The 288,358-nt window shown below is 37.7% G+C and overlaps 1 protein-coding gene across 2 annotated transcripts; it reads left to right on the forward strand.

The window, feature by feature from the left end:
- Window positions 1-3,981: 3,981 nt before the first annotated feature.
- On the forward strand, window positions 3,982-145,400 carry ANTXR2 (ANTXR cell adhesion molecule 2). Of its 2 annotated transcripts, XM_045790302.2 has the most exons (17): window positions 3,982-4,784; window positions 5,451-5,522; window positions 7,628-7,699; window positions 21,438-21,519; window positions 21,984-22,091; window positions 22,219-22,287; window positions 23,055-23,135; window positions 40,177-40,237; window positions 42,175-42,273; window positions 44,034-44,103; window positions 55,922-56,000; window positions 67,904-67,999; window positions 83,292-83,336; window positions 84,205-84,297; window positions 90,098-90,265; window positions 90,568-90,648; window positions 143,489-145,400. In XM_045790302.2, the coding sequence occupies exons 1-17, from the start codon at window positions 4,633-4,635 to the stop codon at window positions 143,525-143,527; spliced, it is 1,467 nt and encodes a 488-aa protein (XP_045646258.1). In that variant the 5' UTR covers window positions 3,982-4,632; the 3' UTR covers window positions 143,528-145,400. The 2 variants fall into 2 exon arrangements, with proteins under 2 accessions (XP_045646258.1, XP_087720175.1); XM_087864049.1 differs by lacking the exon at window positions 67,904-67,999.
- Window positions 145,401-288,358: the final 142,958 nt, after the last annotated feature.

A 288,358-nucleotide genomic window follows, 5' to 3' on the forward strand; every position in this document is an offset into this window, starting at 1 on the left:
GACGATAATAGTGAACACTTTAAATTATCAGGTGTCAATCTCACGCAATTTGAACTGCATGAAACGGGAGTTTAAAGTGTTTTTGGATTTATTAGCATATTTTATGTAACAGTGATAAATTCTAGCATCGAATTAGAAGTTTGGTTTGGTACAGAGAGCCATTTTCAAAGACTAGAGGCCTTAATGGATTGTGAAGTAAAATACTTCAGCAGAAGTCCAGATAACTTGATAAAAGAAATATCATTTTAGATTTGTTTACCTATTTCACTCTGACCTCTCTCTCTCTGCTTAGACATCTGCATTCCCTATCCCATTCTTGATTTACACAGGGTTGCAGCAGGTCTATCGAGGTGCAAAAGTCAGTTTGAAACTTTACCTGGCTAGTGTCCAGCTGACACAATGCCCAGGGCCTCTCACTTGAGACAGGGAACAGAAAGCGTTGCTGTCAATAGTGCTGCTTCTTCAGTGAAATTGCCAAACATGCCCTTGCTTTCACTGTCCCTCACTATTGCTTGGGAATAGGGTGGTCAACAGCCCCCTTCACCATGGACCATCCCAAGGGCACTCCAGTTTTAGCGCTGAAAGCCCTGTCTCCCTGGACACCCCTCCGTCTGGGGCAAATCTGGACAGTTGGTTGTGTCCATAATTAATGACCTTCCCCTAGTTTTTGCTAGGTAAAAGAGATTTGATTAATTATTTGTCTCTCCAAGGTGAGGCCACTTCCCTGCTTCATTATAGATCTTACATGAACAAATTTCCAGAATTGGGCTCAATTAATTACCCAGACAAACAGACACAAAAATGTAATATGCTTTAGTATGGCAATTAGTTCTGCTGGTCTTGTAGTCAGGACGGAAGAACTGAGTAGGAAAACACGAGGAGGGCCTGAGAATTTTGAGGATGAACAAGTTTTAAGTTCAAGATATTTTGCTTTAGTTTAGGCCTAGGACACGATAGGTTCTTGGATCAATTTGTGGGGTCCCAGAAGATGAGCAGGCAATGAATCAAGAAGCCAGGGGAGGTGGGAATCCAAACTAGTGTAGCCAATTGGGAAAACAGTATGGAGGTTCCTCAGAAAGTTAAAAATAGAACTGACGACCCAGCAATTGCACTACTAAGTATTTACCTAAAGGATACAAAAAATACTGATTCAAAGGGGCACATGCACCCTGATGTTTATAGCAGCATTACCAACAATAACCAAATTGTGGAAAGAACCCAAATGTCCATCTACTGATGAATGGATAAAGAAGAGGCGGTACACACACACACACACACACACACACACACACACATGCTGGAATATAACTCAGCCATCAAAAAGAATGAAATCTTGCCATGTGCAATGACATGGATGGAGCAAGAGTGTATTATACTAAGAGAAATAAGTCAGTCAGAGAAAGACAACTACCATATGATTTCACTCATATTTGGAATTTAAGAAACAAAACAGATGAACATAGGGGAAGGGGGAAAGAAAAAAAGAGAGTGAGGCAAACCATAAGAGACTCTTAACCATAGAAAACAAATTGGGGGTCGATGGAGGGAGGTGGGTAGGGGATGGGCTAAATGGGGGATGGGCATTAAGAAGGGCACTTGTTGGGATGAGCACTGGTTGTTATATGTAAGTGATGAATCACTAAGTTCTACTCTTGAAACCAATATTACACTATATATTACTAACTAGAATTTAAATAAATACTTGAAACAACAACAACAACAAAATAAGCTAGGCGAAAAGAAAGCCAATAAATGTGAGATTAAAATACTTCATCATGAGTATGTAGTGAGCATCCTATCTCATATTTATCAATCTTTTGTCCCCCTTTTAAACCAGGTGTTATTACTTTCTGACAGATTCCCCCCTGCCCCGATTTTATTCAGTTATGTACTGATATGGTATTAATTGCTAAGGGTATATCATATCTTTGATTCTGTCTTGATTAAAAATAAAGTTGAAAATGGAGACCAGCTTTAATCAACAGCCTGTTTCAGCTTTGCTGTGGGAAGGCAAGGAGATCAATGTATCCACAGCTGGGCCCCAAGGTGAAAGAAGAGGAGGTATAGCACAGTCCTGGAGAACCCATGGCTACAGAGGAATCAAAATTTTGGAACCTCAACAAAAGATGAAGCCAAAGAGAACAGAATTAGGAAGCTTTGAATACAGTCATCCCTTTCCATAGCCTTTCTTCAAAAGCTCAATTATTTGAAAATAATGGAGGCTTTATGTTTATTTCTAACAAAACTGTAAGTTATCTTCCACTCAGCCAGCCAGCCACTTGTCCTCTCAGTACCTTCTCTACTGCAGCAGGTAAGTGGATGGTACTGGAATGTCCATCTCCAGGTGGCAGATATTTCCAGACTGGGGGTCTGTCTGAGTTTATTATGAATGGTGAGCTCTATTCATATCCCTCAGTTTAGCTACTATAGGGGTGATGGTCCAAGGTACCATTTTTTTGTGCCCTGATACTACGGTAGCCTCCTGACTGGTCTCCTTGCTTTCATTCTTGCTGCTTCCACATCCATTGTGTCCTATCAGCTAGAATGATCTTTGAAAAGCAGAGATCATAATACTTTACCCTCTATCCCACCCCATGGGTTAAAACCCTCTAATGGACTCCTATCACACTTAATTACAAAATATCTGAACTGTTTGTCACAGTCTACAAAGCACCACATAACCTGGCCCCTGCCTGCCTGTCTTACTTCATCTTACCCACAAAGCTCTAGCCGTTCTGCTTTTCTTTCTGTTTCTCACATGTGCCAAGCCAATCCCTACGGTGAGCTGCAGAAACTAGGAGTGTTTCCTCTTTTGGTTCTCTGAATAGCTGGTTGCCTTTTGTTAGTCACCTGGCCCATCATTCTCTATCATATTACCATATTTTAACTCTGCAAACCACCGGCTAAGATGGACATTTACTTATTAATTTTTTCCTCCTCCACCAGACTAGACTGCAAGCTTCATGAAAGCAGGACTTGCCATCTTGTTCTGTGCATTAACTGTAAGTACTAGAACAGTGCCTCATAGATAATTGGTACTCAGTAGATCTTTGTTAAGTGACTGGTTTCTATTCCCAAAGAGCTTACCAGTTTGGTTGTACATGGAAGATAATGTAAATGAAAAGTTAAATACACATGACAACAAACAGAAGAGATGCTAAAAGGCAACATGTGGTTCAGTACTATATGAACTTTTTCTCATAAAGCATCGACTTAGATACAATGTAAAGGAGGAGGGGACACCTCATATTCCCGTCAGCGAGACTGCAAGTTCTAAAAGCCAGTTTTAACAAGGGGAAGGCAGAAGTCACAGGTGGAGGTGATGGGCAGGAGAGAGGAGAGAAGGCAGAATGAGTAAGCAGAGAGGGTGAATGCAGCTTCGGCTCCAGCACAAGTTTGGCAAGGAGGGCCTAGCTTGCTGCAAGATGAAATTTTTAATTATCTGGAATTTGGGGGAGATGACAGTTGGATGGAATATTTTGAGGTACAACTTTCCAGTCCTAAAGAGTTCTGCCAAGGGCCTGACCTCAACCCCCCGCCCCCCTCCCCCCGCCTGTTTTGGCTCTGTGAGAGGAAACTTCAAAGTCGGTTTATAAACAAAGAGGAAGTTGCCTTACTTAGGTAGCCCCGCGGCAAGTACTGCAGGCCCAGCGCCTGCGGTAGTGGGGGTGGGGCGGAGCGGGGAGGCCACCACCTCCCTTGGAATGGCTAGTTTCGAGTCTCAGCCACGGCGTGCCGTTTTTTCCGCACAGCTGCTGAAATAGGCCAGGCCTGCAGGCTACGTGGGTCTGTTTAGTTTTAGAGGACATTTGTTGTTCTAAACTCCTTTTCCCCTTCCGAAATCTGGCAAGCCTTAGTCTTGTACCACTCCGCACGAACACACAAGTGTGCGTGTCTGGCTTCAGATCAGGCCCCGCCCTCAGACGCTCACTGACACACAGACAGACCTGGCCAGATCTTGCTCTTGGCCTTGATTGAAGCGGCTTCTCTGGAGCCACTAGCCGCAGGGCCCGCTCAGCCTCCTCCCTTAAAGGGGACCGCCCGGCTGCGCTTCGCCAGAGCGGAGCCCTAGGAAGAAAGTTTGGAGTGCCGAGGCGAGTTGGGCCGCGGGATAAGGGAACCAGCGGACGGGGATCTCCACTCGAAGTTTGTGCGGCCGTCCCCGCGTCCCGGGGGCGTCTGCGCCGCCGCGCACTGCAGCCGCCGGACTTCGGCGCTCCGGGCTGCAGGGCACTGCCGGTCCGGTTCCGCGGAGGGTGCTAGAGGCTCGGCCAGAAGCCGAGAGAGAACTTCTCTTGAGCGCTGTCGCCGTGGGCCCTCATTGTCTGCAGGAACTCTCCGGAATCCGGAGGGGGAGGACTGGATCGCTCTTCCACTGGGATTCGCCAAGAGTTCCGGCGGCAGCTGCGGCGGTTGCAGTGTCTCCCTTTGTCCTCCTAGGACCTCCCTCCCTTCCTTTTTCCCTCCCTCTGTCAGTTAGTGGGTCCTGCTGCCCCGGGCGCCGGCGCCCCAGCAGCTCGCTGTCCCCCACCCAGGGTGCGTCCCTGGTAACTCTTAACCACTTCAGCGTCCACATCGAGTCGAGCCGAGGGGGCGGCGAGCAGGAGGCAGCCGCAGGCCCCTGGCCGCAGGATGGTGGCGGGTCTGTCTTTGGCCCGCAGTCCCGGGAGCTGGCTCGTCCCCGGGCTGTGGCTGCTGGTGCTCAGCGGTCCTGGGGGGCCGGTGAGCGCCCAGGAGCAGCCCTCCTGCAGAGGAGCCTTTGATCTCTACTTCGTCCTAGACAAGTGAGTGCCGGAGGGAGGTCCAGGGTCTTCTGGTAGTGGCACTGGATGAGCTGTGGCTGGGGAGACGGAGATGCGCGTGAGCCCTGGGGAGTGGTGCTAGAAAACCGACGACGGGTGCTTTGTGCTATCCCGGTCCGAAGGGCAAGCGCTTTCTTATCTCTGCGGGCTGGGCGGTGATCAGAGGAGCCCGGAGCTGCTGGGCTCTCTGGGGAGGTGGGGTAGTCACGGTTTGCCAGTCCTGGGGCCTCTTGGGAAATGGGAGAGTGTCTGTTTGGGGTATCCGTCTGCGTCCCTGGAACCCAGACGGGCTTCTCGGCCCCCTCTGTCTTCACCCCCCCTTGAGCTGGCTGAAGTTTGCCAGGTCTGATCCTGATAACAGCGCTTTCGTTGTAGCCAGGAAAACCCTAGGGTTAACATACTCAAGGTGGTTTGCATTTCCTGTGAAGGAAGGTTGTGTTTATTTTGAAGAGGTTGTGTTTATTTTGAACTGCAAACAGTTGGGCAGGTGGTACCCGAAGAGGGGTTGGCTTCCCTGATTCTTTTAGCGCCAAAGTTTCAGCTACCGATACTGTTACTTTGCTTGAAGTAGAGGCCAGGTTACCTCCACGTGAATGTTTTGGTTTTGTTTGTTTGTTTGTTTCTGATCAGTTCAATTTCATTTTACAGGTCTGGGAGTGTGGCAAATAATTGGATTGAAATTTACAATTTTGTCCAGCAACTTACGGAGAGATTCGTGAGGTATTTCTTCCACTTTACTTTTCTAGGCAGGGGAGTTTGAGGTGGAGGGAAGTAGACTGAAGTGTAAGGTAGTCCTTTTTTGAAACCGTTTGCAGGGAAAACCTCTCCTGAAATGTTGATTTTTAAGTGCCTCAAGACCATTATTACACGCATGTAGTTATTAGGACTGCCCTTCAGTGGTTCAGGGCTTATTTCATCTGGATGCCAGCAACTTGGCTCAGGCCCTGGGGAAGCATCTTCAAATACTATTACAAATGTCTTTTCCTTTCTGAATTTTCATCTGTTTTGAATTTCAGTTACGCTTTCTCATAATTTATCACATTAAACAAATTTTATGCTAATAGTATCCATGATATATTTTTCTTTCCACACAATTCTTAGCATTGTAGAGGTCCTCATTAAAAAGAAAAAAAGAAGTGTTGGTAAACTTCAAATGAACATGTGTTAATAACCCACTACCAGAAAAGGCACTTGTGTGTGTTTAAAGAAACGACTTGTGTTTACCCAATGTGTGGGTGTGTGGCTGGTTTAAAATTTAACTGTTCTATATATGCAATCAGCCTTACTAGGAAAGACTGGTTTTTTCTCCTATAAAAAGCCTAACTGCTATGAAATCCAGCTTACTCTCTTATTTAGAGGTAACTAGGAATTAGTGGCATCTCTATTTTAAAGTAACCCCAGAACACAAGGCTTTTGAGCCTTTCCTCTTCTTCTTTTTCTTTCTTTTTTTTTTTTTAAAGGAAAAAAAATGCAATGAGCAAATGCAAGTTTATCAAGATAATGGAAAGGACACAAAAAGGAGCTGTATCATTAAATATTGCTTCTTTCAGTCTTGTTAGCCCAAATGTTTTCTGTAAAACAGGCTTGGATGATCAAAACATTTTGAAAGTCATGTTGCAAGTAACTTCAAACAATCTGTAGAGGCCTAGGCAATCCTTGCTTTCAGTTATTGGCAGCAGTAAACTTATCCCTATAAAAATGTATGCTTGTCCATGTTCAATCATCAGTCTCCTGCTTAAGAAGCCAAGTATAACACTCTCATTTCTGGACAGGGTCTGAAGTAAAACTGTCTAGGAAAGAAAAATAAATAAGGCCCTATATCTTTAAATGTTAAAGGCAGCGGAGACAGTTGTTTATAAATTTTCTGATTTAATCCGAGAGTGTGCAGAGAGTATCACCTAGATTTTGATTGAAAGTAACGGATCATTTCAATACAACATTTTGAAGAAGTGGGGCTTTTATTTATTTGGTCTGGTTTGCAAGTTGGAATTCTATGATACACAGTTCTCTGGCTCAAATTTAGTTGCTTAGTTACTAACTCATAATACATTGTAGAAAGCGAATCAAGGCTGACTACTGGAGACAATGTCTTCAAATGTGGATAAGCCTTTGAGATCATTCTGATCTTCAGTTTATAGGTCTTAGTTTCCTGTCTTCAGTTTCACATCTTAGCAGTAGTTGAGTAGAGTGTCTTGGAGACAAGAACCATTCTGTGAGATAAATGCCTAAAGCTTAAAAGATGTAGCTACCTGGGGCACGTGTTGCCAGTAGGAAGTATGGTGTTTGAGACTCGGACAATTGAAAATGTCGAATCAAAACTGAGTTGCTAGTCTCTTTCACATTGTCCATGATACTTTTCAAGTATTCTTGCTTCTGGGTCACTTTTGTCTGAACTCATATCATAATTATGGTAATTAAATCAAACTGACTGCTCTCCAGCCCTTAATATTGCTAATGACAATCGCTCAGGAGGGTCTGGCATCCTTTAAAGAGATGAGGTAGAACAGGGAAAATACTTAAGGGAAGAAGTATTTTCTACAAAAGGATTTTACATTGGCTCAGAATTCATCTTTCTAGTGAGTTTCTTCCCTAAATGGTGTTACGGGTCATGGAGGATTGTTTGAGTGCTGAGAAGCACTGACTAAATCCAAGATGGCTTACGCAGTAATGTTAAGCAGAGTTAGTGTATCTATTTAGGGAGTTCCATTTAAAAGAAGCCTGGACCATCAGAGTCTGATTTTAACTGAGACTCCATAGTTATGTATCTGTATTGTATCAATATTTCTTTTAAAAATGTTTTAACTGCCTCTTTTCTTATTTTGCAGCCCTCAAATGAGATTATCTTTCATTGTGTTTTCTTCTCAAGCAACCATTATTTTGCCATTAACTGGAGACAGGTTAGTGCATTATCATTTCACTGTAGGCTTTTAGTAGAGACTAATCTTGGAGGAATGATTGATATTTCCAAGTGGTGATTCAGGCCTCCCAGTGGAATCAAGCAAATGCACAGACAACTCAGCTCTGTTCACTAATAGAGGAGAAAGGAGGTATGAGTAATATAAAAGAGCAGATAATCTGAAAATGAGTATTGTTCTTGTTGGCTGTGGAACGTACAATGAAACCCAATCTGCCTTAGTTGTGTATTCACTACTTCCCACCTTTCCCCTCTCTGTTACTGTAAGTAGTTCTACAGCTTTCTTGTTTAAATGTAATTAATCAACTAGGAATTTGCAGAACATTAGGGAGGAGAAAGATACAGATCTCTTTGGATAATTTACTAGATTCAGCAGCCATTCCGCCATCTCCCATCCTCTACTCTGAGATCCACTGATGCTGAATATATTTACATTTGTAAAGGAACTTGCTTTCTATTTTTTATTTTATTTATATATATATATACACACACACATAATACTACATATAAACTTGTAAATATATGTAAAAATATATATTATATATTATATATAAATACAACTATAAAGATTATACATGTAAATGAAAAATATATATAATCTTGTGAAAGATACGGCTTTTTCCAAATCAGTGCCATGGTATTTCATATGACCATTTCTATGTCATCTGAAACCATGTGACAAGTTAGAAGTACTCACGGACATATTTTAAAGAATGGCTGCTTTCCATGGGATCAGTTTTGAGGACTAGACTATGAGTTCCAAAGTGGGAAGGGAGATTTTCTTCTTCATTTTTATATCTACTTTATTGAACACTATGTATGAAAAGATAGTTTTTGCTCAATTCTTGTTGAATGAATGGATGGGTTAGCATTATTTTGAAATCGTATTTCTCCAAACTGTCATTTTAGTAAGGGAGACTGGTGTACTTTGTTTTGCAGAATATGTGGATTTCTGAAAAGCTATACGTGAATACAGCTTTTTTTATAAATTATTTTTTTCTTTAAAAATGTCAAGAAAATGTAATATTTATTTATGTATTTTGTTTTTTGTTTCAACTTTTTATTTAAACTCTGGTTAAGGAAACATAATATTCAAAGGGACTCAGGGGGAGAACTTATTTATATTTGCAGAATTGATTTGGAAAATTATGTTTATATATATATAAATAAACTTCTAATTGATTTGTAGTTTCAGTTTTACTTTTTCTGGAGAGGAAATACCTCTGTAGATGAGGAGTCCAGCTTACGACCTCTGTCTTCTCATTGATACTTTCCTTCCATGCTTTCTGGTGTGCGCTGGGTGTCATCAAGAGTCAGAACAGTAGTAGTCCTTTATCACCCACACACAACAGCTCTGCTAGTTTTTCATTGCCTAGCTTAATTTTCGAAGATCCAGATAGATCTCCTCATGGAGTCCACTCATTAGGAGAAAGAAAGAAATGGTAACATTTACAGAGTGCACATGTAGGGAAAAGCACTTAGCATAACTCCAGACACAGAGTAGACTCTCGGTAATTGTCACCTGCATATGCTGTGCCAGGTGCTCTGTGAGGCACTTTACATATGGCTCCTCCAGCATTTGAAGATGAGGTGTAGTGATTGGCCGACAAAATTGGTATTGCTTAGAAATGCATGGAAAGGGTTTAGAATGAAATCTAAATTAGAGATTCTTCCTTTATCATTTGGTTGAATCTAATAGAGCGGAGGACTGGGATGAAGAGGCTTCTATTTGAAGAGGTAGCATAAACAAGCATGTTGCAGTTAAGAGTCACTGAACCAATTTACTAGCCAAATGGTCATGGACAAGACACTTAACCTCTTTGTGCCTCAGTTTTGTCCATTTCTGTAATGATGACAATGATGATGGTGATAACAATACCTGCCTCATAAGGCTGTTGTGAGAATGAAGTCAGTGAATGTGGAGAATGCAGGACAGAGCCTGGTGCATATGAATTCAAGAGGTGAAAGCTCTGTCGTCATTATTATTTGTTACTACTACTACTATTACTATTTGGACCTAGGGAATACGTAGTATTTTCATGATTAGTGAGGAACAATGCTTACATAAAGGGATAAATGTCCTGCTTGAAAGGATTTATAATATCCTAGGAGGAATGTTAACAACGCTACTTACAACTTATATACAGGTTGCTCCTCTGTCCCTTTTCAAATAGAGAGACGTTGGTTTTAACGAATCGCACTATTTGTGGCATGCGGACTTAGTGTGGGGTGGCAGAAAGTTCACTAGGAAGGCCTAGGTTAGAATTATAGCTGTGCCACTTACTGATTGAGAGACGTGGGGCAAATCATCTACTCGGTGTGTCAGTTTTTATGTGTGTAAACCGCAGACATAATTGGCCATGTTCTCTTTCTTTTCTTTTTTTTTGAATCTTTATTATTGATACTTTTCTGTGCTTTCTTAAGAGAGTTGTCGTAAAGATCAAACTAAGACAATGCAGAGAAAAGTACTTTGTATATCTCAGAACAGTCTCCATTAAAGGGTATTATTTTCTGCTCCTAATTGTTCTTTTACTAATTTTATTAAATCAGTGACTTCTCAAACTTCTCTGTCCTGGGTATTTGGGTATTGGGTCACTTTTCATCCGTTACCTGCTCTCAAGTGTATAGAAACAGTTCACATTTTTAGATACACAATCACTGAACAAATGTTTCCACAACTATTGTGGATCTTTGTTTCGAAGCCTAGGCATCGGAATTCTACTTATCAACTTTCTTGATGTCATACATCATACTCACAGACCTGAGTAAATGAGACACATGGCAGGTTTCACAATTTCGGTTCTATTGCTCACAATTCTTCATTTCTTTTCTTATTATGAGAAGTACTTCTTTCATGTTTCTCAGAGTGTTGCTAAATATTTTCGGTAGTGATGAAGATTGGAAGGTAGTAAGTCCTTATGATAGAGCAGCGTCTTATAGAATTTCAGCATGGGGTCCAATACTATGTAGGTACATGAATAGAATAATAAACTTGGCAAGAAATGATCAGTTAAACATTTTATATACTCATAAAAACTTTACTCTTTTAAGTGTTTCAGTTTGAAACACTGTCTTCTCTTCTCTTGCCGCCATGATTTTTATCCTCTCTCTGTTAGCGCATTCGTCCACTTACCTACTACCTGCTGGCCTACCTTATACATGATGTATTGAGTATTATGGGCTCTGGGGGTGATACAAAGATGCATAATCTAGTGTGTGTGCGAGTAAGGAGTTTGCACATAAATAGCTCAGGGCTGTATTATAGGATCAGATCAAAGAAGAGTACCATGTTGATTCAATATGGACAAATCTGGCTCTCAATATTAGAGAATCTGAATCAAGAGTCATTTTTAAGGATATTTTTAGTTACTATGCTACATAATTGAGGATAGTGAATTATGTTCACTTCTATTCAATATGATCTTAATGATGTAAAAGTGATTTAGTTGAAAACATTTAGTGAACAATTATTATGTGTTAGGCAGTGTGCAAAATGCTTTCCATTCATTACCTCATTTAATCCTCATATTAATACATGTAATATATACTATTATTATCTTAACTTTACAGATGAGGAAATGGAAGCCAAGAAAGGTAATGTAGCTTATCCAAGGACATACAGTTAATACGTGGTGAGGGTATACTAGCCAGAGTCGTCTTTTAAAGTATAAAGTAGGGCATGCCCCTCTCGTGCTTATGACAGATCTAATTAATGGCTTAGACTAGAAAGCCCACATCTCCCAATGGCCTAAAAGCCCTACCTGATTGCCTTACCCAGTCCTGTCCTATGACATTATGTGCCTCAGTTTAGCCCACTGGTCTTTCCATTCCCTGAATAGGCCAAGCTTGTTCCCACATTAGGAATTTTGCTTTCTCTGCCCGAGAACTTCCCCTGGCTAGCTCATTCTTATTATTTAGGCATCATCCCGTGCAGCCCCTCCTCTGAGACCCTTAGCCTGGCCATCAGGTCTGCAGGCACCCTGGCTCTCCTCCCCGGAAATCCGTCATGATAGTCTCTTTGGTTATCACTTTTTGAAATTATTCTGTTAATTAATTTATTTTAATCTCCATCACCCTAACATAAATTGCATGAGAGCAGGGGGGTCTTCTTTGTCTTGCTCACCTATACATTCGATACCAGTACAGAGCCTGGCACACAGTAGATGCTCAACAAGTACTTGTTGGGTGAATGGTTAAATTGGTCTGACTCCAGAGCCTAGTTATTAACTACTCTCATATATTTTCTCCTTTGAGAAATGATTAATGATGACTTAGATTTGCTAAGTTTCTTTCCTGCTCTTGTAGATCAGTTATGACCATTTCCAACTCTCTTTTCAATGTATTTGTCCCCAAATTGAGAAAGTCGTATCATTGTTTGACCTGAGCACACTAATCAATTACTTAGGAAAAAATTTTCCATAGGCAAACTTACAGGAAATCAAAGAGAGAAGTCATTTGATTAAGTTTAGATAATATATACATTTCTATTATTTGAAAAGATTTCTTCTTATTCCTTAAAATCTGAATTAAAATTTGACTTGTGGGGGCGCCTGGGTGGCACAGCGGTTAAGCGTCTGCCTTCAGCTCAGGGCATGATCCCAGCGTTCTGGGATCGAGTCCCACATCAGGCTCCTCCGCTATGAGCCTGCTTCTTCCTCTCCCACTCCCCCTGCTTGTGTTCCCTCTCTCGCTGGCTGTCTCTATCTCTGTCAAATAAATAAATAAATAAAACCTTTAAAAAAAATTGACTTGTGATAAAACAGTCCTTCATAAGAATTGGCAACTTATAAATTGGTTCATCAATTTTGCACAGAAATTTGGCAGTATCTGTAAAAGTTTAGAAGGTTCCTATCAGCCATTCTACTTTTTAGGATTGTGTTCCACTGAAATCCTAGCACCAGTGTGCAAAGATAGGTAAGTGCAAAACTGGACACTGCAGTGTTGTTCATAATAGTGAAAATTGTATTCAATCTAAATGCGTTTCAATTGATGTACTTAAATATATATATATATATATATATATAGACTGGAAAATCCATGTACATTTACATAAAATATATCTAAGATACATTAATTGAGAAAAGCAGGTGGCGGAACACTCTGTTAAGTATGATTTTATTTTTCTAAAATAAAAACAAAAATCTTTAACTGTTTTTATGGTGTGTGTGTGTGTGTGTGTGTGTTCATAAATTCATGGAAAAAAGTTTGGAAGATATGCAACAAACTCCTGACGACAATACTGTCTTAGCAGTGAGATTCAGGGTAAGGAAAACCTTCATTTTTTAATTTCCATACACCTTGGCTATTCAATTTTATTTCAATATTATTATTTGTAAAAAAAAATTAAACAAATGCTCAAACTTAAAAAAAAAAATGTTACTGACTTCTTTAGCCAGACTTTCTTGGGGTCAGAATGGAATTTAGGGGTTGGAAAGAGAAAATATTCAGGAATAGCACATACCCAGTTGCTACCTTGGGGGATCCTGAAGGCTCCTTGTTAAAATGAAAACACCAGGAGTGGACCTTGAGTCAGGTAGACACAGAAGCTATATACTAGTTGTGTGACCTTGGGCAAGTAATTTCACTTCCTGCTGGCCAGTTCTCTTGCCCATTAGAAGGAGCTAATCGTTCCTACCATATCACAGTATTGGGATGATTAAATGCCTATGACGCATGAGAAGGCCTAACTGATGTGGGAAGGAGTCTAAGGTCGCAGTGGGATTTGGAGGTTATCAGTGTACACTACCATCGTCATTTTCATCCTCAGGTGCCAGGATTCTAGCAGTAGTTTAGAGAGGTCAAATGAATTTGCTCGAAGTGACACAGCTAAGTAGTTCGAACCAGAGTTCACGTCCAGGTCTGACTCCGGAGCGTGAGCGCGTAACCACTGCATTGCCTCAGACTTACTGTGTTCCCTTTTCTCCACTTTTCACAATTAGTCAGAATTTGTCATAATTCAAAGGCGTATTCTTCCTCTAAGTCTATTCTCTTCTCTTGCAAACCAGTGATGTGGTGAGAGGAAGTGAATGTAGTTTTTTTGTTGTTGTTAATTGTATTAGAGAAGTGATTACTCCTGGCTAGGAAAGTTTGGGCCACACATCATGCTAATCCTGAGAGGTCTGGGCAAGACAGCAGCTCAGATTCTAGTCATGGCTATGCTAATAGTTACTTTCAATGCAGTCCCATATCTGCTTTATATTCTAGAAAACGAAATACATTGTTACTCAAACCTGGGAGACAAACCTGGCACACCCAAGTGGTAAAATGCAGACATCCATTTCTCAGGCTCAGTAAGGCATTGAATGGGAAAGTGGGGTAAAAAACTATACCAGATGCAACCAGTGTGGACTTCAGGTGTGACCCACGTACCACACTTTGGTAAGCGCAGACTAAGCTGGAGAGATTTTTTTTCACCAAACCCAGAGTGTACAGAGCGTTCTGTAAGCAACTGTTGTTGAATCTAGGACTGCTACCTTGGATTCATTGGTCTGGACTCTGGACCACAGAGACATTGGCATATGTTGGCTTTAGAGTGACATGTTTAATAAACAATAAGCAAGTTTTGATTCATGACAAACACCGCAAAACTTAGTGGCTTAAACAACAGCCATTTTATTGCCGTTCACAATTCTGTGGGTTGATGGCTTGGCTGGGGGGGTTTCTCTGTCCCGTGTGATGTTGCCAGATGCTGTTGGCATAGAGGCTGGTTCTTGATTCTGGAGCTCAGCTAGAGCTCTGTAGTGGAATTACTTGGTTCTCCTCCATGTGACCTCCTCCTGTGGCATAGCTTCTCATGGTATGATGCCTGGGTTCCAAGAGAGAGCATTCCAAGAGCAAGTATTACAAGATGAAGGAAACAAAGTCCCCATTTTTTAAGGGTTGGACTCGGATGTCCAAGAACATCACTTCCTCCCTATCCTGTTGCCAAACAGTAGTAGGACTAGGCCAGATTCAAGGGGGGAGGAGATAAATACCATCTCTTGGTGGGAGAATGGGCATATAGAGAGTGGGAAAGAATCGACAGAGGTCATATTGGAGATCACCTCCTATAGATTTTATGAAAAGTAATAATGAATTTCCAAGATGAATCTCTTTTGAAATAAACATGTCAACTTAGAGAAAAAATATAAACCTTGTATATAACCAAAATAACAAATTAGATTGGTGATGTGGGCTCTAGTCTCTAGATTCTAGTGTGACCCATAATCCATCTCAGTAAAGTTTGAATGCGAAATGTCCTTTAGTTTTATTATTTTTTATTAACCTCTTCCTCTCATTCCTTTTATTCTTTTCCATAAATGAAAAATATTTATTAACATTAATACATTTTTTACTTTTATATTTTTAATATTACTATTATGTCTTTCTTGAGTCACGTTAGAATAGATTGGCACGTTTTGCTTTACCTCCATGATTTTAAATAGTATATTAAATTTCAACTATCAAGGACTTAAGAATTAACAATAGCTAGAAATACTTTCTAGTACAATGTGAGGATGGAAGTTTTCTTAACTAGATACGACTGCGAATTTTTAAAAATATCTTAAAAATTTGAGCTATAAAAGAAGGTTGTTGGTATTCAACTATTTATTCAAGAGCAGTAGTGCACACTTATGCATATGATTTGTTTGTGTGATTTAATATAAGGTTTTAAAATTGTGTGTTTTGTGAGGGATGAGTAAAGGGATAGTTCCCAAATGAGGCTTGTAAACTGGGACTAACAAAGCTGATAATTCATACTTGAGTTTTGTTCTATGGATAAAGAGACAGGAGTACAGTGCAGGGATATAAACAGTTGGTATTGATAATTGAATACTGTGTGCTGTGCAGCCTACGGAGTGTTCTGCATGTGATAGTACCTTTAATTTTGATTAACTCCACTATGTAAGTACTGTCATCACCCCCATTTTTCAGATGGGAGAAATGGAGGACCAGAGAGGCTACATAACTTACCCAGAGTTGCAAAACTAGGAGGTGTTAGGGCTGGAAATTGAGGCCAAAGCCCCACTGCTTGACCTGTATGTTGCATTCATTGATGCAGAGTGACGTAATGGAAGGATTGAGGGTTGGCTGGCAGATAACCTCACTCGATCCCTGACACGTGATGTGATAGAAGAATAGTAACTATTATCTGTGTAGCACTCATTTGTACTCACTTTCTTTCTCCTGTCTCTCTTCTACCTTCTCTGTCCAGGCACTGCTACCTTCTGAATGCTCAAAGCTGCCAAATAACATTATATTATAAATATCATATGGGCACCCAATAAATATCTATAAAATGAATGAATGAAATCCCAGCTGGACAGGCATTATTATTTATACTTTATGGAGATGGAAATTGAGCTCCAGGATAGTAAACTGCTGGTGTATGCAGTTGATTAGTTGTAGAACCAGACCTTCCGTTCACCTCATTTACTCCAATCTATAGGTTCTTCCTCCCTCATTACATAGCTTCCCATTTGACTTCTTTCCAGGACCTTCTCCCACCAAAGTTCAATATAACACCTTCTTTCCTTCCTCCTTTTTCCTTTTCCCTCCTCCTTTCTGGTTTCTATATCAAAATGTTTCAACTCTCAGTTTGCTGAGGGAGCTCTCCTTGTAATCAAGGAGAAAGTAAACCAGGTGAACAAAATCCTACTAACGTAATGGGAAATGACTAATATCAACTTAACAACAGTAGTACCTGTAACTTACTCAGTACTTCTTATGTGTCACTGAATCCTCACAATGGCCCCATAGGGTAGATACTTTCATCCCTATTTTACAGATGAAGAAATAAGAATAGGGCTTGGAATTAATCTAAGTTCTCTCTAGCTATAAGCTGTGCCATCCGAGAAACTGTATTTTATAGTTTGAAAGATTATCTTAGTCACCCCAAAACCCTTTCAATAGAGGACTAACTGGCAAAATAGTTAAGGAAAAGAGCATTCCAATAACATGGGAAGGTTTTAAGTTAGATTAGATCAGAGGTGCGTGCCTGGGTGGCTTGGTTGGTTAAGTGTCTGCCTTCAGCTCAGGTCATGGAGTTCCCCATCAGGCTCCCCACTCAGCGGGGAGTCTGCTTCTCCCTCTGACACCCCCCCCCCATGCTTTGTCTCTCACTCTCTCTCAGATAAATAAATAAAATCTTAAAAAAAAAAAGATTAGATCAGAGGTTCTTAATTCTGGCTGCACATTAGAATACTCTGGGGAGTTTCCGAAAAATAACCCTGAACTCATCACAGACCATAAGTAAATTAGAATCTCTTCAGTTAGAACCCAGAAGGGATTTTTTTTTAAAGCCCTTCTGTGATTCCAGTCTACAGCTGTGGTGGAGCCCTATGGTGCCTCTGTGGAGATGTGTGTGGACTGCATGTGAGCCCTTCTCATCATCACCATGCAGACTCAGTGCTCACGTGTGGTCGGCACTCCGCAGCTGCATGTAGTTGAGTGAAATCTGGAAAGAGTTTTCAAATTTGGAAAGTTAAGATGTTGTCCCTTGGAAAGTTCAAGTACGATACAAATGCATTGTATAAACATAATATCCTTATCACAAGTAGAAGGTACTTAAAATAAAAAATTGTGCCTTAATTGTGTTAGTCGGGCAAGTCAGAATTCTCTTCCAATCATTTTATTATATCACTATTTACAGTATATATTTATTTTAGTTGTGACATCGTAGACACCTTCCAAAATCCGAAGAGTTCTGTGGATGGAGAAAAGCCACTGATGTGGTGCAGTGTGTGACAGTGTAGTTGCTGTGTTCCCTCCCCTCCCCTTCCCTGCCCTCCCATCCTTTCCCTGCCCTCCCATCCTTTCCCTCCCCTCCCCTCCCCTCCCCTCCCCTCCCCTCCCCTCCCCTCCCCTCCCCTCCCCTCCCCTCCCCTCCCCTCCCCTCCCTTCCCTTCCCTTCCCTTCCCTTCCCTTCCCTTCCCTTCCCTTCCCTTCCCTTCCATCTCTTCCTTCCCCCACTCAGCAGAGAAATTGCAGAGATACTAACAGAGTCCAAAGTGTTACTTTATAGATTAAAAAAGTGAGTCAGTGTGTTTTTGCCTCTCTTTCTCCCTCTCTCTCTCCAATCAATATAATTACAAAGTAAAAAATTAAGAGTTGATTATGAATTTTAGCCCACTGATTCTTAACAAAAAAATCAGAGGTTTAATATCCCATTTTATTTGTTTCAACTCTGTCTCTTTCCAAAAAGTATTGGAAGCTGCACTGAACATAGTAACATTGCAGAAAGATGGTGACATATAAAAAGATAAGGTAAGATCTTGGGAAAGAGGACGTAGCAATATGATAACCATAGGAACTTAGCAGGCTTTTGTGAATGAGCAAGAAATTTACTGTGGGCTTCCCAACAGTGAGGGCAAGAAACAGTTGACATAGTTGTAGTTAGCAGAAAGGAGGAAGTACATAGTGATTACTCAGGGATGACGAGAAACTTCTGCCACGAGACCTTCGAGGGGATGTTATGTGTTATGATAGCAGCACCCTTGACTACAGCTTCACAACAAATACCAGAGTAGTTTCAGTATCACTGTTCTTGTAGCTGGAGTCATAACGTTAAAACCAAGCTTGGTGTGGTTCTAAGATGTTGTTGGATTCGAGCTTTATAACATGTGCATTTTTGTTGTTGTTGTTGTTGTTCCCCACTTGCTTATTTTTTTTAAAGCTTTCTTAGAGTCATAGTATAGATGAATGAGTTCTCCTTTTTACCTACGACATCATTTTGCATCCCCCCGATTAGCTGTTTACTAATAGATCAACTTAGAACTTATTTTTAGTTGCTTGGCATCTTTCGAAGGCCTGAAATCTGCCCTGTCTTGTTTTGGCTTTCATTTCCCCTAAAATGACACTGGTGGAGGCTGACAGACTGTGTAGTTCCACTGGAAGGAGATAAGACCAGGGCTCATGTGTGTTGATGTTATCGACTGTTGGCAAGAAACACTTTGCCTCCAGTGACGATGCAGCTGCAAAAGTAATGCTGTAATTCAGTGCTGCTTAGAATATGATGGTGTCAGGTATGGTTATGCATAGAAAAGCCGGGGTACTCTTCTTCCAGTGAAATAAGCTAGCTGAGTCCTACCTTCCAAAAAAATTCTGAATTCCACATTGGGCAAGTTCTTGTAACTTATCCTCTGTGGTTCTTAGAAGTAATTAAATGATGAGGTTAATCTGAACTGAATGGAAAGGGATTTTTACCATGCAAAATCTGTATTTGTACAAACTTGAGTTTCAGTTGTCTTTTTTTCATTTCCTTTTTGGCAGCAAACATTAATGCTTGAGGACACACTGCCACTCATTTCAAAGAAGCACCAAAAATTTGGTTTTTGTCTGCATTCAGACAAAATCAGTTTCAAGTTGTGTCTGTAGATAAGAAACATAAATATTTAGATAAAACAAGCTTATAAAGTAGGTAATTTACTCTATCATCTGTGAAGTTACGAATCTTTCCTATAATAGATTGAAAAATTTATTGAACACTTGCTTTGTAAGAGGCATTATAATAAGTAATAAGTGCAGAGTAGGGGAATACATTATACATGGTAGACCCAGTGACAGTCCCCTGTAAACTTCCAGTCTAGTTGAGAAGTGAGAACATTAAGTTAAATTAAATCAGTTACATTATTTTAAAGTAGAAAGGTTTTGAGAGAGAAAATTATTCATTGTAGTAGAAGTTGATCATGGGGGTGCCTGGGTGGCTCAGTAGTTAAGTGTCTGCCTTCGGCTCAGGGCATGATCCCAGAGTCCTGGGATCGAGCCCCACATCAGGCTCCTCTGCTAGGAGTCTGCTTCTCCCTTTCCCACTCCCCCTGCCTGTGTTCCCTCTCTTGCTAGCTGCCTCTCTCTCTGTCAAATAAATAAATAAAAAATCTTAAAAAAAAAAGAAGTTGATCATGGCTATGTTTTGGAGTACCTTAGAAAAAAGAGTATAATGAAGTTAAAGATAGGTTCACAGTAGGCTGATTTTAAACCAAGTATTAAAAGAGACAATCAGTGTGGATTGGCAGAGATGACTAAATCAGGAAGGAAAAAGATTAGTATCACACTTTGAAACTTGTCTTATGTTTTTGGGAAACTCCTTGAGATGGAAAACTTGTCTGATAATAGTTTTCATTACAGTATCAACATATAAGCAGTAAGTTACTTTTAAAACATGAGTGAAGCTCTGGTGTGTGATTCATTTATTTCAAATATTCGAAATACAATATTGCAGCATGATAAATTTTTTTTTACTATTTTTGACATACATTTTAATACTGTATGATATATATTACATGTATATGATTTTATTTTAATAGTGTATGATGTATGTATATATACATCATAATCTCCTTTTATGTATGACTCGTAAGTTCCTTGATGGTCAGATAATATACTTTTTATAATTAATCTTTCATCTATCATTCTTAGTAGTGTGGGTGCTCTTTATGTTTTATTTAAAGCATTATACTTCAGTTTACCATTGCAAGACTTTTTTATTTAGAAAGGTATTTTTCTTGGGGCACCTGGGTGGCTCAGTCGGTCAAGTGTTTGACTCTTGATTTTGGCTGGGGTCATGATCGGAGGGTCGTGGGATCGAGCCCCATGTCTGGCTCCTTATGCACTGAGCGTGGAGCCTGCTTGAGATCCTCTCTCTCTCTCTCTATCTCACTCTCTCTCTGCCTCTCCCCCGCTGGCACGTGCTCTCTCTCTTTCTCTCACACGCATGCACACACACACACACACACACACACACCCACACAAAAGTATTCTCCTTTGGTTCTTTTTAGAGACTAAAATTCTGAAAACAATATATTAAGATCTCTCTTCTGATACTTTAAATTTAAAATGAAATTTTGAGTTTTTTGGGATTGTTTTTGCTACCTTGTTTTATTTCTGTCTTATGATTCTTATGGTTTCTTTATTTTTCAAGGGGTCTTTGGAACCTATAGTAAAAACCCTGAAAAATGAGTCTTTTCTTACTTAATACACACAAAATAGTTTTTAACAATGTATTCATACTTTATTTAGACATACTGCATTGGGACACTAATTAGTCATGATGAAAAAGATTATTCTATAGTTTTTCATTCATATTACCTCTTTCAAGAATCCATTACCATCCATCCATCCACTCATCCATCCATTTATTCTTTCATTTGTTCATCAACTATGTACTAAGTACTGACAGTATTCAAGAGAATGAGCTGGTGTCTGAATGGGTGAGAAGATGTTATGAGAGTGACTAGATTCTGAGACATATATGACTTTGGAAAACAAAAGTAGAAACTGAATTTCTATAAGTAAGGGTTAAGTAATGTGCCTTAGAAATTTTCAGATAACAAAGGAAATTTCCAACTTGTAGGGAAGTGGATAAGTGTTTCAGAAATGCTTTTTCACTTAAGCTGACCTACACAATCCTTGTTTGTTTTGGACGAAGGAAAATGTTTTACTCCTTAGCATTTAGTCAAAAAAACATGATAGGAGTTACTGTTCTCAGCTCAAAATGCCGAGAATATACCTAGATTTTAAAGATATTTTACATTGTCAGTGCTTTCATTTTTTGTAATTAAAATACGAATGCTATTAAATACTTATTAAAATAGCAAAAAGTATGAGAAGTTATCTGTCCTCAAAGCCCATGTTCTTTCCTCTTACTGAAGAAACCTTAATTGTAATATTGCCATGTTTTTTGATAAGTGCTTTTTGTGATCTTTGCTCATTTATATTTTCTTTAATTTTATAATATTTTTCAGAAGCAAAATCAACAAAGGCTTGGAGGATTTAAAACGTGTTAGTCCAGTAGGAGAGACATACATCCATGAAGGACTAAAGCTAGTAAGTTCTTTTACATTTATAAGTATGGGAGAGAATGTTTTCTTATTCTGTAATGCAATAAACTGTAACTCTCTAGTAAAACTCAAAGACCCCATTACATGTTTATCTTTAAACATTCTTTAAAAATGCTTTCAGTTGTTCTAAGGATGAGACTGATTTACCGTGGTGGTAAGAAAAATTTGGATGGCATTTTTTGCTTTTTAAGGAATTTTTCATTTTCTGTGTGTTTTTTTTCAGACTAGTCAATCTAAGCTTAAAATTTATATCCTTTAAACCCAATAGTAACTACGCTATAATGTGAATCAATGCATGTTTCAAATAAAATAGTTACCACAAAATACCCTGTTTTAAAAGCCAGTCTGTAATATTTTGATTTTGTGAGACTCATAAATTCAGCTTGATGGAACATGCTGGTTAAAAGTTAAGATTAAATTGTTAGTTGGATAATTATTCTTCATTTTCAGGCAAATGAACAAATTCAGAAAGCAGGAGGCTTCAAAGCCTCCAGTATCATAATTGCTCTGACAGATGGTAAGTTGGACGGTCTGGTGCCATCATATGCAGAGAAAGAGGTGAGTATTGAACTGAAACTGTTCTTTATACCCCAGTGTACTTTGCTGTGTGTCTCTGTACGTATAGCCTAATATTTGAGTAATGCAACCCCCTTCCCCCTCGGTCTCTCTCTCTCTCTCTGCATAGGCAAAGATATCCAGGTCATTTGGGGCTAGAGTTTATTGTGTTGGTGTCCTTGACTTTGAACAAGCTCAGGTGAGTGCAGATCTGCAAACCTTAATCTAAATGACATAATTGTCTTAAGGGTAGTTCATCACATTCTTTTCACTGATGACTTACTGTGACACTAATTGGTTGCTAAAGATTTTCTATGAAATGATTTTGAACTCTGCATCAATAAAGTCTGATTTTGATAGGTTTCATTACTGAAAACAAAACTGAAATTTCTTGAATATTCATTTGGTTGGGAGGAACTGATATTATAGAACACATTTGGATTAAAATAATACGAATACTCCTCCCTGAACTCAACTGACAAGATTATTATGACAGTCTTATTCTGGTGTTTTAGTTTGATTGAAAACTTGACCCATAGGAGCGCAGGGATTTGGGAAATGTGTTTAGAGGCAATCTTTAGTAATTTTCATTCCAAATTCCAAATTTTTTCATTGTTTTGAAGGTTTATATATTAATTTTTTTTCTGCTCACCAGATGATTTTACATTTGAATTTTTGGTTGAACACGACTAAGAGTCCTGTGTCTCTTGACATTTACAGCTAGTAGAGCTCTGCACTGTTTTGAGATTCAAACTTGAGGCCAATGGAAAGGGGCTGTGGCTGATTCATTACATTGTGATACATTTCGAGTAACACCAGTGCCATCTCCTTCAATTCCTGACAGGCCACACTGGTGAATTAATCCTGTGGTGTAATTTTTCAGATGAACATAACTGAAACATAATGAAGTGTGTAAAATGTATGTCTCAACTACCCGTTAATTAAATGTTCCTCGTTTTTCTAAAGCTGGAAAGAATTGCTGATTCCAAGGATCAAGTTTTCCCTGTCAAAGGTGGATTTCAAGCTCTTAAAGGGATAATTAATTCTGTGAGTATTTTTTGGGGAGTAAGAAAGACCTACGATTTTAGGTGCATTTTAAAACGTAAGAAGTAATCTTGATATCCATTCGGGTGGTCCTTATCTTGAAGAAAGAGATTAAGAAGGAAGTTTGTTTGGTATTGAGAACACGGTGTTCATTCTGAAGATGTGGATTTTGTTTGTGTTAATTGTTGGTATTAATGCTTATAAATTGAACTCTGTGAGCCTGGGTTTGAGATTTCAAGTTTAAGATCTTTATGAACAGTCTTAGACACTTCCACCCTTTGAGCATGGAGTTCCTCACCGTCTTCATATGTTGGAAGTTTTATAGGCTTTCTAGAAGAAGTGTAAGATAAAAATCTGAGTTGGAATGTGTGATGTCTCCCTCCTCCAAACACGGTGTTTCTTAGCTGTCAGCCAGGCACCGTGCACCAGCAGCTGAGTATTTGATTGCGGTTGTTCTTGCCATTTTAATGACTAATAGTTTCACGGGAGCTCATAGTATTTCTGTTTGAAATTCAGTTGCACTGTCTCTGGTGATCGTTAGAATCGGGGCTCCCCTGAAGAGGATAAGGGGAAGTGGGGTGATGAAATGCAAAGCAAAACTCCTAGGCTCTCACAGCTGAGGTTTATGTTTCATTTTACTGCCTTTTGCTAGAAGCACTAGGAACAGTTGCTATTAAGTATTTATGATATTTTGGTAAACACCATCCTAAAATGGAAGTGAATAATATATATTCTCTAAACCAAAGCTTTTCCTTTCATCTTTAGGTATTTACTGAAGGGAAGAAAAAAAAATAAGTCTCAGGGTCCTTGGACATTTGGTTCTGGTGTTTAAAATTTCTCTTTAGAGATCATGTTTTTCAGAAGCCGAATTTTGTTTTTAAGTAGCCTGTAGGTTTTTTCCCCCTAATTCATGGAACTTTTCAAAGAAAAAAAATATGATTTGGTTCTATTACATATCAGTACGTCTAGTAGACAGGCCAAATGTAAATACAGGAACAGATATTTTTTATTATTTTAGGAGTTTAATTGTGTTTAGTATTTAGAAAAAATTGCAGTGTAAAAAATAGGAAATATTTGGATTCATTTTTATATGAATATTTATATGGGTTTATATTTGGATTCAAGGTAAATACTCTGTAACTGTGATTTGTTTTAAAATACAGGAAAATGGATGGACAATGCAAAGGGGAGGATAATTTGATCCTGTAAATAAACAAACCAGTGGATTATATTTTAAATAGTATTTCATTGTGCTGGGGAATTTGCGGTTATTTTTATAATTATGGTGGGAAGGAGAGAAGACCTCACTGGGTTATTCCCTTAGGAATTTTTTTTTCCCCCTCTGTATAAAAGGTTTGCTTCAAAATCCTCGGTGACTAATTGGTTTTAAAAACTCTGTGGGTTGTGACTGCATACTTCTCCTTTAAGAAATTAGTAGTTGACTACTAGAGGAGATAAAGTTGTTGCTTTGTTATCTTTATTTGTTAAGTTTCATCGATTTTTTTTGTATGAGGGAAACTTTAGAGTGGAATTTCTAACTACAGTCTTTCCGGCCTGAAGTTCTTGATGGACTTTAGCTTGAATAAGTTATGTTGGAAGAGTTGGCATGGAATTAGAAAAATTTGTGTTATTTTAGCCACAAATGGCAAGCAAAGCCTCTTGAGTTTCATATGGTGGGGGCCGATGAGTATAGTGTTCATTCTACTATAGTTAAACTTCAGCTATTTTGTCAAAAAAAGGAGGAGCCAATGATCCTTAGGGAAGCCAGCCTCTGGGGAAACCCGGGCAGTAGTTACATGGCAGAGCTGACAGGTAGACAAATGGAGTCATTACAACCGAAGTTGATCTCACTAATGGTTGAGATTTTTATCAACCTGATGATAGCTTGGGATTTTTGTTCACTTTGTAGAAGTCGAAGGCAGTTCAAGCACTTTCTGTCTCTTCAAGACAGGGATTGCTCCGTCTCTGGTAGTATACAAAAGCTATAATTCTGCCTTAAATTTGAATTGCACTTTATACTTACAAAGTACCATTTTCTCTTCAAAAAATTATATTTGGTATTTAAAACAAATATACTGTATCTATTTCTGGGTAAGGGCAGAAAGAAGAGACTATCCCTTTATTCTTGATGATTTACCAAACTGGTGGATAAAATTGTACTGTGGAATGGATTGAATGCAAAGCTAAGCAAACTTAAATAATCAGAAAATGTAAGTTCTGAGTCTGGTACTTTGAAGGCAAGATAATTGCTAAATTGAGAGATGATTTATTTATTTTTTTCTTTCTTGCGGGAAGTTATTCAAATACATCTGGCCTTATTGTCAATGAGTTAATTTCTTTGAAGTTAATCTTTAATTGAGAAAATGTAAGCTAATTTTCTTGTTTTCTTTGTCCTCCCTTCACTGCCCACCCAAATCCAGTGACCTAAATGGTCTGGTCCCCTTGCTGTAAATCACATTTTGTTAAGGCATAGTTTGTTCAGAATCAACTTAATCAGCGAGGCTGGGAGTTTCATTTTGGAGCCTTCCTTCTTTGTAGTTAAAAAAAAAAAAGGAAAGAAAGACTGTAGTGTTTCTGTCTTGTATAACTTCAAAAGTGAGTGACTGAAAAAGGCTTTTGTTATGAACATTTTGCATGTTAACAATTTAATACCTTCTCTAAAATTTATTTGATTCAGAAAATCATTTTCACGTTTTATTTTGATTTGGAATGAAAGAGATCATTTCAAAAATTTTAGATTTCTGTCCAGGCAAATATGATTATCTAATAGTTTTTGGAGTATTAGTTTAACCTCCAATTTTAATTAGAAATGTGAAAATTTAAAATTCATTAATAGCTCAAGTAGGTGCTGGTGAAAACTTTTCCTCTACTTTTCCTCTTTTTCACCTCCCTTCCCCCCATTATCTGATTTATTCTTTCAACCACTCATTTATTGAACTCTAACCATGCTTAGGGCACTGTGTTAAGCTCGAAAGAGAGGACATAAACAAGACAAATTCTCTGTTCTAAAGGAGCTTGAGAATAATGATGACTTGAGGTTTGGAATTTGGTGGTGCCTGCAAGAATTACAGAATGTGGGGATAGGGAGGAGGTGGGAAAGGTCGGTGAGTCACTCTCACTGGTAGGAATCCTATCTTGCAGTTTGCGTTAAAATGCCGGTATGGTTGGAGTACAGTTAACAGAAGGATGGGTTAAGTTTGGGTATGGGAAGTCATGGGAGACTTTTGGTGGTGGAATTTGAACTGTGCTCTGATAATTGGAGCAAATTAGAAACAAGGAATATAGAACTTCAGAAAGAGCCTGGGCTGAGTGGCTGAGGCATAGGAGGGAGTGTGGCTTGGCTTGGATTCTGGAGGAATATGAAGAATAAATGTTGACAGGCAGGCTGGATCCAGATTATGGAAACTCTCAAATGTTTGAATGGGGAATTGACACTTATTTCATAAGTAATTGGTGAATGATGGAAAAGCAACTTAAGGATGAGATTTATATGCTAGCTGAGAATGTTTAGGAAGAATATTCTCATGGTACTGTACAGGATAATTTGGAAGATGGAAAGGTGTGTTTAAGTCTCTTGCAAGAGTCTTTGTGAGATACATGGTAAAAGGAAACCTAATATAGTGAAGACAGTATGAAATTAGGAATAGGAAGACCTGAGTGTGAGTTCCAACTCCGCCACTGACTTGCTATGTGACATTGTGTACTTTCTATTATGTAATCTCTTTAATTTTAAAATTCTCATGAAGTCAAATGGGGACAGTTCTATTTCACTGGGTTGTTTTGTGAATTAAAATGATTAAGAATAGTCTAACTCAGAAGGGCTGGGCTTTCAAAGATTTGGTAGGAAGCTAGGAATGTCAGGACGTTGGGACCATGTAGGATGGGGTTATTGATCTTTCTGCAGGGCAGTCCACCTAGAGAGATGGCTGGAATTCTAAATAATGACTTAGGTCTAAAAGGGCATGGGCTTGATATGTGAGAGGATCAAATCTACCAGGACTTCTAGATGGTGTAGCTAACCAAAATCAAATATTTGGCCGTGCCCTAGTTCCAAATTCTCAGGCCTTGGGGCTAGGGCTCAGCCAACCCACTCAGAAAGGAGAGTCCCATGACAAAAACTACGTAGAATTTCGGGACCCTGCATTTAGAAAAGAGCTACTGTTCTTGTTGGGGAACTTGTAGAGCTGTTTAGTGATTCAGAGTAGAATCTAGTTGTTAAGGGGGAAACAGCATCTTCAATGGACCATAGTTCCCTAGGGCGTATTTTAGGTACTGAGATTCTAGGTCTGTCCCAGTAAAACTAGGTCAAGGACTGTAAGGAGAACATGCCCTGGTCAGAATCATGTCAGGAACAGGGTGGGGCAGAACCTCCAGGGATACAACTTTTCTCTTGCTGAGCCAAGCTCTGAAGGCTCTGGAAAATATTAGTTGTTGCTGTTATTATTGTGATGGCAGTGAAACTGGAAATAAGAAGGTGAATTCAGGGAACCTTAAAACGTTAGAAGAACCTGAGAGATCGCTGGACATAGGTTGAAAAGGACGGAGAGGGGAGTCAAATGTAACTTGGGCATTTTGCCCCGACTATTCTGAATGATGGGAAGCAGGGAGGGTGAAGGCTGTTTTTACAGAGAGGCCCAGAGTGCTAGAGGACACGGTGGAATCAGGCAGAAGGGCAGAGGGAGAAGTTGAATTGGACCTGGGGAGTCCCCATGGGGAATGTCCCTTAGGGATGTGGAGGCCCAGGGAAATATTCAAGTCAGGAAACTTCAGAACTGACTCATTGTTCCTCCATTTGTGTTTTCTCCCCTCCCATTGCCCACAAACACAAGGATATAATTCTTCTATTTTCCACTTTAGATTATCTTTAATACCTTAGAATGTTAAACAATTATTTTTGGTTTCTTGGAAAGGTGGTTGCAAGGCTTTTCTTTGAAAATGAAATTTTATTTGAACTAGTCAGACTGACATGTGAGTACCATGTGGTTCAGCGTTTCATTAGGTAGTGCCGTGAATGGTAGCATTCAAAATAAAACAAAACCACAGATTGGTGAATAACATGGAAAGAATAAAAATAAAAATACTCTGTGAAAAACCTCCCTCCCTCTCTTTTTCCCCCTAAAAACAAGACCTTGGGGTGTTATACTCTTTGCAGTTATTTCCCCAATTGTTTTTTGATAGAGTACCTCAGAATGTATTAAGCAGAAGCGATGAATCAGTTGTGAAACTGGTTTTATAAATAACCCAGATCCAAAAGAATTAAGAACACTATATCCTAGGCGATGGCAGCTAGTGCCAGAGTTCTTAAGTACCTAATGGGGAAGTAGAGGAGCATAAATATAAATAGGAAGGGAATGATCACTCATACGTGTAGGAAATTTAAATAAAACAGAAATAGATTATTCATAAAGGGAAAAAAGTGAATATACATTTTAAAAAATAACTTCATTCGTGGTGTTGAAAATGTAAGCTTCATCTGAACTTTGCACCAAATTGTTTTTATCAGTAATGTCTATTGTTGTTTTGAAAAGTTTCTAAGAAAGGTGTTACATTATGTTTTAATGAAATGAGAAGACACTGCAAAATCATTTTCTATACAGGCAAATAATTTTCATAGAAGAGGTGCCTAATGAGCAATCTGATAAGACCTCAGTTTAAGTGATTTTAGCAGATTCTGCTGTGAATGTTGACTGCTCAGTTGTGGAAATCTCTATTTATAAAATCATGGTTTGATAAAAAAAAAAATCCGAAGTCTGAGCTAACTATAAAGATATATTCACAGGAAAAAAGCCCCAAACTGGTAGGACTTACTCAAAATTGGAAATCAGTTTCCAGACTCCTTAAAAAAGGACTGGCTATCATGTGAGGCTAACTATAAATCAGTTTCTTCTGGGCTTCTGTGTATCCGAGGATCTTTGGTACTGAATGTAGATGAACTGTCTCATTATAACTTCGTTCACATCAGTGGTAGGAAGGTTGGGGCTGTAGTTCCTCCTCCTTCTTTTTTTGCCTAGTGTCTAATATAGTATTGGATACGTAGTTATTGCTTAATTCATATTTATCAATGAATGAATAAATAAAATCTCTGCTTTTTGAACATATTTTCAAGTTTTTATAATATGGTTATGGTGTATTTAAGCATTAAAAAAAAAAAAAAACACCACTTTTTTTTTTTTTTTTTTTTGGGCCAGAGAATACTTTACTTTGATTTCATCTTCTTATTTACATTCCTCTGTATTATGACTGTGGTTACAAAAACCAAGTTCATACTAGCTTAAGAAGAAAAAAAAAAGTTATTGTCTTATATAACTGGGTGGTCCAGAGGGAGGAAATTGCCTCAAATACAATTGGATCCAGAGAATCAATCCATGTTCTTAGGATCTCTCTTTGTAAATTTCACCTATGATTTTATTTGCGTCATTCTTTCCTTGTTCAGATGAGTGTCAGATGAGGGTAATTGCCAAAGATTTCAGGCTTTGGGACCAGATAGCATTGAAAGAGAGAGCTGTCGTTTCGGGGCATCAGCATACTCTGTCCCAGACAAGGACTCTGAGTGACTCAGTTGAGTCCAGTGCTCATTCCTGTCACCATATTTGGACCAGCCTGAGTAACATACCCACCTGGTGACAAGAGGTGAGCAGCAAGGCGGAGAGGGAGAAGGCATCATGATCCGTAGCCCCACTAAGGATCCGTAGCCCCACTAAGGACCACACGGAGTGGAGAACAGTTTCCTCAATTCAAAGGGAACACTGTTCAGACCCACGTAAGGGTGAAAAAGTGTTCTTGGTAGGAAAAAAATGCAATAGCTATTATAGTCCCTTATATTCAAATACCTTTAAAATATTTTTGTCATATATTCTAACAAGGTGCTTCATTACTTCCAAATTCCAATAAACTAAAAAATACAAATAAAACATTTGTTTTAAGGTATTCATTTTAGGTACTGGAATTTTATAATCTTGATGTCCGTAGTCCAATACTCTGTTTGCATTTCCATGATAATTTTACTGAATAATAACATTATTTTTTCTTTATTTGATTGGGACTGTAGTAGGAAAATCAAATCTACTTTTAATAAATACAGCTTTGTGACATTCTGTGAGAAAACTAAATGGGTACCATTGGGTTATATAGCCCAAATTAAGTGCCGGATGTTTATTTCTTTTTTTTTTTTTTTTAAAGATTTTATTTATTTATTTGACAGAGATAGAGACAGCCAGCGAGAGAGGGAACACAAGCAGGGGGAGTGGGAGAGGAAGAAGCAGGCTCATAGCGGAGGAGCCTGATGTGGGGCTCGATCCCACAACGCTGGGATCACGCCCTGAGCTGAAGACAGATGCTTAACCGCTGTGCCACCCAGGCACCCCCAGATGTTTATTTCTTAACACCAGTCTGTTGGGGCTACAAAAGACAACCTTTAGAGGCTCACCTGTTCTTGCAAACAAATTCAATCCAGTAGGACATTGAAAAGAAAGATGAAATGGTTAAAATTTATGGCTTACGTGTACCACCAGTATGAATTATTACGGATAAAAGCATGATTTCCCAGTTACATCTTATTCTTTCCTCAAATATAATAATTCCCAATTTATTTGGAAGCATTTTTTGAATACTGTGTTTAAGACACCTTTCTGGTGTTGGGTTACAAATACGGACATGGTACCCCTGACTTTCTGAGTTCACCTTTTTTAGGTATAGGTGTTTGTAAAGCTAATAGACGAGTTGGTAAGGCTTTGTTTTTCTATTCTTGTGGCATAGGGAAATATTCTATTTGCCACTCTGGATTTTGAACAATCACATAGAACAACAGACTTAGAATGCTTGACAGATAGATTTCATGTTTCAGTTAATAAAACAAGAGAGTGGGCAAATAGGACTAATATGAAATACTGCATGTATCAGAGTGAAAAACATGTTGGGATTCCATTTCTTTAAAATTTAAACAAATAGTGTATTTGTTATAACTTTATCCATATTTTCAATGTGCTTGTTAGGGAAAGTCTATTCATCCTTAAAGAAAGCATTAAGTGCTTATTCTGAGTTTGTGCTGACCAAAAAAAAAAAAAAAGAGAGAGAGAAAAAAAGAAAAAAAAAGAAAGAAAAGGGGGAGGCAGATAACTTTTGTTTCGAATCACAATCCATTTTTGGCAGATTTCTATGTTGTAGTGAGAAAGGAAGACCTGCTCGTATGATTTGTTATGAAAATTGCAGTTGTGAGATGCAGAGGAACTTAAACGTCATTTGGGGTTTTTGTGTCATGATTTGTGATATAGGCATATTTTCACCAACTGTATAATCAGACTATTCATCTGTTATGTTTGGAGCTGAGAAGAGTAAAAGGCAATGATTATAACTCACATTCTTCCTTAGATTTCTTGGAGTAAAAGTTTGTTTAAAATTCGTCCCTTGTGCTTATACAACTGGCTTGCTTGCGAAGGAAGAGAGAATCCATTTTTAGCGATGGGCCAGTGCGGAGCGCACTGTATTGAGCAACTGGTATTTTGAAGTATTTTTTGAAAAATGAACTCAATGAAAACATGTGCTTACAGATAATTTTTTGAAAGATTTTATTTTTTTAAAGTAATCTCTATACCTGACATGGGGCACGACCCCTCAACGCTGAGATCAAGCGTCACATGCTCAGTGGACTGAGCCCAGCTGGCGCCCCATGATTACAAATTATAACTGTTTTTCATTGATGGATTACCTCTTAAAGAAAAATTCTTTTGATAGGGATGTTTGGCAGCCAGAGAGAAAATAAAGATCATCTGAATACTGAAAGCTAAAAAGCAAACAAGAGAAGATTGTGAAAGCATCCTTGGAATTGTTTTAGCTGCTTATTTTATGCATGCGTATGGCTAATTGCTAAGGCTTCATTTTGTTGGGACCTTGGGAATAATGCTGTTCAGTGATTTTTCCTTATGAGATATAAACTTGGAATCCTTCACATTAGGATGAACTCCTGTAGTGCTTAAAGCTGCTCAGTGAGGAAGGAAAAAAAAAAAGCTTGCTTTTTTTTTTTTAAGATTTATTATTATCCTTACTGATATTTTCTGACATGTTGTATGTCATGGAAATTAGCAGTTTCTATCTGTTAAGGGCATACCTGGGGTGCTTGTAAATTACCTATAATATTCTATTGTAGACGACGTTATATACCCAAAGTCGGTGTTAGAAATTTATTGCTACAATGAATATTTTTAATTTTTAATAAAGTTGAAGAAAATGTTGTAGATGTCTAGGTAGCATATTGAATTTAAGTGTAATGAAATAATCTATTTTTTGGGGAAAATCTTTAATATTTAGAATTAACTTTTACAAATGAGGTCAGAAAGGAAACCAGTCAGTTGGATTTAATTTTGTTTCTCTTTTCACATATCCTATCTAGAATTAGCCCTCTTTTCTTAAGAAGATACATATATATTAAGTTCATGTATCTTTTCGTGTTGTTTTTATCGTTTCTTAAATTTCTTTTTTTTTCCATTTGGCTCATTGCCTTATCAGTGCCATTGATTACCAAAATTTGTACTATGCAAATAAGCTTTCTCTTCACTGTGTGTGACTGAAGATGTGATTTGATTAATTCAGGTAGCGCCTAATTAAGCTCTGTATTTTTTTTATATGCTTAACTGTTCAGTGTTACACACCTCATTTATTTGTCCTATAGTCAAAGTGCTCATGCTTTTTATTAGAAAGTTTTACATTTACTTTTCGATTAATTCAATAAACATTAATTAAGCAGCTGCTATCTTTAATATTTTGTGTTATCTACTTTTTATATTAGATTGGGTTTGAATATATTGTATTATCATTCATTAAAAAACTATCTAGTTTCTTCTGGAACAGGCTCTATTTTATTTTCCATATATAATAACCTTTCTATTGCCATTCAGAAATTGGAAAAAGTACAGATTTTAAAACCTGTTTTGATTTATATTAGTTGTGGGAAATTTCTTTTTTTTAAAAAACTGATTGTTTGATCTTCAGATCATAAAACCTCGATATGTCTCCAAAATTCAACATCAGCTTCAAAGACACTGCATGTCCTAAGTCATAGGCTGCCTTCATTTCCCCATCTTAACTAATTCCATGCTAAATTTTTATCTTGGGTGTATCTCAACCACAGCTTTCCACTAATGAATCCCATTTTATCTTAAATGCCAGAAGAAAAATGCCACAACTATATACATTGTATGCATTTTTTCAGGCTCTTATAATATGGCTTTTACTACTTCTTCCATGTCCCATATCTGTTATTATAACATGTATGCATGATGTAAACATGTTGAGGAACTTACAAGATCTCAAATCAATATATGGTTTCATATACATCTTAAAATATCTCAGAAAGAAGAAATCAAATATGATGCTATCTGATTATTTCTGTTGTAGATGGCTCCTTGATAATATTGCCACTTTCCCTGATTATTATTCTGTAGTTATAAAGATCTGTTTGTAACTTTATTTTTTTATTTTTTATTTTTTTAAAGATTTTATTTATTTATTTGACAGAGAGAGACAGCCAGCGAGAGAGGGAACAAACACAAGCAGGGGGAGTAGGAGATGAAGCAGGCTCCCAGCGGAGGAGCCTGATGCGGGGCTCAATCCCAGTACTCTGGGATCACGCCCTAAGCCGAAGGCAGACGCTTAATGACTGCGCCACCCACACACCCCTGTTTGTAACTTTATAGGGAAGCAAGATAAATGGCTTTGTAACCAATAGGATTCTTAAGAGTTGTGTCTGATTTAGCAATCTTTCTCACCTCTACCCCTGCAAATATTGCCAATTCTGGCTCCAGAGTGCATGTCTGCCACTTGTTACTTTGTATGTAAATTTGGCCTAGAGTGAAATCCTGCAACCTGACCATGTGACATTAGATGTAGGCCCAATCCAAATTAATTTGGAACATGCCTGGAGTAGTCAGAGTAAAACACCATTCTGGTACTTCATTCAAGTCACTCCGCAGAGAAACGGCAGCACAATGGGATCTACTTTGATCTTCTGCCAAACATCTATAATCTCAGAGAGGCCAGCAGGCACAAGGTCAGAGCTGACTCCTAAGGCTGCATCTGGTCTTACTGCTAACCAAAAGCTAACTCAGAGGGAGGCATAAATAATCTTATCTTATTCTATCCCCCTCCCTTGCCAAATAGAGAAATTCCATGAAATTAGTATTTATAGTGTACACTGAACTAATGAGAGTATTTGGATGATCAGAATTGCACAAATAGTGAATTAAAATTGGACACGACCAGTTAGAAGCAACAGAAAATAATTATAATTTGTAAGAGTGAATGCTCTTGTTCCACTTGCAGTTTTATACCAAACAACTTGGAAGAGGGGAGATATTTGGGTTTTGACTTTATTATCATAATATGGGGCAGGCTTTTTATCATGTTTAAAAGGAAGCATTCAAGACAGTTACATGTTATTTTTTATTTTATTTTATTTTTTAAGATTTTTATTTGAGAGAGAGAGAGAGTGTGCGAGTGTGTGCTAGCATTTGTACTAGTGTGCATGGGAGAGGAGCAGAGGGGTAGAGAAAGGAAAAGGGAGAGAATCCCAAGCAGACTCAGTGCTGAGCACAGAGCCCTATGCAGGGCTCGGCTGAGCACTCAATCCCAGGACATTAAGATCACGACTTGAGCCAAAACCAAGAGCCCGAGACTTAACTGACTGAGGCATCCAGGCGCCTCAAGACAAATACATTTTAAATAGGACAGAATGCTTCGTTAATGAGAAAGGACAGTGACTGTGATTATAGAGGTTAAATATATAAAACCATCTTTAGGCATTTAATTCATGGTTTGGGACAACATGTTGGAGTGTAGAATTTTCAAACAAAGTACTAGAATTTAGAATTCTATGTATTTTAACTTCTTTTCTATTATAGATTTGTATTGGCTTATAAACAAAGTCTTGCAGATGGTCTTGTGTATACCAACAGCTACTCTGCCTAGACCTCTCTCTCCTGGAATTCACACCTTCCTCTCCTACCTAACCTGTGCCCTGTGGGTGCAACTGTAGGTTAAAAAGTTTTTAAAGACTCTAGTTCACAAATATACGTAAGAGGGAAAGAAACCAAGAGAAGAACAGCAAAGAAACAGACCTCTGTCAGGCAGACATATAAGCAGATCTCATTTTCCCATGTGGGCATCGCATTTAAAATAAAAAAAAAAAAGATTTTATTTATTTATTTGACAGAGGGAGAGAGTGAGCACAAGCAGGGAGAGTGGCAGGAAGAGGCAGAGGGAGAAGCAGACTCCCTGTTGAGCAGGGAGCCTGACTAGGGACTCCATCCCAAGACCCTGGGATCGTGACCTGAGCCGAAGGCAGACGCTTAACCGACTTAGCCACCCAGGTGCCTTGGAATTGGCAATTTTAAAACAAATCTAGAAAAACCCCAACAAATGTAGGTGAAAGCTTAGTGACATAGTTTTGAAGATAAGAAATAAGATTTAGAATGTTTTGATAGTATAAAAGGAATCTGGGCAAAACAGGCAGATACATTTTCACTAGTTTTTGTAATGGTTAGACTCTGTCAGAAGCCTGGAGGGTAGCAGTGTACACTGGTTAGAAGAACAGGCTTTAGAGTCAGTCAAACCTGAGGCGATCTGGCTCTGCTATTTAAAAACTAGTCGTTCTTACTTAAAAAATTAAAATTAACAAGATCTCTCTAAAACCTCAGTTTCCTCATCTATGAAGTGGAGATAAAAATAGTATATATTCATAAGACTTGAGAAGATTAACTGAAGAAATTCAGATAAAGTGCTTACCACAGTTCCTGGAACATAATAAGTTCCCCAAAATTGATAGATATTATTACCACTGTTAGAAGTTCCTTTGAATTTTTGACTCCTGATATTTGTACTAAATTTAGGAAGTTTGACTTTTGGTAAATTTGACTTCTGTTATCCATATTAATATTTGAGGATTTAAAAGTAGGGTGTAGGTAATAATGTACCTATTATATTCATTTATAATTATTCCTTAACACTAATACTACTTTTTGAGTGAACAGATGCTTGTGAGGGAACAGATGCTTCAATAGAATACTTTTTTTCATGGTGAGCATCAAGTTCTTTGCCAATTTATATATATATATAAATGGACTTCAGAATCTCAAATGATGCAATTTTGCATCCAGTGTGTGCATGACTTAAAGTGCCCTGGTTTTATTAATAGCATTTGGCTTGTCTTTAAATTTGGTCTATGGTGCTATTAGCTCTCTCTGATGTCAACCAAGGCCGACCTTTAGTGGAAACTATTTTCTGTTTCTATTGAGATATAATGAAGACAGATGGCAACACATATTTGAAGAAACATCCTTACAAGATGCGCCGTTGTACAATGATGGAAGTGCAGAGTATGAAAGATAATGCATCAATTATTGTAGATGGGACACCTGATCCAATGTTCAATCAATCAATAACAGTATTTAACTTAGTAAAAATTAACTAGAGTGTTTAAAATATTTGTCCTCTCTGTCAGTTGTCATTTAGTGATCACAATTTTAATATAATAGACCTATTTTGATATCTTGAACATTTGAACTTGTGCGTAATTACTTGTACCGAGAATAGATTATAAACTGTTTCATGTTTATGGAACTGATTGTTTAAAAAATTGAATGATGGAAACTATCTGCATACAAACATTGAATTATTTTGACTTCCAGTTATTTTCTTAATATAGGAACTCTAGATGGAAAAACTAAACTTAGGACAGATTTTATTTTTTAAAAATGCACACACTTTCTTTTCTCTCTTCTTCCCCACCACATTCTTTCCCTCTCTTTGATTGTTTTTCACTTGGAAATGGTTTGGGTGGACTTCGTTTCAAATTACGGGTTTCTGGATTTACAGCATTCACAGTTTGTTGGAGAGCTAGATGCTTTTTCACATAAATTAACTTTATTCTGCCTTATCTTAGTCATAATATGATTGTTGACTTGCTTACTAGATAGATATTTTTAGTATTCTCATTAATTCATGCAATCTGTATTCCCTAAGCATTTATTGGTTGTACTGTGTGTACAGAACCATGTGCTGGTTTCGAGAGGATTGTACAGTATCATAGCCTGTTTTTATACTCAAAGAGTTTGTCTTCTAATAGAGGAGATGATTCATATACCCAACTAGTTTAACATAAGGTCCAAAGAAATAAAAAAATAAATCAAAACAAACTTTAGAGAAGGGCAGGTAATGTCCTATGGAGAATTCAGCTGGATTCCTTCAGGTGGTGATGCCACTTTTATGACTCATGGTCTAAACTGCTTGCCTTTCAATGAATGTGTTCCTCGAGTCGCTCTTCCATTCAGTAATATAATTTCTATAAATATGATTTTATTAAAATAAGTACAAATATTAAACTAATGTAAACATATTTTGAGGTATGAATGTATATTATACAATTTACTGCAATAGATAACCAATCTTTAGCTCTTCTTTAGTTTCTGCTCAGCGTCACTTGATTTCTTTAATCTCAGACTTGAATAGAAAATAAATTTCTAAATGATCTTGAACCTTTTCTTTAAAGTCAAAATACCTTACAGGGGATAAACAGGGTCTGGCTTCAGAAATGTATAGCAACAACAGTCCTTAAATGTGTTTATTCTCCAGTTTTCAGGAGAGCACCGTAAGAACTGATCATTTGATCTTGCTGCTGGAACTATCCTTTTATTTATTTATTTATATTTATTTATTTTTTTAAAAAAGATTTTATTTATTTATTTGACAGAGAGAGAGACAGCCAGCGAGAGAGGGAACACAAGCAGGGGGAGTGGGAGAGGAAGAAGTAGGCTTCCCAGCGGAGGAGCCTAATGCGGGGCTCGATCCCAGAATGCTGGGATCACGCCCTGGGCTGAAGGCAGACGCTCAACGACTGAGCCACCCAGGCACCCCTTATTTATTTATTTACTTATTTATTTATATTTAGAGAGGGGGATAAAGAGGGAGAGAGTGGTAGAGGGAGAGAGAATCTCAAGCTTGCTCCGCACCCAGCATGGAGCCCAATGCGGGGCTCAGTCTCAACCACCCTGAGATCATGACCTGAGCCAAAATCATGAGTGGAATGCTTAACCCACTGAGTCACCCAGGCACCCCTGGAACTATCATTTTAAAATTATGCAGTGGATTACATCAGATTAAAAAGACACATGTGTCTTTTGAGATCTGATTTAATTATCGTCAATATTGATAGGAGAGAAAACCAACACTTTCACAGAGGTCATTCTGGGTTGCATCTTCTTTGACACGGCCTTTGAAAATCCCATAATATCTTCATGTACCTTATTCTAAGGAATCCTTAAAAAACAGTTGCGATTTCCAACAGATTCAATCTTTAAACGTCTCATAATTTTTCTTGATGCTTGAAACATTTTTCAGTAATGCCGCTAGAGGTGTGCCTAAAATAACTAATAAAGAAATTGTGAACTGAAAGATATTCCTTCATAGGCGCCTCCTTAACGGGATCTGTCTTAAAATAAATTCCTCAGACTTGCTGGCAAGTAAAATAAATTTGGAGGCTTTGTGTTTTCCTTTGACCCTTCCATTTGCATGGCTCACTGTTTTTATCTCAGATCGGGCTAGCCAAAGCCATAATGCTCCATTTTTGTTAGTTGGAACCTTTTTAGCTCCATATTCCTTTAGCAAAACTTTTCTGTTCTGTTCCCTTCCAAGTCTTGTTACCTGTGTAGTGATAAAATATTTAAGGATGATACTGATTTGAGATACTTCCCCTCCAAGAGGTGTGTCAACCTTTGACGGTGGTCCTCAGTTCTGTCCCCAGTTCTTAATTGAACAATAGTACATACTCCTGAGAGGAGTGAGTGTTGATCGTAGGGGATAAAATAGCAGACTAAGAGGAGGTTTTTGGGTGCTGAAAGGTCTTTGGGTGACTATGGAATGAATCTCTGGTCATTTCTGAGTTTAAATAGACCTCATCCAGAATTTCTCAGTATAAAATTTTGCTGTATTTGTTTCCCAATCACTAAAGCTTCAACTGCTTTGTGAAAGTGGGTTCATTGCGAAGTGATCTTAAAAAGTACAAATGATTTCCTTTCTCAGGGATGCATATTCAGCAACAAAAATTCCCAGCTGGGTTTTAGAGTCTGACAATTTATCCTTCTACTGTTATTAAAGAAAGCACGGAAAGCGTTTCTGTTTCCTTCCTTCCTGTTCCAGTTATGAGCAGGAGATGTTAGAGCTCACTGTACATCATCTGTCCTCAACTCTGTCAAGAAAGGAATGTCGTCCAAAGATCATCTGGAATTTGTCTGAATTTGATAATGTAGTGCAGAGCAGTTCTAAAAATAAAGATGGGATTGTTGTGTCCATGAGGAGCAGCTGATTTCATCATTGTTGTTTTTCGCTTGTAGCCTTGTGCCTTGTATGGTGGTTTCTGTTTCTCGGAACAAGCTCAGAAGAGCCATTCTGTTCCTGCGCTCTGGGAATGCGGGAGTACAGAGTCTGTGTTTTTGAGGATAATATTTGGCTCATACAGGGAGCCTGTGTTCTGCAAGTGTAACGTTTGGTGCATATGAGGAAGATTAGCATCTGTGGGAATGGAGGCTGAGAAATCGGATAGAAACGCCACAGTCAAATAAAGAAGTGTTTATTTATTGATATTGTATTGAACCTCTTAATAAAAAACCTATTAAATTAGCATAATTGGAAGGAGGTCTGGTTTGCTCTCTTGTTTTTGCCTGATAGGGGAAAGTCAGTATAGATTTTATGGCTACTGAGAAAGTTTCGTTGTCTTTGTGTTCAAGGCTACCAGACATTGAGGTACCATCTGCTTTATCTGTGCTTATCTGTATTTACTCTAATCAAATAAGGATTCCTGCAGAATACAGTCTTGGAATATACAGTGAAGGATGCACAGAAATCTTCTAAGAGCTTGATAGCCGTATATATGACAGTTAATAGATTTTCTCTGCCATCTATTGAAGTTAAGGGGAAGACTTTAAGATTATTAGCGATCTTTTAATTCACTTTACATGTTAGAATTTAGTTCTCTATCTTGGTCTTCTTTTTTCCTTTTTAGATACTAGATCGGTCATGCACTGAAATCCTGGAATTACGGCCTTCAAGTGTCTGTGTGGGGGGTAAGTGGTTAGAATTTAAAAATACCATGTAAGAAATTGTATTTTTTCCCCCTAGTTAAATTATATGATTTGAAACTCATGTTGGAAAGAGAATAACAAAATTAACTTTTTTGGCATCCTTTTCTGTAAGAATTTTTAAATAATTCCTTGAAATATTTCTATTTTAAATTCAAATTTTTTAAGATTGGAGTGTTATTTTAAATAATGAACATATTGTGTGACAGGCTTTTAGAATTTTCTGTATATTTAGTTCATGTTTGAGACCTTTCCTATGACAAGTAAAATAAAATATGAATTTTTTTCCTTTATCTGATTTTACAAACAGTCACGTATCTGTGGACTTTGAGCTCCACGTCTTGACGACCTGGCCAAAGTACAGTTCCCACCGGTTCAGGTCACACACGGAAGTGATGGATGGGCGGATGGCAGGCAAGAAGCAGGTGGCTTCATTAGCTGACACTGAGAACAAACTCAGGTTTTAGCACTTCCAAGCCATCCTTACCCCAGGAGAATGTGATACTCTCTGGCTTATTCTGTTTCTTCTTCAAGGATGACCTGGAGTTCATTTTAATTTAGAAAAGGAAGAATATTGGGTCTAGTGGAAGAGGAAATGTGCTGTGTAATTTCCCACAGAGCCTTCCAACCACTGGAGATGGTCTGAAGTTCTGTACCTTGTAGACTCCCTATCTAATGGTCACTGAGATGTTTAAGAGGAATAGTGCATTTGAACATCCCAGGGCATCCCTTTGCCTTTATGATTTTACCTAATCTTCATAACAACACTATTTGACAGTTTTATAATTCCTGGTTCAAAGATGATGGAACTGAGGCCAAGTGGTTCAGTACTTCCTTTAGTAATTGTCCTATTTGACTCTAGTTTGTCCAACTCGAAAGCCATGTTCTTTTCACTGAGTCACATTTTAAGTTCTACCTGCACTTTATAAGGGGAATTCCTTTTATAATGTACTTAATGAAGAGTGGCACAACAATATTTTCTTCCTCAATAAATAACTATATACATGTTAGATTATGGCGATAGGAGATTGTCTGAGAAGACTGAGAGTTAAGCATTGTTGAAATAGTTCACACACCGTCTTCTAACTAAACAGCAAACAGTTAAATGCTGATCAAGATATTTGATCAGTTAACCTGTTCTCCTAGCATTTTATTTTACTCTCTAACATGTAGCGATTGCTCCTCCAACAGAGAGTCCTGAGCAGGAAGTTGAATAAACTTTCTTTAGTAACTGGCCATAGATTGTTCATAGGCCAACATGGCCTCTGGTGAGTTACAAGTTTGTCTGCAACAGAGAATGAAACTGTGATTAGTCATGTCCAGAAACTGTTAAAGAACTCCGTATGAGGTGTCAGAGATGAAAGAAAACACAACACATGACTGGTCTAAGAAACAAAGAACGTGAATAAGTAGTTTTCTTTACATTCCCATACCTTAATACCTGAGAGTAGAGAAAAACAAGGAAGCTTCTTTCCTGCTGATATTTTCCTAAGGATAGAATTTGGGCAAGTCTTTCTTTCTTTCTTTCTTTCTTTCACTCTTTCTTTCTTTCTTTCTTTCTTTCTTTCTTTCTTTCTTTCTTTCTTTCTTTCTCTGGGGGCAGAGGAGATGGGGTGAGGGGAAGTTTCTGTGGTATGTGGGAATAACTGTTAGGTTTCAATTCTAATATCTTGGTTACTATTGGAAAACACTTTGTTTAAACAATAAAATAATGCCTTCCTATGTGGCGATAAATAATATCTTCCCTGAATTTCACTAGAGAGTCCAAGAAAGAGAGTTGGAAATAAAGCAATGTCTTCATTGTTCCTAGTGGGCTGAATACTGTAAAGACATTCATTCTGTGCAACTTGACCCTTTCAAGTTAGGTTTTTTTTTTTTTTTTTGTAAAGCAGGGATTAAAATGTTTATTTTTCTTCTTCTAGATGAATTTCAGATTGTTTTGTCCGGAAGAGGATTCAACTTGGGCAGTCGGGATGGGAGTGTTCTCTGTACCTACACTGTGAATGAGACATACACAAAGAGTAAGTTCCCCATAATCTCATTGTTGCTTGAATATCTGCATAGCATATAAACATCAAGTGTTTTCCTCTTCTTTCCAACTGAAATTAACCGTGCTTTATTTTTTAATCAAAGGAGAAAGAAATGAAGTCCAATGTTAGTACAAATAGTAATAAAATTATTTTTGTTATTTAATGATTACAGCCTTTGTTTATAATTTAAGAAATGCTGAACCCTATCCTAAAAAGCCTGATAATGGTCTACTGGTCTAATGGTCTAATAGCCAGTAAAGGGCAGAGCTGAGAGTTGAACCCAGTTTTCCTGACTGCACTCTGTGTGGACGACATCAGCTGCTGGATTTAACTGCCTTTTTCTCCAGATTTATTTATTATCGCTCTTGCCTGAAAATCTAACTCTTTTGGATTATTCTACTGCTTATTGCCTTATTTTATTCTCACTAATTTTCTTTATCTAATCTCCCAATAATTTTCCAATTAGCTCCTAAACAAAGGTTTTTTGTCTTTTGGATATTTTATATATTTTATATTTTTAGATACTTCACATATTTTGATCTTCAACGCCTGCTCAGAACTGTTTGTTGATAATTCTTATATTTATGCAGTTAGGTTTTATCTTCCCCACTGTGGCTTTCAAAAAAGCAGATGAATATAATGTTTTTGTCTCCATTCTGCAAAATACTCCTTCAATAGATTTTAATATTCTGAGCATTTTGGGTCTCTTTTAAAACATTTTTTCCTCATCGATGATTATATTGGCGGCTAAAATTTTAATCTGTAAGGCAGATGCTATGTGAACTCTGGTAGAATTATTTTTTGAGAGGTTCATGTACAATTGTGCTGTTTTTCTGATGTACCAAACACTCCAAGAGCACAGCTTTGGCTACGTACACAGCAACTGTTCAGTGTGTGTTTGTTGAATTAACGTGGTGAGGATCTCAGCATGGTAAATGTCATAATTAATTCCTCTCTTTCCTGTTAGGATCATCATTTTGGTAAGGCAAGACAATAATATTTGTACCAAACTCTTCCTAGTCGATTCCACAATTGAAGAGGACAAAATAATTTTATTTTTATTCATCTGAATCGAAGAGTTAGCTTTACTTGACTCCCTTTGAGTACATATTCGATTATTGTATAAACATATTTTTTCCTTTGCTACATAAGATGAAGTTTATTAAAGTAAATCACCAAAGAAATAAATGGAGTCAGATTGTATATTCATTCCTCACATTCTGGGATTATTCATTTGATTTTGTAACTTTTCTGAATATTGATAGGCCAGATTTTTTTCCTCATATATTATTAAAATTATTAGGGCAATTTAAGCATTTAGTTTTATGAAATTTATTTTTATTGTAAGATACAACTATCTTATTAAACTCTTGAAATACATTTCATTTTTCCTCAGTCATCTTTTCTCCATTGTTTTTAAATCCTGCTTTTAAAATATATATCATTTATCCTCCAAAGCCTAAGATATTTGAAAAATGGGGATGGAAAAGATGATAATTTTATAGTATCTACAAATATTTGTGAATTTAGTTTAATAAAAAAATCATAACTCATCATTTACCAATACTGTATATCATTGAGGCTTATGATCTCTATTTTTTCATTTTCTTTTCCTTCTATTTAGCTTTTCATGCTAGTATATCTAATGTTTCACTATTGAAGCCTGATTGCCATTAAGTTTTTCATATTATTAATGAAACCATGTGAGATACATAAAGCTCTGTATTAATTCAGTGGCATTTGTTTTCTAGGTGTTAATCCAGTAAGTGTGGACCTGAATTCTATGCTTTGTCCTGCACCTGCCCTGAATAAAGTTGGAGAGTAAGTACTTCATTAAAAACAGTTTTAAAACATAATAGCTACAAATTACTAGGAAATGGTGACAAATATACATTAATTATTTTACTACCTCTTTTTTCTTCTTTTTTTGCTGTACATGAAATAGTAAGCTCTAGACCAACCACTCTGGTTAGTACTATAACTATACATAATATACTCTTAGTAGGTTGAAAATGTTAACGTCTGCTTTATCTTGTTTCTTAAATATTGATTAAAAGGCCCTATAAGTATTCATCTGGAGGGGTATAAGAACTTTGCTGGAGCCTTTAAATAATCAGAGCTACAGTCATTATTTCGAACTTTAGAGTATTACATTTACACACGCACATACACACACATGAGTTCAAAGTGAGATTTTGACTAATTCCTATGCTATTTAAATAGCAGTATTAAAGAGCAGAAGGAACATGGCTTAGTAAGGCATACCTCGACTCGACAATATTTGTGCTTTCATTTGTATCCAGGTCCTGTTAACGTCTGTTTTCTCAAGATCTTTGGTATAGCAATAAACCATAGTGATAGCTGGTTAAAATAAGGGATATTTAGTTTGGAAGAAGAGATTTTATTTAAATCACCTGAACACAGATAATTTCATTAGTAATTTAGTATTTCCATTTGTGATTTTTTTTTTTTACCCTCTCTATTATCAAGGAAATGATTGCAGACAGTTCAGATGTTCCCTAGCCCAACAGTAGGGGATACAATATGTTTAGGATAGTAAATAAGATGCAGGACTACTTTATATTGATCTCACATACAGAGCAGAGGTGAATAAAATATACAAAGTGTGTTAGCTTCTCCTGGTTTTTCTGCTTCTGTCCTTGGCAGGAGTGATCCTGTTAAGACAGGTCATTTATGGGGCGCCTGGGTGGCTTAGTCGTTAAGCATCTGCCTTCGGCTCAGGGCATGATCCCAGAGTCCTGGGATCAAGCCCCGCATTGGGCTTCTCCACTGGGAGCCTGCTTTGTCCTCTCCCACTCCCCCTGCTGTGTTCCCTCTCTCGCTGGCTGTCTTTCTCTCTGTCAAATAAATTAAAAAAATAAAAATAAAAAACACAGGTCATTTATGTCACCCATCCACTTAAAGTCCTCGATTTTTTCCACTCAGAGTGAAAAATCTAAATATTGCAGTGTTCTACAAGGTGCTATAGGATCTGGCCCCCCTCGCTCTGTCTTCCTTTGCCCCTTCTGTTATGGTCACACTGGTCTCTCTGCTGTTCCTTAACCACATTGACACTTTTATACTCATTGTTCCCTCTGCTTGAAATTCTCTTCTCATTCACTTGAACCTTCTTCAGGCCTTGTTCAAATGTCACCTTCTTGGGAAACAGTTCCAGGTCACCGTATTTAATCAATACAGTCTTCCCTCTCTTAAGTTTGGCACTCCCTCTTCCCTTGTCTTTCATGGTTAATTTTTTCTCCCATGCATTTATTTGTTTGTTCTTGTGTCTCTTTCCTGTTAGGATAAATTTTGTTTTGTTTCTTGCTTTGTCTGTAACACCTAACACAATGCTTGACACACAGCCGATTCATAAGTGCTTGTTAGATGAGAGGATGTATGCACTTTTCTCAAGGATTTGGAATTACTAGTTATTTATTACTACGTATTTCTATAACTAGTAATTTACTTTTTATAAAGCAAAAAGAGTACCTTTGATTGTTAGGGGGCCAGGGGCTTATATCAGGTAGGAGAAAAATGACCAGAATCTTATGGGGGGAGCATGTCATTTAAGAGAACAGAAAACTCTCTTGGCTTTTTAATAGCAGTGGTTGGTTAAGGAAGACAGTTTACTTTCTTCTCCAGTGTAATTATAAAATGCAGTATGCCCTTTCTATCGCAGACACTGAACTTGTTGTCTCTAGACTTTGCCTTTCGGCACTCTCATTTTGAAGAGATTACTGTAGAAACTGCTGCTATTCTCCAGTGATTTGTAGATCCTGTACCCAGGAGACGTGATTTTAAAAAATCACATAGGACATAATAAATATGAGACATGAGAAGTCATCATTTGCTTGGCGTTTGACGTTAATATTTCACGTACAAGCAAACTGAGAATTTGGGGGGGAAGGAGATCTGTCTAAAATTATTTTTGGTTTCCCTTCCCTCCCTCCCTCCCTCCCTCTTTCCTTTCCTTTTCCTTCCTTCCTTCCTTCTTTCCTTCCTTCCTTCCTTCCTTCCTTCCTTCCTTCCTTCCTTCCTTCCTTCCTTCATATCAAGTACATGATACCACTGAGGCAAAGCATGAGAAGGTTTTATTTGTTAATATATTGGCATTTGGGGACATCATTATTGTTCTTCTAAGTATGTTGCAAGTAATTTGGACCTTTCCTTTGCCTTGACTTTTCTTCAGCTACTTTTGTAGGTGATGAGCTCTCTTATGAGATTGGATTAAAAGCAACACAATGGAAACAGTTTAGCCTTGTAAGGTGACTGATGCTTAATATGTTTGCCTAATTAGCTTTTGGCTAAGGATTCAAACCCATTAAGTAGCTAGTTAGTCTATGTTTCAAATAAACACATCTGGCCCAACAATGAATGAAGGTTTTTCCTGTGTGAGGGTGACAGATGTGGTGATGGTTCCCCCTGTTCTCTCACTTAAATAATTAACAACACCCCGGTGCAGTAACCCTACACAGACGGCCTCAAAGCCAGATGCGTAGCCTCAGAGCTGGATCCGTGGACACGTGCCTCATCTCATTAGCCTGCTCTATCAGTTCCTTTCTCATCTTTATGTTACCTCCTGAATTCCGTTTGGTTTGAGGATTATTCTTTTAGAAACCTAAAGGCTGGTGATTTTTAGTTTGTGAGAGGGTTAATTTGAAGTTGTTCTACTTGGAGATGGGGACAAAGAATATAGCAGTGGAGCTAGGACTGTAGGTGTGCATTTGGAAATCGATCTTGTGAAGTGAGCAAAGGTTAAAGCTATCTGGGCAAATCTTACCCAGGTGTATCATTGGTTAGCATTCTTGAAATAGGTCTTTGAAGTGCTTTCTTTGAGAGAGATCTCTGTTTATCAGATTTCTTTATTTGATATAGATTTCCAGATTGAGATGGATGGAATTTTTATTTTTTTTATTTTTAGGATTTTATTTATTTATTTGAGAGAGAGAGCAGGAGAGAGAGAGCACAGGCAGGGGGAGGGGAGGGGCAGAGGGAGAAGCAGACTCCCCGCTGAGTGGGAAGCCCCACGTGGGCTTGATCCAAGGACCCTGGGATCATGACCTGAGACCAGAGGTGAGGGCAGACGCTTAACTCACTGAGCCACCCAGGCGCCTCTGAGATGGATGGATTCTTAGTATTTAAACAGGAAGAATGTAAAGGTGGTAGTAATGAGGTGGTTCTTTTGTATTTCTTCATTGGACACAATTTAGTTTTAAAATGTCATATGATTAAACAAATGATCTCACCCAGAAAAATCTGTAGATTGTTTGGGAGTTTATTTCTGCCAGTGGCTCCGTTGTACCAAAATGTCTTAAGTTTGAATAGGAAGGACTCTGATGTTCCTTGACTCCTTCCCCCGGCAGGGCGTTTGCCTCATGGGGTAATGTGCAGGTGTCCCCAGTCCTTGCGGCGTGGGCTCATCCTCTGACCCTTGTTTAGTGAGACGTCAACAATAGCACAGCTGCTCTGCAATCGTTGAGATCTCAAACCTGTAATTTGGCAAGAAGAACAGAGCAAATTGGGTAAATATGCATAAACACATTGTGAAGAAAGAAAAACAGAACAGAATGAACCAGAGCCTTATCCTACAGCTTGTTTGATAGAGATGATTTAAGGAGGCATATGGTATAGTTAAATGTGCTTTCAAAAACATTGGCCAGAATCTTCTGGCAAATATGAAATAAATATCTAAATCAGATGAAACTGATAGTATTAGTTCTCTTAAAAGGCAGTGTGGGAAGACACTCGACAGAGTGTTTTGAGTAAGAAGTGGTGGGACATTAGTGTATGTGGAAAATTTTAAGCGTGTGATATTGAAGGATCATTCACATGAATGGTGTGGCAGACTTGGGGTTAGAGCCTGACTTGCTAATACAATCTTGTTATTTTCTTCAACGTGGTTATTTTTTTAAATATAATTATTTTGCCTGGAATACAATTGATTCATTCCTCTTCTCTTTCTCGGTTGGACAAATTCTGCCTTTAGCTCAGCTTCTCACATGAACACTTCTTTTCAAAAATATACCTATATTTGTATGGGCATGGAATCCCTAATAACATGATTTTAGTCACAGGTGATATAACAGCGCCTTATTCTCTCTTTTGTTCCTAATGAGGAATGAGACTTGATTTATTTATTTTTGTCATGGATACTAAGACATTAGTTATATCTTTACTTTGAATGTAAACATCAGAATCTTAGTGCGATTTAATCTAATCTAAACCTTAGTAAGGCTGAGGATGGTCTCTGTTTCTTTATTTCTCTACCTCCCCACCCCAGTGTTAGAACCATTTATCTTTTCTTTCACATGGTGTCTTCCTTCCTTCCTTCCTTCCTTCCTTCCTTCCTTCCTTCCTTCCTTCCTTCCTTCCTTCCTTCCTGACATTTTACTTATTTATTTGAGAGCACAAGCAGGGGAAAGGGCTGAGGCGGAAGGAGAAGCAGGTTCCCCACCAAGCAGGGAGCCTGAAGTGGGGCTCTATCCCAGGACCCTGAGATCATGGCCTGAGCCAAAGGCTCAACTGACTGAGCCACCCAGGCGCCCGTATTGCTTTCTGATTATACCCATAAATGTGATCAGTTCTCCTAATCTGTTTTGCATCTCCATCCTAAGTATTATATTTAGTTCTGGAAATTGTCTTTTAAGAGGAACAACAATTAATTTGAGCACATCAAGGGGTGGCCAACAAGATGTTGCCAAGAATAGAAATGTTAAATAGGGTGAAATTTAAACTCCTGAAAAACACATCGTTCAGGTGTGACACATCAGCTGTCTTCCAACGTCAGCTCTGTCATGTGAAAGACAGATTTGACTTACCCTTTATTGCTCCGAGGAAAGCAGAAGGAAAGAGTGGAAGCTGAAGGGAAGCGCAGTTCAGCTCGATGTAAGGAAGATCTCTCTAACAGCCAGAATTATTTAGAGAGTGTTTTGGTAACCAGGGGTGTTCACAGAGGGACAGATATGCGATGACATAGAGCGTACCCTTAAATCTGCATTTAAATCCTCTTGAATACTGCTTCTAAGTGTTATCAAATTTTTTTTATTGCTAAGGTATTTGACATTTTTGGATGAAAGGCGCTAAAAGTTGAGTGATTATTTCCAAGTATATTTTCATTATTTTATTAAAATATGCAAAACAGTTAAGAAGGGGTTATATACTGAAAAATTTACAGTACAGCTTGAGGTGTGATGTGCGGCACATTTCTGAATATGGCTTTTTTTTCCTTCTGAAATCTAGCAGTCTTCATATGTATTAGTTTACACATATATTGAAATATTTCAAATATTATTATTATTATTTTATTTTTTTAAATTTATTTGACAGAGAAAGGGGGTGGTGGAGAGCAAGCAGGGGGAGCACCAGAGGGAGAGGGAAAAGCAGGCTCTCTGCTGTACAGGGAGCCCGATGTGGGAATTGATCCCAGAACCCTGGGATCATGACCTGAGCCGAAGGCAGACGCTTAACCAACTGAGCCACCCAGGTGCCCCCCCAAATTATTTTGTTCAAGAATCCTTTAACCACTTTAAAGAAAATATCCTTAGACAAAACACTAATTTACATATATACTCATCACTAGAAATGGAGTCTTTATTCACAAATATGAAGACTTAAAAGTAACTTTTAAAAAGCTCTGCAGCATATTTAATAGTAGCCCTTGATTTCAAAATACCTTAAGTCACCGCAGTTCTAATAACTTTTTGAGTAGTTGGCGGCTGAATTTTCAGTATGTGCAAATCGGAGGTAAATTATTTATTACTTCTAGCAAACGTCTTTCACAATTTTATTTAATTTTTTCATGTTTGTTAATGGATCATAAAATGACAGCCTTTTATTGGATATGCATAAAGTCAATAGTAAATGAATACTTTGCAAATAGGCGACTGTGGATTGAAATGTCCACCGTATTTCGTGGTGTATGAAATTTCTTAATTCAGAGTAGCTCTGACATACGGCACTGAGCTATTCTGTTTTGGAACTCTCCTACATCTTTAAACATTAAATAAACTCACTGTGACCTTTAGGACTTTACCAAATTTTATATATTTAATTACATATCACAATACTATTTAGTAATTTTTGGTGTGGAATTAATTTAGTTTTATCACTGTTGAATACCAATTGATATTAAAATGCATTTCAAACAATCTTTTTGTTATGGCGAGTTGTTTAGGTTTCTTCTATCCTTCTAATTTTTTTTTTTTTCTTACATGAGCTCTAGGCCCAACATGGGGCTTGAACTCAGGAACCTGAGATCAAGAGTCTCATGCTCTAGGAACCGAGCCAGCCAGGCACCCCTATCCTTCTACTTTGAAAAAATATTCTAAGGATGGAACAAAGATTGAATTAAGTATTTGTAAGCAATTCTAAACAATGTAGAACCAATTTACAGAAAAAGATGTTGGAAGTTGTCAGTTCTCAGTCTTCTCTTCCCTGAAAACCCCTGCATTATGCCCTATGGGCCAGTTCCGTCTCAGAAGTTTTCCCTTTGTCTTTCATGATTTTATATTCTCACCTCCCTGGCTGTTTCTTCTCCGATGTCACTGCAGGCTCCTCTTCTTACAGTCCCTTAACTCAATTATCACGATGGTGGAATTCCTGACCATAAATACATCTTCTCCAAGGCTTCCTTTTCTTGATGATGAGCTCCAAAATCTCCAGACAAGATCTTTTCCTTAGCTCGAAACCCACTATCCAAAAGTCCACTATCCAAATGTCTGCTGGATTTTTCACGGGCACATTCAACTTGAAGTTCCCAAGTTAAACTTATGTACTTCTGCTCAAACTCGCTCCTTCTCCTGTGTTTCCTGTGCAACCCACCTCACAGCAAGACAGAAACTTGGGTCATCTTTAATGATTTCCTTCCTCCTTATCTTCTACATCCAGTAAATGCCCAATCATTTTTATTCTAACTCCTTTTTAACTCCCAGTTTTCATTTTCATACCACCTTATTGCCACTATTTCAGTTCAATTCGACTTTGGTTCTTATTTGAAATACACTGAGACATTCGTAATTGGTCTTTCTACTGTAGAATTTACTCTTCCAATCCATGCTCTACCCTGTAAAAAGAATGATATTTGTAAAACACAGTTCTGACAGTATTTCTACATTGTTTAAAAACTCTTAAGACTAATTCCAAATGTCTAAAAGCTGGTATCCTGGGTTTTTCATCATCCTTCCCTCCTCAAGCCATATATTCTCAGTCTCACACTCTTTGTTGCTGCCATGTTGAATGGTTTTAGTTCCTTGACTGTTCTGTGCCTTTCTTACCTTCCAGCCTGTCAAATAGTACCCTTTCCTCCTGAATTCCTTTTCTAATCTCTTTTCCTCATTATCTCCTGATCATTCTTTAGGTTTCATCTTTGAGTGACTTCCTATAGGAAACCTTTGTTGACGTCCCCATGGCAAAGCGGAACCCGTAGTGTCTCTCACAGCTGGGTCCACAGCACCCCTGTGTTTACACCTGTTTCAGTTAATATCACACTCTATTGTAATTGTTTATGTGGCTCCCTTTCACTTACGTTTTAATACTGTGTTTTATTTGTTATTGCAACCTTGCTTCCAAGCACATCCTAGCTTGGGCTATTGTAAGCAATTTACAAATATTTGGTTAATTAACTAATAATTGAGTGATCGAATGAACTTCCTGGCAAACATTTATAAACCAATTTAGAGTGCCGTTTTAGGTTTGAGGTTTAAGCACACAGCCCAACATACCTATGAAGTTGGGTTTAATCAGATTATGTTTTGTAACAGGAAGGAAATACCACTGAAAAATTTCTTTACACCAGTTGCATGAGGTTTATATACTAGGCAGTCATTGAACAGGTTAGCTCTCTATACGTTCATATAGCAGTGAGTAGAAGTTCTTTAAGCCAAAAAGTGTTAGGTAATTATTTTATTGCTGCTATATATTTTTCTGTATTGTCTGTGTTATTTTTTAGCTTGGATCTAAAAGATTTTATATAAAAAGTACCTTGTTATTCTAAATAATCTGCTGGAAAAATAGTCAGGTGTTAGAACAATGTGAGAATACCTGCTGTGTTCCAGCCACTGTGTTGGATATTTTAGGTTTATTATGTTATCAAGCTCTCCTCCCCCAAACAACTCTGAAATAGGTAAAATTTATCCCGATTGTACAGATTGAGGGGTGCAAGATTGAGAATGCAGTCCCTAGGCGCCTAATTCCTCAACTCCTGGGCTAGATCTTCCCCATTTATAATTTTATTAGATTCGTGGGATAAATAAAAATTAACTCTCCCCCTCACTTCTCACTTCTGTGTGGAATTAAGTAAAACCAACATGACTTTCATACATTTTTAATCCATAATAAAGTCTCTATTTCTGAGAGTGTGGGTTCTACCGTTAGTAATACACTAACTAGAAGTAGGGGTTATAGGGGAGTGAATGATCCATAGGTACTAACAGAACTGACATGAAGTGTGACAGAAAACATTACATATATTAGAGTTTTGGGGTAACGAAAGGTCAGGGTATCAGGTTTGGGTTAGAGGGCAGGGTGGCTTTATCAGTCTGCGTGCCAGCAAAGGAGTAGCGTAACTTTGGGCAAAGGTATCATTCATGGCAGGCCAGTATCGTACCAATAATTTCAAAAATGTTTTTCTAAAGAAACAACAAAATTTAAAAGCAGAAGTAACTTTAATGGTGTATTTTTTATGTTATCTTAGTACTTAGTAATTACCATTCTAGTTAACCATGAGCAATGTATGAGTATAGTAAAAACCTGGTGGAGTGATAGTCCTCTCTTGCCGATGAGAGACATTTAAATGCAAGACCCTAATGTATTTATCAAGGATTAAGGACGTATGGGTTAGAAGTAAAAGCACTTTGACTACAGAGTCAGAGAAGTTCAGTGTTTGGGCAGGTTACCTTTGTAAGCATGGGTTTCCTCACTTGGAAAGTAGAGAAGATGCTGCCACCCAGCTCAGTGTGTCCCTGTGAGGGTTAAATGAGAAGAGGAGCACGGTGTGTCTGGCTTGTCGTAGGGACTCGATAAATGCCGTCATTGTCAGTGCTGTTGTTGATGGCCATGCTCTGCTCTCAAGAAGGTGCAGATCCTATTGTTTCAGTTGAGTCACATGTCAGAAGAATCATCAGGTGGCTTTCCATATCGGTGGAGAATTAACTCAGTTTTATGTGACACGAGCCACATTATACCGGACTGAGATTTGGGGTAGTTCACGGTTGTTTTGGTTGCCTACAAAATCTCATCAGCATGTTTTTCTGCTACAGGAAAGAGTGAATTTGTTGTAAGATATAGCTTCTGTTCTTATTTCATTTGAATAAGCATTAGGGTCTCTTTTTTTTTTTCTTTTTCTCAGTCTGGAAGCATTAAAATTTTTAATGTTTCCTTCATTAATTAGAGAATGGCTTTATTTTTGGTGAATTCTAAGCACCAAATTATAAACAACTTCAGTCTATATCTACTGAACCCATAAAAATTGAATCAGTAATTTACTTGCAACAATCATATATTATTGTGAATTAGATCATCTTCCCCCAAACTAAAACCATGCCTACCATGTGATATGCTTCTGGTCTGGTACATGTTTTAAAATAGAGGAGTTGGAAGCTAGGGGAGATTATTTTTGGATTCAATTATGCTTCGTCTTCAAAAAAAAAAAATAAAACAAAACAAGGCACTTAGTTCTGCAGAATAAGCAATTGGGTTGAAGTTTTCTTTCTTAAATAAGCCACTTGGCATTCTGTGGTGAGCTAGTTCAAAAGTTCAAGCAAGTTGATGTAAATAAACATCTTAAGTTCTCATTCATTTCTGGAAATAGCTAAACTTTTTTTTTTTGAACAAAATATTTTGGAGGGAATGATTTACAAGAAATATTTTTAATGGGTGTATTTCTGAATTTTGATGAAGAGTTCAGCTCCAAGTTTGCTAGGAGTATCTTTCCTGGTGGCTTTGTTCCTATATGAATCCAAACTAACTATCACATTGAGAAAAGAAACACGTTAAGGACTTTGATTTCAACAAGCCTGTACGGTCTGATGGGAAGACTTCACAATTAGTTAGAACCCTACCTAGCTTTACAACTTTAGGCAAGTGTACCCACAATTAGCATTTCTGGGCCTTATGTACCCCATCTGCACAACCGTGAAACTACTACTTACTTTAAGGGTTGTCGTGAGGATTAAAGGAGATAATGTCCATAAAATGCTGAGGGTAGTGTCTGGCACATAGCGGGGACTAAATAATATTTCTCCTCTCCCCTCTCTGGCATCATAATTGAAAATTTTACTGGTGGTTTGAGATTGCTTCTCTTTAATCATAACTCTCTGTAACTAGTAGAATTCGGCTTTCCATTCAAGGGATAAAGAAGAAATCTTCTAAATATAACAAAATTTTTCTAATTCAGAGTAATTAGTAATTTACTAATTCATTAATACAGTAATAGCTCCAGTTTTTAGCCATTAATTCTTGGAATTTAGAATGTTTTATGAGAATGGGAGTACGGCACTGTATAGAAGCTAGATTACCAAAATGTTACCTACCACTTTCTGCTTTAATAAGTGGATAGCTTTGAAATGTTGGCACACTGATTATTAGAGGATAGCATACTGTGTAGACTCTTTTGGAAAAGAGCTATTTCCTTAATATTTAAAAATATCCTTATCTTTTTTTTTGCCCTTTTGATATCTTGTTAGAGCTATTTTTTTTCCTTGTTAGAGCTATTTAATAAAAAAAATTACCATGGCTGCCTGGCGGCTCAGTCGGTTAAGCATCCAGACTCTTGGTTTCTGCTCAGGTCATGATCTCAGGGTCGTGAGATCGAGCCCTGCATTGGGCTCTGTGCTGGGCATGGAGCCTGCTTAAGATTCTCTGCCTCCCTCTCCTTCTGCCCCTCTCCAATGCTTTGTGTGCACTTGCGCGTGGGAGCTCTCTTTCTCTTTCTCAAAAAAATAAAAAAAATAAAAAATAAAAAAAGTTACCAACTCCTGGCTGACTGATTCCAGATAATTAATTACTAGAATCTGAACTAATGAAATTTTAATTATTATTAATTTCTTAGAATTTGAAAACATGTTTTCAAAATAAGAGCTGTATTCTAACTCTGATGTATTTTAGGCATGAAAAAAATTATCCTTTCTTCTATCTTTGTCAAGATATTTTAAAATCCTGGGACCATCTACAATAATTACCTACAAGTAAATTGCATTCTCTTTTTTCTTCAGTTTATTTCTCTTGCATTATCGCTTTCTTTATAATTTACCCTTGAGTGGTTTATTATTTCCAATTTTTTATTCTTACTGACCTTATGAGGATAGTAATGTCTGAAGATAGGAAAAATAAGCTAAATAGGATCTAAGGGTTTTTTTTCCCTTCTTTTTAGGTTTTTGTGAAAACAGTCTCAGCATTTCTCTTAAGGAATTTTTTAATGGTCCTATTTATATTAATACTTATTCAGGAACAATTAGATCATTTAAGGAATTTGCCTCTGGCTACTAAGTAAGGACTGGACCTAAGGAAGAAAGAAAAAAACTGGGATAACTGACCAAAAGTAAACTTTCTTGCTGCTTTTGAATGATATAAGGAAATAAAAATCTTCCACATCCTCTGGTTTTTTATTTGTTTTTAATTATTTTTTTTTTTCATTTTCTTTCAGAACTCTTGATGTTTCAGTGAGCTTTAATGGAGGAAAATCTGTCATCTCGAGCTCATTAATAGTCACAGCCACAGAATGTGTAAGTAAAAAGTTTGCATAAAGCTCCTTTTTAAAAATGATTCCATCCAGAAATAATTATGGACTGTCAGTGTCGTTGCATGCTATAATAAGAAAGATGCAAACAGTGATACTGGAGACCACCACAAGGAAAACTCTGTATAGAATTTATTTTAGATTGTTTCTGTTTTCCCTTTAGCTTCATTAAAAACAGATTTTAAGATAGCATGAATTTTATTTTGATATTTATAAAATTCAAAAGTCATATTTAAAATCAAAATGAGGTCTCCTAGGAGAATGATTTTCAAATGAAGCAGTTTCCTTGAAACATTAAATATCACAATGGAATAATGTTTTTTTCTGTTATGAAGGTTGAATTATTGTGTCTAAGACATTGATTATGTTTTTGAAATTACTAGTATATCTTAACGATGACCTCACATTTCGTCTATTTTAAATGTTGGTGCTTTCTGAGTAAGTAATTTGATTTTGATAGCTTGAAATATCCTAGTTTGGAAGTTTGTTTTAGTTGAGATGATTGATTTGTATTACCTAAGACGTAATCATAGAGAATGTAAACATTTTTAACACTGTGTTTTCCTTGTAGTTAATTTTTGGGGTTCATGGAAAGTTTTGGTATTCAATTGTTGAATGTGAAAATAGAACTAAAAAGGACTGACTACATGGCTATTATTTTTATGAGTATATTATCTTTGTAAAACAGATGTTACTCAAAACAAAAAAAAAACCCCAAGTTCTTGCCCTTCAAATGACTAAAATTACAAACCTAAATATTTTCTAACATCTCATGGTTTCATGGCTTTATATTTTGATAAATTGGAGAGACATCCTTCCTTCAAAACGAAATAACTCAATATTACCTGTATAGAGACAGTTGTCTTTCTCATTGTAAGAAAACATTGCAAGGAAGACAGACTTCCATAGGGATGCTTGGGCCACTACTGAATTCTCTGGATAACTCTTTATTAACACCTGTCTCTGTTTTGAAAATACGTAGGGTTTTCTTTCTCTTTTTATTTGCAATTCATGTTGTAAGTTGTAGGTTTTCTGATTTCTCAATATGGTTGGGGTTACAAATATTTTGTGGTTATATAGTTTCTCAGTGTTTAGCTCACTGAAATAGCATTTTTTCTCCATCCTTCCTCTTATTCTGCACCTCTAGCCATCTTTTTTAACCTCTCTTCCATGCAAGCAGGAAAACAAGTTTCTGTATCCCATAACCACTCACAATTTTGGTGTGCAAGGATACTAAGGTTAAATGACTCATTTGGAATTTACAAATCATATACTTTTATGGAAGTCTTCCGAGGCCTTTCCGGTTCTCAGGAGAGCACACTATGACTCAAGGTAGTTTAAGAGTAAGGTGATTTTTTAAAAAGGGGCATGGGTTGTGTCAGAGATGGATAGAGTGTAGGGGCAAGTTGTAATATTAAGTAAGGGAGTAAAGTAATTTTCATTGAAAAGGTGAGATTTGAATAAAGACTTGAGGAAGATGAGGGAGTGAACCCTGAAGATGACCCAAGGGAAGAGTGTTTTATGTAGCAGGAGCAGCTAGAACAAAGCCTAAGGAGGCGCTATATCTGACAAGTTTAAAGAAAGGCAAGGGAGGCCACTGGGCTGGAGTGGAGGTAGCTGGGAGAGCAAGGGCCTCAAGATGAGTGGGGGGAGGGGCACAGATTATGTAGGGTTTTGCAAGTCATTTTAAGGACTTGAGTTTTTCTTTTGAGTGAAATGGGGAACCATTGGAAGGTGACATGACATGGCTTAATACTTTGAAAAGATCATCCTGGCTACTGTGTAAAAATAGACTTCGCCGGAGGGGGCAAATGTGGAAATCTGGAGACCAAATACTTGGCTATTTCAGTAATCTAGGAGAGGGGAGGATGTCTCCACTGAAGAGACAGCAGTGGAGATGGTAAGGAATGATTGGATTCAAATACATTTGAGTAAAGGTGGAGCACATGGGATGCTAGACGGATTAGATGTGGGTGTGGGAGAAGGACATTAAAGATAATTCTAACCTTTTCACCTGAGCAAGTAGAAGGATGAGTTGTCATCGGGTAGAGCAGTGTTTAGAAGAAGATGAGGACTTCTGTTTTGGAAATGTTGAGTGAAAGATGTCTATATAGCCACCACAGTGGAAATACCATACAAGCAGTTGAATATACAAGTCTGGAATTCTAGAGAGAGGTCTGGATTGGAGATACACATTTGTGAGTTGTGTAGAGTGAAGTGGTTAACAAAACTCCACATGATTTTTACTGAAAAAAAAAAAAAAAAGAAAAAAGAAAGTGGCTTTCACAAGCTTAAAGCAGAAGGGAAAGAATACCAGAGAATGTTTTTGTTTGTTTGTTTGTTTGTTTTTTTAATTGGAGAATAGTTGACATAGTTGTATTAGTTTCTGGTATACAACATAGTGATTCGATATTTATGTATAGTTCGAAATGGTAACCACAAAAGTAGTTACCATCTGTTGCTATACAGTGTTGTTACAATATTGTTGACTACGTTCCCTGTGCTGTACATTAATTCCCTGTGTTTCATTTATTTTATAACTGGAAGATTGTACTTCTTAATCCCCTTCACCAGTTTCATCCATGCCCCCTCATACCTCCCCTCTGGCAACCACCAGTTTTTTTTTGAGAAAAGTTTTGTATTCTTGGAGGAGTCAGGATAAACTGGGTCCTGAAAGGAAAGCAGGATCTAAGCAGAAGAGGGGAGGGGAAAGCAGATCACAGATAAATAGAAAAATGAAAGTGAGAGTAGATATATTTGGTTAGAGTGAAAATGGTGGCAGGAAAGCTTGAAATTAGAAAATTTAGACCAGATTATCAATAGCCTAAAGAAAGAAAACAACTAGGTGGAGTATAGACTTCATCCTGTAGGTCTGTGGTTCCTAAGCTCCAGTGCACAGAGAAGTCAGGGCTAAAATGAAAAAAGGAAGGAAAATGGATTATATTTTTCATAATGCTGGATTTATTCAACTTGCAAGAGTTCTTTTATTCTGAAATTTTTCTTTATGCCATTTTAATTTTAAAATATCCTTTGGGGCATCAAAGCGGCACAGTTGGTTGGGCGACCCAGTCTTAGTTTTGGCTCAGGTGGTGGTCTCCAGGTCTTGGGGTTGAGCCCCACATTGGGCTCCACACTCAGCGTGGAGTTGGCTTAAGACTCTCTCTCCCTCCTCTCCTCCTCCTACCAGCACTTGCACTCTCTCTCTCTCTTTCAACTAGATGGATAAATCTTTAAAAAAATAAAATATCCTTTGATTGAGGAAAGGATAACTGTAATAATTTGTTGGGTCTGTCCTTCCTTTCTTGTTTTTGTCTCTCCTTCCCTCCTTAATCCCTCCCATCTCACCTTCTCTCCTTTCTTCTTTGAAGTGAGAGAAATATGTAGTGATAAAGAAAAACTGTGCCAGACGAAGTTAAACAGCTAAGGAAGACCTTATTCAAAGCTCTTACAGGGGCACCTGACTTGAGCATGCCACTCTTGATCTCAGGGTTGTAGGTTGGAGCCCCATGTTGGATGTAGAGATTACTTAAAAAATAAAATCTTTAAAAAAACCTATTATGATAGGGGAGAGAGATTGAACTCAAGACAGCTGGGACAAGGGGGTGGAGGGAGTTGCAGGCCACCTGTATATGCTACCTGGCTTTACCCAAAAGAAAAGTAAACTTTCTCCTATTTTCCTGACAGGAGGTGGTGTTAAAACTTGGAGCCAGGCACCCATGACATTAGGCCCCTGCCCTTCCGCAGAGACTGGGGGGTTGGGGCACCATCTTGTTTAATGATTACATTTCAAAGGGCTAGTGCTCAGGTTGAGAAATACGCTCCCCCTGGGATCTGTAAAATGGGAAAGAGACTTTAAAGGAGATTTATATACATTTCAAAGAGGCAGAGAAAGATTTTGCAATTAGGAGTTTCTAAAGCAGATTCTCTTAAAAAAAGGGAGATGAAGGACCGATTGCCAGGAAGAAAGCTGTCTAAAGTTTAATCAGGCTGAGGGGAAATTGTAAGTCCATCTTGGTCAACAGAATAAGTGAAGTGAGTAAGAGAAGGGATAGCTCGAGAAATGGGAAAACCAGGACACTTACCATATAAAGGAGCCAAAGGAAAATGGAATTCCAATATGAAAAAGAAGGCAGCATCAAGTGCTTCAGAGAGGTGAAGGAGCCAGGGTCAGAGGGGTCACAGTGACTTCGATGCTTCAGTCCAGATTGATGATTGTTAGTCTTCTGTGTAAATTTTATTATTCCACTAATTATTGTAGGATCACAAATACTATAATTCGCTTTATCATATTGCTAATAATCATAGTACAATTCGTTTTTCCCATTAGAATTAGCCATTATTTTGTATTCAAACTCAAATGCCTCTAGCGTGTGGTAGTAACATCGTCACTTTACAGGTATGGAAAGTGAGACTGTTGCCGTGAAGTGCGTCTGCCGACGTGTGCCTTAAATCTGTATTCAAAATAGAATAGGATAGTGGGTAATATTATGATAAATACCCGGGCATTGCAACAAGTGATACTCAGCCTGTCAGGCATACTCAGATATGATGAGATGCAGTTTGTAGTATTACTCATTATGGGATGGTGCCTTTGGCTTTCTCAGGCATTTGAAAGCCAAACAAAATAAAACACCATTACTTTGGCAATTGATTAATCCTTGTGGAAATCCCACAAATAAAGAGCCCCTCTCTGTGCTAAAGGGCTTCCAGGCTCAGTTCTGCTAAGACCCTTACGTCACTGAGCTGTAATTTCCTGTTTACTTCTGGGCTTTTCGTAGCTGTTTTGAGATGTTGACAGCAAGGCCTGGGCCTTGCTCACTGCCTTCCTCCCAGTGTCTGGTCCTTACACAGGGCCTGTGCTCTAAAATTACTTGTTAAATGAGTGAATGAAAGTAGCTGTATACCTAGCTTAAAAGTGGGGAAATGAAGGATTAGATTGAAGAGATTTAAGATGAGAGCCTGAGAAGGGTTTGTGTTTAGACGGTTATTTCTCTTCATCTATCTCAGAAGATCTCCTCATTGTGTCTCTGCTTAAAAAAAAAAAAATGAAAGGTATCTTTTTTTCCCCCCTTGGAACTACTGTTCTTCTGACTCTTTGGACATAACAGTATCCAGAATATGTTTTCTGAGCATGTATTAAGTACCAGAACTGTGCTAAGCACTGTAGATGTGCTAAGCACTTTATGTCTCCATTTAACATACACAACTCAAGAGGAGGCTATTCTTATTACCTTAATTTTACAGATGAGGAACAGAGAGCCACCTCCCATCTCTGTGCACATTTATGCAAACACGTTAGAAGGTGCTTCTCCTGTTGGGTCGACCCAGCTCTCAGCAGGGTGCCTGACTCGGTGAGAAAGAACGTTGGCTGACTGCAGCCCTCACTGCCCCCGAGAGGGGGGCTTGGAGTCTAAAGGCTCTGGCGGTTCAATTACCTGCTCAGTTTCACAGTCAAGTAAATGCTAGAATTGAGAACCGAATCCACGTCTGTCTTCCCCCGTCCTGAACATTTGCACAATCTGCCATTTGTAACCAGGTCCTAATTTGATTTATATAAAACACAGGTTGGCAATTTTTTCCTGTAAAAGGTTGGATAATAAATAGTTCAGGGTTTGAGGGCTACACAGTTTCTGTCACAGCTACTCAACTTGGCCATTGTAGCACAAAGGCGTCTATAAACATTATGTAAACAAATGGGTGTGGCTGCATTCAAAAAGCTGTGTCCCCTGAAATTTGAATTTTATGTAACGTATTCTTCTTTTGATTTTTTCAGCTATGTAGTAATGTTAAAAAAAAAAAAAAAGTCTTAGCTTGCCAGGAGTCTTATGAAACAGATGAGTTGATTTGGCCTTTGGGACGTAGTTTGCTAATTCCCGATAGCGAATCTTCCAAGAGAATCCAGAACATGAAATCATCACTCATTTTGTGAATTTTTTCTTCCCCTAACACTAAGTCCATAGAAAAAAAAATTGTGGAGACCCATTTCCCTTTTCCTGCATCTCTCTTTTTCGATGGTGGTTGCTGTGATTAATTATTTTCTAGGTAGATTATGATAGTTTTTTGAAATTATTTGAATGATTCTTCTTTCCCATAGTTATGTGTTTTGAAATTTTTGAGTGATTCCTCTTTCTCAGAGTTATTTTACAAGTAGAGTAGTGACCGATTTGTTTTTATCCTTCTACGATTCTCTTAGCTAGAATTTCAGTTACATTGGGCAGAGTGAAGTTTTTGATTAGAAAACTTGCTTTTAATGAAGAAAAGGAAATTAGATGCAGACCAAGTTCAAAAACTTACTGTGTCCAGGAAGACTACAGACTATAGTCTCTGTACCCTAACCTCAAGCTCAAGGTTCTGGTATGTCTTCAGTTAACCCTTAAAAGAGTTTTGACTTCATAACTTGAACCATCATCTGGGTAGTAAGTCTCAAACTGGACTCCTCAGCTAACTTGCACAACATACTCTTTGACAGACATCTGAGAATGCCATTTTTTCAAAACTATGGTTAGAAAGATTCATTCCAACAAATGGACAGTTGAAAGGTCATCCAACAAACGGACATTAATCCATTGTAACAGATGGCCAGTTCTTTCTGTATTCAAAAGAACTACCATTTTTTCAGAAATTTGTGTTTCAGACCTTCTCTTTAGCTTCTTCAAATGCTACCAAGTCCCCTCAAACTCTGTGTTCCAGCCACCATTGTCTTTCTCTTGTGTTTGCAAGAGGTCACTAATTCTGCCCCACTTTCTCCCTGAGCTTTCTTTCTTTTTCCTTCTTCCCTTCCTTCCTTCCTTCCTTCTTTCCTTCTTTCCTTCTTTCCTTCCTATTTCTTAAGGATTTTACTTATTTATTTGAGAGAGAGACAGAGATAGCGACAGAGATAGTAAGGGAGAGCACGAGTGGGGAGGAGAGGGAGAAGCAGGCTCCCTGCTGAGCAGGAAGTCTGCTGTGGGCCATCCCAGGACCCCAGGATCATGACCTGAGCCGAAGGCAGATCCCCAAGTGACTGAGCCACCTGGGTGCCCCTCCCTGGGCTTTCTAACTTCCTCAGAGCCCCGGACCAGGTTAGTTGCCTCCCACTTCCTCACATTTGTGGTTATTCGCTCACGGTTTGTCTCTCCAACTAACCTGTAAGCTTCATGAAAACTTGTCCAATTTCGTAACTTTGGCATGTGCGTAACTGCGTAGGATTTAAAGGGAGGCATTCTACTGGAATGAGAGGCTTTTAGTTTCTGTCTGTGACACAGATCCATGTGTAATCATGGCTAGTTTCATTTGACTCTTAAGTCTGCAATTTGCAGCCTGCTCTCTGCTCACAGGACTGAAGTCTATGTGTTTGACCTTTCCTTAATTTGTTTATAAAGCTCTGTGAACAATGACATGATTTCCCTTTCAAGATTGAAGTCTTTCATGCTCTGATAATGGCTCTGGCAAATGAAAACAACGGAACCAGGAAAGCCCGAATTCATATCCAGTTAACTGAGCCCATGTCTGGGACTAGGGGCATCCAAGGACTGTGTCTCATACACTTACAGCAAGGTTGGGTTACACGACAGTCTTGGCTTCCTCTGGCCTGTTTTTCATCACACTTAGCTAAAATGTGAGAAGGATTAGGTCTGCAGGTCTTTAGAAAATGTGTATTTTCTTTTTAATTTTATTGAAGAGGAACCTTGGAGTCAGTTGATGTGATAATATTGCCATGATATATGTATATTTACATCTGGATTTGCATAGTATTTTATTAATGTTCCTAATGGAGTCCTTGTTTTGGAGGAAAAAGCAAGATTTTTAACTGCCTATCATGGCGAGCCCCTCTGTTTTATATTCTGTCAATACGATTTTCTGAATTTCCGGCTATTGACACATCCATAAAAAGAAAAAAAAAGGTAACCACTAAATGTTTAGCAGTTTGATATCTTCTAGTTGCATGTTCCTATTTCTGAACACAGAGTTTGAATTCTAAGAAAGGAGGAAACCAAGTGTTCTTAGAACCTTTTTGAAAACTGTATAGCACAGACAAAAATGGTGAGCCATTTCCATGAGTGCTATGACTAGATCCTAATGTGGGAAAGGACTGGTAGGGAATGCTGTATTCATTCCGTCCATAAACAGATTGGGGGGTGTCTCATATAAGAGGCAGGATCATGAATTTATGCATTTGAGAGCATTTCTCTCATAGGATATCACACTTTTCTATGTATTTGTTTGACATTGTTTTCCTGTCCTATTCCTGTTTGCCTAAATTTTAGAGCTTAGCATAATCAAGGCTGTGGAGAGTCACACGATTTGTTTATGAATGTTTAGAATTCTGTGTAGAAAGATGCCCTTTGAGTATTTCTTAAGTAGCCTGATGTATGTTCTGAATTGTTTTCTTTGGTTTTAAGGACAGAGAACTTAGATATTTGCCTGGAAATTTTCTGTAAAGTATTGACATTTTCTCTCTCTCGCTCTCTCTCTCTCTCTTTCTCTTTCTCTCCCTCTCTCTCTGTCACACACATACACAGACAGACAGACAGACAGACAGACACACACACACACACACACACACATTTCTATGTGCCAGACGTTGATTTAGACATTTAAGATACATTAATAATGAAATGTTGAGCTCACATTTTCATTCTACCAAACTCCACAACAAGAAGTTGCTACATGAATCCATGTCTTTTTATTTCTTCTATTTTAAGTTAATTCTTTACGGTGAATATAATGTAATAGCTTCTTCTAGTGCCTTAAGAATGATCTGGTAGTGAATGGTAGCGCTCAGTGAAGATAGTGCGTGCGTGTGAAGTTTCCATAGTTATTCTTGTTGTCTTCTGAAAGATAAGGTAAATAAACTGATCAAAGATGCTCAGTGATGATACTTTGGTGGTATCGGTTTTGGTGAATTTGCAGCCTTATGTCAGCTACATAAATACCTTGTATGCTTGTGACCTCTTCCATTCAGATGCGCAACCAGAAATCAAAGGATAGCTTTAATTGTTCATGTGTAGTTGATTCTTAATCTTCTGAAAATTTCTGAAAGTAATGAATGTTTTATAGTTTATGTCGCCCTGAGAATTAGTTATTTTAAAAATAGATTTGTTAGAACTCAAAGGCTGCTAGTGATCGCTATCTATAAAAATGAAGTTGTTTTGGGATGGTTTCCACGCGGCTATATGCTAATGTTTTTTTTTTCTTCCATTGTGATAATAAGAGATGATACGGGGAAAGGATACACATGTCAAGGTTTTTCTGATTAGCTGAACCAAGTATATTTTGCTAGTACTTCCTTTCCACATCTTTTGAAAACTACCTTCTGTTCTCAGTTGTTTACATGTAACTGTTTACATAAAGATTATTATCTCTTTGTGCATATGTCATTACGTGTAGCATTTTGCTTATTAAATGCTTAAAAAATTGCTTAAAAAAAGATTTATTTCTCTGTTTTGTGGGGGGAGGAGCAAAGGGAGAGAGTCTTAAGCAGATTCTGCACTGAGCGTGGAGCCCCATGGGGGGCTCAATCTCACCACCCTAAGGTCATGACCTGAGCTGAAACCAAGGGAGTTGGACCCTTAACCAACTGTGCCCTAGGTGCCTTGTATTGCGCTTTAAATTCCATTAGAAAATGTTCTGACTGAATGCTACTACCATTGACACTTAAACATGGGAAAGTCTCTCAGCTTTGATCAATCCCAACATTTCTCATTGTGGATTCTAGGGAGTCCTAGATTTACAGGATATTTAAAATGGGAAAAAAGATGCTTCTGTGCTGGTGTCAGTTGAGCTTCTTTACTGCAAAGCCACTCGGAGCTTTCTGGGTATGTTAATACGCATGATGATTTTCTAAGGGAGATAGCATAGTAATGGCTTTTCCACAAAGAGTTTCATGCTATGGGAACAACTGACTTTCTTATTTTATGGATTAGAAAACAGAGGCTCCAAGAAATTAAACAACTTGCTTAAAATTAAACCTCTAGACTAATACTTTTAATACAGTGCCATTCTAAGATGGATACTGGTGGGTCCCCCCACACCTTGTCACCCCTCTCTCTATCAGCTCTTGGGATAAAAGTGGCTCTTACCCTGACCTCTGGGCTTGTACTTCTTTTTTTGTTTTTGTTTTGTTTTGTTTTCTTTTTTTAATTTAAATTCAATTATTGAACATCACACCAAAAACTAATGTTTTGTTTTGTTTTTTAAAGATTTTATTTATTTGAGAGAGAGAGCATGAGTGGGGGGGTGGAGAGGCAGAAGGAGAAGGAGACTCCCCACTGAGCAGGGAGCTTGGTGTGAGGCTCGATCCCAGGACCCTGAGATCATGACCTGAACTGAAGGCAGACACTTAACTGACTGAGCCACCCAGGTGCCTCTGGGCTTATACTTCTTATTTGTTTTGAATGACAGGAAATGTGTCTCTGAAAAACTGGCCATGAAGTCCCAAATGTTCACCTGGAGAGTATATTGATTTATTTACAGTTTTTTCTTCCCTGCATTCTTTCCCTTGAAAGAAAAAGAAAAAGAAAGAAAGAAAGAAAGTAAGAAAGAAAGAAAGAAAGAAAGAAAGGAAAGAAAGAAATGAAACAAAGAAACGAAACAAAGAAAGAAAAACACAGAGAATAAAACATTATTACTGGGGATACCAGAGAATGGGGTTTGGGATATACACCTTGTCCCCTGGGGAACTTTATTCCCACACTAAAAATTCAGTAAATACTAGTCTTTGCGTTTGTGGCTTTTGCAGTCTTATTTCTTTGGAGTTCATTCTCTTAGTAAATCATTTTAAATGCCAAGCATGGAGTATACATTGGTAAGTAGACTTTCTAGAGCTCACAATAAATAGTAACAGAAAAGATAAATTAAAGAAATAAACAAACAAATAAATTGTGATAACTGCCCAAGATTGAAGAATAGAGAACTATGAACTGGATAGTAAAGAGGGGGCATTTTCTAGCCAGAGGGTGCAAAGAAGGCTTCCTGGGGAAGTGGCTTAAGGTGAGCCATGTAGGATGACTAGGTGTTGGTTACAGGAGGGGGGTTGGAGGCAGAACCCAGAGCAGGTTCCTTAGGGCTGGACGAGCTTGGCATCCGGAAGTGAGAGGACACCAGTGTGGTTCTTCTGTGGGGAGGGCTTGAGCTTCGGTGCGAAATGTTCTGATGTGTGAATGCATGAGGTTGCTTTCTTGAATTGATGCAGTGTACCTTTCGCCAACAAGAACCATTGTCGTTGGGGCTCCTAGGTGGCTCAGTCGGTTAAGCATCTGCCTTTGGCTCAGGTCGTGGTCCCAGGGTCCTGGGATCGAACCCCACATTGGGCTCCCTGCTCAGCGGGGAATCTGCTTCTCCCTCTCCACCCACCTGTTCGTGCTCTCTCTTGCTATCTCTCTCTCTCTCTAATAAATAAATAAAATCTTTTTAAAAATTAAAAAAAAAAGAAACATTGTTGGTTTCTCACTTGCTTGGTGATTTTTGATATTCATCTTGCCCCATCATTTAAATATATAATGCAAATAGCGTTCTATCATCAAAAAGTCTGGGAAAATGCTGCATAAGTTTTGTCCAGAAGTAATGATGCTTGTGATCAAAAACTCTTTCCCAGAGACAAATGATAGGGACCATGCGGCCCTTTCGTATAACCCCAGAGACGATTTTTCTTAAATTCTTTTAAGGCATAATTTAAAACTATTTACAGCACTTTGGAAGATTTTATATTTATTATTGCCTGTTTTAACATAACAGGTATAAAATAGAGTATAAAGGAATTTACAGAATTTAAAGGAATATAATGAAACTCTGATTTGACATTGTTATGCTTTCTGCATCATTTTCTGGTATTTCTTTAAAAAAATATGTATTTGGGATTTAACCCTATGCTTTACTGACCACTTTGTTTTTGTCTTCTGCCTCTTCTAGTCTAGTGGGACTGCAGCCATCATTGCTATTTTGGTGTTACTGCTACTACTGGGCATTGGTTTGATGTGGTGGTTTTGGCCCCTTTGCTGCAAAGTGGTGAGTAAGGAGGATTTGCAACTGTATTCTTGTGAAGCAGTGAGATGTAAAGTAAGGCCTGAAATGTGAATCCGTGCCAGTGTTCAACAACAGCAAAGTTTCAGTTAGCAAATTTAATTTTAATAGTTTTTATTACTCTCATATATTCTAGAAAAAATGCATGCCAATAAATGTTCATTATAAAACTTCATCTAAAACACATCTCAGAATCAAGTTTGGAGGGAGAAGGGGAGATGAAGGGGGAGAGGTAGTAGGGATAAAAGAATTTCAAGTAAGTTGAATGATGTTTTCCATTGGATTCATGGGGAGAAGTTGATAATCTTGTTTTCTTGTCAGTACTTACTGAATCCTTCATTACTTCTTTGAAAACTCTATCTCAGGACCTTCTCTATTTGCCTCTCGGAAAAATATTTTAGAAATAAGTCATGGGCACATGTTAGGGTGTCTGTCAAATCGGCAGCTTTGAAGTTATGACAGTTGCTTTGCTTGTGTTATCTTTTGTGTTTGAGGAAAGTCTTTGAAAGAATACAGGTTTCTATTCACTTTCTGTTGCTACTGTAACAAATTGCTCTACATTTGGTGGCTTAGAGCATCACGGATTTCTTATGTAACAGTTACTTGATCACAGGTACAAGATGGGTCTCCCTGGACTACACTGGGCTAAAAGGTATTGGCAGAGGTTCATTTCTCTCTTAATGCTCTGGAGGAGAATCTGTACCCTTGGCTTTTCCAGCTTCTAGAGGACACACACGTCCCTTGCCTCATGGACCCCTCCCTCCGTCTTCAAAGCCAGCATCTCCTTGACCATTCTTCCGTAGTTACGTCTCCCTCTGACTCTCAACCCAGCTGGAACAGGACTTCCAATGTTAAGGAACCATGTGAAGAAATTGGACCCACCTGGGTAATCCAGGATACTCTACCCTCTCAAGATCCTTAACTCTCTCAATCTGCCAAATTTCGCTATGCGATGGAAATTATTCATAGTTCCAGGGACATCTTTGGGGTGCCATGATTCTGCCTTCCACAGTATAGGCTGTTGGGTGGTAGAGTTCAGCACATGGCAAGCAGCAGAATTTGGATTGTTCAGGTTTCAAGCGTAGCCTGAAGAAGCACTCATTCGGAGCGTACCTCCTCCTTAGTTGGATAGTATCCTTTTATTATCGACGCATTGTGCAGAACTTCCTATTCTGTGGATCACAGTGGTGTTGTACATAAGATCACAAGACTGCCTTTTTTCACCCTCACCTTTGCTGACTCATTTCAGTTTCAGTGTCACTTCAGGCACTACTCTGCGTTACTCCAGCAGTTATTATTAATGATACTTCAGTCTGCTTCCATGAGTCAGCTTTACAACCTCAGAACAGTCGCTCCGTGGAGGGAGGCACAGAATTAACTGAGACAGCGGTAGAGACAAGAAGCATCCTGTCTCTTTGCTGAACTAATCCGTTTCCTGCCATAGCAATTTATGTCCAAATGGTTTCCTGTTGTAAATCTCGACTATCCTGATATGGTTCTTTTAGGGTGGCTCGCATTCTTGAGTCTCAAGCTAAAAAGCAAAAAAGTGCCCAAATAGGATTCAATTTTTTAATTTAAATTTTGTGGTGGCAGATTTCCTTCCTTCATTACTTTGCAATTTCATTTATTATTGATCAGAGAGCTCGAAAGTGTCAAAGTATATGATTTTTTAAAAGATGTATGTGAAAACTAAAATAGGCTTCTCTGGGGCCTTGCTAGATACGCTCAGGTACAGATCTTGACCGCCATTTTGGATGTTACAGAGAGGACTCAATCTCCAGGTGGGGTGAATAAGTTCATTTACAACCCTGAGACTAGAGGTCGTGAATCCCAGAGTTTATTTCTTTATGCAGAGCATAGAGGGATGCCTTAAAGGTGTGTTGTCAGGACTTCAGGAGGGTTTCCTATCCCTACAAACATTATGAATGCTTACTAATTTCTGACACTTACTTAATAGAGAGACCCACCTGTATTTGACATTTACAACTATAGATTAGACGGCAGCTAGCCCTGAGTATGAACTTATATTTATACTTAGGCATAAATGAATCATAGCAAATGTTTTCTAAGTTAGCTTTAAAATTTTTTTTTTAAGATTTTTTATTTATTTATTTGACAGAGATAGAGACAGCCAGCGAGAGAGGGAACACAAGCAGGGGAAGTGGGAGAAGAAGAAGCAGGCTCATAACAGAGGAGCCTGATGTGGGGCTCGATCCCATAATGCTGGGATCACGCCCTGAGACGAAGGCAGACGCTTAACCGCTGTGCCACCCAGGCGCCCCTCTAAGGTAGCTTTAAAAGCAGGGTAGAGGCAAAATTCTGTAGTTAACCCTTGGCAATCTGTGTCAGTACTATATTAGGAACTGGGGGGTACAAAAATGACTATAATATGATATGGAAACTCACATTTTAATATGGAAACACAGAAATGTGGGCAAAGTATAATTGGAGGGGCATGAGTGCCCCAGCAGCAATGTTGGTAAAGCACAGTAAGAACATAAGGAGGAGGGATTTGCCAGAGTTCCGGGATTGGCTCAGAGAAACCTTCCTGGGCTGATGACTCCAAACTGACTTCTGAATAATGAATAAGCTGTTTACAGTTGATGAGGGACATTTCAGATGAAGCGCGTGTGGAATTACATTGAGTTATTCTAGCATGCTTTGGGAAGCACTAGGCTGAGGCTTACCTAGTGGTTGGTGAAAGGGAACAGCCAAAGATGGTGTGTGATTTAGGCAGGAATCCCATTAGGGAGGCTTCCTCTGTCTTTTAGGAAGTTTGAACTCACCCTGGGGATGATGAGAAGCCACTGGAGAGGTTGGATCCGTATAATCCCCTCAAAGAAGCTTTGCTCGATTTATAGTAGGTCTGCCCAGGTCTGGTCCTGGTGGGGACTGAGTTTGCATCCAACTGAGTTTCCATCAGCAATTGAAACGGAAAGCTGGTGACAGAAAATGCACCTTAGAGATGGCCAAAGCAAAGGATCGCTAACAAAATAGATAGGAATATAAGATGGAAGCTGAGCGAGCTAGAGCAAAATGAAGAGGTCACGTGAAAGAAAAGGGGCAAAGGGACCCATAGCCTCGTGAAAAGGTCTCAAGTGTCAGAGGGTGTTGTAGTGCAATGGCAGGATATTTGTTTTATTTTGTTCCTTTCAGAGAATATGTTGGTGCAATGCTGGACTTAGAATGCAGTTTGCTAAGTAATTGTTAGCAGTTAAATTATTAGGGATCAATTTAACTTTGACTATATTGTTACCATAATATTACTTTCTAATGGGAAATGAAATGTATTTGTTTCAGCTTGGTGTTGTATAAATTCTGTTTTGTGTGAGTGTTTTTAAAGTACTAGTGGCAAATATTTAAATCTCATCTTTGAACTGAAACATGACGAAACAGCTTAAAATGTCTGTTCTCAGGCATCTTTAGATTATGTCAGCCATCCACCTCCTTGGGAATCCTACTCTTGGGAGCTTTTATAAAGATAGAAAGTCTGGAAATAAAGCCCTGAACAGAGGCCCTAATACTTTTCACACGTTCTTACTCATTCATTTCATATTTTATGTAAATATCTTATGAAATGATTTGTTCATTGTTCGGAGATTAAAATTTCACAGATGTCGAATCAATAACTCAAAAACGACAGTGTTACTTTTTCATTTTAGACAGTGGTACTCATTTTTTTTTTCTTGCCCGAAATAAAGGGAAGCTCTCAGAGCAGTAGAGATAAGATTTCCAATGGTGGTGATTCTCCCTGAAAGAAAGGGCAGGGCAGGTGAGGCTCTCCAGGGTTTCTTGCCACTTAGAAAAGCCCTTGTAGTAGGCTGAATAATGGTCCCTAAAGATAGGCAGGTCTTAATTCCTGGAAACTGTGAATGTTATCTTCTATGGCAAAGGGGCTTTGAGATGTGATTAAATTAAGTTCCTGTGCATAAGGAGACTAGCCTACAGAAGGGGAGAAGGCAGTGTGACCGGGAGGCAGAGATTGGAAGATGCAGCTACTAGCCAGGGAGTGCTGACCCTCGCCAGCAGCTCGGGGAGGCAAGCAACAGCTATAGCCCAGGAGCCTGTAGAAGGAACCAGCTCTACTAATGCTTTATTTTAGCCTTATAAGACTCAGGTCAGACTCCTGACTTCCAGAACTGTAAGAAAATAAGTTTCTGGTGTTTTAAGCCATCAAAATTGTGGTAATTTGTTACAGTAGCGTTAAGAAACTAGTACAATCCTTAAATGATTCTGATATTTCCCAGGGTTGGGAATCACGGCTTAGGGCTATCGATTTCGGCAATTCTTATGTAATATGGTTTCAGATCAACTCATAGAAAAACTGTTCATGGAGTCTAAGAGATTGTAAAATGGAAGACAATGACACATTCTTCAAAATGTTAGCAGTAGTTACAAGGCTATTAGAAAATTAGTATGCATTTTTTAAAATGAGAATTACCTTTCTGTTTTGTTTTGAGTAACTGTAAAATAAATGAGCATAATGTTTTATATATTGAGTATAATTTACTTAGTGTTTCAGAGTGGAAAGGAATTATTGGAAGAAACAGGCTTCTAATTAGAAGCATTCGAGGCATATATGTTGTTACAACCATTTGACAACAGGGACCCATGGACAGCTTTCTCGGGTGCTTGTTATTTGCTAGAAGAGGCCAGTACCATCCCATTCGTATTCAGATATTGAGCCACTAAATCCCTTGAAAACTAGAAGGTGACCTTTTTACTCTGTAGGGAAAAGCAAAGAACTTGAACATTTAACTAAATAACTATGCCTCTGAAACTATGACGTAGACCTCTTTCACTGTACCAGTTTGGTCTCAGGAACAAGAAACATATCAAAGTCATAAATACCCCCTCTAGAATATTTTATATTAAAATTTTAACCAAAATCCTCAAAAAGTTACCCTATCAGGTTAGAAAATGGTACTGTTTTGGTGATACTTAAAGGAAATTAAGATTAAACAATTATTTATGTGATTATTTGCTGAACATTTCTCTAACTTTATAGTCTAATAATTTCCTGAAATCAAGTACTGTGTGTATTTTACTCCTCATTGTAAACCAGGCATCTTACACAGTAAATACTTATCATCCTTGAAGTATTTCAATTCTTAAAATTGAAACACTTGGCAACCTTTTATCTGGAAGACCACTTCAAAATAGGGTACCTTGTTGCCAGTTTTAATCAAAATTCTGTCAACCATGGGGAGGCATTTTGCATGAGAGGATTTATGGTACAATCTTAGTTCTTTGTGTGACTTTCACTGATTTTATTTAAAAGGTATCCTCTATAATGTATGTATCTATAATAGGAAGTGTGGCCTTTGCCATTCTGTACAATAGGAGCTAAGATACAAGTACGTAAGGATTGTTAATTGTAATAAAATTCTGAAGCAATTGAACTTTTGTCTAGTTGCTTCTACGTATACCACACAGGGATTTCTACCCTGAGGATTGTCAACTTGGGTGGGAAAAAAAAAATCTTTATTTTTACTTCCAACTGAAATTTGTCATTTTCTTCATTTATAAATGTAGGTCACTATCCACAAAGTATTGGCAGTTCTGGAAACTTGGTCACCAATAGTAATCACAGATACCCGATATCACGTCTAGTTCTTTACATATTTTTAAAATATCTTTTCAACTATCATAACTTCAAAAGTTAGGGTAGTTCCCAGACCTACTATTGTTATCTCATTATTTAATGAATTATTCATAAAGTAGAATATATTTCTATATCACAAATGTTGTGAGCTTTTTTTTTTTTTTTACAGATTGGATAATTATATCTCAATATAATTGGATTCCTTAAAATCCTTTGTATTTTAATTTAGCCTAATTATTCTGGGAAGGGATCCATAGATTCACCAGATTGCCAGAGAGGGGCATAGAATAAAAAAAGGTTAAGGAAAAACCCCTGCAGTAGAAAATCTGGCCACACAGGATGCTTTTAATCTGAGTACTTAAAAATTTTAAATCTTTCACTTCATTTTAATGCATATTTTCAAGGACAAAAGAAAGAGACAACATCATTTAAAATGTTGCAGAATGGTGTCCTCCGTGTACCGGGGCTTTTCATGACAAAAGAAATCTAAACCAATGATACTTGGAAGACTTTATCGAGTAATAATCATAGTGAAAGAGCCCTCATGCAAAGCAGAAATTTTTAGGCACTATTATTAGTGAATTACAGAGTGTATTGCAAACTATTCCATAAGGGGGAAAGTTCTCATTTTTGTGTGAAGTTATTTCTCACCATCTGTTGAAGGGTCTGTATCCTGCTCCTTGAGGATCCTCACATCCACCCTTTACAGCTGCTTTTCGTTAACAAAGACATCAGCTGCATCCTTCCTTTTTCCTTAAATTAAAAATGGGGGCAGGAGAGGTTAAAAAAACTAATCGCGTACGGAATCATGAGTGAAATATTAGAAAATATGGATGTTTTCATCATTGTTTAGCTTAGAAGGTATGTTGAGTTTATGGCAGATTTGTTTTACTATCAGAATGGCAGAAATGACAGTCCTATGGTTGTATCATTTGGCATAACCAGACACTCTGCAGAATTACAGATGTAAGGCTAATGAGGTGGCAAACAAAGGCTTTCTGCAGTGTTGTCAATTAGAGTGTGTTACACAGCTGCAGATAAATATCCGAATATGCTAGAAAAGATAAATGTTCACTTTGCTCTAGTGTCCTTGGCCAAAGTTCTCCATCCTCAAGGGAAAATTGCAAGCTCATTTTTCCTTGGTGCATTTAAGACATTACATAAAGATCTCATAAATCTTAATTTAAAAAACCATTTTAAAAAGTTATCTTTTTAAAGCCCAATTTGCCTATAAGTAAGTTGAGCTTTCACGATGAGGATATATCTGACTGGAGCTCCATGGAATCATTTTCTTAGCCAGCAACAGCTGTGCTGTTCTTTCTAAATAGTAATAATGCTCCTATATTGCACTTGTTTTTTATTGTTGAGGAGGGCTCTTGGTGCCTTTATTGAGTTACTTTGAGAGTAGCCTGATTTTTTTTTTTTTTGGAATGCACAATAAAACAGAAGTAATTTAAATTTTAATATGCCTTTCTTGCACTATTAATTAAAATGATTTATGTTTGGTTGCCTCCTTGAAATAGAGTGTGATGTTAGTACTTATTGCTTCCATGGTGATGTTTTCCAACAGAATATCATTTGCAAAACAGGGTTTCGAACTCTTCCTGGTCTTAGTTTATTTGCTTTGATAGCAGCACCTTTCCTTAACTCTTGGCAGAATACACTCTCACACTCTTCTTCCCAGTCCCCATTTGGCATTTTAAATTATATTTATTGTCCAGACCTCCCACCGGTTATTTATTTGTTCGAAGCAGGAATCTTTGATCACTGATGAGGCTGTCAAGGAGGAGAGGAGAGGGCGGATGAGGTAGCTCAGACCATATTTTGATCTGGATGATGAAAGCATCTAACTTTGTGAGATTCAGAAAAAAACTTCCCAAATACTAGTGTAATAGAACTTTGTGTTTCTGCACTTCAGAGGAAAGGCACTACACTTGCTCTCTGATCTTATCAAAAAGAGAAGGAAAGGAAGGCCCACATCTATTTCAGACAAATTTTTCTAAACACTGAGAGTGACTTCTCTATTGTTTGTGGGCTCTTAGTCACTTAGATGACATTGCTGATAAATTGGGCATTTGTTTTTGTCACTGGCAAGAATCAGTCCTGAAACACTACTTGATCTACGGGCGTTGTACAGTATCTTTTTTTTTTTTTTTTTTTAAATCCAAGGCAGTTCACTGTTGACAGTTCTTTTCACTCTTTTCTGAATATTGGAACATATGATTGCATCAAGCTGGCTGCAGGCTCCAGTGCTGACATTTTCTAGCGCAAAGAATGCCCACATCACTCGAACATTTGAAAAGTGTTAATGAGCAGATCAAAAGGACTGTTGCCTGAAGCAGCTAACTTTTTTTTTTTTAAAGAAATCGGCTCTCCTCCAAACTGAAATCTTCATTCTAGCAGCTAAGTAGATGAGATGTAATCCTCCCTGATGATGATAATAACAAATGAAAAAAAAATTGGAGGAGAATCAAACTCTACATATGGTTCATAAAATGGTGAAAGTGTTTTCCAGAATCTTCAATACAGAACTAAAGGATGCTAAGTGGAAAAAATCCTGGCAACTAGGCAATATTATGCCTTTTAAAATCTGCAAATTCTCATAAAATATGGTGCATATGAATACATCCTTTTCTGAAATGGATGTGTTCTTGCACTATTTAGTACAAGAATGGGATTCTCATGACTGTTATTTTTAATGTATTTACACTGACAGTAAGGTTTCCTTTTCTCCTGCACTAGTTTTGCTGAAATGTAAGGATATCAGTTGGACACAGATTTTTTTCCATTTTGACTTTTGAGCCAAATGGCTTCAGATTATTTTCACCCTCTTTTGTTACTTCTGAGGCCCTGTAGTAGAGTGGCGAGAGGGAACATTTTGAAACATCACATTAAAATAATTTTATTTCCTGTTCCAACATTTCTAGGTCAGTGATGTTGGGCATATTAATTAACAAGTTATGTCTCTATAAAGTGGGAATGATAACCTCTATCTTTCATAGTTACTATAAGGTTTAAATTAAACTCTGTCTATCTTCCTACCTACCTACCTATATCTCTACCTACCTACTACTTATTCATCCATCCACCCATGCATCTATCTATCCATCCATTCATGCATTCTAGCAATTAACAACTACTCAACACATCTTCGGCCTTTTCTTTTACACCCTTTCCCTTTGCAGTCTGAACCTTATTTTAAAAGGATGTCATTTGACAGAAGAAGTCGAACTTAGAGTTTGGAGATAGATGGATCTGGGTCCTGGATTTGAGTTCTAATTCTGTTTTCTCTTTATGTACCCTTGGGCAAGTTATTGAAATTAGAGTCTCCCTTTCCTTATATTTAAAATGGGAATAAGTATAGTAACTTCACAGGGCTATTAGGAGAATAAGAGAAATATAGAGTGTGTGACATATAGCAGCACCAATAAAGGGTGATTACTGTTAATAGTAATAATAGCACAAAGATGAGCCTTGGCTCTGGTTCAGTTTCTGAAGATTCAGCCTTAGCTCTTTGTTGTGGTGGTGGTTGTGTCCCTTAATTTACTTAATTTAGATCAAAATTTGATTTAAGTAGAGTTTTAATGGCTGTATTCCATTGTTAACAATGTAGAAAATACAGATTGGATCTATCTGAGATTTAGGTCCAAACTAAAATTTGAACAATGAAGATATTATACATGAAGAAAATTAAGAGTTCTCTAAACATTATCAGTAACATTACATTTTAAAAACCTTTCACTATGGAAAATTCAAACATGTACAAAGGAAAAGTCTAAAATAATGATTCCCGTCTGTCTCTTTCAGTTAGCTTCAGTGATTCTCAGTTTATGGCTGATCTTATTTCATCTATAATCCCCTCCACTTACCCCCCCCCCCCCGCGCCAAATTATTTTGGTGAAATATCAGAATCATGTCATTTAATCTGAAAATTTTTCAGTATATATCTTTAAAAGATAAGCAGTCTTTAAAAAGCAATATCCATTGCAAGAAATATTAAAAGGGATCCTTTCAGTGGGAAGGAGAGACCAAAAGCAGCAAAGACTAGAAAGGAACAGAGATAAATCTACAGAACGGTGACATTACAGGGAATACAATGGACTAAATTCATACCTACTAATAATGACTCTGATGTAAATGGACTCAATCATCCAATGAAAAGACACAGGGTATCAGAATGGATTAAAAAAAGACCCATCGATAAGCTGCTGACAAGAGACTCATGTTAGACACAAAGACACCTCCAGATTGAATGCGATTGGGTGGAGAACCTTCTGGCTGCTAATGGACACCAGAAGAAAGCTGGAATAGCCATACTTGTATCAGACGAACTAGATTTTAAACCAAAGACTGTAATAAGAGATGAAGAAGGGCACTCTATTATAATAAAGGTGTCTATCCAACAAGAAGATCTAACAATTGTAGATATTTATGCCCCCAACTTGGGACTGGCCAGATGTATAAATAAATTAATAACAAACTCAAAGAAACTTGTTGATAATAATACAATAATAGTAGGGGACTTTAACACCCCACTCACAGGAAGGGACCGATCATCTAAGCAGAAGATCTACAAGGAAACAAAGGCTTGAATGACATGGTGGACCAGATGGGCATAACAGACATATTCTAAAGCAGCAGAATATACATTCTTTCCAAGTGCACATGGAATATTCTCCAGACTAGATCACATACTGGGTCACAAATCAGATCTCAACCAGTACAGAAAATTGAGATCATAGCATGCATATTTTCAGACAACAATGCTATGAAACTTGAAGTCAACCACAAGAAAAAAATACATGGAGGTTAAAGAACATCCTACCAAAGAATGGATGGGTCAACCAGGAAATTAAAGAAGAAATAAAAAAATACATGGAAGCAAATGAAAGTGAAAACACACAGTCTAAAACCCTTGGGATGTAGCAAAGATGGTCATGAGAGAAAAGTATATAGCAATACAGGCCTCCCTCAAGGAGAAAAAGAAACGTCTTAAATGCACAATCCAACCTTATACCCAAAGGAGCTGGAAAAAGAACAGCAAATAAAGCCTAATACCAGCAGAAGGGAAAGAATTAAGATTGGAGCAGAAATAAATGATGTAGAAATAAAAAAAAACAAACAGTAGAACAGATCAATGAAACTAGGAGCTGGTTCTTTGAAAGAATTGACGAAATTGATAAACCCCTAGCCAGACTTATCAAAAAGAAGAGAAAGGACCCAAAGAAATAAAATCATGAATGAAAGAGGAGAGATCACAACCAACAGCACAGAAATACAAACAATTTTAAGAGAATATTATGAGCAATCATATGCCAACAAATTGGGCAATCTGGAAAAAATGGATAAATTACTAGAAACATATAAACTGCCAAACCTGAAACAGGAAGAAACAGAAAATTTGAACAGACCCATAACCAGCAAAGAAATTGAAGCAGTAATCAAAAGTCTCCCGACAAACAACAGCCCAGGGCCAGAGGACTTCCCAGGGGAATTCTACCAAACATTTAAAGAAGAATTAATAACTTTTCTTCTGAAGCTGTTCCAAAAAATAGAAATGGAAGGAAAACTTCCAAACTCATTCTATGAGGCCTGCATTACCTTGATTCCAGAACCAGACAAAGACCCCGTCAAAAAGAATTACAGACCAATATCCTGATGAACATGGATGCAAAAGTTCTCAAGATACCAGCTAATCGAATCCAACAGTATATTAAAAGGATTATTCACCATAATCAAGTGGGATTATTTGTCGGCTGCAGGGGTGGTTCAACATCCACAAATCAATCAATGTGATAAACCACATCAATGAAAGAGAGGATAAAAACCATATGATCCTCTCAATAGATGCAGAAAAAACATTTGACAAAATACAGCATCCTTTCTTGATAAAAACCCTCAAGAAAGTAGGGATTGAAGGAATATACCTCAACATCTTAAAGGCCATATACAAAAGACCCATAGCTAATATCATCCTCAATGGGGAAAAACTGGAAAGGTGTCAAGAGTGTGACATGGAGGTCTTCTCTCACCACTGTTGTTCAACATAATACTGGAAGTCCTAGCCTCAGCAACTATACAATAAAAAGAAATAAAATGCGTCCAGATTGGCAAGGAAGAAGTCAAACTTTCACTATTTGCAGATGACACGGTACTCTATGTAGAAAACCTGAAAGGTTCCATCAAAGAATTACTAGACGTGATACATTTCAACAAAGTTACAGGATATAAAGTCAATGTACAGAAATCTGTTGCATTTCTATACACCAATAATGAAGCAGCAGACAGAGAAATCAAGGTATTGATCACCTTTGCAACTGCACCGAAAATCATAAGATACCTAGAAATAAATCTAACCAAAGTGGTAAAAGATCTGTATGCTGAAAACTATAGAACACTTAATGAAAGAAATTGAAGAAGACACAAAGAAATGGAAAAACATTCCATGCTTTTAGATGGGAAGAACAAATATTGTTAAAATGTCTATTCTACCCAGAGCAATCTACGTATTCAGAGCAATCCCTATAAAAATAACACCAGCTTTTTTCACAGAGCTAGAACAAATAATTCTAAAATTTGTATGGAACCAGAAAAACTCTGAATAGCCAAAGTAATTTTGAAAAAGAAAAGCAAAGCGGAGGCATTACAATTCCTGACTTTAAGCTGTAATAATCAAGACAATATGGCACAAAAACAGACACGTAGATCAACAGAACAGAATAAAGAACCCAGAAATGGACCCACAATTGTATGGCCAACTAATCTTCAACAAAACAGGAAAGAATATCCAATGGACAAAACAGTCTCTTCAACAAGTGGTGTTGGGAAAACTGGACAGCAACATGCAGAAGAATGAAAGTGGCTCATTGTCTAACATCATACACAAAAATAAATTCAAAATGGATGAAAGACCTAAATGTGAGACAGGAAATGATCAAAATCCTAAAGGAGAAAACAGGCAGCAACCTCTTTGACCTCAGTTGGAGCAATTTCTTACTAGACACATCTCCAAAGGCAAGGGAAACAAAAGCAAAAATGAAGTAATGGGATTTCATCAAGATAAAAAGCTTCTGCACAGCAAAGGTAACAATCAGCAAAACTAAAAGTGAACCTACAGAATGGGAGAAGATATTTGCAAATGACATATCGGATAAAGGGCTGGTATCCAAAACCTATTAAGAACTTATCAAACTCAGCACCCAAAATACCAAATAATCCAGTTAAGAAATGGGCAGAACATATTAATAGATACTTTTCCAAAGAAGACATCCAGATGGCTAACAGACACATAAAAAGATGTTTAACATCACTCATCATCAGGGAAATGCAAATCAAAACCACGAGGAGATACCACCTTACACCTGTCGAAATGGCTAAAATTAACACTAGAAACAACAGATGTTGGTGAGGATGTGGAGAAAGGGGAACCCTTTTGCACTGTTGGTGGGAATGCAGTGTGGTTGGAACTAGAGTGTATTATGCTAAGGGAAATAATTCAATCAAAGAAAGATGCAAATATCATATGATTTCACTTATACGTGGAATTTAAGAAACAGATGAACATAGAGGAAGGGCAGGAAAATTAAGATACAAACAGAGAGGGAGGCAAACCATAAGAGACTCCTAAATATAGAGAATAAACTGAGGGTTGCTGAAGGGGTGGTAGGTGGGGGGATGGGCTAAATAGGTGATGGGCATTAAGGAGGGCACTTGTTGGGGTGAGCACTGGGTGTTATATGAAGTAATGAATCACTAAAGCCTACTCCTGAAACCAGTAGTACACTATATCTTAACTAACTTGAATTTACATTTAATAAAATAAATAAATAAATATATACATACATACTATGTTAAAAAAATAAGAAATAACAATGTAAAAACTTATCCATGATTCTAGTAATATACTTAACTAGTAATAATTCTTTGATGATACTCATTTTCAAAATTATTACTGTTTTAAACTTCTGAAAATTTTAAAACAAAATTCAAACATTTGACATTAAAGTGAAGCAGTTCATATTTTCCAACAATTTTTCTTCTTAGTCTTGAGATGCAGATGTGTACTTGAATTATCAGAAGCCATTGGTTCTTGGTCATTAATTTTCTTTTACCTTCTTTTTTAGTTGAGGGAAGTGCAGAGGGAGAAGAGGGTGAGAGAATTTTAAGCAGGCTCCATGCCTGGTGCAGAGCTCAAGGCTCATAACCCTAAGGTCATGACCTGAGCCGAAATCAAGTCGGATATTTAACCGACGGAGCCACCCAGGTGCCCCTGATTAATAATTTTATATCATGATGGTGTGAAAGGTTAGGGTACCCCAGGCCTGGTAGAGGTCATTTAGATTCGATCTCAGTCTTCATTCCTTTCCCCATAAAGAATCAGCCATATACAATTTCATGAAAGAATATATTGAGTCATGATTCATAGAAAAGACTTCTTGGTTAAAATGTTGATTTGTGGCACGTGAGTGGTTCAGTCCTTAAGCGTCTGCCTTCGGCTCAGGTCATGATCCCAGCGTTCAGGGATCGAGCCCCGCATTGGGCTCCCTGCTGAGCAGGGAGTCTGCTTCTCCCTCTCCCACTCCCCCTGCTTGTGTTCTCTCTCTCGCTGCCTCTCTCTCTGTCTAATAAATAAATAAAATCTTAAAAAAAAAGAGTACATTTAAAAAAATAAAAATAAAAAAATAAAATGTTGATTTGCTTCTGGATTAACGGGTGGGGAAAGAGAATAAGTTAATTTCCCTATCATCTCTTGCAAAGCAAGTTAACTTGTGCCTTGTGAGTTTATGAAAAAGTCAATGAATCTTAGAAGGAAGATTTCGGTAGTAAATTCCTGCTCTCTTTGAAGGGACATACCATAATCTAGTGGAAAATGTTTGCATTTTGACGTTAGAAGAACCATTTAGTAAAACCTTGTGCAAGGTATTTGACAATTTTTGTTCTTGTTATTCACCTGGAAAGTGAAGGTACTCATATATCTATGGCATAAAGATAAAATGAATCAATGAAGGAGTTTTTGTGAATTGTTAGGTGGTTGTTACCTAGCACTGCCTGACAGACCACTCCACAACCTAGTGTCTTCAAACAATTTAGTGTCTTCACAGTTCTGTGGAGACTGGCTCAGCTGGGAGAGTCTTGCCCTGGGGTTCTCTCATGTGATCGCAATCAGGGGTCAGCTGGGCTGGAGTCATCTGAGAGCTTGACAGGCCTCCAGGTCCGAGAGAGCCATGTTTGGCACTTCAGCTGGGATGGCTGACGTAGCTGGAGGCTGGCCAGGCACCTCTCATCAGCCAGCCCTTCTGTAAGGTTATCCTGGATTTCTTCCTCCTCCTGGCCCGATGGTCTCAGGGTAGACTTCTGGCCTGACAGCAGGCTTCCTCCAGGGTGAGTGTCCCAAGGACGTTGAGGGAAATGGAAAAGCTTCTTTTGACCAGCTGCAGAAGTCACACAGTACCACCTCTGGCTCATGCTAGTTAGTCAAAAGCCAGTTACAGACGAGCCTATATGCACAGGGAGAGGCATAGCCATTGAGAGACAGGGCTCACTGGGGACATCGTTGGCACTTCCACAGTATGTTACTAGGCAAGTTATTTTTGCACGTCTTCGCTATCTCCTCGCTGTGGCACCAAAATTTTTACTTTTGTTTTTTGTTGTTTTGTTTGTTTTTTGGGGCAGGTTATCAAGGATCCGCCTCCACCACCACCTCCTGCACCGAAAGAGGTAAGTAAGTGCCTAATGAGTGATGTGGATATTTTTTTTCTGTATTTAGATATTATCCCCAAATTTGATCCATTACGTTGTTGTTGGAAAACTGTGATACCTGTGTATTGACTTTGGAATTTATGAAAATTAATTGTTATTTTTCATCTTCTTATGATTTCTTTCATGTGCTAGAGGAATAGGACCATCAAAAACTGATAAATATGGACTGGCCATGAGGCTCACTAGTGCATAGAGACTTACTTTACTTTTTCTCTCAGTATATCAATAGTCCTGATGTTACTTATTTTATTTATAAAAAGTTAGAAGATCCAAGCTGGAAGTTTAAAGGTGTTCATCCTTTCTTCAGAATGATTATTACTTTTATATTAACTCTGTTTGTTCTCCAAAACTGTGTTGGCAACATGAAATATGGAAGTAGTGCATTTTCAAAACTTCTTAACTGCCTATCTTTTTAGTACCAATTTTGCAGTTTAACTTAACGTGTGTTGATGCTTTATATGCTTTTTGAAAGGCCATCCTAAATTTAATGTCCTATCTTTTTAAATTTGAAGTAACAAATAGAATTGGAAAAACAAAACAAAACAAATGCTGCTGCTCCTAGTTAAGGAGCAACTTCTGGTGATCTGGTGAAATAAAGGAGATTCTGAAAACTGGAAGGACGGGAGTCCTTCTATTCTGCAGAACTCCACTTGAAATGTATGCGTGTAAGCATAAGGACATCTAAACACCGCATATATAATTGTTACTCCATTTCTTCCATATCAATGGCATTAGTCAGAAAAATGTTAAAATGTGTGTTAGTTTTGACTAAACAGTATTTTAGGAAATTAATTAAACCCATTGTTAAAAACTCGAATCTCCATAGGAAGAAGAAGAACCTTTGCCTACCAAGAAATGGCCAACTGTGGACGCTTCCTATTATGGTGGTCGAGGGGTTGGAGGAATTAAAAGAATGGAGGTTGGTACCTTTAAAAAAAAAATAGAAGCTGCTAATCTGGAATGTGTAATTCTAGAACTATTAAGCCATGGAAACTGTGCTTTTCAGAATTTCATAATACCATCCAGTTTTATTTAACACTGGGTCTTTTTTGGATCACTTTTTTTTTTTTTTCTATGGAATCATCCTGGCCATTTCAAAACTGTTCAAGAAGAAACTTCATTAGTCAAAGAATTGCATTGATAAGACGTTTGAACTCTCAAGGGCAAAAGAAAGTTAGGGTTTTTCTCGCTATTTTGGAAAAAATTACTGCAGACAGCATCAACTTTGTAGAAGCCAGCCCCTTGAAGTAGCAACAATGCTTGTCTTTGAAAAGATCCAGTAGTTATGTACTATTTAGGGATAAAAATGTTAAAATATTCGGTGGTACGGGTATGACCTTATCCCAGATGTAGAGGAGGCACGTATAAGGCATTTCTTTTACAGCTTTTAGGTATCACTTATGAACAATCATAATTAATTTTAAATATCATTTATAGAATATATTGAACTTTTAGACTGGCTCAAAGTGTGGATTAAAATTGAACTTTAATATTATACCTTTAAAGTGAAACGAGGTCTTCTGACCACCACAGAAATAGTTTTTGAAGTGATGGATTAATTAATAATAAGCAGTTATCGCCAGCATTGAGCCCTTAACCACAGCATAGACAGGCCAGCATCCCACCTCAAGGAAAAGTTGGAGGAATTTTCTCATTGATGGGCCGACTTCATCATTAAACACAGATCCTGGCAAGTCTTCCTTATTAGTTACCCTTTAACTTGACTTCTCGATAAGAAGGACTTTTTATGTGTTCTGCAGTCATTTCACATATCTTCTCCTCTCATATGGGCTTTGTCCTGTTACTGCCGGCAAAAATCAGTGAGCTAATTAACAACCTTACAACTGTTGGCGATTTTCTCTTTTTTCTACATTTCAATAAAATTCAGATTCCCAAGGAGAGTTTCCCCTTTCAGAGTAAATTTCGGTATTCTTCCGAAGGAGCACAGACCTACTTCATGTGGTTGTAATTACCAAAGTGGTGATTCAAGTCATCTGATAGTCTCACTTTCTTGACCACTTTCGATCTTAAAAGAATGCACACTTTCCCTAAAAGCATGCCACTTTACTGCTGAAATACCCTCTGAGGCACGTACCTCACTGCTCAGAAGCCATGGAAAAGGCAGGTGCTAGAAGCTGTTAAATTTGTCTTTTGGAGAAGATAGTGCCCATGCATCTGCATGTGGATACCTGAGAATATCAAACAGTCCAAGAGAACGTGGTTAGGCTCACTCTTGTTGTGTGACACAGAGCAAAGGTCATTTTCCTTCTGCTTCCCTTCGTTCCGTCATTCTAGGCTGGGAGGGGTGGGGAAAGAGTAGATTAGATAACCTTATGTGTATGAAAAATCAACTTGTAAATAAAAGAGTTACATATGGATATCTAAATATGGTCTATCCCAACTTATTTTTAGTTTATTTCACCTCATTCCAAAATGTGTGTGTAAAAACTGTATGCAAGGGGGAAAAAAGTTTGACAAGATACACTACAAAATGTGAGTAGCTTTCTCTGGAGGGAGTGATTTTCAATTTGTGCTATGTATTTCCCTGTTTTTTCCTAGCTCTTTTGACAATGAGCATGCACTACTCTATATTCAAAATAATAAATTTAATTCCATTTTGAAGTCTACACGTATAAAATACCACATGACAGTGAGAGAAGGATATGCTAGTAAGTGAGCCTTAAGTGAATAATGTTTTTGTTGAAAACACTAGGAGTCGGGCTAGATTTTTGTTAGTCCGGTATTTCAGTGTATTGAAGATTAAGATCTTTCTAAAGAAAACTAAAAGCATACGCATGAGCTCCTGAAGTGGTCCTGAATTAAAAGGAATAATATTGGTTTATGGTCAAGATAGCCAAGGGCTCAGGGGCGCCTGGGTGGCTCAGCGGGCTAAACGTCTGCCTTTGGCTCAGGTCGTGATCACAGGGTCCTCGGATCAAGCCCCACGTCAGGCTCCCTGCTCAGCAGGAGCCTTCTTCACCTTCCCTCCCAGCTCATGCTCTCTTCTCGCTGTCTCTGTATCCTCTGTCTCTCTCTCTCTCAAATAAATAAATAAAATCTTAAAAAAGAAGGAAAGCCAAGGGCTCATGCACATTCGTAATTCACATTTTGAGTTTCAGGAGATACTAATTCTTAATATGTGAAATTACATTGCCAGTCCTTTTCAGTTTAAGAAAATTTATGTAAAGGACTCATCCACTTTTAATAAACTGGGGTGCATTTTAGCTTTGGACAATTTTAGCTACGTCGCATGCAGTATTCCATCAATGAGATGGAATGGAGATGAGAAAAAAAGGAGAAAATGAATGTGAACATTACAAAGGGGGAAACAATACATAAAAGTACACAATAAAATTGAATTGAGAATTAAGGATCATTAAGCTCTCTCAAATCTGGTCTTATTTAAATTTAGGGAAATTAGAAAACATAATCTATTTTTAAACCATGCCTATTTAAACCCGAAAGTATTTCCCTTAAAAAAAAATACCTTTACCTGGGAAAAATAAATGGAATTATAGAAATTATTTGCACATCTGAATTACAGAACAAATTTTTGTAACTAATGTTATTTTAAGCCAGGATAGGGATTTTACTTAGGTTTTTTTTTTTCTTACTCCTCCTTTAAATTAAATATTTAAACGCTATGGTAATGGCAATTTGCAGAAAGCTGGAACTGAGCTGATGTTAATAACAGCTGTTAGCACAACTGATCCACAGTATCTAATGCCTTCAAATGTGTTTTTCTGCCAATTCAGCGTGAAACTGTTTTTGTTTCTTTTCTCAATTCTGAAATTGCTCCTTTATGATACAACCTCCTAGTCATCCAAATATACTCTGGAAATTATGGAATTTTATTGTTTATTATGAAAGCCAAGTAGAGTTGGAAGAATTTAGCTGTCAAGCTTGCACTTTGTTTTTTTTTCATAGTAAAAAAGCCAGGTATATTAATTCTGCTAAAGCTCCCTTTAGCAATTTATTCTTGTTTTTTTTTAAAAGCCTTTTTGACTATCTCAATGTGGATGAACTAAAATATTAAAATGTATACATATAAATGTATATCTATTTACAGGCACACTTCGTTTTATTGCACTCTGCATATTGCGCTTCACAGATACTGTGTTTTTTACAAATTGAAAGTTAGCGGCAGCTCTGCATTGAGCAAGTCTATCAGCGTCATTTTTCCAACAGCATTTGCTCACTTCCTGTCTTTGAGTCACATCTTGGTAATTGCAATATTTCAAACTTTTTCACTGTTGTTGTATTTGTTATGATGGTCTGTGATCAGTGATTACTACTTGCTAAAAGCTCAGATGACGCTTAGAAATTTATAGCAATAAAGTATTTTTTAATTAAGGTATGTACATTGTTTTTTTAGACCTAACGCTATTGCACACTTAATAGACTGCAGTACAGTGTAAACATAACATTTATATGCCCTGGGAAACCAAAACATTCATTTGCCTCATTTATTATGCTGTTTGCTTTATTGTCGTGGTCTGGAACCGAACCCACAGTATCTCTGAGGTATGCCTATAATTGCTTCTGAGAGCTTTAGGAAAAATCTATAAAGTATTTCCTGAGTTTAGACTGTGGGATCGAGTGAGAATTATTTGCCGCGTTGTTTGTGATGATGGTGATAATGATGGTGGAATAGCTACTTCATGAACTAACACTCAGGATTTAATTAATGAATTTTCTTTAGACCTCAGCAACTCTGTTTCAGAGTATAGGCCTTTAAGAGGTGAGTCTCTAGAAATACACTGAGCCAGAACTCCAAATCAGGGGTCCCTGGGTGGCTCAGTCGGTTAAGGGTCTTGACTTCAGCTCAGGTCATGATCTCAAGAGTCCTGGGATCCAGCCCTGTGTCGGGCTCCCCACTCAGCGAGGAGTCTGCATCTCCCTCTGCCCCTCCCCCTGCTTGTGCTCTCTTTCTCTCTCTGATAAATAAATAAAAATCTTAAAAAAAAAAAAAAAAAAAAGAACTCCAGGTCAACCACCTTCGTGTTCTTTATCTGAGAATGGTGCCAGTGATCCTTGGAGGAAGAATATGATTACCCTTACCTCTACGATATCAACTGTGAAGGCTAGGCTGGGGAGCTGTATATATTAAATCCATGATTTTTGAATAGATGTAACATTTATCTACTTACATTTTTATTCTGAATTACTTTTCTGAGTTATGACATTTATTTGTTTACTTAGCTGTGGATCTTTTTTTGTTTTTTGTTTTTTCCCTTAAAAGTGAGACTTCACAACTGCCAGGATATATATCCTGGTTTTAGAGTTTTTTAGCTCAGTTTAGCTATATCTAAAGATTTCATAAGTTTTAGTTTATCTAGATGAAGACACTGTGATTTGAAAGAGAAGGTCATTTCTCTGTAAAGAAAGCCAACTAGCTAGCTCTAAAGGTTTAATGGTGTTTAAAACAATTTTAACCACCTCATAAAGAACATTCTAGTACCACTGATCACACTGAAAGATACAGATACATTTTAATGACTCAACAGGGTCCACTTGAGGTTGAAAGCCTATTCTAAAATTGTAGTAAAAAAGGTAAAAACATCTAAGTCAGCCTTATCAAAAAGCTGTGAGTAGTTCTTTCTGTGAACAGTCATCATCTTTATCCCTACCCACTAACTCAGGTCATTAAAATCCTTTTTACAAAGTATTGAATTTTTTTTTCCTTTGTGGAAATCACTTAATTCTGGTGAGTCAGTGTGTCCTGGACAGGCCTTCGTATTTCTTTGCAGAGCTTCACTTATCTTTGTCGTCTTTGTTAATGTCCTTGGCTTTTGTAGGACTTTTTCATGCTTCTGGCTGGACAAAGTCTTTCTCCAGGGGTCACATCCTACTCCCATACCCATGAGGAGATAAAGCTTAGCTCAGCTTCAGCTCTTAATTCCTGTTCATTGAAGAATAAAGAAAATAATTTGACCTATAGTTTTTCAATGTCCAGAGTTTTCAGAGGAGGAAATACCCTAAAATTTGTGGAATTCTTTGGTGTCCCTGAATTTTTCTTTTCAAAGCAGAGCCTTTTCAGATTTGCCTTCCTCAGTGAAAAAGTGATACGTTGAATAAACATAGATGAGCATCGGAAGTAAAGACTGAAAGCTACTTTTCAGAGTCGAATTAGTAAAGAAAAATCATACATACTTATTTTACTTCCAAAGGCTAAATGTTTAAATCATACTGTTTGACTTAGGCAAACTTGATGAAAAGTTTGGAAGGAACGATTTACTCCTTTGTGTAAAATACTTTTGTAAAATACATGTAAAAATACATTTGTAAAATTCAAACCTATTTGAAACTTACTAACTTATTTCAGGTTCCAATCCCTGCCCTGTCACTTGCTAGATGTGTGGCTTTGGGCACATCACGTAACCTTTCTGTGCATCAGTTTCCTCATCTGGAAGGAAAAAACTAAAGTATTTATAGTATCTATCTCATTGCATTTTTTTGGTATGGATTAAATTCAGTTGGCACATAGTAATTGTCCCCATCATCATCTATTCCCCCCAAGGCCATCGGTACATATGGGTATGTATTTAGCTGGAAGGGGAACATACCTAATTAAATCTCAGAATAGGTGGAATTTAGAGTTAGTATACTTCGCCTCTCTTTACTCCAAGATGGTGAACCAAAGGACCACCTGCTAGGTAAGAGCTTGTTCTTCTAGGACACTGGATGTCTGGTCCAAGGGTTTTCCCTTTGTTTTAAAGGTTCGTTGGGGTGATAAAGGATCTACTGAGGAAGGTGCGAGACTAGAGAAAGCCAAAAATGCTGTGGTGAAGATTCCTGAAGAAGTGGAGGAACCCGTCAGGCCCAGACCACCTCGGCCCAAGCCCACATACCAGCCTCCTCAGACAAAGTGGTACACACCAATTAAGGTAATTGTTGACATTTTCGGCGACTTAACTGAGAAACTGGAGAAGCTATGACTTCTTTAGCTCCCTGTAGCTCCCAGCTGTCTGCAGGAGGACCAAGGTGCATCAAGCAGCATCATTCCTTAGCCATTCTAACAACTATTTCCCAGCGGCAAGAACCTTTGTTTTTGTTATTTATTTATTTGTTTATTTTAGGAAAGAAATGAGAGGAGAGAATAAGACCTTAGCATTTTAACTCTTTATTTATTTAGTGCATAGAAGTTGAATACACGCCCTAGGAATTTACAAATCGTGTTTCCCCGTAGGGTCGTCTTGATGCGCTCTGGGCTCTGTTGCGGCGGCAGTACGACCGTGTTTCCTTGATGCGGCCTCAGGAAGGAGATGAGGTGTGTATGTGGGGACGGGCAGGGAAAGAGCTGAGTGCTTGGATCAGTATGATGAACGTAGTGAGATAATAATCAAAGAGAATTTAAAGCCCTCCTTACAGCTGGGGAAGGAAGGAATTATTGTCTTGTGCAAGTTCCTGTTACATGGGGCACTTGATAAATTATCACCTATTGTTAGAGTTCCTCTTCAGGCCATGGTTTAACACGAGTCCCTTCTCAAGGGATACGTACAAATGACGGTCTGTTGTACGCATACTGAACATGCACACTCATTGCTTCAGCCTTGGATTTGGACGACACACGTTCTGAGTTTTTACCAAGTGGGGAGGACAGACTGCGGATTAGTAGTCGGAGTCTTTACCGTTTCCTAGCAGTGAGGTCCAAGGAATGTGCAGAGCCTCTGTTTCTTCAGGTATAAATATATATTTCTGTGCCTTCAGTGGTTGATGTAAACATTTCTTAAATACATCAAAGTGTCTTTTGGTAGTCCTCCCTCAGCCACAGTTTCAGTTACCCAGAGTCAGCCATGGCCCAGAGGCAGATAATCCTCCTCTGACACGTGGGCGGAAGGTCAGTAGTAGCCTAATGCTACGTCACGATGCCTACGTCATTCATCTCACTTCCTCTCATCACACAGACATTTTGTCCTCTCACATCATCACAAGAAAAAAGGTAGATACAGGACAATAAGATAGTTTGAGAGTGAGATCACGTTTACATAACTTACTACAGTATATCACTTTAATTTTTCTATTTTATTACTAGACATTTTTGCTACTCTCACTGCACTTAATTTATAAATTAAACATAGGTATGTAAGTATAGGGAAAAACACAGTGTATTTAGGATTCAGTACTATCTATGGTTTCACGCATCCACTGGGGTCTTGGAACGTATTGCCTGTGGATGAAGGGTGACTATAAAGCATTATAGAAATCTGCAATGGTGAGATACACACACACTCACATTAAAAATACACACACACACACACACACACACACACACACACGTGTATACATTTTCCCTACTGAGGAAACCTATTTGATGTTTTTCGTTTATGGAAATGTGGCTAGAATTCCTCTAGTGTTATGATTTCTTTAATATGTTAGCACTATTTTCTATAGTGTTGATGTAAGAAAAACTGTTGCAAACATTTTCATACATCACAATGGACAGATTTGGTTCAGACACGACACCGTTAGTAATAATAACAGGATCATTTCGTCATGTGTCAACATGATCCTCGTCCTGACCACCAAACCTGAAGTGAGGGAACTTTATTCACTTCAACTTCAGAGGACTTTAGGTTCATTCAGATTTGATAGGCTATTTTGTTAAGGATGAAGTGATCCATGAAATTAGTATTTATTTTATAGTGCCAAGCTAAGTTACGTTCAGTGTTCTATATTGTAGTTTGGTGCTTTATATACAAAAACATCCAAATCTTCAAATTTTACTTCTATGAAATGAGGTTCATTTTAAAAACATCTGAGTTCAACCATTTAGGAAATCCAGTTTGAGAATTCTCAAAAGATCATTTACCCTTTGCTTGGACGATGGGTAGAGATAACCAGGTGGTGTATGAAGGAGACTCTTTCATTACCAGAACACTATGGTTAATAGAAGGGTCTTACGTTTACTGAAATTTGTTCTTCTGTTTAAATTCATGCATGATCCGGAGTTCTGCTTCTGGAATAACACATGGCAACTCTCTTCACTTTTCAATATGCTAGGCTTTCACTTTATCTGTTTTAAAATTGTTTTTGTGCATCATCTTAGTTTTCTCTCCTCTGGATTCGACATTAGTTCATTTGCTTAATAATTTTTATCTTTTAAAGTGTTGAGTATTGTGCCAGCACTGAAGATACATTAGCTGGCAAGGGCAGACAATGGCTCTAGCACTCTTGCCAATACAGTATATATTCTTTTAAGTCTCATGATTAAAATTTAGTCCTCGTTCCTACTAATTCCAATTTAATTCAATAATTTTTGGATTATAAATGTGCACAATTAATGACATCAGGTAATACTGAGGGGTGGGTACAAACTATAGCCTTTGCTCTTAAGAAACCTAAAACTTGTCTGGGAAACAAGACATATAGGAAAGTCATATTTATTCCAGAAGGTGATCTGAGCCATAGTATAAGTAGGTATTGAGTACTCTTGAGTGCACAGAAGAGAGATTAAGTCTCTCTGGAGGAACTTGGAAATGCTTCTTCAAAAATATAGGCCTTCTATCTTTAAATATGAATAGGATTTCAACAGGTGGAATTAGGTGAAATGAGCTTTTCTGTGGATGAAGCATCAAGAGCAATGTCTCTGAGGCAGCCAAGAATACAATGATTTGTGGATTGCTAGATAATCTGGGGGTTAGGGATTGAAACCAGAATGATAGGTTGGTAATAGGAAAGAAGGAATCTTTAAGATTGGAGAAATAGATATATTTGTTTTTTAAATAATGCATTACACTCATTCATTCATTCAACAAATATTTATTTAGTGCTTAACAAGTACCAAGCACTTTACTAGATACTAGATATAGTATTTTTATTATCCACTGTCATTTTATTTTATTCATTTTATTTTTTTTATTATGTTATGTTAGTCACCATACAGTACATCATTAGTTTTTGATGTAGCGTTCCCTGATTCATTGTTTGTGTATAACACCCGGTTAATATTTTTAAAAAATTATAGTGCTAGAGGGGTGCCTGGATGGCTCAGTCTATTAAGCCTCCGACTCTTGATCTCAGGGTTGTGAGTTTCAAACCATGTATTGGGCTCCATGCTGAAGCCTACTTAAAAAAAAAGAAAAAAGAAAAAAGAAAAAATTTTAGTGTTAGAATATTGTACGTGTCCTACCAGGACAAATCATTATTTGTTTTTCCATGATTTAAGAGTAATCTTTTCATTATTTTGACCATGATTTCCTTTGTTGTAGTCATTTGGCCACACTTTTGTCTATTATAGCCCCAAAGACTTTTATTCTAACTCTTAAGGGCAAATTGTTTCAAAATTCAGAATTTTTAGGAATCTGATATTGCCCATGTATTATATATTTATGTAAAGCAGCACCTTCTGATTACATTATTTAGACATTTTTGCTACAGAAATATTGGTTACTGCAAGTAGACACAGACTATTAATAGTCTCAAGTTCAAGTCAGGTTTTGCTTCCAAATAAATTTTGGTGACAAACTGAGCACAAAACGTAAGAGCTTTCAAAGATTTTGTATTTCAGAGGTGTATATAAAAGATAGATCTTACTGTGTGTGATTAACTAAGTCTGCAGTTTTCCCACCATATACCTATGTATGCTCCATCAAGTATATATCAATTGTATGTGTATCTGACACAGTATGAGTTTGTCTTTTTTCATAAGACTTACTCTCGTACAGCTTTACTGCTTCCAACATTTCGTCACCTCCAAGTTTTTGTTACTTATTTCAAACCGTAGTTAAAGCCTCAGTGTGGCACTCCATGAAAGCTTTCCCTACAGGCTGATAATCCAGTTAATTGACATTAATATGGTAAAGCTAGGAACCCACCCAGTAGTACAATCTCAGTTTACCATCTTTTTTTTTTTTTAGTAATTTTTTTTTAGCGCAGGAAAGGGGCAGAGGGAGAGGGAGAGAATCTTAAGCAGGCTCCATGCCCAATGCAGAGCCCAATGTAGGTCTTAATCTCACAGCCCCGAGATCATGACCTGAGCCAAAATAAAGAGTTGGGACACTTAACCGACAGAGCCACCCAGGCACCCCCCAATTTACTCACGTATTCAAAAGAATATTTAATGAATTTTGTTAAATTATTTGATGAATTTATGGTATAATGCATAGTATATTTCCTTATCCAACCAAACCAATGGTGCAGAATTATTTAATCATGGAAATTAGGTAAGCTTGGCATGATTTGCTCTTTTGTTTCTGTTTCTTGCGTAGTGAAACTTACAATATTTATTATTTTTTAGACTGGGGATTGATGTGAAGTCTATTATAGTTATCAGCATATCACCTTTTTTCCTTTAGACAATCTGGGTAATCTTTGCCTTTCCTCCTTTTTATTTCCCACCTCCCATTTTCCATGTTTCACAAAGATTATTAAGAATATCTGAGTTTCTGTCCACTTCACATCATCAACCAGGTATTCTTTATTTGATATAGTTAATTCCAATATAAACTTCCCATCCCACATACATACATAACTATAACCTGTATTTTTTCAGAGATTATAGAATTACACAGAAAAAAAAAACCCATTCCAGTATGTTGGTAGAGTTACCATTCTGTACATTCTTAGGACAATCGAAGAGTCCTGACATTTTTTATGTTTACATTATGTTTTAGGAAACCATTATACTGTTTTGGTTGCATGGTCTCTAGAATGTTTCCCTCCTTTCCTTCCTTCCTTTCTTCTTCCCTCCCTTCCTTCTTTCCTTCCTTCCTTCCTTCCTTCCTTCCTTCCTTCCATCCATCCATTCATCCATCTTCATTTTTCCTGTTTGTTTCTTCTTGAAAACATTCCCCACTAGACTTTCACTTTCAGGTTTGCTAATTTCTTATAGGAGTTTATGCATTTCTTACATACTATGCTAATTTTCTTTTTGGCTTCTTTTGAATGAATGAAGCTTTTCAGTTGCTCTTTTCTTATCCTCATGAGCACAGTAAATATTGTTACTGACAAGGCCAACCGTGTGACTCTGTGATATTTGTGCCCCCCCCAAAATCTGCACCAATCATAAGACACATAATCATAGTAAATATTTGGTTAACTTTAAAAGACTTTACAGTAACTGGAATACATCAGATAATTTTATCCAAAAAAGTAATATTTAATTATTCATTTATATAAAATCATGATTGCTTGGTGCAGTGGCATAATCTGTATGGATACGTGAACATCCCACAAATTTGATTTTAAAAAAAGAGCAATCATATTTTTTTTTATTTAAAGATTTTATTTATTAATTCGACAGAGATAGAGACAGCCAGCGAGAGAGGGAACACAAGCAGGGGGAGTGGGAGAGGAAGAAGCAGGCTCATAGCGGAGGAGCCTGATGTGGGCCTCAATCCCAGAACGCCGGGATCACGCCCTGAACCGAAGGCAGACGCTTAACCGCTGTGCCACCCAGGCGCCCCGAGCAATCATATTTCTTAAATTCCAGTACCTTTTTGCCATTAGAGTATCTTTCATTTGAGAAACAAAGTGATTTACCTAGTGAGAAAAAGAGGACCCAGAGGTAGAAAGAGAATCAGGATATAGTGCATATTTTGCACTGCTAATTTTGATGTACATTTGATGTGTGATATTAAAATGGGATGATTTGTTTTGGTAATGCTTTATTAATGCATGAGAAGAAGACCACGGTTCACCATTACCTTCTACTTACTGTGGCTAGCTAAGCCCTCAAAAATTAAATGGAGTGGACTGTGTGATTTTCACCAATTCAGTGTATGTAGATATGGTTTTTCTCCTAGGATTACATGGAGTGGAGAAAATTTTTAATTTAGGAGACTAAGATATCCAAGTGGCAGTGTCTTCCAATTCTCTGGCTATTCTTTGTCTTGAATACTGTAGGTAAACCAGAGTGGAATCATTGAATGAGAAAACTAGTCTTCGAATTTTTTGGATAGCTTTAGATACTTATATTCACCTGTGATTGGATACCATAGCACTTGGAAGGGTAAAATCCTGTCTTCAGCCTTACTCCTCTGAAACCAGTCAGTACTTAATCAAACTAAGTTAGATTACTCAGTCTGCTCATGAAAGGTTTCAAGTATGTGTGTGTACTGTATACATAATTATAGTAAGGATAATCAATTGTCCTTCCAAACCGTTATCACTTTTATTTCACAAACCTATTTTTCCATTAAATTTTCCCGTTAAATAATAGGAAATTGGTAAATAGTATTCCATTAGCTTAGATTAGATACCTTGATCCCCCCCCCCCAAAGTTTGTCTTTGCATATCAAATAATGCATTGGAAAAATGTTCTTAGCTATTCCAGGGCAATCTTTTAAAAAGAAACTTTCTTATCAACATATAAATAGGTAATAAAGTTTTGCAAATAATTTTCCTGTGGTCATAAAACCTTGTGCGTGTTTACTTTGGATGATACTTCTTAGAAGTATTTGTATAATGGCACACAAGGCGTGTGTGTATGAAGCAATTTGTACATCGTAGAAATTACGGGAAGACTTTTGGAAGAATTTTCTAGTCCTTGGAAATGGATGCAGTTTGTTTCATTGCGTCAAGAAATAAGCAAGAATGTTTTCTCCTTTGTGAATTTCAAAGGAGTAACATTCTCTTTCTGAAAAAAACAAGGCAAAACAAACTTAGTGCTGCTTGAGAGACAATAAAATAATTGTTTTCAGGTTGTGGCTGTTGGTTCCAAAATCACAGCACCAATACCTACTCAACAGCATGTTTTCTACCTTGGAAAACAATCTCGTCATTTATTTATAAATTGTTTCCTGCAGATCCTGTCTCTTGAGAGTTTAGTTTAATAAACAAATCAGCGTACGTAGGGCTAAACCGGGAGTCAAGCACATTTACTCTGCGAGTCCCGTCACGCCGAATTTCAAGCCAAATGCTCTCCTTTTTTGGCTCCGAGGCCGCACCGGGCTCATTTGCAGAGGAATTCACTGCTGAATTGAAGTCCTTGATCAAGTAATTGAAGTTCAGGCATAAAGTATCAAAGCGGCGCGAGAAATCTCTGGCTCGGTCCCTCGCTCCCGCTCCCCTTCCGCGCCGCCAGCTCCTGCCGAGGCGGCGGGGTCCGCGCGCCGCACACAGACCAGGCCCGGGCTTTGATTGCGGCTGCAAGTCCTCCGAGTCATGAATGTTTCAGCGCGCGGCGCGCGAGGTGAGGGCCGCGCGTCCAGGTGTAAGCTAGCACGTTGTCGCCGACATCTGCTTGCAGCAGCGGCAGCGGCCTCCCCAGCCCGCAGCTAGCGGCCGGATTGTCAGCGGAGGTAGTTGAGAGCGGCAGAACCATTTTGGTCTCACACTCGCTGCCTGGAGGCCTGAAACACCAAAGGTAGGAGTGGGGGTGGACACAGCTGCGCTCCCAAACTTGCCTTAGGCACAAATAAAGAGATCTAATGCAGTTTGACTCCGTGGCGGTGGGGAGACGAGGACAGAAAGCCACTTCAGAGACAACTTAGCGCTGCAACATCTGCCGCCAAGTTTCCAGGGAGTGACGGGGGACAGCAGGTACACATTGAAGTCTCCACATAAACAACCTCCATTAAGCCATGGACTCTTTTGAAGGGCCTCCATCAAACATGCTGGAGTCCGCAGCAGGAGTTTGTTTGCTTTTCAAAGCAGTGTTTTGTTTTTGCAATAACAAGGTAATTTATAAATCATGCATTACCATGCGTGCTCCTTTTGTATTTGAAAAGTGAGAGTTGGAGAAGCAGAAAGGCAAAGAAAGTAGAAAGCGCAGCACTAGTTTTGGAGTTGTTCCACGAACCAATTAAATCTCCGAGGAGCTTCTTGGCTGTTATCGAGGTTATGTTAACCTTCAGACCGCGGTCCCTCCTTCACCAGTAAGCAGACATAAATTTATACGCTGCAAGAGAAGAATCCTAGGAATGGTGACACGGTGAAATGCAACCGCCGTTTGTTTTTAAACTTCTGTCATGGGGCTTCTTACTACATGGAGGGGAAAGGAAATTATTTTCAGATGGATGTAAATTTTTAGTAAAACAAAATTTAGAAAATTCCATTAGCTTTAATTTTCTATTTACAAAGGCCTTATGCCTAGAGTTGGATATTAAAAATAAAATTTTAAGTCAGTAGTCAGAACTGCATGTTCAGGGAAGCATTTTTCTTTTTGAGGTGTTTTCCCACTCTGTCTTCTAGATTCAGCCAGAAAAAAATTCCAGAATGTGTATACTTTTCAGTGGGAATATTGCAAAAGCTCATAATTGTGCACACACTCATATGACAGAATGAGAATTGGTTTAAATATTAGTCTGACAAATAAAGCTCCAGGGTATGGTAATATAATATTCTGTGGTAATGTAAACTGTTATTATGAATAAGATTGAGGCTCTCTCACCTGAGGAACACCTGCAAGGTTACGGAGATAAAGGTGCTAACTCAAAGGGATCTGTGGAGTGGGAGTAGCCAGGGACAGCGGCCTGGGGAGAGATGCTAGAATGTGGCCAAGTTTTTAGCAGTCAGCGGCGAAATAAGCAACAGAATTGCATAGTGAGTTTCCAGTTAAGCTAAATTTATTATGTTGGGAGGACTTTTATTAATTGTGCAGATATAATTTTCAGGTTTCGAAATGATGGATGGCAACTGCTTTAGAAAAAACGAAAGTCCATTTTGACAGAACCTAATGTCCGTCCTCTGATTTTTATTGAAAAATCTACAGGGAAAAAAAAATCTGAGAACATAGATAGCACAGGTTCATTTAAAAGCCTCCAGAGAAACCTGATAATCTCAATGGCAAATGATTAAGGCTGCACCTCTTGTTTATATCTAGTTCTAGCTTATGTTCCCTTTTCTGCCTGTCCTGCACCTGAATTCCCAATGTTCAAAACAAACTGGCCTCAAGGTCTTCCATGGCAGCTTCTTCCAGGATCCTAACTGTCCCCAGGATCTCTGCGGGGTCCAGCACGCTTACCAATCACCCAGTGCTCAATGCTATTAAACTAGTTCATCTTCAGACTGACTTGCATTTTGGTAGCAGAGATTGTGGGCCACCTGCCTTTAAGTTCCCCATCACATTTGCAAAATATAAACCACTTGTGGGTGTTTCTGAAACAGATCGAAACCTTCACTCAAATGAGTTGGTATTCCAAATGTTTTCAGTGTTTGGAATTATGCTGCTAATGACTGCATTTTTATACTTAGTTTTTAGGTTCCATCTTAGTATTTTGTGTCCTGTAGCTGGACTTTGCAATGGATTTTTTAAGAACTGTAAGAAAACCCTTCATTTTAGCCTGAGTCATTGAGGACATTGTACACAAAATGCTCCTGACACTTTCAGACCTTTTCTTTTTTGAATTCTTAAATGAAAGAATAGAGAAGAATATCAAGATTTTTTTAAAAACTCAAGTGATTGCTTACCTTTTATTTTTGTAAGATCTGAAATTTTATGTGATCCTTGTAACTAATTATGATTGACATGACTGGGAAAGACTACCATCAGATTTTTCTACCCTTTTGTTATCACTAGTATCTTCCATTCTGAGTATCTCTTGTCTTTATATTTTGGGGCATCCTTAAAATACTTTAAATATCCTGCTTAATGTAGTAGAAGTAATTTACTTTGGTTTATATATATTTGAAAGATAAATTTTTCTAGAATAACACAGAGACATGCCATTATTACTACAATCCCACTGAGTATGCGTATATACGTGTGTGTTTACTATAAATATATCTGTGTATATAGCTGTAGAAGACATTTTCTCACTGTATGTTATCAACTGATGCCTGTTTCAGTGGAAAATAATAATTTCATGAGATAGAGTACTTTTTTTGATACTACTTCTTAGGTTAAATAAAACCATCTCTTAATTATGGATAAAAGCTGGCAAAAGTGTTGACACAGTTTGGTTCCCTGAAGTGAAAGATGTGAAATGTAATAATTTAAATACCCAAAAGATTTATTTTTTCAAAGAAAGTATAAATAGAATCTGGATACTTAATTGGCTTCTTAACCCCCCCAAGCCAGGCATAATTTGAATTTAAAGGCCTGATACATATTTTATGTATTAACTTAGAAGTTTAGATTTTCTTGGTTAGATTTCTTGGTTAAAATGGATCAACCAGCTTTTGACAATCAAGAGACAAAAATTAGTATATTAGTGTACATCCCCTCTTTTCAAATGAATGTGCTGATTTTAGAAAGAAACGTTTTTTCCCATCATCAGTGAGCTTTGACACAATAAAACAATACTTCAGAAAATATCAAGAGTTGATATTGGTTGTCCAGGGCTAAACACATTATTTTCTTAGCCTTAATATACAGCGTTGGTAGAACATCTCGAGGACATCAATTAAATCTTCAAACTGGGAGCAGAAATGTTGGCACAGATCTAATTTTTGACTTTTTTTTTTAACCATTTCGAGTACTTTACCGCTTTTTATAATTTTAATTACAGAGGATTAAATATATTTAAGTAAATCACTTTGTAATTTCTAATAGTTTACAAAAATCTACATTATTTTGCATGTATTAAATATTCAGTTTTCAATTTAGAGCTCAAAGTACCCAGTTCAAGAGGGGAAAAAAATGCATTAAATTTTGTAGACAGTTCATTATTTTAACAAAGTACATTATGATGGTGCCTTCATGTCTACCAGACCCCCATTTATAAGTTTAGTTTAAGGAAAGCTTCATAACTCAGTTAAGGAAATTGGCTTGAGTAGGAAGCTTTTATTGCTCTCTTATTCTTCAAAATGAATTTATATTAACACATTATATAAATATATACTTTAAGGAGAACTAAATGAGTTTTTTTTGCTAAATATCTTTCATTTTTATTTCTAAATAAAACACTAGGACTTTTATAATACACACTTTTAATCTCTAAGTCCTTTTTAAAATTGCTTCACATAATCTTTCTATTTTCCATTAATTCTGCACTGAATCAAATTGCATCCTCTAACACTTGAGAAATTTGAAACTGATATAACTTTGAGATATAGAATAAAAATGATTTACTATTCAAACTTTGCGAGAAATTGTGTTTAAGAATACCAGTAAACATTCACTTGTTTACCACTATATGACTGGATGAACTCTTTTACTTCAAAGGGTTATGAGGAATTTCTTGAGGTTTTTTTTTAATTAATGAAGTTGCGATAGTTTTTACAAACTTGTTCCCATTTCAAAACCATTTTACTCTCTGATATACCTCCCATCTCTCTCCTTAGAGAGCTCTTTCCACTTTGAGAATGTGGAAAAAAAGATGTATTTGATTTCCTACACGTTAGATTTCCACAATGTTTTTTAGCAAGCAGGTTAGTTAGTATACTGAGATAATTTATATTATACCTATATTTTAGAATCTTCTCCAGTACTAAGCACATTTTTGTTTTGGATCAAAATTAGAGATTTCAAACAGTTTTTTCCTTAAATCAAGCACTGTTTCCTGCTTACAGTAAATTCTTCTATTAGAGCCATTTCCTGACACTAATGGTATCTTAACAAAGAGTTTATTATGAATTCAGTAAATTTTATTCAAATAGCATTAAGATCTGCCCTAATGGGAATGGGCTATACACACATAAGATTATATGGTTATGCAATTATCCACACTGATATCATATCATATATCATATCAAATCATATCTTACTTGCCTAACAAAGTAAATCTGTAAAACATATTTCAATAAAGAATTCAAATAGCACATTTATGTATATATAATACAGATAAAAGCTCTATCTAACATTAAGAGTGTTTACTCTCTGATATCTTTTTCTACATGGTTCATTTCTCTCTCTCCTCCCCCCTCCTAACTTTGGTCCATTCCTAAGGTTTAACCCTTGGTCTACTGTTATTCTCACAACTCACTCTTCTCTAGAGAGCACATGGACTCGCACTGCTTTGCTATCGTCATTAACTACATCATTTTTAGACAATTCCCTCCTGTCTCCTGAATTGTACTTGCCTATCTCTGAGAGCTTATATGAATTTCTTCTTGGATGTCCTGTTGTGACCACATCATGTGCGTTCAGCTGGACGTATACTATATTCTCTATGTATGGCTTTCAAACTGTAGTTACTATATAGCTTTTATGTCTGTTATTCTCTCTGCCCTTGTCTCTACACCTGATGGATCTAAGTTGATGCCCAGCTGACTTCCTGGTTTCCACAACTCACTGAGCAGGGTCGAGACTTCAGTTCTCTAATTCTGCGGACAAAATCTTATGCCAACAAATCGTAATATTTCACTGTAATACGTACAAGATACTGAACAGAATTCTGTATATTAACGTCTCTTAGTTTCATTATAATTGATTAAAAATGAAAATGAGCTATTGAATACATGCATTAGACTCTAGTGATTCTTAAGAGATATGTCATTTTGACTTTGTACACTTCAAAAGTTTTTGTAATCATGACTTACAATTTTAGGTTCATGATTCTTCCCCTGAGACTAAGCTACCAAGAATATCAAGACATCAGAGCAGTTCTGAAATTTGATAAATTTGAATTATTTCTTATAAAGGTATGGCTGAGGATGCTGATACATAAAAATGTTATATGGAGCTGAGATTTATCATTTTGGATGATAATTTATAATTAAATCTATTAAACATTTTCTGAGTTATAAAAGCACGACACCATTTTCTTTTAGGTGGAATTCTGAACATATAAAGACCTACCATTTTTATTAATTCTCCTTATCAAGATATGTTTGTTATTTTGCTGTTTGCAGTTGCATTGTTCTCATTTTTTTTCTAAATCAGATTTAGTCTTTGCTTCATATTTGATCCAAGAAGAATTTTCAGTGATTGAAGTTCTTGTGAGATCTGTATTTGTCCCAGTGAAATCAAACATTAATGTTGATCTCTTCCATAATCATCTCCATGCAGGGCTGTGTATGGCTTATGCTAGCTTTGAGTGCCTTGTCGGTCCAGTTTATAGAAATGCTGGCTCTTCTCAGCAGAGAGAAGGGGGCTGATGATTGAATTCAGTTCATACTCTCTAGAAGAGGTGTGATGGCTTTATCTGTCCTCTGAATCCAGATTTATGAACTAGTCCTGTGCTTTTAACTAGATTAGTTCCTTTTCCATTAACTGCTTAAAGTAGGGCAGCTGTCTGAGCTGTTGGTTGTAAATTTGCTAATGTCTACTTTGTTAATCTCAGATACAAAAGGCAACAGAAAACAGGAACAAAGTTTTAGGACCTTGGGTTTTCACATCCTGAAATGAACATGGAATGGTCACAGGAATGAGAAACTGAAGAGATAGGAAGAACTGTTACATTGGGGAAAAGGGGATGACTTCTGTCATTAATCTTAATTAATTGCCAAGAGTTTTAAGTCTGAGTTATTAATACTGAAGTTAAGCCCTTAATGCACTGTTCATGCTTTGGCATCAGATGCTCTTTTATGAGATAAGAGGTTTAGGAGGGAGAGGAGGGTGTGTGTGTGTGTATGTGAGTGAGAGAGGGGGGAAGAGAGACTTACATAAATATTTTCATTTACATCTTTCAAACATTTCCCTGGGTTAATACTCAGGCCTTCACCTTTTGACAGTTACTGTAGGGCAGTTAGGAATTATAGATAAGTAACAATAAATCCCAATAAAATCCCTAGGTATAGCATCAGCAATAAATCTGAATAATATTACTTTCATGGTTACCAGCATACAAAATACTTCCCTGAAGAGGAAATGTCAGAATATGGGCTAAAATAGAAGGAGGGAAGATCAGGAGCCCAAAGATGAAAAGAAGGGAAGAAAGGGGAAAAAGAAATGAAAAATGGGGAAGAAAGATTATTCCTCTGAAACACATGCAGGCAATAAGAGATTCTAGCATTTATTTAAATAATAAGCTGCAAATTATATGTTTGTAAAGTTGCCTACTCCACTATAGTGAGGCATTAATCATTTGGAATGAAATTGACCCTTGAAATGACTAAGACATCTTCTTAAAATCTTTCTTTTTTTCCTCCCTGCCTCTAGCTGTTCCATTCATGTTTCTCAGGTTAATCTCCCTTCACTATTAAATCTATGTTATTATTTTGTGATACTTTCCAATGTGAAATCACAGAAAACTATATTAATTATGAGTATTTTGGCTATAGAAAAATGGCTTGCAATTCTTCCAGAAGAAATCTTTAAAAGCACATAAGGCTCAAAATTTAAGAATATGGTTTCAGGATTAAATCTCATGTTCACCATGTAAAAGAAAAAACAAAAAGGTCTGCAATGAAAATATACAACACAGTGAATTAATTTAGTTTTTACATGTATATCTGACTTCTGATGACTGATCTAAACTTCAGTGGCAATTTATAGTCCGTGGTTTAAATTTTATTGTCTACAGATTTGAAACACAGATTTAGCTGTGAGACATAGATGTTTACTCTTTGCAGCAATGTTTTCTTCTTTTTATATTAACTTTAAATATAAGTAGAAAAAACATGAAAGTGAAAAAGTATTTTATTTATTCATCTATTTATATTTGTACATAGTAACTAATTATTGGAAAGACAAGCAAAAATCTGCATATGTCAAGAGTTTAGATTTTAATTTATAGGTAGTGGACAGCCAGTAAAGGATTGGAGCTGGGCAGTAATAACATGATCAAATAAAATTAGAATTCAGCTCTTGAGATGTTCTCAAATAAATTTGTGACAGGAGTGGAGGTAATTTGTGTTTTTCTGTATAGCTTAGCCCCGTTATCAATGTTTTTGTCTTTGTGTATAGTCTTTTTATTATGAGTTACAAAGAATGATATAAAAATTTTGATATAGCAAGTCTGGTGGATTGTCAAGAGGTCAAGTGGTTCCTTGGATAAGGTAGCACTTTTTCCGATAGGAATCCTATCCCCCCCCCCTTTTTTTCTTTTTTGCTAGAGGATGGATATCAATTTAGGTTTATTAGCTACAAAAAAAGAGATTCATGGCTTCAGATATTTTTCTTGATTTTTCAGGGGTCTTCTTCCTTGCTTCTTAGGAATATATAGATAGATAACTGAAGCTCAGGCTTGTGTGTGTTCATGTGTACATATGCATGTGTATGTGGGAGGTGTTTATGTGTCTAGTGGGGACAGCAGTGCCTTCTATCTGTTGAGGGCACTCCTAACTTCAGGAAAGAAGAAATCTTTCATAGCGAAGACTTAGAATTCAGCTAACAGTCATTGACTACCTACTACGTCTTAGGTGTGTTCTATTAGGTATATTCAGCTCTTCATAGTGCTGAGAATTAGGTGCCTATGATATTCTCATATTACAGATGAAGAATATGAGACACACAGATATTTAGTGAATTTCCCAAGGTTTCGTTGCTGGAAAGTAAGAGAGCTTAGATTCAAACCCAAGTTTTCTTTCTTTCTTTCTTTCTTTTTTTTTTTTTAAGATTTTATTTATTTATTTGACAGAGAGCCAGTGAGAGAGGGAACACAAGCAGGGGGAGTGGGAGAGGAAGAAGCAAGCTCCCAGTGGAGGAGCCTGATGTGGGGCTCGATCCCATAACGCTGGGATCACGCCCTGAGCCAAAGACAGACGCTTAACGACTCCGCCACCCAGGCGCCCCCAAACCCAAGTTTTCTGATTTCTGATTCAGTGAGCACTCCATTTTGCCATGCTGTCATTTTACAGTGCAGCACTTTCTTTTTCTCCCTATTCAGTCAATAACTGACTGAATTGAGACAATTATACAGGTAGGAAAGTACTTTTAAAATTTCAGTTTTGAATCTGATTCTTTTGATATAGAAATTATTAATTTTGTATCAGTGTCTATATCAATAGTGTTTTGGAATATATACAGAATGCATGCATATTCTCTTTCTATATGTAATGTACATTTAATTTTGCACGCATCTATGAATAGAAGATAACATTTAGAAATGGCAGTGAATTCCATAGAAGGTTAATAATCTGCATCTATAAATAAATATATATTTAGAATTGACAATAAATTCCACAGAAAGTTAATACGGATCTTTTGCATCATAAAGGACCTTAGAAGTTGTGTAATTCACCCCTTCCTAGACAGAAACTTCCCCTCCAGTAAAGTTCTATGCTCTAGAAAAAAGAGCATGTTCAAAGGCTCAGGAGGGCTGGAATAGCTGTGTATCCCAGGAATAGTAGTGTGCTAGGCTGGGCAAGAACCTGGGAATTAGGGAAGTAAATTGCAAGAAGAAAGCAGGATTACAGAAGCCCTAAAGCTCTTGGTGACATATTGGTAAAATCGCGACACTGGGAGTTCAGGGACTTGGATTCTCTATACTGTCATTGATTAGCTTGCAACCCAGCACAAATTGCTTCTTCTCTCTGGTCCTCAGGCATCTCATGTGTAGAGAGAAATAAATGATCACAAAGATAGCTTTGAATTCTAGCAATCTTGTCTTTTTTTTCTAATTTCAACCAGGCAAGCTGTATGAAGACAGGACTTGTCCTGTCATGTTCACAGGGCTATCCCCGGGACGTTGCGCATCGCCTCTCAGACAGTAGGCTTTAATAAACTCTGATGAGTGAAAGAATTTATGGAAGTAGAAAGTTTGGCCTATTGTTTACAAACCTGTTTAAGCTAATTCGTACTTTTTTAGTAATTAGACATTTTGTAAGCCCATCAGTAATTTAATAGTACATATAAACAACTTGAAACTAATATAACACTGAATGTTAACTTCACTGGAATTAAAATATAAAAATAATAATACATATAAACATTTTACAAGTTACTTTAAGAGTTAAAAAATTGCGTATATTCCTCACAGTATTCTGAAACGTGTTTGAAAACTGTAACAATACTATGATTTTAGATCTATAATGGATATTTTGCTGCTATATGCTTTAAATAAATTAAAAATAACTGCATATGGAAGTAAGTAGAAATAACACAGATTTAAGAGAGCAGTGCATTTAAATGTCATGTCAGTTTTCTGTCTTTATAAGACCAGCCTATTTCTTACTGCTTTTCTTCTTTCAAAAAGAAGATATTAATGTGTGATATTGGATTATCTCCATTGTCATTTTGATATGTTGCAATGTGCTGCCTTGTGTCATAACTGCAAAGTAATTTAAACACAAATTTTCTTTTATTTAATGCTATTATAAGCAGTGAAGTACTAATGTGTTTCTGTCATTAAATATATATAACTACATGGAAACCTTCTCCCATTGGGTCACTCTGAAATTGATTTTCCAACTTGAGTTATTAGTAGTGGACAAATGTTAAATGAAAATCAATCATTTTGATTTAAATTAACCAAGTACACTACTTTTATTAAATGGTGTTTTTCCCTAGCTAGATGATAACACTTTTGGTGATCTCTAGCCTTTGAATGCTTTTAACATAAACCTCTAAGGACAATGGTTTAATCATAATTTTATTCTTATTGTAGAATTACCTTACTCTTGATCAGTTAGATAAAAATATATTTTAGATATTATTTATAGATAAAAAATTCTGCATTAATATTATTTTAATATCGAATTCCTAGATCTTTAATATTTCAAATATTAAATTTCAAATATTTCATTAAGGATACAATGTGCATAGAAACAGCAATTATAAAGAGAATTATAAAGATCGAGCAAGACATGGAAACACAGTAATTTTTAGCTTCTTTTTCTTTTAATTCCTCTTTTTTTTTTTTTTGCTCAGTCATATGGTAGTTCTATTCTTAATTTTTTCCATAGGCTGTACCTATTTATTTCCTTACTATTTTTAATTGCTTATTTTTAAAATTTATTTTATTATTTGTTTTTTAATTGAAGTACGGTTGAGACACAATGTTACATTAGTTTCAGGTGTACAGTATTTAGTGGTTCAACAACTAGTCTGTATGCCATGCTCTGCTCACAAGTGTAGCTGCCATCTGTCCCCATACAGTGCTATTACAATACCGTTGACTCTGTTCCCTATGTTGTGCCTTCCATCCCTATGACTTTAAAACAGGCAAAGATAAAAAAAATCAGGAAAGACCCCAATGCAACATATACCTTAGGTAATTATGGTGATGTTGGGGCAGTGTCAGGATCCAAAACTGTCATGGCCAAGATAGAAAGTCAAAACTTGAAGAATAGACTTAACTAAAGAAATTGTTTAAGAATATAATTCTCTGGAAGACAACGCACATCACCATCATTATTAATATCATCATTAATAACAAAACCAAGCATAATCTCTAGAGAAGCACTTGTGTACCAAATACTATACTAGTGACCTTACGTATGTTGCACTAATTTTTAGAACAGCTCAATGCAAAGTACATTTGTCCCCATTTTATAGAAAAAAGGAAACTGAGGCTCAGAAAGGTCAGGTAATTTGCCAATCACGTAGGTAGGTAGTGCTTGAGTGGTATTAACTTTCTTTGAACTTTAAATACATTATTGGAAACTTTAGTTTGCTAATTAAATTCTACTTTAATTTATGTTTCGATTTTAATTGGCCAATTATACAGAAAATGCATCAGAGTTTAAAATTCAGTGTTTTAGTTGTAATTTATATGCTCATACACTGAATTGAGAAAATTATACCACTGAAATTAAATTGAAGAGGCCAACATAGAAATGGAAAATACTAGTAAACTATTTAAATAACCTAAGAATCACTACTGACTATTTAAACATGAAATATCCAAAACATAAATATTAAGCATTTTAATCAATCACACTGTTGGATATATTGGGGTCAGAAAATCATTTGTGGATTGATTTTTGACCATCTGTGGATACTATGCAGGGACCCATGCTTAGGAACAATTATAAAACATATTTTCCTTAAAAAAAATAAATGAAATATAAGTTGTGGTAACAAATCAACAGGTTACTCTTTTTTGTTTTTTAAAAAAATTTAATCCCAGTGTAGTGAACATGCAGATTCTATTAGTTTCGGGTATACAATATAGTGATTCAGCAATTCTGTACAGGACTCAGTGCTCATCACAGTAAGTGTGCTCTTAATCCCCTCACCTATTTCACCCATCCCCACCCACTTCCCCTCAGTTTGTTCTCTATAGTTAAAAGTTTGTTTCTTGGTTTGTCTCTCTTTTTTCCTTTGTTTGTTCGTTTTCTTTCTAAATTCCACATATGAGTAAAATCATGTGGTATCTGTCTGTCTTTAACTGGCTTATTTCACTAGTATTATACTCTAGATCCATCCATGTTGCTGCAAATAGCAAGATTTCATTCTTCTTTATGGCTGAATAATACTTCATTCTCTGTATGTACCACATCATCTTTATTCATCCATTGATGGACACTTGGGCTGCTATCTAGTTTGGCTAATTATTGTAAATAATGCTGCAATAAATGTAGGGGTGTATATATTTGTTCAAATGAGTGTCTTTGTATTCTTTAACTACCCAGTAGAGCGATGACTGGATCATAGGGTAGTGTATTTTTTAATTTTTTTTACAGAACCTCCATACTTTCTTCCACAGCAGCTGCACCAGTTTGCATTCCCACCAAGAGTGCACAAGGATTCCTTTTTCTCTACATCCCCAACATTTGTTTCTTGTGTTTTTTTTATTTTAGCCATTTTGACAGGTTTGAGGTGGTATCTCTTTGTGTTTTTTTTTTTTTTCTTTTAAAGATTTTATTTATTTATTTGACAGAGAGAGAGACAGCCAGCGAGAGAGGGAACACAGCAGGGGAGTGGGAGAGGAAGAAGCAGGCTCATAGCGGAGGAGCCTGATGTGGGGCTTGATCCCAGAACGCCGGGATCACGCCCTGAGCCGAAGGCAGACGCTTAACCGCTGTGCCACCCAGGCGCCCCCTCTTTGTGGTTTTGAGTTGCATTTCCCCAATCAGTGATGTTGAGCATCTTCCCACATGTCTGTTGTCCATCTGTATGTCTTCTTGGAGAAATGTCTATTCATGTCTTCTGCCCATTTTTAAATTGGATTATTTGGGGCTTTTTGGTGTTGTTATCTAAGTTCTTTGTATATTTTGGATACTGACCCTTTACAGATGTATCATTTGCAGGATCTTCTCCCATTCAGTAGGTTGTCATTTAGTTGTGTCGGTTGTTTCCTTTGCTGTACTTTTTTGTTTTGATGTAGTCCCAGTAATTTATTTTTGCTGTTGTTTCCCTCGCCTCAGGAGACATATCTAGAAAGATGTTGCTATCATCAATTTAACAGGTTACTCTTAATATTAAACTTTTAAAATCATTCTTTCTCATCTATAAAATCAAACTAAAAAGAAGAGTTAGACCCAGAGGCTTAGATTATGACAGTTCCCAATTATATTTTCCAAATGTGCTTCGTATCAAAATTCCTATTCACTATAGAAAAGCCGTAACTTTTAGTTTAGGATACTGTTGGCACAGTCTTATAATTTATTGTTTATAATTCCTTTTACAACGTGCTTTTCAGGATATTCCATCATCGTTTTGGACTTCAGTTAAATTTATATTAAATCTGTTTATTTTCCTGATCATCCTCTCTTGCTTCAGCTCTCATTTTTGATCTATGGAGCAACTGATTACACTTGTCAAAGTTCTCCTTTGATCTAGCTGAAAATAGAATGCCCAAATTATCCTTCAAAAAACCTTACCACAGGGCGCCTGGGTGGCTCAGTCGGTGAAGCGTCTGCCTTCGGCTCAGGTCATGATCTCAGGGTCCTGGGATCCAGCCCCGCATCAGGCTCCCTGCTCAGCAGGGAGTCTGCTTCTCCCTCTGCCTGCTGCTCCCCCTGCTTATTCTCTCTCTCTCTATTTCTCTCTCTCTCTGTCAAATGAATAAATAAAATCTTAAAAAAAAACCAAACAAACCCTCACTGGGCTAGCTTTTCAAGTTTCACTCTCTTTAGGTACATTAGTGAAAATTGAGGCAAATGGGCTGCCAGCCGTTACTTTTTTTTTTAAATTTTTTTATAAATAAATTTTATTTTATTTTGTTTTTAATTAGCATCTAATGTATTATTTGTTTCAGGGGTACAGGTCTGTGATTCATCAGTCATACACAACACCCAGTGCTCCCCACAGCACATAGCCTCCCCAATGTCCATCACACAGCCACCCCATCCCCCAACCATTACTTTTAGACAAATCACTAGCGTGTAAGTAGTGAGCTAAAGGTTGAACATGTGAAGGGCTGCTTCCTCTTCAGTCTGCCTGCCATCCGTGCTGTGCTCTACAGTGTGTTGGTCCTTACGTCTCTCTTCTATGTCACAGGGGAGGCCAGGGCTTCCTCATTTTAAAGCCATCTTTGATTCCGTTTTTGATGAGGTATCTTGAAAGATTTTCGTGTCATGACACACTGACATTATTTTCTTTTTTATGTTGCTGAGAAAATACCTCTTTACCAAATTGTAAGAAAGATTAAGTCTGTCTTACTTCCAGCGTATCATTCTGTATGCTCCCTCTCATATAAAGATACTGATACTAATAGTAATAGTAATGATCAGACAATGTATGTAACAGAAGGCATAAGAACAATGTCCATATAAACCAAATTTTAAAGCTGAAGTTATAATATTTAGAATAAACAGCTTTCTAATCCTTTCTAAACATTTACTGCTTTGTTTTTGAAATATTTTTAGAAGAAACGGAAGACACAGGAATAGTCGATTGTATTAATACAATTATAATATATGGTCTATAAGATTACAGGTGAATATTTGATTTTTTAAATTATTAATGCTAGAATTTTTCTTTTTCAAAGTATGTTGAAAAACATGAGCATTTAAACACAGTTCCTACTTTTGTCTTTTTTGAATTTTTGGTTAAAATGGTTTTTAGTAAAATTAGCCTGAGAGGAAAATGAACTATAATCTTGTCAGTAAGCACTTTAAAAAATTTAATGATTACTAGATAGTCCCTACCTACGAGGAATTTATGATCTAGTTGGGGCAGGAGATAAAGTAAAACTCACAAACTATAACTCAAAGCAAAGCAAGTAAAGTTCAATTAACAAATAAAAACAAAAGCAGAAAATGAAGCCAACTGAACAGTCTAGATGGATTTTAATTCCTAAGCCCATTTTCTATTGTATGTCCATGAAATCTATGATAATGCTATTGATACTGTATTTTGAAGAATTAAAATAATATTTTTGCTTTATATTCTTAGTAAAACATACATGGCTGCATTACAGATAATCTGTAATATATATTTACAACAAAGATGGTATGATATACGATTCAGTTCCACAACTGCAATTCCACAAACAATTGGTGGTTTAAAAAAATGAGCTAGAATTAGGATGTGAGAGGCGTAAAAATAAAATTATTCATTTCTTTTTGAACATTCACTATTTTAAGCAATTTTTGAGACCCCAAAATATTTAGTACGCAGTCCTCAATAAGATTATAATCTACTCAAAGGACCAAGAATACACATATAGAAAATAAAATAATGAACTATATAAAAACCAATTCAAGGCAGTAACAGAAGAGATGTTGCAAAAGTGTTGCCTAATTAATTTCCAAATGAATGGTCTAGACATTAATTGCTATTGGAGTTATCAGGGAAGAACACTTCAGACTAGGAAGTAAAATGACAGTTTATAGATGAAGAAAGAATTGAGTTAACCTTGAAGGATTTGCAACAGGTGGAGAAGGTAGGAGGGTTCTCATTTGTTCCAGGACAGTGGTTCAACTATTTTCTTTAGCCACATCCAAGCTGTATGGAGGGGAATAGTAGGAAGCAAATCAAGGTCATATCCAGTTCTCAAGGGTCTAGTGTATTTGACTTACACTTAGCAATCAGTGTCCAGCAGATATTTATTGCACTGTTCCTCAAGTTCTTTAAAACCTTTGTGCCACCAGAAAAAGATATATTATTGAATTTTGTTTTCTTCATGAACACATTTTTAAAAAGTATTAGCTTGGTGGTCAACACTTTATATACTCCTGGATAGGTTGAAAGAAAGAACCAAAGTCTGGGCTAATTCAGGGTCCACCCAGTGAGGGCCCCAAGGAGAACAAGGAACAGTGGGATTTCATCAGATTGGGAAATAGCAGTTAAAAGGGGCTCCTAACTGGACTCGATGACTAAGCCTCTGGATGTTTGCCAGAGAGATGAAAGGAAGAGAGGGCACCTGATGATGCTGCCATGGACTTGAGCTTGAAAGAAAAGTTGGAAATGCTCAGTAGGAAGTTAGAAATACTAGATTTGTCGGAAAAAAATCTGACCTGAATATGGAGACCCGGAGAGACTCCTTAGGTAATTGAAACTGTGGCCGTGTTTAAGAGTCTGAGAATCGGTTTGGCCTGCTCTATATTGGTTATTTTCTCTCTTGTAGGTCAAAACCGCATCTGCTTTATTTTTTTTTAAATTAGAAATAGCTTCCTGACTGCTCCTTGGCAGATGTTCTCATTTTCCAATTCTTTGCCATTTTTGGTAGTGTGAAATATATAAAAATGGAAGGATTTGAATTTTCTACAGTGGAAGATGGATGGATAGAGACAATGAGCAAGGAGGGAGAAGAAAGAAGAAATAGTAGCTTTGGTTTGTAAAATTCTGAAGCTAGTAACTTGCAGCTGTTCTCAGCAGCTTAATTCTCTTAAGAGATGGAGATATGTAGCTACGGGAGATGTGGCTTTTCTTCTAAAGCAGTGAGAGTTTCATAAACGAACGTGTGTAATAACTGAGAGACGAGGGTCTGTAGGCTCTTGTGAGCGGTTGAACCTGCAAACAGGTGTTACAGAATGATGCAAATGACGACACTGGAGGTGCTGAAAGGAATGGTACAAATAGTAACCACTGACGGGTTGGATAGGTTGGGGAAAGAGTATGAGTGAAGATACGTTACAGGAATTGGGGGCTATTTCTACGACTGTTTCCAAGATGGATGATCCAACAAAGATTCTTAGGATGAGTATTTAGTTAAAAAAATGTACAAGATGCTGAGTAAGACAGTGAATATGGAGTGAGAATTTTTGAAGAAATTCGCTAGTGGTTTTGTAGCCTTGGTTGGAACCATGCATATTCAAAGAGGACAGCACTGATCTCATAGCCATTCTGTTCCCTTCCTAAGCGTATAAATATAGGCCTCAGTTGTGTGCCTTATTTTTTTAAATATTGGACCATAATTCATAAGTTATACTATTTGTAAGTTGATGTATTTTCAGCAAAACTTTGTAACAGTGACATACGTTCCCTAACAGAAAGCAATTTTGACGTAGACTTGACCAACTTGTTCAGAGGCTTAGTGGATAAACTAAACTTTGCCCCAAACCTTCTATGTGGCAGCTGTGTTACATTCCGTTTTTAATTTAATCCTTATAAAAAGTAGGCTCTCTGTTCTACACAAAGGGATTTAACAAAGATCAAACAGGGGTTTGTTTAAACTCACAGTTTAAACTCTAGATGACGTCAGACCTTGCACTTACAGTATGCTGGAGTTCATGCCTTATAAAGACATACTCCACCAAGAAGTGAATTCTTGGGGCGTTGAGGACACAAATTTTACGTGCATGTCTCTGTCTATGTGATTACTAATGTTTTCCAACCTGCTGTATTAGCCTGCGCTTTCCCAGGAAGGACCTCCGTGGAGATAAGGATTATGGCAGTATGGTTACCCACCTGGGACGGTGACAGCTGCTGCAGCTGAATCCAGCCCTTGTCATCGTTAATGACCTGCATGTGACACTTTATCCCAGCCATCCTTGTTTAGTGTACAATGTATTGCATTAAAATAATTACTACCTGTCATCCTCTATTTACCAGACAGCTCTTAGTCATCCCAGGCATGTAAGCATCAGGTGACGATGTACCAAACCCACGTGGCCCCCGTGCCTGCATCCTGTGTGTGGGTACCTGTGTCCTCTGCCTTTCCTTTCTTCCCATGATCTTCAGGTACACTTTGTACTTCAGTGGAAGCATTCTCATTTTGTCATTCGTATTGAAAGCTCATCTCCTTGGTTTTTAAATAATAGCAAGACATTAGGGGATAACATTTTCTGAGCAGAAAGCATGGCCAAAGGATGTAGAGTCTATTTGTCCTGCTAAAAATACTGGAGATGTGAAGTGGAAATCAGAGAATGAAATAGGGCTCAAGGAAAGATGATGACTAAGTCCAAAAGGTATAAATCATGTATAGAGGGTGTCATAATGCTGATATTAAAAACTTTGTTTTAATTTAACGATCTGAGTTACTGTTCCAAGGACAGTTTTCTTTTCTTCTTCCCACCTTCCCTCCCTTGCTCCCTCCCTTGCTTTGCCCTTTCCTTTTCCCCTCCCTCCCTCCCTCCCTCCCTCCCTCCCTCCCTCCCTCCCCTTCCTTCATTCCTTCCTTCCTCCCTCCCTTCCCTCCCTCCCTCCCCCTTTCTTTCCTTCCCCCTCCCCTCCTCCTTCCTCTTTTTCTTTTCCTTCCTTCCTTTCTTTCTCTTTCTTTCTTTCTTTCTTTCTTTCTTTCTTTCTTTCTTTCTTTCTCTCTCTCTCTCTCTCTCTCTCTCTCTCTCATTTGAGGGAGACACAGGGGATTCACTAAGTTACTGAAATGGAAAGGACCTCCATCATGATTTTAAGTCATCATAATATTGTTACAATATATATTGAATGGGTTTAGAAATTGCTTTGTCCCAGAGATTGAAGATTGTCACTTTTTTTTTTAAAGACATATTATCTTTGTTTTGCTTAAGACCCTACTCATAGGCATCTGTTATGGTTTATTTTACTTAAGAGAGTCTAAAATGTGCTTCTGAATTTCTGTGTATCTTAATTTGACAGCTTAAGAAAACAAAATAAGTCATGCCTGAAATTTATAATAATGCATGCCTTGTATTCATTATATGATTTACCCTAGCTTTATTGTCAAAAGTCCAGATTCAAATATTAGCTTTTGAATTTACCAGCTGATTGCCTTGAGCAAATTATATAACCTCTCTGAACCTTTCAAAAAAACCCAGAATTTTTCAGTTGAGGCTTCTTATCTGAATCGCAGTACAGAGGAAATATTTTAAGGGACTGTTTTTCATTCTCCCAAGGATGCCATACAGTGAGCATAAGGCTTGGGTGAGAAGTTAGTGTATCATATACAGATAGGTGCCTCCAAAGGTCTGAAGGCACTCATGGAACCCTGGTTGAGAAAAGCTAATGAGGCTAAAAAATTTTCCACCTTACACATTTTTGCCACTGTTTTTCTCATTAATTGAGAAAGGCTTTGGTTTTGCAGGCGAGAAGTGAATGCAGTTGACTAGCAATTTATTTATTTTTCTCTTCCCAGATTATCACTCAAGGAAAAGGAGGTCAATTTCTCTGAAGCTAAAATTAATTTCTCAGATATGTGCCTTCTGGATAAAGTATAATTTTATAACAATAATGAACAGAGAGGACAGAAGTCTGTTTTTAAATGGGCTTATTCAAATTTGTATTTGTGATATTAGGTTTATATTAAGTTTGGGAAGCAACCTGTTTTAGAGTTTGGTGATATACTGACAAGACACTTAACAATAGGTAATTATTGCGCATGAGTGTACGTTTTTGCAATAAGTTGTACCATCACTCAACAGTGACCTTGTTAGGTGAGGGGGAAGGCAAGGGAGACATACACGGCCTCTCGAGAGCAAGTGGAGTGATGCGTAGCAGGAGAAGACACTAAAGATTTATGGTCTGTGGCAAAGGAAACACAGATCTCTGCTTGTGCAATAGTGTTTTTGACATCACCCATAGTAAGGGTGTTTAGAGCTCTCAGTTAAAAACTGTTTTACTGGGATAAATAATAAACAATTTTATGTTGTTTGTATTATGAGCTTATCTCGCTGTTTATTCTTTGTAGCGCTTAAAACATGAATGATGGTCATGCCAGAGCAGTCTTTGTTGTAAATAGGACCTTGCCGCCCAAATAATCAGACGTGTCTCATTGAACCGGTCTATAAGAACACATTTGTGTTAAGAGGAGGTGGCAGTGCAGAACAGCATAATTATCATTTTTTCTCCCGGTTTCATATTTTGCTTTTGTGAACTTTCTTCCCTGTTTCCATCAGCTAGTCTTAAAATGAGACAAATGTGAATGATCCCTGAGCCCAAAATTTGAAGAAACGAGAACAATTCTGATGGAAGAACTGCTGTCCTCAGATAGATGTTCTCAGTGGTCTCAGCATAGCCCCATCTGGCTAAGAAATAGGGATTACCGTTCAGTTATGGTAGCTCACTCCTGTTTGCTTCCACCACAAGAAGCAAGCATCTCACACGCATAGTAGAGATTCGTAGCAATTTGAAATAGTGTCAGTGTGGGTATATGAGTCTTCACTTTAGTAAGAAAAGAGATAAAGCATTGTGCCCTTTTTATTTTCTATGGTATCTGCTGCCTAAATTTTTAGGATTAGGATGTAAACTATCTGGTATATACCTTTAGATAGCATCAACCGTCCTGAAAAATAAATGCCTTTTAGAAAACAAAAACAAGGAGGGTTTTCTGGCTCCTCACCTATTCTCATTCTGTGACTCTTCCTTCCTTCCTCCCTCCCTCCCTCCTTCCTTCTTTCCTTCCTTCTTTCCTTCCTTCTTTCCTTCCTTCTTTCCTTTCTCCTTCCTTCCTTCCTTCCTTCCTTCCTTCCTTCCTTCCTTCCTTCCTTCCTTCCTTCCTTCCTTCCTTCCTTTTTAGTCGAACAGTTCATGAGAACTATAGGAAAACCATTTCCTCGGATGGTTCAACAGGAGCAGACTAGGGCCACCCACATTCAGAGACTGATTGACGTGGGGTGCTCAATTCTGAGCAATTTGAAGGGCCATTCCCACTTCAGAGATCCGCAGTGGATTGGATGAGGTCTCTTGAAACTGCAATACAGCACAAATTCTCGCTTTGCTCCGTCCTCCTTCCTTCACAGAAACACGGCTGTTTCTGAAAGCACTGCCGGAGCGTATTTTGCAGTTACCTTAGCGTCTGTTTACAGGTGGACACTACCTCACTTAGTCACCCATCACTTTCTTCTATACCTGGGCTCTGTTCCTCATCGTACTATTTACTAACTCTGTGGCCCGAAACACATTCTTAGACTCTCTAAAACACATTTTCCTTTTTTCAGTATTTAAAATAGAAATTGTTATATAAAAGTACTTTATCACACAGGGTTGTTTGGAGATTAAATGAGATAGTAAGGCACATAGCCCAGGGACTGAAACCCAGAAAGTTCTAAATAAATATTTGCTATCATTATTTTTACCATGATAATTATTACATTTCCCAGATTGCAGCCTCTGTTTCTTAATTTCATTCTAACTACATTTTCCTGCTTTATATAGTCTGCTTTCGAAGCACTTACTTTCCCCCTCAGCTTTTTTTATTTTTATTTTTTAAATTTTAGGTCATTCTGTCGTGACAAAATCTGGGATATGTATTTATGTGTCAGAACACATATATTAAAGTAAGGCCTATTTGTAATGGCCAAAAGAAATTTAATTTACGTTCTCATTGTTGTAACTCAGACCTTTTTGAGCACATGGGGCTCCTTCCTCCATTCTTGTTATATCAGAAGCAGAATGTCTCAGTCTTTTGGGGGAGTCCTGGAGGAACACCACAAAATGGGTCTGAATGCTGTGATCCAGGGGTACCTAATGAAAACTGAGTGTTTCAGTTTTACTTGTGTTGAGAATCTCCCATCAATACACAGTAGTTTTATTAAGGCAGAAAACGTAAAATTGCCTCCCTGCTTTATGCTGTGTCATATAAATACCCTGCTTCATTTCTGTGGAGGTTGTGTGAGCTAATACATGTGAAACGCTGAGCTCATTGCCTGGCAGAGAGTAAACACTCGATAAATATTACCCACTATTTTAGCCATTAATTCTAATACATAGGAAGTCAGTGCATTTCTTCCAATAAAATGATATAAGATGGGTGATGGCTGACGTGAAAATCTGGAAGCTGACATTGTAATGGGAATTTTGAGGAATGAGATCATTCCATATTTAGGTTAACTGCTGCTATAGAAAGAAACTTTGAGGCATCCTCCTAAAAAAGAGGTCTCCACATTGAACTTCTGCACACATTGCTTCACGTGCTAAGTGGACTTCTCATGGAGCAAGAGCTCTGCGCCTGCTTGCCCTCTCATCCGTCCCTTCGGTGGGCAGCGCCATGCAGAAGGCCTGTGGCGGAAAGGAGAGAGGAGGCCCGCTCTCCCCGACGCAGCCCTAGGAAAGATGAGTCCGTCTCCAGTAAAGCTGCTGGAAACTAAGTCTGGGTTCAGGAGTTAAGTCAGGTAACGCTTTAAAAACCAAGAGTGACCTGTTTGAAAAGCACTGAGGCTTAATTTTAGAAAGCCTAAGTGTAGAAAATTGTCATGTCTTTAGGCAGTTACAAAACAGCTGTAATTTGAACGGAATTTCTTTATCGTCCTTTTGGCCAGAGTCACTCTGTTGCAACCTCAGGCTCTAGGGTGAAAACACGGGGCTGGAAGGAGAGAGAATCAAAAGGGCCAGGAGTCCGGCAGCAGGGGTGGACATGCTTAATGTATTTAAGAGATTAATAGGCTATTGAAATGAAAATTGCCAACACAAAGCGTGTTATCCCAAACGCAACAAATGTAAGTATAACAACCATATGGGCTACAGCTTAGGCCGGTGGCTTGCTTTTATATTGTGACAGGCAGAGAGTAGGCTTTTTTTTTTTTTTTTTTTTTTAGTGTGAAGGCTTAAAAAAGATACCTTTTATTTGTCACACAAATTAGAAATATACACTTAAGTACAAGAACCCCTGTTCACTTTTTCCCCCAAGCAGTGCGATACATCATTCTTTTGGTGCGGTGCCAGAACACGATAGCGTAAAGATCTGAACGTTTTTCTCTTAGTGCAGCAGTTTAAAATGGTCTTGTGATTTAGTGGCTTTTAATGAGTATAACAGTAGTAATTATTCCTATATATAATACAATATATTAACCAGCATGGATAACAAAGTAGCAATACTTAAGGTAATGTACTACTTTCTCAGCATTATTTAAATTTTTCTGTAGGGACTGAATTGGTTATAGAGAACTTGGCATGAAAATACAGAAGCATTTTGGATGCATTTAATGGGCTTGAATTCTAGAGCGCTCTTCTTGCTCCTGCTTTTCTGTCAGCGTTCTGCAGTTCACAAAGACATCCTCTAGAGTAAAATATTTTGTTAATTCGTATGAGTAGCACCACCAGAGATGTCGGGCTTTGCAAGGCCTCTGGCAGGTTTTAATTAGCTTGATTCAAACCCAGAAATGAATGACATTTTGCCTTCAGACTTAGCAAGATTACTGGCCATTTTCCTCAGTGCTCTCTCCTTGTGACCACCTCTGTCTAAATGGACAGTAGCGGTGTTTATAACCAGCCTCGTGGAAGCTTTTGCAAAAAGTTGAAACAACACATTCCTGAAAATGAGGAATGGGGTAAGGCAGTCATTTGCGAATAAAAACTAGAATGAAATAGTAACCAGCTGTCAAAATCTCATTTGTTGTTTTTACTGAAAAGCAATGAGTTATTCAATTGTATTGGGGGGGGGTTAAAAACACCAGCTCAGTGCTAGGTACACAGTTAGTGCTCAGTATAAACAGATGGCTCCATAGAGACTTAATTGCTCAAATTGTACTTTGAGTGACACACGGCATTTGATGATTTCCTATTTTTAGTTTAGATAATGAAAGAGCAACCTGTGTTTTGAAAATGACACAATCTAGGCAGTATCTCTATCAGGGTAGATAAGTCGCACATGAGAGTTGAGAAGTAGCCCGAGTGGCAAAAAAAAAGTCGCTTGCAAGTAGGCAATGTTTGTGCATGCACTACAGTGAGAACTTCGGTGAAAACACGTCCAAACGTCAATAATCAGAAACCAGCCCCACTAGCCTAAACCTTTATGGATATTGTAGTTTTCCGGTGAATTTCCTCTTCTGACCTGTTTGTTCTGTTCTGTTTTAGATGGTTATATGAGATTGGTTTTCAAGGAACTTAATTGAGCCAAATCTGAATCTTCTGAGGTTTTCCTATTACTGGTAATTGGCTCATTAAGAAACTGAAATGGGCACCTTGTTTTCTTAATGCTGCTGTGGAGACTATAGTGATTGATTCCTATTCTCTATAACTGAGTTAAAAGCTTAATTAAGTTTATGGGTGTTTTTAAACTGCATAAAATTAGGGCTAATTCATTTATTTCTTAAGAGTAAAGAAAAAGATCATCAGTACATTTTTCTTTGTAACAAAGATTAAAATGAGACATGCCTTCAAATGATTGAATGAACACGTGATCAAATTATTCGTTACTTGCTGACTTTGTTCCTGGGAATTGTATAAAAGATAGCAAAAGGAAAATTAAACTATAGTTCCAACCTTCAGTTAGTACCCTTGTGTCTGTAAGCATCCTTATAGAGAAGTATAGTCTCCAAATCTTGGATAGTACTATTGCACCTTGATGATAAGGGCAAAGGTCATTATAGTCCTGAGTGCAATAAATAACTGGAGCTTAAAGTGAATTATTCTAAATATTGTGCAATAATTTTAAAATTAATTGCTTTCTAATTATTTCATGTTAGTTTTTTTTTCTTCTTTACTATCTTTTAGGTATAATGAAGGATTTTCATTTCTTTTGTATCATTGTCCAGTCCCCGAGACCAACTTGAATTCTGTTGAAATATCTCACTAATTTCTTTCCATCAGCAGTTATACCTGAACTTTTATGAGGAAATCAATTATTTTAAAAAGAAAAGAAACTTTAATAGAATTAGAAAAACGTGAGAACATTTCGGCTGTTCATTTAGGGTTTGGATGTGGGATTAAGGGGAAAGCCTCTCGTATGGGATGTCTCAGAGTAGGGTTCTAATGCAGGGCTACCAATTATGGTGCTGATTTAGGAAAAAGAATTGTAATAGTTTTGAAAGAGAGTAACCAAGTTCAGATGACAGGAGATCTGAAAATAGCACAGTTAAATAGCATTATATCATTTTAAAATTTATCTGAATAGAGATTAAGAATCCAGCAAAAAAAAAAAAAAAAACCAACAAACAAAACTTATGGACTCAATAATGATATCATTTGTAGTATTTGAGTGATGATTGAAGCCACTGAACCCCTTTAAAAAGGAGCGTCACAGTAATACTGGCAATGGTGTCTAGTTACTTCCTACATTTAGAACTGAATGCTATCTCATTAGAATATGTGATCTATAATTAGATTATAATATGTCAAATCCCAGTCGATCACGTTTTCTTACAAATTTAGGATGGGATCATAGCTCTTGGTCCTTTTTGGCAGAGGAAAGATGCACTTATGGTTTAAGAAGATAGATCCTACTGGAAGCTAAGCCATCTCTTGAGAGTATGCTAACTGAAGTGTCATTCTTTAATACGGCTATCCAACAGCTAGACCATGATAGAAATGCACTGCATATTATCACAGTGATGTGAAGTGGCCAGTGTTCCAAAAACGAGTAGCCAGTGTAGACACAAGTGGGCACAGCATACTCCTTTCTAATCCACCTTAGATTTTCAAGTCCTTTGATTGAATTGTAAACATATCTTATAATTTCTTTACATTACAGTTTCTGTAGCTGAAAGAAATAAGACTTTCTTCCTACTTGAATCTGCATACCTTAGGCACATAAGCATAAATAGCAATGTACTTCCCTACATTTTGGTTTCTACTATGCTTCCTCATATTAGTGGGTTGACCTGGCCTTCACTCATTACTGCTGCTTCTGGCATTTCCCTGTTTCAGGTCCGCTTTTTGCCATACCATCTGGCCTTTGAGCTTCTCTTCTTATCATCAGTATTTCTCCCTAGACAATCCGCTCCCAACTCTTTGTTACTACTTCATTTTCACATTTGTGAACCGTGATGTACCATCGCAAGTTACATATAATTTCAGGAATGCTGTTTCTAGGTGATCAGATTATGTCCTGCATAAAGGTGGAAACTGAGGGAGTAATGGAGGGTCATTGAAATCCAGCCCCCTTTGTGCTGGCCAAGCTGAGTCAGCCTGGAAGAAAGGCTGCTTGTTCTAATCGGCCAAGGTGGTGCCTTTAAAAAACAAAACAAAACAGTAACATACAATTTTTAAGCTCTTCATATTGGTGGAGGGCATTCATTTTAATTTTAGGAGCATGTTATAAACCTATCTGTTTTTATTTATTTTTTTTAAGATTTATTTATTTTAGAGAAGGGGTAGGGGCAGAGGGAGAGGCAGTGAGACTCTTAAGCAGATTCTGCACTGAGCCCAGCGTGGGGCTGGATCTCATGACCCTGAGATCACGACCCCAAGAGTCCCACACTCAACTGACTGCACCACCCACGTGCCCCTAACCCTATCTATTTTTAGCAATGGCCAGCACTATTTCGTTGTTTTCTTAGGCTGCTCGGAGTCAATCCTCTGAAAGCATGCACGATCTCTCTCCAACAACTGTGTGTTTGAAAGTTCTGAACAGATAGATATTTCTTTGGTTTGGAACTTGGCTATAATGAAGGTTCTGTTTTTTGCTCCATTATCTGCTTTGAAGTTATATGTAAACAATTCCGTGCATCAAACTATTTGCCAGTTCATCTCTGTTAGATAGAAATAGTCGTAGGAATAGTAGTAGTAGGAATGGCGTTTATTAGTGTTTATCATGTGTCCAACTTGGAGCTTCCTGTGCAAGCCCATAATTCTCCCACTAACTCTATGAGGCAGTACAACTTCCCACATTTTATAAATAAGGAAAATCAGGTGAAAAAGATACGTGTTCCAAGTCAGATGACTCTCAAATAGTGGGTTTGGTTTTCAAAGACAAAAAAGCTTCCATTCTTTTTTTTTTTTTGGAAGACATTTATTTTTTAGAGAGAGAGGGCGCAAGCAGGGGGAGGGGCAGAGAGAGAGAAATCCTCAGGCAGACTCCCCACTGAGTGCAGAGCCCAATGTGGGGCTCGATCCCAGGACTCCTAGATCATGACCTGAGCAGAAACCAAGAGTCCACCACTTAACCAGCTGAGCCACCCAGGTGCCCCAAAAGAGCCTCCATTCTTCCCACTCCTTTCATCTTACTCAAAAGCATTGACAGTCATTTACTAATACTCTTGTTACAGAAACTCTTTTCTGTTGCTTTTTTCCGTACACATTTTCTTAAACATGCCACAGTTTATATTTGAGAAAAAATTAAAATTATTAGCAGCTATTTACTTTCTTCCAATAATTTGATTCAGTGGGAAGACTACAACTGAGAAAAAATAACTCCATTTTTGGGTGTATGTGCAGAGATATGGGGTACAATAAATAGATAAGGTAGCAAGTTTTCTTTTAAATGTTTCTTATTACAGAACAAATATGTACTTATTAAGGAAAATTTGCAAAAGTTTCAGGACAAAGAAGAAAAAAGTATCTTCCCATATGAACAAACCGAAACTATTAAAGACGGTATTACTGCGGGGTGTTTGCGTGGCTTAAGCGTCTGCCTTCGGCTCAGGTCATGATCCTGGGGGACCGTGGGATCGAGCCCCATGTCGGGCTCTCTGCTCAGTGGACAGAGTGCTTTTCCCTCTCCCTCTGCCTGCCACTCCCCTGCTTGTGTTCTCTTTCTCTCTCTCTGTCAAATAAATAAATAAAATCTTTAAAAAAAGGAAGTATTACTGCAAAACTTTTTATGAGCCTGTTTTTAAAATATAACTAAAATCATCCTATATAAATACTGATTTCTAGCCTTTTAAAAAATTATATGATTATCGTTCTTTACATTGTCACATGGTTTTTATGATAACAGTCATACAACATTTTACCAAGCATTTTACTATAATCAGTTTAGGAATCCTGCGTTTGGCTATTTAATAATTTTTCAATGATGGGAAGGACACCATTTTAACTAATGCAGCAGTGATGACTTTTATTGCAAGTTGGGGATATTTGAGGAGCAAAAGAATAGGTGTATAATAAAGAATTAGGAAGGAATACCTTTTCCCAAGGAAAATGCATCACTCCTTGATGCCATTAAGAGTTGTGAGGGGCGCCTGGGTGGCACAGCAGTTAAGCGTCTGCCTTCGGCTCAGGGCGTGATCCCGGCGTTCTGGGATCGAGCCCCACATCAGGCTCCTCCGCTATGAGCCTGCTTCTTCCTCTCCCACTCCCCCTGCTTGTGTTCTCTCTCTCTCCCTGGCTGTCTCTATCTCCATCGAATAAATAAATAAAATCTTTAAGAAAGAAAAAAGAGTTGTTGTGAGCCACTGAAATAATTATACAAGGAATTTCTTTCCTCACCGCTGTTGCTTTCCTGCTGGACCGCCTCCTTCACTCATCTTTTGCTTTCACTACACTGAATCACACGTTTAATGTTTAACCTTTTCTCCTCTTGGTGGCAGTCTTCGTGAAACAAACTTACCTGTGAGAGAGGCACAGGTAGGATTACTAAACAAAGATAATTTTATTAATGTTCTGCTTATATTTAGAATGAACAAAATGTGAATATTAAAGGGTTACGCCTATATAATGGATATTTTGTGGGCATTCCAAACATAGAGTGTGGTGATTTGAGTTAGTTAATATTTTCTCTCTTTTTCTTTTTTATGACAATCTTTAAGGAATGTTATATTAGCAATTTACAATAAATTTGAATGTGTGTCAGAAGAGTTTTAACATATAAGCGTATGTTGCCCATGAGTGCCTTTATTTTTCTTTGATATTTGTTCAATCAGCAGTTTATTACTGGGTACCAAGAGGCAGCACTAAACAAGACAGATCCAGTCTGTCTTCTTGTGGAGTTTACCTGTAGCTCAGGAGACAGAAAGCAAATATTTAACTATGGACTCTGAAGTCCTGTGAAGAGTGATATGAGTGAGAGTAACCGGGAGAAGCATATTTGGCATATTAGTTCTTAGCCAACAGTAATTTCACGTAACGGGAACTATAAAGGTAACGAAAGGAGGTAAGGAACTAGAGAATGGGTGGGCAGAGTCTAAGATACTCAGACGCACGTGAGTTTGTGACTGTGTTCGGGCAGGTGCACAAAAGACATTATCCCCTTCTTGTATTATCTCTGAGGCTATACCCTTCATCGAAATACCATCTAAATGAATACATTTGTGGCAAATCAGATGAATTAAATATGCTTATTTGCTCAAGAATTTCTGTTGTTGATCTGGGAACAAATAGTGAGCTCTCGCAGTTGCAGCTTTACCCTTGCCAATCACAGACTTCCTGTAAGTGCACTGCAGTTATTTGGAATCTTTTCTGGGTTGGCGTTGGCATTCTTTTACTAGATTACATTTATGCATTAGTACCATCTGTGCCTGCTGTACCTTCTGTGAGTTAGCCCTGGCCAAATGACTGGCATTTATCTGGAAGGAGAGAGGGAGAGAGAGCGGGAGGGAGGGAGAGAGAAACAGAGAGAGAGAGAGAGAGAGAGAGAGATGGAGAGAGAGAGAGAGAGAGGGAGAGGCAGGAGAGAAAGAGAGAGGGGGGAGAGGGAGAGATCCGAGAGCATTTCTTTTACCCGGTTGGCACAGTGGAGTTTAGGAAAGGAGACACATCAGTGAGCATAAAATATTTGCAGCTGGTGCCCCCTGACTTCAGCCCTTATAAAGCTAACTACTCGTTTGCTTTCTCTTAAAAAATAAAAATATAATAGTTATTTACTTTTAGCCTGGATATGCAAAAGAAGTTAAAACCAAGCATTTAAATAAGGAAATATAACAAAGCACATTTGCAAAATTTTCAAGTTGAGAAAAATTATGTACGATTTGAATATGTGTGCACTTATATGACAGTGAATATACATAATGTGAGTTTGGTTTTGTTGTTTAGATTTGGTAGACTGCTCGAGTTGGACTCTATTTTGGTAAATGTGTTGAAATGTAGACTTAAGAATATTACAATCATGTAGGAAAAGTAAGGCTCTCTATTCAACATATAATCAGGACACTGAATTTAATCTGTAGAATCTTCATGAGATTCTCCATGTTATAAACTACAGTTGACCATTAAGCAATATGAATTTGAACTGCATGGTCTTTATTAGTAACATTTTCATTTCTCTAGCTTACTTTCTTGTAAGAATACAGCATATCATACATATAATGACATACAAGATATGTGTTAATTGACTATTTATGTTATCTGTGAGGCTTCCAGTCAATAGTACGTTGTTAGTAGTTAAGCTTTTGGAGAGTTGAAAGCTATACGTGGGTTTTCAACTCTGGGGGGTGGGGCACGGCAACCCCCTAACCTCTGTGTTGTTTCAGTGAGAGTCAACTGTATGTGGTATTACAAAATAGATCAGCAACTCCCATACCTAAAACACACTCTGGAAGTGTCAATGGAAATGAATAACTCTCTGATTACTAAAAATAGATGTCAAAGAGTTCCAGCTCATTTACAGTATTATCTATTTTTATCTTCTTTCAGCGAGCTTGATTATCTGGTTTCCCTACCAGTGGCAGATTAGAAGCAGGACATTAGAATTGGGGCAGAGAGGCTACAAAAGATGGATACAACACAGTAATGAGAGGTCAGCATCGCAAGGGAGAGAATGAGAGAACTGACAGACGCAAGTCTTAGACCAGCAGTGCCACTGGGGGGTCAAATGATGTAGGAAGAAAGAGCTTCATATTCCACATTATGCCCTGATATACGCCACTACGCCCTGGTATAATAACCAATATTCATCATTACAAAGTTTTATCTTGATATGAGAACATGTGTCAACAACTCCGTTTAAGAAGGTGGAAGTGTGAATACGTTGTCAATGAGAGTTCCATCCAAAATGGAAAATAGATAGTTTTAGGACTTAATGTAGCTAATCTACACCTATCCTTACATACCAGCTGGTATTGTGCTTTCAGTTCTAGAGATCCGAGACACTTTCTATGGTTTCAAACAGGAAAAGTCTCTCTCATAGAAGTTCCCCTAATATATTTTATACTCCTTTTCATAATATTCTTCAGACTTAATTTATAATGTATTTAGTTTCTGTATTTCCACTGGATTCAGGTTTCATAAATGTGGGCATTTTTTTCCTGTATTTTCATTCTGTAATATTTTATTATCTCTAATGTAGTTTTTTTTTTAACAGATTTTATTTTATTTATTTGAGAGAGAATGGGGGAGAGAGAGAGAGCATGAGTTGGGAGAGCAGCAGGAGAGGGATAAGCAGACTCCACATCAAGTGCAGAGCCCAATGTAGGGCTCAGTCATGACCTGAGCTGAAACCAAGAGTCAGATGCTTAAGTGACTAAGCCACCCAGGCGCCCTTCTGTAGTTTAATGTAGTTTAAAAGCTCTATACAAATATTCAAGATACAGAATTTTATTAGTGCTGTAGTGGTTATGATTATGAATGTTGGAAGTTGACTCTCATGGGCTCAAATCCAGGAGCTGCCATTTACTTGGGATGGAATTTTGAGTCAATGATTGCCTTCTCCAAGCATCAATTTCCTCATGTATAAATTCAGAATATTAATGCCTGCCACGTAGGACCATTGTGATAATCAAATAATACCAGTACTTGTAAAGCCCTCAGAAAAGCACTGAAGGACTAAATTGTGTAATGGTTAGTCGTAATTATTGCTGCTATTGTCAGAAAACTGTTGATTATGTACATGTGGAGTAGAGTTGGTTATGGGTCAAATTATTTTAAAAAAATGATTTTAACTGGTTTCTCTGCTTTGCTGTGTTATGTATTTTTAGCTATGTATTGGTTTGGAAAAGTCTTCAGAATCACAGCCATATTGCAATGGTAGCACTAGGAGGAAGAAATGCCATAGCATTTGCTCCTGTCCTAGGTACTGGGGTCTGAGTTGGAGAAACTAGTGGCAGCAACAGCATTAAGAGCAGCTAACAAGAACTTTATTCTTTCACTAGCAATACCCAGGGGCTTTACATTTTTATCTGTGATGACCACGTCTGCTAGCCCAGTGGTGGTCACCTACGTTCATCAGGTGGGAGGCAACAGGGGAGAAGATCCCCTCCTAGGGCCAACTCAAATGACAGGAACAGAACAGAGGCTGGGGAAACCAGCAGCTCCTTTGCTTCCTACTCTCAATTAAAAGGATAATTACTTGTTCCACTCTGAATGGCTTATTTCCCAACGATCACATACAGTTAAGATTTTGTTGGATTCTGTTAGAATCTATTTGGGTTAGGACAGTAATATATCTAAAATAGAATTTTGAGTTCACTTTTGAAGTGTTAAATATTTTCTTGGCTATATATCATATATTAACCAATAATTCTTTCTTTCTTACATACCATCATTAGTTTTATCACATTAAAATGAATTGACTAGCTTGATAAATAAAATAATAATGGGGATGCCTAGGTGGCTCAGTCAGTTAAATGTTTGCCTTTGCCTCAGGCCGTGATCAAAGGGGTCCTGGGATCGAGCCCCACATCGGGCTCCCTGCTCAGTGGGGAATCTGCTTCTCTCTCTCTGACCCTCCCCCCCATCTGCTTGTGCTCTCTCTCACTTGCTCTCTCAATGAAGAAATAAAAACTCTTAAAAAATAATTATGATATATATATAGGTAACCACATATTAATAATTTATAGTAAAATTTGTCTATGTTTAATAAATTAATAAATGTTTTTATTTAAACATAAATCTTCCATAATATTCCTAACTTAATTATTATGGGTATATGGAAATTTTCAATTTTTGTATATCTTGAATTTACCTTACCACTGAATTCTACCAATTATGATATTTCAGCTGGTTTTAAAATCCTATAAATAATTGTTTATTGTGGTAAAATATGTATGACATAGACGTAACAATTGTGGCCATTTTTAAGTGCACGACTCAGTAGCATTAGGCACATTGATATGGTTGTGCAACCATCACTGCTGTTCTTTGCTAGAACTTTTTCATCATCCCAGTTGAACGATAACTCCCCCTTCTCTCATTCCCCTAGCCCCTGGTAACCATTGTTTCATTTTCTGTCTCTTCGAATTTGACTATTTTAGGTACGCCCTCAGAGTGGAATCATATAACATTTGTCCTTATTTTCCTTAGCATAATGTTTTCAAAGTTCATCCATATCATAGCATGTATCAGAATTTCTTTTTAAGCCTGAATAATATTCCATTGTATGTATATGCCATATTCTCTTTAACCATTTATCTGTTGATGGACTTTTGGGTTTCGCCTGGCTATTGTGAAACATGCTGCTATCAACATGGGTGTACAATAAGGACTGTACGATACCTGCTTGTCCCTCCTTTCCGTTCTTTGGGGTGTACACCCAAAAGTGGGATTACTGGATCATCTGATAAATCTGTGTTTAGTTTTTTGAGGAGTCACCATTCTGTCTTCCACAGTGCACCATTTTTCCTATCCCCCAGCAATGTGTGAGGATTCCAATTTCTCCCCATCTTCTCCAACACTTGTTATTTTGTATTTATTTATCTTTTTTTTTTTGATAATAGCTATCCAAATGGATGGGAAGTGGGATAATGATAAGCTTTTTTAAAGTTTCTACTTTTCTACTTATTTTTCCATTTGTAAACAGGTAGTATGTACTTCCAACTCAGGCATTTTGCTTGGCATAGGAATACAAAGATAAAAGACTTCTATGATACGTTATGGTAACCTCAAAGCAGCTCTCCCATATAAAAAACATGGTTGGATTTCTTAGTTCATTTAAAAATATCTACAGACATGTTATGTTCAGCTGTCTCCACATTTGATGAAATTGATTTGTTTTTAAAATAAAATAGTTACTTTCACATGCAAGTCTTTACAGATCTTTATAAATTCTCATTTTCCTTTCTAAGCTTAAAATCAAATCTCTTAATTTGCTTCAATATGGCAACCATCTCACTTCTCACATAAGCTAACATAACCTTTAAGATAGGAAGCTGACATGTGGTTTGTAAAATAATAAGGTTAGAACTCGAACCTTACTTCCGACATCGAGTTAGACACATTTCCTATCTCATCAACAACGTGGTACAATAAACTGTTTTCATAGACATGATTGGGTTGCTATGTTTTGGTAAGTTAAATATTTTGGTTAACTGAATTTTCTCAAAAACATGCCCAAGAACATACGAATCTTAAATAGATTATTAATTCTTACAGAAATTGGATTCAAATCCTCATTCACAAATATTGGCTTATTCATTCAGTGCATATTAATCACTATTAATTCTGCACATATTGAAAGTTTTCCAAAGCCAACATTTTGGATCAATTTTTAGGATACAGTTCTCCCAGCATAAAGACCTGGGACATTGAAGTGATTGTTGAAGAACACACTGATTGGTGGGAGATCATTTCTAAGGTCATTTTGTCAGGTATAATTTGTCTTTTCTCCATAAAAGCAAACAGCAACAAAGGAAACATGCTTAAAAATTTTTTAAAGCTGTCTTGAGAACAGCTGAAAGATGTTAAATTTTTTTTTTTGTCAGACTTTGGTTGCTCAGTTCTTACTTGTTCATAGACACCACCTCTGATAACGCAGTTAAGTGGATGCATGGAAATTATTACACTAATAGTACTCACTGGTTGCTGTTAATTAGTTTAGTCACTGGCTGATTTGCACAGGTGTTATTTTTAATATTGCTCATTACAAAATGACCCCAAGTCACACAAAGAGAAAGATTCTCATGATATAATCCTTTTAAAACCTATGAATAAATTTTGGAGGACCTGAACAATGACCTCTTAACTGTGGAAATTTTAAGTCCTGAAGGTTAGTGTGATTACAACAAAGAGATTATGTTTCTGTTACTTCTGAGTCTCAGTAACCTGCATGGTTTGAAATTACTGTAAAGTAGCTTTTGAACCAATATTTGAGCCTGGAATTCAGATTTGCTTTTTATCATTTCCATATGCTCTGTTTTAAACGTATGTTAAACTGTATATTTAAAGCTAGAAGTACCAAAAAATCCACATGAAAATATGTTTTCTTCATTATCAAAAGCTTCAATGCCATCATCATTTGGAAAAAAGAAAAAACCCAGTGAATATAATTTAAGTCTGTAAAACAGACTTTTAATAGCACTGAATAGAATGAACATCTGGCTTTCTTTTTGCAAGGTGCATTGATGTTGTCAGAAGAGAATAAAAATGCTCATACAATGGTCCATGTTTGGGGTTTGCCAATACAAGAATATTTTATTCATTCAGTCTTCTCTAAGTTCCAAAGATAGGTGTTGCCTTTGTCGAAAAAATACAATGATATATATTTAGAATGACCAATCGTTCACATTTAATTCTAAAAACGTGCTGCTGCAGTTGGATTTTTCTCAGGGATGCCATTCAAGCAACACATTACATTGTCATCTCACATAGCCTTTCTGTGTGTGACGATGGGATGCCAGGTTAAAGTATGACAGCTTGGCACAGCTTTTATTATGGCATTGTATTGATGCATGACTCCCTCTCTTTTGTTTCAAAGAGATATTTTAAAGTGGCAAGGTCTTGGAAGTGAATTTTCATTTTCCTATTTAAAAAGTGTACCAAGGGCTGAATTTAAAGAAAGCAAGTTCCGTGAACACTAGAGGTTTTGCAATGGCAAGAGACAGTCTCTTGCCTTTTCCTTCCATGGGTCCTGACTCTGACGAATGTTCTGTGCTCCAGTCCTGCCACAGAATTAATAACTTTCTAAACCTTCTCACCAAAGGAAGAACAACTCCAACAATGCATTGCAGATTAAAGACACACTCATTAATTTTAAATAAGGTGTATTAATGGATATTGATTTATCAAGATGTATTTGTTCTTTCAAAGAATGTTTTCAGTCTTTTTAAGCCCAAATCTTTACTTGTTGATAAAGAGCTCAGTATTAATTAAATCGTAAGCTTTCACATTTGTCAGCGAATGCCACCAATGTTGAGAATGTTTTAAAAATACATGTTTTGGAAAATCAGCATGGATTGTGCTATAGTGCTTTCAAATTCAATGATATTAATAACTAATAACTGTGGAATAATCCCTCGCCAATGCATAACTTAGTCTCTGGAATTTTATTAACACATGTAGAGATAGCAAGTAGTATGCCACTTGTGTGAAGAAACATCATGTTTCTTCAAGTATTGATATCTTTGACAGGGGATAACTGAGGGATAAAGGAAAATAAATGCCCAGGAAATCAGTTAATTAAGTGGGCACTGATTAAATGTTTCACTACTTCATGATATGTTTACATGTGGTCAGGTTGCTCATAATGATTACTTCCTGCTTGTCAAAACATGTGGTGATTTAGAGCTAAGAATCGTAATGGACTTACAATATCTGCTTTTATCTCTATCTCCTCCGTTGGTGGTTTCAAGCACGAAACAGACCTCACTTTCTACCATCTGCTCTCCATTTAAAATTGACATCAAGTTCAGTTCCTCTGTGATGCCTACTCGTTTCCCAGCTTAGAACAATTCTACCCTGCAGTTCAGCCATCTCCCTATTATGCCTGACCATGGGGTTGGCATATAGGAACTGGGAGATCTAGGATGGCCTGAACATTCATGTCTCGAAATAAGCCAGGAAGACTTTTGTCCATGGAATGATGGCCACTATTGCTGAATTACAAGTCAGTTAGCAAAAACTGAAGTACAGTTTTATAGTTTTGTGTTTCTATGTTTAGACAAGTGAACCATTGTATTTTATTTTATAGCTTGCTAATCATTCTGTTGTTAGATTGAACGATCTTAATATTCATATGGATATCGATGTCAGTTATATATTTCAGAGAGATATTAGCTGTGTTAATCAAATTTAATATTTCAAACCCAGTAGCTATTAACTCTGCAGATACTGTTAAGCACTTAAACTGTATGGTGAACACTGTGTTAGGAGTTTGCAAAATGGTGGGAAAAAAACATCAGGTCGGGGTCTAGGAAAGAAGATGAAGCTTAAACAAAGATTTGTTTGTTAAAAATAAATTAGGAGAGCTGTTATAATGCTGAACAAACTCTGCTATCATCCAGAGTCTCTTGTTTTTTGCAGTAGGGTAAGATATTGGGCTAATGATATTATTTTTGGTTTAAAAAATCATTTTGGCTTAGAATAGCAGAATTGGTTTTTCTAAGCTAACTGAATATCGACTCTATATTCACATCAGTATATCTATATATCTTCCTATCTATCAATCATTCTATCATCTATCATCTATTTTGCACAAACACTAGATCTACTTGTAGATAGACCTAAACTCCAGTTTCTAGTTCTGGAATTTACGTTGAGTAATTACATATAGAGAGTCAAATGGAGATTAATCAAAATCAATCACTTTTTGTTATTTGGCTCTTCTGTGTACATATCTTTAGCTTTTTTGAGTTCTGTGGCCCAAGAAGCAAACCGTCCTTTGTACGTAGAAGTACCTATAAACACACCAGTAAGTTATTAGTAGTTGGAAACACTATCACTTCAAGTCATGTTTGTTTACTTATTTGAATCTATATGCTTTTCTGTGTATAAATGTTTAAACTTTGCAAGTTTATTCTTTCTGTTTGGGGAAATTATGTTAGATTAATTATATCTCTAGAGATGGCTTAGTATTTCCACAATTATTTTGAGTCAGTCTTGTTAGTCGATAGTTGTTTAGACTAGGAATGCCTGTATAGATTAAGGGGCAAAATTAATGCATGTTTAGTTTCTTTTCAAACTGTGAGCAAAGGATTCCCATTAAATGCCATTGTATTCTCACTCATCAGTGAAACGACATCTGGGTCACAGTGGTATCTGTCTTTACAATATAAATCCCTATGGCTGTATTTGAAAACTGTCTGCACATAAAAGCAGGGATAGACTTCATGCTGTTATCAGCCTAATTTTAGTATATACAATTTAAGGTGCCGCTTGAAGTTTTGCTTTCCATGGTATAAATTTAGTAATAAATGTAGTCATTTGGCTGCTGTGCTAGCGGTCTAGAATGGAGAGGTATAATGTGAAGAATTTTAATCCACGTTACTTATGTGTTATAGAAAAGCATGTATCATTTCATATCATCCATCTAAATATTAGTCTCTAATAAATAAGCAAAATTAAATCCTGACTTTGGGGATTTGGATGTCTTCTCGTTAGATATAAAAATGACTTCAGCAATTGTTTAAAATTGTTTTTCCAACATGTGATAAAAAATAAGTGAAGCATAAATTTGTTGCTCAAAAATTGAATACATACATATGTCTTCTGTTAGGACTGAATGCCTGGAATGAGTTCACTAAATACTTGCCATGCGGAAAGAAAGCAGTATTTCAGTAACTAATTTTCCAGCTAAACTGATAGGTGGATTTTTTCATACAAATTTTTTATTTATAATCTTCTAGAAAGTAATCTGCAATTGTCCTTAACAATGAAGATTTGAAAACTATACATTTCTGTAAAGTATCTTTAATTGATATTATCCATACACCATCAATTTAAAAACTTAAAGTGTTTGGTAATTGGTTTTCTTTGAAAAATCCTTAATTTCCAATTAGCTGGGAATTTTGCTGTCCGTCAAATGACCCAAAGAACTGTGAATTCTTTTAAGTGGAGAGCTAGCAAAAATCTGTGTGAATCAAGTGCAGGCTGAAATCATCAACATATTTTTAGTTATTAATTTTTCAGTGGGACAACATATACTGTTTCAGGGTCACAAAAGTGAGGATTTAATTCATAGAAGCTTAACTAGAGATACATCACTGCATCCCTAGGGTCATATACATTAGGAAAATCTCTCAGTGAATATTTTTTCAGTGCTAACTATGTATACGTAAGTGTTGAGGATTTCTCTTAAATGTGCTAAAAGCAGTGTGATAAGACAAATTAAATTTCTCAATGCCTAATTTCCTAGGAAAAATTACATGAATTGCTTGTAAAAGTTTTGCTCTGTGATATTAACATAAAATTTTAAGTCTAGAAATACTCCAATGAAAATTAGTATTTTCATGCAGCATTCTTCCACACTGAATAAATTAATTTATTCTATTTCTCACCTAATTAAACAGTAGTGATGTAATATGGCTTTCATTTGGATTTTTCAACATTTTCCTAAATGCATAATTCAAATATGGATTGTTTTCAATTAGCCATTATTTGATATAATGGTGGGAATTTGAGTTCTTTATTTTGAATGAGTGTGTGTCTGTGTGTGTATGTAAGAGAAGGAGGGAGAGAAGGAAGAAGGGAGGGAGAATATTTTAATACATGTGAATCTTAAGTTTGAAAAGTAACTCATTTAATAGTTTAACTCAATCTACTGTAAAAGAGATGAGAGGGATCCAGATGTTAACTTTGTATAATTAGTAACTTCGCTTTTTATTTTTTTAAGATTTTATTTATTTATTAGAGAAAACAGAGAGAGAGAGAGAGAGATCCTGAGCAGGGGGGAGGACTAGAGAGAGAAGCAGACTTCCTGCTGAGCAGGGAGCCCAATGTGGGGCTTGATCCCACGACACTGGGATCAAGATCTGAGCCGAAGGTTGACGCTTAACCGACTGAGCCACCCACGTGGCCCAGTAACTTTGCTTTTTAAAAGGAGGAATTGTATCAGTTATTCCTACAAGGCATTGCATGATAGGGTCTCTGCTTCCTCTCTGACCTCATCTTCCACTTTCTCCATTGCTCAATCTGTTCCTGCACACTCTTTTCTATAGATATGCCAAGGATGCTTTCATCCCAGGGTCTTCGCACTTGGTTTCTCTAACAGGATTATTCTTCCCCCAGGTAGTCACAGTTTCATTGACTTCCTTTGAATCTGTGCTCAAGAGCTACCTTGAACACTTTTTATACAATTAGAACTCCTCCAGTCCTGGTTTCCAATGGACTCATATATACTGATACTTTATACTGCCTTACTCTGATTCAGATTTGCCTTTATCTTTTGGCATGGATTATTCACAAGTGGTGCTGTGCACTTTTTCAGTTGGTCTACTATTAGGTATGCCAAGATAAATCAGAGAAAGCAGGTGGTAAAAGCCTGATCCATCATATTGCCTAGTATATATTTTTGACATGGCCCACATTAGTGTTTCATAAATTTATTTTATTTTGGCATAAAATGTTCCAGACTCATCCTTTACATTTTCTGTTTTAAAATGGGAATAATCTATTCAACTCCGACGGGCCCTAGATCTTTTTAGTAGATAATGGTATTTAGAGAACACATTTTGGATATTAGGGGTGCTAATTGTTATTGGGCTGTCATTGTGTCTAAGCATTTTAGTACATAAAGCTAGAAGATTTAGTCGTTTTGAGAAAATCATGAATTTATGGTATATTTTCAATCCTAATTTAGCATTAAGAGATTTTACTGAGTATTTTAAAATTTATGCTTGTATCACCTTTCTCTTAACTTGGCTTTAACAATGCTAAAGTACTTACTTGCTCTAACCTATTATATACATGGCTACATACTATTAATAAAATGGTATTAGTGAAGTTAAGATTGATGAATGAAATAAAACATTTCTTTGCTGCTCTATTTATTCTTGGATTATATCCTATTATTGATACACAGGCAAAATACTGTTTTAGTCACTTGAAATAATTTTTTTCTGGGTGTAGTTATGTATCCAATTCATTTGGTTCAGTTTGTTTCCAGTTCTTATATCTCTGTATTTCATTTCTATTTGTTCTGTCCATTCTTTATTCTGTTTCTCCTTCTCTGCTCTCTTTTGGGTTAACATAGTAACTTTTTGTAATCCATGTCACTTCCTCTGTCATGTTGCTAATCTGTAGCTGAGCTGGTTCTCAGTTTGATGCCTTCTTAGTTATTTTTAGTTCACTATTAAAATTTTTTGAGGGCAAGGTCAAGGATTTCTTTCCATCAGAGCTCTCTTTCTTTCTCTGTCTGTCTCTCTCTCTTTTTCTTTTTCTCTCTGCTTTACAGCCACCTGTGAGCTTTTTTGATTGCAGGGGAGTTTCCTTTGCTCTCCAGCTGCTAGTATCCCATCCCCTCACTCACACCCGCTGCCACTTTCTGTAGCTTGAGAGACCAGCTTCCGTATTGATTCCTGCCTACAGCCTTTGACTGGCCAATGCCTTGCACTCTCAGAAGGCCTCATGAACCTTGGAGGGGTTTTTCTCAGTTCTCCTGCTCCCGAGTTGCAGCAGGCTGCTGTCTTATCATTTTAAAAGGCCCAGGGTCCCTCAGGGTTATTTTTCTCATTCCCCAGACCTTCAGTGCACTGTTTCCTTCCAAAGGGAAGGTCCCTTTGGAGAGGGAAATATTTCTCTTTTGTCCTGACTTTCTCCCAGCTTTCAACTGACTACTTCCATGTTCTCAGGGAAAACCTGATGTACTATGGAAGGATCTCTCTCAGCTTTCCTGCCATGTCCTCAGTTTTGGCAGCATTCTGACTTGCTCTTAGTGAAGGCTATTTTAGTTTGTAGGGATTTCTTTTCTATTAAATGTTTTTTGAAAATGTAAAATATTTATGATTGCATTTGATAGCATAAAAGATCTCATTGACATTATTCTCCACTCCACCCTGGGCCCCCCTTCCATCTATCAGTAACTGTTTCTATTTTCAAGGGAAATATTGGCTTTTTATTTCCATTTGAAAATAAAAGTATATATCAATTCTAGTGTATTTTTCTTCTTTGTATCATAAAATATAGCATAATGTATATACTATGCAGCTTGATTTTTTCCATTAATAAATCCTGTCCATTATTCCACAATTGTATATGGAGATCTCCCTCATTCTTTTTAACAGCTGTATATGATTTATAATATTCCATTATCTATCTGTATCTTATAGTTAATTCACCTTGTCCATTACTGATGGATATTTGGATTATTTTCAGTCTTTTGTTACATACCCATAATGCTACACTGTGCATTACGGAACTTATATACTGTTTTTCTCTAGCTTTAAGTTATATTTTAATTTTTTTATTGTTGGTTTAAAACCTAAGATACAATTAGTACTCTAATTGAGATTAGAAAGTGGAAAATTATTCCTACATTACTTATGAATTGCCCAACTAAAAGAATATATGGAATTCTGATTTTACGTATATAATCCTTTTGGGCATCTACTTCCCATTACAATGTATCATGAGGCCCAAGAAGGTATTGTCAACAGTGTTCTTGGAAAACTGTCAAAATTGTGTGTGTGTGTGTGTGTGTGTGACACACACACACACACACACGTCTTACAAGCAGTAACTTTGAAGGGTCAATTTCATGTCTTATTATGAGGTATGGATTAGATGTTTTATTAACTTCCAGCTATATGCCTGAATCTCAAGAAAAACTAGGAGACCAAGCTGAATATTTACAAAGTAAATGTTAACAGTATGTGTAGAGTCATTAAAATTTTGCAGGTGCCATAATAGAATGAAAAGGGGAAAAAAAACCATTTGAAAGTAAATTTGTCAAGCAAACTCAGCACTTCACTTCATGACATCTACTGAATATCCATATGGGGTGTGGTCTCTGCCATAAAATGGGGCATTTATAGGTTGAGCTTCCATTACGAAAAAGACTGGATTTATATTTCAGCTCAAAATCTTGCACTTTTATTTTGAGCAGAGAATATACAGATTATCTTATATATATATATATGTTATATATATATAATTATATGTGTTTATATATAAATTGCTCTCTCTCTATATATGTATCTCATATATACATAGATCTCTGTCACATATATATGAGAAAGAGAGAAAGATGATAGTATGTGCCCTCTCTTCAGTCTTGTACCTACAGTTGCTGCAGAAAATCTCCGCCCAAAGAGCCTATTGTGTCCTCAAGTTGGCATTCTTTCCTAATAATCATGATTTCCTGGACCTCTTGAATTGTTTTGTGTCTCTTTCTATATGTATCTGTGTTTTGTATACAATTTTAAATTTGAATCACTGTTTACAGTTGCACAGAGCATGAAGGTTTAGTAAATTCTTTTTAGAAGTGAGATATAAATAAATCAGCGATCTGTGTTTGAAAAGTCTAACTAAAGTGCAGTTGTATGCTTCAGCCTGTCAATGGATATTTATGAGGTGAGCATAATACTATAACGGTTATAGCAGTGAAATATATCCTGTGCAGATAGCTAGTAAAGGAGTTCACAAGCGTTAATGCCAGCAGAATTTTAATGCTCAAGAGATGGGAAACATGGCACTTGCTCTGGCTAACACTACTATTACTGGCTACAATGAAAAGGAAAGGTGAAATCAGTTTTCAAAGTTTTTAACAAAGTTGGGGTCTATGCACTTAACCAACAGCAAACATGTCAGTTGCTATTGTTACCTTGTTTTCATCTCTTGTTTAGTTAACTTCAGAGCAGTAACAGCACTAGACAGTTTTATTTTGGGCATCAATTTCCCATTTCTACGTATGATGAGACCCAAGAGAAGGAATTGCCAACAAGGATTTCTGGAGAAATGTCAGAACTTTGTACTCTAATGGATACTTGTTAAATGCCTGAAAATCACTTAAGTGAAGTTAAAGCTGACAGATTCTAATTGTGAATTTAGACTTTGTTATGACCAAAGTTTTATTTGTAATTTATCCTTGATACATTTTGTTCCTTCTTAGGCTGAGGGAAAGTGGGTAGGGAGTAAAATTCTGCGCAGAGCTCTACTCTAAGAGATGAATTGATGTGTTAATACATTTCAAGTTTATAAAGAATGAATCATATTATGCTTATTTTTTTTAGAAGCGAAAGAAAACAAAGTAAAGCTTTCAGTCATTAGACTAGGGTATTTATTCTTATAGAAGAACTTTTGGGATTTTATGAGGAGTATTATAGTTTTAATATGCTTCCATGTATAAGCTTCAAGTTCTATGTTAATTATCTAAGTTAACTCAGATTAAGTTCAAATTAGTCATCATTTGATATCTGCTATCTGCCGAGTACTTCATTAAGTCGCACCAGAATAAGAAAAGGCAACAAAGAAGGGAAGTAGACATGATATCACCTTTTTGTGTAAGGTAGAAGTTGAGGTAATTCATTTGTTGGAGGGTTTTGAAGGTTAAGCTCAATGTGGAATCTTCATGATTAAGAAAGTTTAAATTTAAGAAAGAAATATCTATTAGTTTACATTTACTATAGCTGATCTACTTCTAAAGAAGTCTTAAGAAAAAACCTACCATAAAACTTCAGAATAAATATAAAGAAATAATTATGGGCCAAAGTCAAGATACAGCTATTCCAGAAAGTGAACACTAAGGGTGGTAATAACTTCTAGAACGTCATGTGCCTGAGCTTTTTGAAAGGCGACTCACAAAAAAGAAAGGCTGAGTCATGGTTGCCATTATATAATATAAAGGAAGCACATAAACTTACCAGAAGCGACAAGCTTTTTTCTAGCTAGCTGATCAGTACTTAATCCCAAAGTTTGGAAGAGTGGAAGTCAGGACCTCAGAGTCAAAATCAATAGGGTTTTCTTCATTTGAGTTTGTATGTCTGTAATTAAACCTCATCAAATGAAATGAAAAATAATTAGGTCTGCCATAATTTAGGCATTGAAGTGATTTTAAGAATTCAGGTGAACTATGAATCTCATTTTTTAAAACTATCCAATTGCTTAAAGTAAGTGAATCTGAGTCACTAAGATGAATCTGGTGCGTAGAACAAAAGTGGTCAGAGAAGGAGCCCTGTATCTACAGCTAGTTAATTAGCAATGACACTCAAGTAAAAGTAGAAATTCATGATAACTCCTTTTCAAAATTATGTAGAAGAGAGAAAACTTTCACTTTTTTGGTCCATAAATACACAAGAAAAAGATGTCATTAATTCCTGTCTTTGCTGCCATAATGTAATTCTTCATGTATTTGTTGGATTCTTGAAAGACTCCAGAAGATCATAATTTTAATGTCCATCACTGTTTTCTTAAGCATAGTTCAGATCTATTTCTTATTGCATATATAGTTATACTATTGTGGCTTAGAAGCACTGTTTTATTGCTTTCCTCAAATATTTATTATGTCATTTTTCCTACCTGTCCTCCTTGAAAAAAAATGTTTAGAGAAGGAATATGTAATGAAAATAACATTTTTAATGTTTCCATGGCTTTTGGTGTCATACTTAGCTAATCTGGAGAACATCTTTTCACTTAATATTCTTTCTAAAGATCTTGTTTGACGGTTGTAGACAATACAAAAATATGGTCTGAGTGTATGACCTATGACCATTGCATTACCAAGGATTTTGACTTCATTCTCAGGTGGTCTTGTCTCTGCTTTTCTCACACTCCCTTTTGAACAGATATTATTTGTAGACATCAGGTACAAAGTAAGTAGTACAATTAACAATTGTAATAATGTTTCCTCCAAATTATTTAGAAAATGTATAATTTGGTGATTGTAATGGAAACTACAATTGAGCAGCCGTTTTTGAGAGGAAAAGGGACCAAAATCCCGTTTTGATGTTCCAGGCTTTCTTCTCCAACAATATTTGTTGTTCCTTTTAAATATTCCCATGTACTGGATATTTAAAACAAATTTATTGTTCATATTTAGAGAGAAATAAAGAGAAGTTCTAAAATCTGAAGTTAGCAGGTATATTAGGACAAACAGGAAAGTCTCCTAAAATGACAATCCTTACCCTAATTTAGAAAGCAGTATGTAGCTTTTGGCCTGTTGAGAAGTCTGGATGTGATTTATGTAGTACAGGGTATCAGCAGGGTCATACCAAGGAGCGGGAAAGAGGGGATCCTTTATCAGTAATTGAAAACTTTGTTTTCAGGTAATTCTTAGATTATTTACAATGACGTATGAAACACTGTGTCTTCGTAACCTTTCCTGAAGTGCTAAGGAGTTGGAATGACAAAGTCTCTTTAAAAATGTGGAATGCAAATAAATAGTCACCATTTGGAGAGGACACAGAATGACGGTGTGTAGTTGTGCACAGAGAAATGGTCAACAACAGAGGACAGGTTTTCTAAGTCTTTTGCAAAAGCCAGTTATAAAATGCAATCAGAAAGAGATGAATCTCTTCCCTTGCTCCCTGAATCCTGATCCTCAGCCTCTTCCTACTTCTCAAGTGCATTCCTCATGTATACATTTAAGAAGCACCAGTTTTATATCAGTTTTAAAAGCACCAGATTGCAGAAAGGAGCACTTTCATTTAAATCCATTATAGAAGGAAACATAGGGTTTGGCTTTGATATTTTTATTGCTAAGATAGTAATGCTGTACTTTAAATAGCAATAACACAGTTCTATTTTACATAGAGTTCTTTCCACTCTAAATTTCCCCTACCATCGTGTAGATGAACTTGCTGTGGAAAAGATCTGAATGAACCATCATGCTTTGACCCAATGGGAAAAATATGACTTCATGATTCATCTTAACATTGACCTGTTCTTGTGTGATCATTATTATATTATGGTAGGAAAAGTAGGTATTCTTATGCTTCTTTGTAATTGCTTTAATATTCAATAATGATTTTTTTTTCTTTTCTAGGGCCGGTGCATAAACTTCTCCCGAGTTCCGTCTCAGTAAAAGGAAAGCAGGAAGACCAAGAAGGTATGAAGATACATCTTCGCCCTGCTGATTTCCAACCAAATGAAGAAAAAAAAAAAAAATAAGTGCATTTCAGAAGTTTTTGGAAGAACAGCTTTCTTCCTCTCAGTCAGGAAATGTTTTCTCTGCCTTCTGCTTTGCTCGCACCAAACATTTTTAAATACTTGTTCTGCCATCTACATGAGAGTTGATGAAACCCAGTGGTAACTCATGATTCATGACATTGAAAATAAAGACTCATGTTATTCTACATGCTATGGTTTATACAAGAAAGTTTGTTGCAATGTGGAGAGGAGGAAAAAGCAAAAACAACAGCAGGAACAGGATATCAAAACAGGGACCACGGTACAATTGCCCGCGATGGATCTGTAACGGAGAGAGGAGTGTTTTACATGGAAACATGGCACTTGCGTTTTTACATCACAAGATTGTCCGCCGCAGGCCGAGTATGAAATTTCCCAGCAGGCCAAGCAAACAGAGGAGTCCGTCGCCTTAGAGCTATGTCAGATGACAAAATCCTCCCAAGTCCCCTATCACAGTGTGCCTTATGGGAAGCTTCTGACTGGAAAATCTTGTCATTCTAACACTGAAAAGTGCACACGCATGACAAAATGTAGACAGGATGCCTCCAGGTATTGGTAGCAAGCAAGATTTTGCCCTTTGGTTTTTGAAGACACCTTTCTTTCATTATGCACTCGGGAAAAGAAGAAAATTAATAGAGCGTTATTCCACAGGAAGACAGCCTCTAACTGGAGATCTTCAGTGGAGTATGAGGGACTTGTGCTTCGAGAACTCATCCCTGGAAGTGGTAGATTTACCCCACTCTCTATGTTTAGGGTTTAGTAGTGCATAAAGCATTAATATCTGTAAACATACCGGGAGTTTGTTTTGCTTTTAATTTAAAGGAAGCGGTAACCACAAAGCTTCCGCTCAGGGTTTTTCCTTCCTCCAAGTCTCCAAGGGCTCTTCAGCGTCACAAGCCAGCAACTCTCTTTGCATGAAAATTTCAAAGTTTAATTAATATAATTAAAGGCAACAGCAGGCAGCAGCCTGTGAAGATTTTGCTCATCTTTTTTATGCCTTTTGACATTGAATGACCTATTACTGTATGCGCATTACTTGGATTTTGAGGGGCACGCTACCTTGGTTATGATTCCGTAGAGAAAAAAAGACCTCCTCTCATCAATTTATAAATTAAATTTTCAGGAGGGTCGGCCACTACAAAACATCGAAATGTATGTATTATAATTTTTTAGAAAAACCACCATCGTGTCACGTCGACGATGCCAAATTATGTTAGCGTGAGCGGAAACACTGTGGGGGAGGAAGAAGGCAGCAGCTGAAGAAAAAAGCTCAAATGATCTAGTCACTTTCGATACTGTACTTCAGATGCGAAATGGATATTCGACTGGAAACCTGACAAAGCGCGCCTGCTTTGATGTGAACTGGTATAGACAATGACCAGTGGCTGGGTCAGTGGGATGTCTCTCTGCGAGCACAAAGGCTTATCAAATGACACTAAAAATAAGTTCAACAACCATCACATTGGAAGGGAGAAGGCGAACATTTCATGTTTGGCGGGCATGTGAGTGCACAAGACGGAAAGAGCGATTCGGAGCATCCCGGTGTAATTACCCCCATTGTGCTCTTAATGGAAATTTCAGAGGACGGGAGTGATTCTGTTGGTTGGTGTCCAGATTTGTGGCACGGCTCCAAGAAGCCTTACACACACAAGTATATATATACATGCGTATCCTCTAGCTTGAATCATTTGCTCAAGTTTATTTATGTCACTGGCTGGCTGGATCCAAAGTCATGTGTCTACATATTCATAAATAAAATTTTACCTGTGCCTCTGCTACCATTTTATTTAAGCGCACATAAACTCAAGCTTTGTTTGGCTAAATATATAATTGTCCTGGTTAGTTTCAGGACAGAATCATATTCAGTTCCAAGATGTCGCTTATGGTCACAAATGATACTATTGGCATTAATTATCCATGTGTGCAAGTGTGACTTGGAAGCCTGATACACGCCCAAGGAGTTCTTGTAGACCTTTGCTCTACATTTGCATCCGGGACAGCACGTTTTGCTGTTTTCTTAAACTGGCGCTTCATTTCTGATCCGTGCACACCCATAAATGGTATTTAAGGGCACCAAAGATTCTACAGAAGCTAAGGCTGTGTCTTTGGCAGTCACTTGGAATTTGTCTACTATTGTGTGGCATTTAGATTTTGCCACATAAGCAATGAGAGTAGACCTCTGTCCTTAAGGGACAAAAGAGCTTTCCGTAGATGGTAACGTAAATGGGTTTCCAGTTCTAATGCCCCTATGAAGAGCTCTCATTGAAGAGGGAGAGGCAATGGTCTCTATGTAGACTAAAAAAGTACCATTCATAAAGTTCAAAGACAGATGGAATTTCATTGCACTTAAAGATATGAACCAGATCGATGCTATTTTCTCTCATTTTGTCATTTAGCACATAGAAGAATTTGCTTTGAAAGAGTGCTGTTTACTCACCAAGGATCTAAATACAAAACCTCTATACCTTCTAAACAGGAAAATAAAATATTAGAATAAAGCCATTTCTATAAGTTTAGTAATATTTTTAATATTTTGTGGAGAGAAAGAGTTCCTGTTTAATTTTCTGGACATAATGTCAGTCAAGATCTACTTTCCGTGTGTAAACGAGGAAGTCTTTATCCATAATCCATTTGTGTTGCATAAGGTTGCAGCAACAATTAAGTGGGAAATGATTCCTAACTTATGTGTCTACTCTGCCTGGAAAGAAAGTTTTGAAGGCATCTATATATATTTCATAACAATGTCTGTTCTTTATGGATTTGATCCATAAATATTTATCTATCTGAAAACTTTGATACTTGGAATGTTTTCCTTAAAGCATTTGGTGCTCCAAGAAAAAACATTTGGTGCTAAGAGTTGCAGCACTGATGCCTTTCCCCAAGTTAATTCTATTTTAAAATTTTATATTTCCTTCCCAATGAGATGCGGAGTAAAATTTGAGACCTTCCATTAAGTAGGGAGCAGCATCTGTCACCCATAGATAAGTCTTCTTTTGACAAAAATATAGAAGGCTTAAGCCTCCTATATTTCAAATTGTTTGAGAAATGATTTGCTTATATCCCCCCTGAACTTTATTCGAACCATTTTAAATCATAAATTATTCAGTATTTTTCTAATAAATCCTTCCTGCGTAGAAGATCTTGGTGTCTCTGTGAAGTTAATAACTTTACTACCTAAATATCACTGACCATTGTTTACTGCTCAGAGGCAATTTATTAGTTTCGTTTTAAAATCAAAACACTGTCTATATTATGGCCAAAAGGTATTTAAAACATTTTTTGATTGATCAGTTTCCAGACATCATTTTTGAATTTTAAGAGCGTGAAATATAATTAGATCACACGCACCAGTGTCGTAAAGCCCTGTGGCTTCCCCCTCCCTGGCAAAACCCGGGCAGCATCATATTACTTTCGGAAGTCTATCAGCTTGTATTACTAAAAGAATTTGGGTGGTATGTCATTCAGCAGAGAAATATATACATTCTTTATTTTAATATGAAAGGAAACATATAATCTAGAATTAGAGTATCTGGTACATCTGTCATCTATCTAAAGAAAGAAAGGGGATGGGTGAGGCTAGCGTTTGCAGATAACGAAGTTGAGGACCGCCATTATTCTAGTCTAGGGGTTAGAGCAATACTTTGCTCAGCGAATTTCTATGGCATATTTCTGAGAACACTTTTAATTTTGGTATATTCCTACACTTGCTAGGATATAATTCAGTCAAATTGACCAAAGGAAAAAAATTTTGAGAACTCATAATGCAGCAAGCCCTGCGCTGTTTTATGAAAAAAAAGTACTTTATTTTTGTGCTCTTCTGCCAAAAGAAAATGCTGATTGAAAAGTACACCGTAGAACATGCAAATTTATTAAAATGTGCTTGTTCAGATTACACGACCTATATTAAGGTAATATGGGGTGTCTGTGCGAGAGAGAGTGAGTCCGTGTATTGTGCTACACGCATACCCTCTTAGCTTAGGGAACAGTGATGAAAGAGCTGGCCCATAATGCCAGCTGCAACTAACTTGCTGAAATGGAACTGATCGGCTTCTCAAACGTAGACTGGAGACGGACTGGAGATATCTCAGGCTCCTTCCAGCTCTGACAACATTTCTGTGAATATAGTCATATTGGAGGTTATAGTATTTATGTATTTCATATTTTTAATGACCGGCCTCATTTGGAGAGCACAGCACTATTAGCTCTGTAAACTGCCATTTAGTTACCAAAAAGACATTGAACCATAGTACATAATTTTATAATTAGCCATAATAGAGTAATTTCTCAGTTAATTTCTTACAACTAGAATTTGTCAAAGAGGCAACTGATAATAAAATTTATATCTGATGAAACCCCAGAAATGATGTGTAAAAAATATTGGGAAGTATATCTGTGTATTTCACTCTGACTTTACAGTCATAGCAAGTGTCTCAAAGGCATATATAAAGATGTATAGAAATTGTTACAATACACTTATGCTATCAATTTTAATGATGAGATACTTTGTATGCTGCAGAAAGTTATTAAACCCTTCTCTCCCTTAGTCAAAATTAGAAAACAATCTTAATTGACAATAACTGTGCTATGTTCCCCATAGGAAGTATTCAAAATGGCAAACATTTTACTGAATAATTTGAATACTACTTAGGATATGTAGTATGTTAGAATTGCTAAACTTTGACAAAGTCACCATTGTTTCATTGTAGAAGAAAACTGTGGAAGTAAGAAAAAAAAAGGATGCTTCACATTGTCTCCTAATCACTATAAAGTTATTTATGTTTTAGGTAAATTATATTTGCAAGATTGTAAATGTCAGTGGATAATCCAAAAGAAATTGTAAAATGTACATTTAAGTAGATCTCAATTTGGTTAGAAACATCATGAGTTAATCTTATAAAATATATACTATCCAAAAGATATGCATTGCCTTTATGCACTAAAAGGCAAGGTGAGTCAACAACTTAGATACAAGAGAAAGGAACTGAGAACTTCCCAAGTCGTAGATAATAGAAAAAGGAAATTGTTACATCATGTGCTAAATTAGAAGCAAATGTAAACCTCTAGCCATGCTTCTGTACTCCACCAGCTGATTTGCGTAAGTAACTGGGGAAAGAAAAACTCACAATATAAAATAAGATTGACTAGTTCTAGCAGATGACACCTGTAAATAGAATTTTTACCAGTTGAAATTCTGATGTGAAATGAGATGATTATCATTATCACACTAAAGTTTTCTTTTGAGTTCTTTTTTTAACATCCTATAATCCTAAAAGTCTCTGTTAATTAAATAGAGCAATGACAGACCTTCATCTTCTTTAAATACTTTGTTTGTGTGAGGCTGTCACATGGAAAGAAAGATTATATTTTAAACAATATGTTCAAGTGTAAAAAAATCTTCAGCAAATTCTTAATGTTTAAAAAAATGGGAGAAAGTTCCAGGACTTTTGTAATTAACATCACGGGGTTCTTCATAAGGAGCTGGGTGTTTCAGAAAGATTGAAAAGATTTTAAATATATTTTTTAAAAGGATGTCAAAGACTATATTACTCAATATTCAGTGTGTTTTATCTCATTTTAAAGGATATCGGTACGATTAATATAGCACAACTTCAAAAGCAAAAGAAAATCACAATGGCATTATTGTTTGTTCAATATCTCTGTATTCCTGCCACCATCCAGAAAGCACTGAAATGATGTATTTATATCAATGATTTAAAAAATTTAATTCAAACAATAGAGAACGACCAGTTCACGAGTGGTTTCAAAATTATTAAATCTATTGAACTGGTAAAGATAGTATAATCATCAAATTATTTTTCTAATCATATACAATGAAGGGGATTACTGTGCTTTCAAAAAGATGTCCCCCAACCCTTAAAAAATCAGTCCAATAATCTCAACCCAAGGTCATTATGCAATTGTTCAGAATTTCTAACTTGGAAAAAATGTTCTTAGTATCAATTAAATTGAGAAGAGAGGGCTTGCATTACTTTTCTGTCGCTTCTATCACAAATTTCCACAAACTTAGTGGCTTAAAACAACACAAACTTCTCCTCTTCAAGGTCTGGAGGTCCGAAGTCCAAAATCCATTTCAATGAGCTAAAAAGTTAAGGTTTCAGCAGCATTAGTTCCTTTTGGAGGCTCTAAGAGGAGGATTTATTTCCTCGTCTTTTTCCGCTTCTAGTGACCACCTGCAACCCTTGCCTTTGGCCACTTCTTCCGTCTTCAAAATATATCATTCCAATTTCTGCCTCAATCATCACATCCCTTTCTGTTTTTCTGATTTCTTTCCTTAAGATCCTTCACATAATCATAGCTACAGAGTCCCTTTGCCATGAATGGGTAACAGTCACAGGTTCTGGGGGTTAGAACATGGACGTCTTGTGGGGGCATTATTCAGCCTACCACAAAGATTAGAATGACTTAACTCTCATTAAATATTTCCCTTGTATCTAACACCCTAAGAAAATACGAGTTGCCTTCAACTGTCTCCATTAAATCCTTGCCTGCCCATATTCTTTAGCTCTTGTCATCACACAAGGGATTTTGTTTTTGGAGGAATTCCATTTGTCCCCATTCTACTGCTTCATAGTTTACTTGAAATTTTTCTCAGAAAAGGAAAAATGCCAGAGGATAAATTCTTGGAAGATTTTTTTTGCCAGATGATAAACCTCACACAAGGCTGAGAAGCATATGGGCAGTTTTTTTGTTGCCTCTGGAGAATTTACCTGGCCTATCTGCACAAGCCCAGAAGTTAACCTAGATTTAGTCCCTGTGATACTTTATGCCGTCCTACGGAAAATCTAGAAGGTATCGAAATACCACTGGAGACAAAGGACAAAAATAAGTTGATGTTGCTAATTTCAGCAATATACCTATAAAATGAACTTGATAAACATTTCTTAAGTTATTGTATTTACTCTATTGTTTTAAATCATGTGCATTCACACATGGTATACCTTGTGTTTACATAGGTCATTGATTGCAATCTTACATCTCATACATATTATATACATATATAATGTATGTATATTGTATGTATTGTGTATATGTATATATATGTCAAACCATATATATATATATATATATATATATATATATATATAATAGTTACCTGTTGAATTTTCGGTTGTGAAATGTATGTTCTGGAGTGACATCATATATGGAACCAAGTATGATGTCACTGCAGAACATACATTCCACAACCGAAAATTCAACGTAACTACTGAATGCCTGTCGTGGGCCAGACAATGTGTGGCTCACTAGGGAGGTGATATAATCAATCAGCTGAGCTGAGCTTCTAGTGGAGAAGAAAATACCTTCAATGAATAGGTAACAAGTGGGGTGAGTATTTTAAATGTGCCGAGTGCTGTGTTTGCAAATACTGATGATTTAACTGGGTTGCAGGTTTCAGGGGAGAACTGGAAGAAGAACTTTTTTTTTTTTTTTTAAGATTTTATTTATTTGAGAGATAGCGAGAGAAGGAGAGAGAGAGCACCAGCCATGGGGAGAAGAAGACTCCCCGTTGAGCAGGGAGACCAATGCGGGGCTTGATCCCAGGACCCTGAGGTCATGACCTGAGCCGAAGACAGATGCTTAACCAACTGACCACCCAGGCACCCCCAAGAAGCAAGAACTTTGAAGGATAAGGACACAGAGAAAGAAAGAAGAATGTTCTAGACTGTGGAAAAGCATGCCCAGAGTTAATAGAAATTTAGGCTGTCTGTGATGACCAAGAGATACAAATTACAGAATAGAGAGCCAGGAAGGGTGGAAAAAGAGGGGGCAGGGTGGTTTAGAAAGGGATCAGAAGGTCTAGGGCCCTGTTCACTCTTTTTTACTGTCTCTTCAGGATGGAAAGAAGTCGTTCAGCAGGTGTTGGAGGTCTAAAGCAGGAAAGCAAGAGCCACAGGTTGACATTTTGAAGCAGAGATTAGGGAGGAGACCATAAACGAAAGGGTGTATCGCAGATACTTCCCTCCTCAAACGCCACATCCCTGTGCACTGTCTGGATACTACATTTCTGAGCTTGTCATACCTCCTGGAATTATGGGAGCATTTGTTTTCTACTGCTTCAATTAAAACCTACCCCTCAGTTTTAAACAGACGCCATGTGTTTAAAGTTAGAACTAGTCATTCTTGCTTCACACTTGTATTTTTCTCTGTTACTTTTAAAGATTCAAAAAGAGTACTACTAGTTTGAATAAATTGGCCCACTACCTCCCCCCACATCCCGTCTCTATGGGACTTCTCAGCCCTGTGCCGAGATCTCTGGGGTCTGACCTCCACCTTGTCTCTTGTTGCCACTCTCAATTCTTCAGCCTTACCCCCACATTAGCTAGAGGTGCCCCGTGGTCTCGTGCAACCAGTTCCACGGTCACAGCATGTCCTGCCCAGAAGACCTAGTGTAATGCTCATTAGGATGTCACTCCTATCAAATTATCCTTCACTTCCGGGGCTTCTGCTGCAACTGAGACAAGAAGACTCCTATTTTCACGTTATGTTGTAATTCCTTAAACAGGCACCATTCTTGGTGCTGGGGAAACAGTAGCGAAGAGTGACGGGATCTTTGCCATCGAGGATTTTACATTCAAGTGGGGAAGTAGGAAATAAACAGTGGGACTTCCAGAGATGCTCTCCTAAGGTGTCAAATATACAGCACCTGCCAGATGTGCTGTGAAGGCAATAAAGCAGGAAGAGCTACAAACTGCGTAGAAAAGGTTTTACAGCTGAGGTGGTCGGGAAGGTGTCTCTGAGGGGGTGAGAATTCCAGGTAGAGGGAAGAGCACATTCCCAGGGGCCCAGGCGGAAATGAGCTTGGTAAGAGCACGATGGTGAATGGAGGAGGGCAGAGGGGTTGAGAGAGCGTGTCTGTGATGGGAGAAGAAAGCGAGGTAGCAGGAAGCCGAGCTCATAGGGCTCCCAAGGCCCTGGAGGGAGATGAGACGGTGCTCTCACCTGGTAGCAAGCCGGCTCCTGGAGGAGCTGAGCAGGACAGTGATGCGTTCTGATTTATCCTGGGGCGGGGGAGGGGATGATGCTAACTTCTGTGTGGAGAGGAAGGCTTGGGAGGCCAGAATGGAAGCAGGGAGATCTGCGTAAGGATAATTTCATATATGTGTTTGCCAAAGAATAGTGATCGGTACAGAGGAACTCTATTTCAAGTTGGTGTTATTAAAAGCCACACCAGGGAGTCAAAACTGTCTTGTACTGCAGTCGCTTGTGTGCTCGGGTAACCGAATAATGAACTGCCTTTCCTCTCCGCTTTGTAGTGAACGCGAGAGCCGGGCAGGCTGTGTCTGAGAGCTCACCTCAGTCAGGATGGGCTCTTGCAAGTCATCCCTTGGAAGCTTCTGCTGAGTTCTCCCACCTGGAGGGAATCTCAGCTCTGAGCTCTGCGACAGCGGCTGAACAAAACCGAATTTCTCTGCGTAAAACAAATCTTGGAGGCATTTCCCCCTCCCCTGAAATAGAAGGGAAATAAAGTGGAGAAAAAAGAGGAGAGAGAGAGAGGGCTGAGCAACAGTATAGGAGGTTAGAGCATAAACTAAGAAAATGACAGAGGGAATGGTTGTGCTTTTAAGAACTTGGAGGCCTGGTATTCTGTTTTGCACGGCCTGCGTTCCTGCAGGGCAAAGCCCACCGTCTCAGAGTTTCATCTGCTGACTCTGTGTTTGTGTCACTTAAGGGAGTGGCTTGAGTCCAGGAAAAGCTTTCAAGGGGTGATAAAATGATCCTTAAGATCAATATAAAAATGAGCCCCTCTGAAAATGTGTAATAATTTTGAGAATCGGCCATTCCAAAGCTGATGAATGGGTTAAAGTAATATTATATGGCTCTTAAACAGCAAGGTGCCCCCCACCTATTACCTGTTTTCCTAGAATAACATATATATTATATATACACAGTAAGAAGGGAGAGTGATTTTGAAGTCAATAGAACTAGCATCTATTGCAAACATTGTTCAGGTAGCAATCTTGAACAAGACATCCATAAAATTGATGAGCTCTAAACTGAAAGAAAAGGGATCGGATTCTCCAAATTTCCCCTAAAATATTACATCATGTGCCAATGAATCTTGAATTCTTAGGACCAAATTATTAGATTCTGTACATGCAATAGGAGTAACGTTTACATCTCATATTTTATTTTATATAGCTGCATACATACATACTACTTTTAGGGAAATACATTTGTATTAAAAAATGCTATAGGGGCGCCTGGGTGGCACAGCGGTTGAGCGTCTGCCTTCGGCTCAGGGCGTGATCCCAGCGTTATGGGATCGAGCCCCACATCAGGCTCCTCCGCTATGAGCCTGCTTCTTCCTCTCCCACTCCCCCTGCCTGTGTTCCCTCTCTCACTGGCTGTCTCTATCTCTGTCGAATAAATAAATAAAATCTTTAAAAAAATGCTATAAATGAGTCAAAATACAAACCTTGCGCACTTCACAATCCTAAGGATATACCTGATTATTTACATGAAGCATCCTGACATCTGAAAATAATGATTTCTTAGCATGTTTAAAGAAAACAAGGCAAATCACTTAACATTAATAACTCGCATTTATATAACCTTTTATAATTTTCCGAAGTGTTTCCACGTGTATTTTTCACTGTTTCTGTTTAATAAATATATCCTGGCCACATACTACGTATACAGTGCAAATTTGGTGGAAACCTACGTGAATCTAGTGTGAAATTGTGGTGTAAGGGTATGGGTGGAAGGTGAAAAAAATGGCCTTCCCATGATGCTCAGTAAAAAGAGTCTTGCAGCATGAATCCTGAGTGGCCCATTTAAAAATAAACCCTGATCACATAAAACAAGATTTAATGCTAAATGAGGCCTGCTTTATATGGGCAACCCTAGATAAACTCTGTACCGCTGAGAGTATCTCATTTTGCTGCCACACAATTTTCCGTGTATATTAACAGCCTTCCTGAGGAAGCAAAATACTTTTAAATCATTTAATGTACTTTAAAACATTACTTTGGTCTAACTCACAGATAAGTTAAGCCACATAAAAATTTAATATCCCCTAAGGGTAAACAAAACAAAATACCATAAAAATGATGAGGTTAAGAAGGTTGACGTGATTCCTAGGAAAAATGAAGGTTTCTGTAGGAAATTGTTTTCAGGGCCAGCTGAAGGACATTATGATAGAGATCATTGCTTTAACATAATTTCAGAGGCAGTTAATGTTGAACAAGAAAGGAAAGAAAACCCAAGACAGTGAAAGGATAATTAATTCAGTCTTGGTTTTAATTTCCAAGGATCATATGGTGAAGTGACCCTTCAAAACAGAAAACTGAACTAGATTTATATTTTGCTTTTTTACCTTGTGATGATTAACTCTTCCCGGTATTTATTCTATTTTGACATCAATGTTTCCCCCACAGTTTACCAACTGACCCGCGCGAAGCCGGTGAAGAGCAATGTTGCAGAGGGTGACGTCGGGCACCGAAATATTCCCGCCTCCACAGCACCCTCATTTCCCCGTAGCCCCTGGAGACAGCATTTCGTGCCTGGGGGTAGAAGAGGTTAGTCGTGCTTAGCAGCCAGGAACAAGACCCAAACGAAGGCAAACCATGCCGAAATTCAGGGAGTTGCTTCTGTTGCCAAAGACGGACCAAGACGGTCAGGAGCCAACGCCCAGGCTTATAAGGGGTGAAGAGCAAAGGTAGGAACAAAGCCAGAGAGGGAAAACTGCCTTGGATTCACGTAGACTTTAGCTTCCCCAGCGGATATCGGTGCGTGCCTGCCTTGTGCCCGTCTCTGCTCTAAGCGAGCGGACCCCGCAGTGAGAAGGACAAACTGGTCTGGGCAGTCTTACTGGCAGGTGGGGACTGACGTTGAACAAGACGGTGCAAGGTCATGGGTTCTCCAAAGGGGAAATATGAAGTGCTAAAGGGGTGTGTAATGGGAGGGGGCTCACCTCGTCCGAGTCATTAGGGAAAGCAGTGAAGTTGTCACTGAGACTGGGAAGGTGAGTAGCGTTTGTTTCTTTCTTCCCTCCGTTCTTTAGTCCTACTCACTCAGCTACGTAAGTCTACCATAGGACAGCGGACTGCCTGGCACATAATAGGCTCTCAATGAGTATCTGTTAATGAATTAAAATGATTATTCAGGCTTCCAGTTCCTCCACGACTGAGCAGTCCCGATTCCTCTGCTGTCCTCCCTATTACAGCCCCAAATTCCTGCGCGTAACACAGCAAAAACATAGGAAGCCCGTGAAAGGTGCAAAGAAGAAGGCAGAGGTCCTAGAACTCAAGGAACAAAGCGCAGGTGAGTCCCTGGCTTTCCTTATTGCCTTACCTCGGAAAGGGTGCCGCAGAAACCTCCAGCTGGGAATCCCCAGCAGGACGGACCTAGAAAGCCCCAAGGAAAGCCTCGTTCAGGAGCCCAAGGATAGGGCAAGGGCGGCTTACCAGCAGAAAGCCTTCCTGGCAATAGTTGGTCAAATCCAACCAAATGACGACAGGAAAATACCACCCTCCCCGACCCCGGTGTTCTCAGCGGAGCTGAGTGGGAAGTCGCTGTTCCAAGGCCCCGTGCCTGCAGCCCTCAGAGCCTCCCCACGCCCCAGAAGCAGGCTGCGAGCACCTGTTGGCCTGCTGGATTCCATCTCCCATCTAGTGGAAACAAGTGGTAGTGAGTTGAGGGGTTACCCTTAGCTAGCAGCCATGCGACTTAAGGAGCGGCGGGCGGCAAGGCTGGACGAGTCATCCTTATACTGTCCCCCACCCCCTGTGAGCCTCCACATGCCCAAATTCCATTTTTGGAATTGTTGGAACATTCGTCTTTGAGTACTTTTGTCATGTTTACGAACTGACCCATGTGCCATTTCCCTTTTTTAAAAAATTGTAGCACCAGAGTTAAACTTTCTCTGTAAAAGAGTATCATTAACACGTGTGTGTGTCCATATGTGTGTGTGAACATCCTTTTGAACTAGTGTAACTTGTCCGTTCCCATTCGACATTAGAAGGCCTCAAGGCCACGCCGTAATGAGATTCACATTCTGGAGGCAACATTAGTATAGCAGGGCATTTCATGCTGTTGTTTCATAATTTGCCTAATCAAATAAAATGAGATCAAGCATTACATTGGAAGGGTCCAACCTCCCCATTCATGCAAAGTTATATTTAGCTAATCACAGAAGAAATTACTCTTTTCCCAGAGTTTTGTTTATATTTTTAAGCAAGTGAGAAGTCAGAATTCAGTGTTTTCTATTCCTCTTCTATACTCTAGTGAGACCATTTCCCCTACTAAGTAAAGCCAACATAATGAAAACACTGGATAGGGCTTAATTAATTAATTAGTTAAATCAATATGTATTTATTGATTACTGGCATCATACTAGTGCACTTTGCTGGCCACTGAGTCATAGCAGTGAAAAAGACAGACACATGATCCTTGGCCATGAGCAAGCGTCTTATCTCTAATTTCAATAGTTTTTTTATAGCTGATGCAACAAGTTACCATAACTCTCATGTCTTCAAACAACACAAATTTATTATCTTCCAGTTCTGTAGGTCAGAAGTCTGATGACATTTTTTATGGAGGCTATAAGGGAAAAACCCGTTTCTCTGAGGTTATAGGATTAAGGTGTCTGGGTTTTTTGCTGGGCTGTCAGTGTGTGCCACCCCAGTAACCGGAGACTACTCCATCCCTTTGCTCATGTCTTTCTTCCTCCACCTTCAAAGCCAGCAATGGCAAGTCAGACCTTCCTCGCTTTGCGTCTCGTGGGCCCAGTCTTTTGTCTTTCTCTTCCACTTTCAAGAAATGATTAGATTGGGTAGGTAACCCAGGACAAACTCCCATTTCAGGATCTTCATCTTAATCACATCTGCAAAGTTCTTTTTGACATGTCAAGTAACATATTCACAGGGTCTGGACATCTTTGGGTGAGGGGAGCATTATTCTGTCTAAACTAAATTAAAAATTACTCAGATGTTCATAATGGCATTTGAAATTTTATGTTTGTTTTAATTTCAGATAAATCCAGTTTATTTAAACCCAGGTGGAAAAATTCTAGTTTTCCTTATGCCAGCCAAGGCCTCTTTTCGAGTAATTTTGAAAGTCTCCACATTCTCAGGTTCTTGGTCTACAGCCATTGGCCACATCCACCATACAAGCCCCTAATTCTGAATTATTGCTTCCAAGTTCCTGTTACAAAACTAAGGAACACTCCTAGAGGACATTGAGTCAATCACCAATTGACACCATTATAAAAAGAATATGTGTGTGTGTGTGTGTGTGTGTATTTTCCAGTATCATATACAGCTCTACTGCTGTTGAGAGTAAATAACTTTTCTGGAAGACAATTAACATGTGTATTCTCTACAATCAAATAAGTTTGCTTTATGTTTCCTGAAAAAGAAAGAAATCACAGACATAAACAAAAATATAGCCATATGATTAAATATTACAGCACATTCAATAATAAAATATTGGAACCCATTTAAATAACAATAATAGGGCAGTGAAAATTAAATTCTGGTACATATGATGTATTGAAGAATACTTGATTGCATGGGAAATGTGTATGAGATATATATACACTTATTTAAAAATACTAAGTTATAAAATGTAGCTATACTATGATTTCATCATAAAAACAAAATCACGTAATAAATGCACATAAAATTCAGGTATATAAATTTAAGTACAGCAGGAGATGCACACAAAAAAGTTGAGTGATAATAATGAACGGTGGCATTTCAGGTAATTTTATTTTTAAGAAATTACAGTTTCACTCAAAAGCAGATATATTTCCATTTTTAAGTGCCATTTGGATTGCAATCTCTGATGTAGCTATTTTTGAATATCCACAATAAAAGAAAAGAGTGAAATTAAAAGTTAATGGTGTGAGATACAAATAATACGATAGTGAGATGAAGAGGGAATTGAATGAGTTAAGGTAAAAATTAGAAAGAACCTAAAATTCGAGAAGCTAGATCAACAAAAATCAACATTATCAGAATAGATGCTACAGAATATTTAGTCACACTGAAAACACAGAGCTCTTTTACAATTAAGAAAAAAGAGATAAGAGGTAACAACCATGATGATGAACTGGAAAGACCTTACCCTCCAACTCACTCACCTCCCTAATCTACTAATACAATCTACTGATCAAATAGGCTTTTATTCAGCGATTCATAAATTAGGGAGCATCCGATCTGCAGGTAGAAAGGAGCTCCTAAGAGCTGTACAAGGAGAGAGACTTTTATAGACCAGCGTGAGCAGAAACAAGGAAATTATACTGGGTATTTGCCAATTGGTTAAAGCACATTTTCCTTACATGGAGCAAAGGTCAGTCTTGGAGCCCAGTGGGGCAGCATGTTATCCTAGATTTTACGTATGGGAGAGTAAAAACGTGTAAATTATTTACTGAGTTTGGTATTTAGAATTATTTATGTTGAAAATTTTTTAAAGTCATTTCAAAAGTAGACATTTATAGAGTTAAAAATAAATTATTTCCAAATAACTGAGGAAGACAAAAACAAAGCTAAGTGAAATAAAATTGCTCATAAGATCATAAAAAGGAGCGATTAGATAAACATAAAATAAAGACAATGGAAACTAAAATATTAGAATGACAGAAGGAAGACCAAATATATCATTTACAATTGCAAATAAAAATGATTTAAATTCTTTCGTAAAATTCAGTGGTTTGCATTTTATCATAGAAAGATTAAAAGAGAAATAAAAGTAAAAGTAAGTCTAATTAAATGACACAAAAATATAACAGCTAAAATAAGTAAAGCAAAGCATAAATCAAAAATTAAATTTAACACGTCAAATAATATACACATACAAATAAAAAGTTGATTGGTTAATGAAAGATAAAATACAAAAATCAAAAATTCAAAATGTCTGAAGACCAAACATACAAGTTAAAACTACTAATAGAATTTTCAAATTTCCTAAAAAATTCAGTGGCTCATGTTGAGTAAAAGAAGGCCCCCAAAAATCATTCCTCTTATATCATGTCCAGGGACAAGCAAGACTAAACTCTGATGAAAGAAATCAGGCAGTGGATACATGGGAGGTTTGCAGAGTGTTGGATTTACTGGAAAAGAGAACAAAGGAATGTGTTGGATATGATGAAAATGCTCTGTAATCAGTGGCTCTTGAAGGGTGGTCCAGACGAGCAGCATTAAGTATTACCTGGGAACTTAGCGAACATGCAAACTCTTGGTCCCCACACTAGACCTACTGAAACAGAAACAGGAATTCAGAAGGTGGGACCCAACAATCTGTATCTTCACAAGTCCTCTCACAGATTTTAAATATATGCAAAACTTTGAGAATCAATACTTTATTTTAGGTGACACTTACATAGATATAATAAATTATCAATAGAGCTAAATGTTTAGAAACATATAAATTATAATCTTTTTTTAAAGTCAAATATAAAGACTCACTTTTCAAAAAAAAAAAAAAAGGCTTACATTCTGGGATGAGAATAAAAATAACATAAGACTAAAACCCACCGAATAGTGTAAATGCCAGAAGAACATAGAAAAATTATCAATGCATAAAATTTTATAAGGAAGACACAAGTGAAAATAGAGAAGCAGATTGTCAGAGGCACCTGAAATTAAAAGAATGTGATGTCTCATGACTGGTTTAAATATTCAAATCAGAAGAAAAGTCGAATGGTTTATTTCAACAATATTTATTGATTGCTAGGTGATAGGAGGTTAATATATAAAAAGGAAAATGCAAGTCAGTTTTATGTAATTAATTGGACATTAATTAATTTAATTAATTGTATACTTTTTAATGCTTCTTTAGAAAACATGAGATATCAAAGATCTCTTAGGACAGAGATTTCTTCAATATCCTTCTCAGAGATTTGGCTTAAAAACAGGCTTAGTGGGGGTAAACAGAAGGGGGAATGAACCATGAGAGACTGTGGACTCTGGGAAACAAACTGAAGGCTTTAGAGGGGAGGGAGTGGGGATTGGGATAGGCTGGTGATGGGTAGTAAGGAGGGCACATATGGCATGGAGCACTGGGTGTTATACGCAAGTAATGAATCATGGAACTTTACACCAAAAACTAGGGTTGTACTGTATGGTGACTAACATAACATAATAAAAAATTATTATAAAAAAAACACAACAGGCTTAGTTGTATGGAACAGGGAAAGTCTCTATATTCAGATAACCAGTCAATTACTGTGCAAGTGCTAAGAGCTATGTTCCATTATAATCAAAATATGAATTCTAAGGTAATCAATCCATCATACTTATTATATATTTGTACAATGCCTTTTTTTGTTCAATGCCTGAATGCCTTTTTATGGATAAAATGTAGTACTCTTAAAGTAGTATATTGAGGTATTTAAGGAGCAGTGTGTCAGCGTTGTTAAAGTGGAAGTTAGTGTCATCTCATTCTAGAAAGAAATTTTAAAATCCTTTGATGTCTTTATGGGCAATTTTTAAAAAATTCAAATGCTTGATAAATTTCTTGATAAATTTCATTTCCCCATATGACACCATTATGAGGTTTTCTTAACGTTAAATTTAATCCACAGGAAAAAATATATACTTCTGAATGGAGAAACAAACCAAGGGAAACAATTAATTTTCATAAAACTTATTTATTCTCAATATAAGACGTCATAAGGATAGTGAGAATCCAGCTCTGTTTGGGGTGGTTCTCTAAATTGAACAGTTGGAGAAATAGGAAAATTTTTAATAAAGTGTCTCCTGATGTAAAGGCAAGGTATAGAACAGAGTTTTTTATACTAACTGTGGGCTGTGGTGTAGGAAATATCCACAGGGATGTACCATATCATCTCACACTCAACAACTATAAAAGCAGCAACACTAAAGATCTCTCAACTTGACCTCTGCATAGCTTGGCATTTTCTGTCCATCCATTCATCAACCAATCATGACATTTAGAAATCATAATTGATTTCCTCCTTTCTTTATTCTCCTATTTTTTACTAGCACTAGTTTTCCCTTTCTCTTCTTTGCTATTCCTATTCCAATTAATCTAATCTCAGGTAGTACTGTCCAGTAGAACTCTCTGAGATAATGGAAAACTTCTGCAAATCTACACCATCCAATATGGTAGCCACTCGCATATGTGAGCACTTGAAATATGGCTAGAAAGACTGAAAAACTAAATATTCAATTTTATTTAATTTTAATTAATGTAATTATGTCTAGTGCCTACTATATTGAACAGCACACATCGTTGGCTTCATAAACTTGTCTCATCCATACATGCATTTGGTCATTTAAAAATACCTTTTGGAGGAAACCTACAATGTACCCAGGTATAGTGAAGCTTCAAATTCCCAAAGGGTTTAGTGGCTAAGAAAAGAAAGTGGTAGAGGTGTGTGCACAGGGGGTTATAGGTGAGTGAACAGGTACTAACTAGGTGTTGAGAAAAGACTTCTTGAGGAAGGTGGTGCTTGAAATGAGACTCAATGGGTAAAGAGTAAAGATGAGTGAAGAACAGATGGAGAGGCATGTATGATATTAATGAAGCAAAGGAGAACATGGTCCACTTGAGGGGAAATTCTAAAAGTTCAGCATGGCTGAAATCTGAAATTTGAGGTAAGGAAAATGTCATGAGATGAGCTTAGAAAGTTAATCAAAGACCCCAGTGTCATGTCTAACCATTTCTCCCCCTTATTTTAAAGTGCTTAGTAGATAATGGTTAGGTAATGGACTAATCAAGGTTATTTTGGTTTTTAAAATTTGTTTATTTTTAAGCAAAAGAGAGGTATAATTAGATGTGGAGTTAGACAAGTTATACAGGATGGAGAATGGATTGGAGGGTGCAAAATTTGTGAGGATGTCAGTTGGGAGATTGTTGCCATGGTCTTAGCCTGTAATGATGGTAGGGAGAGAAAGTAAAATATGTTGGAAAAAAATTATAAGGGAGTTAGAATCAGCAAGATTTGTGATTGATTACCTGTATGAAGTGAAGCAAGTTGGGGAATCAAGACACCCCACAGGTTTCTGATTCTGGCTCATTGGACTTGCAAGAGACTGGTGATATCATTCATTAATGTGGGAGGGTTTGGCCCAGGCTAAAAATTATTTCTAAGATAATTCACTCACATGGCTGTTGACAGAAAATCAGTTTCTAGACATACGAACTTCTTGATAGAGTTCCTTGAGTAGTTAGAAGGTTTCTTCCCCCAGAGCAAGTGGTGATAGGAGAGAGAGAAAGAGAGAGAAAACAAAATGCTTTTTATGACCTAGTTTCGGAAGCTGTGCACCATTACTTCTACATTATCCTGTTTGTTAGAAGGAAGTCAGTAAGTCCAGCTCACACTCAAGGGGAGGAAATTAGGCTTCACCTTTTGAAGGGAGAAGTATCAAACGATGGGTGTATTTTAAAAACTACTACACTAATATAGGGGAAATGCGAGCTTATTTATTATAGCAGTTGGCTTTGCTCCAACCATTGTAGGAGAACTATGAACTTAGTTCTGATCCTACTCATTTACCTTTGTGAAATATACAAATGACAATTTCCAATGGACTGTCAGGGAACACCTGCAGTAGAAGTGTATTGATGAAAGTGGAGCCCAAAAATGACTCTAAAAGCTAGTAGTCAGACTGTGTGAGGAGAACCAAGAAAGAGTGATATGTAGAAGTTAATGAATCATAGTGCTCTGAAAAGGAAACAGTAGATACAATACACATTGACTTTAGGTTGTAAGTTACTCCTGGAGAGGAAGAAACAGAGAAAGGATGGGGATTATTAGGTATTTCTTATGTTTTATTTATTTTTTTAATAAGATTTCAAGAAAGCATGGCAGAATGTCTGTATTTGTTTAATCTGAATGATAAGTCATGAGTGTCTATTTATATGTATTTTTATATTTGAAACGCTCATGTATTTGAAGTACCTATAATATTAACAAAATTCAAAAAATGCTTAACTTTGCAAAATCCCGAAGAAAGTTAAGTGGGGCAAGGACTGAAAAACATCCTTTGGGTTTTGTTTTCAAGTGGTCACTAGGGACCTTGATAAAAATAATTTCAGTGAATTAGTGACATAGAAGCCAAATTTCAGTGGGGTAAGAAGTTAATATGGAGGTTGACTGGGAAGGTCAGAAAGAGGACTTTGTAAATCAAAAGAAGTTACATTTTTGTTACTGCTTCCCTCTAAAAGTTTTTTATTGGCCAAGGGGAAGAAAGCCAGTAGAGAAGGAAATCATGCAATATCAGACACAAGCCCCCAAAGAGCAGAACAAGATTCAGAATTCAGATAGAAGCCTTGTCATGAAAGGGACTAAAATCTGGATATCTGTTTCAGGACTCAGAAACTAACCCATCACAAAACTGTCCCCTTGCTGGGAGTACCCACCCAAGTTACACAGGCTGGTTTCTCAGAGGCAGATGGTGAGATGGAGTTTGGGGTACAAATGTTTATTGGGGATCAATGACTATGAAAGAATGGTAATCATCTAATGAGTTTTTGTGGCCCACTGGGAGAATAGCTGTGGATCATTCATACAGTGAAAGTAAATGTATCAATATGGAGAAGTCCCAAGAACAGAACATTGATTGAAAAAAGCAACCTGCCTAAGGATATCTGCCATATGATAAAATTTGTGTAAATTTTTAAAACAAACAAACCAATAGTATATGCTATGTTATGGATAAATGAAGACAGAGTGGAAGTATAAAAACATCTGTGGGAATGGTGCACATCAATTTAGTTACCTCTGGTCGGCATAAAATAGAAAGGAAGGGAAAGTTCTTTTTTTTTTAATATTCTTTTTAAAAAATTATGATATGTTAATGACCATACAGTACATCATTAGTTTTTGATGTAATGTTCCATGATTCATTGTTTGTGTATAACACCCAGTGCTCCATGCAATACGTGCCCTCCTTAATACCCATCACCGGGCTAGCCCATCCCCCCCCAAAAAACCCCTCAGTTTGTTTCCCAGAGTCCATAGTCTCTCGTGGTTCATTTTCCCCTATGTTTACCCCCCCTTCATTCTTCCTTCCTTCTTCTAACGATCTTCCTGCTATTCCTTATGTTCCACAAATGAGTGAAACCATATGACAATTGTCTTTCTCTGCTTGGGTCATCTCACTTAGCATAATCTCCTCCAGTCCCTTCCATGTTGCTGCAAATGTTGGGTAATCGTTCTTTCTGATGGCTGAGTAATATTCCATTGTCTATATGGACCACATCTTCTTTATCCATTCGTCTGTTGAAGGGCATCTCGGCTCCGTCCAGTTTGGCTATTGTGGACAATGATGCTATGAACATTAGGGTGCATATGGCCAGGAAGGGAAGGTTCTATCCACGAGGCAAGTTATGTCAAGCCTCATGCTTGACACATAATAAACATTATAGGTGTTAACTAATATAATAATAAAACATGTTAACATATGTTTATTCTTACTGGTGTATATACAGGCATCTGTGATATTATTTCACTTTATTGTTATTATGTTTGAAAGCCCCCATACTTTTATGATTTAGGACCCTTTCCTAATTATACGAGGCCAATAGTAAGACTAATTTTCAACATGATATGTGACTTTAATCTAAACTTTCTGAGGGCCAAACCTCTATGAATTGGTGATTAAAGTGAAATGGCCAAGTCAGTCACACACTATTTGACTGGCTACACACATGCATACACACCCACGGACTTCCTCTTGGGGTAACATAAGCACCAGTAACCTCATTTAAAGGCTAAGGCCAAGTGCATTCGTCTTTTCTCTTTATCTGATGAATTCTTCAAGGGCAGGATGGTGTCTCTTTATGCTCTGCCAGCCAGCCATCCCTGGCATATTGTGAGCACTCAATAAATAATAATTACTTCAGCCCCTTAATAAACAATCATGCATTTACTCAATAAATAATCATTAACGATAAATAATGAAATGACTGAAAAGAATGGCAAAACTTGAGAAAAGTTATAAATGAGATGTACCTGTTTGAACCCAATTAAATGTGATTTCTGTGGAAGGTGTACTTAGAACTTGAGCCTATGAAGTTCATACAGGTATTCTATGCCTTGGATTTTAGGACGCTCTTGTTCCTTTAGTTCACGTTATCACTGATGTCTCTGCTGTATTCACATACATGTATACGGAGCTGTGTTATGCATGTGTGTGTGTATATATGTGTGTGTGTGTATGTGTTTGTATATACGCATATCCCTATATATATGCGTGTATGTGTTTGTATATACGCATATCCCTATATATATGCATGTATGTGTTTGTATATACGCATATCCCCATATATATGCGTGTATGTGTTTGTATATACGCATATCCCCATATATATGCGTGTATGTGTTTGTATATACGCATATCCCTATAAATGTGTGTATATATGTTTGTATATGCACAAATACATTTTTTCCATCTCAATCCAGATTTCACTGATTCTTGGCAAGTCTTTGAGGCATTACACTTATTTTTGTCAGTATGTATGCGGGAAGAATCTTCTCCATTTTGTAACACCATTGACTGTGGTGGCCTATTTGTGTCCCCAGTCTTCTATGCCCCATGTCCTCAAGTATCACAAGTGTTAGCTAATATTAGTATTATCAGATTACTATTTAGTTAATCTCATGAACTAATTTGTAATGAGGTATTAAAAACTCAAAGAATTATTTTCTTACTTTAATATGGACTGTTGATACTTTCCTCTGAAAAAGTGAATGACAGTATGAATTCCAGACATAGATACTGTCTAGGCGCGCCGTGTGGGACGTACGGTTCAACAAGGACTGTTTTGTAGCGGTCAGATCATGGCAGTTGTACAGATTCTTGCTACACAATTCAGACGGCAGGTGAAAAATAAATTCACCCTGTCATTTGTTCTCAGATGTCTACCATTTTCATCAAACAAATGAAATAATGCAAAATACATTATTTTCCTTTACCTTTAGGTTGTACAGACATAGTCTTATTAAAATTTAAACCAACTTTCAGCAGTGCGCTTGGAAAACAGAACAGCACATTAAAAACCATGTGACGTGTTGTAAACCAATCTAAGTTGATAAGGTCACAATTATCTACCGAACTTCCTGTCTGTTTCTCACTTGGACTTACTGGAGACTCGTCTATTTCCTCCTTTCCTTTCCATAACTGCAACTGAAGTTAAATACTCATCTCATTCAGGATCCTAGATGTGCCTCTCAAAAAAATGAATGAATGTCTGCTTTTTCTGAGTTGATTCCACAGAGCAACTTTCAAGAGGGAACACTCACTTGAAGAACTATGTAATTCAGACAATGCTTTTATTGATGGGAACAATTTTGCTTAAGTGTGAAAGCTTTTTTAAAAGAGGATAATGTGAGAAACAGATGTAATAAAAGGAAAGAGCCCTTTAGATGGCAATGGGGTGATAATAAGCACTTGATGCTGTGCTTATGACTTATTTTGTTGTTATTTTAGTCTAATGGCTGGAAAGGTCCTTTAAAAATCATCTGGGTGGATATATATATTACATGGAGATAATAGTGTAGACGGTTGTTTCCATTTGACTTTAAAATAAACTTCAAAGTCAGGAACTTTTTGTATTATGTTGGATTGTTGAATTATGTATTTTTGAGAGGCATGGTTTTCATATGCAAAATATCTCCCCAACATGTGCATGTTTTAAAAGAATTCTTTTACTCAAAATGTAAAAACACAAAAACAAATACCTTAATTCAACCAGGGAAATTGGTTGATGAGTCCTCTAACGGAACAAGAGTCACCTCTGCCCCTTTAAAACTCACCTTTGCCTCTACTGCCTAAGCCATCACTGAAGATTAAAGACAGGCTTCAAAGAGGGCTATTCTTCATATTTTACCTGCTCGTTAAATGCCAAGATAGTTTTTTACTCAATTATACATCTGCCAATGAAAATGGTGAGCAAAGACAACATCGAGGCCATGTTTTCCTTTCGATCATTGTTCCCTAGTGAATTACAAGGTTGTGAGCTCTCCTACAACAATTTATATTGACCCAGCTTCATAAATCTGGGACAGGAGACTGCTTTGCTGAGCTATATGTTGTGATCATGTCTCTCTGCTAACAACATTAATCATTCGCTTGAGAGGAAGTAGCAGTTCAAGAATGTCTTGTCGGGGCTCTTGTCAGGATGTCTTCGCCAAAGGCTTTAATGTGCCCTTTCCCCTTTGGGTGTCTACACTCCTCTCTACAGGTTTTCAGGCTCCAGCCTACCTCGGACTCTTTTTTTAGGCAATGTCAGGATGAACAAAAATATACAAAGAATCATATACTCATGGAAAAATACGATATTTGTCAGCCACAATTTCTAAAGATGGAGATGAAGTTAAAAGGACGCTAGATACACTTTTGTATGAAAAAATAATCTTCCATGTTTAGAATCACTTGAAGTTGGAGATGTATTTGAGATAAAATGATTTTTATTTTCGCCCTTGTGATAAACTGCCTTGAACTCATTTTTAAAACACATCATTTTCTCCTTAAGAAACTACTAAACTTAACCAGAAACTAGCCAGCACATCTGTCTCTGAAATGTTCCAGGGGAAGACAGTAACATGACTCTCGCAGGTTATGCATCTGGCCATCAACATTTTATTTGGAAAAAAAGGAGGGCTATGACTAATACCCAGGAAATTGTGTTATTTGACACCATATTATATTAGAGAACAAAACAACACAACAAATTAGGCTGCTATGAATGAAATGAAATCAATGAGATTGTTTTAGGTATCACGTACTGTAATTACTCCGTTTCTTCCCATTGTCTTAGTGACTAGACAGAAGCGTTACTATAGAGTTTTTACAGAAAGTAAATGAATAATATGCCCTATTAAAATCTGATTTTTCATTTGTCCTTTTGTAACTATAGTAACTCTTATGGGAGATTTTTGTTCTAAGTGCAAAGTAATTTGTAATCAAGTAGTTGATTATTTAAAAAAGTGAGATATACTTTGTTGAACACATTCCTCCTGACGCTAATGGCGAGTGCATAGAATCTTTCTTTCTTTCTTTCCCTTCCTTCCTTTCTTTCTTTCTTTCTTTCTTTCTTTCTTTCTTTCTTTCTTTCTTCCTTCCTTCCTTCCTTCCTTCCTCCCTCCCTCCCTCCCTCCCTCCCTTCCTTCCTTCCTTTTTTCCTTCCTTTCTTTTCTTTATTCTCCTGTATTTTTAAAAAACTTCCATGAAGTACAAACGGTGTAGGGGACACTTAGTTTTAGTTCTCAGGACAAATATGACAACATTTATTGTGGAGAGACAAATAGAAAAGCCCTCAGAATTTATTCTTTTTCTTGCCAGTGTAAAGCATGTGCTATACTTTTAGAAAATATCGTTCCAATCCTTCGTTCCTTCATTTGTGATCATTTTTAGAAAACCACGTAAATAAGAATTTAATTGTACACAATTTATCAGACTGATTTCTTTCATATTGATGGCAGTTTTAATTACTGTTGATAATATCGATTTGCCAGTTATGCTGAGTCTGAAAATAGAGAGGTCAATTGAATTGACTTTTTAAAGTGTATAAAATGGTAATAATTATCCCCAGCCCTTTGTGCAAAGATTCCTGCCATTAACTGGCAACTTGTGAAGTCATGGATTCTCTCAGCTTTATCTGTATGATAAAGACCATTTTTAATGCTGCAATCTCATGACGGATGTAGAGCCAGATTGCTGAAGATTTGTTCGCTGCTTATTAAGCCATCTTATACCATCTGTACCTGGACTACATTTTGCTTACAATAAAATTAAAATGAGTCTGTGGGTAATGAAGACATTTAAAGGAATGCTGGATAATACAATTCAAAGCACTAAAAACAATACCAATGCTAATATTTTGTACAAATACAATGCAACATGATAGTAAAACCACTGTGTCGATAGCATTTATTCTTTATGATGTAAAATAATGCTTACAAATGATAAAAACACACAAAAAGTTAAAGAAGGAAAAAGTCCCTCATGATCTTATAGGGATTCATGTGGTTTTAGAACTTTCACTCTCACTTTTTTTCTCTTCGTAGCTAGTTATTAAATACAAATTTACAAATTACAATGTGTGTGGAATCTTAATCTACCCTGAAGCAAAAACAGTTTGCATGGTCAAGAAACCCTTCTTGAACACACAAAAATAATCTAAGTCACTGAAAAGAATAGAGTAAAAGGTTATTTCATAGGGCAGGTCTTTGACAATATCTCTCCTCCTCAACTGTAAAGCTGGTTACTTTACAAAACTCAGATCAAGTTTGATGTATCAGCAGGTTTCTAGGACTAGCCCAAGAAAAATAAATAGTTATGGAAGGATTGAGATTATTATAGGCATTTTGAGATTTTCCTGTAGAAGATTATTTTAGATTTTTTTTTCTAGGTAGGGGAGTTAAATGACAAGAAATGAAAGCAACTGCTTCGAGGAATGGCATGGTAATTATCACAATATCAAGAAAATTGAATTGATCCATTTTTAAAAAAGCAAATCTAATTAGAAAGCACAGAGAAAACTTATTAAAATACTTGAGCCACAGTGTTCCTGGAACTTTTTACAGTATCATTGATGTGCTAAAGAGTTTTAAATCTTTATCTCCAGTGAGGTCTCTCTTCTCACTCCAGACTTGTGCACCCACTGCCCGATACCAACCTTTAGAGTTTAGAGTCAACTTCTACTCAGCGTGTTCAAAATGGAACCTCATACCTTTTGCCCAAGCCAGGAAACAAAGGGGGAAATCCTCTTCCCTTCGAACTCCAAATTTAATCAATAGTTGTGTCCTGTTAGTGTACTATTTAAACATCCCTTGCCTGTGTTTCACTTCTCTCTATCCCATGATGACTGCCCGCATTCCGACCACCACTGCCTTTCACCCGAATATGCTACGATAGCCTCCTAGCCGGCTTCCTGGTCTCCTTTCTCTCCAGTCCACATTGCAGGAAGGGGGAGAGATGGCAGGGGGTTGGTGAAGAGGGGGAAAGTAAGTGAAACTCTGATTTAGACTGATCCCCGACAAAATCTTTAAATATTTTCTGAGTATAAACAGTTGAGAGAGGATTGCAGTGGCTCTTACGACCTTTCTTGCTTTTCTCTCTAGCACGTCTCTCTAAACCTCTTGCCTTAAACTCACTGAAATATACATCAATGTAACACGTCACCCCCTTCTTAAATCTGTGAACATGTTTGCCTTTGTTGAATCTTATGTTCTACCATTTGCCTGGCTAATCCCTACTCATCTTTCTGATATTATCCCTCAGATCACTTTCTTTTTTTCTTTTTTTAAAGATTTATTTATTTATTTTAGAGAGAGAGTGCATGCACCTGCACGGGGTTGAGAGGGGGAGGGAGAGGGAGAGAGAATCCTCAAGTGGATTCCCCCCTGAGCACAGAGCCCTACTCCTGGCTCCATCCCGGGACCCTGAGATCATGACCTGAGCCGAAATCAAGAGTTGGATGCTTATCCGACTGAGCCACCCGTGTTCCCCCCCTCAGATCACTTTTAAATGTAGCCTTCACTGGTCCTAAAGGCCTGGCTGGATACCCCCTCCCATATACTTCCAAAGTACCCATGCTTTCTTCATCAGAGGGCCTACCATATTGCATTGAGATTCCTGACTTCTTGTAAGGTATTAACCAGGAGTTGTGTCTTTTTTTTTTCTTTTTAAGATTTTATTCATTTGAGAGTGAGGGAGAGAGAGAGCACAAGTGGGGGGAGGAGGACAGAGGAAAAGGGAGAAGGAGACTCCTCGCTGAGCAGGGAGCACGATGCGGGGCTGGACCCCAGGACCCCAAGATCATGACCCTTAGCCGAAGGCAGATGCTCAACCAACTGAGCCCCCCAGGTGCCCCAGGAACCGTGTCTTTTTAACCGTTGTATCCCCAGGTTTGTATTTTTCAGATTTCTCTCATTTCTCCCACCTATGCACTTTGGCTCCATCCAGCTGGATTATCCAGAGCTTGGTGAACTCGTCCCTATTATTCTTCCTCTCTCCATTACTTTTCCTTGAAATCACCCACATTTCCCCAAATCTCACTTGTTCTTCAAAGTTCTGCTCATTTGGCACCCTATGCAGGAACACTTCCCTGGTTACAAAGTGCAGAACCCTTAGAGCTTTTGTAACAATTAGGTACCAATTAACTGGACTTGTATGTTAGATTCCTTTTTGATGGTCGTCTTCTCTTCCTTATAGCACTTAGGAAGAGCCTATGTATTGTGCATCTGTGTTCCCTTAATTCCTACCTCTTAACACCAGTACCAGGAGATAAATGTTTAACGTATAAATAAATGCCCACTAATCTCCAGTTTTAGAATCTCACATGTCAAATACACTAATCTTTGTCTGGGTGTCTCTCTTCCTGACATGCCTTCTCTTCTTCCCCTCTGAAATCCATCTGTCCTTTTCCTGATTTACCTCCTTAAAGAGACATTTCAAATATCAAATCCTCCAGAGAACCCTTCATGAACTCACCTGCCATACTCTGACTTCTCTCCCACTCTCCTTTTCCTGTATCTTCCTTACTATTTTATATTATATTATATTAATTATATTATATTAATTATATTATGTTATGTTATGTTATGTTATGTTATGTTATGTTATATTATACCATATTGTATTGTATTACTTTGTAGATGTTAACATATCATGGTGGTTATTTTCAGGTTATTTCAAGGATATTTATTTTGTCTCCTAAAACAACTTCTAAGTTCTCGACAGAAGCTTTCCACTAGGACTCTCCGCTGTGATGGACAAGGTCTGCATTTGCGGTATGCAGCAGAATACTCACGAGCCCGATGTAGCTACTGAGCACTTGAAAAGTGGCTAGTGTAACTGAGGAACTAAAATTTCAATTTTGTTTAATTGTAATTAATTTACATGTAAATAACAACACATAGCCAGTGGCTATTATATTGGGCAATGCAGTTTTCAATGCCAAAGAGAGACTATTTTAAATTATTACTCTTCCCTAACGTGTCTGGTACCTAACAGGAAGCAATGCCTCATGTTTATAAAGTATTTTACAATAAATACATAAAATACAATTAAACACAGATCCCTGCTTGTTTCAGAATTACTCTTTGATGCAGGTAAGATAAATATTATTAAACCCATTTTTGAGATATGGTAGCCAGGAGGGTAATTGACTAAACGCCAGGTCATATGAAAACCACTGGCAGAGTAGAATCTGGCCCTTTAAAAAAATATCCTAGTCCTTTTCTTGTCCACATTATGTCGACACTTAATAAATGGAATTATTAAAGTAAGAATTTATTTAGATCACAGAATCTTCATTAAGTGGTCATTTATTTACACATTCAAAAAATATTTATTCGACCCCAGCGATGAACCAGGCGTGTTCCGAACCGGCAATAAAATGGTGACTCTGTGGCTCCTTGCTCAGAAGGGGCTGAGTGGGTGGCGGCTGGGGAGGGGTAGGGAGTGACAGGGAGCGAGCAAATAAGTAAGTAAGTAAGTGAATACACAGCAAAAAGTGCTCTGAATAGTATCAGCTGGGTGGTGAGGTAGAGAGTAACTGGGGAAGTCTCTTCAGGTAAGTTTACTCAAGGAGAGTTCTCGAAGGATATAAGATATGAACTGAGATCTAAAGGATGGAAAGAGCTGGGAACTAATTCTAGGAGCAGGAACAGCAAGTCCTGAGGCTGAGAGGGATTTGATGACCTAGAGCCTGGCGCACAGGGTAGGGGCTGTCTTCGTGGGCTCCGGCTGCCATAACAAGATACACAGACCGGGGCCTTAAACAGCAGAAACTACTTTCTCACGGTTTTAGAAGCTGGAGGTCCAAGATCAGGGGGCCAGCAGGGTCAAGTTCTGGTGAGAACTCTTTTCTCGCCTTGCAGACAGCTACCTTTTTTTCACTTGGCCTTTCCTCCGTATGTGTTCGTGAAGAGAGGGAGGGAGAGAGAAAGAGAGAGAGAGGGAGAGAGAGAGCTATCTTTACTATCTCAGTTTTGGTTTACAATACACTTCTGGTATACCATAGAGTGCATAGCAAGGCTATACTATGAAATAGGATTAGAAAGAAAAGTGGACTTCTGTCATGTCGTGCCTGGTAAGGAATTTGGATTTGATTTAGAGAGCAAAGGAAAAACATATAAAAATGGGAAAATCTTGAATGTTAACTCAGCTTTCTTTCAGCTTCTAAAAAATGTATTCATCCAGTGGACATTTTATTAGCTCCTGTGTAAGAGAGACAGTGTGCCAAGTTCTAAGACCGACTGCAGGGGTCAATTCCAGGTTAAAAAATACACTCATGGGGAAGCAAAATCTTTCCAACAAAGGGTTTGGGAACAACTCTGACTCCTATCTCGCAACATACAGAAAAAATTAAATGGAGATAGACCATAGACTTTAACGTAGAAACTGAAGCTACAAGCTTATAGAAGTGAACACATGAGCGTATCTTCATGACCTTTGGGGTAGGCAAAGAGTTTGTAGAAAGGACAAATATGTATAATATGATGCATTAATCGTCAATCAATTATAATATAACCTGCAGTGTAATACAATATGCATTACAATTAAATACAATGTATTCCAATATATATAATACGATATAATAATTGAAAATCGGACTTCATCAAAATTAATAAAAACTTTTTGCTTACGAAAAGACACTTCAAAATGAAAAGGCAAGCTTGAAGAAAATATATACAATGCATTAATCCGATAAAGGATTGTAACCACCATATATAAAAAAAGTCTTACAACTGAATATTAAAAGTACAAGCCATAAAAATATGGGCAAATAGACACAATAAAAAAAAAGATATATGAAAGGTCAATAAATACAGGAGAAGGTGTTCATCATTAGTCACTGGGGAAATGCAATTTCCCTGCACTCACTAGAATTGCTAAAACAGAAGAGATAGGCGATACCAAATGTTGGTTGATACAGAACAAGACAGCTCTCACATTTCTAGTGGAATCGTAAGATGGTATAACCAGTTTAGTAGATCCTGCTACGGTTAAATATACACCTACCCTATAGCCTAGCAATTCTACTCCTTGTGTTTACCCAAGATGTATAAAAACACGCATCCGACAAACACTTGCACATTGGTGCCTGTAGTTTCTTTGCTCATAACAGCCAATAACTGGAAACAATCAAGAGTCCATTCACATAAGAATAGGTCCCAACCTGTGTTATATTCATTTGATAGAAAAATAGTAACAAAAATACTAATACATTCAACATCATGGCTGAATCACGAAACTATCACACTGAGCAGAAGAAAACAGCATGAAAGAGTACATACAGTGTGATTGTGTTTATATGAAGTTCGAGTACAAGTGAAATTAATTTATAGTGATAAAAACTGTAAAATAAAGTTCCAGGGAGGGGTGAGGATGATTGACTGGAGAAGAAACCCTCGTGAGTAAGAATAATCTACATCTTGAGTGCCTGATGGTTCCATAGCGTGCCATTTTTCAAAAGTCATCCAATTCCACACATCAGCTCTGCACACTCTACTGTGTGTAAACTATACAAAATAAAAAAATAAATTTCCTAGTAACATGCGATGAGTAATAGGAGGGAAGTGCAAAGAACGGAATAATGATACCTCAGCATCTGATCGAAATAAAAAGGAATCAGGAGTGAAGCTTATAATCGAATCCAACTCATTCCGGAAGCCATGTTGGGCCCAGACACGGAGGACTGGACTGACTTGGCAATGGTATTTCACTCTACCAGGGACATAGGCCAGGCTCAATGGCTGGATTCTTCTGACTTTTCTTCCCACCTTTTAAGTACAAACAGATACTCCAGTAACTACCAGGAGATTCTGATCTTAAGAAGAAGGCAGATTAAAACTTGTGACGAGGGGCGCCTGGGTGGCACAGCGGTTAGGCGTCTGCCTTCCGCTCAGGGTGTGATCCCAGCGTTATGGGATCGAGCCCCACATCAGGCTCTTCCGCTATGAGCCTGCTTCTTCCTCTCCCACTCCCCCTGCTTGTGTTCCCTCTCTCGCTGGCTGTCTCTATCTCTGTCAAATGAATAAATAAATAAAATCTTAAAAAAAAAAAAAAAACTTGTGACGAGATCTGAATGCTCCCAGTAGTGGCATCCGTCGACTTTGTCAGGTCCTGAGTTTGCACTCTGCTAGAAGGGTGGAGAATTTTCCATTTTGGAACTCATTTATGTTGTTGTTCTGTTGCAGCCTGAGAGTGCTAACCTCCAGGGCACGGGGCAAGCCTCAGCTGTTTAGCCTTAGTATTAAGAGAAGGGCGGTTCAGCCAGTTTGGGAAGGGTGGGGGTGTACATTTTTTATGTGTTCACTTGGTAATTTTAAGGACATGCGTAAGGCCAGTGGTTGAACACTAGCTTTAAGTTCAAAATCAAAATGAGACAAATTAAAAGTCCAAGACATCAGATTAAAAGATTTTCAGATTTTTTTTTAAAGATTTTATTTATTTATTTGACAGAGATAGAGACAGCCAGCGAGAGAGGGAACACAAGCAGGAGGAGTGGGAGAGGAAGAAGCAGGCTCATAGCAGAGGAGCCTGATGTGGGGCTTGATCCCATAACGCCAGGATCACGCCCTGAGCCGAAGGCAGACGCTTAACCGCTGTGCCACCCAGGTGCCCCAGATTTTCAGATTTTGTAGAAAAGATGAACTCCGCACAATGGAAACCAACCATCCTCTCCCCTCACTCCTTTCTCCCTCTTCCTCAAGCACCAACATGCTTTTGCATGTGATATTTACTATAATTCTTGTGATGACTCTGAAAGATGGAACATCAAATCTTTACTGATTAAAAAAACGAAACACTGAAATTCAAAAGATTAACTTGCCCAAGTTTGCACCACTAGAAAGTGTTGATGACAACTGAATTAGAGCCCTTATCTACTTCCCTGCAGAGCTGTGAGTCTTTCTACCTAAAAGACACACTTTTTTTAAAAAAAGATTTTTATTTATTTGAGAGAGAGAGAGCGCGCAGAGGGAGAAGCAGACTCCCTGCTGAGCAGAGAGCCCCATGCGGGGCTTGATCCCAGGACCCTGGGATCACAACCTGAGCCGAAGGCAGACGCTTAATGACTGAACCACCCAGGTGCCCCCTAGAAGACACACTTCTAACATAGAATTCCTTCCAGGGCTATTTGTGTCGAGCTACGTGGCCAATCCACACACTGAAATTTCAGGCATCTGAGGAAGAAGCAATTTGCAAAGACAGTTTGGGGTGGAGGCTCCTTGTATGACACTACACTTGCTCCTGGTCACTTGTTCCCAGTCTTGTCAGGCTGGTTCTGTGCACATGGAGCCTAAGCAATGCAGAATGGGGGGCTCCGTCTGCCTTCTGCTGTGCACGCTGTGGGGAAGGCAGTGTCTGCTTGGCCTGGGGCGACTGTTATAAGGACTTGGCGTTTTACGTTTGATTGCCTGGTGACTTCATAACATTACCACTCAATCTATTTGGAAAGCCTCTAAATTTGGTTCTTCCTCCCATCTAACCTGGCCAGCTCCAAAAAGGTGGCTCATTGACTGCACTGTGATTGGTCCTCAGAGAGCGCCGTAGAGAAGGAAGTTTTCATGCAGCTTTGAAAATCATTTCAATATATGGCTTATCTAATTATGTTTTACTGAAGCTAATTTTCCTTATCTTTAAAATCAAGATATTGAACCTGTTGATTTTTTTTAAAGATTTTATTTATTTATTTGACAGAGACAGAGACAGCCAGTGAGAGAGGGAACACGAGCAGGGGGAGTGGGAGAGGGAGAAGCAGGCTCCCCGCCGAGCAGGGAGCCCAATGCGGGGCTCGATCCCAGGAACCTGGGATCACACCCTGAGCCGAAGGCAGACGCTTAACAACTGAGCCACCCAAGCGCCCCAGAACCTGTTGATTTTTAAGATCTCTTCCTACAAAAACATTTTCTTTTCTATTCTGTAATATGCTATGCGTATATATTTCTGTGTTTCTTAAAAATACAGAAGTGTAAATAGGGTGGATTCATTATTTCATTCGTTCATCTGTTTTTCCATCCCACAAATATTTATTGAGAACCTACCAAGTGCCAGGCACTCTGTTGACTCAGGGGCAGCAAAGATCAATAAAGCACGGGGCCCGCCCACGGGCAGAGAGATGCGTGCATAGAGTTGGATAAAGCTATACAGTACAGAAGGCTGGTGCCATTCTCATGGGTGACACTCTTCCCAGAGATGACAGACGACAACTGCTCTTCCTTTCATCCCAAAACTTACGAAAGGTCCATTTACTTCACAAGCCGACAGGCACACATCCCTCTAGCAATGCTCTTATCTTTTGTGTAACTTCCTCAGAACCAGGAATGGTTTTTTTTTTTCTTTTTTCTTCTTCCTTTTTTTTTTTTTTTACATAAATGAATAATACAGGAGGCAACCAATAGCCAGTTTATACTCCCTGCTGTCCTTCTAAAGCTTCACAGCCCAAAATAAAGGTGCTGCGGAGGTGGGGAACCCAATTTCCATTCCAAGTTTCACACAGTGGGTTTCAGTCAATTAAAATTTCTGTTCCTAAGATACAGTTGCTTATGGAGGCAAGTAGCACCCACATTTTCTGGAAACAGTGATCTTGGTCTAGAAGAACGGTCTTCCCCCAATATCTGCGGAGATGCCCATCAAAGGTTTCTGTTCCGCTGCTGGATGTCACAAAGCTGATTTCATCTCCTTGCTCAGGCATCAACTTCCTCTTATTACCTGGGTTTTGACTCCTCTAAGCAACACAACAAACATCTTAGGGGGGAAACAACATGTTTGTCATTCTTTTTATCCTCACTAATGCATTGGAAGGAGGCCATCTGGCTGCCTTTTGGGTAAATCCATTTTATAACAAGATTTTTTGTGTGTGATTCAGTAATTAAACCCCTTTGGATAGAGTTCAAGATGGACCTGCCTTATGCTGAATTCTGCTTTAGAGCAAACTGTTAGTCACAGGTGCCAGTGAATTTATAAATCAGGATGAGAAATCTCTTATAGATTTTAAAAAATTAGTCATCTTCCTGAGTTTCCTTTCACCTTAGGTGCACTCTTCGTCAGAGGTGAACAAGGTGAGAATGTGCTTAGGATTCCCCTGGTCCAACATGGCTGATTGCTCTCTGCCATCTATCCTAAATCTAACCTCGCAGAGCTGAAATGTTGAAGGGAAGACAGGAGAGTATTAATGCTGTTACTCATTGCTATAGGCACCATAATAGATGTATCTATTCACTCATTCATTCAGTAAACATGTACTAGCTGAGGGTACAGAAATAACTAGAAAAGCTTGTGAGCGCAACTTCATTATGACATGATTTATTAGAGACCCAATACTCTTTTTTTGTTGTCATGGTTATGTGGGGGCTTCAGTTGTCAAAATGTGATATGACATAACGTCACCTTTGGAATATTTTCTAAGAATAATTTAATTTTTTTGGATGAATTACGTTGCCATCTCTTAAACTCAAAAAATATAAATCAGTACAAAAATATGGTTAAAAGTCAAGTGTTCAGTCATGTTTTTCTTCATATCTTGTGGGAAAAATTTCAGCTTCTTGGCTACTTGTGCTCCCAATTTCTTTTGCCGTGAGTCATGGAAAGTTAATATTCAGTTTGAGAATTTTCTTCTGGCTGCTGATTCCTATGAAAATCCCTTTGCAACACATCATCGATTTCATTGGACACCATTTGCCTTTCTTCTTGTTTTCTACTTTGCACACACTTTTTTCTTTTCTTTCTTCTTCCTTTTTTTTTTTTTTTAAGATTTTATTTATTTGTCGGAGAGAGAGAATGCACAAGCAGGGGGAGCAGGAGGCAGAGGGAGAAGCAGCCCCCCCCCCCCTGCTGAGCAAGGAGCCTGATGAGGGACTCAATCCCAGGACCCTGAGATCATGACCTGAGCCGAAGACAGATGCTTTACTGACTGAGCCATCCAGACGTCCCTGCACCCACTTTCAGTTTGGTGAGATGAACCATTCCTCAACATGCCTATGTGTTCTCTCAGCTATGATCTAGCTATAATGTCATTCATCTCAGCAGCACTGAGAGCTTGTCTGACAAGGAAAGCAACCCTCTATGACAGTTACTTGGGTAACAATTCACTTTTATATCAAGCTAAGTTGTTTCATCTTTTAACTAGATGATGCGCTTGGAAACTCCCCTCAGGCATAAGGACAGCCTGCTTTGAGAGGAGTGGGCTATTTGAGCTCCGGCATTTTCCCTCCTTGGGCATAGATTTCTTTCCTTTTGAGCCCCCATGAATGGTCACTATGGTCTAGTCTCCTTGAGCAGAGATGGAATGTTCCCGAATTTCTGAAAATTCACCAGATGGTACCAGACTTCAGAAAAAAGTGGTGACTTTGGCCTCCTTGTGGCTTCTGTGTTGACTGCCATAAGCCAACCTCCACAAATGGACAGCTAATGTTTACAGTTAGAGAGGAATGTACTATATGACTTAGGTGTCTAGACTCCGCAAGGACTGAAGGGGTAACAATGGGTTTGGGGGCATAAGACCAATTGTTGGAATTACATTTGGGGTCATACTCGGGAAAGGTTTTTATCTTGCTCTCACTGAGGTTCTTAAAAGCTGCTTATACAATTGTAATTCACTTTGAAACTTCCCGAAAACAAACTTCATCATGAGATTTTTAAGGCATTTATCGTGCTGGTTGGGTCCCATACTCTAAGAGAAAATTATCTAAGTAGAAGCCAAGACATGCTGCCATCCAGACATGTTTCTAGGGAGGCAAATTACCACAGGTGTGAAAACTTCTCAAGAGCTCATTGAGTTTAGATAAAATTAAAAATAGTTCATTGCAATATTGTGAAATATATTTTTGTCACACGTTCTTGTGAATACTACGGCATGATTATTTCAGAGGATTGTCAAACTGATCTTGTGTTCACAGGATTTTTGTGTAGTAGTGATTTTTTTTTTTTTTTTTTGGTTTGTGGGTTTGGTGCTTCTTGGCCATAGGAATTGTTCTCTGTATAGTGTATGGATACTGGAAAGGACTGACAGACATGCTGATGAATTTTACAGCTTGCTAGCTGGAAGCCCTCCTTGCTAGTGAGGGTAAATTCCAAAGATTTCCCTATTGAGAGTAGTCTTGGGGACATGTGCTTCCTTGGGTAAGAGTAGGACAGCTCTCTCAGACTGAGGCATCCAGGGCTCACGATCTGGGCTTGCATCAGCGACTCTGAGCTGATCAAGTCTAAAGTGAAAAGGGTTGAGGGGCACAGTGAATATTTGGAATCGTAAACTTAATGCACATCAAGAGCATTGCCTGTGCTGGTCAGATTAGTGACCAGAACAATGCAGCGTATCACTGTGTAAACGAACGACCTGTTTTTCCAAGAGTCAAACCTGCTAAATACCATCAGGAGAATAGCAGGTGGGGTTCCAGGTAAAAGACCACGAGACTTTTTTTTTCCTCTGGCGGAACTTGCAGAAATGCCACTGATGGAAGAGCCACGATCCCATGAAGAGGCCGGAAGTCTTTGAAGGTTAATAGTTTTTAATTTTTATATTTCTTCTAAGATACATTAAACTATCCATTTAAATTTTATTTGAATTCAACTATGTACAGGGGTTTTAATTAAAACAAGTGTTCACCTATCATTTCCATTCTCCATCCCTGAGTTCCACTTCTCAACGTGAACCCTTTTGGTTCTTTCTTCTGGTATTCCTCTCCATTTGTCTAAATAGCAGAATAATAGTGTCATTTCCTGATTGAAAACTTTTAGACTTTATGGTTTGATTTCTTACTACAGATAATAAATATTTACACCCACTCCCCCTGCACCCCTCCCTCAGGTGTACACGTTACCTTCCTCTATCACTCTAATATAGTTGTTTTGCCACTTTGGGTTAAGTCAATATTCAGGATTTACATTATTGTTATTACACAGATGTCATCAATTACTGAGCCACTTGATAAAGTGGCTTTCCTATAGAACAATTTTTGCATTTTTTGTCTTTTCTAAAGTTAATAATTCCTTTTAATTAATTTATTTATGCATGATTAACTCATAAAAATCTATGAAAGAACTGACCAAACACATCAAATAAACTATTTTTCTTTGAGTTTTTTATATTTCTCCAGGAACTTTCAATTTTCTTCTTCAAATCTTGCCTGTCAATTGTCAGATCTTCTGGGATTTCTTCACAGCCATCTTGTCCTTTTTTGTCTTGGGTTTCACAGTGCTTTCATGTTTTCTGCCTTTTTGATGCTCTCCCTAATTCTGTCGGAGTGCTTTCTCCAGTAGCTTTCTGAGAAAGGTTGTGTAAGAGATTGATGTTTTGAAGCATTGCATATCTGAGGATATCTCTATTCCATTTTCTCAGTCGTTGGTACTTTGGTTATGAGATTCTGGGTTGTATGTTATTTTTTTACTATCTCCTCTTTTAGCTCTCAGCATTGCTGCTGGGAAGTCTCATACTGTTCTGATTACTGATCCTTGGTAAATGACTTTTTTTGTTTCTCTGGAAGCTTTTGCAAGCTTTTCTTTCTTTTTCCTTCCTTCCTTCCTTCCTTCCTTCCTTCCTTCCTTCCTTCCTTCCTTCCTTCCCCCTTTCCTTTCTCTCTCTCTTTCTCTTTCCATTCCTGGTGTTCTTGCTGAGATCTTTAAATCTGAAATCACAAACACATGTTCTTAAAGGAGATCTAGAAAATGGAAAACTTACCTGTATTTTGTGTTCAATCACTTCCTCTTTGATTTTTTTTAAAGACTGTTTTTCTAGAACCCCTATAAATTGGATGTTGACCTCCCAGACTGGTCCTTTTCTGACCTCCCCCCACATTTGTTTTTCTTTTGGCTCTACTTTCTGAGTCAATTCCGAGTTCTTATTGGTCATTTATATTTCTTCTCTCATATTTTTGAGTTCTAAAAGCACTTTCCCATCATCTGAATATTTTCCGTTTAAGTTATCCTGTCCTTGAGGCATAGCTGTAAACTCACTTCTTACCTCTGTGAGAATATTAATTGAAATCTTAAATTAGTCTTTTTTTGGTTTTGGTCTCTTCTTTTATGTTAGATTCTTTTTTCCAATGTCAGGTTTTTCTTTATATTAAAGAGATAAGATGTGCACCTGTTTCTAGAAGTACAGATTATTCTGAGTTTTCCTCTTAATTAAAATAAACTTATGAAAACATTATATAAAATTTTAATTAAATGCTTTTTAGGCCTGCACAAAAGAAAGAGACCAAAAACAAGGTGGAGGAACTGTTGAAGTTCAGACACACCCAAGCATGCCTTTATTCTGAGGAATTCTAAAGAGAGAGACTAAATGAGACTGCTGGATTGGGTGGGAAGCTGGACGAGTAATTCCAGCTTTACCACTCTTTGGACACACCTTTAAATATGTCTTATGTCATTTCTCATTGCCTTGAGTCTGACTTCAGCATATATAAAGGTTTTACTTTTCCCCAAATTTTACCATTGTATAAAAGCAGATGGGTGGAGTGAAGATTAAGGAAAAGGGGCAAATACCAATAGAATTCTTGATGGGTGGAGTTTTGGGAACTCTTGGTCTATTGGGAGCAAGGGAAAGCTTTCTACCACTTAGCAACAGAAATTTAGTGGAAGATACATTTCTTTCACTTTTCTCCCACCCCAAATTTTTCTTAGGGGTAAATTGAGCTGGGTTTTCCATAGGTGATAACTTCTCTCATTTTCCAACTTGCATATGCCATGTTTCAACATGGATTTTTGTTTTGTTTTGTTGTTTTAAGGTAATAAGCATGATATCAGATATCTCTTTATGCAATGTTATATCCAATCTCCTGTTTGTCACTTATTCAGACCTTTCTTAGTAACTGAATCACTTATACTTTCCAATTGGGAAAGCATGGCTAAAGCAGGAAGATTTTCTTTCTCCATATTAGTCACAGGTCCTTAGTTCATTTCCCTGTCATTGTTCTTCCTTTAAACAAAATTTAAAATACATTGTTTCACAAATTAGCCAAGAAGAAGAGACATTATCCCTCATCCTTTGAGTATGAAAGAAGAGTAATAATCTAATATCGAGAGCCTTTAGAGTAGTGTCTAGCTTAGCAGTACTTCAGAAACACAGTATTAGAAAAGAGGAAACGTATGTCTTAGCAAGCAGGTGGCTGTGCAAGAAAAGAATCTCTGTAATGGCTGGTCTGCATTTCTGGAAGCCGGAAATACTGCACAAACACAGCCTTAATAGAACCGTAACAGACAGTAGGGTATGACTTAGTGATCAAGCAATAAATAACAAAGAAAAAAATTAAGCTACAGGTGTTACATGGCGAAGTGTGAAATGGAAGTCCTGAACTATGGAACAGAACTTAGCCAAGTAACTTCCGCATTTCTACAAGACTGTAAAATCTCTGGATTGAACTAAAACCTTTTTAAGAAAAGAAATTATATATATATAAATATGTTTTATTCATATGTACTCTATCTATTGTGGCAGAAGTTGTTTCTAATTGGCTGATTATCATCCATTCAATGATTTACTTTAAAACCTTAATTGAAGTGCCCGTTCTGTGCCAGGTCTTCAACTAGGCACAGTGGATGCAGAGATGTCGCAAAGTAGAGATGCCTAGTAGTAGAAACAAACAGCAACTTTCCGATTAGCACTACAGGATGATGGGTTCTGTGGTGAAGGGAAGCAAAGGATACTATGTAAGGAGGGCCACCTAAGCCAGCCTAGAAGACTTTCAGAGGTAGCTGGTATGAGGCCACATGAGAGTGGAAGGTTAGGAGGGTACTTCTAAGTAGGGGAAGAAACATATACAAAAGCATGAGAGACTTGGCTCAAATCAGCAATTTTGAGTTGAGCATTTGGTATATACGGTGGAAGGACTAAGCAGGTAGATTTAGATGAGATTATGAAAAGCGTTGCCTGAACTCACTGTGAAGCCATTGCAGGATTTGGAAAGACCGAACTGGTGGCAGTGTGGCATGCAGGTTAAATGTTATTACAAGTAGGCGTTGGGTGATGAGACAAAAGCCTGTTACATACGGTAAGAATGTGAGAACTAATGAAGTCACAAACCAAGGTAATCACAGTTGATATAAATGGATCCCCCAAATTTAAGAAATATTTTGAAAAGTAGGATTAGCTGAAATTGATGACAAATTTGATGTGGAAGAGGGGAGTCAGGGAAGATGATGAGTCAAGTCTCTGATTAGAGCAATGGGTATGGGTGCTGCCATTTATGTAGTTAGATAGTCTGAAAAAAAGAAACAGATCTGGAGGAAAACTAATGGGTTCACTTTGAGATGGGTTCTGTTTATGGTGTCTTTTTCGGCATCCAAGTGGAAATTTCCATAAGTGGTTTATATAAAAAGCTAGAGGTCAGGAGGGCGATCAGGGCTTACGCGTGTACAATAGGGAGTTATTGAATAGTGATGGTAGTAGTTACCATTAGTATGGATGTTTTAGCTAACAGGATTGGCCGAGGGTTAAACCTAGAGACATGTTGACTGTTAAGGAGCTGATAGAGAAATTATAAACGTGACTCAGAAGCAGTAGCTGGTGAAGTCAGAGTATAACCGTATGACAGTGGCCCGCCAGGGTCAGAAGAGTTCAAAGAAAGAGCCTAGGTTACAGAGGTAATTGCTGCAATGTGGTCAAGTAAATTAAGGACCAAAAAGTTGAAAGAGTGATGATACAAATTATCATCCCAAATAGAATAAGTCTGAGAGTGAAGGGACTGTGATGGCTGTTTTAGGAGTCAATTCGACTGGACCAGGCCTGGATATTTGGCTAAACATTATTTCTGAATGTGTCTGTGGGGGTCTTTCTAGATGAAATTAGCATTTGAATCATGAGACTGAATAAAGCAGATTGCCCTCATCAGTGGGGGGGAGCAGAGGCCTGAGCAACCCTATATGCAAAAAAGAACACACCAACAGAGAGGGAGAAGTCAGAGAATTGACCACAAGAGAGAGTAAGTGAACCACTGCTGTATGACAGCTGGAGGATATGGCTTTTGAATTAGCTTTTGAAAGGGGATTGGAATACCTTGTCTAGAAAGATAGGAGAACAAATGAATAGGAAGCAAATATAGCAAATGTGTGGGTGGGTGAGCGTGAGGTTGGCCAAGTTTCCACCTGATGGTCTCTGTTTTCTCGGTAAAGCCTGTCAGGAGGCCTAGTGCTGAGAGTGGAGGATAGGATTACAGAATAGGAAGCACAGGAGAAACAGGTAAGGCTGCGTGGTTATTCTGGAGAGTGAGAGACAAGCTGATTTAGGAGCACCATAGGATTTTCAGGCAATATAATGGGCCAACTGGACACTGTTAACTTGCAGGGACATGGACCTACAGTTTCCTGCTTTATTCTCCCCCACCCATTTTAAGTAGTAAGGATCGTGGCATTGGTACAACAAATTAATGCACAAAGGAGTGATTCAAGTTCTGGTTTATTGTCCCCATGGGAAATGGGGACAGAAGGAGGCTGACTGATGGGAAGGAATGGGGAAATCAATAAACATCAGGTCTCACTGAAGTAAGGAAACAAAGATGTTCTTAGTAGAAACAGAATAGCTAGAAGGATAGGAAACCGTGTGGAGAGAGTGGACATAGAACTTTAAGATTTCAGAGGTGTGTTAGCTCTGGGTGACGGTGAAGTCCCGGCTGTGGCCCTGGGTGCGTGTCTGCAATAGAGATGAGATATGTTCTGGAGCTGATGTTGGCTAATGCAGCCACATGAAAGTAGACATCACTAAGAACTATGATACAACTTAGAGCACAGCGAGGAAAACCTTAAACCAAATAGCAGTGGGATGACTGAAGTTAACAAAAATATGGAGGTGATGTGGGTGATCTAGCTACACATTCTTGCAAGAATTTAGAGAAGTGAAGGTTTCTTGTGGCGTTCAAAGGTTTCATGTGGAGTTCAAAGTGCACATGCTACCTTTCAGTGTAATTCTGCAGTGGGCTTCTAGGTGGGCAGTATCATCAGACAGAGATTTTCACCCGGACACCGAGATCTAGGAAACATTCTGTGAAGAGAGCGGAAAGGTTTGCAAGAATAAGAGGACCGGTCATGAGAAAGGATGAGAAGGACCAGCTGGGCATCACAATCACCAAGAAAAAGGTATAACTGAGAGGTCAGTCTGCATTTTGGGAAGTGGGCAAGCAAAAGAGGCATTCATTTATCAACGCGTCTATCTTGCTCTATCCTTCCTAGCACTGGAAATGTATGCTTACTGAGCATGGGCTGTAAACTCCAAGACAGCAGAAGCCATAGTGCTTGGTATTAAAGGAGGAGATGAGCGCCTCCCGGGAGTGAACAGTACGGGGCAATGGTTAAGATGAGCTCTTAAATCAGAGAGCTCCAAGTCGGGATCCTGGCTGGGGAACCTTGGGCAAGTTGTTTAACTTCCTTAAACTGCAACTTCTTCATCTATAATTATAGCTTTTGTTAGTAACCACACTTCAGAGTTTCTGGAAACACCCAGCACCTCGGTGGCACCCAGGAAATTACAGCTATTACTGCCGCTACTGCTTGTAACTGTTCTATTTGTTGGGATGAAATCTGGTCTGACGGTAATTTGTACCTAGAGCTCTGAGGGTTTTTGTTTGTTTGTTTGTTTTTAAACCAGGCTTCCAAGCAGAATTGTGGTTAGAAATCCTAGAAATGGTATACCAGTCTCAGAATTAGTTAACTCCTTAGAAGGAGAATGCCTTCCTCGTTTTTAAAGAAAAATTGCAACATTCCTACCCAGTTACTTTATACAAGTGCTTTTTTGGTCACTGAGTTTTTTGGTAAAACGTGGACACACTGAGCAGAACTACAAGGATGCTCTTTTTTATTCTGTGAATAGTACAGATATTTTACCTGCTTCAAATCTACTCTTGCCCCGGAAAAAGGCAAAATATTGCAGGAGTGTGTAGCTATGATTCCTAGATAGTTTGTATCTTTCCTGAATTTTCTTTGATTTTGTAGACTCTCGAGCTCCAATGACAATTACTGTCTACAGTATTCACTTTTCCCAGAAAAGTATACGTGAGTTATGAATAAGAAACCTTAACACAAAATTATTTAAGTTATTTAATTAATAGGAAATTATACTGTATCATATGTGCCCATGGAAAATTTGGGTTTTGATCTCTGTCAGCAAACCCACTTATCTTACCTAATCTGCTATTTTATTTCCCTGGGTTTGCATTGGGATCTTGTGTTTTAGTTGCATCTTGGCTCCCCCCCCCCCCGCCCAATTGACTCTAATTTCTTCTCTATTAGCCCTGAAAACATCTTAGTTAGGGATAAGTAGCACATTCCTTCTCCAGAACTCACTCTAATACCCTTAGAATGTACATGACTCATGGGAAAGCCAGGAAAATCACTTCCAATCCATTTACACTGATTCTGGCCCAGCCTACAGATTCCTCATGCTCTGATCCTTTTGCTTTTTTGCTTTAAAAATCTCCAGGCTGCAAAACACCTCCCACCCACTGAAACAACTTTCCTTGCAAGCCTTCAAAATCTCTCTGATCTTCCCAGCTGGGGGAGGTGACTTGATTCCTTTCAATGTTGGAAACCACTTCAGTGTCCCTAGTTCTCTGGTTTCCCCCATCTGCCAGTGAACTTTGGAGCCTTTTCAAGATTTTGCTCCAATGCTAAAGATCAAGTCCAACCTCCAGGGGCAGGTCCTTGATTTTAGCCGTGGGGTTTTCCGAAGAATTTAAGGATTTGACATGAATATTTTATTTTATTTTATTTTATTTCATTTTTTAAAGATTTTATTTATTTATTTGACAGGATAGAGACAGCCAGCGAGAGAGGGAACACAAGCAGGGGGAGTGGGAGAGGAAGAAGCAGGCTCATAGTGGAGGAGCCTGATGTGGGGCTCGATTCCATAACGCTGGGATCACGCCCTGAGCCGAAGGCAGACGCTTAACTGCTGTGCCACCCAGGCGCCCCTGACATGAATATTTTAAATGAAAACTTGAGACATTTTTTTTCAGCAGAGCTATGGCTGTGAATCTCTCATGTCTGCTATTCTGGGTCCGTTTGTGCTACTGGACAGGGACACCTCCTGAAAGCCCGCACAGTGCAGGGGGTCTGGGCACGATGGCAAGACAATGTTGCTTTGATGCTGAAGCTGGCCAAGGTCACTGGTTGGCTTACCCAGTAGGAGTTTTTGCAAAAATTACTTTGATGAGAGTAAAGTAAAACTCCTATTTTTTTCCTCCCCTGGAAGCTGTAGTAAAAATGGATCAATAAATAATTTTGATTATTTTAATTAATTTTGATTAATTCATCCTAAAGAGAAATGTGAGGTCATGGGTAGGGGCAGTTGCTGAAACCCTACTGAAGCAAATGCTGATATTGTTTTCAAGGTCAAAGTCTAAAAAACAGTGAAGTTAAACTTAGCTTGTCTCTCCTACGGCATGTGTTGAAAGTAGAGATTCAGGGAAATGTAATCTCTTTTATACACAGATTGAGTTATGTAGTCATGAGTTTATGCAATACTAACGAGCTTTAATCCAAGGAGAAATAACTTGATAAAGTAAGAATATGATGCCTGGAACAACCAGAAAACCTGAAAAAAAAAATGTTCCTTCTATGTTGTGGGTCTAAAGAACACTGCAGTATTAAGCAGAATGAGATAAAATTTTTCTACCTCTTTTTCTTCTGCCGCTCAATTTGCTACTTAACATCCTCTCAGTCATAAGTGCTGAATGATCTGTGGGGGAATTAGAATCTCAATCGGGCTTCTGTCACTGTACCTGCAAGTGCCGGACTTGTTTGGAACCAGATGCAATTGAGCATAATGGGTTCGTTTTAAAAAAAAATCTTTTTCCTGATTAAAAGATAAACTCATCCCCACACATGCACACACACATATATTCCTAAATTGATGGTTAGATACATATTTAGGTATGCAATTGTTAGATTGTTGTGTATGAGTAAAGAAATAGGGGAAATTTAAAGCACTGAAGTAGTTTCAATGAAAGCATAATATTCTATGTGTATTATTTCTTCAAAAATGTCTCACAAAGGAAGGGAAAGAGAATGAAGAAGCATATACCTCTGAAGGTATTGGGGCCCAGTTTTACCTGAAAAGCTCGTGTGGACTTTATACTTTGCGTGTATATATAGCTGTCTTAGGCTTACTAAATGTATAATGTTTTTTTCTTTAAAGATTTATTTATTTATTTGAGGGCGCAAGAACAGGAGGAGAGGCAGAGGGAGAGAATCCTTAAGCAGTTTCCCCACTGAGTGTGGAGCCCAACGCAGGGCTGGATCCCAGAACCCTGAGATCATGACCTGAGCCAAAATCAAGAGTTGACCGCTTGACTGACTGAGCCACCCTGAGCTCCCTAATGTCTTATATTTACAGTAACCTTTCAAGAGCAAGAAAAAAATAATGCCAGTTTTTCTTCCCCAAAGAAATGAATTTTCTTTGAATGAATAACATGAATTTTCCAGAAAGATATGTTTAGTTTTTATCCTACAGTTTTGTGTACCACTGGGCACACTGGAGGGTTGCCCTCATTCAAAGGGTCAAAGCTCTGGCTGAACAGTGAAATCGCTAGGGTACCTTTTAAAAAATGCCAGTGCCCATGCTTCACTGAAGTCCAGTGAAATCTGCATGTCTGGGGAAGATTCTCGGCATCGATATTTTAAAAAATCTCCCCAGGGGAATCTAGCGGGTACCCGGGGGAGAGAATCACTGCTGTAGCTGGAGACTGACTCCAGTTTGAGGACCATGGATGAGGTTATATTAGATACTATCTATCATTATACCTGTCTTCACATCATACCTCTCTTTGAACACGTTTCCCTCGTCACCAGGACCGTAGGATAGCCGTTAAGTACGATAGTGACCTGATTGCAGGGAACTGGAAACTCGGTCTGCAGTGAAACCCACACCTAGTGTACAGCCCAGTGGGATCCTGAAGGTTGGCATCCAAGCCACTGATTCCACCGCAGAGAAACACTCATTCTAAACAATTTGGGTGTTGTCCCCCCCCCCATGGTAACTTCCTCCATCTAAAGAAAATTTTAATTTGATAAATTCCAAATTGTTGATTTTTGGAGGTATTTAATAATTATAATTTTATCAGTTTGACTTTTAAAAACCCCACCAAATTCTCCTACAGTATTTTCAGTATTTGCTGAAGGATGACATCCCCCTTGCCTTAATCATGTGCCAGATTACTCGTAAACCTGGACCATATGCCACAGCAATTTGCTGATGGGCCCAAGCTGTTTTGGTAGATAAAAAATCCAAGGGGATTAGAACGGCTCAATCCTCACTGTGAACAGAGCAGCGGCAGTAGGGCCGCTGCATGCTCATTTCTCTCTCCTTGTCCACGCATTACCTAGGTTCTCTTCCTTCAAGCCACTGGTGACCCCAAAACTGGACATCACACCGATGCCTGAAAGTGTGTATTTCCCTCGAATGAGGCTTTCTGTAGACACTTAGACAGAAACCACATTTCAGAGACACGGATCATGCAAGCAATGGGATAGAAATCATGATGTGCAAAAGTCAGGAATGTTTCCCCAGTTTTGGCTTGAGGATGGTCCTGGTGGGGTAAACACTCTAGATTGATGAGTAACATGAAGCCTCCTTCTCCTTTATTGGGCTCCTATTTTCTGCTCAGCGCAGTTAATGGTGATACTTTCTGTCATCAATGTTGGAATGACTACAAGTTTTTCTGCTTATAATGACGTGAACCTCTATGATTTCACTTCAGAACTTCCATGACTCTTGGGGGCGCCTGGGTGGCGCAGCGGTTAAGCGTCTGCCTTCGGCTCAGGGCGTGATCCCGGCGTTGTGGGATCGAGCCCCACATCAGGCTCCTTGCTCTTCTGGGAGGCCACTTCTTCCTCTCCCACTCCCCCTGCTGTGTTCCCTCTCTCGCTGGCTGTCTGTATCTCTGTCTAATAAATAAATAAAATCTTAAAAAAAAAAAAAAAAGAACTTCCATGACTCTTGAAATCAGAATCAGGTGGGTGATTTTTTCTTCTTCTTCTTCTTTTTTTTTTTTTTTTTGAGAGAGAGCACATGTGTGAGTGGGGGTAAGGGTCGGAGGGAGAGGAAGAGAGAGAATCTTTTTTTTTTTTTTAAGATTTTATTTATTTACTTGAGAGAGAGAGTTGCATGAGTGAGAGAGCACAAGCAGGGGGAGGGGCAGAGGGAGAGGGAAAAGCAGACTCTCCACTGAGCAGGGAGCCTGATGTGGGGCTTGATCTCAGGACCCTGAGATCATGACCTGAGCTGAAGGCAGCCGCTTAACCACCTGAGCCACCCAGGTGCTCCAGAAGAGAGAGAATCTTAAGTAGACTCCATGTTGAGTATGGAGACCAACTTGGGTCTCGATCTCACAACGCTGAGATCATGATCTGAGCCCAGATCCAGAGTTGGACGCTTAACATACTGAGCCACCCAGGTGCCCCTCTCCTACCCAATTCAGGGAGGGTTTTTCTCATTCATCTGATGTGTATTGTCTGGAGGGAATTTAGGTTTCTCATTTTTCCAAATTATCACTTTATCTGCTGTGTTTCCATCTTCCCCAGTTAAGAAAGAGGCTGTAAGAGAGAGAGAAGCAACACCATCAAGGAAAGAACTATTTATATTTCTTATTATTTCACACCTGTCTTTGTTGGTCTCATTCTCTCCTGCTCTATATCAACTTTTTCCATGTGGTGCATGATGTATTTATACATAGCTCTGAGTTCCTATCATCCCAATTCAGGGAGCTCACGGGAATGACAAAGTTCTCATAAGCCTCTGCAGGAAAAAATCGAGGGGTGTTGGGGCCATGTATATGTACCTGAACTGGTGCTCGTGACCATTGCATTGGGATCCTGAGTGGTCAGGCCAGAGTCACATGCCTTACTTTGTACCCAGGTTCCAGTGGATGGGTTATTATCCGGTCGCTCCCTGTCTTTTCCACATTGATATGGAAGGCAAGGTGGTACGGATAAATGTGCACGTAATTAATGTGAGCGCAAGAGCTTAGGATCTGAACTTTGCTAGTGATTTTTTGGAATTCTGAAAGCTAGGGAAACATATTTTTTAAATTATTATGCTTCTACTGCTGAATCCTGTCCCTGAAATGGCTTTAAAAAGTGAATACATTTCAGGGGCGCCTGGGTGGCACAGCGGTTAAGCGTCTGCCTTCAGCTCAGGGCGTGATCCTGGCGTTATGCGATCGAGCCCCACATCAGGCTCCTCCGCTATGAGCCTGCTTCTTCCTCTCCCACTCCCCCTGCTTGTATTCCCTCTCTCGCTGGCTGTCTCTATCTCTGTCGAATAAATAAATAAAATCTTAAAAAAAAAAAGTGAATACATTTCGGAAAATAATTCTTTTCTTATTCTGAGACCAATTATATCATTAAGGCCACACACAAAAATCTCTGCCACATGGAAAATATGTAAGGTAGATTTATTTATAGTGATTAGAAAACAAAACAACAGCATTTATGACGAGTGTTCTGGGTTATAAGAAAGGTCTTTCAGCTATCGACTTAAAAGATTTCAAAGTCCCTTTTTTGTCAAAGGAAAGCTTAGTAATAGCAAGCTGCTTAAAGATGTATTTATTAGGTTCTGATAGTTAAATAACCATCTAAAAAATTCTTAAAATCTTCAAATATCTTAAGTAATTCTTATAAACAAAGTACAAGATGTGGGAAGTGTGAAATCAAAAATGTTTTCACTCATTAGAGATGACCTTAGATAGTTTCACCACTTATGAGTTATCAGGACATCTGTAACTTGTGAAAATGATTTTCATATTTTATTCCCAAATATTATGTATTTTCCCTTTATTTTTGAAAACATGTAAACATACAAATGCACATATTGAGGGATATAGCTTTCATATTTAGTTATACCAAGTTGCTAAAGTACGAATTAAAAAAATCTATTTAGTAAGACATTCCAACAAAAGCATCACTAAGTATACTCCCAAACTTCTGTGTCCTTGCTCCTTCACAGAAAGGGTCGCCGTTCCAGAGGCATAACAAGTGGGTGCCCTGGGATATAGAGAAACATCAATAGAGTCAACTACATTTTTCACTTGTGTACTGAAGGTCCAGTAGGGGAAATATAACAGTTTTTTTTAATTATTAACAAAGAAAAGAGTGAATGGAAGATCAATGTGCTGGTTGAAGGGTCAAGCAGATAGAGACATGGAAATCTGTTTCCAAATCTGTTTCCATACAACCATTTTAAAGAAAGGCACGAAAGGCCTTTCTTGAAAGGGTTTCAAATAGGTTAGAAAACCCAGACCGATTTTTTAATATGATTATACCAATTGGCATCTGTATGGGGTGCCTTACATGTCCTGCCTCGCAGCTTCCTGGGCCACTTTCTACCCCAGTCGTTGATGCAGCAGCAACCAGGGGTGTGCAGGGGTCACAGGACGGGCTCTCCTCAGCTGCATGGCCACATCTGGGCCTCCACAGAGTAGGGAAGGCTGAGATTACGTCAGCTGGGGGTAGTGCTCTGGGGACAAGTGAAACAAGGGATACGTGTAAGGTGGTGGGGGCAAACATCACAGCGAGCTCCAGAGAAAAGAAGAAGAAACTTAAGAACCGTGAGTACCGTGAACGCAAACAACTTCTAAAAGGGAGACCAGAGTGGGCTTGGAGCTGGAGGGGGGTCTGTGAGGTTTCTTTTGTTGCCGTCGGAGAGATGATCGCATGCATATAAACTGTTAGAAACTATTTGGTGGAGAGGGAGAATTGGAGAAGAGAAAGAATTGCAGGCATTCTGGTCCTGTCGTGGCAAGAGGTCACGTGACCCAGAGTACATGGGACCTTAAAGCGCCCCACAGGTTGTGCAAGATGGCAGGCTGACTGGAAGCCCGGGAGACTATATGCTCAAGGAGGCAGAGAGGTGGCGGTGTGGTGATGCAAGCTGTGCGGGTTGCTTTTTCCTGGTTTCTCTTTCCCTGTTAAATGGGAAGCAAGGTCGACAGCTGAAGTGAAGGTGGGAGCAGCGGTGTTGGGCATATGAGGCTAGAGAAGGGGATTCTAAATGGTCCTCTAGGTGTGGGGGAGTGAATGGATTAGGGAAACGGACGTGGTTTCTGAGCAACAGCGGGGACCTGGTTAACAGAGGTGCACGGACGTTTAAAGCTGTGTGCTTTCCCCAGTCTTGTTCAGCCGGGTGGAGGAGCAGAGCATTCAGAGCGTTGGACCTAACCAGGATGGGATTTTGTCAGCCCGCTGTGCTAAAACGGGAGACGTGCTAGGGGACCGAGGGGTGCACAAGGGAGGATTTTCATGACAGCAATGGTTTTATGCTAGAGAGATTCATGGTTTCTTTCAAATATATTCTCTCCTATGACCTCAGCCTTTCTCCTAACGGTACCGCCTCTTCTTCATCGAACTTTGGGATTCCAGAATCATTTTGTATCGTCTTTCTTCTCATATCCAATTACACCAACCACCAGGCAGCCGCTGTCATGCCATTTCCACCAGTGTCACTGTCACAGAAGCAGTGTGGGAGCCTAGAGCAGGGCAAGGTGGGTATGGAGATTCTAGAAGGTAGAGTTCACTACTATTCTTAATTAGGCAGGCTTCTTCAGAGGGCGTATCCAGGGGAATCAGGAGGAAGCTGAGTGGTCCTTTGTGCACTAACCTCAGTAATCGGACTTCAGGGTAACCTCTTTCTGTAAATAAATTTCATTGGAACACAGCCACATCCATTTCTTTGCCTCTTGTCTAGGGCTGTTTTTGCACCAACAGCAGAGTGGAATGATTGCAACAGAAACTGTAGAGTCGGCAAAGCCTAAGATGTTTACTATCCAGCCACTTAGTGGAAAAAGCTTGCTAACTCCTTCTCTAAAACTTGAAAGAAAGTATCCAAAGTGGGAGCTCTCAAACTGACCAGTTGTGGCCTTCGTCATAGAACTGAACCCAGTAACATGTGATGAAAACCTACAATGTTCCCAGAGGGCTATCTTCAAAAAGATCAGATTTCTCCGTGAGGTTAGAGGGAAATTCCTACCTCTCATTTCTCTCTCTAGAATTATTCCCTAAGACAAGACAAAATACATGAACTGCACCCAGATTTAAACATTAATTTTGGGATGTTTGCCAGACCAGATGGTTAGAAAAGCTAAATACCATTGATTTATTTCTTACCCTTCATGAAGCAACATTAGAGACAATGGACCTTATCAGAACAAATGAGAATAAACAACAGAATGCAGATCAGAGGAGAATTAAGAACAAATGCTATTGGATTTTATTATGCTATAATTAATTTTGTATATAGAAAAGCACTAATTATTAGCAAATTGTAAACTCCACCAACCAAGCTTTTGCTCATAGCAGCTGGGCAAGGATGGACTTTTCTGTTTCATGAATGTCACTTTTCCTTGTGTGATATTGTGACCATAATTTCCAGTACCCCGAGAATGCTCTCTTGCAAATGCAAGTATTCATTCTTCAAGTGCCTTTTGAGCCCTTCGTATACTTTAGAGGCTAGGGACATGGGGTCCCTGCAAACAAGACTGCAGGATAGTGGTGATTTGCAGCCGGACTGCAACACTAGTTCTTGCTTCTTTGGATCACAGTCCCTTATGAGGATGTGATCAAAGCTACGGATCCCTTTTTTGAAAAACACCTACAAAGGCACGTAGGAACAAAATTTTATATATAATTTCAAGAGATTATTTTATTTCCTGAAGGTCATTTGTGAAAGTGCGTTTGGGGGGTAACCCTGTTTTTAGAATCTTTGTGGTATAGCACAGACACAACTGAAAGAGTGAGCCAATGTGTACGTGTGTGTGTGTGTGTGCGTGCGTGTATGCATGTGTGTGTGTGTGTGTGCGTGTGGGCGCATGTACAAATGTCTTAGTTTCTTCAGGAAGTTAAGATGGAAACATATTTTCTAGGTGGGAGGATTGGTTCATGCAGAAAGTAACGAGACAGGATATGGCAGGGAATTGAGGGAGTCAAGGCGTTTGGAATGACACATCCTGAGGGAGGAAGACTCACGCCTTGGGGGAAGAGCTTGAGAAGAAACTACAGCTTGGCTCACATCAGGTTTTGTATATTGTATGAGTAGACTTACCTTTTTCCCTTTGGGGATTATCTATCCCTAAGGGGGCACAAGCCATTGGACGTGGCATTGATCATAGAACACTTAGGGACCCATATTTGCTTGCTTCTGCCTGGTTGTTTATTGCTGATTTTCTTTCTTTTTTGTGTGTGAAATAAAGTATATGCTACTAAACAAGGATCTTTATGTCTATCTTCCCACGGTATTTAATTTTATAGCAGTCCTGCTAGGTAGATTTTCTTTTACCTATTTCACCCACAAAAACACTGAGATACAGGGAGGTAACTAACGTGCTCAAGCCCACGCAGCTGGAATTGAACATCCTTTTCTTCTGACTCCAGCTTCTATACTTTTTCCTTTAGGCTTAAGCTACTGAGCCAAATAAAATTTTTTTAAAAAAGAATAACTGATCATTTCTGGCTGATGTAGAATATTCCCTTAGAGTAAGTCAGATTATTAATTAAAGCCATACTTTTTATTACATATTTTTATTTAGTAATCTTCCTCAGAGCAAGAATTTCGGAGAGTATAAGCCTTATTTTTATGTGTTAGTGATCCTTCACTCCTACCTACCCTTATTTTGGTTTTCATTTTAACAAAGAGAAAGCTGGAGGGAGGCTTATCGCTGGGGTTGAACTGAGCAAACTGGACAGACTGGAAAGAATTGGCAGGGCTAAGAACCTGGATTACAAGGCATTGGGAATTCCTCCAAGACAAGAATTCCAAGCAAAGACAATGTGTGCATCATAAAGAGAATTACACATCAGGAATTTTGAAAAAATGTCTTTAGCCTTCTCCAGAGTGACAAAAACACGTAAATACGTAACCATGAAGTGGAGAAGGCACTGGTGGCTGAAGGAGAGGAGAACATCTTCACAGATAAACTCCTCTCCAGTGTCAAGTGTGGCTTGAATTCTTCCTGTGAACGTTGCTTTGGGGCATAATAGTTTATTGCTAGAAAGCCTTTCCAAAATTTAAACCTAATGCACACCTTAACTGTTATGGAGAACTATTGAGAACTCTGTTAAAGAGGTGATAGAATAAAAAGGGGACCGTGTCCCACAAATCTGGGTTGTGATCAGGTTAGAACCCTGCGCCATCAGGGAGACCGGGCTTAGGTGTGTCACTTTCACATCCAATGAGTGCAATGGAAATACTCAAATCCGACAGAAAAAGCAAAGACGACGATGACTGAAGATGCCAAAGGGGAGACTTCAGTGGATGAATCCGACTTGCTTCATAATTGTGCTTAGGACCTGCTCTGAATCTAATACAATAAGATTCATAACTTAGTGAAATAATTTATAATGAGACTTTAAATCATACTCATGAGAAAGGGAAACAAATTGTCACAGACACCTCCCCATGTTGCATAAACGACCGGGAAACATTTCTGGCCCAGAACTTGTTGAGTCCTGTTGGTCTGGGCATGCCCCTCTGGACAGACAAGCTCCAAGCCTGTTCACACAGAGCCAGTCGAGTCACAGCCCTGTGTCTGGGGAAGTTTCTGTGGCCTCTCTGGCACGCTTTCCCTCAGCCGCATCCCCAGCGTGGTCCCATTTCGCAGCCTTGATCATCTACTCGGAACCGGCCAGGTGGAGGGGGAACAGCTGTGAAGGGACGAACGTGAAAAGCCCCAAGGATTCTACAGGGGTCCAGAAACCCCTTCACTGAGTGAACTCGAGGACACGTTCATCAAGCACAGGGACAGCGTGAGAAGAGAGAAACAAAATGCAAGTTGAGTGAGTGACCACATTGCAGGGCAACAGACCTTTGTAACAAGGCTAGAAGTTTTGTGTGTTTTTTAGCCTTTGGTAATAGGACGACGGACACGTTTACTGAACCCGGGAACAGATGCCCGTGATACAAAAGGGCAGAGAGTCCCACAGCAAATACATCGAGTCCCACCGTATCTTCATCATGGAAATATGTATTTTAAAGGTCCTTCCGATCGTTCAGTGTCACTGCTCACATCGTGACTCATTTTTTTTTTTAAAATCTGTTTCTAAAACGACTCCTCCGTACTGTCGATAGATCCGTAACATGAACTAAAATAATTTGAAGGGAGTATCAGTTGTTATCATTCAGTCTTATCTCACTCCCCTAAATTGAAAGACATTATTACTAATGCAAATCTCAGAGAGATGCGAAGCAATTTCCCCCTCTCTTTTGGTTCTTTGAGTGATTTTCATTGCTGCTTCGTGATTTACAAGCTGGGTATTATTGTGGCGCTCTTTAATCTCTGTGCCTGCGGAATTGCAGCTACAAAACGGAGGTAACATCAGGATCTACTGGGTACAGTTGTTTGAGAATTAAGTGGAATAATATATGTAATGTGCTTAGCAAAATGCTGGAACGTAGAAAACGCTCAGTAAGTGAAAGCTATAATCATCTTTATCATCACCATCATTATTCATTTAAATTCAGGTTAGTCAAGAATACAGTAATTTTTAAATGATATATTTTATGTTTGAAGATAGCATAGAACTTCTGATCATTAACTTTACATAATTATTGCTACTGTCTAATTTGAAAATGTATAAAAAATTTCAGCACCCTCCAAATTTGCGTGGTAAGGGTGTCATATACCCATAGGAAACATTTTTTAGTTTTTTCGATTCTAAAAATATCCAGATTTAATTTTCAGGCACGATAATGTTGAATTTGTGACACATCTGAAAATCTGAAAGATTAAAATTTGTTAATAATCATTTGCATTACGTATTTTATCTAATCTTTAAATCTAATATGCCAGCACAGAGTCTGTGATGCTTTGGACTGTGTTTATTCAAAGAAAACATGGAAACATTTGTATACCAGTGTGGAATGCTAAAAAATGTGCCACGCAGAGGAAGTTGGAAGCAATATTTGTGAGCCTCAAACTCATCTTGTTTGCTGTCTTTTAGGGCACCAGATTCCCAAGCTTTATTGAGAAATGTTCAGAGATGAGTGGAAAGTGTTTTGAAATCAGAAAAGATGTGCGTCAGTGCCTATCTGCCACAGCGTGGAGACCGCCCTTTGTTTAAAGGCCAGCCAAGCATTGTCTTTGGATCTTCATGTTCACGTCCCAGTGACATAACTGGGAGTGTCGGGTTGAGATCCCTCCAGACTTGGCTACTTGCTGGATTGTTTTAGATCTAGCTATAAGAATAGTTTCCAGGCTTAGAATCAGATGTAATGAGAATAAAATACCCCCATAAATTAGTGTTCTAAAAGCTTCACATATAATTTAATTGAGGTAGGTCCTAATGTAATAAACAAGTGGTTTCCCAGGTTTCTGTGTAGAAATATAAGGCTTCCGGTTGGTAACACTCTCATGTTTCAGGAGTTTTTCCATTCTGGCTTCCCACATCAGGTGTCCTGACAGTCACTTGCTTAGACATTCTCCGAAGGCGGATTCTAGGACAAAGGCTTTTGTGCAGGTACTGTACTCACGGATTGCTGGAAAGCGAGAAGCAAAGGACACTGAAAGCCAGATGTGGAGGATTGAACAGGAAGGAGGAAAAGCCAATGTAGGGATGAATTAGAAGGTTGGCCACACCAGTGGTGCTCAATTCTGTGCTGTTTTTGTTTTTTTCTAAAGAGCCTTATGGTAGGTATTTCAGAATTGACCAACTGAACATCAAAATAATGGGCACATCCTTTAGCTTCTGCCCCCCATTGGTCAAGGGAAAGCATACTAATGCTCCTTTGCACTCCTGTATGTGCATGGGTTCTTACGTACTTCCCACACAGGAGCATCAAAACCAAAACCAAACCAAAAGCAAAAAACCCAGGCAGAAGTTGAGGGATACTTAACGCAGGCCTCAGTCAAATGTCGTCAGGTTGCACTGACGAGAAGCTGGGTGAAGCCTTCAATAGAACAGGCCAGCACAGCAGTCCTGGAGTAGGATGTGGAGGGGACATGAGGCAGAGCTCAAGGTGTATCTGCCACCGTCCATCCCTTTTTACCTCTCAGTTTCATTCCCATCACAGAGTCCCTTTCAAGGTGGTGGGCAAATCGAGAGGACTTAATGAAAGGAGGTTAGTTGATGGGGCGCCTGGGTGGCTCAGTTGGTTAAGCATCTGCCTTCAGTTCAAGTCATGATCCCAGGGTCCTGGGATCGAGCCCCACCTCAGGCTGCCTGCTCAGCAGGAGCCTGCTTCTCCCTCTCCTCTCCACTTGTGCTCTCTCTCGCTATCTCTGTCACTATCTGTCTCTCTCTCTCAAATAAATACATAAAAATAAAATCTTTAAAAAAAAAAAGGAAAGAAGGTTAGTTGAATGAGCTATAGTCCTCACTGCTTGAACCTAAGTCCTAAGGCCAAAATGAGTATTTTCTTTCCTCCACTGTCTATTTTGAGTTTCCATTATACTTGACTAGTAGGATGGTCTAATTGTGTGGCCGGTGGAATGACTCCAGACCTTTATCCTTAGGAGTCTGAAGCGTCAGTTGCTTGGCCCTCATTGGGCCGTGGTTTCCGTATGTGCTGATTCTTAGTGACCACTACGTGTTGAAGCACCAAAAGGCATCCCAGTGAGTCTCTTCTGTTTCAGATCCAGTCCCCCCTGTCCCCAGTGCATTGCACCAATTCTCACTCCCCCGTGACAAGTAAGGTCAATTATGATCCCCTGCAGAGTTAACTCTTTGCTTATTGATTCGCTGGCATGATAAGCCCAACATGCCCAGATGGTAGTTGTACGTTCAAGTATACTAGAATGCTCACAGTGTGCCCTGTGAAATAAGTCTAATTACAATGTAACCTAAAGGGATGGCGACAAGGAGCATGCATTCTGAAAGTGTGTCACCAGGAGTCATAGAGAGAAGTACCCACCCTTGGTTCCCAGACCTGTATATCCGATGTACTGGGGACACAGAACCAGAAATGAGCCATTGGTTCAGAATATAAACCACATTCTGGAGGACGGCACCCCACAGGGTGCTGTACCCCGGCTGGTGCCTTCGCCAGACCTTTCTACTACTCTATTCTCTAGGTAGCTATTCTACTCCAGCTGATTGCTCACGTAGTAATTCTAAAGGGTTCCGTGGATATGTGTCTACTGTTTTCTTTCTTTTGCTGTAAAATTGGTCTGTCTTCTCAAGATGAAGCGGATAGAAGAGGGAAAGTGTAGGACAGTTACAGGTGCAACTTTCTGTGCAACTTAAATAATGATGTTGTGGTGGATGCAACCCGTAAGGGAAACAAAATTCATTTTGCAAATTATTCAGTAAATCCAAAGTGCTATGCAAAAGTTATGGTTATTTACAGTGATCACAGGATAGGGAATTTTGCTAAGAAAGCCATCCAGGCTGGTGAAGAGCTCTTTATTTGATTACAGATACAGCCAGGCTGATGCCCTGAAGTGTGTGGCATGGAAAGAGAAACGGAAATCCCTTGATGTCTGCTGCCCCCTCCTCACTCTCCTCCTTTCTGGAACTTAGCTGAAGTTCTGGCCTTAGCTTCAGGAACCTCGAGTACTGCAGGCAATTTAGAAAAAGAAAATGCAATTTGAAATTCTGAATTTGCAAAGTACTGAAGAATAATTTATAGTAATGAGTTTAAGAATCAACTTTTTATTGTCTTCTCACCAGCGGCAAAGTGTTTTGTGCCAGTGAATTTTTGCAGTAATGCAGTATAGTACATTTTTAAACCTTGCATAAAGAATAAACTTCAAAAAAAAAAAAAGAAAAGAAAAAGAAAAAGAGGACAGAGTGTGCGTGCAGACCCTGGGGCAGGCACAGCGCAAGTGCCAGGAGCCAGGAGAATCAGGGGAAGTAGGTCCGTGCTGCTGCAGGGGCTCAGACATGAGGGCGGTTGTTACCAAGAATCCGAAGCAACAACTGGGCTGTAAGGACCCTGTTCTGTGTTTAAGAACATAAGCTTCAAGAGGCTGGAAGCAGGTCTGTTAGATTCCCCCTTTCTGTCTTGAAAACCGTGCAGTTTATTATGAGGATGTCTTGGGTTTGGGGCGGTTCTCCACAGTGAAAAGAACTTCCCGGGGCACCACAGATGGCACCTTCCATGCTCAGTTTGGGACGGGGTGTGTCTCCATCCCCAGGCAGAATGGAATGGTGGAACCGAATGCTTCAATGACATCAGTGAAGATGAAAATGAGGAAAATATGGCATTAGATCTATAAGAGAAACATGTCATCCAGTTTCCAGACCAGACAGAAGCTTCTTCTGTAGAGTACTCAGAAGCGGAGTCTGCCTTAGCTCTGACCCCAGCGGGAAGGAAGAGCTGCACGAAGACTATGTCTGCTCACTGTGCGGAGCCAGACCTCAAAGCCAAGAAGCGGGTGCTGTACTTCATCCTATCTGTGAACTGTTTGTATTTATTTATTTTAATTTTTTTATTATGTTACGCTAGTCACCATACAGTACTTCACTAGTTTTTGATGTCGTGTTCCATGATTCATTGCTTGCATATAACACCCAGTGCTCCATGCAATACATGCCCTCCTTAATACCACATCACCGGCCTAGCCCAACCCCCCACCCCATCTGTGAATTGTCATAAACACGTGTGATTCATTTTTAAATGTAAACACAATAGCTGTTACTGTGAGGCAATGTCGTATGTGATACCATGCCAGCGGTTCCGGTATTAGGTAGACACCTTAGGAGTAGTGCTGGAGGAGCTCTGTGGGTATAAAAGAAAAACCCAGGTGTCGAGTTTGGTCAGGACGATACAGGATGGAAGAAGGCCAGTGTAATGGACTTGCAATCAGGTGGCGATTCGCCTCAATGTAGGTGTCACCTTGCTGCTGGTGATAGGGCATTCAGTAGTGGTAGTAGCTAGACTGTTCTGGAGGGGAGACAGCCCATGCTATAGAGTCCATATATAGCCTTTATCTCTGGCCCAATGGCCACACCATTCATAACTCGTTGTGTCAGCACCCCTGGGCTGAGTAAATAAGACGACTGACAATTACAAGATGGACCATCTTGTGCAGCTGGTTGTTGATTGCCTCTTTTGTGTCGCGTGCCCTCAGGAGGGATTGATGTGAGCCATGAATATTTGCACACTCTATCCACTTCCATTGTTCCATCTACTCTACAGACTTCCCTGCCTATAAGTTTTGATTATTGTCCCTTCAAGCGCAGGAGTCAAGGTATAGTCATAACTCCATCACTATCCCCTCCACACATGGTAAACAACAAGCTGTACCACTCACAGTTTTTAACACCGATAGAACTTCCTTCACCACAGTCTTTTGGGACCACCTCCGAGTGAGGCTGTGGTGTGGCAGGAGTACATTTCTGGCTGGTCACCATGTATTACGTATTGCCATCTGTGGACCAGACCTGAGCTTTTCCTTCTCCGTCAGTTGGTCATAATTGTTTCAGGTTGGGTTTCCCAGGAAGCGGACTCTGTTTAACACGTAAGAGGTTTATTAGCGTGTGCTCTTGAGACCCATGCTGTGGAAGGGAAACAGAGGGGGCAGGATTAGGCAGAAGGAGAATTGAGCTGTGACAACTCAGGCAAGACAACAGCATTTCTCAATCTGCTCCTGGCTATCTGTTGCTTAGGCTAAGTCTTGAGTCAGTATGACTGACAAGTAGGGGCTCCTTTCTTCCACTCTGCTCTTGCTCATGGAAGAGAGACTCTACTTGGGGTACAGCATCACCAAGAATCCCTATGCTGGAGAAGACGTCAGTAGACAGTCCAGCAATAGCTCAGTTATTGCTAAGCTACCAGCCTACAATCTACTCCAAGTGTCAGCGTTTGAGCAAGCCATCTTTCACATCCAGCTCATTAGACGTTCAGATGATGGTAGCCTCAGCCAACATCTGAGTGCAACTGTATCAGAGACCTTTAGAGTGAATGGCCCAGCCAAGCTTTCCTCAAATATCTAACCAATACCTGAAGAACAAAGTAAAATATTTGCTCCCATAATTTTGGGGTAATTTGTTAAGCAGCAAAAACAACTGATTACTATGTGCCACGTACTCAGCTCTGTGCATTATCTCCACAACTCCCTTAATTTTGTCTATACTGCAAAGTGAGTGTTATTGCATTTTAGAGATGAGGAAAGTGAGTTTCAGGGAGGTTAACACTGTCATAACGTTACACAGCTAGGAAGAAGTGAGTTAGAATTCAAACCCGAGTCTGCCTGACTAACTGAAACCTGAAAAGTAAGATCAAAAGAATCTTAAATTTGTAGAGTAAGGCCTACCCTTCAAGCAGCAAAGAAAGAAAAAAAATTGGCAACATATGTGAGATCAATTGAATTAGAAATACCCACAATCAAATAAAATAATTAAAACACTTTCTAGAGTTCAGCATGTGCAGGCTGGAAATGAAAAATTTGGATGAGAGGGCCCTAGTGAAAAACAAATTTAACTATTACCATATGAACATTGTTGCCTGAATAGTGATGATGCCAAATGGCTGAGCAAAAGGTATCGGAAATAATCTGTAACAACTTTTGTAAAGATGTTTTGGCATGGAAGTGTACAGCAGTTTCATTTTGAAATACTGAAAAGCATGAGTGAAAACATAATTAGTATCCATAAAAAGTGAATAATTACAGTGCTTTGCTTTAAATGACCTTTGATGAAATTCTAATTCTTCAATATACCATTACCCATTTAACCTAACATAAAAAAGGAGAAATCATTTTCTTTACTTTTCATCCTTTTATGGGTCTACCATCAAATGAAAATATCAAACTTAAACTGCTGTGTCATATGCCAAGATTGAGGGACTATAATTATGCTTGTTCACTCACAAGACTAAACATATTTTTAAATTTGTTCTGATTATGTTTGTGACTTGTAATTTATTTATACCAAGTAAACATCTTCCATTTTTATGCTATTGGACTTACTGTTTTGTCCATATTTACTCTTAATATTGGCAAAGAAACTTTTTATGACTAAGTAGCCCTCTCATCCCTTCACTTCTTTGATTGCTCTGGTGCCTTCCTCAAAAGTTCTTTGCTTTATCTCTGCTTAGTATTCGGTATTTGGGGAATAGGTTGGATGTTTATGGTACCTCTATTAGAATCTGCTTTGTTTGATCCATGGTTCTCAAATATTTGTGTGCTTAAGAATCATCTGGGGGAATGAATGATAAATAGAACTGTAGATTCCTAGGCCACATTGCCTGGGATTCTGATTGGAAGGCTGTGGGGTGGGGCCAAGGGATCCATATTTGTAAGGAGGACTCTAGAAATTCCTTTTGCAGAGGGTTTGAGTACCATCTTTGGACAAACACTGTCCTAAGTATTATGACAGTAATTTTAGTAACTGCTATCAGATTGTAGGATGCCATTTACCATAAACTGCTAAATGTATATAGGTCTCATCCATATAGTTTTTAAAAATAAGAAAATGAAAAACTTCCATACTTTAAAAATATTACTTGAAATGAATTAATAGCTAAACCCTTAAAGTAAAAACAAAAATATTTATTATAACTGTTTGGAATTATTGCTAAAAACATAGTTTTTTTCACAACTTAAAGGTATACATCAAACTTAGTACAGAATATTTACTTTCCAAAACCGATCATAATTGTATAGGATATGTACTATATCATAATTATCTAAAACCATTAACATTTATACTTATTAGGTAAAATAATCATTGTTTAATTTAATTTTGCTATCTAGCTCAAAGTTTCCATGAGAACTTGCGAATGATAAGAAGTAGCCAATGTTGAAATGGTTACATAGAGGTTGCATAGTGCTGTCGGGCTGGTTGCTTATTTATTTGTGTACTCTTTTGTCTCTAAGTGTCAGAGGTTGATATAAAGCCTATGAATGCTCCTAATGATTTAATTGCTCTTGGACTTGATTTATCTTTACCAATATACTCTTGTCCTTCAGGCTATTTACCTCCAGTGTTTCTACTTAGAATTTTCCCTCATGATCTACAAAATTGTCATATCTTATCTCAAAATGATCAACTGAAATTGAAAATGGAAAGAACAAAGCCACTAAGATTTCCTTCACCATAATTCATTTTTGTATTCATGCAGCAATAAACCTACCAAATGATCTCTATTACCAGACACTCCCCCAGTCCTCAGAGTGTAAAATAACACAGAGCAACTGCTCTCTAAGATACCTGTTCTAATGGCCTCTGGACTTAAGAATCACAAGTTATCTTAGAATTTTTCTGAAGTAATTATTTCATTTCTATATCCCCTCTTTGTTATTAAACTAGTTAGTGTTATATATGAAGAGAAGGAGCTTTGAAATCTGTATTTTTAAGGACTCTATTCAAACCCTCTTTCACCAATGAATCGTGATGGGAAATAAGAACAATTTCTTTATAAAATCAGGATAATAATATTTAATTCACAGAGTTTTTAAAAAGTATTTCGAAATTCTCAGATAAAATACGACAACATGGAGGCTCTATGTGCAGAATGAGAGTATGAGTTCTATGGACCTACTTCCCTGCAAAACTAATGACGAGTATTTAAAAACAACCATTTAAAGTCTCTGTAGTTGGATGTAAGAGCATACAGCAAATAAAGAAATATTTATTCAGGAAAATCTACTACAACTTGACAAGAACAGTGAGTCGGTTGTCTTTGAACCAAGAGCCACTCCCTCCTAAGCCACAAGGAAATTCTACTCTAGAATTGTATAGTTAAGAGCACTGGGCTCTCTCTCACTCTAGTTCCAAGTCAGAGCGCTATTTCCCAGAAGGGGTAGGACAACAGCATTTCTCAATCTGCTCCCGGCTATCTGTTGCTTAGGCTAAGTCCTGGGTCAGTATGACTGACAAGTGGGGAATCCTTTCTTTCACTCTGCTCTTGCTCACGGAACAGAGACTCTACTTGGGGTACAGCTCACTGAGAATCCTGAAGCTTTTATTTTCCTGGTTTGCCATGCTGAGAAAGGCAAGCTGAGAAGACCCGAGGCTACCATCTGCCCTCTTTCTACTCAGCACTCAACTACTAAAGCATATGTCTCAGAGAGAAACTTGACCATTGTCCGCACACCTAGCTGCAGAGTTATCACTAATATATTTTGGCTAGAGGGAGAATCAGGATATATATTATAGAACTTTGAATCTCTTCCCAAAGGAACTCACTTCATTTGCAACAGAGTGTGGAGAACTTTAAACCAAAAGTTGCTTTCAAAATCAGTGAGGGTTGTAGAGACAAACAACTGATAAAAGATTGGTAGATTCATTGGGGATATAGGCAAAAGTGTTGGCTAGCTAGTTTGCCAAAGAGAGCTAGGGAAAGAGACAGCTGGGAGGAACATTCCTTGGGCTAGAACAAATCTCAAACACTCACCTTAGGAGCTGTGCCTTCAAAGGAGCCCACATTTGGCTGGATCAGTCTGTTGAACAATCCGTGCCCCAGGACACTGCTGAAAACAATGACGCAATTAGCTGGCAATTACTGTAGTTTAACAGCTAGCTGTCTGCAGAGAAAGAGCCGATCAAAGAGAGTCCTGCCAAACCACTGTCATACCAGGGGGACTGTGGGCTGGTCAAGGCTGTATGCCTTGAACAGCATCAGAAATCTTCACAGAGTAGTGGGTGGGGTGGGGTAGGGTGGGCAATATACTTCACTAAAATAGTCCAGCTAGTCATTAAACAAACCAAACCAAACCAAACCAATAACAATGACAAGCCCTGGAGGGGAGGGACCAGTACCAGAGTTGCTACAATGTATTATCTGTAATGTCATTCCCCCCAAAAAAGTGTGGGACATGCAAAGAATTGAGAACATATGATCCATGCATTGGAAAAAAAGACTGTGCGAATGACTAGATGTTAGATTAACAAAGACTTCAAAATAACTATTACAAATACCTTCAAGGAACTAGAGAAAACCATGATTAAAGAAATAAAGACAGATTATTATGACAATGTTGCAACAAATAGACAATATCAATAATAAGATAGAAATTATTTAAGAAAAATGAAACCTTTGGCGTTGAACATTTCAGTAACTGAAATGATAAGTTCATTGGAACGACTCAACAGTTGCTTTGAACAAGCAGGAGAAATAATTAGCAAACTCAAAAATAGATTGATAGAGATTATGTAATCTGAAGAGCAGAGAGAAAAAGGTGAAAAAAAATAAACACACTCTCAGAGAAATATGAGGCACTACTAATACACCAGCATACAATAATGTGAACACCAGAAGTAGAGGAGAGAGAGGGAAGAGAAGAAGAAGAAGAAGAAGAAGAAGAAGAAGAAGAAGAAGAAGAAGAAGAAATAACAGTGAAAATGTGCCAAATTTCTTAGACAACATTAATCTATATATCCAGGAAATCATTAAAAAATTAATTTCCGCGTCAACACACCACACAGGATAAATGCAAAGAGATCCACAGACAAGTCATAGTAAAAAAGCTGAAAGTCAAAGGCGAGGAGAAAATCTTGAAAGCAGGAAGAGAAAAATGACTCATCATCATTAAGGGAACTCCGCTAAGAGTAACAGGTAAATTCTCATCAGAAACAAGGGAGGCCAGAAGGCAGCGGGATAGCAAATCCAGTGTGTTCAGTGCAGGAGCTGTCAACCAAGAATCCTGTATTCAGAAAAGCTGCCTTCCAAAAATGAAAGGAGTGAAAGAATATATTATTCACAGATCTACCTTTGAGAAATACTGAAAGAATTTTTTTCAGGCTAAAAGCAAATCCACACACAGACAAAACAAAGAACATCTACAAAGGTTCTTATGTAATGATGAAAGAGTGTAATGTATGTTTTTCTCTTTTCTTAACTGTGTTAAAAACCAATTGTATAAAACAAAACAAAATGCATATAATGAATTGTTGAGTCTACAACCTAGAGAAATGTAATATATTTGCCATTAACAGCACGAAGGAGATAGGAGAGAACACAGCTCACGTGGGCTAAGGAAATGACTCCAGATGGTAGCTCAAATCCACAGAAACAAGTGAAATGACAAATACTGAGTATTTTTGGTCTTCCCCATCACCCCTTCTTGCTAAATGTGATACTGACTTTATATGTTGTTTCTCACCCTCTCCTGGAATCCAGGTACTTCCTGCTCTGGTATGCTTTTGTGATGCAGGAGATAAAGAAGAGGGAGCAAAGGACAAGAGGCATGACCCAACAGTCAACAAGGGATCTCTCCACCTCATTTCCCAAGGGGGGAGTCAGATCTAGGGAGGGTTAGAAGTTATATGTGAGGAAAGAAGAACTAAAGACGCATGGTTATAGGGTCTAGTCATGATATTCAATCAATTTAAGCAGAGAACTTCAGAATTTATTTTAAAATTAACTTTTATTTGCTCTTTTGATAGATACCTCTCTGAGCTACACTATTCTTAGAGGAAAAGTGCCAGATACATTCCTTACCAGTTTTCTCACACTTGTTTCAAGTCTTTCAACAGTGTTTTTTAAATCCTGTGTCTTGGACACTTCACCACTTGGTTCAAATAGTACTTTCTTTTCCTTTTAAAATTGTTAATATTAGTTGGAAACAATATTATTTTATCAATAATATTATTAACATTTCTCAGCCAAATAAGAAGTAGTTTGAAATAGAGTAATTGAGTAAGGGGTATGTATTGTTGTAGTTTTCACCATAAATATCCTGGTGTCTCTGGACTATCTGTTTCAATTCTTTAAGTATCAAATTTCTTTTTGTGTCTTCCTCAATGTCTTTCATAAGTGTTCTGTAGTTTCTAGAGTATAGATCCTTTACCTCTTTGGTTAGGCTTATTCCTAGGTATCTTAAGATTTTTGTCGCTATTGTGAATGGAATCGATTCCTTATTTCTCTTTCTACAGTTACATTGTTAGTGTATAGAAAACCAGTTGATTTCTGTGCATTGAGTTTGTATCCTGCCACATTGCTGAATTGCTGTATGAGTTCTAGTAATTTGGGGGTAGAGTCTTTCGGGTTTTCCACATAAAGTATCATGTCATCTGCAAGGAGAGAGAGTTTGACTTCTTTTTTGACAATTTGGATGCCTTTTATTTCTTTTGTTGTCTGATTGCTGTTGCTAGGACTTCCAGCACTATGTTGAACAATAGTGGTTGAACTGTCGTGTTCCTGACCTCAGGGAAAAGCTCTCAGCTTTTCCCCATTGATAATGATATTCGCTGTGGGCTTTTCATAGATTTTTTTTTTATGATATTGAGGAATGTTCCTTCTATTCCTACACTCTGAAGAGTTTTAATCATGAACGGATGTTGTATTTTGTCAAATGCTTTTTCTGCATCCATTGAGAGGATCATATGGTACTTGTCTTTTCTTCTATTAATGTGTTCTATCACATTGATTGATTTGTTGAACCACCCTTGCATTCCAGGAATAAACCCCACTCGGTTGTGGTGAATAATCCTTTTAATGTACTACTGGATCCTATTAGCTAGGATCATATTGAGTATTTTGGCATCCATGTTCATCAGAGATATTGGTCTGTAATTCTCCTTTTTGATGGGGTCTTTGCCTGGTTGTGGGATCAGCGTAATGCTGGCCTCATGGAAGGAGTTTGGAAGTTTTCCTTCTGTTTCTATTTTTTGAAACAGCTTCAGTAGAATAGGTATTATTTCTTATTTAAATGTTTGGTAGAATTCCCCTGGGAAGCCATCTGGCCCTGGACTCTTGTTTTCTGGGAGGTTTTTGATTACTGCTTCAATTTCATTACTGGTTATTGGTCTATTCAGATTGTCTATTTCTTCCTGTTTCCAGGAAGGCATCCATTTCTTCCAGATTGCTTAATTTGTTGGCATATAGTTGCTGGGAATAATTTCTAATAATTGTTTCTATTTTCTTGGTGTTATTTGTGATCTCTCACCTTTCATTCAAGATTTTATTAATTTGGGTCTTTTTTCTTTTGGATAAGTTTGTCCAGTGGTTTATCGATCTTATTAATTCTTTCAAAGAATTCTTTCTAGTTTTGTTGATCTGTTCTACTGTTTTTCTGGCTTCTATTTCATTGATCTCTGCTCTAATCTTTATCATTTCTCTTTTCCTGCTTGGTTTAGGTTTTATTTGCTGTTCTTTCTCCAGCTCCTTTTGGTATAAGGTTAACTTGTATATTTGGGATTTCTCTAATTTTCTGAGAGAGGCTTGGATGGCTATGTATTTCCTTCTTAGGACCACCTTTGCAGTATTCCATAGATTTTGGACTGAAGTGTTTTTGTTCTTACTAGTTTCCATGAATTGTTTAAGTTCTTCTTTAATTTCTTGGTTGACCCAATCATTCTTTAGCAGGATGCTCTTTAACTTCCAAGTGTTTGAATTCCTTCCAATTTTTTTTCTTGTGACTGAGTTCCAGTTTCAAAGTATAGTGGTCTGATAACATGCAGGGAATAATCTCAATCTTGTAGTATTGGCTGAGACCTCATTTGACCCAGTATGTGGCCTATTTTGGAGAAAGTTCTGTGTGCATTCAAGAAGAATGAGTGTTCTGTTGTTTTGGGGTGGCATGTTCTGTATATATCTACAGAGTCCATCTGGTCCAGTGTGTCTTTCAAACTCTTGTTTCTTTTTGATCTTCTGCTTAGATGATCTGTCCAATGCTGAGAGTGAAGTGTTAAAATCTCCTACTATTAATGTATTATTTTCGATCTGATTCTTTATTTTGGTTAACAGCTGGCTTATGTAGTTGGCTGTGCCCATGTTGGGGGAATAGATATTTACAATTGTTAGATTTTCTTGTTGGATAGACCCTTTAAGAATGATATAGTGCCCCTCTGGATCTCTTATTGCAGTCTTTGGTTTAAATTCTAATTTGTCTGATGTAAGAATTGGTACCCTAGCTTTCTTTCGAGGTCCATTGTCATGATAAATGGTTCTCCATCCCCTTGCAGTCTGGAGGTGTCTTTAGGTTCAAAATGAGTCTCTTGTAGACAGCATATGGATGGGTCTTGTCTTTGTATCCAATCTGCAGCCCTGTGCTGTTTCATGGGAACATTTAGGCCGTTCACGTTGAGAGTTACTACTGAAAGATATTTATTTATTGCCATCCTATTATCTGTACAGTCCCTGTTTCTGTGGATTGTCTCTGTAAATTTCTGGTCTATATTACTCTTCGGGTCTTTCTTTTTTTATAGAATCCCCCTCAGTATTTCTCACAGGACTGGCTTAGTGGTCACTTATTCTTTCAGTTTCTGCCAGTCCTGGAAGCTCTTTATCTCTCCATCCTTTCTAAAGGACAGCCTTGCTGGATAAAGTATTCTTGGCTGCATGTTCTTCTCATTTAGTACCCTGAATATGTCTTGCCAGCCCTTTCTGGCTTGCCAGGTCTCTGTGGACAGGTCTGAGGTTATTCTGATGATCCTCCCTTCTTACGTAAGAAATCTCTTTCCCCTAGTTGCTCTCAGGATGGCTTCCTTGGTTCTAAGATTCGTGAGTTTTATTATGACATGCTGGGGCATTGGTTTGTTCTCCTTGATCTTGGGAGGGGTCCTCTCTGCCTCTAGGACACAAATGCTTGTTTCGTTCCCCAGATTAGGCAAGTTCTCAGCTATGATTTACTCAAATATACCTTCTAGTCCTCTCTCTCTCTCTCCATCCCCTCAGAGATCCCAATAATTCTGAAATTGGAACGTTTCATGGCATCATTAATCTCCCCAAATCTGTTCTCATGGATTGTCCCAGGCCTCCTCCTGTTCCTTCCTTTCTACGGTTTATCTTTTCACTCACTAATTCGTTCTTCTGCCTCATTTACTCTAGCTGTTAGAATATCCAGTTTAGACTGCATCTCATTCATAGCATTTTTACATTCGGCCTGATTAGCTCTCATTTCTGCTCTTAGAAATTCTATATTGCTGCTAATGGTTTTCTCAAGCCTAGATATCGACTTCATAATTGCTACCCGAAAGTCTATCTCTGACATCTTGCTTATATCCATATCCATTAGGTCTGCGGGAGAGGCCACTGTCTCTGGTTCTTTTTTTTGTTGGGAGCTCCTCCTCCTATTCATTGTGTTGAGGGGTGGTTGAGGGTATGTACAGAGTCCAAAATATCAACCACAATCCAGGCAAGATGCACGCTCGGAAAATCCGGAGTGGTGGGAAGGCACACCAAAAACCAAAGCCAAAATGAAACCCAAGAATAAAATTTATAAAATTAAAAATTTTTTAAAACATTTTTTGGCACACCAAAAAAACAAAGCCAAAATGAAACCCAAGAATAAAATTTTATAAATTTAAAATTTTTTTTTAAAATTAAAATTTTTTTAAATAAAAAAAATTTTTTTAATTCAAAGAGGGGCTGAGGGGATTGGGGGGGGTCTATAATCTCTCAATGAGGGCAAGGTAGGGTGTTTCAGGTCTTCCTGAGTGTATTTTGTTCTCTTTGTTAGAGGACACTACTTCCCAGAGTTACAGGGAAAATAAAACTGGTGTATATATAAAGGTAATATTGAATAGGGAAAGAAGGACTACATTGAAGCTTTTATCTATCTATCTATCTATCATCTATATAAATAAGGGTGTGAAAAAGTACAAGTTAAAAAGCTACTCTGAAATATGTTATATTAAACATCTAGTTGAAATGAGAAAAAGGCACAAAGAAAAAACAGGGAAGAAACATGAGAAAGGATAAAAAGAAAGAAAAAGTTGTGTCTGAGAAACACGCAATCGGAGAGGCAACACCTGGAGCTCAATATAGTATTTGCCCCTGGTGTTGGGGTTTTACAGCTCTACGGGGACCTTCGGGTTGTCGTTCTTGTTCTTCCAGCGTGTCTCGGGGGAGGCCTGCCGCCCTGTTTTTCAGGCAGCCCTGCTTGGGTGGAGTTGCCCTGCCCCCGATCAGCGGGCGGGCTTCTGTGGAAACCCGTTTTTTGGGCTTTTGTTCCCTGGCGGCTTTCCATGCCTTTTCTGAGGGTCACAGCAAAGGAAAATGTCTGCACCCAGACCTCTGCCCTAGAGCAGAGAAATCACAGCCTGCTCTTCTCTGAACCCTCCAGAATACAGTCTCCGTTTTTGTAAGCGCCGCTGAAAACCACAGCCTCCCACGGGCGGTTCACATCCCCAGCGGCCTCTCAGTGGTCCACTCAGGCCCCTGCTTTTCTCTGCCCTTTGTGCTTCTAAAACTGTGAGCAGCCGGCCCCCTCAGCAACTGGATCCTGTTCGACTGCTCTTATCAGGCCCTTCCCGCCCGCCGGTCGTGCTCTGCAGTCGTCCCCAGCTCAGGGCTCAGAACGCTTTTGCGCTCGGTCTTGTATCACTTTCCAGGGGCCGGCTTATGGTGGCTCCCCCCCTCCTCTGTTTATCTTCTGATAACCTGCCTGGGGGATCGCCACTCTGCCCTTCATACCTCCCAACCGTGGATTTTCTGCTTGTAGACCCAGATATATATTCGTATATCTCAGGCGGATTGCGTGGGTGTTCAGAATGGTGTGGTAGAGATCCAGCTCAATTCAGGGGGCCGTTGAGACAGAGCCCCCTACTCCTCTGCTGTCTTGCCCACGACCGAGTATCAGATTTCTTACCTGCTAAATGATGGAGCTGGCTTGATCATGGGTCACATGGATAGACTTCATTCAGCAGGTCTATAAATACCCCAAATTTTATGCACAATTTTCTCAGTACGTATGTTTGTTTTTGTTTGATTTTAATCGGAAGTTTGCATAGCGCTCAAGTGATTTTCCAATGGGAAAATGATTTCCTTCAGAAGGATAGAAAACTCTGTATTGAGTGTTCTAAGGTCTCTTATGGCTTTAAGATTATACAATACCATTAACTAAGCATATTTTGTCTTTTTTTTTTTAAAGGTTTTATTCATTTATTTGGCAGAGAGAAAGAGAGAGAGCACAGCAGAGGGAGCAGCAGGCAGAGGGAGAGGGAGAAGCAGGCTCCCTGCTGAGCAGAGAGCCCAATGTGGGGCTGGATTCCAGGACCCTGGGGCCATGACCTGAGCTGCAGGCAGAAGCTTAACAAACTGAGCCCCCCGGGTGCTCCTATTTTCAGACTTAAATATTATAAACTTGCTTACATCTTGCCATTAGAAAAGATTATTTCTCAATTTATTCAGTGTTCAGTCATACATAAAGGAACTCGTTCATATTTACAAACGCGTTCCTGGAGTCTCGTAGTATGAGTTCCGACCTCTGCAGTCCTTCGATTCACAAAGGAGTTGTGATTGCTCTTATACAGATATCAAAAAAGAAGGACCACCCAGGTCCTTTTTTTTGTTTGCTTGTATCTATTTCTTCTTCAGCTGAGGAGTCCTAGTAGATCATTCAGTTCAGCTTTGAATGTTGAAAACAAGGAAACTGAAAGGAAACTAACCATTTCACTGATTTGCTTAAAAACACACTTCACGTCTTAAATAGCTGTGGGGTTAGTAGCATTCCACTACTCTTTCCAGTCTTTCTAGAGCCTTCTTTTGCTTTCTGCTGAGACTTTACAGTTCTGTTTTATGCTTAGATAGTCATGAACAATACTATCAGTAGAGAAAAGTAGAAGACAGTGGAAAATATGATAATGTGATTCAGTCCGTGTGGGATGAGGTAAGAAAAAAAGTATTTAAAAGTCTGTGTGCTGGTAAGCTCTGAAGTTGTTGCATCTCTGGTGAAGATAATAGAATAATTTAAATACTATTGTCTGTTAACTGACACACAGATTACACTTCGGCTTGAAAGCAGAGACTGCAACTTTGGTTACAATGTAACTAATTCTTTAGAGTCTTAGCTAACGATATTTACAGATGCTAGGGTGTGACTTGGTATACAAAATAAGGAGGGAAAGAAGGCTGATTTTATGTGTAATGTTAAGTGCAGCGAAGACACGTCTATTTTCCTTGATGTCTGCCGTAGTCAAAATCACCTCAAAGTTTAAGGACCTTTATTTATCCCAGGTAAAATCTAGCCGGTTTAGTTGAGTTCTACAGAAAACGAAACCACTTTCTCCAATGAGTTAGGGATATACTTTTGTTTGAATCTTGTTTATAAAGAACAGTGGAGTATTTTCCAGGTGATTGTTTCTGATAGAAGCATGTAGAGCTCATGAAAGAATAATCAGTATGCATAAGCGATTTTTATATGACCAGCTGTGAAAGAATATAGGACAATTTTATATCCTATAAAACAGGATTTAAAATGTATCTTCAGTTTAAGAAGGTATATCAGTCAGTGTCCTGATGGGGAAAAAAGAAACCATTTTAAGTCTTTCAAATGAAGAAATTCAATGCAGGGAGTTGCTGATACATGAAGTGGAAGACCTGAGAAGCCAAACCAAGTTAGGTTGGGGTAACCCAGAGATTAGCCAGCAGGAAGCCCTGACCTTCCTAATGGATAGAGTACCAACAGGAAGACAGGATATTGCTAGAACCCAGGAACTGGGGCATCTGGTGAGAGGAAGAACCATATCAGATGCTGCCTGGCAGGGGCTGGAGCCCCGGATAAAATACAGCTCTTGCAAGAACAGTTGCTGGAAACAGAAATGTCCGTATTTTCCTCTCTTCCCTCATCCTCTGTGAATGTTGCCCATTACTGAGTTTACTGGGAAGCTAGAGAGCAGGGAGCCTGGTCAAAGCCAACGATCGTAATGCAGAGCAAAGCAAGGAAAGAGTAGAGCGTGAATCTGAGAGCAGACGGGCAGAGGCCCAACAATGGAGAATATCGTCTCTTTGCAGAAGCAATGCCAAATGCTAAAACCATTACGACAACATAAGAAGATATGTAACCAAGTGCTCAAAATTGCACAGGTAGAAACCAGCAGGGAAGTTAAATATCAGAAATGCTTCTGTTAGAAGGAACATGGGTACAGAGGTCAGGAAAAGCTGAGATGCGACAGGCCTTGTCCTGTGACTTGATGATTTGGAGGGAAAGCAGGGAGACATTTGAGGGAAGAGGTAGAATCTAAGAAAAGTGATGGGGCACCTAGGTGGCTCAGTCGTTAAGCGTCTGCCTTTGGCTCAGGTCATGATCCCAGGGTCCTGAGATCGAGCCCCACGTTGGGCTCTGCGAGGAGTCTGCTTCTCCTGCTCCCTCTGCCCCTCCTCTCTGCTCGTGCATGTGTGTGCGCGCACTCATGTGTGCTCTCTCTCCCTCTCTCTCTCAAATAAATAAATAAAATCTTAAAAACAAAATCAAAAACCAATCACTGGACTAAAACCAAGGGTCTGTAGAGTTGCATTCTTTTCTCAAGGCTCTAGGGAAGAATCGCTCACAGGTTCTAAAGGCCACCTACGTTCCCCTGTTGATGATTCCCTTTCTCCATCTTCAAATCCAGCAAAGGCTGGCTGATTTCTTCTCACATCACATCACTCTGACCTCCTCTTCTGTCTCCCTCTTGCACTTTGAAAGACCCTCGTGATTACATTGGGTACACCTAAATGGTCCAGGATAATCTCCTTATGTTAAAGTCAGCTGATTAGCAATCTTAATTCCCACTTTCCCAGGAAACTTAACACAGTCTCAGGTTCTGGGGGTGAAAAGGGGGGGCCATTATTATATGTTACAATAGAGCATATTGTTAAACCCCGAATATAAAGGCTCCTGTTAACAAAAAGTAGACTGTTTTCTCAGATCAGGCATTATCCTACAGTGTTCAAAGTATTATCTGTTTCTCCCTTTTTAGTGAACTGGAGGCCCAAGAAAAGTCACGTCAAGATAAATTACATCTGTGTCTAACTTGTGTGGTCCATATTGCTTCTGTTAATTATTTGTGTCCATGGCTAATTAAATCCAGAATTTAATCTAATCTGTGTGTATATGAGGAGAATGGGGAGTCTCTTCTTGCCAGTCCAAACACCAGAAATTCAGCAGTAATGAAGTTGTAATGCACTGTTCTTTCAAGTTGGAAATCAAGAACGAAGAGTGTGGGCAGTATTTCTCTGGTAGTGAATTCACTTACAATCCTATTGTTCGAGAAGCCGAGTGTCAACTGCTTATGGACATTGCAGTAAGATTTCAGAGTATAATGGGGGTTAGACTAGATTGTGTTGAAGATACATTCTATCATGTGTTTTATCATTGTCATTATATCAACACAAGGACTTAATAATGACCTGGGAATTGTCTCTCACAGAATAACTCAACCAAGAAGCCATCAGGCAGCAGGACAGAAAAGGGGTCTATCTGCAGCAGAAATTGCCTGCATTCTGACCGGTGAAATCATGAAAAACAAGTTGGGAAAGGACAGAATTCTGAGTCACATAACAAAAGAAGCTTTTCAGTTTCCAGGGAAGTTTGGACAACTCTCCTTGGGAGACTCTAATAAGGTGTACAGAGCCATGAATTAAGTGCTCCTGTGAAAGAGGGTTTTAGAAGCCAGAAGAAGATAGATGTTTAAATATGCTTATGCTATTTTATTTGAAGCCAAAAAAGGAGACACTTGAATTGTTTGTCACATCTGAACTGTTGCTGGGAAACTAAGAAAGGTATTTCCAAAGTAGGATGCCAACGAACACTGAAAAACCTTGGGGGCTGCTTGCCAAGACTGTAAACTCCATTTGTCACAGAGCCTGTGTAGTACAGAGTTTCTTCTAAATTTATCTTCTCCATTTGTTTTTGTCATAGAATTATAAACAATGTGAGGTTAGACACACGAAAGAGCTATATGTGTTGCTTCTTTTAGCTCTGTCAGAAGCAGCTTTGTTTAATATCAACTGCACTGTTAAAATCTATGAGGGCTCAGATTCATTAGATCCTGAAGTTTTGAGGGTTGTCGATGCTGTCTTGCTTCTTTCCGTATGCTCTGAAATGCCCTGCTCCGTGGCTAGTACATGCTAGGTATTACGTACCAGCCCAGACTTGTAAACCAATGAATGAATGAAAGAAGAGAATGAATTACTGACTAAAAATCCATATAGAGGGGTTTCTTCAATGTTTTGTGAAATACAGTATCAAGGAGATATGGCAAACAGAACCATATGAAATTGTTGAGACATTATTGTTTTCGATCCACAGAATGGTCATTTCTTATGGTTCATCTGAGTAGATGACGAGTTGGTAGTTCACTTGTCTTTCCTTCCCCCGAATATACTCACAATAAATCACAATTTAGTAGGCCCCTATTAAGAGCCAGGTATTCAGTGTGCTTGGGTGGCTCAGTCGGTTAGGCGTCTGCTTTCAGCTCAGGTCGTGATCCCAGCGTCCTGGGATTGAGTCCCTCATCGGGCTCCCTGCTCAGGGAGGAGTCTGCTTCTCCCTCTGCCCCTCCCCTCACTCATGTGCATGCACTCTCTCTCTCTCTCTCTCTCTCTCTCTCAAAAATGAATAAATAAAAAGAACCAGGTATCCAGATAAGTGTTTTTACATGTTATCTTTTTTAACCCTTAAAAAACCCTGTGGTAAGCAAAATTCGAAAATGGCCTCCAAGATCCCCACACTTGGCGTGTATTTTTGTACACTCTCCCCAGGACTGTGAATCTCATAGAGGTTACTTCTGTAATTACGTTATGTTACGTGACTGCTGACTTTAAGAGAGACTATCTGGGTGGGTCTGATCTAATCACATGAACCCTTTAAACCTGGGTTTGGAGGTCAGACAGGGAAGAGGTCAGAGATTAGAAACAATAGATTCCGTGTGAGAGGTTTCTCCTTTGCTGGCTTTGCAGATGGAGGGGCCACGTGGCAAGGAATTTGGGCAGCTTCCAGGTGACAGGAATGGTCTCACACCTACAGGTAGTAGAAGAATGAGGGTATCAGTTTGACAGCAGCAAGGACAGGAATTCTGCCAAAAGCTTTTGCACTTGGAAAAGGACGCTGAGCCACAGATGAAAACCGTAGACCCAGCTGACAGCTGAGTTTCAGCCTGGTGAGATCCTGAGCAAAAAGTCCTGTGTGATTCACAGAAACTGAGAAATATCACATTTGTCTTGTGGTCAAGTCCTTATGTTTGGGGGGAGGTAATCAGTTACACAGCAATAGAAAACTAATGCAAATCCTCTTTCACTTCATTTTATAAAAAAGAAATAGAGACTCAGTGTTAATAACTAATTTTGTCAAGGACAGGCAGAAAGATTCTAGCACAAGACTTTTGACTCTGTGGTTAGTATTTTTTTCTACTGTGCCCTACTCTTTGGAAAGAAAAGAGGGTTGGAAGAGGAAGTGAGAACTAGAGAATTAGAGTTTTGTCAAGTCGATGGTACGTTCTCATGTATTTGGGGTCACAGAATGTGGTAAGAAAGGTCCCTTACATGTGGCTTTATTAAGCTTTTTATAACTGGATGATTTAACAAGGAACATACAGATCAAAAGATACCTGGCAAGAAAGAATCACATGGTGTTGCGTAAGATTAACTGCTTCTGAAGTGAGAGATACATTTGTGGTTTGTGGCAACTTCCAGAGTTCATGTGATTCCTTCTTATTTCTTTCTTTCTTGCTGAGCAAACAACACACCAAGCCCAACATTTGATGAACGAGTTTCGTATAAATCACATTATGCTAGTTCATCATCACATGTTGCAATGTTTCCCGTTATCTCCAGGACTAAGAAAAGCAGTCTATAGCATGATTGCCAAATAGGTTCCACATCATTACATTGAACAGTGTGTGTGTGTGTGTGTGTGTTGAGGATAATATCATCAATTTCTCAAACTCTGTAATCCACTTAGAATTTTATTTTATTTAAAAAAATAGATTTTATTATTGTTTTCAGCTGGTGATGGTCATATTTTATAAAAATCATGTAACTAAAAAAAGTCCTAAGAAAATTTATTCATCATCCCCAAACCTATAAATAATTTTACTGCTTTTTACTACCTTTATTGTAGACATAGTTTTATGTATACTTGCAGATAAAAAGAATAGAACAAAGATAAATATACTATACTAATATTTTAATAATCAATAAAATAGAATTTTACTTGGACAACAAATTAAAGGTAGGCTGAACTGCAGATTTATCTGCTGCTTCTGTGAGGCCCTGACGCCAGCCCCACTCTGTGCTGGGACATCTTGCTGACTCCACCTGTCTCTGCAGGTCACCAGATCACCAGGTGCCCTGGTCAACCTCAGGTGTGTGGACTGGGCATTGCCCTTCACTCCACCTCCCCATCCAGAAAAAAATTTCCTTATCACATGACATGTTAGTTCTAGAAGAACCATCCCAGAAGCAGAAGTGGGAAAACTTTTTCTGTAGAGGGTCAGGTAGTAAATATTGTGGGCTGTGGGCCGCCCATGATCTCTATGTGTGTAGGGGGGGAAAGGGTGCATTCTGTAGCCTTTGACAGATTTAAAAAAACATTCTCAGCCCCAGGGCTGACCAAAAATAGGGTTCTAACAGCACTGACCTCTGTCTTGGTACCTCTTGAGCCAATAAGACTACAGCTCTTTGCTATGTTGCTGGGCCTGGGAAAGTGCCCTCAGTTGAAAAGCCATGTCGACACACGTTTCACATCGTGAGCTTCCCTTTTGCTTAAAAGCTTCACTTTCCTCCAGCTGCTGCGCGCTGTTGGTCAACCTCCAGTGGTGCAAATGGTTGTTCTGACAGTTTTTGTATTTCTTCATAATCATTATCTGTGCAATGAGTTCATTCAATACAGCTATTCTGTAAAAAGTGGGAGCTCTGTATAATCTCTTTGAATGTCATTTTGTGTGATTTTTTCCTATTCTATCATTTTCTGCTTTTAATCACATATGTTCTCTTTTGCTGTTACTTTTAATGTAGATTTCCTCTCTAAATGTGCGTGTTTTTTCGGACAATTTGTTTTAAAAGTTTGCTGGTTCAACCTCACGTTTTGATTTTTTTTTTATCTTACCTTTGGAAACTTAGTAGTATTTTTTTGTCTTTACAAAATACAATGATTCCGTAAAGTACTAGTTTGATGATTTCCCTCTCTGTCTCCTTAGCTACTTACTCTTGTGTTCCGTGGCTTTCACCTGCATTTGACCTATGTTCCAGTTCTTTACTGATCCCCTTCCGGCCTGTAAGTTTTAGACCGATTCATTGTTATCAGTACTCGGGGTGGAGCTCAGCATTTGTTAAAGAATCATGTGGGCACACATGGGATTAACTACAAAATGAGCCAGTCAGCTGCTCCTTGGAATTACTGTTGCAAGGACTCCCAAGAAATATGTTATTTCTTCTGCCCTGAGGATGATTTACCTGTTATTGTTGTTGTTAGTGCCCAAGAGGTTTATTGAAGTCTTTTTAGGTCACAGCTCTCTCTAGTACTACCATACTATCACCTTCTGCCTTTTCTGCTTCTTCCTGTGTTCCCCTCTAGTGGCTCCTGAGGCTGTTGGGAGAACCAGCTCCACCTCCCTTTGCATTCTGTGGTCTAAAACAGCGTCTCTAACAGCATGCTATCCGTTGTCTCCTGTGATGCACATATAGCCCTGCTTCTGGGCTCTCTCATCAAGGTCACGTTTGTATGGGCCATTGGAGATGATGCTCCTTACTGTTAAGAAAAGTCTGGAAAAAATTGGTCAAATCTCACCTTTCTGCTGTATTTTGCAAGTATTTGTATTTATATTATTTTGCAACTTTGCTTTGGGTTTAAGTTTTTCTATATTTTTAATATTTACTATTTTCCACTTGTTTCAAAGAAAAGGGGTGAGAAAAAAACTTATCATATTTAACTGGGAGTCCACGTCGGACTCTTTGAAACATTGTTTATATTGCGCCTTTCAGATAAAGAGGATAAAGTTATGGCAACGATTTATGATACTTCCTTTGTGCTTCAGGTGTTTTAGAATTTCTTGAATCCTGTAGTACAAATTTTATTGCACCTTGAAAAAGATCTTCAGCCCAAGCAATCCTCATTAAAGGAGATAGTTTATAGAGGTTAATATCATGGTTTCAAAGATACACAGGCTTGGGTTAAAGTGTCACATGTACCCATACCTGTTGCATGATAATTGAGAAAATCACTTAATTTCCCAAAATCCTAATTTGATTTCTGTATGTTGGTAATGGAAATGTGGTATGGATTAAATGAGATAACACAGAGAAAACAACTGATACATAGTTATGCTGAATAAACAGTAGCAAGTATGCTTATTCTAGATTACAATATTTTTAAAAAAGATTTTTACTTATTTATTTGAGAGAGAGAAAGCAACAGACAGAGAATGAGCGAGGGGAGGACAGAGGGAGAAGCAGACTCCCTCTGAGCAAGGAGCCCAATGTGGGGCTCGATCCAAGGACCCTGAGATCACAACCCGAGAGGAAGGCAGATGCTTAACCAACTGAGCCACCCAAGTGTCCCGATTACAATATTTTCTTGAATCAAATTGTGATATTAATTGTCACAAAGTTTTATTGCACCTTCTATAATCCTTAGCTAAAAAGATATATGTACATATATAACTCTCCCCATAGAAGTAAAATTATTTTGCTGGAGAAGCAGAAAACTGATTGCTACGTCCTAGGACCTTGAAATCTAAGGGTTGAGCTTACTGAGGGAAGAATTTTGCTTATGGAAGTGTATGCCAGCTGCTGGCATGTTATCTTTTGTCTTGTCTATACTCTGACCTTTCAGCTTTATAACTTCCAAATGTTTATGTAATGAGAACTGCCCTTTTAAAATTGACACAGTGATTAAAATTGAAAATGAGTTCCGAGACTGTTCTCTAATAAATAGGCTGTATCTGAGCATACATCTGTCCAGCAAAAATCTTCTAAGCAAGTAGGCACACAATTCTTTGCTTGTATCAAAAAAGTGAAGGTGACATTTATACCGTTCAATAATTTTTCTCTCCATCTGTTTATTCAATGGTAAGATTTAAGTTGGCAAACGCTACACTCGCATTGTTAGTACTCCTAGGATATTTTTCAAATATTCAGCTTTTAGAAGGATGCATCCAGAGCCTTATTGACACATAAATTTCTTATATATTCCAACTTATAACAAAGCACCCTTTCAAGAAGAGAACTATAATCAAAGCGTAAGCCACCTTACTCCAGTAGTTCATCTTGCTAACAGACCTGCCAGCTCCATCAAAGATTCCCGGATCCCATGTTCCATTTTCCTCACTTCCGATCATGTATATGTAACTTTCTTCTCATCTGAGTAAGGAGTAAGAAGTAAACTTTATCAAATTTATTGATTCCAACATTTTTTGTTTTAAGCCAGGATCTAAGCCAAGATTACATTAAGTCATGCTAACCACATCTAGCTCATCTGTGCTCTGCTTTTCAAGGTAAATCAAAGGTGCTTTCTTTTATTTCAAATGCCTGAATCTCCTATTTGTTCTTCCATGAAGTCCTGTATCTGAATTCGAGGGATGCATCTAAATTTTGCTCATTTTCTAGGAAAAGAACATGGACATCACTGGGTCAAATAAATGTGACTCACTCGTTACATTCAAGTTGTTCCTATCATGTCTGTCCTGTGGGAGACAAAAAAAGATGCCTATGGCATCTCAACATGCCAATTTACAATATTTAAACATTTAAATAGTCAAGTAATAAGAGTAGTTTTTTTTTTCTGTTATTCAGTAATTACAAAAATTCTGAAAAGATGGGAAAGTGTCGTCACGTTGTCAATGTACTTTATTATTGAAGCATGACACCAGTCTGTGTGCTTTAAGAATGGATACTAATAGTTAGAAGTTCAGGGATGTAAAGGATCTCGAAATCATCCAGTCCAACTACCCTTCAGTGCTTGGATTCTCTGTGTCGATTTCTCCCAAGTTATTATCTTATGAGTCTGTGCCTGAACAACTCTATCAATAGAATTGACATGATGGTTTGAGATGGTAAATTCTACCTTGGGACAGTTTTGACTGTAAACAAGAAAAGATGTTAAGTGATTAAATATTTCTCTGAGGTGTCTTTCAATTGGTTTCACTTCTATTCTGAAATATGCTGAAAATTTTTATTCCAATTACCAAAACAGTTTCCTTTTTAATCTATTGTGAAAAGTGTTATAATAAAAATTTAAATAATATAGAAGGATATAAAATTAGAAGTACCTGTTTCTTTCTTTTTTTTTTTTTAAGATTATTTATTTATTTATTTATTTGACAGAGAGAGAGAGAGGCAGCCAGCGAGAGAGGGAACACAAGCAGGGGGAGTGGGAGAGGAAGAAGCAGGCTCCCAGCGGAGGGGCCTGATGTGGGGCTCGATCCGGACTCTGGGAACACGCACTGGGCCAAAGGCGGACGTTTAACGACTGAGCCACCCAGGCACACCTAAAAGTACCTGTTTCTTATTCCATCCTGGTAGCTCTACTCTTCAGAAGTCACCACTATCAAAAATTCTTGGAGAATTTTTGAGAAAATTCTCACCTAAAGACTCATACCTACTGATATAAATTATATAGATTTTTAAGCACTAGTTGGCATGTAAAACACACTGTTCTGGTTTACTTTTTATTTTACAACTGATTCTTATTTTCTCATGAAAATGGATAGATCAACCTCATTCTTTATATTAGTTGCAGAGTGTTCTATTGGAAAAATCCTGGTATGTGTACATGTATGTGTGAGACTATGCATAGGATTATTTGGGGGGAGGCAGGGAGAGGAGAATCTTAAGCAGGTTTCAAGCCCACTGCAGAGCCCAACACCAGTATCCATCTGCTGGATTTTGCCTGCAGCAATTATGATAGTGGTGTTTACCTAATGTTAATTTTATATTTCTCTCAGTCCCTTTACATTTATTAATAGGATTTCTTTTATAAAAAGGAGCTGCTACTCCATTCATTTATTTACTCGATTACTTATGTATATAACTAAGGACTCACGGGTATTTATTTTATTCTATGGGTTATAATTAAATACTATCCTTATTTATTTTCTTGCTCACTTTGTTCCAAATTTGGCTATTGGGAATATAATAAAATACCCAGACTGGGTGGCTTAAACAACACAAATCAATTTCTCACAATTCTGGAGACTGAATTCCAATATGAAAGTGCAGGTAGGTTTGATTTCTCCCTAAGACGTCTCTCTTTGGTTTGCACATGGCTGTCCTCTCATGGCCTTTTATCTATAAATGCAGTTGCCTTGTGTCTCTTCACAAGGACACCACTTACAGGGCCCCACCCTTGTGATGTGATTTAACCTCAATTACCTCCTTAAAGGTCCTATCTCCAAAGATAGTCAAATTGGACTTCAACATCTGAATTCAATGCATAACAGCATTTGTTTATCTTCCTGTCTTTGATTAGCAGTCAAGGTTGGCTGCCATTCATGGCCTCTCCTTCACCAGCGATCTGCTTCTGCTTAAGGCTGTCTTGTTTGCCTGATTCCTCATGCTGCCTCTCCCTCTGCTCCTCTGTTGTGTGGAAGGGCTACCAGGGTTCTCACATTTTCCATTCTCTCATTTTTAGTGCAAGCAGAGTCATTGGAGCCCTCCAGGCCCAGTTGATTATTGGAGGACTGGATGATGGGAACGATTGGCGGATGTTGATGTCCTCTCAGAAAACACTCTTAATTTGGTACAAATTCCATTGGATTTGGCAGCTCTCAGTCATATTCTGTGGTTTTGCTGTGCTTCTTAGTTTTATTTTAGATGGAGTTTTCCCCTCTGTTTTTCATTCTTTTTATTGTTTTTTTAATTGGCTTCAAGAAGAGTGGGGTGAAGTGCCTTTATTTAGCCATTATCTTTAATTACAGATAAACTAAGTTATTCCTTGTTATGAATATTATGAAAGTTCTGAAGAGAGGACTGTGGATATTAATGGAGATTATATACTGATAAATGTTAAAAGCTTTCTCAAAATATTTGTTTTATATAATAATATAAAATATTTGTTTATATAATAATTTATTTGTTTATATGTTAATTAAAATAAGAACCACCAATATTTACTGAACTCTTACTCTATGCCAGGGATTGTGCTGACAATTCATAAGGAAAACCTAATTTACTCTTATAACCACTCTAAAACAGAGGTTAACAGTATTAAATTTTATAAATGAAAATGCTTGTTCAAGGCCACACGAGTGATAAATGTTAGAGTTGGGTGTTAAACACAGGTCTGCTATCTAAAATCATCTCAACCACTATGTTGTGGAGATGGTCTTTGGAAGAAAAGAAACAAAACAAAGAAATTAATACGAAAGGAATTACAACAACAAGACATACCTCAATAATTTATAATACTATTGTCTTTACTAATTATTTTATTTCTAATAACATCACTGAAATATATGTTAATTTATCTTATAAATGTACTCATAGAATAAAAAAACACATGTATGCAATTGATGTGAGAAACAAAGGCAAAAGAAAAAAAGTCTCCTTACTGCCTACAGCCCTTTGACAAGTCTTTGATAAAGGTAGAATGACCTTCCTCTGGGAGCTCAGCTGCCTCACTCAGTGGCCTCAACGTTGATACTTTGCTAAGGGCAAAAGGCAATCTTAGCCTCACCTCCAGGATCCTGTAAATCTTCTTTAACATAGAAAAGTTCCTTTGCAGACTTCACTTATCTCTACCCCCCAAGATACACGTTAGCCATCCTCTTCCAACCTTACGGCCCATTGATATATACATATGAAGGGTCTCATGACTGAGGGTTTACTGAACAGCTATGAATGATTGACATTTTACTACCAATAGCCAGACCCCTCAGGATCCTGGACACCTTGTTTCCAAAATTTCTCGGAGGCTTGTGCTATCCCTAACCCCCTCCCAACTTGAAAGCATATAATGGGCCCAGTGCAGTTCTTTCTGCCCCCAGGTCCTGTCCCCATGCTTTAATAAAACCACCTTTTTATGCCAAAGACGTCTTAGGAATTCTTTCTTGGCCTTCAACTCTGAACCCCACCACCTCAAACCATACTGACATGGTCACTATTATATATAATTCTTCACTTACAAAAGCAACATATTGCCTCTACTGTGAGTGGTCTATTTGTTTCATAGTTATTTCTTTATACACCAAATCTACGCAGGAACTGAAATGTGGCACTGGTTACTTTACACTAATATAGCCAATGCAGACTGATGCAGTTTTCTTTCCATGCCCAAACATCTATTAACATGGAGAAAATCTGGATTATCTGGTACTGAATGTGCAAAAATGAGTTTAGCTTTCAGTGCTGGACGATTGAATGCATCCTTGGATGAGCCTATCAAGGTTTAATTGAACTACAAATCCAATGATAATTGGAATAGAACTCCAGTCCAAAACAGGACACAAATATTCTAAGCTTTAGTTAATGAACAGAAGCAAATGGAGATTTCCGCTTAAATTCATGGCATCCTTTGACTGTATCAGTCATTCAAAAAACATGATGTGGCGATATTGAAAATGAATAGTTATGTAACAGTAATTAAACAGTAGCCACTTTGTGCTCAACAAATGAGACTAGAAAACTAAAATGTAACGATAGAAATTTTAAAATAATGTAAGTCCTCATCTGTATTTTAGGTTCTTCAAGGCTATATGTCTCTTTATACAATATTAGTGTGGTATTAGGTGCATAGTAATTGCTAACTACATGTTTTATTTGTGTGTATAAATAGTTAGTCTTTGGAAGAAATAGATTAGTAGATGAGGTATAATAGAGTGCATCAATTATTAAGGTCATATTGACGGAAAAGGGTTTGCTGACTGATAAGAGGATATATACGAGTTCGCCCTGCAGTTGCCATTGCCAACATTGTCTCATTGTGTACTGAAAGAGCCCACTGGTTTAGAATTCCCAGAATTAGTTAAGACACATGCAAATTCATTTAACATTGTCTAAACCTCTTACAAGCTTTGGAAGCTCTGATGTTTACTTCTGAAGTGTTTTTGAAAGTGTTATTACTTTAAAAATTCACAATTACAAATGCATATAAAACTGAAAGTGAAAGTGACTGAGTAAATCAAACTGACCCAATTACAGAGATGGAGAAGAGATGAGTGGTTGCTAGGAGTTAGAGACAAGAGAAGAGGGGGAGAGGGCTGTGACTCCAAAGGACAGCGTGAAGGACGCCTTCTGCAGTGATGGATTAATTAGTTCTGTATCTTGATTGTGGTGGTAGTGGTAGGAATCTGCACGTGTTGTAAATGGCCCATGGAATAAAGTGGCACATGTTGTATCAATATCAATTTCCCGATCTTGATATTGTTCTACGTCTACATAAGAAGTAATCTTTGGGAGGAACTCGGTGAATGACATACAGGACTTCACTATTTTTGCAACTTTCTGGGAATCTATAATCATTTCAAAGTAAAAGACTAAAAAATGATTGAGCAGAGTTAATCTTGACTTGCATAATAGTTGTGTGTGTGTGTGTGTGTGTGTATTTTCTCACCACTTACAAATTTAATGTTTTCTACAATTCTAGTTTGAATGATGCTACTTACAAGCTGTACATACTTGGGCTTTTGACAAGCAGTTGCAGGTGGCATATCAACTCATCAAATGCACCGTGTACTCTTGTGTTTCAGTGATGAACACATCGCATTCAAGCTGATATTTTTCTTTAGAGGGCAGAATTTCTCAAGTGTTTTGGTCGAAACACTGTTGTGACACTTGCTCGTTTCTACCTTTATTGTAACTATGGTTTTATATATTTCACCAGTACAATAAAAAAATGTGAAATACAGGAGTTTTCCTGATTTTATAGTTTCTCTGTGATGTCAAGTATACTTAGAAACAATATATCAATATGTTGTTATCCACAGATTCTTACCTGTGTTCATATATATTACACTTAGGTGAATGGTGTAGATTTTCCTCCTAATGCATAAATGATGCTAGAAGACATATCGCTGGCATGTCAGTATACATGTATAAAAGTGGATGGGAAAGATATTAGAATTTTCTTGCCCTCCCTGTCTCTGTCAGTGCTAGGAACCTTCCTCCCACAGGCAAATATCCCATCTCATTGTTTCAGTTTGCATTGCCTTAAAAATTAGTGAAATTGAACATTTTAATATTTATTTCCATTTGTGTTTCCTATTTTATGGATTGTCTCTTGTGGTGATTTGCCGATATTTTTTCTACTTAGGTAATATGCTTTTCCCAATTGATTTAAGGAACTGCTTCTGTTGATTATATAAAGCTTCTATTGTATATGATACGAATATGCCTCCTTAGTGTATCATCAATAAGAGGAGAAGAAATATGGTATATTTAAGGAATTGAAAAAAAAAAAAAGCAAGCCTGGTGTGGCTGATGCACAGAGATTAAAGAGAGTATGAGTGAAAAACATAGGCTGTGTAAAGGTTTTTAGTTTTTATCCTAAAGCAATGAGAAGGCATTGGAATGTTCCAAGTTGGTGATGAGGGTGGGACAAAGTATGGAAATAGTGTGTTGTAATTTAGATTTATTGTAAAAGTCTTTTAAAATAATCTATCTAAAACTCTTAACAAACAGAATGGAGCATAGTTCCAGATATCTAACAAACAGCCACGTTCATTGTTAATATGAATATAATGATCACTGTTAACATTTCTGTCAGGAGACTCTGAAGTCCCACGAGGCTAAATGATTATTCCAACGCTCCAGCTATAAAGAATCACAGAGAGCTGTTTCTAAGCTGTCCAGAGTGTGAGCATGTCTACAGCAAGCAGTTCATGAGCTCACAGCACAAATCCAGCCAGGGGAGTGATACTGTTACAGACCGAAACATTAGTGCTATTAACAACAAAAATTCAATCATGCGTTGGGTCACTCTCATGGGAGTCATACCAAGTGCATGTGATTAAGGCACTGGAGGCCAAAAGACTTGGTCACAATAGCATTTACACAGAATAGGTTTTGGAAAACAATATTATTCTCATTATAGAGTTAGTCTGCCAGAATTTACAAGTGCCATTTTTCAAAATTAAATAATCTACAAGCTTCATGTTCACAAACACGCACATACTCTGTGGGCCCTCAATAAATACTAGCTGACTGACAGATAAACACCCCCATAAACAGATAAACCCCTCTAAGTGAACTGTAGCCATATATTTAAAGAGGCAGTATCGAATCTATGTGTATCAACTAGAGATTAAATACATGAGAAATGTAGCAAAAATACAGTAGTGCAAATATCTTTCTAAATTGTGAGTTCCTTGAATAACAAATGAAGCCCAGCAATTATTAAAGTATCCCAAGTGAAAGTTTCATAAAGTAACTTTCTTCAACAAAATGGGGACTCTTCAAAGATTATAAACAAATCCATCTTTGTAACTTCTAATCTTTAGGCTGCCTGATAATTAATTTGTAAGTAATGGAGATCTTGAGCTTAGGTATATTTCTTGTGTGATATGTGTGATATCTCTTGAGAAGGAAGGATATAAGGAGACAGCCAAGACAATACTAAAGATAAAGAAGCAGACATTTGCTTACATCCTCTTCTCTCAGTTTTTATTACACTAAAGTCTTATTAAATATCCTTACCTAAATCAATGAGCCTATCCCTAATAATTTAACTGAAATGTAGCAACAATTTGGCTAACAATCTTGAGGTCAATATTTACTTATTTATGAATTTAGGCAAGATTTAACCTTTCTGAATTTAAAATCTTTTTACCTCAAAAAAGGGAATAGAATAACTCATTACACAATTTCTTTTAACAAAGTATTTTTTAAAATATGTATATTTGGTACAGTGCTGGACAATTCATGGGAATGAAATAAGTCTTATTGGGTGATATTACTTATTAATTAATAACAATAGTGACAATTTCCACAGTAATGAAGCCCCATTGAAGCATAATCTCTTTTGATAATGGGACTGTGATGGAAAGTTCTGTTGTGGTAGCTGAGTTTACAGGACGAGAGTAGAATAGCCCCTATAGGACAGGACAAGTCTGGCTGAAAGGAGGGTCTTGCTCTCAGAGTTTGCATAGACTGGACGCTTGAAATGTGTGAGTTACCCTGGCCAGACCCAGAGGAGAGAGTGGAGACCACAAAAACTTCCACGTGCTTACATTATGAGAAGGAAAAGGAGAGTAAGTAAATGACTTTCAGTAAGAGCTAAGGAGAAATCCAAACCCTGGATTGAAGACATGATTATGTTAAAGGCCAGAGGAAAGGACTTTGTTGCTGCTACCTGTTCTGTTTTAAGAACTTGGAAGCCCCATTCCTTCCAGTTATGTTGCATGTAGATTTCAGTCATGCCCTAGATGAACTGAAAATGTTTCAATGGTCACAATCACTCCAAGTATTACTTTATCTTCTACGGAGGTTGGAGATTCCTTGTAAGAAGGACTAATACAGTGATGTATTTTAAAGGTTAATCCAGGTGGTACCATTTGTGAATACTATATTAATAGAGTATTAATGAATTCTATTAATGGGGAAGAAAGTGACTCATAAATGTTGAAAATTACACTCTTTCTATATTCATTCCCTCACTTGTGTTCTTTCACTACAAATGGGTCTGAGATTGAACGGAGGGTACAGGCTGAGTGCTGTGTTTTGGCATTCCTTTTACCTTCTAAAACTACTTCACATGTTTTCTTCTTAGAATCCTTAATAATTCTGTAAGAGGCTATTTTTAGGCCAAATTGAGTGGAGAAAGTTGATGTATGGAAGTCAAAAGTAACAGGCCTAGTATCAAGTAACAGGTAAGAGGTAGAATTTGAAACTAATAATTTTTAAAATTCAGGAAGGTGTACCATATTTCTGATTGAAAAGCCTTGATATTACAAGGATGTAAAACAATCCCAATAGATACACATCAAATAAAACTGCAATCAGAATTCCAAGGTATCGGGGCGCCTGGGTGGCACAGCGGTTAAGCGTCTGCCTTCGGTTCAGGGCGTGATCCCGGTGTTGTGGGATCGAGCCCCACATCAGGCTCCTCTGCTATGAGCCTGCTTCTTCCTCTCCCACTCCCCCTGCTTGTGTTACCCTCTCTTGCTGGCTGTCTCCATCTCTGTCGAATAAATAAATAAGATCTTTAAAAAAAAAAAAAAGAATTCCAAGGTATCTTGTTTTAGCTGATCAAAATAAGTAATCTATGGAATAATGAGAGCATAAGAAAAATTGCCAAGACGTTTTGAGAAAGAAGGATATTAGGGAAGAATTTCCCCATCAGTTAATAAATCTTACTATAAAGCTGGAAACAAAACAAATGACAGCGGCATGAGATTAGGTAAGTAAATAAATCGGTCCAGCCTTAAACTGCTGACTAAAATAACATGCAAACATTGTCTCGGGACAACATATCTCTACCTATCTCTATCTCTGTCTCTGTTCTTTTTTTTTTTTTCTAACCCTATTACTGCTCCTACCCCACTCATATCTCTCTCTCTCCATCTGCCCAAACCAGAACACACACTCTCTCTCCCTCCCCACCATCTATCATCTATTTAGCTATTTATCTATCTGTCATCATCCATTGACCATCTATCTATCTTATCTATCTATAGCTATGCATGGATACGAAGTAGGGAAGAACAGTTGTTCCAAGATAAATACATTGAAAAAGACTGAGTAGTTTGATTACAGACAATATTTTCAAAGTCCTTAGAGAAAATTATCAACAACAGAATCAAAAGGCAAATCACATAATTAAAAATGTTTCTAACACTGTGATATGGGTTATTCCTAATACACAAAGTGCTTTTATTGTATTTTAAGGTTTATTTACTTATTTTAGAGAGGGAGAACTGGGGGGAGGGGCAAAAGGAGAGAGGGAGAGAGAATCTCAAGCCTACTTCCTGCTGAGCATGGGGCCCCCCAGGGGGCTTGATCTCAGGACCCTGAGATCATGACCTGAGTGGAAACCAAGAGTTGGATGCTCAAACGACTAAGCTACCCAGGCGCCCCACAAAGTGCTTTTATATACGAAATGTTACTGGGCAATACTGTCTATTATTCATTAAGATACCATTGGAAATGTCAAAAATTAAGTCGTCAAAGTTCTACCACCTCCTTACCCCACATGTTTCTTTTAGTTTCTCCCTTAAACCATGACTAGAGAATTCAGTACTTTCTAAAATATGCTCTTCCCCCAAATTTCTTCATTCTCCAAAATGTGTAGACCTTCCAATTAAGGGATAAAAAAAGGGGGGATAATCAGAAGGGGGAATGAAGCATGAGAGACTAGGGACTCTGAGAAACAAACTGAGGGCTTCAGAGGGGAGGGGAGTGGGGGAATGGGATAGGCTGGTTATGGGTATTAAGGAGGGCACGTATTGCATGGTGCACTGGGTGTTATGCGCAACTAATGAATCATCGAACTTTACATCAGAAACCAGGGATGGACTGTATGGTGACTAATATAATATAATAAAAAAACCATTAAAATAAAAAAATAAATAAAATTCGAAGGTGATGAAACTACAACTATCAGCTAGAAATTAAATTTTAAAAACACACACTAAGGTGAGCGGAGTCATACATTAGGTGCCAGTGTTTGCATAAGTAAACGACACGAATGTTATTGATCCTGTTTTAGAGACTGAGGAGGCAGAAGGCTTCTACTGATCTGTTATACAACATTCTGGAGAGCTACGTTTAAAATTAGAATGAAAATTTAGGGATAACTATCTTCTAAAGAGGTTACTCTTCATCTTCAGAGCTATAACATAAATAATCAACATAAAATACTTGAGCTTGTCTTTTTAAAATGTTCAAAAATTACCAGAGAGATTTGTGTTACACACTGGATTGACTTTAAACTGTGACCCAGAGGAAAAGCTTCAGAGCAGTGATACCTGATATTGCAGATGATAATAAAGCCAGAAGAACAGTAAATAATACACAACTATGTAGCCAGATACAGAAGCGGAATCACTTACATACCCGGGCGCAAAGAAGGCAAATGCCAGAAATCAAGGCAGGTGAATGTAGAATATCGCATCTTGAGAAGAAAAGGGGCAAAGTCTACAAAAGTAACACCAGCAAAGAAAACCAACCAATCAACGCAACAAACAACAGCTGCAGTATATTGCGTGAAGCCCAGATTTGGGAGTTCTATGGGGAATTCTCCAGAGCAGGCAGTAACCTGTGTTCATCTCCAAGATGGAGCACAGAAGGTGTGACACGGGTCCCCCTGAAATACAATATGTAAGTCACAGGGAAGTGGGACGGTTTTCAGATGCTCTCAAAGAAAGTAACTGAATCTCTGGCATATATTGCTGGCATCTTTAGCCAGATCTATGGGCTGAGAGGCACGAGTGGTAGATAAGGCACCACGGACAATTTTAATGGCCCCACAAACACGAATTTAATTTTCTTCCACAATTTTTGTCAAAACAGTTTTATGAATTCTTCACAGGCGATGAACCAAATCTCTTCTTCAGACTTTGAGTATCTGTCAATCACGTTGTGATTAAACAGAATCAACACTCTTACATGAAACCAATCTTCTAACCCACAGCATCCCTCTCAAAATATTGAACTGAAAGATGTACAGATCTTTTCTACTTTAGAAAAACATTGTTTTGAAAAATAATTCCTGTCGACAAATGCTGATTTCTTCCCTCCCTAACTCCCTCTTGTCTCCCTTGCCTCTATTTCTCTTCTTTCCAAATAACAGTTGTTTCTTTTCTTTTTCTTAGCTTTCTATTACTGCTATCTTTTGGAAGATCCTAAAAACATATTTACATTAGTTTTTTCTTCCCTATGGCATTAAATTCTTTGGTATCTTTGCCGTAATAGACATACAATGGACATTTTGGTAACTGCAAAATAAATTTTACCAGATCAATGACCTGTGAAATCTTAGTTCTTGTGCACTTACTCGGTGCCAGGCACTTTGATAAGTGCTTTATTTTTTATTTTTATTACAATTTTATGAGCTAAGTCCTATAATGACCCCCATTTTCAAAGGAGGAAACTGACATTCAAAGATCGAAGATCCCAGGGCTGGTCAGAAGCAGTGCGGAGGTTCCTGAAGGGAGAAGGGTCTGAATCTATGTTCTTAGACACCAGCTTGTCACTGCTCTGTAGGTCTGGGACCAATACTTTCAGCTCTTGGGGGCACATCACATTCATTCGTGATTTCCAAACAACTCAAGGCATTCAGAACTATAATATTACATTCTGTAGTCTCACGGCATGTGAGAAACTGTGTCAAGCCCTGGGAGAGAAACTGTTCCATGTCTTTGCCTCGTTCTTCTCATTTCCTTATATTTGTTTGTAAAAGCTAATGAAAAACATATGAAATATTTAGTGAACAACCTGGCTTTATAAGGAATCTGTGCTGCCTGCTGGTTCATAGATTTTCCACACTATCATATAATTATTTTAGTTTCTTTACTTTTTCCTATTCCAGGGATAAAGTGAGTAAATTAAACCCCAGCCCTCATCTTTGACTCCCAGTTGAGATTGTAGTAAGTATACTTTCAAGCATCGTTCATCAGAAAATACACATCCAACCTCATTTCAATAGTCATCTGAGCAACTATCAAAAATACCTTGTGGTGAGAAGGAGAGGTAAGACATGAGTGTCAAATTCCTAAAGACATGACATCCTAATTAAAGGAGTCCTGTGTCGAACGCCAGAGAGGGTATAGTCAGAGCCAAAGTGATTGTGAAATCTTGTCTCTACCAACGTCAATATCCCAAAAGCTGGTCCTTTAATTGGAATCTTCTTTTATTTTGTCTAAGCTCAACACACGAAAACTCACTGCAAGTCACTCTGCCTTGAAACCGAAGTGCTTAGAACAAAAAGATTTGTCCTGGCAAGAGAAAATCAGGGTTATAACAGGCCAGATATATAAATATGTATATGGACTATCATTTTCTTGTAACAAATGGTAAAAAGCTATGCCGGTGACAGTGAGAGAGTCACGCGGAGGGTCTGCTTTATCACCTCCCTCTGACTGTTTCCCAGGCAGCCGCTCGCCAGTCCTAAACCCGGGGCCATCATTAGTCCTTGCACATGGAAGCAATGAAGGTGTCTCTTAAAGTAAATCATTTGAGGATTTTTATAATCTCAAATAAAATTTTCTAATATTTTTTTCTAAGTTTTCCAGGTTTAAGGTTTTAATCTTTTATTATTTATTGTGCAGCAGTTTTGGAGAGCGTGGTGAGAAGCCCTGGATAAATAGTTGGATGGCAAGATCAGCGCCGTGCAATGCTCTATTAAAAACTAATGAGTTCTTTCTTTTTCATATTATCACTGTTCTATCCTCTGGTGCTTACAAATTAATAGCATGTGGGTTTATAAACCTTTGGCTGTCGATCAGCAAAATTGCTGATAAATATATTTTTAGAGATTGCACAGGCAAGAAAGTCTGCATATAAATTTTCTCTTCAACCACCAGAAAGACCATAGCATCCATTTCAACTGAACATATTTTTCAGTGTTTCTTTTATGATATCAGGATAAAGAAAATTACACATCAACAAAACAAAATAAATTTATTTCAAACTGCAACTTTGAAAATTAATAGGAAAAGATGTTAATAAGACAAATGCTTAAGGAATAAAGGTAAAAAATTTCATTCTTTTGGGCATCTGAGAAAATAACAAAACATGGCAAATGATTTTTTTGTAGAATTAATGAGCATAAATTCAATAAGGGGGAAGCTATATTCCTCTCACTTCTTTTTTGAAAGTCTTAAGTCTCTGTATTTATTTCTGGTATTAAGTAGAATTGATTTGCATGTGCCAGTGAAGTGTTCGATATGGACTCGGTTAGAAAATTAGGAAAACTGAAAGGGTCTGATCCTTATTTAATGAGGAAAAAATAAAAAGCAGACACACTGAGATTCAGTACAAAATGTGAAGTCATAATGACATGGACTATTGAATATTATTCTTGTATATTTATACATTTCTGAGTCCAACATACATAAGAACGAAGGCAGGAAGGCAGGAATGAGGGACAGCAGGTGGAATGAAGAGGAAGGATGGGAAGAGGTGAAGAAGGGACAAAAAAGGAGGGAGGCGAATGATTACTGGTGAGTGTGTGATGAGAACTGAATCGAATATAAATGGGCTTTAAGTCCTATGTTGCTTCTTCAGCACAATTCTAGCTGTATTTTTTTCTCAGTGTTTACAACAAAATATTACATCTCTCCTTTCAAGATAAGTATTATCCTTCCACCTCTTAGACTATGATTTTGAAAAGGCTTTACTCTAATTTTGGATTATGTATGCCATTTGGACCTTCAATTTATTTGTGGCAGCAAGCACTCTGTTGAGTGTACTGTTTGTCCTGTAATTGCTATCTTCCAGGGAGCGCTTTGTTCCATTATGATCTCCTAGAACATTTTATTCTCGAAAAGATGTGGCACAAGCTGATTCTTCATTTTAAAGAAGCTCCTTTAACTTCTCCAGATTTTAAGATATTTTAAATTATCTTTTGAATAGTAAAAAGTGGGGAATGATTGAAACTGGGATACATTTTTAAATCCATATTGAATATGTCTACTTTTATTTTGAAAATGGGAATATATTATGGAAGGCAGTCTGACACAGAGAACTCATTCCTGATATGCATTAATAATATAAATATGTGAATGGAAACAAATTGAGTTGTAGAAACATAGAAGCAGTAGAGTAATTCTGAGTGCTTTTTAGCAAACCATATATATATATGGTTTATATATAAACCAAATATATATATATATATATATATTTTTTTTTTTAACCTTTCCTTATGCAGGGTTCATGATGAATGTAGTATTGCTGATTCTTAAATAAAGACTATCAGGGTTTTTTTTAATAAGTAAGGAATAATGACTTTATCTGTTCTATGAACATTACATTGTTGTCCTCAAGCTGTCTTTGTGGTTTTTAGAAATGAGCGATGAGTAAGATTAGGAGAATATGTATTTTGTTTTAAGTATATTGAAGTAATTTAAATTCTCATTAATAGTGTATCAAGGCCCATGTGAAAATATCTTATAAGAATTTACTACAGAAATAACTGTTTACAGTGTTTACATACTTGTAAAAAATGATCCGAGGTGACACACGGAGTAGCAGGATGGTTAAAAATAAAGTTAGAGAGGTCAGAAAACATATCCTTCAACAAAATGTGGTTGACGAAAAAAATTCTAACAGGAACATATGACAAGAAACTACAATTTAAATTTAAATACAGCTCTGGGCTTCCAGATTGCCAAGTCAAATAAGAGTACATTTTCCATTAAATGACAAAAGAAAACATACCAAATCATCTGACAAGAAAAGGTAGAGTATCACCATGCAAACAATGTGGTTAATAATTCTGCTAGGAAGAAGCCAATTCCTTCTTTCTTTCTTTCCCTTTCTTTCTTTCTTTCTTTCTTTCTTTCTTTCTTTCTTTCTTTCTTTCTTTCTTTCTTTCTTTTTCTTTCTTTCTTTCTTTCTCTTTTCTTTTCCTTTCTTTCTTTTTCTTTCTTTCTTTTTCTCTCCTTTTTTTGGAGCAAGCCAATTCTTAAGACACAGGTTACAGATGGACTTATGCAATTATACAGATAGAAATTTCCTAGCTGTTTTTGAGAGCAGGAGGGAGTGTTATTGTTTCCCGTGACTCCTGACTTTTCACATCCATTTACAAGCCTCTTACAGGACACCGTCCCAAACAGTAGTGTGGCTGACAGCCCGCACACTTCTAGGTGTCTGCCTGAAATGCTCTCCTCCTCCCCCGCTACATTTAGGAACTCCCAGACTTTACTTCTGAATGGAAGCTTTCCCTAAGCATCTAAGCTCGCTCATAGCGCCCTGGGAGGGCACCGGCACTCTGTGCTGTTAACAGCTGAGTTACTTCGCCCCGCTAGACTATACACTTCCTGAAGGCCTGGGCTATCGTAGTTAGTATTGTGTTCCCAGCATCTAACATGGCCTTTGACACCTGGCAGATGTTCAATAAATCTTTGGAGGCTGGGTGAATGGCTGAATGGGTGAATGAGTGAACTTTGGGTCTGGGGTGAGCAGAGGAGTGGGGAGAAGTGGCAGAGGAAAAGGCGGCTCTGTATGTGGAGGCGGCTGGTGTGTCTCAGCCTCGAGCTCAGATTTCACCTGCGTCCTTGAGCTGCTTCCCGGTCTTTAAAAGTCAGCATGGATATTGATTCTTAGGAGTGGAATTTGGTGAAGGACGAGGAAAGGTTTTGTTTAATCACATTTCCAGAGCTCAAGCTGCTGTACTCCAGGGCTGACGGAGAGAACCAGACAAAATCTTGATACAATTCTATCCTATGAAATGGATTTTTTCATGCGTTCATTTTAAACAGTGTCTTTATCATACTTGCCTCTGAGGAAGGCAATTTATATTTAGCAAGAACTGCTATTAATTAGTATTCATGGGCATAGCCTTTCTTTCTGTTTGTTCTGATGTTCCAAAGTTGCAAGGAAAAAATGCCTGCCATTTAATTATATTAAATCAGATATGTGAACAACAGAATTCTGGCGTCAAGGACTGTATTAGCAAATTGTGCCAATTAGAAACACACGGCAAGTACCATGCACTTTCCTTTTGCATTAGTGGCTTTTAAATCGTATAGTGGCATAGTAACAAATACAGCTAGCATGGTATGACTGTCACATTTTCCACACATTCATTTTTAGCTACTTTGCCTTTTAAAGAAAACATACAGTATGCTGTAGGCCTACACATAAAATGCTTCCCAGAATATAAGAGATAATTATATGCTTAAGGAATAATATGCAAACATTCTTCTTCAGATAATTATGAACACTTATTTTTCCACATGGGAAGCTAGCCAAGAAGGAAGACATACTGCACTTTGGGAAGTCATCCATTTTTAATACACGAAGCAGTGTCCTATCAACACTACAAAAAGAAAGTTACCAAATTTCATGTGATCAAATGAACAGCCAAAAGTAAAAAGAAATTGTAAAATGACAATTAACATCCATCACACAGTGCCCTGTTAAAACACAATCATATGAAGAAACAAAATCTGCCGCAACCATAAATGTTGGCAGCCATCAAAAACATTCAATTTTTAATAGATTCCGGAGATATTTATGTATATCTTCCTTCTTTTCCAAGTATATATTTAAAGTGCTAATTGATATGGTTTGACTAAAATTTACTATCTAGCTAGCTCTTTTTCTATTAGTTCCATTTATTCTTTATTTCAAATTCTCTTTAATTTCTTGCCTTTTCTGGGCTTGAGTTTTTTTTTTTTATGATTCCACTTTATCTTCTTTACTGACTTATTATTTGTATATTTATAAAAATTGGTAGTTGTCCTAGGATTTCTCCTGTATAGATGTGTATATGTGTGTGTGTGTGCGCATATGGGATTTATGTTCAAATAATTCTACGGCATCTTACACGTCATTAGGATCTTATACTGGTGTATTTCCAGCTTCTTCTCCTCATACTTTTGTCAACTTTTACGTATGCTGTAAACACACCATACACCATTACCATCTTTTGCTCTAGTCAATCACCATTAAAAAGTTAAAATTAAGAAAAAAGGGGCACCTGGGTTGCTCAGTCGGTTACGTGTCTGCCTTTGGCTCAGGTCGTGATCCGAGGATCCTGGGATTGAGCCCCAAGTCCAGCTCCCTAAAGAGTCTGCTTTGTCCCCCACCCTGCTTTTTTGCACACATGCACATGCATGCTATCTCTCTGTCAAATAAATAAAATCTTTTTTAAAAAAGTTAAAATTAAGAAAAACACACATTTAACTTACCTTAATTTATTCCTTTTCCAATGCTGTTCATATCTTGTGTAAATCTAAATTTCTTACATTCTTTCTGTCTGAAGAACTCCCTTGAGCATTTCTTTTCCAGATAGTCTGCTAACAGTAAATTTACTCATTTTTTTTTGTTTGTTTGAGAAAATACTTATTTCTCCTTAATTTGTGGATGATACTTCACTAGGTGTAGAATTCTAGGTTGGCAGTCCTTCTTTGCCCTTCCAGTACTTGGAAGACAGCACTCTACTGTACATCTTAAATGGCGTCTGATGAGAAGTCTGCTTACTGTTGTTGCTCTGTAAGCACTGTGACTCTTCCCCTGATTTCAAGATTGTCTTCATCTTTGGATTTTAGCAGTTTGAATATGATATGCATCTTTTTCCTTCCCCCGCGCCCCAGTCCTATGCTGCTCTGAACTTCTTCACTCTGTGGTTTGGGGTCTTGTCATTGATTTTGGAAAATCTCGGTCATTGTTTTTTTAAATCATACTTGAGCCTGTTTTCTCTCTTCTTCTTCCAGGATTCTAATTATTCATGTTAGATTGTTTGATATCGTCCCACAGCTCATGGATGCTCCTTCTTTTTTCACTTTTTCTCTTTGTGTTTCAAGTTGGATACTTTTTACTGATTTATCTGTGAGTTCATGGATCTTTCCTTGGTTGTGCGGAGTCTGTTGAAGGTAGTTTTCATCTCCGTTCTTACGTTTGTTTGTTTAAGATTCTATTTATTTATTTGAGAGACAGGGAGGGAGAGAGAGCCAAGCAGGGGGAGGGGCAAGAGGAACAAGTAGACTCCCCTCTGAGTGCAGAGCCTGGTACCTGACTTGATCCCGAAAACAGATGCTGGACAGACTGAGCCACTCAGGTGCCCCCCTGTTCTTCTGTGTTATATTTTTAGCATTTCCATTGGATTTTTATAATTTCTATTTCTTTCATGAAAATATCTTTCTGATCTTTGTGTGGTCCACTTTTTCATTAAGAGCCTTAACATATTAATTATAGTTATTTTAAATTCTTTGGTATTTCCAATATCCATGTCATATCTGAGTGTGGTTCTGATGATTGCTTTGTCTTCTCAAAATTTTGCTTTTTTTGCATCATCATTTGCCTGGTAATTTCTTGTTAAAAACCGGACATATTGTATAGAACAGTAGAGACTGAGGTAAATAATTTTTTATACGTGGATATGTGTATGCCTATCCTTATGCTAGGCTTTGAGTGTGGAGGATTGTGATATGCTCAGGAGTTAAGCTGGGTTTGCAGTTTGTTGCACAGGCTTTGAATTCCTCCATTTATAGGGCGTGGAGAATCCCAGAGCTCTTTTTCTCAATATTTTCTCCCCAGAGAGGATATAACCCTCCAGCTGCATCCCACTGTTATAATTGCCAGATGCTGTTGGCACAGTGGTGGGAGGTGGGGAAGGAGGAAATGTTCTCTGATGTTCTGACGAAGCCGTATCCTTAGGCAGGGTGAACCTGGGTCTCAGAGTGGTGTGGCCTTTACCAGTGCTCCTGCCCTTCCTTGCACCAGCTAGAATGCTTTGCTTAGTGCGTGTTCCTGCCCTTTCCCCAGAGGTAGGACTTTATTTTCCCTGCTTCTTTTCTGTAGCTTGGATGGATTTCCAGCAGTGCCCTAAGAAGAATTTTGTGGCTCTTATCCCTGCAGACTATCTTCCTAATAGAGGAGTTAGGGGAGATGGGTTTTGGTGAAGCTTTGGCAGTGGCTGTTGTTCCCCTCCCCCAACAAGTGTCATGAGGGAAATTTTCTCAGAATTCTGAACAATCTTGTCTGTGAGTACCTGATGTGATTCATGGAGGAAAAATATATTAGACAGTTCAGACCCCTCTATATATACAGCCACAAATGACTTAATACTCTTCTATCAATATATATTAGGCCATTAGTAATTCATTAAAAAATTTAGCTGACTCATTACTGGCCTATATGGTATCTGGTGACATTTAAATGCAAATGCTTGGTTCTTTTTTATCCATGAAATTCCTGCCCTGAAGGAATGTTCTTTTCTTTTTTTTTTTTAAAGATTTTATTTATTTATTTGACAGAGATAGAGACAGCCAGCGAGAGAGGGAACACAAGCAGGGGGAGTGGGAGAGGAAGAGCAGGCTCCCAGCAGAGGAGCCTGATGTGGGGCTCGATCCCATAACGCCGGGATCACGCCCTGAGCCGAAGGCAGGTTCTTAACCGCTGTGCCACCCAGGCGCGCCCCTGAAGGAATGTTTTCTGATAGATTTTTTTTAAAAGTCATGAATTTCTAATTTGGTACGTTTTTTTTTTTCTTTAATTGTAAGGGTGAGATTAATGATCTTTACTGCTGTCTATCACTGGAATGAAACAGGAAATCTATGAATGTTTTTAGTTTGTCTATCTAGTGGTGGTATAGTAGTATCTCATTGGGCCTTTCAGTTGCATTTTTCTTTTTTTTCAGTTGCATTTTTCTTTTTTTTCAGTTGCATTTTTCTGTTGACGAATGATATAGAGCATCTTTTTATGTGGTTGTCAGCCATTTGCATACATGTAGTGTAGTTGAAAGACTTTATGCTCAAGTTTTTTTACACATTGCTTATTTGGGTTGTTTGTCTATTATTGATTTGTAAGAGCTCATTACATATTTAGGATACAAGTCCTTTGTCATACAGATTCATTGACAATATTTTCTCCTTGGATGTGCCTGCCTTTTTATTTTTTAATTGTGTCTTTTGATAAAGAAAAGTTTTTTTACTTATGTGAAGTTCAATTTACCAATTTTGCATCGTTCTTGTTTTCCCTTTTCTTTAAAAAAAATCATGACCTACTCTAGTAACAAAAAATTCTCTTATTTTTTCTTGTAGGAGCGTCACGATTTTAGATTTCATGTTTTCAAGTCTGTGACCCAACTCAAATTAATTTTTGGGTGTGGTACAATGTAGGAGTCAAGGTTCAATGTTTTCCCCTAATTATTTATGTAGTTGTTTCTAACGTCATTGGCTGAAAAGTCTATTCCTTCTCCCATTGAATTTTGTTGATTCCTTTGTTGAAAATCAGTTGGCCACATGTATGTGTTTCTACTGCTCTACTTATTAATTATTCTTTCCATTGGTACATTTGTCCATTCTTAAGACAGTACCACCAAACAGGATTACTATAGCTTGATTGTATATGTCTTTGTTTTTCTGTAACGATGTATTGAAGTTGGATGGTGTTATGCACCGTGCTGAGAAGGTACTAGAGTTGGATTCATAAGAATCAGAGTCTTATGTCTGTTTCAATTTCACTGGCTAAGACATGAAATCAAGACTTCTAAACCTTCTAAGCTTATCTACCTTCTCTTTTTCTATCTTTTCTTTTTCACCTTTTATTTACTTAAAATTAAAAATATAATATCCACTTTGCATACACATCACATGAAAATGTTTGAAACATCATTGCTCTGTATAGAGTTATAAAGAGTTTTGTATTTACACTATGTGAAAAGTCCTGTGCACCTAAGAATCTTCAGATTTTTTTTTTTTTAATTCTTGATTTTGACTTAAAGACAAGGAGAGCCAGGGACACAAAGCCATAGAAGAATGACCGTTGTATTTCAATTAAAATGGGGCCTCTTTTCTTCTCATCACCCAAAACCTCTATCTAGAGTCAGGCAAAAACCCAATTAGTTATTAATTGATGTGCATTAAAATTCATTAACTCTGCATGTGAGGCCTGGGCTATAATTAACTGTCTTTCTTACCTTTTGTTCTGAAATCTCTAGGTAAAAGATCCCATTGCTAATCAGAAGGAGAGAAACAGTTTTGCTGCCTGTAGTTATTTAGAAGTAAGGTCTTCAGAAAGCTGGGGTCTCAGTGTCCAAAATGTCTCATCATACCCAAGCGATGATGTTTATTTTCCTAAGTGAAGTTTATCTTTGACATATTTGAAAAGGGAAAAAAGTGTGTAATAGTTTACAATGTTCTGATTGTATGATAGACACACTTTAAATTACACTTTGTATATGTCTTCAACCAAATCAAAATTCATATGCAGATTTAAGATCCAAAGAAATATCCCCTGAATGTGCAGTTTCTCATAGTTTGAAAATGATCAATTTTAAACTAAATATATTGAAACTGAATGTTTTCTTAAAAGATACCTTACAAATGCATGTTAGACAAAGTAAATTATCTCAGATTCAACTGAAGTAAACATTTTCCTAAATAGCTTTCACTCTAGCTTGCCAGCATGCTATTTAGACAGACTTACAGTAAGGGTTAAATTGGGGCTTTGGTATCTATTTGCAAAAATAACAAAAAAGGAACTATTATTCCTTATGATTTCAAGTTCCTTAAAAGCTGGGTGTGAGAATTATGCACAGACTTTATTTAAGTGAAGATCTTAATCCATTTTACAGTGGATTCCACCCATGGGTAGAGTCAAAACAAAGAAAATCATGTGAAATAAGAAATAAAGAAACCTTAAAATTCGTAAAATTTAGATAAAACCATTAAGAACTTTTAATCTCTCCACTTCTCCACTCTTTAAATTGGACAACTGGAGCTCCATGATTTAAATGACTTTCCCAAAGTCATAACTCTGATAAGTGCCAGAATGATAGGACACACTTGTTTTCTACCTAGTTCATAGCCAGTTATGTCCAGGACATAATGAACTTAACTTTCAATTCACGCTTGAATCTGAAAAACTATCACTCATTTTTATATCAATCTGGATAGACTGCAGATGGTTCAAGCTCTCAGAAAATAACTATACATGATGTAATTAGGGGATATTTATTTTAGTATTTTTATGTTCTGGGCAAATGCTAAATACTATTCTAAGTATTTAGAGCTATTAAATCATTTAACCCTTAGATTAGTCCTGTGAGAAATGTCCTATCATTATCGCTTCCATTTCACAGATGAAAACACTGAAATTCAGAGAGGTTAAGTAAACTGCCCAAAGTCCCACAGCTAGAAAGTGAAGGTCTGTGCTTAAAAGCCTATGCTCCTCACCTCTGCATATGAGTGTTTACATACATACATATGAGTGTTTACATACGTGGTTAAATGATACACGTAAGTCCAATTTTATAGTATCATCATTATTTAGAAATTTCTCAGAATTTTACAAATATTTTCAAACCATTACCTATTGAATTACAAATTACAATGTCCTCGTAGGTCTTGCTGCTTTAGATTCTCACTAGTGCTGAAGTGAGAAACGGTTGAAGAACAAGATTCTGTTTCATTACTTCTATATTTAAAATGTTGAGAAATTATTGAATAAGATGTATTCTGATTCTTCTTGGTCTCTTTGCTGGCTCCTTTCTCTCTCAATGTCAGTTGCCTTAGAGCTAGGTCCAGGGCCACTTTTCTCCTACATTCTCTCATTACGTGTTTCCGTTCAGCCATTGGGCTTTAAATCCATGTGTATGCTCATGGCAATTAAGTTTCTTTAGCCATGGACACTGAGTTCTAAATTTAAATATTTGTTGATTTGCCTTTTATCATCTGCACTTGAATTAATAACTATCTCAAATTTAATATAACCTAAATAAAACTCTGTAGTCCCTTCTGCTCTCAATCACAGATCAGGAAACAAAAACAAAAAGAAAACTTACTCTTAGGGAAACAAAAGCAAAATAAACTATTGAGACTACACAGAAATAAAAAGGTTTTGCACCATAAAGGGAACCATCAACAAAATTGAAAAGCAAACTCCTGAATGAGAGAAGATATTCATAAATGATATATCTGAGAAAGGGTTAATATCCAAAATATATAAAAAACTTACACAACTCAACAACAAAAACTCCCACAAATAATCTGATTTAAAAATGGGCAGAGGACCTGAATAGACATTTTTCCAAAGAACACATGCAAATGACCACAGAAACAAGAAAAGATGCTCAACAACATTAATCATTAGGAAAATACAAATCAAAACCACATTGAAAAAGGTAACTCTTGGGGCGCCTGAGTGGCGCAGTCCTTAAGCTTTGGCTCAGGGCGTGATCCTGGCATTCTGGGATGGAGCCCCACATCAGGCTTCTCCACTGGGAGCCTGCTTCTTCCTCTCCCACTCCCCCTGCTGTGTTCCCTCTCTCGCTGGCTGTCTCTCTGTCAAATAAATAAATAAAATCTAAAAAAAAAAGAAAAAAGAAAAAGGTAACACTTGCGCACTGTTGGTAGGGATGTAAACTGGTGCAATCACTGTGGAAAATAGTATGGAGTTTCCTCAAAAAGTTAAAAGTAGAAAAACTGTACAATCTAGTAATTCCACTCCTGGGTATTTACCCAAAGAAAATAAAAACACGAATTCAAAAAGATATGTACCCCTATGTTTATTGCTGCATTATTCAGAATAGCTGAGATATGGAAGTAACTCAAGTGTCCATTGACAGATAAATGGATAAAGATGTGATAGATATGTGTGTGTGTACACACACTACATATATATATGAAGTGGAATATTAGCCACAAAAATTTTGTCATTTGCAGCAACACGGATGGACCTTGAGGGTATTATGCTAAGTGAAATAAGTCAGACTCAGAAAAACCCATACCGTATGATTTCACTTATGTGTATAATCTAAAAACCAAAACAAATGAACAAACAAACTGAAACAGAACCATAAATAAAAAGAACAAACTGGTGGTTGCCAGAGGGGAGAGAGTTGAGAGGATAGGCAAAATAAGTGAAGGGGATTAAGAGGTATAAAATTTCAGTTATAAAATAAATAAGTCACAGGGATGAAAAGTACAGCATAGGGATTATCATCAATAATTTTGTGATAACTTCTGTAGTGACAGATGATAATCACTTATCATTGTGAGCATGAGTAATGTATAGAATGTCAAGTCACTATGTTGTATACTATGTTGTATACCTGAAACTAATGGAACATTGATGTCAACTAACCTCAATGAACAAAACAAAACTTACTTAATTCAGTATTTTCCATATTAATTAATACTACCCCATCAATCTAGTTGTTCACTCCCAAATTAAGTCATTCTTAACTTCTTACCCTCTCACTCTCTAACATTCAGTCCTTTAGCACATCCTCTCAATTCTTCTTCCAAACCATATTTCGTGTTCATCCCCTTTATTTCTTCTCCACTGCTATCATTCTACATTTCTCCCTGCATTACTTGGGATCCTGATATTCGATGTTCTTGCTCCCACTCTTTCCCCTTTATAATAAATTTTCTATATAACAGATAGAGATACATTTTTAAATGTAAATCTCAGTCCTTTGCTCATATCATTTCCCTGCTTAACAACCATCAATGACTATCCATTACATTTAGAATAAAACCCAGCTTTTTACCATAATCTCCAAGACTCTATGTGATCTCAATCTTGCTTATTTATCTGATTTCACTATCTGTCACTCTCCTCTCTAGTAACTACATTCCAGCCAGAAAACTTGGGTTTCAGCCTCTTAAACAAGTCAGCCATCCTTTACCTTTGCTCCAAAAATATATTACTGAAGATTGGGAGTTTAAAAAATATAGAGAAAGAGAGTAACTGGTGTACCATGTATTTTTCCAACTACCTCTTAAGAAGGGGATTCCTTCTCCAGCCTCCAAGTCAAGTAGTTTAGAAACCTACTCAGAGTTCTCAACGTGGTGCAGAAGAGGATGAAGAACATAACTCCATAACTTTCACCTGAATATGTCTGATAGTTGGTGACCTGATAGTGGAGGAGTAGAGAACATTATAGGCGGAGAAACCTGGGCTCCCACTTATGGAAAGATAGTGTGAATTTTTCCAGGAGGCTAAGTGAGCCTTTGGAAAAGGGCAGAACTTGAAATTGATCCCTGTCTGGAGGGCAAGATATCCCCAGTAGACAGTCCTTATGTATCTGATGGACTGCTGAAAGCCAGAGGCTAAAAGTGCTGTCATGAACATCCAGCTGGAAAGAACATTTCTTAGACCAAGAAACCCTTAGTGAATGGTCAAACAGCAGGAATGGTGCTATGGACCGAATCATATCCCTCCAAAATTCATCTGTTGAAGATCTAACCCCAAATGTAATGGCATTTGGAGATGGAGCCTTTGGGATATAATTAGGTTTAGATGAGATAAAGAAGATGAGTTATAATGATGGGATTAATGCCATAAAGAGAGACACCAGAAAACCACTTTCTCTCTCTCTCTCTCTGTTTTTTAAATAAAAGAAATACCTTTGAAAATTATGTGCATATAATAAATGAGGTTACTAATGGGACATGTATGAGGCATTAAAATGGGAGAACTTAGAATGGAACCTGGGAAAACACTCATGTGTAAGGGGAGTAGAAGAAGAGGATCCAGTGGAAGTCAAGAAGGAGCACGAAAAGATGCTCAACATCATGAGATACCACTCACAACTGTCCAGCATGACTAAAATTAACAACACAAGCAACAACAGGTGTTGGCGAGGATGTGGAGAAAGGGGAACACTCTTGCACTGTTGGTGGGAATGCAAACTAGTGCAGCCACTCTGGAAAAGAGTAGGGAGGTTCCTCCAAAAATAAAAAATAGAACTACAAATAGAACTACCCTACAATCTAGCAATAGCACTACTAAGTATTCACCTAAAGGATACAAAAATACAGATTCAAAGGAGTACATGGCAGCACTATCAACAATAGTGCCATATTTCCATAGCAAACTATGGAAGGAGCCCAAATGTCCATCAACTGACGAATGAATAAAGAAGAGGTGGTATATATATATATATATATATATATATATATATATATATATATATACACACACAATGGAATATTACCCAGCTATCAAAAAGAATGAAATCTTGCCATTTTCAATGACATGAATGGAGCTAGAGTGTATTATGCTAAGCAAAATAAGTCAGTCAGAGACAGACAAATACAGTATGATTTCATTCACATGTAGAATTTAAGAAACAAAACATATGGAGGGGGAAGAGAGGTAAGCAAACCATAAGAGACTCTTAACAATAGAAAACAAACCGAGGATCGATGGAGGAGATGGGTGGGCGATGGGCTACATGGGTGATGGGTATTAAAGAAGGCACTTGTGATGAACACCGGGTATCGTATGTAAGTGATGAATCACCAAATTCCACTCTGGAAATCAATGTTGCACTGTATGTTAACTAACTAGAACTTCAATAAAAATTTGAAAGAAAAAAAAAAGAAGGAGCAGACACAGAGGGGAAGAAAGCCTAGAAATATAGTGTCATGGAAGTCGAATGAGAGGAATGTGTTAAAGGAGTGAACAATTGTCAAATTTTGCAAAGAGACTGACGGTAATGAGGAATGAAAAAAGACCACAGTTTCCAAAGTTGTTGTGTTTTAATTTCCATATTTAGAAAATAAAAATAGTTGAGATGTTGCAACTAACAAAATGAAACCACTCGATACTAAACACCAAACATTACTTCTAGCAAATCCAGACTTTTAATAAGTGAATAATAAAGAGTTAAATTATCTTTTGCACCCTAAGAGAATCATACTGGGCTAGTGTGCTGTGAAACTCAGAGTTGTGGTTTTTTCTTTTTTACAGTGTTTTAAGTTTTCTCCAATTTTGAAGAGTTATCCCCAGGATTTGGTAACTGAATATGTAGTGAATTTTTAAACATCATGTGAAATTGCCCACTTTTGCCAAAAGTTATAATAAACTAGTAAGAACAAAGTCCTTTCTTTATATGTGACTATAACTGGGATTTTAAAGCCAGGGGACCCTTTCATGTAATCTAGTTTTGCAGATGAGGAAACCGAAGATCAGAGAGGTCAAGTCTCCCTCAAAGTCACTTAGATAGTTATTGGCAGAAATGGGAATAGAAGTTAAGTCTCATGACACCTCTTGAAGGGTGTATTTTCACTCTGTCTCACTGGTGCTTCTTAAGAATTAGTGACTGGAAAGTAGAACATGATCATTAGCGGCAGGACGAAGCCCAAGCAGATGATCTGGTGAGGTAAAGCTTATGGCACAGAGCGGAGACACAATTAACGAATACTGTTGGATTTGCCATGGAGGAAATGAGTTTTATGACTCATAACAAAACCCCACAAACGAGAATTCTGGCAGTTTCAGGTCAACTTTCAACAGCCCTTGCTTGAGACCCAGCTTGCTTAATGGGCTGAGCCACCCTGGGCCTTCCTGGGGAGCATTAGACAAATGATGACGGTCTTTAGACCTTGAGATTTGGAGCCGAAGCTGCTTGTGCTGCAAGAGGCAGACCAGCAATGGCTATTAGTATTAAAGAGCAATAGATCATTGGGATTTGAATTAGGGGAAGCAATGCCAGTTCTCTTTTGAGGACAGAGAGATATCACGCAAGGCTTGGGATAAAGGTACGTTGTCAACTTCTCTTAATCACGGAAACTAGAATCAGCAAGTTCATATGTGAACTATGCCTCCTCATGGTTTTGCTTCTCAATTCTGGGTCGCACCAATAACGTATTACTTTCTACCCGTTGGCTAAGAATTACATGTTGCATTAAAATGAAATATGTAGTAAAAATGGGAGAGTTATTTGTTTCTCTGAGTAGTACAAATCATGATGAAATTGCAGCACAACCTAACTCACACATCTGCAGGGCAGGTAAACCCCACGTACTTAACTCAGCAGCTCTTCTCATGGCTGCTACCAATTTAACATTCAAACTGCAGCGACTTAAATTTGTGGTTTTCTTCTCAAGACCTCTAGGACTTCTGGGAAACTGAAAAACAATTTTTTTTAATGGGAAAAGTCTTCAGAATATGTTCTTGTCCTGTGAAGGCAGAAGAATAACTTTGAGTTTGCTGTCTGTGTGGATGACATTTCAGAGTTTAGCCAGGCGAAAGAAATTCTGCTGAACTTCTTTCACTATCAGTGATGCCTTCGAGGTTGGGTGTGCTTGATTGCATTTTCTTTTGCCCCTTGAAGGGTTTCTCCTCAAAGGGGACTGCGTTAGCCTGTTAGACTGTACTAGTGAAGCTAATTCCGGGGAAGTTTCATTTCTTGCAAAAGCCTCTGGGGGACTTAGATTGTTCAGTGTTCAATTTTCATCCGAAGATGGAATTAGTGAAAATAATAAGGTGGGGCTGAGCCTGCTGTCCTCGCGAGGACTGCGAGTGTGCGCTACATCTGCTGGCAAGTCCTACCTTTTAGTTATGTAAATCTCTCAATGAACAGCATAATCAACCACGAGTGTGCTGCCTATATTAAAGTCCAACTTTCATTCTGTTGGGGCATTTTCACAGTGGACTGGAATCAATATTTCATTCTGTCAGGAATAAACACTAAAGAGTGGTGCATACAGGACCTGTAATTCATTTAAAAATATGAGTCCTACAATTTCCCTCCACTTCTCACAACATTATTTTCTCTTGAGGGATAGAGCCTATATTAGCAATCTTGAAAGGCAAAAAAGTTTTATTGTGGGAGAAGCTTTGAAAATGTAAGCTCGACAAATTCCTTAAAAATATAAATCTATGGTTTTCCTAATTGTGAGCTTTCTAGCATTGCCTCTAATTTCTTCTTCCTTTGTTAAGCAGGAAGGAGCAAGCCAAAGCTAAAACACTAGCAAAGTGATGAAGACCATAGTCTCTCATGAGTTGCTATCAAAATACACCCATTCATTTTTCTTTGAAAGCTTTTCTGCACTCTCCACCATTTCTGAATCTGGAAGTTTGAGGACAGAGAAGAGATCAGATGAATTCTGTGCCTGAAGTAAAAAGGCAGGACAGCAGTGGGCATGAGCTTGCCATGGACGGCCAAGAAGGGAGCTCTGGGATGATGGCTTCTGTTCCATGTTCTGTTGCTGTCTGGTAGCATGCCCTCGCCCTCTCTTCCCCAATTACAGCCTGTTGCTATAAAAAAATGATACTAAATTGTTGATTCGTGTTGATTGCTCTTCTACTTTTCCATCTTGTAAGTTATATTCTATGAGAGGTAACCCCAGAAAGTCATCTGTTTGGAATGTATCATGTGCTATGGTGGGAAGGAAGGAAAGGGAGAGAGGAAAGGTGGGTAGCACATTCACGCCGTGATTCTTTGTGAAATTAAATTGCTGCCAACATGTGTCATTCTGACAAATTCCTAAGCAGATTTTAAAGCTTCTTAGAGAAGTTTAAGAGGCTGCATTAGCCAGAAGCTGTGAAGATCACCAGTGAGCAGCTGAATGATTCTCTGCTTAAATTGGGCATAAGCCCAGATAACAGAAAGATGGGAAGCAGATAAAACAGGGATTTTTTTCCCCTACCTCTATGACTCCTTAGGGATTATTGAGGCACCCTGTGAAGACAGAGAAGGTGTATGGGGCATATTGTTCTTATCGTTACTATCTACAAATGATGAACAGCCCCAAATGACAATGTCCTTGGACATCGGAAGGAAAAAGGGCAAATTTAGAAGGTGTTTTTTCAGCCCAGTAAAGCAATGCCATTGCCCAGCATTTAAAAAAGTAGCAAGCACAAATAATAAATATTGGTTATTCCAAACATGCAGAATGCAGAGGCTGCACATTACTGCCTTGAAAGCAAAAAAGTTTTCTTCTTTTCTGAAATCAGTGACCCCCAACTCTGTCATTAGTAACAATAATTAAAAGGTGCTCTAAGAAGGAATGGATGGATGATTGCCACTAAGAGGCACATTCTCATTAATTTATTACCAATTTTTAACTTTGCTTCATTAGGACATGTCTGTTGAAGGCCATTTAGGACTCAGGGGATTTGCCTGCACTTCACTTTGCCTCCATATTGGTTCCAGGAAAGGAGGATCATTTCGGTTTGTTGTTCTCCATGGACCTATACGTACAGGGAGGTGGAGGGGAATCTACTGCCTTGTAAATCTTCCAATCAAGGAAGTGGTCAACTTCTTTAGGATGTTCTTGGGACTGACTGGGCAGGTTTTTAGGAGTTAGTTCTGGGAAACAATCACCAGCTAAGCAAATTGTGAAGCAGTTTGCATGTCGTTTATGCTTCTGCCTCAGCAAGAAGTATAAAAAAAATTCAACCCTATCCCAGGTAAATTAGAAACCTGGTCTTGAGGATTCTGAACGCACCTTAGGCTTAAGTTCCATCAATGTCTTTTGCTCTGTGTTTCCAGCTGACACATACTTTCTGCAGATTGCCTCATGGGAGAGGGAGAGTTCTCCCAGATGTCTGATCTTAGTACCACACAGCAGGTGCCACAACAGCTGATAGTAGATGGTTCATCTTAGAGATGTTCTCTACATGAATTCACTGAGCAGAGGACCTTTTGCTTTTCAAGGTACTCCTAGTCAAATAAATTATTCCTATCATCTCTCTGCCTTGGGGCTAAACATCTAGATCTATGTCTCTTGGTTTCCCCATGGATATCTCTTGTGATGTGCTATAGAGACATGAACTGATCTATCCCAGACTTGGGCTACCACCAAGGAGACCGGATTAGGCATTCATTGGCTGTCTTGTGGCATAATTTACTAGAGCTTGTCTTTGTCTCCTATAGAACAGCAAATGACATACTGAATGCCCTTGAACTTTATTTGAAAGGATCAACTATTTAGGAGTCTCTAGGGTGACATTTTCCCCATCATTATCATTGCTTTCATCTCCCCAAAGCCTAACACAAAACCTGGTATAAAGTTGACCCTGAGTAAATGAATAATCGAATAAAGTGTTTGTTCATATCATGAATGCAGTGGCCCTTTACAGTCTTTTTCCCACAATGTTAGGTGTAGACAATTTTATCCAAGATCATCTGAAGTAAATTTTTGAAAAAGAGCTGGAAATTATATTTGCTTTGGTCATATAAGCAAAGGAAAGTACTGCTTTCTTTAATTTCGTGGAAGACTTGGACTTCTGGATTATGTTTTAAGGTACTTTTTAAACAAAGCAATTAAAGACAAGAGAATGTCCAAATTGCCATGATGAGAATTAATGCACAAAATGAATCCATTATCTAATACTCACAGAGCACTGTTTACCAATAATTAACAAATCCAACTGATATTAAGAACTTAGCCCCCTCTAATGGAGCAGGCCACAGGGAAATATCAAAGAAGTGCTAACAGCTGGCTTGTTAATATTCTCAGTCTTTTTTCTTTTACAAGAGAAAACAAATGGGAAAGCACAAAAGCAATTACACAGTAGTCCTGTTTAAGAGAAACCACGAGAAGCAAAAGTACTGGCTGGATTGATAGCATTACCATATCAGAGATCATAAATTCTAACATTGGCTACAGGAATATAAAATATTACCAGATTAAGAAGTACTAATATATAAGCAGATGACTTTATTCTTTAGAAAATACTTTAGTAGGAGAAAGACCCAGCCACCGATCCTACTGGGGAGCTTTTAGCTCATTAAGTCACCACCACATGCCATCTGTTTTCAAGTCAAACCCACATGAAGGAACCCTTCAAATAGCAAAAAGACCATAGAGAATGCCAAATTTCACCTTGCTCTTATGTTCTGTGTTTTATATCTTAGTTTATTTTAAACCACTGGGAATGTGGTTATTTGAACAGGTAAAAAATAAAAAATAATAGAGAGCTAATCCTTTGAAGAAGTTGCTAACCAATCTTTTGGATTCTCTCTGCGTTCCTCACTCCCTCCTGGATACACAAATCACGTATCACCTCAAAGGTCAGTTGGTTGAAGAAGCCATCCCTGACTTTTAGACATGGAAAGCTCCCTGGTCATATATGGTGCGTTTGTTTGTCTCATCATACTCATCGTATGTAAGTTTCCAGGGTGCTAAGACAACATTATCTTTGGCATAGTTCCATTCTTTTCAGTACTCAGTGCAGTGCCTAGCACATGGTAGATACGCAATCTGTATTTCTTAAGTGAGTGAACAAATGAATTAATGAAAAGCTTACATGGTAAAGACATAATTGTTCCAGAATGGCCCTAAACTAAGTAAAGATTTTTAGATAACATTTTACAGGTATCGCCTGGAAGGACGCACTTAGAAAACTTTTTAATCAGGAGATCTTTATACTTATTAGGTCTAGAATACATATCCTGTATTAGGTAATGGGTCTCAAACACATGTCTATCTCAGTAGCATCCAACTCATTTAATTGTGTGTGCGTGCGTGGGTGTGCACACACGCATGCACCTTGCAGGTGAAGAGGGCAGTTAGATGCCACGACAGCTTCTTGCATTAACATGCTTAAAATCCCAGAGGAACATTTGTAGAAGATCTTATTCCCTGAGTCACTGTAAGCTCCAGTTCTAAGAAACTACCTGGGTCTCCTGAAAATTTAGATTCAGTTTTAAACCAGAAGAGAATCTAACTAGTTATTATTCATCAGGAACTCATTCTTTGGTCCTTCTTATTCCAGCTGCTTGAAATAATCATTTTCCTAATCGTATTAGGCTATCTCCTCGCACACAACAACTTACCCTCGGACTCAGGACTCATGCTGAGGAATCTAACAATATATGGAAATATTTGAGGATATTATAGCCCAGCAAGTAAAATTTAAAGCAAAAGATCAGTAAAATCCAATTTTAGTAAATGGAGAAGCATTATGATTTAGTGCCTTCTACTTTGTGTAGTAATCAAACTATTTCAGTTTAAGTATGTCTGAAACAAGTATATAAAAACCAAAATTAATGTTCATACACCTTCATGAATACTGAATGCTAAATGGCTTAGACAGTAAAATAAGATAAGGAAGGAAAAAATAGGCTTAAAATATCATTAACCTTTACTTCAATTTTACTATTTGGAGTAGGGGGGTCTCTTGACATGGTTTCCAGCTTTTAGCTGTTCTGGTTTTGAACAGTGATAGTCTAATGAATAATGAACCTGCTATAAAATATCTTATTATCCTTGTTTTAAAATAAGTATGCTTTTATATTTCATTGTACAATGTTGAACTTGAAAATGTTTTAGGGTTTTTAAATTGCTCCTCAGATTATTTTTATTTAACTTCAAGAAAGAAAAACCTTAAACTTTGTAAATACTTCATTTTTGTTTTCATGAGTATGTGTGTGTGACAATTGCCCTTTATTTCATCTTCATTTTTGTGTTTATGTATAAGTATATATTTGTACATATGATAATTCGTATTTTGTTTCATCATATTTCTGACTTTTTTGTTATTTTAGATTTCCAAGTAGGTAAATGTAATCAAAGATATTGGAAATAACGGTTAAATTTAAACCTACTTTTTAAGGAAAATAATTACATCTTTTTCTTGCGTCTATTTTCAATATATAATATTAACCTGGAGCCAGCATTTTTTAAAATAGTGTTTCCAATTTATACTGTAGCAAGAGAAATTGCTAAGTATATAGACCCAAGCTTCTAGTCTACTCAAGCTAATATTCTTCATATTAAATGCCTAATGACTTCTAGAGAAAAATTGCAATGTATCACAGCATCTTTGCCCTTAAAACACTATCTACCAGGGATATGTTATAGCAATACAATATAGTTAACCTCAGTATGATTTAAACTTGTTTCTCTTATTATTAATGAAAGTTCTGGTATCCCAATATACATTATATCATGATAATCTTTTAATCAATTTCAGGAAGGATGGAGGAAAGAAGTGTTTGCATAGCTATGGGTTGAAGGGTTTTAGAATGGATATACCAGAATGAAAAAGGGAGAAAACCATTGGAATGTTTAGAAATATTGATAAAATGGTGAAATGTGTAGCTGAAGAGAGAAGGAAGCAAATTCAGGAAGACTTGATGGATTAGGTAAGTGTCTCCATTAAGTTCAAAGCCCAATGTAATAGAGTAATAGAGTGAAAACTGAATGAGTAAGAGTATTGTCAAAGTGGGCCAATTAAGTTTTCAAGGGTGCCGCAGCTCCCAGGAATGGTTAGGTAGGGTAAAAATCAAAAGAATGTGCTGTGGAAACGCAGAAGAGATACCAGAACTTTGAGACTACTTAATTGACAAAGTAGTGACCAAAATGGGAGCATTTCGGGTCTGAGGGTACCTATGATCTAAACACCGCAGTTATCAGGGAATTGGTCAAGTCATTTGAATGTAGGCAAAACTTCAGTGGGGTAGAAGGCAATAGCCAGAGAGCCAGAGGGCACAGAGGAGAGCCTTTAGCTCTGGGGAGTCAGAACAGTGAATCTGTGATCTAAAAGCCACAGTGAAGAATTGTAGAAAGCCAGTTTTTGTTGTTGTTGTTGTTGGTGGTGGTTTTTTGTTTGTTTGTTTTTTCTCTCACAGAGAAAAAGCAGGCTCCATTGTGAAAACGGCAAAGAAACGTGGGTTCTTTAGGGATGAGCCAAGTTTCCATAATGGAAAGAAAGTGGAAGGAATACTGTGTGAAGAAAATGAGAGAACACAAGCTAGCAGACACTGATGGTGTTCCACTGGGATCTCATCTAATCCTTTTACTGGGTACGTGAGCTCCCCATCCCATCCACATCCCCACCCTGTGCCACCACTGCCATAGTAGCCTGGCCTTCATGGGGTTTCTGGATTTACAAATAAAAATATAGAATGGCCAATTAAATTTGAATTTCAGGTAGACAACAAATATTTTTCTAGTATGAGTTTGTTCCATGCAGTATTTGAGACATACTTATACTAAAAAGAATTTGTTGTTTATCTGAAATTCAAATTTAATTGGGTGTCCTATATTTTATCAGACAACCTTTTAAGGGAAACAGACTTGTAGGTGTAATTTAGGCTCCAGAGCTCCTGTGCAGGATCAAGAGAGGCTAAATCTTTGCCTGAAGGTGGATCCCTGCTTGACTTCTTCCCTCTCCCTGCCCTGCTCTCTTCATCCCCTTCTAGGTCTCTCCTGGTACCATAGTGAGTCACTTACACATGATTCCTTGTCTCAGGGTTTGCTTCTGTGGCATACAAATTGTGACGAGGACTTTATTTAAAGAGAAATTGAGTATACAATTGAAAGAGCTTGTAAGGAGGTCGCCAATGGGACCATGAGTCAGGAGGAAGGCAAAAGGAAGGACCCCCGCCCCCACCACCCGTCCAGTTTTACAGATGAGGAAATTGTCACTCTGAAATGTTCCTTAACTTGCCAGGCTAATACAGTTAGACAGTGGCAGTGCTGAGGAACAAATATAAATGATCTGGTGACGAAGCCTTTGCCCATGTCTGTACACAATACTCTTTAAGGCAGAGGAACAGGCATGTAAGTGCCTTGACAATATAGCACCGGGTGCCATCTCTGTAGTGAACAATAGACTGATGGTAAAGCAATGAGCCCGGTTTATGCTTTACGTGGTGCCTCCTAGAAACAGAGATCAGAGCAATGAATGGAATGGACTGACCTCAAGGTCTGAGGCCGGGAAGGAACACTTTGGTAAAACTGTTAGGGCCCAGAGCTAAGATGCTTCCGGATTCTTCCTGAGTGTGGGAGCTTCTGGCAGCTTCTCCCTGATGCACTGAGAGGGCCAGAGCTGGAAGAGAAATCCAAATGCCCTTAATAATAGAACATATACACGCTCTCAGAAAACTTTCCAGTATGAATCACACATAAGCTTATAGGCACTTTTCTCCCTGATTATTTAAACTTTCATTATGAAACATGTTCTGGATTAAAAAACACAAACATTTTTAGGTGAAAACATGAGGGCGTTATTTTAAAATATAGTTGCTTAAAAATTTATGTGATGCTCTCTTTGTGATATTTTTTACCATGACCTATTTTTTTCTTTTATTCTCATTAACACACATTCCTTAAATATGAAATATTACTGATATTTAATAAATAATAATAGTGTTTTTCAATTGGAGACTAAAAGTTTGGAGAATGTGTGGCTGGGGATTGTGAAATATATCTTTGGCATTTGGACAGCCATGGCTCCAAAATTTGGAGTTAAGAGGCAAGCAAAGAATGTTTTATTGCCAGTATCTAAAACAAATTTTATTGGAAACTTTTATGTCTGTAGGTTTGAGTAGTTTTTATAGTGAAGAGTTCTGAAAACTGCCATAAAATTTTGCCTTGGGGGTTATGATTACATTTGTATCTTTCCCAAACTTATATAAATAAAAAAGACAGTTTTTACTGTGAAAGCTTAAAAGGTTAGGGAGGTATTTGGTCTGTGATGAACGCTTTATAGGTTTGATGTTACAGGAATTTATTTTAAAAATATCAATAAAAATACAACTTTAGAGGTCCTGATAAAGAAATCGCAGGAAACTTGATGTTGAAGTTTCCATTCAAATAGACTCACTAAAGATAATTTAATTAATTTATTGTACTACGCAAACTAGCTTTAATATTAGCTGACGCTACAAATTTACGTGGTTGTGACATGTGGTTTACATTTTTTTTTTTTTTTGATAGCTAGGCAGTAATGGGAGGTGGATTTTTTTTTTTCTTTTTTTTCTTGCTAGAGCTGTTTAAGCATAGGCCAGACAGTCGCGTGGTTGGGAAATTATAGAGGAAATCGACACATCTTAGAGGAGACCCAATGAACCTTAAAATCCTCTTCCAAACCTGACACTGTGATTTTTAATCTATAAGGGGCATAATTTAAAAATAATACGTGGAAACATCCCCTTTCTCCTTTTCCTTCACACCAGAGGTTTTTCCTGCAAAAACACATTCTGTACCAAAGAGAGAGAAGAGGGAGTGGAAGGAAGAAAGAGAGGGAGGAAGTATTTGCGTGTAAATCATGTATCACACACGATTTAAAACAACTATGTAAAGGAGAAAGCATTTCCTCATTTTCCAAGTGAGGTAACTGAGTTAAAGCAGAGCTGGACTCCAGACCCGAGTGTCCTTGATTCCCTGACATGGCTTCCCTCATTATATCAGTTTTTAAATTTTACTACTGAGAATGCAAGGTGAGGTGAAAAGTGAGAAAGCGACTGTCTATCATATATAATGATATATAATAGATAACTTGGGCTTGGGCTTCAAAGGCAATTGTCTGGATATTTCTGGGTGAGTCAACCAACAAATATCTACTGGGCATCTGTTATGTGTCAGACCCTGTACGGGACACTAGATTGTGCAGTAAACAAAGCAAACAGAGTGCTTGCCCTTGGAAAGCTTGCCTCCTAGTGTAGGAGGAGACCAACAACACGTAAATAAGACAGTTCCAAGCCTTGAAAACTTCGCGTAAAACAACAACAACAAAACCCCCTAAATTTGGTTTGCGTAAGAGCGGAAGGGGCTGAGGATGGGCAGAAAGGGTGAATATAGTTGATTCACAGCCCTGAAAGCCATGCTAATGAATTTGGGCTTGATCTTGCAGGTGGTAGGGGATCCAATACGATTTTTTTTTCCCTAGAAAATTACATAATTAAATTTGCATTTTAGACAGTTTCCTCTGCTGATGGTGTAGAGACTGGAATGGAAAGGAAAGACATAGAAGGCAGGAAGAGAAGGAGGCTCTACTGGTAGTTCAGAAAATGGTGATGACATTCCCGAGGTAACGAGGACAGATTGCGAACTGTTAGTGGCCCAGTGTTAGCAACTGGCTATAAAGAAGGAGGGAAGCGATGAGCTGTACAGTGCCTGGACTTGCTCATCTTGGGCGCAAAGATAGCTCTCCTAGTTTAGAGATGTGAAGGACATAGGAGGGAGCAGGAAGAGGAATAAGATGTTTTCCCACAGAGTATAAATTAGGTTTTGGACAAGTTGAACTTAAGATATTTGTGGCATCCTCTAAGTTGATTTTTTTTAGTAGGCATCTGGAAATACAGCATTTTCCTGACAACGGTTGGGTTGAAATAAAAATCAGGAAGCTTACATCAAAAACCAGGGATGTACTGTATGGTGACTAACATAATATAATAAAAAAATATTATTATAAAAAATCAGGAAGTTAGCAACTAGATGTGCTAATTGAAGCCATGCTATGAGAATAGATTGAGGATGTTACAAAATTTAGGGGAAATGGGATGTTGGTATACATCAAGAAATATTGGTGATTAACATGCTTTTTCCCCCAAGTAATATCTTTAGAAGCCAATATAATAAGCACCAAAACTACTTTAAAAATACAGACAAATACAGGGAATTTCCCTAGAGTGTGCCTGCTTCTTTGTTGTCCTGTTTTCCCATCTAATTCCACTTTCACTCTTAATTCCTCCCCATCCCATGCAGCTGCTTCATTCAAGCAGTTCTCTCTTTCCTCCTGTCTCTTTCATCCCATTCTCTCCCTCCTCCACATGCACTTGGTTCTAACAGCATTTTAAGAGATTCTTAGCCTTTTCATTTTCTTTGTGGTAAAGATGACTCTTAATCGAAGAAAATTAAGTCAGAGGAAGAAGAATGCCCTAGCATCACCTCGTACAGATGAATAGGAAGGTTAGCATGGTATACTGGAAAGAGCAGGAAATATGTTGCCGAAAGGCCTGGGTTTCCAGCCCAACATTTCTACTCACTAACAGTATGAGCTGAGTCGTGGACATTAACAATTTCTGTATACACTTCACAGGATTGTAACAAGTATCAAATGAAATGATATATGTAGACGTGTTATGTACAGGGCTGTACAGATACTAGGTTTTCATCTACTGTCTGGCTTACTCAATAAATGTTTGTTGAGTGCATGATCACCTCTATTAAGGATTCTTGGGTCTGCCCTTATAGATCTGTCAGTCTCCATAAAATTGTTTCTTTAAGCATTTATAGCTGTCAGGATTTCTGGCCTTAAGTATGTTTTTAATACAGTCTTTTATTTTTTGTTGCATTGGCTTTATCTTACATTACAAATGTATTAAATATTATATGTGTATCATATAAGTAGTATTAAATTATGCTAACAAGAATACTAATTTGTTTCATTTTGATTATCCCCTTTCAATGATCTTGATTTCTCTTTTTCTGTAAATCTTTTTCATTCACTTTTCAACTATATACAAAGAACATAAAAATATTTAAAATACTCCATGAAACTAAACATAAAGTTAAAGCCACCAGAGAAGACGACCGTTTAGTTCTCATTCAGCCATGATTTTTATATCGCCTACTAAATTGTATTTACTTCTAACACTTTTTCTTCCTGTAAAATATTCAAAATTGACTTGGAAGCTTGTCTTAAAAACTTGAAACTTGAAAACCGTGATTATTTCTTAGACCCTGCTACAGACTTCTGCATATATGTGTGTGATTTCTGAGGGGCAAGCACTCCAGTCTGCAGCTTCCTTTCTTTCCTTTTCTAGCCAATTCAGTAAAGCTCCATTCCTTGCTATGCCAAAGGATTTGGGTAGATTGCAGTCTCAATCTAGTACAAATAAATCGTGGAGATTAATGATAGTGAAAACATAATACTAGACTATAAGCTTTATGAAAACAAAGGCAATGTCAAATATTTTTAATATATTTTCAAGATCTAGCAGAGAAATGACTCATAAAAGCTAATGCTGAACTAATAAACGGTGTGTGAAGCAAGTTTTAGGTTATGATTTCATAAATATTGTTTCATGCAATTAAGAATTTCTTTCTTTAATACATTAGAAAGCATGCAATTTTTGTCCCCGGGCTTCTGGCTTGTTCCTTCAACATACCCAGCTTCTTCCTATTTTTGGAATCCTTAACTTGAATATTTTTTTCTGAATGGAATTTTCTTCCCCTCATAGAACTTTATATAGTTTGTTCCCTAACTTTATTCAGATCTCTCCTCAGATGTCCTTCAGAGGGTCATTCCTTGACCACCTCATCTGGGGTTTTTTCTGCCTTGTCCCTAATTATTAGTAGCTGTCTTCTTTTATATATAAAATATACACATATATATATGACTTATTTATTTATTTATCTATTTATTTATTTAGAGAAAGATTGTGTGAATGCGGATGGGGTAGGAGGAGGGCAGAGAGAAAATCCTCAAGCAGACTACCCACTGAGTGGGGAGCTGGACACGGGGCTCCATCCCAGGACCTTGAGATCATGACCTGAGCTGAAATCAAGAGTCAGCCACTAATTGACAGAGTCAACCAGGTGCTCCTTTTCTTAATATATTTTTATTTATAGCATTTATTGTTACTGGAAATTAAACATTTGTCCACTTGTATATTATTTCCCTACCATCTCTCTCTCTCTCTCTCTCTCTCTCTCTCACACACACACACACACACACACACACACACACACACACACTGGGCCAAACGGATTGTGCAGGCAGGGATCATGTCTGTAGAGATCACTGCTATATCCCCAAAGTGTGGAAGAGTGCCTGGAAGATATTAGGTGCTCAATAAAAGGTTTGTTGAATGGATAAACGAATTTCTGATATTTACATTTGATTTATCTTCCAGGAATCCTGGATGATCTTTGAGAGTAGAAATTAAATCATATGTCCTACTAATCCACGGTAAGGTTCAAGTTACTGAGTAAATATTTAAATGTACCATTTATTGGGGACTTGTTGTAAGCCAGGCATGTGGATTTTCTCACTTAGTCTTTGAAACAACTTCCTGGGGTGGTTATTATTATCCCATTTTGATGGTAAGGAAACTAACACACAGAAAATTTAAGTCATTACCTCAGAATCATTCAATTAGCAAGTGACAAGGCTGACATTTAAAACCCCATTTAAACACAAAACCCCATGCTTTCTGTAGAAACCTCCAGAATGGAAACATACTGAATTTTGTTTCTGTTTTATGATCCAACAGTGAAATTTTCAGTGAATGTTATCAGTTTCATACCTCCCCATTTGAGGTCATTTATACAACTTAAGTTCGTTAGAATCTGTGTTACAAATATGCTAAGTATAACGTGATTTCATGGACAGCAAAAGTTGTTTAACCATTACTGACAAAAATAAATACCAAATATTTCAGTACAGAATTGGACCCTGTATATGAAATGAAGGAGAGAGCTGTCAAAGGAAACTTGCACCAGACGTTAAACAGGTGGGGTAGACTATTGGGGCAGGCAAGACAGAGTGAATGCAACTCCCCTGAAACAAAAGGTAGAGAAGTTTTAAGAGCTGGGGTGAGCTAGTGGAAAAGTACTGGAGGACATTAAGTGGGAGGTTGGTCAATGTGATTAGGTCATCTGTATTTGTTAAAAGAAGTTAGGCTCCTGCCCTCCCACAGACACTGGCAGATAGGGGCACTATCTTTCTTGATGATCAAAGTTCAACAAGATGGTTCCTGGGTCCCGGAGAAAAACATTCCCATGTTGTGAAACTGTCAAAAGATTGGGAGAAGATTTACATCTCAAAGGGGCAGAGAAATAATTTACAATATAAATGTTCTAATGTAAGTCCTATAAGAAAAGGAGATCCAGGACTTGGAGTCAGGAAGAAACTATCTAAAGTTGCGTCGAGCTGTGGGAAATAGTAAGACCACCCTGCTCTGTATAAACAGGTGGTCATCAATGTATACCAAATATTTCTGTCCATAGCGTTGGATAATAATTGTGTCTTTATCTAATATAAATAAATAGCGTAGGGTTTTTCTTTTGAGTCTGCCGTGTAGTGTTATCATTACTGCAGTTTATCGGAGGAGTTGTCATGAAGCATAAAATAAAGAGCCCTTTTGTCTATTTTAGAGATTACTATCTAGTGAGGTCTTTTGGGGAGATAATTCCCCCAATTTATTAACTAACCCAAAAGGCCAATTGTCGAGTGGGAATTCCAGATCTTCCTTACGACAGGTCTGTGGGCAGAAAGGATTATTTCAAAGAGCTATACCTTATATGCTTCAGAAAATAGCATTAGTTATGGTATTTAATGACTGTGTTCCTGAAAGGAATATGAATATAGAAATTTTGCAATGGATTTTTATTTTAAATCTCCCGATAAAATTTATTCATTCAACAAATATGTATTGAGTACATTATGTACTATGTGCCAGATACACTTCTGACCTTTGGGGATTCATTAATGAATAAAAATACCTGCCTTTCTGGAGCATGTACTCCAGGTTGAGGGGTGGGAGGGAGACAGTAATCAGTGAATGTAACACATACGTAAATTACAGAGTATATTAGACAGTGATGAGTGCTAGAGCAGGTAAAAGGGACTGAAAGGGCAAGGGGTAGAGCAGGGACGGTTTATCCCATTAAACAGGGCTTTCAGGGCAGGCCTCATTGAGTAGGGGAAATTGAGCAAAAACTTGGAGGAAGTTAACCCCGAAGACATCTGAGGGAAGAGTGTTCTAAGCATAAGGGGACAGCAGTGCCCTGTCCCACAGGTGGGAGCACGCCTGGTGTTCCTGGAACAGCGGGAGTTCAGTGTGACTACAACCCAGTGATGAAAGGGGCCGGAGAATAAAGCCAGAAGGGGACTGGTGAATTCTGTGCTTTGAAAGCTGTATACACTCTGGAGGGCAAAGGATGAAGCTAGAGGAACAGTTAGGTGGTTATTAAGGTAAATCACCTTTTAAAGCAACTGCACATTATAAAAGCAAATACTATTTTGTATGTGGATTACTTCATAAATTATACATTTTATTAGTTTGAGCTTTGGTGAATACTGTGTATAAAAGCTCACCTATTTTCAAAATGTTGATGGAAACAGCAAATTAACTTACAATGAGACAAAAATTGGTCACTCAAATAATAAAAACCATTTATTTATTTATACAAGATTTTAGTGATTTCTTTCACTTCTTACCTAATTGATAGTCATCCTGTTAGTGGCCAAACTTTGGTTGTTTGACTACCATAATCTTTTGCAAATGATATGTACATCAGTCTCCCAGACAAGGCTTTTCTTTGAATAGCACTATACTCTTATCCCAAGAAAAGTAGAGGCATCATTATTTTCCAGACCTTTGGATAGAATGCTTAGCATCTATTGATATCAACCTATGCACACTATCTTTGACTTGGTACAGTGAGAACCAATTAGAATTGGTCCTCACATATATTTACCCCCCCATATTTATATCCCTATAAATATATATATTTATATCCCTATAAATTATATCCCTATAAATATATATATTTATATCCCCCACCTGTGGGACAGGGCACTGCTTTTCCCTTATGCTTAGAACACTGTTCCCTCAGATGTCTTCAGGGTTAACTTCCTCCAAGTTTTTGCTCAAATCCATATATTTATTATTTTCTTGGTAATGGAAAAAGATCTTCTGATATCCATGGGATCTTTATAACAGAGTCTCTTGTAAAATCAGAAGGGTGTATTTACATGAACTCAGGGTATCTAGCGATTCTATGATTCAATGACTCTAGTGGACAAGGCACCATTTTTATAGGAGATATGTGCAATGGAATGCAAGTGAAAATTATACTCTTGCTATTTGCTGTTTTTACTTGTCTTAGAAAACAAAACAAGAAACACAACTATTTCCATATTCTTCTAAGTATTTTTTGTCATCTACTTGAAAAAGAAGTTATTTTAACTAAAGGATAGACAATCATAAGAAATGCCCCTATCCAGTTAATGTCAAATATTCTATTTTGCCCATTGATGTGTGGTTCAAAAATTCTTTCACAATACAAAGAGGAAATTAGAAATTTTTTAGTTTTAGCTTTATTAATTTGGAGTTTTATTCTGTAGGTCTGATTTATTTCCTGTAGTCAATAGTATCTTCCTGCTTTAGATGCTTAAAAATTTGACTTTTGTGCACATCTAAAATAAGACTTTTGATATCCAAATACTGTGATCTTTAAAGTCTAATAGTTTTTTTCTTGGTTGCATCACTTCCTTATATATAATTTTAAATACATGTAGTTAGATCCCTTTACTCTCAAGAACAGTAGCCCTTAATCTCCAGTATGTATGTGAAGAAGAACATATTTAAAATGCAACTCCTTGGTCTCATCTGACCCCTAAACCCAGGAATAGTAAGATTAAGAAGCCAAGGAGCTGTATTTTTAACAATGTTCCTGTTGATTCTGACATAGTTCCACACAGTGAAAGCAGTATTTAAAAAAAGAAAATCAACCACTGAGACATAATATACATACAATAGAATATGCATATTTTATACAGTCACAGAAGTTTTGAAAATGTGTAAACTGCATACAAACCATCCCAACCAAGATAAGGAAAATTTGTATTATCCTGTAAAATTATATTATACACCACCCCAGGCAACCAGAGATCTGATTTCGCTTGCAATAAAATAATGTTGCTTTTCCAGAATATCACATAAATGGAATCATGCAGTATCTACACTTGTGTCCGTCTTCTTGTTTAACATAATAATTTTGAGATTTATCCATGTTCTTGTGTGTATTTGTAATTTGTTCCTTTTTACGGCTGAGTAGTATTCCACGATATGTGTATACCACAATTTGCTATTCATTCAGCTCTTCAAGGACATTTGTGTGGTTATACTTTTAGGATATTACGAGTGAACTTACTATAAACATTTGTATACAAGTCTTTATTTAAATGTAAGATTTTATTTTTCTTAGAAAAATATGCAAGAGTGAATTTTTGGACTAAGTCAATACTAAATCTATGTCTAACTTTATTAGAAACTAGAAGACTGTTTTCCAAAATGATTGTATCATTTTACATTCTCACCTGCAGAATAGGAAAGTTTCAGTTGTTCCACATCTTCTATCAACACTTGGTGGTTAGTCTTTTTAATTAGACATTGCAGTATATGTGAAATGTTATTATGGTGTGGTTTTAATTTGCATTTTCTTGATGGTTAATGATGGTGAGCATCTTTTCATGTGTTTGTTAATTATTTGTATATTTTCTTTTTTTTTTTAAAGATTTTATTTATTCATTTGACAGAGATAGAGACAGCCAGCGAGAGAGGGAACACAAGCAGGGGGAGTGGGAGAGGAAGAAGCAGGCTCCTAGCGGAGGAGCCTGATGTGGGGCTCGATCCCATAACGCCGGGATCACGCCCTGAGCTGGAAGGCAGATACTTAACCGCTGTGCCACCCAGGCGCCCCTGTATATTTTCTTTTTTGAACTGTCTATTCAAGTCTTCTGCTCATGTTTCAATTGGGTTGTCAAACTTATTGCATTGCAGGAGTTCTTTATATATCCTAAATACAAGTTCTTTGATATATGTATACCAAATTTTTTTTACAACGTATCTCTATTTATATTTTCTTGATGGTACTGTCTCTTGATACATCAATCCTTTTATTATTAAATAATGTCTCTCTATCCCTAATAATACACTTCATCATGAATTCTACCTTTTGAATATATATATATATTTATATTATATTTATATTTATATTCAGCTTTTGTATTGCATGGCATTTCTTTTTTTTTCTTTCAACCAACCTGTGTCTTTATATTTTCACTATCTTGTAGATACCATATAGTTAGGTCTTGCTTTTTATATAATCGTATAAACTCTGCTTTTTAAATGAAATACTTATTTCATTCATATTTAATGTAGTTATTTGTATAGTTAAAATTTGTTAAATTTTTTTCAAGATGAGTTATCAGAATTCCAAAGGATTAACCAAACACAACTTGACAGGGCTCAGGCTTCAAATGTTGTCTTCCTTGCAAATCACATCAAGACTTTAGGATTTGTTATGGTAGGTCTGAAGTAATCCTTTTTCTGAGTGAGTTTGGCACTTAATCCTAAATTCTGGCTTTTCTAGCATCTTAGCTAGATACTTGGGGGTTTTAACAAAGTCTCTCCACTCTGGCTAAGCTGGGACTCCAGAATCTTCCATCATTGCTTGACTTCAGTATCCCCGTTCTATTCCCAACCCCATTAAGGCAACTTTCTGGTAAACCTTGTGCAGTCTTGCTGTGTACATGTCAGGTCCAACTCTTGACCAAGAGCTGTGAGAAGTCACATCCAGACTTTGGGGTCCTCTGTTCTTACCCTGTGGAACTACCTTTCTATAGTTGCTCTCCTCTACCAAATCTAATAATTCAACAGTCCCAAAGTGTGGTTTTCGCCTCCTCATCTTGTCAGACCATGGGCTCCAGAGTCCTACACAATGGAGGGGAAATTAGCCATATGCAGAGAACAGAGTGAAGATGGGGCTCACTCTATGAGTTTCCCTTTTTTCAGGGATCATAGTCTTGTACAGCCTGTTGTTTCCTACCTAAAAACAGTTACCCATATATAGCACAGTTTTGTAATAGGATATGTGCGAAAGCATAGATTACTACTCTCTCATAGAACAAAGTAGACTTCTGAGAATAATAATTTTTAAGCTTTTAGGACATTTTGATAATATGTTGAAAGCTATAGACTTGTTTCTTCAGCATTAACAGTTAATATTATTTAGATCATCTAAATATTATCAAAGGGGGAGAAGTGGAGATTAGAAGGAGTGCTTCTGTTAATTTGTACTTATGTCTTAAGTACTTTAAATAATGAGCAACATGTTGCATACAATTTTCTGATATTTTAATTGTGCATCATACTCCTAAGTATCGAAAAAGGACTTCGTCACATTTACATGAAGTCGTCTTTTTAGGTATTTATATTGCAACCCTTGCTTTCTTTTTTGGGGCATTTTCTTTTATAGCATTAATCATTTCATTACCATGACATATTGTGAGTCAGCTTCTTTATTTTCTTAAGATTTATTCATTTATTTGAGAGAGAGAGAAAGAGAGTGTGTGTGTGGAAGAGGAGGGACAGAGGGAGAGGCAGAGAGAGAATCTCGAATTTCAAGCTGACTCCCTGCTGAGTGGGGAGCCTGAGAAGGGGCTCAATCTGATGACTCTGAGATCATGACCTGAGCCAAAATCAAGATTTGGATGCTTAACTGGCTGAGCCACCCAGGTGCCCCTGTGAGTCAACTTCTTTTAAGTAAGTCTGTAGTATTTAGTTACAATGAGATTTTATAATATTTATTTGAATCAAACCCAGGAGTCCCTTCCATTTAACTTATGAGTTTATGACATTTATCATTGTAATAACATTTTCATTTAGCTTTGCTGTCCTATTTTACTCTTTTGTGTAACAGTTTTTTACCCTGATTTATTATTTATGCTTAGTTATTTTGAATAATTAGGAAAAGGTATAGCACTGTCTTTAATTCTAGTAGCGGCTACTTTTATAAATATATAATAATGATAAAACTTATATTTCTTAATCTATCATCATTAGAAATGAGGCAGTATCTAATGAATACCAGTTGTGAAATATGAATAAATTAGCACACTTACAGACTTTTCATTCCCTCCCTCTTTTTTCCGTTTCCCAAGTTTTGCTAATTTGCTCTGAGACTTTTTCCTCCAATCAATTTCAGCAAACATATTATTATAATTTGTTACATGGTTGCCTCAATGATAGCCTTCGGTCCATGTTTAGAGATTCAATGATTCCTGCCTCCCCTTTCATACCACACCTCATGGTTGGTTAATTTACACCTTAAGGTAAATTGAGAACTTAGTTTATTCCGGGCAATGTGCCAGGAACTAGGGATTCAGCAATGGTAGTGTAGCCACTAAGTATGCCCTCTGACAGCAGTTCTCAGTATAGTAAGTGGAATTTCCAAATGAGGAAAGAAAAGTTGCTTCACTTTTCTTGCACGTTCAATAATGTTCATTTAAAAAAACTTTCTTTCATTTCATTCTTTTACTTTTTATTGATATCTCATTTGATAGTAGGAACCTCCATGGGCACTCCAGTTTCATTATTTCATTTGTGTTCTGAGGCATACACACTTGACATTTTAAATTTTTATCCTATTTAAATCTCATGGGTTCACAGACAGCTCTTTGGTTTACCTCTGAGTAAAAAAATTCCCGTCTCCTCTGCTTCATTCACCCTCACATATTTGTTTTGAACATCTGAAATTGTGCTTGTTCAATGGTGTGTGAGTTTGAAATGCCAGGGGAAATAATTGGACAATGCAACCTACTCAAAGTTTAAAATCTTAATTATGTTTCTAATGTTCTATCCGTTGTCAGAAGCCCTCTGTGTTGAATCCCAAACAGTTATCAGGAAGTTCGTGTGTCTTAAAAGGTATCCTGGGAATGAATTTTTAAAGCATGTCTCAACTCATTTCCTTTCAGATCTCTTTCCATTCACAAATCATTACCGGTGCCTTTCCAAGTTTCTGGTGAGAAAGGAATCCCTGAGAGATAGATTGGAAAAAAAAAAAAAAGTATCTAACTTGTCAAATGGAGTAACAGGGAAGTTCTAAAAGGTAGAATTTTGTTTCCTTTCTAGTCAGGAGTTCCCTACCATTCAGTGGTGGTCTTTGAAGTTATTTCACTAATTTATTCCTTTGGAAAATGATAGGAGGAGAAAGAAAAGGTTACAGCAGTCACCCTTAAAATCACTGTTCTGAAAATTCAAGAAGCTATCATGGTCTGGATGAGCCCATCTGTAAAGACTTTTGGGAAGAAGAACACTTGAGCTGCCTTCAACAGAATATTTTTTTCTTAAACAAAGAATCCTATGATATAATCTTTTTCAGAAAAACTTTATTTTATGTATCTGAAAACTTCATAATGGGATTAGTATATAAAAGACTCTCTTATGTCTTGTGCAATATAATAAAATTTATTTTATTTATTATTTATTTTTTAAAAATTTTATTGACTATCTTTTCCCAAACTTCAATCACGTCTTCTCTCCACAAAATACCTAATAAGAGTTTGTTGTCTTTATTGTTATCCTAGAAGTACAGTTTGAAAACCTTGCCTAGGAAAATGCTTCTCATGAAGTCTAAGACTTTGATATTTAATAGTTTCAAAAGGAATAGAGGGTGGCAGAGACTTATTTTATTTTATACTTGACTCTTGACCAACTGGAACACACTAACACACTTATATCTACACGGAAAGAACGCTTCATTGAAAAATTATCTATACTTAGATTTAACTCTAGGAATAGGATGAATATTGTCTCCTTGTCCCCAAATATTAACCTCATTCCTATTATTCCCAAATATTAACACTTCCTATATCATTTTAGCACATAAAAATGAAATCTCATTTAAACTAATATTATTGGTTATAAGTTCACTCTAAAGTATTAAATATTTAAAAACTGCTTAATTCCAAATGAATTCCTTAAGTTGAAAGGCAGAATGGAACACAGAGTTAGTAAAATCATGAAGGAAGTGAACAATTTTTTTGAGATTCGGAAGAGGAAGTTTCTTCAAGACAGAGGTTCAAGGACTAGAACAGAGATAGCATTTCCTGACTTGACAGTTTGGTCTAACCACTACCCACTCTGGCTGCGCTACATAAAATCATTCTCAAATGCACATTTCTAAAGTGATTTCAGAAAAGAATACAACAACGATTATTCAATGGTATTATGTGACAAACGCAACTTTGTACCTTTGTCAGCATTGTGTTACAATTTTTTTTAATGCTTGCTAGTTTTATGCAGAAAAATCTCTCATTATTTGTTCATTAGAAGTTCTGTATTAGTGAGGAGAAATATTTTTAATTTTTCTGTGAATTATATTTCTATTGTATCATGCAACATATGTTGGCTATGTAGGGTCTGTTGACGTCATCTGTAAAATTCTGTCCCTTTATTTCACTTCCATTCTCTTGGTTGTTTTGCTTTATGAACGTATTCAGAGAGAATGAGGTATGAATAAAACCGATCAATTTTTTGCCTTCTCTCAGTAATCCTAGGGGATGATTTGATGATAAAGTTGCTCAAAACTGTGATGAGAATACAGTGGAAAATTGTTTATACATTCTATTTACCATGCTGTTTTTAATTTGGCTAAACACCACACATGTCAGAAAATAAAGATGCTTGCTATCACCTTTATTAGTTAACACTTTAAAACAGCTAGTCATTGTGTTATACCAAGGAAAGGAAGTTACATAAAGTTATTAGAAACAGCAGATAAATAAGGTCATTTTAAAATCTAAAGACAATTGTTACAGAACCTATAGATTACCCCAAATTTTAGGGGGATCTTGGATTGTTTATATCAACCGTATTTTGGAATAAAATAGATATCATCCCCACTGAAAAGCTTCAGTTTATCGTTTTTCTCCTTGTACTGAAATCTAGATGAAATCCAGATGAATTATTTCACATAGAAAGCAAACTCTAATTTCTAGATATTCAGGGAATAGCTGTTCAGTCTTACTAACGGAAAGCCTCACCAGTGGAAATGATTTTCATATAATAAAAATTTTACCAAATTCTATCAAATTTAACAAATTTGTAGCTTAGTTTTTTTAAAATAATTTTTATTTTGTTATATTAGTTGCCATACAGTACATCCCCAGTTTTTGATGCAATGTTCCATGATTCATTAGTTGCGTATAACACCCAGCGCACCATGCAATACGTGCCCTCCTTACTACCCATCACCAGTCTATCCCATTCCCCCACCCCCCTCCCCTCTGAAGCCCTCAGTTTGTTTCTTAGTTTTTAAACAATGTTTTAAAAAAGCAAGATCGGTAGTTAGATACATTTGGTACCTTGTTTCTGACACTGATGGTCTAGGTATGTGGCCACTTTTTGGATTTGTCTGAATAGCCAAAATATCCCGTGGTAGAGATAAAGTAAGACCTAAAGAGGAAGGAGGAAGAAATGGGAAGGACTACTGCAATGATGAGGGATTTGTAATGTATGCAAATAGAAGGATAGAGACTGCTAAAGATACCAATGGCTAGAATTTATACTTATTATTTGCCAACCATGGCACTTAAGTGCTTCTCTACAAAAGTACAGGTTTCAGCTTTCAAAACAAATTTATAAGGCAGCTGTTATTTTTAATTCCCAATGATGTGAATAAGAACTGAGGCTTAGAGACTTGAAACTGCTTTCCCAAGATCAAGGAGTTTAGCTGCAAAGGTAGAGTCAGCACACAAACAAACTTATGTGAATTAGAAACTTGAGCTTTGGGGGCGCCTAGGTGGCACAGCGGTTGAGCATCTGCCTTTGGCTCAGGGCGTGATCCCGGCGTTCTGGGATCGAGCCCCACATCAGGCTCCTCCGCTATGAGCCTGCTTCTTCTTCTCCCACTTCCCCTGCTTGTGTTCCCTCTCTCGCTGGTTGTCTCTATCTCTGTCAAATAAATAAATAAAATCTTAAAAAAAAAAAAAAGAAACTTGGACTTTGTTTTGTTTTGTTTCTTTCTTTCCTTTCTTACTTACTGAAAGTGACATATGTACCTAATTTAAACATTCAAATAGTTTAATGAGACATAAAACTATAAAAAAATTAAAAAGCAATCAGCCACTCTATTTTTGAAATCCCACACACCAGATGCAATACACTTAATCTTTTACCTGTGTCCTTTGCTCATTTACCCCAACATGTCTAAATATCAAAGGTTATACTGTGAATTTTTGTAAATCAAATTTACTGAGCTCTAATAGATCACAAGATGAGTTTAGATAAATGTGTTCATCCATGTAATCACTCTAATCAAGAGATAGACATTTTCATCATGCTAGAAAGTTCCCTAGGTGTTCCTTTTCAGTCAATCCTTCCACCCACCCTGACCCAAGGCACTGATATAATTTTTATCAACATAAATTTACATAAATTAGTTTTATTTCACTAGAACATCATGTATAGTATATTCTTTATGTGTCTGGCTGCTTTTGGCTCAGCAAATAATCTTGAATGCATCCATGTTTTTACATGTATCAGCACTTAGCAGTACTCCATTGTATAGATGGGCCACAATTTTTAAAATTAATTTTATTTTGATGGATATTCAAGTTATTTCTAATGTTTGGCCACTGAGACTAAATTTACCATGAATATTTGTGTACAGGTCTTTGTGTGAACATACGTCTTTATTTCTTTGTAGTAGAAAGAGGTTGGTGTATGTTTAACTTGATAAGAAACCACTAAAACATTTTCCCAAATTGTACCATTCACATTTTCACTAATGTTGTATGAGACTTCCAGTTCCACTTTCCCACTGACATTTATTTATTTTATTTTATTTTTTATTATGTTATATTATTCACCATACAGTACATCATTAGTTTTTTTTTTTTTAAAGATTTTATTTATTTATTCGACAGAGATAGAGACAGCCAGCGAGAGAGGGAACACAAGCAGGGGGAGTGGGAGAGGAAGAAGTAGGCTCCTAGCGGAAGAGCCTGATGTGGGGCTCGATCCCAGAACGCCGGGATCACGCCCTGAGCCAAAGGCAGACACTTAACCGCTGTGCCACCCAGGCGCCCCTCATTAGTTTTTTTTTTTATTCAACTATAAGTCATCCTTATTTATTCTAGGTTACACACCATTTGAGTTGTTTTTACATATGATGCTTAAATTAAACCTCACAAAAAAATCCTGTAAGGTGCATAATAATGACTGAGTTGTACAAATGAAGTCACAACTTTTAGAGATTAAGTGACTTTCTCAAGTTTACACAGTTGGTTAATAATCAAGGGAGGATTTACAAATGATTGGAATTCCAAGTCTGACCCCTAATGATAATTTTAAAAGGACTTTTATGTTTTTTGTTTTGTTTTGTTTTTTTCCTATTTTATGTTTTATTAATTAATTAATTTATTTATTTTATAATAATTTTTTATTATGTTATGTTAGTCACCATACAGTATATCCTTAGTTTTTGATGTAATGTTCCATGATTCATTGTTTGCATGTAACACCCAGTGCTCCATGCAATATGTGTCCTCCTTAATACCCATCACCGGCCTAGCCCAATCGCCTACCACCCTCCCCTCTGAAGCCCTCAGTTTGTTTCCCAGAATCCATAGTCTCTCATGGTTCATTCCCCCTTCTTCTTACCCCCCTTCCTTCTTCCCTTCATTCTCCTACCGATCTCCCTGCTATTCCTTATGTTCCACAAATGACTGAAACCATATGATAGTTGTCTTTCTCTGCTTGACTTATTTCACTTAGCACAATCTCCTCCAGACCTGTCCATGTTGCTGCAAATGTTGGGTAATCATTATTTTTGATAGCTGAGTAATATTCCATCATATATATGGACCACATCTTCTTTATCCATTCGTCTGTTGAAGGGCATCTCGGCTCCGTCCACAGTTTAGCTATTGTGGACAATGCTGCTATGAACATTGGGGTGCATATGGCCCTTCTCTTCACTATGCCTGTATCTTTGGGGTAAATACCCAGTAGTGCAATTGCTGGGTCATAGGATAGCTCTATTTTTAACTTTTTGAGGGACCTCCACACTGTTTTCCAAAATGGCTGTACCAACTTGCATTTCCACAACAGTGTAAGAGGGTTCCCCTTTCTCCACATCCTTTCCAACATTTGTTGTTTCTTGCCTTGCCAATTTTTGCCATTCTAACCAGTGTAAGGTGGTATCTCAATGTGTTTCTGATTTGAATTTCCCTGATGGCTAATGATTTTGAACGTGTCTGTTAGCCATTTGTACGTCTTCATTGGAAAAGTGTCTGTTCATATCTTCAGCCCGTTTTTTGATTTGATTATTTGTTTCTCGTGTATTGAGTTTGAGAAGTTCTTTATAGATCTTGGATACCAGCCTTTTATCTGTAGTTTCATTTGCAAATATCTTCTCCCATTCTGTGGGTTACCTCTTTATTTTGATGACTGTTTCCTTTGCTGTGCAGAAACTTTTTATCCTGATGAAGTCCCCAAAGTTCATTTTCTCTTTTGTTTCCCTTGCCTTTGGAGATGTGTAATGAAGGAAGTTGCTGTGGCCGATATTGAAGAGGTTACAACCTGTGTTCTCCTCTATGATTTTGATGGATTCCTGTCTCACATCGAGGTCTTTCATCCATTTGGAGTTTATCTTTGTGTATGGTGTGAGAGAGTGGTCAAGTTCCATTCTTTTGCATGTAGCTGCATTGACATTTATTTTTGTCGGTATTTTTATTTTAGCTATTCTCTTGGATCTGTAGTTATAGCTCATTACGGTTTGACATCTTTCTGAAGGGTAATGATTTTGAGCATCCATTCATTAGTTTATTGGCCATTCATATATTTTTTTTGGAAAATATCTCTTGAAGTTCTTGCCCATATTCCACTGGCATTTTTTTCCTCTTATTTTTGAGTTGTAGGAATCATGAATGTAGTTTTTGTATGTATTTTTCAGACATATTTAGTGCAAATATTTTCTCCTAAAGTGTGATTTGCCTCATTATTTTCTTAATTACATCTTTTGAAAAGCAGAAGTTATTAATTTTGTTGAAGTCCAATTTATCAATTTTAATCATATCATGAGTGCTTTTTATTTTCTAAGAAATCTTTGCCTACCTGAAGGTATAAAGTTTCTCTACTCTGCTTTCATTTAGAAGTTTTATGGATTTAGATTTTCATTTGGAACCATGATTCAGGGGCACCAGGGTGGCTCAGTCAGTTAAGCAGCTCAGATCATGATGTCAGGGTTGGGGGTTCCAGCCGTATGTCAGACTCCACTCAGCATGGAGTCAGCTTGAGACTCTGTCCCTCTGCCTCATCTCCCACTCCCACACACACATTCTCTTTCTCTTTCTGAAATAAATGAATAAAATCTTGAAAAAAGAGCTGTGATTCATTTCAAGTTAATTTTTGTGTGTAGGTCAAGAATTGTTCTTTTGAACTGATATTCAAAAGATCAAGCACCATTTGTTTGAAAAGCTACCTTTTCCATGAAATTACTTGGGCACCTTTGTTAAAAATCAATTGATATATATATATATATATATATATATATATATATATATATATATATAGTCATATATGTAGTCATATATATATAGTCATATATATATAGTCATATCTATCTATCTATCTATCTATCTATCTATCTATATCTTTCTGGAACTCTTTTTTGATCCATTAATCAATTTTTAAAACTTTTATGTCTACAGCACACATAGTTATTATAGCTTTATAGTAAGTCTTAAATCATGTAGGGTAGGCCCTACAGTCCTTTTTAGCTTCTTCAAAGTTATTTTAGTTATTCTATTCTATTTTATTCTATATTCTTATTCCATTATTTTTTAATTTCCATTTTAGATATTATGTATTGACCACTTAATTCTCAAGATGAGAGGTTAGTTATTTTTTTCTTTCCTCCTTGTAATTTTGTCAAAATTTTTGGTTAAGTCAGTGTTCAAGTTATTGCTTGGTTATTATGGAGATATAATATTGCTTATAGATGATTCATATGATATATAATTACTTACATTCTCTTTCTCGTAAAGAAGGTTTTTTTGTAAAATTTGTTTTTCCTGGCGTTGGTATTTATCCTATACTGCCATTTGTTTAACCTTAGGCACAGCGATCTCCAGTTCCTCCCTAACTCTATACCAGAATTCAAATCTCTTTGAAAAATGTTCAAATGTATTGTTAGCGCTCCATCAACTTCCTGTTCTAATAATAATGTTTTCTCTCTAAGCTTGACATACAGTTGTCATCCCGGGATTTAGTGCCATAACTCTGGGAATCCTCTTCATTATATCCTGTATTAGATTAAGATTTTCAGTTTCCTGCATCCTGTATCTTCTTTTTACTTAGTATGGAACACACCCTCCAGTGGCTAAGAAAATATGCATAGCAGCTTAATTTTTTGAGAAATTTTGTGCTTGAATACTGTCTTTATTTTTCTTCGACTGACATTGTAAGTGGATGTAAAATTGTAGGTTAGAATCATTTTTTCCCTCAGAATTTTTAACTATGGCTTTATTTTCTTTCAGCTTCCCATGTTTCTGTTGGGAAGTTTAATGTACTTTTGAGTCCAGATCCTTTTATGAGTGAGTGTGTGTGTGTTTGTGAGTGTGCATGCAAGGAGGCATCTGTGCCATTATCCAAACAGAATGTTGTGTGTGCATATACACACATACGTTTGAATGCTTCTAAGATATTTTTGTTCTCGTTCATCTAAAATTTCATGATAACATTCCTTAGTGCGTGTCTATTTTATGTACTGTGCTAGGTACTTTTGGCACACTTTCAATTTAGACACTTATGCTCTTCAGTTTGGGGATATTTTATGGAATTTTAAATATAAATATCTGGTTTTGTTTTCCCCGTTTTTTTCTTTTTTCTTTCAGAAAGTCTATTATTCAGATGTTGGATTTCTAGGCCAGTTTTTCTACTTCTCTAACATCTCCTATATTTTATATTGTAGGATTTTATTTTAATTTCTGGATATTTGCTCAAACTTATCATCCTGTGTTTTTTCTTTTCTTGATTTTTTTATTGTGGTAAAAAAGAACAACATAAAATTTATCATCATAACCATTTTTAAGTGTATAGTACAGTAGTGTTAACTAAGGCACATTGCAGTGCAATGTATGTACAGAGTGTTTCATCTTGCAGTACTGAAACTCTATACGTCTTGAACAATAGCTCTTTTTGTCCTCCTCCAAGGCCCCAGCAGCCACCATTATACTTTCTATTTCTAAGAGTTTAACTCCTTTAGATACCTGGTACAAGAGGAATCATGCAGTACTTGTCTTTTTTGTACCTGGCTTATTTCATTTAGCATAATGTCCTCAAGGTTCATCCGTGTTGTGGTATATGATAGGATTCCCTTCTTTTTTAGGGCTGAATAATATCCCACTATATGTATATGCCACATTTTCTTTTTCCATTCATCTATCAATGGACATTTGCATTGCTTTCACCTCTTAATTATTTTGAATAATGTTACAGTGGACATGGGTGTGCAAATATCTGTTTGAAATTTGATTTCCAGTTCTTTTGGATACGTATACAGAACTGTGATTGGTGGATCATATGGTAATTCTATTTTTAATTTCTGAGTAATTTTCATATTATTTTCCATGTTAGCTATAATATTTCACATTCCCATCAACAGTGCATAAGAGTTCCAGTTCCTTCACACCCTCACTCACACTTGTGTTTGTATTGTTTCACTGATAGTGGGCATCCTAACGTGTGAGGTGATAGCTCATTTTGGTTTAAATTGGCATTTCCCTGATGATTAGTGATGTTGAGCATCTTTCCTTCTTCTTGTTGGTCATTTGTATACCTTTTTGGGACAAATGTCTATTCAGGTCCTTTGCCCATTTTTAAATTATTTGTTTTTGTTGGTCTTGAGTTGTAGGAGTCCTTTATATATGCTGGATATACCTTTTTACTATTAAAGTGTAGTTGACACACAATGTTATATTAGTTTCGGGTGTACAACATAGTAATTTGACAACTCTATATACTACTCAGGGCTCATCACAATAAGCATAGTCACCATCTGTTATTATACAAAGTTATTACAATATTATTGACTATTTCCTATGCTATACTTCTCATCTCCATAACTCTTTTATTTTGTAACTAGAAGTTTGCTTCTTAATCCCCTTTACTTATTTTGCCCATCCCTCTACCCATCTCCCCTCTGGCAACTACCAGTCTGTTCTCTCAATTTAAGACTGTTTGTTTGGTTTTTTGGGGAGTTTTTTGTTTGTTTTGTTTCTCAAATTTGACATATAAGTGAAATCATATGGTATTTGTCCTTTTCTCTGACTTAATTCACTTACCATAATCTCTGGGTACATGTTGTCACAAATGGCAAGATTTTATTCTTTTATATGGCAAAGTAATTTCCCATTATATATCCACTATACACATGAAGTGTATATATATATATATATACATATATATATATACACATACATATATATGTATATATATATAAAATCTTTTTCCATTAATCTATCATATATATATCATATCATATCATGTATATCTATCTATCTATATGCTAAATCTATCTATCTATCTATCTATCTATCTATCTATCTATCTATATGCTAAATCTATCTATCTATGCGCTAAATCTTCTTTTTCCATTCATCTATCAAGGAACACTTAGGTTGCTTCCATATCTTAGCTATTATAAATAATGCTGCAATAAACGTAAGGGTGCATGTATTCTGGATATTAATCTCTTACCAGATATATGGTTTGAAAATATTTTCTCTTATTCCATAAGTCATTTTTTAATTCTGTTGATTGTTTCCTTTCCTGTGCAGAACTTTTTAAGTTTGTTGCGATCTATTTGTCTATGTTTACTTTTGTTGACTGTGCTTTTGATATCATATCCAAGATAATGCCAAATCCGCTGTCATGAAATTTTGCTCTATGTTTTGTTCTAGTGGTTTCATAGTTTCAGATATTACATTTAGAGCTTCAGTCCATTTTGAATTAATTTTTGTATATGGTGTGAAGTAAGGGTCCAAATTTATTCTTTTGCATGTAGGTATCCAATTTTCTCAATACCATTTGTTGAAGAAACTACCCTTTACACATGGTATAGCCTTGACATCCTCATCAAAGATCATTTGGCCATATAGACAAGGGTTTATTTCAGGACCCTCTTTCTGTTCCACTGGTTTATTTGTCAGTCGTCATGTCACTACCATCTTGTTTTGATTGCTATTACTTCATAACATGTTTTGAAAGCATGACATGTGAGGGCTCTATGTTTGCTTTTCTTTCTCTAGATTATTTTGGCAATTTGGGGTTCTTTGAGACATTGGGCTGTAGGGGTGGGGGAGTCTCATTTTTCATATGTGAACTTTCACATAATTCTATATTTTCACTATAGCCTCTCTACCCTCTGTTGAGCTGGGTGGTACTCTGTCCAGGGTCCCTTTGGTTCAGCAGAAAGTAAATCCCCAGTCTTCTGCTGTGATGGCTATGAGGATGGGAATGGGTGATAGTTGCTTTGCTATTTGGTGGAGGATAGGGTCTGGGGTCTCCAGTGATATTCCTTATTGCCTTGAAGTAAAGATTCAGCAATGCTTATTGGTTGACTGATTTTGTCTTTGAGCATTAGTGGACTGATCGCTGGACTAAGGAGCAGAAAATTTAGACAAAAGCAGGACAAAAAAAGTTCAAGCAAGAAAAAATTGATACTGATGAAAATGAAAGTGATTGAAATTGTTAGACTCCTGAAATTTTTAATTGCAACCCATTAGTCATTGTGAATGTATGTTTTCTTCACAAAGTCTTTTTTAAAAAACATTACGGAATTTATATCTATAATATTTAAAACTCTGCTGTCATACAGGAGTATTATAATCCTAAACGGATAATTACTGAAGTGAACGTGCTTAGTTTTGCATGTAGAATTTTAAATATCTCTGCCAATAGGATTAGAAATTTAAGAAATTCTTTAGGAGAACAATTTCATTTCCCTGAATAGCTCATCATTTTTCTTCTGGGGATTTTCATGTAGGCTATTTAGGTGAATATTAAAAGTGTGAATGGAAATATTTTGTACCCATGATGCTACAGATTGGCATCTTCAAAAGTCAAGAGATATTGCCAAGTCTTTCACTAATCAAGTTTTATAATTTACAACCTGTGCAAACTGTGGGCTGAGAACCATAGCAGTTGTGCTGAGCATTTCTGGGAAGTTACCATCATCCCAGCACCAATTATTAAAACCTCTTACACACATTAAAGCTATAAAGATTAAAAATATAGCACACTTGTCATTAAATATGGATGACTTCATCTAATATGCATTATATACAAAAACAATGTCCTGTCACTTGAGCTTTATCACTACCCTATGGAAAATCCACAACCCCAGAGTCCCACATCAAAGCTCATCTTGGCAAAGCCAAGGAACAACTTCGTCATGCAAAATAAACACAGATGTTCCACACTCAGGCAACTGGCTAAGAGGAGATGGTGCATAGGGGGATGCATAGCTCTGGAAAAGATAATGCCTCCTTACATACCCTACGGCAGTATCTTCTGTGGAGGCTGCAGACATTTCTTAAAAGGACGGATTTATCTGTTTTAAAAAATTATCTTTCCTGACTCTAGTTGTGAACACATTGAACTAGTTCTGTGTGTGTGTGTGTGTGTGTGTGTGTGTGTGTGTGTGCAGAATATATGTGCACTGTCTGCAAATGTTGCTTTGGATGTTTTTGAGCTAGAGAAGAACTCAATCTCACACGCATCTTAGGCAGTGCCTCTCTTGTCAGTGATTTATTGATTTCTGTCTGTAAGGTATAATATTAATAACCATATTAATTATAAGAAGGTCTGAGGAAGGAAAAGTTACTAGCCTCTCCCATTAACTGATAGTTAATGCTGGGCGGTTCCAAATGACCAGACAGCTGTAATTGACTTCCCTTTGTTCCTTTCATTCTCAGCTAATTGCAAGAGAATATCTCTGCTAAACAAACATTCCTGGGACTCAAATGTATTTCTCCCAGAAATAAAAATAGAGCCGCGAAAGATAAAGAACACATGTTTGGGATTTCTGATATTTGGCCTAGAATTGCCCTGACAATTAGTTATGGCCCATTGAAAATATCAAACTCGAAATAGTTTCCCTTTTCCCCCAATACTGGCATGTGATTGGAAAGGGTAGAATAGGTAGGATTGCAAAAGGGAGGTTAAGATTTGGGGTTATTGTGATTTTCGGAACTATACATTTTTGTGAACACACCTGCTTGAAATAGTTTTAATCTGAAATATACCTAAATCCTATGGAGGGTGAGAAGAGCGTTAGAAGGCCAACAAAATATCCCTATGTTCTGCCAGCAATATTGTCTTGGTTATAATGGGAAATCAATCCTAGCAGTTATATTCTAATTAGTACAAAAAGTATGTGAAAAGCATTTTAGGGAATAAGTAACCTCTTGAGAAGGCCAGGAGTCTTGTTCATTTATCTTCCACCTACTTACATTTTAAGTATCATGCTTTAGGTGTGGCAGGCAGAAAACTTTAGACTGTGTTCCATTTGTCTTTCATTTGCTACAAGTATTTGTGTGCCCTATGCTCTCTTTATTGCAATGTCCTTTACACTGTACTAATAATGCACACATCAATATTTTGAATAGAGACTCCCAATATGTATTTATTTATTGCTTTATGACTTATTAGACTAATATAGACATTGTAAAGCATACTCAAGGATAAAAATTAAAAACAGATAAAGCAAGAATAAAGTTTTAAAGACAATTTAAATTTTTCTTAAATTTGAAAGCCCTCTGGCACTAGCATTTTATTTTAGATTAAAGGGACTCTAGGACTGACAGCCATGTGATCAGTGTGACTAAATACACCTTACAAATCTGGCTTAACCCTTATAATACAGCAAATTAAGGATCTGGTTCTAAGCGTAGTTTTTTTCTACATTGGGTTATAACTGCCATAGTTGAAAAGATACTTTTTATAGAAATATAATGAGCCAAACAGGAGGATGTTTTTGGCTGTGATTAATAAATTATGATACTCACTTAAAAAATTTCAACCCCCCCAATTAAGCAAAATTATTTTCCTTCAAATTTGACTAATATTTTTCCTTCTTCCCTGATGCCGGTTTTCCTTGCAAACTAATAAGAAATTGTTACATTAATTTTAACAAATTTCTTCCATACACCGGAAGTTTTATTTTCAAGATTTTAGCATTCACAGGTTTAAAAATCTTACAAACGGGTGCCTGGGTAGCTCAGTAAATTAAGTGTCTGCCATCAGCTTAGGTCATGATCCCACAGTCCTGGGATCGAGTCCCACATCATGCTCCCTACTCAGTCGGGAGCCTGCTTCTCCCTCACCCCCCTTCCCCTGCTTGTGCTTTCTCTCTCTCTCTGTCAAATAAATAAATAAAATCTTTAAAAAATAAAATAAAATAAAAATCTTACATAGATTTATTTATTTTGGAGAGCTAAAAATACTGCTTAATAATGAAAAAATTTCCAAATATAAGTTTTAAAGATGCCCTCTCCATCGTCCAAGCTACTTTCTCATTTATTATTAAAGTGTTACCTTTACCTTGGAGGGACATACTAATATTTTTCCTGAAATATCTGGTAGGAGGCATACTCCTGTCAGCCACTTGCCATCATAAAGAAGTTTAGTAAATTTGGAATACTTTACTTTTCATAAAAGAACGATGAGTAACTTATTTTAATTCCAACAACTTATCAGAATTTTACCATGAGATATTAGTGAATCTCTGTGGGCTAAAAAGATTCATGATTCCCTGTTTTATTACAAGATAATATATATTCTATTTTAAATGTCTTATCCTAATACAATAACTGCATTATGAAATACTATAGTAGATTTTTCTATTTCTTATTTCAACTTCTTTTCTGCACTAGTTTTCTAAAAATGATACACTGAATAAATTTCACAAATGGTGCAATTAATTAATATAATCTCAGAATTCCTCTTTAAATTCTATTTGGGCCACTGCTCAGAGTTTGGACTTCCAAAGTTAAGCTTATATCAAATATTGTGCTTGGAAATATATTATTTTTATTTAAAAATGTCATTACTGCTACAGCACATCTCCTCGGCCACAGTTTTTCTTAAGTGACTCATAAAAATAGTTATCCATGTATTTCAGTATTGAAGTAGGATCTGGAAAACACTATAAGCTGAGACAACACCCATGGGCAGGTGATTGTTGGGAAAGGTACTAAATGAAACCCCCTTTCCTTTTACTTATAACTTCCAGCTCTTTTGTCTCTCTGGCTCTGGGACCTGGGGTCTGGGAGTGGTTCCTGAAGGCTCTGCTGAGGTCCTGTCAGGCAGAATAAGGACCAGTGATGAGCTTCTTCCCTCTTTCCTGCTATGCTCATCCATGGTCCCTTTCCAGGGGCCACTGCAGGGGCTGACAGCCTGTCAACTTCTACGACACAAGTTTATTGAGGTAGAGACCTTCTGTGATATCATGACTTTTAGCGTACTTTAGAAAATAGAAGTAAACCCCATGAATCCAATAAAGAAAAATAACAAACTTCCTAAGTGGGTCAGTAGTCAGAGAGAGGAAAAATAGTCCAAATAATCAGTGTCGGGTCCAGCGAAACAGAACAGTTTGGGGACACAGAGAAATATATGAGGTTTTTGTTTGTTTGTTTGTTTTGTTTTGTTTTTTTAATGAAAAATACAGCAAGAGAAGTCAAAGAGAATTGAGTGCAGCACACACACACACCCCTACACAAGCACATAATTTCCTGAGGATTAAAAAAATATTTTAAACTAAAAATTCAGTACATGATATGAAGGAGAAAATGGTCACTGTTGATATTTGTATCAATCATACTGTGATCTACAAAGAAATCAGCAATGTATTTTAAAAATAGAAATTATACAGGCCACCCCTTGGTCATAATTTGATAAATCTAGAAATTAAATTTAAACAGGGGTGCCTGTCTGACTCAGTTGGAAGAGAATGTGACTCATGATCTCACAGTTGTGAGTTCTAGCCCCACACTGGGTATAGAGATTACTAAAAAATAACAATAATAAATTTATAGATATATCATTTTAAAAAAGAAATGAAAAATTAAACCATGAAACAAGTCTTGCCTTCATAGAAATTAAGAAATATATTTAAATCAAAGAGTAAATAAAAAGAAAATGTAAATCCAGATATAAAGAAAAAACAATATGAGAACATATGGTAATGGAAAAATTATGCTCATAGAAATATTTATACCTTTGCTATTAACGTTGCATGACCAAAAGAAAGAAGGAGAAAAATAACTACAAAATGTGTTAAAAGAAGAGGTGTCTGGGTGGTTCAGTTGATTAAGCTTCTGACTCTTGATCTCTTGATCTCAGCTCAGGTCTTGATCTCAGTGTCGTGAGTTCATGCCCTGTGTTGGGCTCTACACTGGGCATGGAGCCTACTTAAAAAAAAAAAAAGTGTGTTAAAAGAAACTAAAAGGTAGAATTATTAAAGATAAAGGCTGAATTATTTAAAATCACGAAATAAGAGAAGGAATAAATAAGTCCAAAACATGGTACTTTGAAAAAGATTATGAAAGAACTACAGGGTAACAACAAGAGACAAATCTATGAAGGAGAGAGGATACACAATCACAGATACTGAAAAGATTTTTTAAA

The sequence above is a fragment of the Ursus americanus genome, chromosome 8 (genome assembly GCF_024610735.1).
Source record: "Ursus americanus isolate L20-20 chromosome 8, mUrsAme1.1.p, whole genome shotgun sequence".
Taxonomy (NCBI): domain Eukaryota; kingdom Metazoa; phylum Chordata; class Mammalia; order Carnivora; family Ursidae; genus Ursus; species Ursus americanus.

What these genes read in the sequence shown, in the direction of transcription:
- ANTXR2 (XM_045790302.2), top strand. Translation starts at nt 4,633, where the DNA reads ATGGTGGCGGGTCTGTCTTTGGCCCGCAGTCCCGGGAGCTGGCTCGTC. An exon ending in CTCTACTTCGTCCTAGACAA is followed by an intron (nt 4,785 to 5,450) that starts GTGAGTGCCGGA and finishes TTCATTTTACAG; the next exon opens with GTCTGGGAGTGTGGCAAATA. An exon ending in CATCATATGCAGAGAAAGAG is followed by an intron (nt 22,092 to 22,218) that starts GTGAGTATTGAA and finishes CTCTCTGCATAG; the next exon opens with GCAAAGATATCCAGGTCATT.